Source organism: Columba livia, chromosome 11 (genome assembly GCF_036013475.1).
Source record: "Columba livia isolate bColLiv1 breed racing homer chromosome 11, bColLiv1.pat.W.v2, whole genome shotgun sequence".
Lineage (NCBI taxonomy): Eukaryota > Metazoa > Chordata > Aves > Columbiformes > Columbidae > Columba > Columba livia.
In genome coordinates, this window is record NC_088612.1 from 11834705 (window position 1) to 12120638 (window position 285934).

General features: G+C 42.8%; 8 protein-coding genes and 1 long non-coding RNA gene across 39 annotated transcripts in view; 6 read left to right on the forward strand and 3 right to left on the reverse strand.

Moving 5' to 3' along the window:
* The window catches only part of IQCH (IQ motif containing H), an 82182-nt gene extending 57667 nt beyond the window's left edge, over positions 1-24515 (forward strand). For 11 of the 12 annotated variants that reach the window (XM_065076768.1, XM_065076759.1, XM_065076761.1 and 8 more), the window contains 7 exons: positions 4390-4510; positions 6029-6315; positions 16187-16354; positions 18831-18956; positions 19910-19971; positions 22269-22377; positions 23720-24515. In XM_065076768.1, coding sequence (XP_064932840.1) covers positions 4390-4510; positions 6029-6315; positions 16187-16354; positions 18831-18956; positions 19910-19971; positions 22269-22377; positions 23720-23800 — 954 coding nt within the window. In that variant the 3' untranslated portion in view covers positions 23801-24515. The other variant, XM_065076764.1, reaches the window with a different exon arrangement.
* Positions 24516-27720: 3205 nt separating this feature from the next.
* On the forward strand, positions 27721-30580 carry C11H15orf61 (chromosome 11 C15orf61 homolog). Its single transcript, XM_065076789.1, has 2 exons — positions 27721-28135; positions 29863-30580. The coding sequence occupies exons 1-2, from the start codon at positions 27802-27804 to the stop codon at positions 29988-29990; spliced, it is 462 nt and encodes a 153-aa protein (XP_064932861.1). The 5' UTR covers positions 27721-27801; the 3' UTR covers positions 29991-30580.
* Positions 30581-39238: 8658 nt separating this feature from the next.
* MAP2K5 (mitogen-activated protein kinase kinase 5) lies at positions 39239-165967 on the forward strand. Of its 12 annotated transcripts, none has more exons than XM_065076783.1 (22): positions 39239-39789; positions 46159-46207; positions 50926-50993; positions 55426-55495; positions 59422-59462; positions 60151-60218; positions 62835-62883; positions 67756-67820; positions 82350-82389; positions 87268-87336; positions 87436-87517; positions 90829-90890; positions 96153-96201; positions 103869-103942; positions 104870-104920; positions 108233-108304; positions 119053-119082; positions 131573-131599; positions 131912-131944; positions 144861-144922; positions 147175-147220; positions 165578-165967. In XM_065076783.1, the coding sequence occupies exons 3-22, from the start codon at positions 50973-50975 to the stop codon at positions 165680-165682; spliced, it is 1116 nt and encodes a 371-aa protein (XP_064932855.1). In that variant the 5' UTR covers positions 39239-39789; positions 46159-46207; positions 50926-50972; the 3' UTR covers positions 165683-165967. The 12 variants fall into 12 exon arrangements, with proteins under 12 accessions (XP_064932855.1, XP_064932853.1, XP_064932849.1 ...); XM_005511192.4 differs by lacking the exon at positions 39239-39789 and adding an exon at positions 40007-40264; XM_065076781.1 differs by lacking the exon at positions 147175-147220 and having other exon boundaries at positions 39289-39789.
* Positions 165968-174526: 8559 nt separating this feature from the next.
* Positions 174527-180382, forward strand: SKOR1 (SKI family transcriptional corepressor 1). Its single transcript, XM_065076772.1, has 9 exons — positions 174527-174946; positions 175793-177780; positions 177868-177964; positions 178374-178481; positions 178605-178676; positions 178918-178992; positions 179074-179148; positions 179595-179660; positions 179765-180382. The coding sequence occupies exons 2-9, from the start codon at positions 175810-175812 to the stop codon at positions 179860-179862; spliced, it is 2562 nt and encodes an 853-aa protein (XP_064932844.1). The 5' UTR covers positions 174527-174946; positions 175793-175809; the 3' UTR covers positions 179863-180382.
* A 20354-nt stretch (positions 180383-200736) lies between these two features.
* Positions 200737-258205, forward strand: PIAS1 (protein inhibitor of activated STAT 1). 7 transcript variants are annotated; one of them, XR_010475434.1, is made up of 15 exons: positions 201002-201153; positions 224533-224977; positions 238204-238288; positions 238720-238767; positions 239989-240079; positions 240780-240914; positions 243991-244096; positions 245531-245604; positions 250429-250589; positions 252182-252312; positions 252645-252822; positions 253724-253866; positions 254206-254243; positions 255291-255408; positions 255916-256143. XR_010475434.1 is itself a non-coding variant. In XM_065076794.1 (15 exons), the coding sequence occupies exons 3-15, from the start codon at positions 224536-224538 to the stop codon at positions 256010-256012; spliced, it is 1929 nt and encodes a 642-aa protein (XP_064932866.1). In that variant the 5' UTR covers positions 201107-201153; positions 221131-221260; positions 224533-224535; the 3' UTR covers positions 256013-257484. The 7 variants fall into 7 exon arrangements, 6 of the variants coding, with proteins under 6 accessions (XP_064932863.1, XP_064932862.1, XP_064932865.1 ...); XM_065076794.1 differs by lacking the exon at positions 255291-255408 and adding an exon at positions 221131-221260 and having other exon boundaries at positions 201107-201153; positions 255716-257484; XM_065076791.1 differs by lacking the exons at positions 201002-201153; positions 255291-255408 and adding an exon at positions 200737-200833 and having other exon boundaries at positions 255716-258205.
* Positions 258206-262143: 3938 nt separating this feature from the next.
* Positions 262144-268440, reverse strand: CALML4 (calmodulin like 4). 2 transcript variants are annotated; one of them, XM_005511188.3, is made up of 5 exons: positions 268315-268440; positions 268177-268207; positions 266626-266766; positions 265839-266027; positions 262144-262455 (listed from the first exon to the last, which is right to left on the reverse strand). In XM_005511188.3, exons 1-5 carry the CDS (start codon positions 268315-268317, stop codon positions 262358-262360), a joined length of 462 nt encoding a protein of 153 aa, XP_005511245.1. In that variant the 5' UTR covers positions 268318-268440; the 3' UTR covers positions 262144-262357. The 2 variants fall into 2 exon arrangements, with proteins under 2 accessions (XP_005511245.1, XP_021155073.1); XM_021299398.2 differs by lacking the exon at positions 266626-266766 and having other exon boundaries at positions 268315-268424.
* Positions 268441-269922: 1482 nt separating this feature from the next.
* CLN6 (CLN6 transmembrane ER protein) lies at positions 269923-277631 on the reverse strand. Its single transcript, XM_065076796.1, has 7 exons — positions 277401-277631; positions 276159-276273; positions 275075-275173; positions 272819-273007; positions 272659-272714; positions 271779-271901; positions 269923-270303 (listed from the first exon to the last, which is right to left on the reverse strand). The coding sequence occupies exons 1-7, from the start codon at positions 277481-277483 to the stop codon at positions 270015-270017; spliced, it is 954 nt and encodes a 317-aa protein (XP_064932868.1). The 5' UTR covers positions 277484-277631; the 3' UTR covers positions 269923-270014.
* Positions 277632-278271: 640 nt separating this feature from the next.
* LOC110365217 (uncharacterized) lies at positions 278272-280287 on the reverse strand. Of its 2 annotated transcripts, none has more exons than XR_010475436.1 (3): positions 280209-280287; positions 279457-279754; positions 278272-279147 (listed from the first exon to the last, which is right to left on the reverse strand). It is a non-coding gene; the product is annotated as an uncharacterized LOC110365217 (long non-coding RNA). The 2 variants fall into 2 exon arrangements; XR_010475435.1 differs by having other exon boundaries at positions 280140-280285.
* Positions 280288-280579: 292 nt separating this feature from the next.
* Positions 280580-285934, forward strand: part of FEM1B (fem-1 homolog B) — a 6539-nt gene continuing 1184 nt past the window's right edge. The window contains exons 1-2 of the mRNA XM_065076797.1: positions 280580-281052; positions 284043-285934. The exon at positions 284043-285934 is cut by the window's right edge and continues 1184 nt beyond it. Of these exons, the coding sequence (XP_064932869.1) occupies positions 280805-281052; positions 284043-285678 (1884 nt within the window). The 5' untranslated portion in view covers positions 280580-280804 and the 3' untranslated portion in view covers positions 285679-285934. The remainder of the gene's footprint in view (positions 281053-284042) is intronic.

The following is a 285934-nucleotide window of genomic DNA, read 5'->3' on the forward strand; positions in this document are numbered from 1 at the left end:
CTTTTCCAGCTCGTGGAAGCAAAATTGGCACTTTTTAATTTTAAAATTTGCAGTTAACAATTAAATGCCTGGGCTTTAAATCAGGATGCAAACTTTGAGCAGATAGGGTATTCACAGTGTATCGCTTCCAAAAACATTTCCATTTTTATAAACCTCTCAAATGGTTTTGTTCAGTGCAGTAGATTGTGGTTCTGGCTAGCATGTACCTGTCTGAATTAGAAAAAAATGTTAAATTGGTTTAATTTTCAAAATAGGAAATAATGACGGTTATTTGGAGAGCCACTGGCCTCTTCTAATATAACCGGGTTTGCTGGCGATGCTGAGAACATCAGAATAAGCCGCGCTGGACCAATTCATGCCAAGGCAGCTGGAATAAGTTATCAGAGCTCCACTGATCGCAGTGTAAAGGATACACAGTATAAATGGTATGAATTGTCATAGTGCCATTGAAGTGGCATAAATTGCCACAGCTTCATTGACTTGAGCAGAGCTGCGGCAGTTTGTATTGCTGAGGATCTCTCTGCTGATTTTATTCTTCTCTGGCCCAGGCAGCTTTACTTATTTGGAGTTACTTTCTTCACTCTATTTGCTTGCAGTGTCTAAATAATTGCCTTTCAATCTGATTTTTAGCTAAAAAGCCCTAAGTCTTTCTCACGCATTCTGCTCCGCAGCCTCTTTCTGTCCCCAGGTCTTTCTTCCTATTTCTAAGTCTACTTCTTCTTTCTATTTATTTACTTATCTTCTCAACAGGCTTTTCTGTGACTGATGTCTCAAGTAGATTTCCTACCAATGCCTTCAACATGTGCCACGTTTGGTCCTAATTTTTTATTGCAACTGCCATTCTAAGAAAGCCTTTCAAAATTCAGCTTGCAGAAGGGTGAGGAATTATTTTATCCTTGGGGAAAAAAGGTGTAATATTTATTCGTTATTATAAAAAGGTGCAAAGCAGATTTGGATAGATTGAAAGATTTCTCCATGACGTAACCAGTACTTGGGCTGCTCCTTTTTTACTGGTGCTAAGAAATATCAAGTGAAAAATTTCAACAAATGCTCTGTTTCCATTGAGCCTATGATTCTGAATTGGTTTGGGCCACATCAAGAGATAAAACACTGGTAAACTCTAGTGGAGACACCGTCCAATCTAAATGAAATTAGCCTACCAAGCACTGCTCCTTTTAAAAGGTTTGACTTCATGAGCGAATGTTAGATCTGGGCTTGAATTTGCCTACTAAAACTCCCTATAATCAGGATTATTGCCTTTTTAGAGCTTAGAGTTGCAAAAAAAACCCTTTAACTAGAATCCCAGGTGCTGCTCTTTAAAAAGTGGTTGCCTGACTCCCTTCCATGAATACCTTGATTATCATGGCATTAAGTGTTACATACACATGTTGGGTTTGATCTCAAGAACATTTTTCAGATTTTCTTGCGTTAGTTATTAGTACCACAGTCTTGCCTGTCTAACATCCATCACATGAACACCGAGTACCCGCACACAACGTTACTATGTGCGTAAATGAGGTGAATGGAGAACTTGTGTCTTACCAACGGCCTCTTTGTGAGCCAGGTAGCTGTGCCCTTCAGTACATGGTAAAGTTTGAAAGTTCTGCTCTATTTTGCAGCCACTTTATGGAGCTTTCTTTCATAGCCATGTGTGAGCCTTGAAAACAACTCTGTTCAAAGAGAGATGGTCTGGTGCTCAAGACTCAGGTGCCAAGTCTTTCTTCTGCTCTGTGTCAGGGCAGGCTTCTGTCAAGCTGGGGCTCTTGTGCAGGTAAACCAGGGTTGTTATTTCCAAAACCTGGTATAAAAATTTACAAAGGGATCTCAAATGTAAAGGGGCTGGAGCACAAGCGTGATGGGAGCGGCTGAGGGACCTTTGGGGTTCAGCCTGGAGAACAGGAGCTGAGGGGAGACCTTCTGATCTCTGAACTGCCTGAAAGGAGCTTGGAGCCAGGGGGGGTCGGGCTCTGCTCCCCAGGAACAAGCGCCAGGACCAGAGGAAATGACCTCAAGTTGCACCAGGGGAGGCTGAGGTTGGATCTTGGGAACAATTTCCTGCCCAAAGGGCTGTTGGGCATTGGAACAGGCTGCCCAGGGCAGTGGTGGAGTCACCATCCCTGGAGGGGTTGAACAGACGTGGAGATGAGGTTCTCAGGGACATGGGGCAGTGCCAGGGGTGGGGGAACAGTTGGACTCGAAGATCTTGGGGGTCTTTTCCAACCAAAATGATTCTAAATATCTTGACAATGCTCTTAGTCATATGGTTTTGTCTTAGGTAGTCCTGTGAGGAACAGGGAGTTGGACTTTTGGTGGTCCTTATGGGTCCCTTCCAACTTGAGACATTCTAGGACTCTGTGATTCTGTTTTAAGGACATACAGCCGTCCCCAGCACTTCTCCATGGAGCTGGCGCAGCTGCCCTCAATTCCCATGGAAATTTTACCCCAGTTCACATGCCTGTAGTTTAATTTTTACTTGGTCACAGCACTCTCAAATGCTTCCATGCATCCAGCTGGGATTATTAGTTTTTTCCCCAGTAATTTATCAAAAGCTTTCAGGCAACCATTGCAGACTTCTTCTGTTTGTTGGTTTTTTTTAATGTTTCTGTTTAAATTGCACAATACCCAAAGTGATGAGATCTCAGGGATGAGACTCGGTGTGACAGAGGTATTGCTGAACACGCTCAGAGGCGCAAACCGATTTGTAAGTCAGCAACTCGGTGACATCTGTCATGGCTCACATCATCTTTCCAAAGCTGCATTGATTTTCATAATGCAATGAATCACCTAGTCTCATGACTTCTTGCCTTAGCAATATTTCAACGCAAATACAAATCAAGACAAGGCCAACTGATACTTGCTCCCTGCTCTGTTGTTCTGGTCAGCTGAGACAGCCAAAACCTGAATTCCTCCTTAGAGGTTTTAAGGAAATGAGCAGTGCAAGACCCAAATCTGGTAAATTCTGAACTTGGATCTCACGGGCTTTGTGGTCCTTTGTTTTTGCCATAAAGTTAAGGTCATGATGCTTATGGTATACTGACTAAAACCATTTTGGTAGTATCTTTCTCCTTGTATATAACAGGAGCCTACATACCCCAGATCAGCATCATTATCTAAGCACCTCAATGTTTTGAAGGCATTTTTTCTCTCAATTCCATGTGTGGTAGGGACAGCAATTGTCCCCCTTTCAAGGCCAGATGCTGTGACACAGCCAGAAAGTCCCTTCCCCGAAGTCTCAGGTAGACTGTGTTCAGGAACAAGGTATATCTAGGGCTCCTACATGCAAAGTTGATTCCCTGGTCATCGGCCCATCCTCCTCATTCTGGCAGATAAATCACAGTAAGCTGATTTTGAATTTGTATTTTTGGTTACGTCACATCGTGCGCTGCGTGACAAAGCCCATCTCTTCAAGCTCGCTGGTCTGGAAAAATAGAGATATTTTTTTTCTCCTATTGTTAGATTTTAGCCATAAGGTTTTATCGTTCCTCCAAAGCCCAAGATGATATGATTGTGGCTTAGGACATTGCCAGGATCAGAGGATGATTGGTCATCTCCTGAAGTTTGGGATGCTGAAGAGAGAGGATGTAAAACAGAAGCAAAGAGACCCAGGGGAAGGAGCGAATGCTTCTGAAGCAGCAAGAAAAGGAGCCTGAAGCAAGAGAGTCGGGGTCCTTGCACTTTATATGCTTGTGTAGCTCTGGGATGTTTCTGAACAGTAAAAGCAATGCAGTTTCTGTATTTAATGGGTTTGTTTTGTGTGATAACATAGTAAAGAATCTGAAACTCAGAAAAAGCTGATTTATCTCCTATAGTATGAATCATCAGATTCGACCAGAGGCACAAATACACTTGTGAATTTTGGTTAGATTGGAGAGTATAAAATGATATCTCCTGCTTCAGAAACACTTTGAGTTGATAATTCTTCCTAGTTTTTTGTTTTGTTTTAAACTAACTAAAAGGTGCTTGGTTTGATGTAAGAGCTTAAACACAGAATCAGTAAAACTATTTCTGGCCTATGTGACAATTTCAATATGTGCAACTTCAAAATACAAACAATGTAGAAGTTATTGACTGCTGGTATTGATCCCCAAGCAGTTACCATGTGCTTAGCATTTTCAGTTGCCAGATCAAATTATTGATATAAATTATCATGAAATAGATGCTGTACTGAAGGGGGGGTATGTCTTTCAGAGGACAGCTTCCAATAGGAGGGAGGAGTAGGAAGTAGAAAAATTAAAGAAGGCTTCCTGGCTGTGGGTAAACAGTAACCACATTTTTTTTGCCTTTTTTTTTTTTTTTTGCCTGTTGGAGGCCTGGTTTTTAATCACCCCACAAGCAGTTTTCATTTCTGTAGTAAAATTGCTTGTGGTTCTATTTAATTTGTTTCTGCAGGAGCCAGCTTTGGTGAAGATCTCCCAGGAGCTGCCGGGCCTTTTAGCACAGCACGTACAGCCAGTCAATGAGAAACGATTCCCTACATGGGAAAAATTCCTCCAAACATTTCTTAGTCAAGGTAAATAAGACTGCAAAGTTGCTGTTAAGTGTTATAAGGAGTAATTATACCATATTGTATGCCATATTCTTGTTAATCTTGGGCCCATTTAAATATTTATCTCCTATTATTTCTCCATGATGCTTCAAATGTTCATTTACGAATGAATTATAGGCAAGCGTTCTATCATTCATATGTCCTATCCAAGCATTTAACCTGTATTAATCCTGGATTATGTGATTCTGAATCACTAAGCACCAGCTCTTTAATCCTGGGTACTGGAGGCCCTCACTCTTTGCAAAGGGCTTCAGGGAATGCTGGCATGTGAGTTTGCACATAGGTAAATGTGAGAATATTTCAGCTTTGGTAGGTGCTGGTGAGCAAACACCTGCCAGATTCCCGTTTCTCTCCCATACAACCTGGAAGGGAACGATATGTGAACTCTGGATGCTCTGTACATACATTGCATGAAGTGAAATGTGCTCGTAACCTTTAACTGGCCTGGAGAAGACCTGAGCTTTTCTCCCCAGTTTTTGCCTTCCAGGCAGGCAGTGTCACCACTGAGGACCCGTAACGTGGTGTCACATTGTCCCTTACGGTGACCAGCACAGACTCTTGTCAGCCCATGGCCCTGCTCTTTCTTGCCCTCCAACCAAAGTTCCAGTCTGATAGCTGGAGAGTTTTTATTTGCATGGTGCCGAGCCCTCAGCTGGGCTTCCGGCGTTAAACCCTCCCGTGGCACCTTCGGATGGAAGGGGGCCAGTGCCCAACTGGCCCAGAGCTCAGAACTGAGCCCAGGTCTGTCTGGAAGAGGCAGCGCAGATAAAACCTTTCTCTGATCACTGGAAAATCAGCACATCTGGGAGCGGGCTTCACACAGACATGTTAATGCCCTATATTTGTATGGCAAATTTTGGACAGAAAAGATGCAGTGTTTGTGGTTCAGTAGTAAATTTCTGTGCTGATTCTGCCCTGCCAATGTTTTGTATTATATATAATGGATATATACATTTCATATACTTCTTTATCTGTGGAAGAGATGATGATTCAAAGCTTTTGAAAAATAATGCCAGTTAACATACATAAGACCAATTTATGTGACATATTAGTTTGTCCTAACTGAGTTCTGGCATTATATGCAGTAAAAAGACAAATTCGGAGTGACGAGCAGTTTTCTTTGTGATTTCCCAGTGGGAAACCGTGCTAGAAGTTGTTGTGTACAAACCTTCCCACCTACACACCAAGTTTCTCATGTGGACGAATATAGTTCGGAACTGCTTGCAAAGCCTCTGCAGCTCAAAAGCCACTAGTTGAACTGTACAGTGCTATAACAAATGAGATATTTCATTCTCTTCTAGGAGATTCCTGGGTTCTAGCTACACTGCTCACTTCACACTTATTTACTCACTGTATCTCCATAACGGCCCTCCCTGCAATGGCTGAGCACAACGGGAGCGGGATGGTTTCATTCTGTGCACTCTGAAGAGCATCACATGTGAATTTGATTACCAGCTTCACAGCTAATTCGTTTCTTGCTAGGTGGTGTGATAGAAGCCTTCCCGTGTGCAGAAAAAGTCACAAACCTGACAGTGGATATGCTGATAGAGCCAACAGGCAAGATAGAAATCGTGTCCTCCGGAGAGCAGCTCCATGCTGACGGTCCTTTGCGATCATCTGGCACCACCATTCCGCAGTCTTCTGTTGATCCGGCAGTTCTCAATTCCCTCTGCTTAAAAATTGGAGAAACCTGTAAATCAAAAGGAGTGCTTGGTTACTTCTCCGTTGATTTTGTGACTTTCGTCCATCCACAAACTATGGAGCAGCAGGTGAGTGGGGCAGCTATGTTACTTCACACCGTCCCCCTGAGATCAAGAAATATCTGCTTGCTCTGTTGAACAAGCTTTATTTCTAAGCGGTGAGAAGTGGAGGGTGGTAGAACACATGGTTATTCTAACAACAGCATAAAATTTAGACCAGACCTAAGGAACCTTTTTCTATCAGCCTGAGGAGAAACAAACCAACAAAGCCTGGAGGGCTGCTTTCAGAGCTGGGTGAATAAGAAAATCATATTTTAATTTCTTCTAATGACTTTTCTTTCCCTAAAATAAGTGCATTCTGTATTAAGCTGGTAATTACAGATGATCTTATGGCTAAGATGATTAGATTATTTTAATTTCAAAATATTCTGAATCTCTTGTATTTTGCTCTGTAAAAATAATTACAGGGATTATTGTACTCTTTTGAGTAAACCAGTGTCTGTAAGAATGCAGATATGAGGTTTGAGGATGAATCTAAGGAAGAGGCAATATTGACAATTTCTCATAGCAAATAGGATGGTAGTGATGAACAATTTGGTTTAATCATAATGGCTAATTGAAGCAGAGGGAGATAATGGAAAGCAGTCAAGTTCTGCCTCAAGAAGTGCCAGCCCTGGGTCAGGAATTACCGTCTCTTGGCTGGTACAGAACAGCTGACTGTGGGATATCAGTTTCTTGGGAAGGAAAAGGAAAAAATGCTCATCCAAACTACTTTTGCTCTTCAGTTGGCTTTTAGAATGTCTGAGAAGCAGAATTTACTGCAAGAAGGTAGAGGCAATCTCACACTGGCTGCAAAATCAACATACAGACAGAGGTCACCATGTGACACATGACAGTGCGTGTGGTTAAAGGTATCGCTGCGGGGATTGAAATAACCTTTGTTTCCCAGCTGCAGGGGCCTGGGAGCATCTACAGCATCTCAGTTGAGGGGCAGTAACTTCTTAAAATGTGCTCACACGATAGCTCAAGCTCTTTATCTCTAGCACAAATGTTCCTGTGGAATTCCCTCTGTGGATCCTCGTCTTAACGAGTCTTCCCCGTGGGCTGCACAGGCTGAGTGGTTTTAGCAGAGCCCTTTTGGTTTCTCAAAGCTCTGAGGTGTCCTGCATGGCTGGTATCAAGGGTAGTTTGACGAGAGTGTCTGTCAGTAAATTATATTTCCTCCAGTCCTGAAAACATCGCTCTGTGGGCACATTAAAGGCAGAGGTCAGGGGAGTCTGGGCTGAAAAATAAGCATTTAAAATGATGATGTTCCAAGGTTAACACCTTGAATTACCTAGAAAGGCAAATGTTACTAGGAAGCCAGTGCAGTTCTGGAGTGCTGGAGCACAGTGTGACTTACAGCAGGCATAACTGAGCAAAATGGAACTAAATAAACACTTTCCCATGGAATCCTGCCCAGGAGAGTCCTTTGCGTAGATGAGTTACAGTGTCTTTTTAAAAGGTAAAATCAGAACCACTGCAGTGACCCTAGTCCTCCCTGCCAGAGTTTACAAAACCTCATAGTCAGCTCTATGAGACCTTTTGACAACACAAAAAATAATGTAATAACTCAAGAGAGCAGAAGGGTTTTGACTCCAGCATCTGCTGCTGCCTGGGCTGGCTGGCGGGGCCACGGGGGCAGCCACTGTCCCTCATGCGCAACAGAACATTCAGATCTGGTAAGTGACAGAGGATCTTGTCCCAACACACGCTGCTCTCAGAGCCAAGGGACAAATAGGTAAGATAATAGATTTAAAGAAAAATTTAATCCCTGGCAGAAATTTTGATGATCAGACTTGATCATAGTTTGGAACAAAATATTAATCTCCCATGTTTCTATGCTAGATGAACCTGGCATTTGTTTCATTCGTCAAATCAGATTTATTTGTCACAACATACTCTATTTAATTCTTTCACCACTCAGATACTGTCAAAACCAACTGAGGGGCATTATTGAATACTGTATTCTGATTAAAATTAGAAATATTTCTGTGAGCTCAAGAGCAGTGAAGCCAGGCTTCGCACAGACCTGTGCCTTGACGGCAAATCCCACATGTTCTCCAGCTGGACTCCCCCTGCAGCCTTTCCCACTGGATGGTCTCTTTCCTCTGCCCACTTACTTACATGGGAATCTCATGGGAGTTAAATGGATTTGATGATTTTACCTTCTTCCAAATATGGTCGATATTGGCCAACAGGATTGAATATTATGACAGGTGTACAAACCTAAAGCATAATGCCAGACTGAAATACAACAAAATGAAGTAAAATCTAGGTGAAGAAACTCAGCTTTCAGTGTTCTGGTAGTAGCCTTGTGTTTGAAGAGTAAAGAAAATGAAATAATTTCTAAAGAACATAAAATCCTTATTTTTAGTGATGATTAGTATTGTTGAGCTTACTGGATACAACTATACAAAGTCCAAACCAGCCTATGGATACAAATGCTAATTCATTATTTCAGCATCAAATCTCAATTATTTCTTGTATTTTCAGTGCATCTCCTTGTTTGTTTTGTTTTATTTTGTTTTTTTTTTCTGTTTTGATGTTTTCTTCTACATCTTCAATTAGGAGGCTTAAAAAGATATTTTCCTGTCAAAGGGACCATATCTGCATGGAAATGAAGGGGCTGTGTGGTGTGGGTGCACTTTGAGAGACAGGGTGGCCGTATGTGCTCAAATCCCTCTGGGTGTCCAAACATCACGGCTTGTACGGCGTGAGGCAACGCTGTAGACACAGGGCTTGTATTTAAAACCAGAGTCAGCATATGGGATCTATTGGCCAAAGCTGGCTCTTGGCGGTGCTATGATCACAGTATTACATTGTACGCTCAGAAAAGGCTTAAAATCAGACTTTTGGTAACTGATACTGCCATAGGGTGACTGTGGTAAACCAGAGAATCAGAATAATATTAGCTTTGAAATACAGATCACGGTTACATTTGACTCCCAAAAAAAGTATTTATGCAGGTATTGTAATTAGAACCGCAGATAAGCCACATTGGACAACTTCCATATGAAGGTGCTTTAATAGGATTAAGAGATGACTTTCTTACCCACTGAAGTCATGGGAGTTGTGCCAATTGCTTTGCTCAAGCCAGTTCACCAAAATGCAGAAATGCTTCTTTGATTATGAAGGTTGTGACATTTCCTGGCATGAACAAGGCCGTATTAAATCAGTTGATGTTTATTGTGGCCTCTTGTTATTCCTGTCTGTTCTGTCTTGGTTTTCTTCCGTTGTTTCCAATTGATTCTACCTGAATATTTCCTGTGTTTGTCAGCATGTACCACAACTTTAACATTATTTAAGCACAGGTTTTAAAATTTAACTAGATGTAGAGGCAATTAATGATGCCATCTGTCTTATGAGAGAGAGCTTACATAAAAGATTGTGCTCCTGAAAGCACCATTTTTTTGGGCAAACAAGAAATCCTATTAGACTCACAGAACATTTGCTCACTAATTTCAGAAGTGCCCACTCTAATGCAGTAGCTGAAAGGCTCAGATACATTTCCTGGAAGAATGGTACATTTGGGCATTATTTCAAAATTATATTTTACAGAAAATATCAACTGATACATGATATTTTCTGTAAAACTAAAAATTAAATATATTGTTGAACATCTGTTACCAATACAGCCTGAGTACTTAAATACTTTAAAATCCCTGAAACCTTCATAAAGTTACATGCGAGATTAATACAACTCTTTAAGAAATGTGAAGGGCCAAATAAGTGAAAACATATTCCTGCCTTTTGCAGACTGTGTGCCACAATCTGTGTTTTCACACATATTTCCCTAGTGCGATGCTGCAAAGGTGACTTCAGAGCAAAGAAATACATGTCTTGTGGGTTTCAGGCTCCTCACTCTGAAAGCTTTCAAAAATCTCTATGTCATAAGCATAAAAATAATTTTGCTATGAAGAAATGGGTATTGCTTATACTTTTAAAGATTGCTGCTCTTAGCAGGTATTTTCCTTCATGTGCTGTTGTCATCTTGCTGTGTTCCCTTGGAGCTCTAGTAGCAATGAGACTGTGTGATGGGTAGGGAGCAACACATGGCTGTCAAACAGGGAAGTCAGCGGGAATGCAGGAATGAGAAACTCGTCGTGGGGTCACCGTGGAGCTTTATCCATCACAGACACAGCGGTGTCTTTACTCTCTTGCAGCCTACACTGGCCAAAAGGTGACAAGAGGGATGCTGTCCCCATGCTACTGCTGAGACAGATCGTACTGTCCGCCATCTAAATGTAGCTCTTCCTTAGGTTATTATAGAACTGGAGGAGGTTGCGGTTTACAACCAACAGCATTGAGGGAAGTGCCTGTAGGAGGATCCAACTCCCGTCTGATTGTCTTCACACCTGATCTGACAGGCAGGTGCTGGGGACTTGACACAATTCTCTGTTTGCCTCATGAATCTCTTTCTACCTCAGTTATAAACACCCGTGACTTGCTCCCGAGGGAAGGAGAGATGGAGATGTGCTGTTTTCAGTGTCTGGGGCGGGGGAAAGTGGAGGAGAGAGCTTAGATGCATAACTTGGACTGAATCACTTCTGATTCCCGCTCTGTTTGCCAAGACTGATTTTAAAGAGCAAAGACCTGACCCTTTGAAGGAAAGTCTTGCACAGTATTGACTGAATGCTGCTCAGACCCCAAGTTGTCAAGGAGCTGCACCTAAGTAAGTCCATTTAATTGAGTGGGGCTGCTTGATTGCATAAACTTACTTACATCCATAGATCTGTGTACAGATAATTTGGAGAAGCAGGGTCATAAGTCACCTTTTTCATTGGTTTAATAGCTTACACAGCCCTGTACCTCTTGCAGCAATAGTGAGCAAACACTGGCTTAAGTTCAGTTTCAGCACAAAGGAAAAGATAGAATCACAGAGTCATTTTGGTTGGAAAAGCCCCCAAAGATCTTCGAGTCCAACTGTTCCCCCACCCCTGGCACTACCCCATGTCCCTGAGAACCTCATTTCCGCGTCTGTCCAACCCCTCCAGGGACGGTGACTCCAGCACTGCCCTGGGCAGCCTGTTCCAGTGCCCGACAGCCCTTTGGGGAAGAAATTGTTCCCAAGATCCAACCTCAACCTCCCCTGGAGCAACTTGAGGCCGTTTCCTCTGGTCCTGGCACTTGTTCCTGGGGAGCAGAGCCCGACCCCCCCTGGCTCCAACCTCCTTTCAGGCAGTTCAGAGATCAGAAGGTCTCCCCTCAGCTCCTTTTCTCCAGCTGAACCCCCCAGGTCCCTCAGCCGCTCCCATCACACTTGTGCTCCAGCTCCTTCCAGATAAGGCAGAACATACCGAAAGGAGAATTGAAGAGCTGGGAATGTTTATGTGTTATTTTCAAATAAGAGCCAAGGTGTTTTCGTTAAGCAGCTCCCCAGTCTTAAATTCAGCAGGATAGAGGTTAGGGCCAGTTCTAGGGCCCTAAAATTTAAGTTTTCAGGCCTGCACCGGATCATCCCAACAACTGCCACGAGATGGCAGCCGGATAAGATCCTGTCTGCGATCACTGACGAAATAATCAATTCTATTGCGAATGTTTTAAGTCACAAAAGAAGCTCTTTTCAACACCCTAGCTGTATCAATGTTTTACTAATTGTCATTTTTATAGAATCATTCAACCACTTCTTTAAAAATAGCAGGTGTGCTCTTTACAATAAGGCAGATATCAATACCGGATGCAGATAAACCAGTTAAACTGGAGAAAGAAAAGCTATAATTTAGTAACTCTTCAAGAATTTATATTTTCTTCTCTTCTCAAGTTTACGTTTTAAAGCTGAAGCATTTTTATGGCAGTTGTAAAGAATTCCAGTGTAATTGTGACTTGATTCACTTGAGATGTGTCCATGCCGAGACGTAGGCTGAAGGAGAGCAGCTCCGGGCAGCGCTGGGCAGCCTGTGCCACAGGCAGAACTTCTACACTTCAGCTTATTTCCTTGGACAAACAGCCAGTAAGTTTTGCAGGATGTATCTCTACCTATTTTCTTCAAATAGTGGGATTCTGGAATGTCCTAGTTCGTGCTTTGCTTAGCTTAATCTAAAACCAGTCTTGAAACTATTGAAAATCTTAGCTGCTGCCTCCATTTTTTATTTTTTTTTTTAAGCCAGAAGTCATCATAAAAACCCAAATCTGATTATCTTTGAACATCCATTTGTTGTTTGAAAATCAAATCTCAGTTCTAGATTCACAAGTGAGCTCTGTTCCAGCTTAATTTCTGAACACAAGAGTGTCCTGAAAGTCCCAAAATCTCAGGTGAAAGCCCATGTTATGCTATTTGGCTATTTAATCCTATTAGGATGTGATACCTACAATCGTAAATACCTATGATTGCATACGTGCCCTTATTGTATAGCCTCAGAAAATTAGGATGGACTCAAATAATAGATATTTGTTAATCTGTACGATTGTACCATTCTTTACTTAAACTTGACATTTGCACAGGCCTTCTTCAAACACCTCCTGATTTACTGGAGTAGATGATAATTCATCTGGTTATTAACTGCCTGACCTCCACAGACATTGCTTGATAGACTATGGAAATCTATTCATAAAATAAAAAATAAATAAACCCCAAGCCACTAAGAAATACAAAAACCTCACAAGCAAACAAAAAAGGAAACCCAAAAACAACACCACAGCTCAGATTTTCAAGGCATCCTAGAAGCTTTTGACACCCACTTTATAGAACTTTAAAAGAAAACCTGTTGCAATCCAGTTGCTATAATTTTGCAAAGAGCATTTGTGACCTTCAGGAACTGGAATGCGACTTAGACATTGTTCCGTCAAAGGATTTACTCAGCTAGGTACTAATGATCTGGCCTTCATTTGAACTAATGAAATGGGACAAAATTACCCATGAAAATAAAGCTATACCCATTGCCCGTGCCCCATGTCTTTCCTCTTTCTGTAGCAGCACAAAGGGGATTTAAAGGGCACTTCTGGATTTCTGTCGCCAAAAGGAATCCCCTGCCAGGACAAAGTTGGAACTTCATGCCATCTGATTCTTCTTTTCTCCCCACATTAGGGATTTTCTGGGCTGTATCCAGGGCAGAAAGGGACATGGCCATATTCTAGCATTCTCTGAGGATCCTGAGCCAGGAAAAGGATCCTCAGGGTGATCCCAGCTGGCACGCATTAAAATCACCATTTGGCTGCTTTACCTTGCAATAAGGGTGGACAGGAGGTTCCCAGCTATGTTTGCCTTCCTCCCCCTTGTGCTTGAGATCTACAACCTGTAGTTAAAAAGCAAAAAGTACAATGACTTTACCCAGGCATGTAACTGAAGCTTCAGTGGGTGTTTCGAGCTCTCCCTCAGTAACAGGCAGAGGGGGGACAGACACCTGTCTGCCTTACACAGGAGGGTCATCAGTCCGCCCTGTGGATCTAAGCCCTTAATTATGTAGGGAATGGGAAGACTGTTGTCAGTCTAAGACAGAATCATAGAATAGAATCATTTTGGTTGGAAGAGATCCTTAAGCTCATTATAACCTAAATCTAGCACTAAACCATGTCCCTAAGAGTCTCATCTCCGTGTCTTTTAAACTTCTCCAGGGATGCTGACTCCACTTCTGCCCTGGGCAGCCTGTTCCACTGCTTCACAACCCGTTTAATGAAGAAATGTTTTGTAATATCCAATCTGAACCTTCCCTGGTGCAACTGGAGGACAGTTCCTCTTCTCCTATCGCTTGTTACTCAGGAGAAGAGACCAACACCCCCCCATGCTACAACCTCCTGTCAGGCAGTTGTAGACAGCAAGAAGGTCAATGATAAAGGTCAGATGATGAAGCCACATCCAAAACAACTAGTTGATACACTCTGAAAGTAAACAGAAACACCCTACACCAGTGTTTGGTCAGTCTCGTGATTTCCATCGTAAAACTTTCCCTGGTAAAAAGCTTTTTCTCTTCTTCCAGGAATGGTTCTGTGCCTTCCCAGGGCAGCGACTGGGAAGGTGACAGTGGAGTTAGGGCCAGGCTGGTGTGCTGGGTTGTTGTTCAGATTACATTAAATGGATCACACAGAAACTAATGGGTCTCTACATCTGAAATTAAAATGTTGTCGCTTACATGTAGTTTTAGTTAGTGACAACATGGGATTTGTTGAGTGCCTCTTGCAAAACGGAAGTGCAATTGCATGCTTGGTATGGTTTATCTGAATCTTGACCAGGGCGTAATGAATTTGGCTTGTGCTAGTGGCTGTTTATGTTTGCTGCAATTTTTAATGCTTTATCTGCTGTGAAATGCTCAACCCATTCTCTACACATGGCCCAAACGCAGCCCTTGTACTTACCCAGAGCGCTATGGCCACAGTGATGTCTTTGCTTCTGTGCTTCTCAGTCATTTTATGGTCCATGTTCAGTCAAACTCGCCTCCTGCCTGTCTGTTTGTGCGTCAGCAAAACTTCCAGATCGCGCTGGTGTAGCTTTGGAGGTTGGAGCAATTCAGGTGCGAACTCGGGGTCTGGATTAGGAGCAACCAGTTCACTTTGTCCGAGGTGGGGAACAGTCCTTGGATATCCAAGATGCTCAGTGGTTGCCGGTCCCTCCATGTAGCCCTGTCATCTCTTTCTGGAGGCAAAGCTTTAACTGAGAATCTAAAATCCAATTCAAACAAGGTTCAAGACACATTGGATGTTACTGGTTTGTTGATAATATTTATGGAAATTAATGTAATGCTTCTACAGTATGTATAGTTTATAATTACTATTCAGCTCATTGAAAAGGTTAGCACATACTGGAAAAGTACACATGAATATGAAAGTTCCTTCCTGCCTTGCAGAAGTGATGATAAAGAACAAATTATTGAAGAAAATTAAGCATTGTAATTGGGGAACATTCCCTTATTACTACGTAAAGCCAGCCATTAGCATCAGATTTGCATTTTATACCATGCAGCAGGAAATATTTAAGTTGACAAATAGGATATTTAATACAGCAACAGATACTTGGCAGCCAGATATTAACAACTGTTACTGATGTGATTTATTCACCATTATAAAAAGGGCATTACTATGTGCATATGATTCAGAAATTAACTCCAGTTTACCAAGAGGCCTTGACTGCTTGACCTCTTAATATCCTTATAATGATGCCATTTACCATTCAAAGGCTTATTCAAGTCACTCATTGCTGGATTTGTTCTAAAAGCGTCCACTGTAGGGCAGATATTTGTGTGCGTTACCATTTCTCATTGATGTCGTAGGCTCAAACGTTTTTTAAGTGGGGAAAAGCTCCTGGGTAAAGCCCCGCTCAGGGTGTCAGGAGCAGAATCGATCCACAGTATTTCCTTCCGCTACAAACCAGCAGAGCCACAGCACAAGGCGTATGGTTTTCTACTTGCCAAAGTCTCCGTCAGTTGATGAGGCCCTGGATTGCACTGGGAACAGGCTTCACTCCGCCCCTGTGCTGACCAACACGTGTTCTCGCACGTGGATTTCACACTTCCCTGCTTGTTTTACTCACTTTAGCTTTGCCTTCTGGAACTTCCCTTTTTCTATCTCAAAATACCTATTCAGAACTGAAGGTTGGCTTTATTTAACCTTAATTATTTTTCAGCTAAAAAATCCAGTTGTGATGTTTAGTATTTAGATAATCACCTATTTAATGTGATCCAGGCTTAACAGCTGTTGAGCCTCTCTACTAGTTCTAATTGGTGCTAAAATCTTGGTAGTGCAGGTCACTGTTTTGTCCTTAGCCTCTTGGTTTTCTCTTAAAAGTTATTTTTGAAGTTCCCATTTGGAAGTGGTGCCAATGATGCACCAGCACAAGGAAACCATAGGTATGGACACCAACACGTGTGAAAATAAAGGCATAACTGTTCCTTTATACGATTGCTGAGTTTCACCCTTCTTGTTTTCTCTTTCTTTTCAATTTGAATGCACCTGTTTGTGTGTTGATTAGGTATGGGCAACAGACCTTGACCTTTGCTATAGTGACCAGCTGGCCTTGACTCAGCTCATGTTGTACATGACAGATGGAAACCTGGATTGTCACTCCAGCCGCTTTGAAGTATCTCTTGGATCAAATAAAATGAAAAGCCAACGTATTCAGCATGAGGAGACAAAAACTGTAAGCAGCTATTTGTTTACAAATAAAATTATTAATTACTGAAAAGTCAAAAATCTGTCCTAGATGTCTCTTCTGGAGGAGCTGAATCTGCCTGTTTCAGATTTTAAACTGCTACTTTTAGATTTTAGAAGATTAATAAAGTAAATAGGATACCATCAGGTTAGAAATTAAGAGAAAGGTTCTGGATGCTTATGGCTACCTGATTATTCATCCTTTGTACTCAGTAATATTGTTTGTGGTAGTAACTAACTTCTAAATATATTAGGTAGTTTTCAAGTTGTAAAAAAATGGGCTAATCTAGAAGTTGCCCTGACTACAGGAGTAACTTCAAAGCAGTCAGGAAATCTGAACCATCAGCTCTGATTTGGGATCAGAAGTTCAAGCACTGAAGTTCTGCTCCAGCTTTGTACTTTCTTGCACAAAACTGGGGGTAAAACCACCGGGGCTCCAGCTGGGGAAGGACCTGGACACCTCAACCCCTCCCAGGTCTCACCTGAGTTCAACCCAGAACCTTCGGTCAGTTCTGTGTCAATCTTTCCATTTTCTATCACTAGGTCAGGCTCAGCTGGTAGATCAGTCTTGGCACAGGATTTAATACTCTATGAACCACGAGACCGTCCCTCTGAAACGGGAAGAAAGGCCTCTAGAATGGTCAGAGAATAAGAAATGTATGGATATGTGCATGTACACGTATAGACATAAAACAGATGCAGTTTTACACATTTTACAGAAGATTCACAACTCTATTTTTTCATCCATAGAGGAGGAATGTAGCACCATTCCAAAAATGTCATGGAGCTGTAATTTAGAGGTTAATGAGCTCTTGATCTATTGTTCTTGTCAAGCGACCACTTTTAGTTGGAGAGAAGTAAATTAGATATGATTGGTCCCAGTAGTACAAGTTTCAGAAATGAAAAGTAATCAAGTAGCAACTTTTTTTTAATTAAAATTCTGTCAGATTTAACATAAATTGACACTATATCCTTTATTTTTCTTCTTTATTTCAGAGGGTTTTATCTCCTTAAGAGTTAACTACAAAAAATGCACTCTCTCTGGAAAATATCTTTAGAAAAAGAAACAAACAAACCAAGAGACAAATGCTTTTACAGCACATGATCTGTAATGAATGATTAAGTAAAACACTTTGTGTAAAAATTATGATGTTAATAATGATTCTGTCCCTTTTAATTTATTATATATTCTCAGTCCTGGTAGGTTTGATTTTGATAAAATGGAGCAGCAACTGAGTTTGTGTGATGATTTTTATTTTTAGAAATCCTTCTTTGAAAGAACAAATTTCCTAGATACTGCTGCTACTGTAATTATGTACAAAACCAATCACTCATTATAGTTAGGATACATTATCTTCTAGACAGATGAGGCTAAATAAGCAACACATTAATAATTCATCCTGCAGTTCATTATGCATGTGTATGCATGCTTTGTAGCTGAAATAAGCACCTCATCAACCTGATGCCAACCCTTAAACAATAGTTCTGTGTTATTGCAGCCACATTCAAGTTTACGCTTGTTAAACTGCTACTTGGATTATTTTATCAAGCATTCATTTATTTGTGGTCCCCTACTGCAGAGAACAGATTTTGGAAGCTCCTTTTTTAAGTTAATGACTTGAGCAATGGGTGTTATTAATTCTCAGAATATTATAAACATGATTAATTTTCAGGCAGAGATGTATTATATAAGGATTTCAACTATGTCAACGTAAATGAGTCAATGTCAAAACAAATATCATTTTAGAAAAAATACTGTAAATTACATGCTTCGATGTGCAGTATCTGCACTCTGAATGAACAGTCCAGTATTAAAAATAAGTCTTGGTTTAGGCGAACGTCTCCATTCAGTTCTGCTCAGTGCAACATCCCAGTTCTTTTGTCCTAGACACGGGTAAGAGTTTAAACTCAATGCAGTGCTGGTGTTTATCCACAGTGCAAAGTCCACTGGTGTCAGTTGTGTAGCTCCTTGGGGCCTCGTCTCCCCAGAGACTTGCTGTAAAAATTCTGCACAGCAACGCTGCAGCAGAATGTTCAGTCTTGGAGAAACCCCATTTCAAAAACTACTGATGATCGGCTTTGGAATTTCTGTTACCGAGAAGAGCTGACTCTAGAGCAATATGTGTTACCGCAGGGCAGGAGAGATGCAGAGGATCCACATAGAATGATTTCACAGGGCTCAGTTACCAATGAAGCTGTGAAAATATCAAATTGTGGTACATAAAGAGGGATTCTGTAGAGCAGATCTATAATATAAGGTTTCACGTACAGCGTGAGGTGAGGATTTAATTTTGCTGCGTGGAAATGTCCATGCTGAATAGACATTGTGTTAACATGAGTTCCTCCAAATGGAGCCTTACTCCATACTCACATGAGTTCACTGAGAAAAGGCCATTTAAAGAGTAAATTGTTGGTTTCTCATAGAAATGGTATGAAAATAAAGCCTGTGGTGGTGTTTTCTCCAGCCTGCTCCAAGAAGCAACCGGTGTGCGGCAGCAAGCGCTCAGCTGAGACACTCTAGCCTCTCGGGGGTCTCCTACAACCTTCTCCTCCAGATGTGTCAAGCTCACGGCGTTGGATTTGACCTCCAGGTAAAAACGGGAAAGACTAGAAAATGCGATATTCACTCTGCATAATTTTTGTATCTAAATTCTAATATGGTGAAACCACTTAGCACAATGTGAAACTGAAGTGTTCTGTTTAGCATAATATAATGTTAAAGTGTTCTGTTAAAAACACATCAAGGTGGTGTGCTACAGTTTTGCTTGGTATACATCGGGATTGATTTTATTTTAAATTGTTTTCACGATGCTAATTAATGAACTCTGAATTGCATCAAGGTCTTTGGTAGTCCCTGTAAAAATTAGTCTAATATGATAACACTTAGCTGGGTATAAGTCTTGAAGAACTGCAGTGCTGAATGAAATGTAAAAGAGTTTAGAAGATGTTACACAAGACAGAACAGCAGATAGAGATAGAGATTTCTGATCCTAAGGCTTCACTGGGAAATGCAGAATTGTATGTGTTTTCTCAGTATAAACCCCCCGCCAGGGGTGGCAGATGTTTGTTTGTCACTCAGCAAATCTGAAAGTCAAACAGTGAGTTTTGCTGCTGACCAAACTGTCACCAGTATCCAGCCATGAGGAAGCAGAGCAGGAGGTAAACTTTAAAAAATGGAAAACTAAATATATTTTCACTCTTAATTTAAGTGTGTGTAAGGCTTTTAGGAGTTAACTGGTAAAAATAACTGTGTAAGGAAATAGTTTTTAAGATACTTAGGACCATCTCTAACTACATTGGAACAAAAATATTTGCTATTGAATAGACTTTGTCTTATGTATTCTATTTACGTAAAGTTAATGTGTTGTATTCTCTATAATAAATTGTAACAATAATCTGCTTACACAGCAATAATCCATGACACAAAATTCAAAATTAGCCTTTCTTAAATATGGTTATGTACTTACTCTGCATGTTTAATACATTTATTATAGTTATCACTATTTTAGGAATAATTAAAGCATTTTTTATTTTGATTGAACAGGAAAAACAGGGAACAGTTTTTATATTGTACGAAGATCAGAAGCGATCCAGCCTGGGAATGATGTAAGTCTGCACTGGCGGTTCCCTGGCCTGATAACAGGTTGGGCAGACACAGATGGTCACCAGGGAAAGGAACAGTCAGGCCACCGCATGTTCAAGTTCACTGTCACCTCCTCTTTAGGAAAGTAGAATGGTTTATTGTAAGGTGGGCCTTTTGTACAGTTTTGGGGTGATTTTCAGCATTTTAGTAACAAAAAAGGTATGGGAATCTGCTGAGATGAAAGGCTGAGAGCACTGCAGACTGAACACCCCTGCAGGTCTCTGCCAGTTTAGCTGTGAGACCACACAGATCACCACAGGTTTCCCTTCACAGGCAACATTATTAAAAACATGCTATACGGGATGCAAAGGAGGTTGAAGTTTAATGCCTTTTTATATTCTGTATAAGCGATCAACAGCAGTCAGGCAACAGCAGATCTGGGAGTTTAGTAGTTCTTTAGACATTATGAGCCTCTCCTAAGAAGTCTAAAAAAGTGTCACCTGCAGAAATCTACAATCCACTCACTGAAAACTTCCGTTCAGAGAAAATTTATGTAAAGTTTACTGCCCAAATATGACATGATGAGTGAGGGGCTGAAAGGGTCTGTTCTCAGTCTGTTCTGTACTCCTTTGATGCTGGAGCTATTTCGTCAATGACCTGGGTAAGAAAACAGCTTCCTTGTGTGCTGGATGTGACTGCAAGTACTTTGGAGGACAGGAATAGAATTCAACATGATCTTGACAAATTGAAGAAGCAATATGAAAAACAGAATTACAGTCAGTTGGAACCAGGTGCAAGAAATTACACTGAGATAACAGGAATGAACATGAGGAACTGGCTTTACAGAAAATGATCTGTGCATTGCAGTGGTTTGCAAGCTGCCTGCTAGTCAGGATGTCATGATCTTATAGAAAAAGGGAAAGAATACAGCCTGGGGGTACGTTGGAAGTAATCCTTCCATTCTGCTCAGAGGGAGGCAAGGAAAATGTGTAGAGTTCTAGAAAGCCTGGCATACAAGGCAAGACTAAAGGGCGTGGAGGAGAGGATGCAGAAGTGAGATCTGCTGACAGTCTTCAAGCACATAAAAAGCCTCTGTGGGAAGGAAAAATCTGATATCCATGTCTTTGTTGGTAGGATAAGGAGAAATGAGCTTGCAGCAAGAAAGATTCACGTTCAGCGTAAGAAAAATTTCTGATAGTGAGGGAAGAACTAATTAGATTTTTCGGTGCAGTTGTCATTGACAGTGTTTAGTAACAGATTACACAAACCCCTGTCAGGATTGTGTAAGTGGCATTGATTTGCCCTAGCACAGGGAATGAGCTAAATGAGTCCTGAAGATTGTTTCTAGGGCTGCGATGCTTCCAGCCTCTACCCAGCTCCTTGTGCATGAGGCTGTTGGGCATAAACAGGGAAGTTGGATTTGTTTAAAGCTCAGATATTCCTATTCTGCTCTGCACTCGGCTGCAGTCACAACGTAGGCAGCTGAGATGATTGAGCTGCAAGATTAATTGGAAAAAAAATCACTAAACAAGAATGTGTAAAATATCTACAGGAGCCATTTAAAAAGCAATTTAGGCATCTGAAAGGGTTCTGTGAGTCCCTAAGCTCTCCTGAGAGCCCACTGATGCTGAAAGGTCAGCTCTTTCCTTCCCGGACCCGGCTATGGAGTCCTCCTCCTGACCCTCCCTTTGCGTTGTCTCTGGTGCTTCTACACCTCTCCAGGACCTGATTCAGCTCAACAACTCAGCAGAAATCCTTCTTTTATTGGATTGCGGGGGGGGCGGGGGTGGTGAGGCTAAGATAGTCAGTCCATAGAGTGAGCATGTGATGGGGAGGGAACTGCAAAGAGGAGATTCTTCCTCTGCATAATATCCCATTCCATAAGATTGTAGGTATTGAGTCTGTATGTGCCACTGAGAAACCAAAGCCTCAAAAGCTACAACAATCTAAGAAATGCTAATACAGCTGAAATTTCTCTTCCAGATGCCTTTCATGAATTGTAAGCAGAAGGAACAGTTCTTGTGAACTAATCCAGATGTTTACAGTGTTCTCCTGTCTCAGCCCCAACTCTGTGGTAGCTGAAACCTACCTGCTTACTTCTGCTAAGTTGATTAATAAAAATTATTTATTACTCAAATCCTCTCTGTTGACAAGTTAAAATGGAGTCTCATCTTTCATATCTCCCTGAAGATTGCCACCTTGTGAGATTGAAAATACTCATTAAATTCCATCACCAGACAGGCACAAATGAGAGGGCAATTGTTTTTAAGCATGTGAAGGGAATCATTGGTAAACTCATTTGTTTGGATATCATTAACAGAACAATCGGAGAGGATCTCCAGGGGGTCCTCATGACCTTTGCTCGCAATCTCTTCATCATCCATCAAGAAATATCAGCACCTAATATGCAAGGCGAGACCAATTTTAAGGTGAGGTGTTAATTAACTAACGATCCTGCTTAGTTTTGGTACAAGGGCTGAAAATACCTCATGCTGTATCATAAACAAGTGCTAAACCATTCCTTTTTTATTGTTAGCGGTATATATGTGACAGTGTCTAGGTCAATATAGTAAGTCTCCCAGTGAACCTGTTAGTTAAATTTAAGTTTGAAACTTCTTCTTTGAAAAGAGACATACTTTAGCGCGGAATCATCTGTAATGTAATGCTCCTGATTGTCCTTTGTAAGAGTGAAGGAGCTCTTGGCACTGCCTCAGACGGTTTTCTCACAGTTGTCTGGTTTATTTTAAAGGGACTCCATCAAGGTAGGAAGCTGAAATTAGAAACAAACTTCCCAGTTTATAAGAGCTCCTTCGATAATTAACACTGATTTCTTTCCAGCCAGCAGCCACTGAGTACCTCACCCGTTCGTTCACATCCCTCAGCCCACCATCCAATTCACAAATTCCAGTTTTATTCCCCATTTTTTTCCACCCACCCCTGGGTACCAGAGGATGCTCTGGGGTGGGGTGGGGGGAGGCAGGACAGAGCGCAGGGGCTTCTTGCACCAGGAACATCCCCCCAGGAGATGCCACCTCTACCCTGAACTCCTTCGTGCCGACCTCGCTGGCAAAGAGAGACAGAAAAGCAATAATGAATCCAACCCCGTGCCCTGAAACAAGGACTCATCACAATGCAGCTTTTTGATTCCAGAGAATAGCTCCATTTTCCAGAGGGAGTTGTTTTGCTGAACTACATCACCTTTAACTTTATTAGAAGTTTCTAAGATCCTGTCTTTAAGTGTTTTGTAGAAAGGTAAAGCTGAGCACTGTTAACAGATTTGTATCTTGAATCACATAATTTATATCAGATTCTTTCCAGTCTTAACTCTGACTATATTATCGTCTGGCCAGCAGAGTGTGAAGTTACAGTTTTAGAAAACATAGAATTAAATTTCAACGTGTTGCAGAATAAACAAGCAAAAACTCCTTTTTTTTTTCGATATGAGTGAAAGGCAACCATTGAAAAAAATATAAAAGGGAACTCTTCTTCAGAGTGAGTTAACAGTGATTTACATATGTGAAACTGAACACCTGTTAGTTAATTAGAAGTACGAATTGCAACGAATTGTATTTTTTATTTACCTGAGACTTGTACATATTTACTAATAATTCCCCCACCTGTCCCCAAAGTAATAGTAGGTTTAACTGGCGCATCGTGTCCTGTGTAACACTGGTTACCTTTTCAGGGCAAGTACTGCCAGCTGTGCGTTTTGGCTGCTAGATTTCATTATAACGCCCATTAAATAACTTGTATTTCTTGAATCCGTTACAGATGGCAATTCAAGATATTGAAGCAATTCTAGGAATTACAGCAGAAAACAAACTGAAATTGGAAGAAGAGCAACCTTTGTAAGCAGATGCTCTGAAAGAATAGTTAACAGGAAATGTTTAAGTGCCTTATTCTTTATGCTTCTGGAAACGCTTTCTCATCTGTAAGAACAGGTTTGGTTTTTCTTCTGCACTGGCGCATGAAGTAATATGAACCGAGACAGAGCAATTTCCATGGTTTCTGAGTGCGGTGTTTACAATACCCCTTCTTTCACAAAAAGCAACTGCTGTAAAGCAGTTTAGTGAGACAGACTGTGTGAACCCTATTAATAAGATTTTAAAAACAGAAACTGTATTTCAGAAATGACAGTATGAACTTTTTTTTTTTTGTCAGAATTGCTGTGTGCTGTTGTATTAAAGGACGACAGTTGCTTCTGCACAATTATCTTTATCCATCAAATCTCTAATCTCATCCCAACAGATAACACATTCTGAATTTTACTATGGAAAGTGTGTCATCTTCATCAGATGGGCACTACTGTCCCAAGGGACATCCTTGAGGTTACTTTCCAAAAGGCTCAGGTAAAACCAGTTTTTAAGACAAATAATGAAATGTAACCAAGCAGTTGTAGATCAGTGCCCAGTTTTTCTGATGCCTGAGTCTTTGATCATTACCTTCAAACATTGTATTTTGATTAGCCTGTTTCTCTTTTGGTCACAGAAATAATTAATTGCAGATGAGGATGTTTGCATAAATGCTGATCCCTGATTTAAATAAAAATCTAAAAGAATATTTTTAATTCTTGTTTATTTTCATTCCTTTCTTACATGTAATTTCAATATGGTCTTGGTTTTGGATATACCAGAGCCCATACAGATTTTTTCTAATGGAAATTTAGCCAATGAATGAACTTCCTGTAAGTCTTAGAAATTAAAGTACCAGAGGTATTTTTAGCTGTGGTAGGTACAACATTGATCTCTCACTTGCTTAGGAGTTCTTCCAACAAGACAAGATATATTTGTTGTCTGTTCTAATGCACTCTCTTCTGTTTTACTGCTAAGAAGCTCTTTGTAGACTCTCACTTGGCTTCACATCCAAGCTCTGTCATGCCCCAGGTTGGTCAGGAGAAGCAATAACCTGGAGGAGGAGGAGGCACAGGAGAGCACAGCTTGTTTCTTAAGGGTTAAGGAAAATTAAGCCTTGATCCAAGGCAGAAGAACATAAGGTCTGAGAGGCTCATTAGTTCACTGGCACTTAATAGACTGCAGGGTCCTGGGAGTAATGGAAACCTGCACTTCCTCGAGTCTTTGTTCTATTCTGACAAAAGAAAACTGTACCTGTTTTTGTGGGGAACATCTGAAAGTTCCCATGGTGAGAGAGATTTCTCAGTATGTGCAAAGTGTGAAATGTATTTCGAAGAAAAAAAAGTTTTTAATTACTATTAACACTTCTGAGCGTTGAGCTGATGGAAGGATTCAAACTGCTTTGCAGTCTCTCACATTCAAATCTCATGCTGCTGGTGCCAAAAAATTGTATTTTTTTTTTAGCAATGCAGCAGATATAAAATGAAATTATAATCTATAAAAAACCAAAATCAGAAATATAGTCATGATTCTCCTATTCACACCCACTAAAGGAATAACAGACTCATTAAACTGTAGCTTGAATTTTAGCTTGAATTCAGACCATGATCTAGACTGGGGAGAAAACAGAGCAAGTGGGAAAGCTAAAAGATGGCCCAGGCTTGGCTGCTCATTGGGAATTGCCCAAGAATTCTGCAGCTAATGACAGCAAAAGCCCACGCTGGTTCCCCAGCTGCAAGGTGTGGAGGAATGCTTGGGGGAGCAGATGAGAGACAGTGGGGTTTGGCAGCAACTGCAGAAGATGGAGACAATTAAAATAAAGGTTTCGTGCTCCTTAATGGGCCAGGGCTGCAAATGAAGATGTGCGTTCTGCTGGCAGCACTTCATGGATCTTGTTGCAAGAATTGATGGACTGTCTGTAACATGTGTGACACACATTTCAGGCCATTCTTCCAAGAGAATGTTACCTGGAGTTGATAACTGGAAACTGGGATAGTTGATACCGGAAATTTTTAGATAGTTAGGTTTAAAGCCCTGGGTGGAGGAGAATGGAAGGCATTCAGCCCACGTTTCCACATTTAGAATGACAGTCCTGAGCACAGAGCAAAAAAAGCAGCTCATCAGCACAACTACTTCCAGAAGTCTGAAATTAAGTATTCAGCCTGCCTGTTTCCTGAAGGATCTCCAAGGCCTCATTCCAAGGCACAGTCCAGAAGACTCTCTCACCTTCAGTCTAGGTTAAACTGACAAGTCCCTGGAATTTTAAGACTGCCCCAGTCCCCAACATTTCTCAGTGATTACCTAACATCACTTCCCATATAACAAACCACCAGTCACAGGTCTGGGTACTCCCTCTTAGGGCACACGGATCCTCTGTACTTTATTTTAGACTACAGATTGTTACAGCAATCAGGCACTAAAGATTAGGCACTGCAATCGTTCACAACCTTCATTAATGTAATTTAATATATCATCTTTATTGAAGAATGCTTAGACTGGTTTTAGCTTCATCACAAAGATGTGCATTTCAGGAGATGGTTTTGATGCACAAATGATCAGACTATATCAGAATCCAATGAACACAGAGCCCTGCATTGTACAACCAAATATTAACAGCAGACATTTGGAAGAATGCTTCGTAAAACTTCCAGCCTCATTTTAAAGTTGTTTGGTCATGATCCTTGCATACTTTTGAAGTATGCAATGTTTTACTATGCATTTGTAAATACCGACTTGCAGTACGTTGTGCAGGCAGATGTGCAGCTATGTGCTCTCAACCAGTGCGAGCTGATGCTGCCAGAGGCTGAAGGATTTTTCCCTTCTTCTTGGACTTTTAACAATACGAGCAACACAAAGTTAACTGCAAAATATCTTGAAATAAATACTTTTAAAAATCAAAGTAGTTGTTGTATGTCCACTTTATAGGCAATAGCTTTATAGGAGATAATTTTTGACCGTGAAACATCATTTCAGCCCTCCACCATAGTGAGCCACAGCATCACATCCCAACTGCTTTCCTGTCCTCGTTTTTGCCACTGATAAAGATATTTAAGCTAACTATATGCTCTATTCATTATAGGAAGGTGAATTTGAGTCAAATTTTTTATTGATGATGATTAATAATTACTGACTCTACGCATATGTAGTACATTACAGCAAATAAACAGGGTACATTGTTGGGTAGTAACTGATTAATTAGCATACTCATACTACATAGCTCAATGGTTTAAGATTGCTGAGTTTGAGATATTGCTTGCAATATTTAAAAGGAAAAAATATTCCCATTTCTCAGTCGACTTTTCTGTACAGTTCCGCCCCCCCCCCCACCCCCCCCGAATGTGTAATGGTTCAAAACCTTAGATTTTATTTAGAAAAAATCATATCGTGGAATATTGGCTATGCTTTTAAAAATTTTCTCTTCAGAGGGGTCTAACACTTTGACCATCAACTTTCACCAAGTGAAATCAACGCAGCTTAACACAAGTTTTCCTGAGGGCACGTTAACCTGATGTGAGGAGGGCCAGCAACACACCGGCTGCTCCCCTCAGCACAAAGCCCTTTCTAGAAACCTGATTGCCTGATTCTTTGGGGAATTCTCACTCGCTGTAATGAGCGATAACGTGCGACTGGGGGACGACTGGCCCGTCCTGGGTCTGTGCCGGGCGGGCTGACACACTCGCTTCTCCTCACACGATGTCCGCCTCACCTCAGCGCGGAGAAGTGCCCAGGAACGGGCTTTCCCGTATCTCTCCCCCTTCCCGGGCCATCCTCTCTCCTCAGGGGCCGCACACACAGGCTGCCCCGCTCTGTCTCACACCCACAGCTAAGGACCACTTCCCGCTGCTCCCACACACACAACTCGCTCCACACACCCGTCCCACGGCAGCCGCCGCCAGCCCTGCCTCTCCCCGCCCTCAGACACGAGGCGGGCGCAGGCGCGGAGGTGGCGCAGGCGCGGCGGCCGGTGCCGCCGGTGCGGGAGTCGGGGGGCGGCCCCGCAGGATGCGAGCGCTGAGGCGGCTGCACGAAGCGGCCGTGGGGCTGCTGCTGTGGCGGGGGGCAGCGGCAGCGCCTCGTCCCGCCGCCTCGGAGGTGCTGAGCCAGCACCTGCGGCAGCGCGGCCTCCCCCACTGGACCTCATACTGTGTCAAGTACAGCGCCGTCCGCAACGACCAGTTCGGCCTCTCCCACTTCAACTGGCGGGTGAACGGCGCCAACTACCACATCCTGCGCACCGGCTGCTTCCCCTTCATCAAGTACCACTGCTCCCGCGCCGCCCCGCAGGACCTGGAGTTGCAGAACGTCGCCTTCACCGCCCTCAAGGTCCTCAATGCCGGTGAGTCGTATCCCGGCGCCGGTGCGCGGCCTTCCTCAGCTCCCCTCGCCGGTGGGGAGGCGGGCGGAGAGACTCCCATCGGCCTGAGGCGGCTGCGCCCCTCGCAGGCGGGACGGCGGTGGGGGGAGTGAGGTGAAAGCGGCGCTCGTCGTTGAGAGCGACGTCCCTGGGGTCGGTACGAGGCCTCTGACTGGGGACCTACCGGTGTCTCCGACCGCGGGCAGCGCCTCAGCGCTCCCCGTCCCCTGCGGTGCCGCGTCCTTCGCCCCCGCCGGCTCGGAGCGGGCGGCGTGAGGAAAACACGATTCGCAAAATACACCGTCCTGTCAGCAGCTCTGAGGACGCTGAGCTGTTAATCGATCCTCGTCGGCGTTTGACCGAGTTCGTGTTTCTTGTCCAGTTGTGAGAGTGAAAAATTAAACCGCCTTAAAGCAGAGGTGCAAGCGCTTGTTGTTCAGGTGGCTGGCGGCGGTGGGTGTGAGGCATTTTCCATGTTCTGTTACCGGGAATGAAGTTCTGGCCTTTAAGCAAATACATGAGCGTTAGATGAACCAAAACAGTTAGTTTCTTAGAAAGTGTGTGGGCTATTTTTTTGCCTCTTGGATACAGGCAGTGGAGGACTCGGGCCACTCTTTATCCTAAAATGCTGCTGCTGTGTAAGTGCTTATAAATCAAAATGTTCCAACAGCACCTTATTAATGTAAAAAAAAAAAAAGGACATAGCCAAGTTTTTAAATACGTTATTATTCAAAACATAGTATACGGATACACTTATTTGAATGGTGACAGTCGCACAACTAATTTAATCAGTTTCTTGTATTCATAATTAATTCAAAAAATAAATCTCATCTGCTTTGCTGCTCTTCAGTGAGTTTTTACAAAACATGTCTTCTAGTCTTGTTATTTTGATCTTCCCAACCGACGTAGTGAGAAAATATAATCACAAAGATTGATTTCTTAATAATATTTTAAAATCTGATTTTATTTTCCCCTCCACAGTTGGACCTGTTATCTGCCCCATCTTTCTTGCAGCTACCCTGCCTGTTTTGTATTTAAATGATTAAGTTTTTGAGTAACTTTAAGCACATTAAATTTGGTGTGTCTGTACCTTGCTGAATTCAAGGCCTAAATCAAACTCAATTTTTTTCCCCTACATTAAGTAAAATACTGTTGTCTGTAATAGGTGGGTAACTCAGCAGTCCTAGAAATGATAGCAGTTTTTATACATACACCTTTCTACTCACTGCAGTTTTGTTGGTGTTGGTACTCTTGACTACTGATCTAATTTTCCCAAGAGCAGCTTCCTGCTGATCTAGGAAGTCACTGCCTGTTCTCCTGCCTGTCTCTGCTCTGAAACTAATGCTGAACTAGTAACTAAGTGGATGTCCAGGGAGTTGGTTTACTAGTGTTTATATATATATATATATCTAATCAGGCTGTATGCATGACCATGTTTCACTTTCATACTGCTATCCTCCTGTTTTCTTTTTCTATTAATTCCTGTGTATTACTGCTTTTCTTAATCTGCTTTCTAATTCTTGTGTGCTTGATAACAAGAAGGGTGGTCTGTACCAATAGCTGTTTGTAAACATTTCAGTAAAGGCAGCTTTTACAGGAGTGTTTTTCCTCTAATTTGATTTTGGAGTCATTATTCTTTACTATTAATAGGGGTTTTAGTTTTCCTGGATTGCTGTCTTTGTATGTAACATGTTTTTGTCTCTTCTTAGGCATCCCGACTTTACTATATGGAATTGGCTCCTGGTTCTTTGTCAGTGTCACAGAGACTGTTCATACAAGTCATGGCCCAGTTACTATTTATTTTCTAAATAAAGAAGATGAAGGCGCAATGTACTGAAATAATGCCCTCGAGTACCTGTCATTTGGTGGGTTTCTGTGTTACAGCTGCTACAAATATCTGCTCCCTTTGACTAAAAAGAACCAAAGGCGACTGTTTGGGTTGTTTGGTTTTGTTCTTTATGGTGCATTCTTTTACCTAACGTGCTGTCTTCAGGAAGCTTCATGGACTTTTTGGTCATAAGAGATTTACTTTTGCAGAGGTCAGTAAAGTTGAAAAAGTAGAAGCCTTGGGAGAAGAATTAATATTTCTAAGGGTTGTGACTAGTACTGCTGAACAAACTTGTGATAATTTAGAGATCTCATCTACCAGCTTAGAGAACTGAATTGTAACATGCGGGCAAGGAAACTGTGAATACCTTAGGTGTTTTCAGAACATCTCTGAAAACATTGAGCTGCTTATGTTTAGACTCTGACTAGATATTTCATATTGCATTAACTGTCATAATTGCAAGAATGTTTGATTAACTCTATGGCACTGACTATTCATAATTGCCCGGGAGACTCTTTGGAAAAATACCACCTCAAGAAGTTAAAAATGGCTGTATCCCATTTCTTCAAATGATATTTAAATAAACTATCTAAAATATGTTTGTATTTCTTGCGATTCTTGAACTCTCCAGATATCTACATTATTAGTAGTAGTATTTTCTTTTTGTTGCTTTACAGGTAAGTAACAAAACAGAAATAATCTAGAAGATTTAGTCTCCTGCACTAATTTACAAATTGCTGATTTTTTAACTAATACAGGAGCATAAGCAGAATACTACCCTAATTTTTTGATGCAAAAGAACTGATTTATCCAGCTGTAACTGAGCACAGCTGTAACGGGCACATATAATGATGGAATGACTTAAATTCAGTTGGAAACCTGGGCAAAGAAAAAGCTGTTAGGGTGTTATTTGGATAGTGGAAATATGGAATTATCAGATATTAAGTTCAAACAATAGAAACTCCTGTACAGGATATATTACTGGTGCTTAATTTTAGTGCCAGCAAATAATGTTGTTTATCCCAAATACCACGTCTGGTGACGTAAGTTCATTATTCCTATTTCTGTAAGTAGGAAGATAAATGTAAAATGGGTAGGTACTGGTTTTGGAGGGTAATCGCTATTCCTAAAGAAATTATTCTCAAGCTATGACTGTAGTATAATTTCACTTAAATACTTTTTTACTTAATTCCAGATAACAGAACTGTTTCCCACTTAATGAAGCAATACATGTGTTTTTTTCTAAAAGCAACACTAAATATGACTTTAATCAGAAAAGTGCTTGCACTGTTCTATTTAATTTTGGAAAATATTCCTGACACAAATTAAATGGGTCTCAAAGATGAAGCGACAGTATTACAGGAAGCCTCATTAATAACAAAAATGACTGTTAGCATTTTTCTAGAACTGATTTTCACTGTATTGGATAAAGTTAAATAGCTGGAGCTCATAAGTTTAAAGGCAAATGCTGCTCATTCATCGCCATGCATCTTGTCAATATCTTGCTGTACAGATTTAGTCTCAACGTAAGGTTGATGAAATGGTTGTTAATTACCAGACTATAAATCTAGCCCTTCATTGGAGTTGCACCTCCAATCAGCACAGCTCGTTTGATTTCTGATAATGGGTCTTGCTGACTTTGCTTACCTGGTTTTCAATAAGTGCAGGCAGCACGGCTCCTTGTCCATACACTGATGGGCAAGTCTCCTTAGAGAACATCTTTGACAAACTACCCTATTGATCACTGCAATTCTGTGCAGCTTGCAGCATTAAACAGGGACTTGATTTCTTGTTCAATGATCTCTCTGTGTAACAATTAAGCAAATGTAATATTTTCTTGTATTACATGAAAATCAATAGACCTCTTGCTCTTATGAAGTTGATCATGCTAAAGGATGAACTAGAAGATGTCTGAGAGCAGAGTGCAAATATAGCATCGTTCATTCCTTTCTTCGAGGCTTGTATGTGACCTGCTGTAGTACTTAAGAGGGAAAATATGCCATTTATAAGGGTTAACGCTCAAGTTATTACATAATGACAAAAATAATTTTCAAGTATGAATATAAACCTACTTATTTGTCTTCAACAAAAGGTAAAATACTTCATCTGGCTTTCATTCTCTTTTTGCTAGAAATGCTTACCTGTTAGTATATTTTTTTATCACTTATCTCAAGTTTTGGCCTGAACACAAGATGGAAATGTTGAGGGCCAAGATGATTCATACCATCTTGTTCTAGAAATTTCTGTGAGGCTCAGGGGAACAATGGCAGGCAGGGATGAACATGGTCTAGAACAATTGATTTGTGATTGTTTTAATTAGCAGCTTCCTTTTTGTACTTATTATATTATGTGTATGTTGTATATGCAACACATATCAATGTTGATCCATATTTTTTATTGATGATTGAACTACAAAATGGCCCTTCTAACTTTTTACAGATTTGATCTGCGCTATTTCCATTTGAAATAAAGTGTAGTTTATTTTGTAAGTCTTGCCTTAATTATCTCTTGACTGTATTCAAGAATGATGTTTAAATGAGCGAGAGATGACATAAAAAGGCAGAGAGCTTTGTTTCACCTCACCTAACAACTGCTTAGATAAATGAAACCTTAGTCTAAACCCAGAGGATCAGGTAGCTGCTCCTTGTCGCAGTCTTTTTAAACAGTAATGACTATGGGGGGCATCTGAACCTAAACGAGCGCTTAGCATTACATCTTACCCAGGTCAATGGTCTCAGGTATCCAAGTTAAACTGTGTTACTGTAAATTAATGGAAAATGTAACTGCGCTTTGCTGAAAGATCAATGTCCAATAAAGGCTGCACAATCAAATCTTGTTGCAATGATTGAGGTCCTTAATTGCCTTTCAAAGATAAGGTGGTAATCAAGGTTTAACTGATCTTTTTTACCAGTTCAATTACATGCTAATGACTACAGCCAAGTCAGGATCTTTAACTACTTATACTTATTAAATCTTACGTTTGTTGTGAAAAATTACTTAAGCCACACAATCGATAAAACCCAGGTCTTAATTACTATATTTCACTTTTATACCTTTTTGTATGTTTGACAAATGTTTCACTAGAGACTGTGTGGCACTAATGATAGTGCCCCAAGAAATACCCTTTTCTGTTATTGTCTACTCCTCCAAACTGTGACAACACAAGGGTGATTTTATGTTTGTTTTAAGGAAGTTTTGTGACTAGTAATGCAAACATGTTCCAGGCAGCTCATTGTACTTAAGTATAATTTTTACATGTAATGGTACTCCTTTTATCACTACAAGATGTGCTACTCACTAACCTTCAGGTGGACACAGTTTCAGTGTGAAGTTCTTAACTTTTTTCCAGTGTAAGTTAATACTAATTTTGATAATAGTAATGATTGATATTCCCAATTGTTTATGATTAGTAAACTCACATTGTCTCAAAAATAACTTGCTGTGACCCCTTCTGGGTCCCCTCTCTTTCCCTGGAGTGATATCCAGGGCTTTTCTCCAGCCTTCAGAGGAACCTGGAACCAACTGACCTCTCATTGACTTCAGCAGAAGTTAGATCTGTCCTCAGCTTGACCTGCTGTAATTCTGAGTGCATAGCAGCATTAGGTAGAATAATTGGAGACTTTTCTTTTGGTTTTGCATACTTGCATTTACTGTGCATGCAAAATTGAGCAGGCATGACCAGATCTCAGTTCCTCAAGACTCCTGCAAAGCAGAGGATCCCAAGTTCCACAACAGAACCTGCTGACATGAGGCACCTGTGCTTGTACCCCATGTGTGCTTGCTGGGGCTTGCGAGGCTCACTGTGCCCAATGAACTGTATAAATACTGAAAATCCATAAAACAATAACTACATCAATAACCTCTGCCTTAATTTGAGTCAATCATTTGACAGGAACTGTCAATCTTTTCCAAGCTCTTATGGGCAAGTCCAGTGGTATCAGCTAATTTACTTACTCAAAGCAGTTCCAATTCTGCAGTGGTGGAGGAGGAAGGCAAGTTACTCATCATCAGAGAGAAAGGCTACTCTTTTTTTCTTCTTTTTTGTTTAATGGCTGAGATAGAAGCTGGAGAAGGGAAGGGGAACAGTGATGTGGAATGTCTGGAGCTCCTACACGACCACGGAGTGGAATAAATGCTTGGTCTCTGATGAATGTTCTGAGCAAATTATAAACTTTGGCCAAAACGGCTGCTGAAATAGAAGGGGTGGGGTGGTGTTCAGGTGGACAAGGATGGATTTGGTAGGAAAGATGGCTAGAATGGGGCTGAGAAGGAGCAAAAAATGTCAGGTTTTACAGTGTTGCTTGCCTCAGCTCTACGCATTCTCAAACCTCTTGACATTCCTCCCATTACTGATGCTTTCTGGAAAAGGAGAACAAGAGTCCAGGGTTTGTTCTTCCCACACTCAGAAGCGTTACTGCGTTTTTTCATGGACAGACTTATAGTTTTTGATGAAACAAAGTTTATTGGAATAATTCTGTAGGCAAGAAAAACAAAGTAGAAAAATGTGAGCTGACTAAATAGTCACCTTTCAGAATCTAATGCCAGTAAAAAGATCCTTGATGTCAAAATCTCTTTGCAAACCATAATTATAGATCTCCCTGATGCACATTATTATTGAATGAAATGCAGGTATTTCTTAGTAGTTGAGTGCCCTTAGGTCTCTGGTGTAGACCAACTTTTCCTGAAACAAAGGAGATTTTGCTTCATGTATTATTTACTTTGGCAACTTAAATTGGCTTTTGCTGTGACTACTTAATCATGTTCACTACAGAAAAGTAAGTTAATAATTCTGAGAGTTGTCTTGATTCCGTCACAAATATACATATTTATGGAGGCAGATGTCATGTTGCCTTTTCTTGGGCTGTATTGTTCAGTTTAAATATACCTAAGAAAAAGTGGCAACTTTGGCATTACAGCAAAGGGAATGTAGAATAGTAATTGTCACTTAGTATATTCCAAGTTCATTTAAAAGATTTTTTTTTTAATTATTTCTAGAAAATAATAAGATGTTATTACCATGTTTTCATTTAAGTCTTTTAAATAAAGCATGTGTGTAGTAGAACATCAAAATTTGCATTAATGATTGGGACACTTGATGTCAATTACTGACCTTTGCAAATCAGTAAGTGAATAAATGCAGCTGAAATAAAGAGGGCTAATGTATCACAAAATTTGTATTACTCATAGATGAGCGGCGTTTAACCTTAATTATTTATGCTAATACATCATAATGTTCTCGTAAATGCACTGTGAGATGCATTTAGAAAGTAATGATGTCCATGTAGCATGAGAGCTTTCTGCAGCAGTCTGTCAGAGATCACGATTTTGTCTGAGTTCAAGTTATAAATGATCCAGATTATTAACATCTTCAGTTATGAGGTTGTGTTATAGAAAACTCAACTATGCACCTGTTCAGCATTTAAATAAATAGAGAGGTTTGCAATGATGGAACATTCTTGTGTTGTAATTCAGTTTGGATGCATTATGGTCGCTGTTTGCTTGGTAAGGTAGATCCATATGGCTTGGAGTGGTTTTAATAGCAATTGCATCACTTTAAGCACATTTTATGAGCCCTGTTCTAGTTCATTATAAAACCAATTTATTACTCTCAGTGATATTAGTAATCCTAATAGAATTAAAACTGTAAAACATGATTAAAAGCAATCCTTCAGACAAGAAGTCTGATCAAGGAAACTTTCAGGTTTAAAGTATAAATTCCAAAATAGACCACTTTTCAAGAACATTAGAAATTTTTGAACAAGATATAAGATCAAACCTATTTTTATTCTTGCAAGGATAAATGCCGTTAGATATGATTGTTACATGCTTAGTGATTCATGGGCCTGGTTACATACATGCTTTGCGATACATGAATTATTTAGTAGGAAAAATCACAATAATTTTGTTGTTACTCAAGAATTTATAGGTTGACAGAAAAACAATTACACAGCCCCTGAAGCTGGTCTGAGGGGGTACAGTTACCACATTAATGATAACAGCCATTTTTGCTCAACCCAACCGCTACAGTTTACACTGTGCACCATACCTAGCCTTTAAAATAGACATAAAACATGCCTGTAATCTGCTGTATTTCCAAGTATGTTCATAATTTAAAGAAAGAACTGAAGAGTTAATAATTCAGTTTAATGTTGTGTTCGGTTTGGTTAGTGTGTCGTTGGTTGGTAGTTCTTTTTCAAGTTTACTATGAGAAAGTTTTAAAAGATCTATTTGAGGCCAGATTCTGCTCCCACTGAACTGAAATTAAGATCAATTTATTACCTGATACTTGGTTCACAAACATTCCTTTGCCTCATATTCCAGAGAGCCTGTGCAAAGTGTTTCATGGGAGGCACACAGCTGGTTTTCTGCAAGTTTTAATGCTGGTTTTAAGTGATTTTAATCTATACATGTATTGATCAAGCTGGTACACTTGGGTGACTCTTTCCTGGGATGTGCATTTAGAGAGGAATATGGTTAGAAAGTCTGGACACTGTTGACCTACTTTTTTATGAGCCTCAGGGAATTCAGTTTGCTGCGCTCACTGGCAACCTGAAGATGTGGGAAGGGAAAAAAAAGGTGAATTTCACCATTATATTTTATCAACAGAGAAAGTTATGTATTAATCTCCTTAAATATATATATATATGTGTGTAAATATATGCTACTAAAGCAATGATAAGTGCCATTTTCTCTAGGAATGAAGACCTTATCCTTTGTTATGTATAATACCTATCTAGAAGGGAGGAGGCAAAGATGATAAATTGAATTTAGTGAACCAAAGACTGGCATTTAGATTCTGCTTCCTCCGAGTCTGTTTTACATACTGTATATGAATTACATGCAATATGGCACAGTACTGGTAATACAGTAAAATGTTGAATAACATTTAGGACACGTAGTTAACAAATGTTAACTGTTTAGTCTGGTAAACGTGTGTTATTCCTGTGTCATAGCTGGGGAAATTCTCATAGTAGTGAGGTTTAAATTTCCCAGAGATGCCCAGTGTGAGCTGTGATGAAAATGGACTTTCTGGCTCTCTCCTCAGCTTCCTTCCCGACCTCATTTCCTTCTATCCGACAGTCTGAGCACAGGACTAGAGCAAAGTCGTTTTGGGTCCTAATACTGGTTTTAGTGCACTTCAACTTCTAATACAGCCCAGTGCAATTGGCGTAATCCACCTGCTCTTGTTTCCACTGAATATTTACAATGAGCATATTGTCAGGGTTATTATAAAAATAGCGTTTTTGTCAAGAAATGCTGGGTGAAGGGGACTGTGTAAGTTCTAAGCGTTGCACTTTTCACCTGCATTGGCCTGATTCACTCCTCAAATTAAGCTCGCAAGTCCCTGCAGCAATGGCAGGAAAACCTCCCGGATACGGGTCCTGGAACAGAAATGGGCAAGCATAGGGCCAGGGGAGTCACCATGTTTTGCCCTCGTCCTTCTTTTTATGGAGTTCTAGTAGAGAGACTCAAAATTTCATGATATGATGTCTGTGGTAGTGAAAAGATAGAAAATTACTTGCAGTAGATAACTTCCTTTGCAGTGGGACTTAGAGAGGGAAAGAAGTAATAACGTATTTCCTTATTTTTTGAGGGCCTTGCAAATTCTCACGGTACCTGTGTTCCAGGCAATCAGTGGGACACAGCATTTTTTCCCTACCACTCACCGATAACTCCTGTGAGATTCCACAGCATGACCAGTCTAATAATTTTAGTATTCTTCTGTGTCAGCATTCTGCTTTTTCTTGAAAAACAAACATTTATTTATTTTTTTTTCCCTGTGGCTATCTCCGGCTCTCTGTCCTCTCAGAGCGCAGTGGAAAGCAGCAGAGAGCAGCAGCAGACTGCAGTGAGCATCAACCCAGCCTGAAAGTCTGCGAGGATATATCCTCCCTTCAGAAATAAAAATAGAATTTATAGAAGCCACGGGCTTCATGATTCTGCTGTAATTAAAGAACTGATATATTGTTCCTTTGCAGGTTTTGAATGTTATTTCATTGTGGATAGACAATAACTTTGGCTACGTAATTATAAATAGGAAATACATGCGTATTTCTTGCTGACAGCCTGTCATCTGGATTTAGTGGAGAAAATCAGACTGCTTAATTATTTTTACCTGTGGCTTTCTGGAATTCTTGAACTTCCTGAGTGGGAAACTTTTAAAGAGGAGATTCTTGGGACAGTCAAATACTGAACCTTAAGAACATTTTATAATACAAATTTAAAACTACCTGTGGTCTTGCTACACACATTTTTCCCTCAACATTGAGGAAAAATACATAAATAGATTTTGGTGAAGTCCTGTTCTCATAGTAGCAACTCTGCAGGATGATGAAACTTAACTGTTTGTTTCAAATGTTGGTGTAATTAGAAGGAAAATTTCTTAGGAAAGATGGGTTTTAAAGAAAAATGTGGCAAAAACAAACCTGTGTCAAGAAACAGATGTTTGATGTGTTTTCCTTCCTGAGATTTAAAAAACCTTGAACTTTGATTACAGCTGCATCAACACAAATCAGAATGGGGGATACAGGTTATCATTAGCTCCAGAAAAGCTGCATAATATTTATGCAAATTGAGTTGGTTTTCCCCATAGTCTTATAAATGAAAAAGACATTTTAGAAAAATTGCAGTTCTATAGAAATTCTATGATTTTTGTATCCTATTCTTAAAACTGTAATAGAAAATGAATCTGATTGAAATGAACCTGACTGAAGGTACATGGGGACTGTGAGTAAAAGGTTCATTTGAGCAGAAAGGCGTCTGTGTGGACAGCACCAATCCCTTAGATACTTAGGAGCTGGAGGTCTATTAATTTCTAGTGTAGGAACTAAATTATAAAGTTATTGAACAGAGAGAGAATTTATCTCTGCTAATGGCCATTCAAAGAGCCTTTTTTTATTTTTTTCCTGGAGCACAAAGTAGAATTTTAATATAAGGAAGCTTGAAGACCTTTCAGGAATTAAATATACCTTCAATTTTTTTCTCCCTCTAAATTGAGAATATAACTCAAATAGTTCAGTTTGTCATAAATGATAATGTGATTGTGATAAAATACACAGATCAATAGCCGACAATTGAGATTAATGCTTTTCTTCCACTAAAAGAACTGGAAAGTTTAGTGCTGCAGAATGGGGAACCTTCCTCTGACTTCTGTCAGGCAAAAAAGCTGGTTTTTAAAAAAGCCGCACACGTCGTATGATGGCATGTGATTGCGGTGGGAAGATTACATCTCTGTCATGCCCCAACACGTAACCATTCTTTTCTGCTGCTTAAGAAGCCGGACATAACAGGGATTTTCTTTTGTTAGAGCGATGCTTTAAGATGGGCTTTTTGAAATGGGCTGTTTTCAGCTGCACCACTGAACTGATGGGGCAAGACTTTGATGGAAGAATTTAACCTTGACATCAGCACTGGAGATATTTAGGGGAGTGTTCTGTGATTTGGAGAAAGATAAAAGCTATTGGCTATTGACAAAACTGCTTAAAGCACATTAATACCGATGTTTGGATGTTCCAGTAACGAGCAGAACACAGAGCAGCCCTGCCACAGTACCCAAGGGACTGGTTTGCGTTGTGTCCAACTGGGAGGGCCTGGGCAGGGATGTATGGACTGCGGCACTGGTTTCTCTTAGTGTATGTGTTTTTCTGTGTTAGATTGGATAACCTGAGGAGAAACACTCCATGAGTCCTTAAAGAGAAGCTGTTACTGGACAACTCAATACTCCGAATTTTGAAGATGGGCAGCACTGAGGACTTTGCACGCTCTTTAATTAACGCAGGAATCCGAGCCTGACTCTGCTGTCTCAACAGTGAGTTTCCTGTTACAAGTAGAAGGCATAATAAGGGGGGGGGGGGGGATAATAATAAAATCGGTGCTTCTCCGCTCCTCAGGCGGTTCCCGCTCCCCGGGCTGTCACAGCGCTGAGGGCGCCTCCTCCCCCAACATGGCGCCGCCTCCGATCCCTCCTCCCCTTCCTCCTTCTCCTCCTCCATGTCTCCCTCCTCCCGGCCCCTCCGTTTTGGTTCCGGGGCAGCGAGTCCTTCCTGTGGGCGAGGTGGGGCGGCACATCCCGGGCCCCGCCGAGCAGCCCCGGGCCCCGCCGAGCAGCCCCGGGCCCCGCCGCAGCATGTGAGCCCGGCGGGGCGGGGATGCTCTGGCTGCTCTGCGGCCCCTCCCGCGCCATGGAGAGCCAGGCGCTGGTCATCCGCATCAAGATCCCCGACGGCGGGGCTGTCGACTGGACCGTTCACTCGGCTCCTCAGCTGCTCTTCAGGGACGTGCTGGTGGGTCCCGGTGCCCAGGGAGGGGACGGGGACGCTGCGCGGGGTCTGCGGCGCCGTGAGCACCGAGCGGTCACCCAGGTCGGGTGGGGACAGTGCTAACAAAAAACCTTCCTGGAAGGCGAAAGGTGTTGTTGGTTTCTTTGGTGTTTTTTTTTTTGGTTGGTTGGTTGGTTTTTTTCAGGGATGGGCTTTATGCTAACTGAAAGTTTTAATGGGCAAGTGGCTCAAGCAGAGGCTGACGAAAATGAGGAGTTTGGGGCTGGGTCGGTGCCCTCGGGTTTGGGGGCTGGTACCGGTGCTGCACCACGGGCTGGTTTTGCTCTCGGTGGGTTGTCAGCAGGAGCCGAGGTGCAGAGCGATGGTCCCAGACCCTCTGCGGGTCGGTTCCTCCGAGTGCGGTAACACCAGGGGCCATGGGCATCGCTTTGGGGTGATCCAAAAAGTTGTCATTTGGAAATTATGAACAGTGCCTCCCTGGCTCGGGCATGGTAACTTTGGGCTTTATACATGGGCTGTGGATGTTCTTGCTTTTGATGATCTCGTGCGTTGCCGTGCTATGGGTTTGCTGCATTTTCCTTGCCCTGAGCTGCCCTCAGCCCCTACTTGACTTATTTTATCCCCATCTGCACATCAAGTATATGAGGATTCTCTGTTTACTCAGAAATCCCACTCACTGTTGCTCCTTAATTGCAGCCTTAGCGTAAAGAAAAATCTAATCCTGGTGTGCAGGTCATACTTATTTTCTTCAGGATCCCATCATCTTTCATACGTAACACATTTCAGCTAGAGACTCCGTGTGCCCCTATTTCTCAAAAGAAAAATCTTCCTATGCTACAGATCATGTGTATATTTAAATTTTTCTGTTAATATTGGGGAGAGATTCTCCTGATCTCTTTCAATGTAGTGCATTTTACCGAGAAGATATGAGGATTAAGGGATTGATTTGCTGGAAAATGTTCTATGTTGGGTCTATAGAAGACTGCAGAGGTAATTGGAGCGGATGGCAGGTGTTCCAGGTTTCATTCTTCCTAACGTTTAGCATTATCCAAGATTTTCTATAGATGGAGGAGAGGAAGCAGAACTTTTGGCAGATGGAGGAGCGGTTTTCCCTTGGAGATTGCTGTAAGTTTCCAGTGGTCACACAGCCAGCTGGGGACAACCTGCTCAACCCTAAAGACACGTGACACAAATCTGAGCCAGATTTACTCCACATTCTGCTTCACGTTTTCTGCTTTTTCCAGAATAAAGTGAGATAATTGCTGATGTGTGGATTATCCTTTGGTGTTTCAGAATTACTGAAAAATTAAGTTTGGTTGTATTAATTAAAAGTAAATAGAGAAATGTTGTCAGGTTGAGGTCATGGCTTTGCAAAACCATTCTGTTTTTTAGTTTTCATCCTTGTTGCTTCAGAATCAAAGCAGCTTGGGCCTTAAACTCCACCTGTGTAGACTCATTAACAAGTGGGTTGAAGAAAAGAGCTGCTTAAGCTTAAACTGCATGTGGAGTTTACTTTGAGGCTGTGGCCCTACAGGGTGCTGGCCCTTCAGGTGCTCTAGGAGTCCTTGTTTGGGTGGTAGGGGGGTGTGGGGACCTGTGTGTAAAGCTGTAGTAAGGGCTTCAGGCGGCACAGCTGCAACTCGGTGGTCAGACCGTATCTTGCTCTGCACCTGCAGCTTTTCTTGTAGTTCCTGTGGCTGCCCCATCAGGTTGCAGCTGGGGCCAGCATGTGGCTTTTTGACCTGAAGTTAAAATGAACCTGTGCATTCAGCTCGGATACAATGCTAAGGGACAGCGTGCCTTTTGGAGCCAGATCTCGAATAAGCAGAAGTACAATAGTACAGATGTTGAAGTAGTTCTGACACAATGCTTGTCCTGTTCTGCATCACGATCGAAGTCATTGAGGAAAGAGGTTTCTGATTTTTTTCCCCCTCTGCACACAATTTTGATGCTCAACTTAGTTATTTGTTTGCAGCCATCTAACAGATCTACGGGACTTTTAAAAATGTATTTCTCCAGTTATAAGCAGGTTGAGCTTCATGTTTCGTGGCATAGGTGGTAGTTTCTCCAGTCAGTGGATGATGATGAAACATGACAGGCATGTACGTTTCTGGTTTTCTTACAAAATCCCAGTTTCTGTCATTGTCCTCGCATTCAGCAGTCATCGATTTTCTTCCCAGTCTTCTGTGATGTTTGTGTAGGACGTTGCACACAGCCACAAAATGTTTGGTGATGTCCCTTGCCTGTGCTGTAGGCACTCACAGCCCAGCCGATGGAGCGAGGAGTGAACCCTTGCGCGGTTGTTCCGTTTAGCAGAGCCCTATAGAGAACAACAGCAGGTGGGTGCCCACATGTGCTGTTTACTCTTGTACATGGTGCAGGTTGAGATCACTGCGTTAATGGTGGTTTTGAGCAGATGCAGCTGCCACAGATCACCTGTGGTTCAGGTCACCCAGCTCCTCTGCAGACGTGGGTCTGACCTGGGTCATGAAATTATCCTTGAGAGGAGCAGGATTTTTTTTTAACATGGTTTTTGTTAATTTAGCATCCCAGAGGTGTGAACAACCTTGTGACTGCAAATGAGTGTAGCCTTGCAGCATCTCAGGCTGGTGTGCAAGGTTATTTCCATCTCCCTTTTTCAGAGAAGAAGCTGTGGTGTGGAGTCACCAAATATTCTGTCTGTAACCATAGCATAACATGTTGGAGTCAGGAGTCTGATGCTCAGTGCAATGCTTTATGCACTAAATCACAGGATCATTTTGGTTGGAAAAGACCTTTAGGATCGAGTCCAACCATTCCCCCACCCCTGGCACTACCCCATGGCCCTGAGAACCTCATCTCTGCGTCTGTTCAACCCCTCCAGGGATGGTGACTCCACCTGCCCTGGGCAGCCTGTTCCAATGCCCGACAGCCCTTTCTGGGAAAAAAATGACTCAGTTCTTAATTTTCAGCTGTTCTAATTCTGTCTCTTGAAGGGGCCCTTACAGGTATTACAGAAATCCTGATACCCACAGGTTAGTTGGTGCCGGTACTTGGCCTTGACATGGCAGGACAATGCTTAACCCATGGAAGCAGTGCTACTTCTGTGCTTTACTTTGGGCATTTTCTGGATTACCTTCTTAAACTGGGTGCTAAGAGCTGCTCTTCATAATGTCACTTTAGATATGCTCTGTGTGTATCAGCTTTGCAGACCTGCAAGTTACCAGTAAACAGATTTGTTTTAAAGGCACCACTCAAGGAATTACAATGAGTTTTTTTGTTGTTTTTTTTTCATCAGGCTGTCTAGGTTTGTTTGCTGTCACCACAGTATTTAAGCACTTGGTGTTAATTCAGGATAACTCCATGATGTCATACTGAGATAAACCAAGTTTGAACAGAAATGAGACTGAGGGCCATGATTTCAGTATTTACACTGTTGTTTAAAGTGATGCTTTCACATTTATGCTTTCTTGCTCCAAAAAAGTGCTCCACAGCTCTTGTAGAGAGCAGCTTTGGAGTTCTTGCTTCAGCTGCTGTTTCTTGATTTTTCTTTTCATTGTTAGAGGCTTTTCACTTTTGTACGTTAAAACAGAAGCTGCTGTGTCTGTGAACCCGCTTGAACAGTGTCTGCAAGTCGTAGTATTTTATTGCTTGTGGTCTCTGTTGTGATAGTAAAAAATTGTCACGCGTAATCTGTTGAAATTTAGAGTAATCCTTTAAGCTCGGGTCACTGAGAGGTCTGCTCAGTGTTTGAGCATAGAAGTTGTATGTAGGTGATAAAAATAATATATGGTAACAGGAGCACAATGTTGTGATTTCCCTTCCAGCTCCTGCAAGGCACACTTTTCTCAGGTGCATCTATTAAATGGAAATCGTGAAAGCTGCAAAGTTTTTGTGACCACTGGTAGGGTTTTCTTTTAAACTATTTACACCATAACTCGTCTTAACGCTAAATATAGTTCTTAAACTCATGTACTTGGTTATCACTCATTTTAAAGAATCCCAATGTACAGAAAAGGTTACTCTGAATTGGAAAAAAATAAATATAAAATAATTTACCACCCACTTCTTAAATACAGTTCATAAATACCCCAAAACTGGGGTCCTTTTCTGATAACAGTTTTTTAATCCATTTAGTGGAAGCATCTGTGTGCCCACATAATAAAAGTGTTTTACAAGTGGCTTAAATCTAACACCATTGAAGTGTATTTGCTGAGGAATTTTCAATGTTTAACTAAACCGATTTAGGAATAATGAGTTAACAGCACAGTCTTCTGTTTAGGCAAAACTTCAATTTCGTGTTAGGGCCAGAGGGTCCAGCTGGACTGGCTGTTGGCAGAGGACTGACAGAGCTCTCAAACCCTGTACAAGTATCAAAACGGAAGAGTTTGTGTTAATTTGACAACATTTTTATTCCTCCGCCTTATTTTCAGCTCCACAAGTTTGCAATCTCTATTGGTAGATTCATTAGGTAACCTGTTTTGCACATCTTTTGTCTTTTTGTATACAATTAATAGTTTCAATTACTATTGATTTATTTTAGCATCTGAAATGAAAGTACCAGAAGAAAAAGTTTTAGAAGTGCTATTTGTTTCAGTTAGCTGTGTGGAAGTCTTGAGGCTGCTTTTCCTGCTTTCTCATTGTATTAATTGAGTCTCTTTAACGTTGCACAGAATGTTTAATTTCCTGGGTTTAGACTAAATGGAAAAAAATAGAGAAAACAAAAGTGACAGGACAGCGATCACTAAAGCTTTGATACAGGGGGGTGCTTAGCACCCCGAGATGCTCACAGGGTATGTACTGCCATAAATACTGGTGCTCATTAATTTCTAATCACTTTGTGACACTGTCAGTGGAGAGATTGTCTGAAACGAGGCAGCAGGAAGGAGAAAACCCACGCTGTGCGTTTCTGCCGTGCCCTGACATGACATATTGCAGCCTCGCGAGGGCTGACAGCAGCAGATACGCTGCGAGGTCGCCATGATTTCAGTCTGAGCAGAGATTTTTCTTTCACTGAGTTTTGAGTAAATGCTTTATGTAAAGGAAAAAAAGGAAAAAATTAAAGTGTTGTTTTGTAACGGGTTTGCGGATGTGCAGCTCACACCTCCCCTAAGACAGCGATCCCGCCGAGGCTGCGGTTGCCTTCTAGCTTTGTACTTCCACTCCTTCAAAACTTGGCGGATGGATTCAAATACAACGGCTGCCTTGGGAAAAATAAGGTTAAAATACCCAAAGAAGTTTCAGTCACAATTAAGAACAATAAAGAGTCCCACAAACTTTCCGGCGTGGAGAGGAATGTTTTGCTCCGCGCAGCTGCTGGTCCCGCCACGTCACCGGCGCTTCTGGGGTGGAAACGGCAAAAATGCCTTCGATCTCACAGCTCCTATATTTAATTGAGCCCTAAATCCGGCTATTCAGGAGCTGCAGGTGGGAATGGAGCCATGGGATGAGGTTATGTTGTGATGGGAGGGAGGACCAGGGCAGTTTTTTGGAGGTGGCAAGGAGGAGTTGGAGTGATTTAAGCAGAAGGGCTGAGGGAGAAAATATTCTTTCTCAAGTAAAAAACCCTCTGGTTTTATGACTTGCCTCGATGAGTTAATATGCGTTTTTCTGTAACCTATGGACAAAATAATTTCTTTAAACTGCAAGAACAGATGACACTGACTTCTTTGCATGTATGATTGAGTTATTTAGAAAGAAAACAGTTTTTCCTGAAGGTAGCCTGGAGAGGAAGGAGAAGAGCACCGTGATCTGTACCGATTTGTGTTTGTGTGTTAAAAGTTTGTAAGTTCAGGGCAGTGGTGAGCAACAGGACTTCAAATCTTCTGCCTGCACTGGGGACCAGTTAAGGTGATTTACTCTAAATCATCTCAAGCATTTCCCATTTGATATATAGCTCATTCTTCTTTACATTTTAGGATGTCATCGGTCAAGTTTTGCCGGATGCAACAACAACAGCATTTGAGTGTAAGTATGACTTGTGTAAACTGTCTCCTTTGTCAGGTTATAGAGCTGTCATTTTTTAAATAAATAATGTTTATGTTCATTATACGTTACAGTTAAATATTTATGCATTAATGCAAATTTAATGATGATACTGAAGTAAGCAATATTTTATTATTTAATCACATCTTGAATGAGCATATTTCTACAATATAGCTTTAATTACCAGCATGACCTTACCGTGCTCTGGCTCCTCACTGCAATTATATTGCTCAAATTAAATGAAAATTATAAAGTACCTGTAGGTCTAAGTTTAAAATTTTAATCCTCCACTGGAAGAAACCAAAAGTGCAGCAGCTTCTACAGAAATACGGTACAACATCCAGATTTTGTGCCGAATATAGCAGCATATTAGAAATTAATGTTTCCGTTCACTGGAACAGATGTCTGGGTTTTGACTGCTGTGGGTTTAGTTTGCCTTTTTTTGCCGTTTTTCCTTCTGCTGGGCCGAAGCAGAAAAAGCCGTCGGTTGCGGGTGTCCATGGTGGCACTTGCACCTCATGAAGGGGGTTGTGTTGTGGTTTTGCTGAGTTAGAGAAGCTCTCGGTGATTGTTAGTGCAGGTTTAGGCTTATATCTGCTAAGATCTATTCCTGCTCTGTTCTTTGAACCCTGTTTATTTTGAGTTTTGAGGGGATTCCTGGAGGATTGTCCTATCTGGAGAACAATAAGCTGCAAAGGCGAGTCAAACATCTGTGTCTAAGGGGATAAGATACCAAGTAGCATTCTCTCCAAGTGTAGAGGGCTCCTGCTGTTCCCTTTTAATGTTTATTTATTTTTTTTTTCCTATGTAACTGTTTTGCTTTGATAGAGATGAAATAGCAAGAAGGTGCTGGAGGGGACTGGGAGTGTTACACGAGTCAGGTAGCGATGCTGAAGGTGAGAGAGCAGATATGACGAGACAGGGCCTCGCAATCTTATTAGCAATGCTCCATTTTTTTTAGAGCTTTATAGATAATTCTGCATGTAGATAATCAAATGAGATACTGTTTTATGGTCCTTAAAGTACCATTTAGTGCTTTTTATTCTTTTTCATGTTAGTGTTTTCCTAAAACACCAGCAACCTAAGAATGGAGATTATAAGTGTTATTTCTCCATAGCCTCAACGTTTCTCCTGCCCTGCTTTTTAAAACAAGACTTTCTAAAGAGACCTGAGCAAAACCAGGCTCCAGAGCATGCCATTCTTTTTTCTTTTTTTTTTATGATTTGTTAATATTTTGTTTTCCATACCTCCCACATCACACATTAGCTTTGGTTGAACTTCATGCGCCAGTAGCAGTCGCTGCAATCAGGGCAGTAGCCCATATTAATGGTAACCATGTGTAGAACTTTTCCTGGAAATACTTATATCGTCGTGTCTTCTAACATCTGCTTCTGTGCTTTCAGCTCGTGTCTCTAGTCTGCCATTTACATCTGCACAAACCCATTTCCCCTGCCATTTAACTGGCATCTAAAATATGTTATGTATATTGATGCGTGATTTTTTTCCTGGTTACTTTTTCCATATCAAGTGCCTGGATTTTAGTGGTTTAAGCTTTGTTCTCACCTGCTTCGTTGCTTCTTCAGCTGTGGGTAATTGCCATCCCGCGCAGGCTGCTCCGCCGTTTGTTCAGTTATTGTTATCTACAGTGAACCAGCCATTGCAGCTCCTACCTGGGGCTGCAGTTCTCCTACTCTTGGACCTTTATGTGGATTTTACCGTTGTATTACACATCGCTACAGCTCAAATCACTCACAACATATGGCCTGTTATGATCCTTTTCTCCAAACTCTGCCATTTTCTATATTTGTGACACGCTGCAGATTTTGCTAAGATTGCTTCATAATATTTGTTCGCCATCTGCTGCACTCTGTTTGGTATCTTGCAAGGGTTTCTTCCTCCATTTTAAGCGACATTAGCAAAATCCAGCCAGTACGTAGGATTTTTTTGTTGTTGTTGTTCTACTTTTGCTTCCTTAATGTGCTGGAAAATCGTGTTCTGTGCTCTAGGCGAGCAGAGGATCCTGGAAGTCTTTCTGAGCCCGTGTGTTTGTATCTAGTTCGGGTTTGGGCTCTGCTGAAATGTCCTGGTAGGGTGGCAGGGGATCTCTGCGCAGATACGAGGGAGATGTTCTTCTGGTTTTGCTCTTTGCAAGCATTGCCTGGCTGGTTTAGATTTGGCTTTTTTAATGCCTTTTGGCTTTTTCCTGCCTTTTCGTCAACCGATTATTAATTTATTCTCTTCAGAAATTTTGCAATTCTGAGAACTTCAGAGTTAATTTCTTAATAATTTGAAATGAATAAGGGGTGATATTTATAAACATTTTGTAAGGGGGCTCTAAGAGTTTTCCACTTTTCCCCCACCCTCCCCCTTTTGGTGCTCCCAGCTCAGTCTATTCCCTCAAGCCAAGTACATTTAGTGGCTTTTATCTCCATATATTCATCTTTCTCTGTCATATGTTTCCTCTCTTCTGCATTTTACTCTGATCCCTCTTGTTGATTCGCGGCATTTGTTGCATTCACTGTTCCAACAGCTGCTGCTTCTGCCTTTCTTAGCCCGTTCCGCGCTGCAATGGGGACTTGGGTTTGGGCCAGGCAGCGGTTTTACAGCTCCTCCCTCTTTCTCCCTAAAACATTTCCAGGCAAGGAAGCAATTCGGGTTCCATCCACTAATTCTTGTTAATCTTTTCATCATTCGTGACTCGCTGCAGGCTGGCAGCGAGTAGTTGTAGCAATCTGGCGGTTCACCAGTTAAATTTCCACAAGACGAGGCTCTTGTAGGATGTAAGAGTTCTATCCAGTTCCTCTGTGTCCCATAGGTCTCTTCCACTACATTTTTAAAGTGTAATTCCAAGAGGTTTATGTTACATTTTTCTCTGATTTCTCTTGTTGATTTGCTCTTTTTGCATTACTTTGCTTTTTATTTTTTTTTCCTTATAGCCTAGAAATTACCTGCAAGGTTCTCAGAGGCAAAGCAATCAAACTCGTTTTCGTGGATAATTTTAATGTGTTGACTCAGATCCCTTCCCAGATTCTTGTGCATAGCTAGGAGCAAGAGTGAGTTTTCATCCAAGGGCATCACAGCACTTTTTGGTGCTGATGTAACACGCAGGGACTGCGATTGCAGAGACCACATATATCACAGTATGTCTATAGACATGGGACGGACAGACAGACGGACTGCTCCGGTCCTGATACCATACAAATGCACCAGCTCATCTCCATGTATTTCAATATTTAATAGGCATTTGAAATGCGGTGTGTATGTTGCCCGTGGTGTCCCAGCGCATGTTAGCTCGGGCAGAGCGGCTTTTGGACCCGCTCACTTGCAGCTTGGAGCACGGGCAGGATTGCTCTGCTCCGTCCGTCCTCACTTGTGTGGATGTGTCCTGAATCACAGCAGTCTTCAGGAAGAGGTGGGTGTCTGGGGCATTTTAAATATCCCAATTCGCATGGGCCTGTGTGCTCGAGATTCCTGCAATAGATCTTTTCTGGCCAAAAAGGATGTGAATTTGTCAGCCATTCTTTGGGATTGGTTGGATGTTCTGTGATTGTTTTATTTATAAAGAGCTCCGTCTCCAAAGGGGGGGAAAACCAAAAACTAACAGCAACAAAACACAAAACCAAACAAACAAATCCACCACCCCCAAAAAAACAAACAAAACCAAAAATGTAAAACTGGGGTATACACCAGTGTGCCTCGGGTGTGGTGTTTGGTTTTTTGTGTTGTTTTTTTTTTTTTTTATAAGTATTTAAGGAAGATATTTAAATTGCAGCAGGCAAGAACTGGAGACAGATCATTAAGCCCTCCCTTCTCCCCCAAAGCTAGAGCAATAAAAAGAAATCACCATTTTGTAGCTGATTTGGAGGTGAGGGCCCCATTGCCCCCCTGGCACAGCTGTCCCGTCGGTGACACCGTGCGAGCTTTGCGTGGGGACCGGGCCCAGACAGGGTGGAGGAACCACACGAGATGTCTCAGCATCCGCCGTTTGTGACACTGGAGCTGGTGCTGATGGGGGGGATTGAGCGCCCCTGGTAAATCCGTACCTGCCAAATCCCACCGTATGTCTTTGGAAAGTCTATTATTCCTTTACGTCTTCATGTTAATAATTCTTTGCAAGCACTTTGCTCTGCGGGAGCAGAATCTTGCTCCCTTTCCACGGGCGCTGAAGCAGCCTCTTTGTACCACAAGTCCCTTGTCCCCACGTTTGTCACCATGAAACCTCCATTCCCGGGCGACGCTGCTCCTGCTGCCTCTTCACCCACACGATGAATAGAGATGCAGGCTGATCACAAAATTCATCTAAATCTCTATAAACGTTGCAAATTTGCATCCTATGATAGTTTTTATGTCAGCGGTGCCGGGTCATGAAGGAGCAGAGGTGTCTGTAACTTGTCACAGGGATGGGGACAGGGTGGGAGGAACGTGACACAGGGCAGGTAAGTTGAGGTGGGGTTGACAGCAAGACCAGAAGGTTTTGGATGGAGGAAAACTTTTTTTTTTTTTAAATTTCTAGTATTTCTGATGAAAGAAACTGCCAAAACTTAATCAATGCTTGAAATTATACAGTATTATTTCAGAGTGCCTGGTTGCCTTTATAGTTGGCTTATACATTCTTCATATTTTTATCTACTTTTAAAAGTTGAGCTGATAACATTACATACTAAAACTTCCATTGTTTTCTTCTATTGTTTCTTTGTTAGATGAAGATGAGGATGGTGACCGAATTACTGTTAGAAGCGATGAAGAAATGAAAGCCATGCTATCCTATGTAGGTACAGTATAACAAATGCTGATATTTTCCATTATTATTATTTTCTGTTTGTGTATTTTTGATTTGATCAGTGTTAACACAAGCTGCAGTGTTCCCAGTACAATATTCCTGCAGTAAGTTCACAGTATAATATTCCTGTATTAAGTGTAGGTGTTTAAAAACTGCATCACACGAGATACATGGCCATGCCTGACTTTTTAAAAAAAGAGACTTGTACACTTACTGATCATATCATAAACATTAAGAATAATGCCTCTTAATGACTTTTGCATTAGGTATAGTGCAGGCTAAATGGACTATCAATTTCTTGTATTTTTTATGCAGTACTTAAAGTAACGGCTCATTAAAAATGAACCCCTGGGCTCTAAAAATTTTTCAAAATCTACTTTCATCTGGAGACTGTTTCACCCCTCCTAACAGAAGAGTTTCATTGTAGCTGCAGGCTCAATATTCATAGAGGATTTAAAGATGTATTTTCTGGTTTTTAGTATGAGATATATGTGTGTCTGTCTGTGTCTTTATATACCTGGATGTGTGTAAAATCTGTCTAGATACCTATAAATATAAAATCTGGCTACAGAAGTAAAGTGTGCAGTTACTTATTGAGACACAATAATTTGAATATAGCTTCAGTGTGTCTGTCATGTTGCAGATATAAGTGAAAAAAATAATTTAGCATTTCATTTCAAATGGAATTGATAAGCAAAAAATAACAAATGGGTGTTTTCTCTCTAAGGCAGATGTGATGCTGATTCCTTATAAAGTGCACTTCTCACTCTGTTAATGGCCCTAACTTGGAACAGTAGAGTTTGGCAAAACAATGTGGTTTTGGTGTGTGAACTCAGCGCGTCAAACCCATCCGTGTTTTGTGGGACAGGGGCTCGTGTTTTCCAGACTTCAGTGAAATTCTGTTCCTTTTGGTATCTGCAGAGATCGGCCTGTTTCTGCACCCCAACGCTGTTCCCATGGGAAGGCCCAGGTTGGACGTTCATCACCTGGCAATCTCCTGGTAGACCCAGGTTTAAAGAGACTTCAGTCATCGCCTGTTGCTTAATCCTGGGCTGAAAGAAGTTCAGGTTCCAGCTGGTGGTGATTGGTCTCTGTGAAACTCCAGAGATTTATTAAATAAGGCACTTTCATGTGCAGTTTTCTTTCCAGAGGAGGAGAAACGGTTGTATTACAAGTTTGATATTCAAGAGCATAAGATGCTTTTCTGAAAGAAAGTAAGAAAAAAATCTCATGGCAGTCAAGGGAGTTTGTGCTTGTTTGAGTTATTTTGTTTCATACAACTGCATCACTGGTGATGCTTCCCCACTGAAATTCCTTATATTTCTCGATTTACCTGATAAAATTGCTGCCATTTTTGCTGTTAAACTGGAAAACTTGAATTTTCCTGGCACGGTCATGAGATTAATCATGCCTTTTGTAAGGTCATCTTTCTGCTGTGCTTCCAAGCTCACTGTTAAAGTTTCAGTACATTAGAGTTATGATTGCTCAACTCTGCTTTCCCTTGAAAATTATGGGATGTCTGTAAATGACTTCTTTCTGCTTCAGCAGCTTTTCTTCTCTGAAAATTTTCCCTTCAGTTTTGAACTAGTTTCTCATTTGTGTTGCGTTGATGGTTTCACTTTCTAACACCCTATAGGTGTCAAATTGGGATATATTTATAAGAAAACAAGTGTTCTTAGCCTACAAGAAAAGGAATTAATCTACTGTAATCTTGAATAATATACCAGGGAAGAGAAATATTAATTTTTGAGTATTTTGGGGCCTTCAACAAATATTTGGAGGATCCAACAGCTTCTTAAATATTTATAGGAATTTTGACATGGCGCAGTTTGTTCCCAGTTCTGCCAGTATTCTCCAAAACCAAAGAAAAGGATTTTCTTTCAGTTTAAGAACAAAAAAGAAGAGAATTCCCTGATCATACCGGTCTTTTCCATGCAAATAGGACACTATAATTGGGGAAGATGTTTTCAGTCTTGCACAACCTCATATTTAAGTTCTATGGATTTCAAATTTGACAGTAAGTCATTTCAGACAGTTCTGGACTTATTTTAGAATAGGCAGAAATTCTTGGTACTATGCCTATGCAAATATTGTAGAATGGTAAATAGAATTATTTTTGGGTTGCGCCTTGCGGTTAATTACAGGCAGACATTGAGCAGCGGTGAAGTTGCACTTCAGCTGTCGCCTTGTATCGGTATAAAAAGGCAGTAATTTTTTGACAGCCACTGATTGGAAAGTTGCTCGCAGCTTTCTGAAAGCAAGGGGTACATGCTCTGGATCAATAACTGGCAAATTTTCCATTAAAAAGAATACCTGAACAATGTTCCAAATAGCCAGTGGCATCTTAATTTTCCGTGGAAACCTCAAATGCTCGTGTGTGGAGGACAAGTCATTTTCAGACAATTTTTCCAGCCTACTTGTTAACAGTTATTGCTGTCCCAAAAGGTTGACAGCTTACATGATTGATATTTCATTTACTTGTCATCACTGCTTGAGTAATGGAGAGGGCTGTGGTTGGGTTTTTTTTTCCTCTCTCTCCCCCACTTGTTTTTTTGCAGGAAACAGTCTCATGTATGTTTTTTTAGTTGATTATTCTAGAGACTGTGTACTATATGTTTATAATATGTATATATATGTCTTTAGGTCATAGAATGCCACTACTAAAATGGTAACTAAAAAGTTTTTCTTAAGCAATTTTGGCCCCCGGTGGAGCAGATTCTTGCACAGTTCCACAACTATTAGGTACAGGTGACACATTTTTGTGAAGGGATGTGGGGACAGGGAGGAGGATTTGGCATGTTTTTCATGACCCCCCGATACAAAATAATTCTATGGGATAGTCTTGACTCCTGAAAAACCTCCTGATCGTTTCCGAAGAGTGGGATTTTGCAATGTGTAGCTTTGCTCTGTGTAAGCACAGCGAGAACACGGGACATGCAGTTATTTAATATATGGATTTATGTGTTTGTACACTCATATGAATGAGATGTCCCCCTCAGAAGTCTTGTGGTGAGATTTTAATGAGGGAAGGGGTTTTAGCAGCAGATGGACAAGATGTACACAGAGGAGATGGATCCTTAAACCTTCAGCAATTTTCTTCAAAAAGGAAATTTCTTCCTGTTGATGTGAACATGAAAAACAGAAGCACTGAAAAACTTCTGCACATGAATTGACAATGGTGCCCATGTAACATCTGCTTACTGTAGTTCATGTGTTTAATCCCATTGTAAGAGGAAAGACAAGTGCTCTTTAACATCAGGTAGTTAATAAACTTTTGCCCCTTTTAAGTTGCGTAACTAAAAATATTCTTGCCCTATGGGAAGCCATTGATGTGAGCAAAATACATGTGTTTGATTCCACAGAGACTTAGAATTTTTTTTTCTCGTTGACATCCATTCTTGCCAGTTTGAGTAATAGTATCACAGAACGCCGGTAACAGTGACACGCTGAAGTATTAGACCACACTGGGCTGGTGAGAATTAGCATGAAAGTCAGTGGAGCTACACTGATTTATGCCACGGAGATCTGGCCCACAGCCAGCCTGTTTGCTTCAAAGGCGTTCGGTGGTTGCTTTGTGATGTGCTTTCGATATTTAACACATGGCAATGAGAGACGTCTGGGTCATAGACGGTAAACGCGTAGCACGGTCTGCCTCCTGCCCCGAGATTGGCTGGTTGTGATGTTTAGATTTATTTAATCCAAATATTTAATTCTTCATTTAGTGCCATTTTTTGTCCTTGTCTTTGAGCTTTCCAAGCTCCCTCACACCACATGAGATGTTTTCTGTCCTCCTGGGTCTTGACGTTCTCAGATACATTTGCACCCCTTTTTGTCCGTTCTGAGCCTTTCTTTATCAATAACATTCCCCCCCCTCCAACTCATTCCTCACAGTCCCTGCAGAGCAGTTTTGCACACCCTGCTGTGCATTAGATTTATACGCCAGGGGAACGTGTGACATCTCTGACGCGGGATACGGCCCTGGCTGCGCTTCAGCATCACATGTTCCTGGGTAGTTTCCAGATTCCTTCCTCCTTTGGAGTTCTCCTAATTGCACTTTTTTTTTTCTTTACTATATTTACAGCGTTTCTTTGTTTCCACGTTTGACTGGTTTTTCCCAGCATCTCCAGGTGTGGCAGCTGCTGTGTTTGCTGTAAATGTTTCATTTGCTCAGTCTTCTGAAGCACTCCCATGTTTCAGGTGGGCCTAAAACTCGCTTATCTGAGCCAAGACCAGGTCCCTGTGCTGGAGCTCACGTTCCTCTGTGCCACTTCTTTGTGCGAAGCTGCAAATAGCAAGAAAGCGTTCTAAAAGCTGATGTGTACTATGGCAATTAAAAAAAAAAATGAATTAAACAATCCATAAGTGCTCTTAGTACTGTTCATACATTACTGAGTAATCTATTTCTTTAATCTCTTTGCAGTATTACTCCACTGTAATGGAACAGCAAGTAAATGGACAGTTAATAGAGCCTCTACAGATATATCCAAGAGGTAATGCTTAACAAATTCTAATCAACAATGATGATATCAGTAAACTGTTTCATCAACACTTATGTTTTCGGGAGGTTTAAATGCACATAACATGATGTTTACCTCTTAATTTGGATAGAAGAATTCATTATTGTGGGGAGTGTAGAGAAAACTACATTTATTGCATATAAAATAGCTAATTTACTGGAGTAAATTAGACTAACAAGAATCAGTTTGCATAGTACATATTTATGTACATTTAAAAAACTCATTGGTGGTGGTTCTGCATGTATTCAAACCAGAGCAGATGAATAAGTTAAGGTTACGGTACTACAGAATTTGGGTTTTGTTAAGATCTTTTAATACCATTAATCAGTCGAACAGATTTGGAGAATGTGACTGTCATTGTTCATTTTGAACATGGGAACATGTCTGTCACAGCAGCTCAATACATGACATATTTTATTAGAGATTTGGGCACTTAGTGGTATCAAAATGATCACTAGTGCTTTAATAGTTCTCCTGAACAGACAGAGATAAAATCAATTATGTGGGCTGAGACAATTAAAAAATAGGTCATCTACATCCTGAACAAAAAATTTGTAGGCAGCTCGTTAGGTTTTTGGGAATGCGCTGCTCCCTCGGAACTCAAATACAGTTAAAAAAAGACTAATATGTTACGTAACTCCGCTGATTCATTCAGATGCTCTTGCCATCTAGTCGTTGAATCTCTGATTCTTAATTGATGAAACAGATAAGGTTTAAATTCTCCAAGTAAATCTCCCAGCAATAAATTAATTGAAATAATTAAAAATTAAACTCTTTTCACTTAACTGATATTATACAAATAATCATACTATGAGCTTCCCAATTAAACATTCTAGACTTCCATTACTTACAACTCTCTGAAGTTTGAATTGGGCAATTAACCAACCGCCTTCTCAAACACATGCTAATAGCGTCTCAAAAGGAGGCTGGTTGTCCTGGTAGTTTAGTGCACTCCTGTGGAAAAGAGACTCGAAATCAAAGGGAATACGGAAATATACTTTTTTTTTTTTTTTATGGCTCAGGCTAGCAGGATCGGATTGAGAGGGGGACTCCCAGAGGTTTGAGCTGCAGGACTCTGGTGCAATCAGCAGGACACAATCACAGAACCACAGGATGGTTTAGGTTGAAGGGACCTTCCCAGCTCCCCCAGTGCCACCCCTGCCATGAGCAGGGACATCTTCACCAGCCCAGGTTGCTCAGAGCCCCGTCCAGCCTGGCCTGGGATGTCTCCAGGGATGGGGCATCCACCACCTCTCTGGGTGACCTGGGCCAGGCTCTCACCACCCTCATCATAAAAAATTTCTTCCTCATGTCCAGTCTGAATCTCCGATCCTTTAGTTTAAAACCATCACCCCTTGTCCTATCACAACAGGCCCTGCTCAAAAGTCTGTTCCCATCTTTCTTGTAGGCCCCTTTTAAGTACAGAAGACTGCAGTAACATCTTCCTGGGGCCTTATCTTCTCCAGGCTGTGATGGAGGAAGCTCTGTTCTGCCCCTTCTCTCTTCCCAGGCTGATATGCGCAGGTCTCGGCCTTTCTCCTGGACCTGTCTCTTTCTGTGGAAGGCCAATTAATTACTGATGTACAACCTGTCTAAAATCGCTGACCACCACTTCGAAGAAATAAAATGCTAGGCTTTCGTGTGGCTTGGAGATAGAGTGGATGATCCTAGGTGGGGAACCCTTCTTGGAAACGCAAGGCAGTTAGATATCTTTCCCCTTAAGCAAAGAGTTTAGGTAAGTTGTGGCATGCCTGAATGTTTAAAGGGGCATTTTGAGTTTAGAAATTGATCTTAACTTTCTTTTCAGTTCTCCTTTTGGGTCATAGTTGAAGAACCAGCCAAGTGGATTCCTGCTGCTTTTTTTCTTTTTCTGTCTCCTTTACACCCAAGGATATTCTTCTTCAACTGTACAGATTCAGAATTCATCTCTGTGCTGCTGAGGATACAATCCCCATATATTATCTCTACTTTTTCACCATTGGCTCAACTGCGCCCGTATCTGCTGGGTATTTCCTTGCAGGTCGCTTGCTGCTTGCTCTGAATTGCTTCAGAGCTGAGTTGCTGTTTCATCTTTTCAAATCGCCTTCTTGAAACATCTGTTCTTTCCAGGTTGCAGCTTTAAAGCTGCTCTTCACTCCCTTTGTACCCAGGCCACTGCCGAGTTCTGTTGCTGCTCCTCTGCAATAGTGAACCAAATGCCCTTTTCTGCATTTTTTTTTCCTGTCTTGTCGTCCTGCCTCTCTAATGAACATCCCAAATTTTGTTACCACAACCACTTTTCTTTCATGCCCTCTTGGTCTCGTCTTTCTACATGCTGCAGTTTAAAGCCCCATCAGTAACCTGCAGCTTTTCTGCCTGTAATTTAAGGCTTTCCCTTTTTAAGAGCTTTTTTGCAAGCCCAGTCTCCTTTTGAGTCCTTTTCCCTTCCTGCCTGTTTTCCTTCTGGGGAATCCTCCGGCTGTTCTCTCCAGTCGGCTTCTGAAAACTCCTGTTTGCCATAAAACCTGCCAGTAGTAAATGTCCGTGTGCCATCTTCTTACCTTGGCTGTGCTGTATTCATTTCATAATAGAAAGATCTTAAAGGGGATAAATTGGTATTTTGTCTATTTAAAATAAAATGCGTTGTTGCTGTCTAGGTATCAGGACTCAGAGTTCATTCTTCATACTGAAAATAAACCTCTGTGTATACATATACATAAACAACATGTGTGCATGCACACATATATTCTGTCTGTTCTATATATCTGTGGCATGCAAGGTGAATATGCCATTCAAATATGTATAATAAAAAACATTCAAATATATATAGTAAGAACCACTCTTAATATCTTAATTCAAGTTAGTTCAAGTTAGCTCAAAATGATGATTTTAATCTATTAGAAAAAAATGTATCTATTTTAGAATAGTTTATTGTCTTCTGGTTGGTTTTTTTTCAATGCCCACAGTATCGTAATACTTTTCCTCTTTAAGATGCACATGCTAATCTCTCCCATGGCTTGGCCCTAACTGATGTGTTTAATAACTATCATCTGTGTCCTTCTGACTAATAAATAGTTCCGTTTCCTGCTGTCAAAATTGAAGTGAAATGCATGTGCATTAGAGAAAGAGAAAAATCAAATTCGGCCCTCCTCAGACAATCAATCACAGGTGACAGGCCCTTTAACATACCATTTGTATGTTTAAAATGGGAACTGTCTGTAACTTGTACCTCGAAGCCTTTGTGGCTTTAACATTTGACAAAAGCACATCCGCGGAATGGAGGAACAAGGCGCTACGTAGTTTGAGAGACTTCAGAAAAACACTCGCTCCTCAAGCAGCACATCCCTCTGTAAACCGAGACATCACAACGTGCTGTGTTTGTGTTCAAAATATGGCATTTGGAATTGCATTTATCCAGTATTTAGTTTCTGGAGACTCACTGCTGTTGCCCCTGACATGTTTTTTCCACATTTAAAACAAACTGTCTGCCTTTGACAATGTGACTAATTCATGATGTGTGGCAGCCGATTCCTTTAAAATACATCTTGCAAATATTTCTGTTAAATGCCAGGAAAAAAATCTAACGTGAAAATATAGTGACATAAGATACTGATTTTAATTTGAATTACAAAAAGATTCTGATAATTTAAGCCAACAGTTTTCTGGATTTGGATGTGTTTTAAGCAGAAATTAGAATTTATATTACATGGTGTCAGAAAGCTCTTAGCATTTATAAATGCTCACTCCTGCAAGTTAAAAATCCTGGCTCATAATTCCCACTCTGGGTCTTGTGAGGCACTTTTCAATCATTTCTCTCTGCTAATTTTGGTGTCACCCTCATTTCTTTTTAAAAGATTCATTTTGAGCAAATTTGTAAATGGCCCTGATGTGTTCTACAATTTAGTCAATTACTGTTTCAGCCTGCAAACCTCCTGGGAAACGGAACATACATGGCCTGAAGGTATGAATTTCAATAATTGTTTCAGTAAAGTTAGATGGATTTGTAATGCTGTGTTCCACTTATTGAAATGTCAAATAAAACTGCACTTTCTTGAGCTTTGACAAGCTTTTTTTTTGTGAGGGTGGGAGAAGGATTCATCGGCTGGGTGTTGGCTGCAATATCTATATATACAGTTTTATTAAAGATGGAATTGCCTTTGTTTTTAACCTCTGTTAATAAGGTCCCTAAATTTTAATAGGCAGTTTATCAAATAGCGCCTGCTACTACTTCAAAGAGTTGAAGAAACCCCAACATGTTCATTTGATTTCAGTAATTTATCTAAGTGTGGAAGGCACTGCAGTGGAATTCTTGTAGGTGATTTGTTTCATTTGGGTATGCTTATTGCTTCTGTAAGCATGCCCAGTTTGAAGTGCAGCAAACTGGAAATATATTACATGATTATGTCATTTTAAAAATGAGAATAAATGGTGGACATATATTTAACTAAGTGTTCAAGATAGTATATTGTAGTCCGTGCGTTATATAGCCTGCTAACCTACATACAGGCAAGACCTCAACCGCCGGCATGCCTAGCAACAAGCTAATTAACCTTCGTAGTGAAATGAGAAATTCGTGGCAAATTACAGGTTAATTAGAATAGTGTCCTCTGAACACAAACGACTGATAAAGATCCTTTCCCTGCCTGCAGGTAAATACGCGAGCAGGGTCTGCTAATAATAGCAGTTCGGCGGTCTCGGATTCCCTTCCAAGCAATAGGTAAGAGTCAAGAATGGGAGCTTATGTTTTGTTTTCTTTTCTTTTATTAAAGCAAAATGGAACCTTGTGTGTGGTAGTTGCCGATGATAAGCCTGATGCCAAATAACTTTTTTCAGCGTGACTGCTGGGCACGCAGGAGCAAAGCGGGAAGGAGAAATTACCTTGATTCATGGAGCTTGTTAAACTCATATTGCTGGTTCTTCAGAATCCTTTTCTGCTGAAAGAAATAAGTCTTTGCTGGGTGTTTCAGGTGCCTTTGTCCTTTAGAAAGCATTGAAATACAGTTTGTGGGTGAGCTCATTTGTTTTTGTTTATCTAAAAATCACTGTTTACCGCAAGGGCTGTTTGTTCAGATCTTTGGTCGTATCATTCCAGGGTTGTTTGATTTTAAAATTTGATACCTGATTCAGTAGGTTTATTATTTTGGGGTAAGTTTTTGAAAAGTTTGAACAGCTTAGGTGCCCTGTTTCGTACAGTGTCAGTAAAGTTTTGAACTCCATCTCCCTTATCTTTCTTTATAGATTCCAGTCCTAATTTTGAAACCCATATTAAGATCTTAAAATGCAAGAGAACTATTTCTATTTTCTCCTAGAGATCTGTTTTTAAATACTGAAGCATAAACCCCCTTTTACTACATGAACTATTACAGGAATTCATTATACTAAATATTGATGTTAAAACAAACAAAAAACTCACTAAAAAAAACCTTGTGTATTCTTGAAAGGAAATAAAAAAGGTCTGACTCCATCTTCTTCATATAAGAGTGTATTTGAAATGTGGGAATAGAAATCTCTGGAGGTCACTTTCAACCTAAATTATTCTATTCTTCTATGAAGCAGATAATATTACATTTATCTGTGCATCGGTGTGCTGCTCCCTTTTCTTTCTGAGAGCATTTTGAAAATAGAAAAAGAGACAGAGATGAACACGATCAAAGGCAGAGTCACGTTGCGTTGAGCACGTTCGGTCGGTGAAGCTCTGGCTGCCACCGCCGAGTCCCACCAGCCCCATATGGGATGTGGGCGCCCGTTGCCGATACCACCTTGTCCTGCAGTGGGTGACCCATCCAGGTGCCGTTAGAACCGGTTCTGATGCTCTGTTTAGCAGTTTTGCTAATTGTAGAAATAAAAAAAAAAGCCAATACCCTGTATCCATCTCCTCTGGCAAAGTTTGCTCCATCCCATGGGGGAGGTTCGCTGTGGGTTGCAGAGGTGAAGATCCTGTCCAAGACTCTTAAATCTTAATGTCTTTATGAACTGCAGTTCTTCTCCCAACCTCTCCTAACACTGAGCTAAATAAAGCTGTTTTCTGCCACTGTTGTGCTTTGGCTTTCAGCTCTTCCTCTACTTTGAGCTTGTTCTTGAAGGGCGTTGAAAATGAGGCTTCTAGAAGATTCTTGTCACCTTATTTGGTGGTTAATTGCCATTCCTTTTCCAAAACCTTCTGTGCTATGAGTTTTGGTTTTGAAGTAATTGAAAGTCTCTCTTTGTTTCATGTTCACAAATTGTTAGTCATGAAAGATGACAAGATCAACTTATGTTTCCTTGGAAAACTTAATTTTTCTTTAAAGTAGTCGTGGGAATAAGAGGCCTATTAAAGAACAAAGCCACCAAATACGAAATCTGTGTTTTCACTGTTCTTGTTAATAATGATCTGTGATCAAGACACGTACACATGCCTTTCAAGAATATATTATTTTGTACTTTTTTTTTAACTTCAGTGATAAGAGCGGAATGTCTCTTTGAGATTAAGTTTTGCAGACACGTTGCTACCCACGCAGTTTGTTGTGTTGAACATACAAGGAGCAAAGTTTGTCAGGGAAGGAGGTGAAACGCTGCTTTGTGGGTGGGTGGAAACGGTTTGAAGCCATCAATAGTTTTACCTACAAAACACACCAAGCTGATAGTTGTGGTTCGTTAAAGTTCTCTTGCTAGAAGAAAATAACATAGATCATTTTGTGTAATGGAAGATTACTGGCACAGCGATAGTTTCTCCTGAAAAACCCAGGGACTGCAGCAGCAAGGTGACCTGGAATGGATGGACATGGCAAGTTGGACTCACCCCCCTTTAAATTTGGGATTGTCCCTGGGATGACGCCTCTATCAGGAGCTGGACTCACTGCTCTGTGCTCAGGGGAGGTGGTGAAGCGTCACCCCTGGCACACCTTTCTGCTGCAGGTTTATGGGGATTATTGAGGGATGATGCCTTAAGGGGTTTTAAAACAAACTGAAGCACCTGAAAACTAGATGTAAACCTTATTTTCTCCTTGTTTTTTGAAACAGCTGGTATGTGAAGGTCTCTTTTTTCCTTTTTCTTCTTTGAACTGACAAGCAATAGTTTGGATCTCAAAGGCTAATATAGCCAGGTATCTAAAAAAGCTAGTTTGTAAAGGTGAAAAATATATTGATTTTCTTAAATGTTCATTACTTCTGCGTTTCTGCTGTTTGCAGTTTGAGGAGCAGCTATACCGAGTATCAGTCAGCATTGCTAAAACTAAATCTACTCAGAATATGTAACTGTGAACTTAAACCTGATGGCTTGTTGTTTCTTTTTCACATCATTTTATAGAGCGACGTGGCACAGTCATTAAAAATAACCGCCTCTTATTTTTTTCAGCTTGAAAAAGTCTTCTGCTGAGCTGAAGAAAATACTCGCAAATGGCCAGGTAAGTGCAGGGAATTGGGTCTGGGCGACACACACATCTCGTTACTGCCCGATGCTGCGGTGACTGGCACACCGCAAATAGGCGGAGAGATGCTTACTGCTCATTTCAATGTAATGTGTTCTTTTAATACAGAACTGGAGGGACCATGGAATCCTTCATGATATGAATGAGTTATGTGGCCTGATTTATTTTGATTGGCACAGCAATTTGCTTCCCCTTTCTCAAGATGTGCTAATCAGATTTAGCTCCAAATAGATTGAAGCACCTCACACGTGTTGCGCTGCTGCCACAATTTCAGGGAAGAAAGTTAATCAATTTTGAATAACTAAGTCAACTGCTCAGTTAGAATGACCTTAGTATTTTTTAGGGCAGTAGATACTCAAATATTTAGAAGGTCCTTGCAAGGAACTGCTGTGTATTATTTGGAATTACCTTATGTTGCAGCTGCTTAAAAAATAAATAAATAAAAAACCACACACACGACAAAACAACTCAAAAAAAACCCCAAACCAAACCCACAACTCTGAAGTTGTAGAAAGCTGTGCTGTTACTTTCTTTTCTTGCTCCAGGCATTGAGATTCTGACAGCCAGAAGTGAAAGGTTTAATGTACCGATTGATGGACGAGGGGATGTCCTGGGCAAACGGAGCAATTGTGTCTGACCCATTTTGAGCTGAACGTACGGGCAGGCTTGCCGTAACGTAACGATGTTAAATATATACCACTAAATTAAACTACCTTAAAAGAATCCCAGATTCTTCAGCGGCGACATAAATATGTTTTAATGTTTGTCATAGTGAAAGCCCTTTGGTAGCCTTGGCGGTGGGGGCCTGTCCGTTGCGATCAAGCTCTCCTATTAGGCTCTATTGACTGAGACATCTGTGTCACTGCAAATAAAAGACTCTTATTGATTTTCTTAACTGCTGTTCACTTCCCCTCCACGTTTCGAAGGCTGAAATCTTAATTATCTCAGATGCGTATTCAGTGCCTTCACACAATGACCTCTCCAAGCCTCATTGGCATTTCATGAATCAAGTAGTTGTAGTTGAGCATGTCAAGAAGATAAAGGCTGGTCCTCCCGCTTGTCCTTCGGTATCACCTGTAACGTTCGGCTCTAATAAATGAGAGTTGCCCCTCGAAAACGGGAGCCCCGTGCTGCAGCCTTGCCTGTTTGCCACCGAATCCTTTGAATACAGCTTGGAAATGTATTTTTAAGCTTTGTCAGCACACCTTGCACGCAAACAAAGTTTAATGTTTGAAGATCTCTACCAAGTGGATTTGCTTATTTTGCCGGAGAACTTAAAATTTTCTAAGTACCCACTGCTTGATTCTGAACTTTTAAAATTAAGTTGATAATTACTCCAATATTACTATTTTTTTAAAATAGAATTACTGAATATCTTTAAAAGGCGTCTTTTTGTAACTGAGTCCATAAGCTGTATTTGGCATTTTATTTGTTCTAAATAACACAAATTAGGATTTGGTATGCCCTGTAATAGACTACTACAGAGGTCTTTCCTGTGTAGTAGAATTTTAGAAAGATATAAAGGAACCAAACCTTCTATTGTGATATTGAAAGATATTACTTGAACCCATTAAAAAAAAAGAAAAAATTCAAACTAAGCTTTAATGCTGTTTTATTCACCCTCCTCTGATAGGAGTTACACGGCTTTCTATTGAGAGAAAATGCTCTTTGATATTCTGCATAATGTTCTGCAAAATTTGGTCACAGATCCGTAACTGGAAATAGGTTTCTAGTTGTAACTTTAACTTTTCCCCCTTTTGGGGAATTAAGTCACACTTATTGTTACTTAAATATGGGTTGGGCTATTATTTTTTATTATTTTTTGGCAGTTTATGCTTTCGGGCATTCATAATGATATTCCTCTAGTAGTTTCCATTTAGGTTTAATAAGGAATTCATATTAATCATTAAAAGAAGGGGACATGATTCTTCAAGATAATCAAATATTGACAGGTTAGAAATAGCTTTCTGCCTAGGTTCATTGATATAGGTGATGCGATATAAATATTTATTTCTTTTCTGTCACTCAGAGTAAATGCCACCAATTGATTCAGCATTGATATAGTGTCAACAGTTCATAAGAAACATTTGACTGGCTCGTGTTTTCCGATTAGTCTCTGCTCTATAAAGTGGGATTTACTAAATCTCTTCAATTGTCTGCTCATGGAGTGTGACCGCTTTCCGAAACCGTTATTGCTTCGATTCGGAAAGCAAAGGTACGGCTGGAGGACTCTGCCTCTCTCAGGCCTCTACGTATAAAATAAGGATTAATTGAGCATTTTGCTTTTAATGATTTACAAGAGATAGACAGCGATTTCTTTCCAAACCAGCAGGTATAAACAAGGGATGTCTTGTTTACCGATCCATAATTGAAGTCTGGTTTGCTTTTGCATTAATTCTGTTAATATCGGCATCCAATCAAACTCGGTTTTGCAGGTTAAATATTCCAGTCCTGACCGTCAAGTTCATTGTTATTATTTTGTGATTGCAAATCCAGTTTTCCCAGTAAAATAAATAAATCGTCACCTGTTTTTGGCATCTTTATTGGAGCCAGTAAATCACGGTTTATCGGTTGCTGGGCACGGAGCTGCTCCTGTCACCGGGTTTTGGGGACCAGCGTGGGGAAAATATTCCACTTTTACCAGTTAGCAAAGAGCAAGAGAAAAAACAATATGCTTTATAACTCTCATCCTGCTCCATTTGTTGCTTATAACTTGTGTAACTACAAAAAAATTCTTCTTTTTTCCCCTCAAGAAGCAGATACAGGTGTGTTTGTAGCTTTGTGGATTCGTTTCATTTCTCTTAAGAGTTTTGTTCAGAAGAACATTGCTGGGAATACAGGAGAGAGATGTTTGTTGTTACCTCAGAGTCTGGAGAATTCAAGTCCTCTCGCTTAGAAGAGCAGAACTCCTTAAAACACAGAATGTGCTTTAAATTAATGAGTGCTGCAGTCTGGGAGAAATTACATTTAGGGCAAGGGATCCACTGTAGATTCTTTACACACTCTAAAATGCATTCATGAGTTATTGTTCTTTATGAGGTGTCTTTTTTTCCCCCCCTTTTTATTTGTATTTTCTGATTGATACTATAAGCATGAGGGATTTCAGTAATAAAATAAATTTTCATTTTTGTCGTAAACCTTGATACTTTGAATGGGCCGTTTCATGCCATCTTATGGCACCTGGCCCAGGTTTAACTACCAATAGGTAATAATGTAGAGTCAACTCCTGCTTTGAGGTATTTCACATTTTTTCAGAACTGAGATTTTGATGTCACTGGAAGAAATGCCCAGAGAAAGATATTTCCCGTGAGAAATAATTATGTTTTTTATTCAGTTAGTGAAAGGAAGGAACACAAATTTGGCAATTTCTGTTCTTAAAACGTATTCTTTTAAATCAATTAAATATTCCATTTTCTTTTCATAAGACGTGGTGCTTATTGACTCTTTAGGGCATTGCAGCTTGTTACCATCACTTACTCGTTCCAGTTGAGGCCGGGGGCAAAGTTCCCCCTCTCAGGACAAGGGCTGCACTGAAGGGCTCCTGTCCCCAACGAATTTTAAAAGCCATTTTAGAAGCTGGATAAATACACATAGTTACAGGTTATTGCGAGCCCTGTGTGGCTCTCACTGTGGTTTTAGTGGTGCTTGAAATAACTAATTTGAAGCGATCTCAGATGTGCTTCTGTGATTTCTAATCACATCAGTGATAGCAGACCAGATACATCATTAAAGGTGCCTTTTTTGATGCCTTTTGACCCACAAAAATGACGGTCTAGGCAGCCATTCCAGCTCATGTAAAATGTTTAACTTGATATCCCATCAAATATAAACAGTTGATAGGAACAAGTTAATGATTTGGTAATGAGTTCCTAGGAAAAAATACCTTTTAGAAATGGGATTTGCCCAGACGCTTGTTACTTACGAGGATCAAGCAATGGAGGAGATCTTTTCGGAATAGCAAATGCTTGCAACCCAGAATTTACTCTCATTAAAATATTTAATTTCAGGTACGCATGTGCCTTCCAAAAATAGCTGTAGTTGTTTTTTGAATAGGTGGAAGATCAGTATGACTTTATTTGCACAGGCGAAGGCTGAACTCTAGTTCTGCATTCGAATGGCTCAGCCAGCAGGGCGACGCACAATAAGCTTTCGGAAAATCCGTGTTGGAAAGATCCCAGACTCCAGCATTTGTAACGGGCGGCGCTTGTGTCAGGATTCTGCTCAAATATCTGAGGATATCATCATATCTGGAGAGTTGTCCCAGTGAGCAGAAAGATTGAGGAAAGCAGTTGTTGTGGATTTCAAGAAAAAATATTTTTATTGGACTATTTTTTTTCCAGAATATTTGCTGTAGTTCGAAGGTGTGTGAATGAAGCACTATGAAGGAATCCTGCTGACAGAACTGTCACTGCATTAGTATCTATTATGCTGATTTCAGAATAAATCATAAACTTTTCCAGCTGTACTTAAGATGACAGTTTTCTGTTGGATTGTTTCCATTCACCTCCAACTTTGGCTTTGCTTATGTGCTGTTCTGGAGACCCTTTTCCTATCAGTATCTGTGACCTGACCCTCTTGAGCTATATTATATCATTCCATTTTGACACCTTTTATCAAACTTTAATGAAATGACCCAGGCAAACAAATTGTCATTAAACTTTCCATCACTTTGTCCCTTGGTATCGTCTTTTATAAATTGGACAGCAAATGTTGTATTGATCTTCTCGTTCTTGCAGCTGAACTTGAAATGACCCAGACTGCTTGTTGTTTATGGCCTAGAGTTGCTTTTCCTTGACATTTCCATCCACAGCATGACATCTCTTTTGTTTTTCTTTCTTTCTTGTGGAGATGAATGAACAAGACATACGGTATCGAGACATCCTCGGTCATGGCAATGGAGGCACAGTCTACAAGTGAGTGTTGAATTTCACTTAAAATTTTTGAAAATAAAACTGCTTTTCATTTTTCCCTTCATATTTGTGGGGAGATATAAGTGGGTCATTGCTGCTATGCAGAAGAGATTATGAAGTAAATTCTTAATACAAATTTTTAAAGAATTCTCTTTACATATTTACAAGGTAACCGCTTTTGGCTGCCGTGAGGCTTGGTGCATTTTTATTATCTTTTTAATACTTAGCTTTGAATCCCTCCTGGGTAACAAGTTAATGGTTCACAAGTGGAACTTGAAATGTCCTGAAGCTTAATGAATTGCCTTCAGTATTTGCAAAGCCATTATTCTTGCTGACTCCCCACACCCTTTGCCAGCCCAGCACTGAGAATGTCACTGGTGGGATGCAGTGACACCGGCTCTGCCTTTCTCCAGCAATTCCAAATTAGTAAATACCCCTTGCGCTGTCGCAGTGACTTCCTTCCCTTACGAGCAGCTTCACGCACAGGCTGATGAATGTATTAAATGATAAACTCCCCCAAATTTTGGTGGTGAAGCTTCTACCCTGCAGCCAGTATTAATTTTAATATTGTAAAGATTATAATAGCAGAGAGATAGTTTTCTCGACAGGAAAGTCTTTCTCATGCATAGTGCAAAGTTTAAACTACATAATGTAATATCTGGTACTTAATAGTCTGCAGTGGTGTATGAAAAATATTCCACTAGGAATTAAGAAATCTATACTTTGCAAGAAAGCCCTGAGGGAGTAATAAAGGTTTCCTCCAGAGAGCTATTTACCATATACAGTAACCCAGCATCCCATTATGATTTTGTTTATACCTTAGACACTTTAACTTTGATATTAACAATTTTTTTTTAAAATGTTTTAAAAGCCATGGTGCATTTAGTTTAGTTTCTAATTGGCTGCCAACACTGCAAAACAACTGGCTTCGGTCTCCTTGCAGAAGGTTTAATGAAAATGGACTTGCATAACCTTAGAGGGACAAATCCCGTCTTTGAGCAGACTTGTCAGAGATCAGGTTAGATGGAAGGTACTTCAGAAATTTCATGGACATTCTCTTGTAGAAAGTTATTCCTTGATCACAAATCTTGCAGAAACAGTGTTCTTTTATAATCAGGTTTCAGAAGAGGGTTGGATTTTACGGCTCAGTCAGTGACTTCTTGGTGTTTTCTGATGGAGAGAAGGTCGTTTCCTTTCCCTGTGGGAGGCACTTGAGGCACAGTTGGGGAAAAGGAAAATCTTACGAAGGGAGGGAACCCCCATGTGTCCTTGTTGACCCGATTTGGGGTCATTTTCTCTAGAGAAGTAGCTGAAGCAAGGAGCTGACAGTGCAAAATCATGGACTGCCTAAGAATGGCCGTACCGAGTTGTACCAAAAGTCGCTTCCCTTCATCCTGCGCCTTATAGCAGCCACTGGCCAAAATCTGAGGAATGTCAGCCAAGGTGAGGGAACGTGTGATTTGCCCATCCTCTTGCACGGAGGATCTGCTGAAGTTAATGCCTGTTTGTCACCTTGGGTTTGCCCATCTCCCAAGGAGCACCTGTCCCACATCTGCTTGGTGTGTGTGGTCAATACAATGAGATGGTGCTTTTAGCTGCACAGGTGTCTCATTCTTCTAAATGTGTATTGCCATGTGCATAGTATGCATTTCACATTTCAAAAAGCTCATATGGGAAACTTGGATAAAATGCCTTGTAAAGCCAGACTTGCACCTTCTGATCTCTTTTTGCATTTCTGAAGGGTAGTGTGTTATGTGCTCAGTTTTTATTTAATATTTTTACAAAACTGTTTTTCTCTTGTGGTGACTAGTGCTTTAGTAAGAGTCTGCAGGAGCGATAAAGGAGCAGAGATGTGAACACTCAAGGCACAGAGAACAACAGCATAGGAGGGAGCACATAATGCTGCTGGCACTTCTACATGGACTTGCAGCGTTGTGTGGGCTGATGGTGTGATCAGCTTTGTTAACTGCTTGAGTGTTGCATTTGCTCGCAATTTGGGAAAGTAAAAAATTTTACCTGTGAAAGCACAAGCCCTTTTCTGTATCAGGGAAATGTTGCTATCTTTCTTTTTTTCCCTTTTATTGCATTCATGTTGTAAATCAGCAGTTGCAATGACTTTCAGGGTATTTTCTCTCGTGCAAGTGTCATTCTGCCCTGCTCCAGGGAACATGCATCTTTTTTTATATGTGCGTGTTTTGTGCCTTCCTGAAGTTTGACTTTCTTTGCAATGCAAATAATAGCAGGATATAAGCATGAAATGTATTTTTCTCCCCAAACTTGCTCCTGTGTTCCTCTCAGATCTTCTCAAATCTGTTTCTCGGTGCAGTGGATGAAAGCGTTGTGCCGATTCACTCTTTCATCCCCAGACTGCTGCTGGCTGTGGCTGCTGCAGGGAATTCTAGGTATCGTGCTGCGGTGATGTGCTTTGGATAAAGCACAGACAGAATTTCCCACCTTGCAACAAAACCCCTTTTGTAAAGGGAGCCCGTTTTCCCTCACCAGAGGAGCATCCGCATTCTGCAAGCCCACAAGAAATGCAAACCGGAATACTTACAGGTAGCTAGATTGCTCTAGTCATAGAGAGCAGCCCACATATATTCTATCCCAGTAAATCGATGAACATTTGTCAAATAAAATTAATTGCAAATGTTTGGCTGTTTTCCTGTTGCAGCATTCTGTGCTGCTGCTGTTTTCAGAGCAGCCTGTATAGTATTGATCGGAATCTAAAGAACAAGCACGTCTGTGGTACCTTTTTTTTTAAAAAATTATATTCTTTCTAGCTCTTTATACTAAGTTATATCCATTATGGCAATGATATATTATCAGCGTTCTGCAAACAAGATAGCATGTCGCAGGTCACTGAGCAAAAATTTTCAGCCTCTCTTTCCACGTGAATTAACTACTATTGAAATAGTTTATTGAGATTGAAGTATTGATCACTTTTCATCCTAACCCTGGTTTAAGGGGGGAGAGAGGAGGTGATTTTGTTCTCTTTGGAAGACGCTATGTTTAGTTAGAAAATGTATTTCATTTATTTGGGTTCTTTACAGCTGCAACTGTTTTATTGCTTGGAGAAGAGGTATCTTAGCTTTAGTTTTATGACAGTATAATTATACTTTAGAAATACACTTGATTACTGTGTGTAGCAAAATTGTTCCACTATATTGGCTTGGCCAATATTGCTATACAAACAACTTTTCAGACAATTGAGTCTGGTAAAAAATCAATACTTTATAGCAATATTTCTAGTGAGAACTTGCTGAATCTAAATGTTTTTCCTGTTCTAAAAATAAGGGAATTTATAGTTGTTTGACTTCCTGTTTCTCCCCCTACCTTTTAATACACTATTTTCTTAGTTAAGGAATGATGATAATTAAGGAATGATGATAATTATAGAGTTATATATGACAAAACCAGTTCATTATTGTTTCTTTTAAAAAAATATGTGAGAATGTACAAATAATCCCAGACTCCCCTGCAGTATCGTAAGTTGTTTTACATATTTTTGGAGACTGTCAGCTGCCATTACTTTGTAGAAATTTGCACCTTTCCTGACAAGGGCCCCAAGACTGTTACACTGGCAGATGTACGACCTTCCAGCTCTGTGCACAGAGTTTCTAGGGGTTTTTTATCAGCTATTTTACAGAAGCTGGTAGGATGGGGAATTCAGAGTTTGGGCTGCTTCACAGCAGAAGAAAACATCTGTATACCAGTACATCTATCATATTAACTTACATTGCTCTTTTTGGAAAAAAAATAATTCACTGGTAGGTCCAAAAGACATTGAAAGTTTGTGCTTCTGTGCTGCATCTTGTAGCTCCATCGCTGGCTGCAGAGCTCTGGGAGGCTGTTTTGATAAGATTCCTCTTTTTCACTTCAACGAAAGGTGAACGTTTTGGTTTGTAATGGGATGTGCGCTGCCAGCCAGCCTCAGGAGTAGCTACATTAAATTATTTAGACCTAAAATACGTAGTTGCATATATTTTGAACCTGAATATTACAAAGTAGAGGTATTTATCTCTGGCAAATAATTACTCTGTGAAGTCTCTCTCACATGGCATATTTGAAGTATCATTGTTTCCTTTATGTACAAGCAAAAATAATATTTTTATTTCATCTTTTCTAGTTTTTACTTTGCAATTGCAGTTAACATGAAGTGAGATGTCCAAGGAACTCAGGTTAGGGGATGGTGTTGCCTTCTGTGTGCCTGGGATTTTTAAAAAGTGTGTATTGTGTTTGGTTTGTAAGTCTTTGGATTCTGTTACAGGAGCCCTCAGCAGCAGCAAGGCATAACACTCTGCATGCTGAAATAAAGTCCCAATGATGCCGTAATTAATTTGTGAAGTTACCAACTATCTGGGAGAGAGGGAAGGAAGGGGAGAAGCAGGTATCATCGTAGCAAAACGCTGTTAAACCAGACAGCTTCACTTTAACTTGAGTAATTGGGAGAAAAGTGGCTGTTGATGATGCACCACCCAGAAGAATTGGATCGCTCAGGAAAATACGGGTAAATGCAGAAGCTTAATTTGTTTGAGTGATTTAACTGAGCTATTTTGCTGTTTGGTTGGGCTGTACATTCCGGCATCTGCCCGTTTCTTTATTCTCTATCTCCGCCAACCTTGGGGTGCCCCATTAGTACATTAAACGTGGCAGCTGCAGAGTCGCTCTCTCTGCAAACAGTGCTGCAAACGCTTTGCAGATCCCCCGAATGTTATCAGGGAAAAGTGTTGGCAGTTCTGCAGCAAAGGAGCCAGAGGAGATGTAGCTGTGTTGGACAGTCAGGGAGGTGCAGGTGATTTAGCTCCTTTTGCTGGGATGGGGGTGGAAGAGCTGGAGTTGATCATTGCCTCAAGGAGCTTTGCAAGGTTTGCTCCATCCAGCTTGTTCCATGGCTTCTAATGCAGGACTCTGGTGCTGTCGTGAAGGAGTGAACTCACCATGGACTCTGTAGTCCCCATTTGTTGTTTCAAAGCAGTAATTATCATGCATCTCGAATGTTGTAGGAAGCCAGTCTAAATCTAAGCAGAGCTGGTGCTCTCCTCTGCTCATTAATTTCTTGGTTTCTGTATGAATATGCAATACTATAGGAATAATTTGCCCCCCTTTAAAGTTCTTTAATTCACAGGTTATTTTGGCCCTTTTGCAGAGGAGGCTGGCGTCATCTCCTGCACGTGGCAGAGGATGAATGGAGATGGAAATTATTTTCCTAAAGCAGCGACAGGGGTAGGAATGGAGCCTGTCCCGGCCGCCCCACGCAGCTTCACGACGTTTTGCTTTCCAGGAAAGGTTCTCACTAATGTTGTACGTGTCCTTGTCCCAGCCTGCTGTGTGATGCAGCTCTGAAAATAAGGAACTACTGGCAGGTTTTGTGTTTTGGCTTTAAAACAAATCTGTGGCCACGTGAAGCCTGAAAATCGCACCTTCCTGCATCGTTGTGCATTGCTGCGTTCCTTCTCCAGACTACATCTATTTTCCATTTCTTTTGGTTTGGTTTGGTTTTAGTCACATCAAAAAGCATTGGAACAATAATAGCCGGACTAAGTTAGAAATACCCCACCGAATTTCTGCATATTATCCTTGCAGTTTAAACAAGACTGACCAGTGATTGCTGTTCACTTGTTTCTTTTGACCCCGGCTATTGCTTGCCTGCCTCATAAAATCTGTTATGCACAAAAGTGCATAAAATGAAGATAAAGTACCTCCTTCAAGTCTGACAAAACCCATTCCTTTGCAGAATGGTAGCTGCAGCGAAAGTAAATAAGTGAATGGACAGCAATCACAGCCTAGTTGATGAAACTGTTCAATTAAAGCACAGGCATTTACATGGTGTAATTTCCCTAAATTGCCAATGAGCCCCTTTAGACACAACCAGTGTTCAAATTGATTTCAGCATTGATTTTGGCTGAAGCTGATAAATTTCTGCTTGTTAGTTAAAGTAATTTTGCAGAAGACTTTGTACTGCAGTATTGAAGTGTTCATTTAGCTGATGGTTAAAAGAGGAGTTATTTACAGAGGATTCTACTGTTGTTCTGAGATGGGACAATTCCCTGGTCATCTTTTTACTTTTAATTTTTAAGCCTCAGTATACAATCAATAGGTTATTGAAACTGATTAAAATGTGTCCAGCCAGCTGCCTATGGTTGTTTAATTAGAAACTGGATGATTCTTAAATTAAAGCTGTTTTGTTTGCATTGTGCGCCCATAGCTTGGAAGATGAAGCAGAGAGTGGCCCTGGAAATGTGAGTTTGTTCCTGTTGCCCACGAGTGAGGTGCTGTGTGAGCATCATGCTGTTCGCTTTGCAGCCGGACATGGGCAATGTCATCTGGTCCTTGGTTACAAATAATGCTCCGTGTAGTGGAGAATTGGTGGCATTAGACACACCCAAGCTATACCAAGCTTATAGACTCTGTTCCCCAACATAGAATACTTTTAATGTTAAAATGCTTTTGCTCGTTGAAGTGAATTTGAGACAATAAGGGGCAGAAGAAGGTGTATTTCTGTAGGAGTCTTTTTTTGCAGTTCTGCTGCCAGTGTTGTATTTCAGACTTGGTCTCTCTTTGATGTCTCTGAGAACAGCGGGTGTAGCAACACCAGTGAGGTTGATGTTGATTTTTTCCATTGCTTTTTCACCCCAGATTCTTTGAAAATGCTTGCTCAAAATGCTAAAAATGCTCAGATATCCACCGATCGTCATAAAGCTTACACAGCTGGAAGCACCTTTCCCGTACGTCTCGCCAGCTGGTTTAATGACGGTGCCAAGGAGCGGCACAAGGGGAGCAATGCAAAAGTTGTTTCTCGTGCGTGTTGCTCGTCAGGATGTATCTCCGTGTGATCCGGTAGTGACTGAGCAGCCTCAGTAACCTCTCGGTGTTGATGCTCTCAACCCGCTCCTGCGGCAGAGCAAGATTTCTGCTCGAAACTGAACCATGATTAGAAGAAAAAGCTCTTTCAAGCTATTGCAGCGAACACCTAGAAAACTTTTGCTTCTCAGTGCAGCTGTTTGCTACTACTGGTCGTTACTGAATTACTGAACAGCTCTGTTTTCCCTTAATAGTTCTTATGCTGTGAGGGTGTCATGAACGCATCGCTCATGAACACGTGGTTTGATAATGCAGAAAATCCAGCTTTATATCTCCTTGTAGAGAGATGTAAGCATCCGAACTGCTGTCGCCATAGAGTGTGGCCTACTTTTTGGCTCACTCACTTGCTTCAAATTTCTTCCAAAAATTGCGACGGGTTTACATTACACTGGCAGGCTTTACGCTGTGTCAGATAGTGCTGGTCCCTCTTAGTCTGAGCTTATGGCCGCTCTGCTGCCTGTTGTCCTCTCAGTTCATTTAAAGCCAGCAGCTGAGCTACATTAGTGTGTCTGCAGCTGATCCTGGGCTGGTGAGTGACCCGGTGCTAGTGGCACCACAGCCCCTACCAGCAGGGTCAAACCTGAGCCATCTCCGTCTTTAGTACGTTCTGTCCAAGGAATGGGCACCGAATTGCAATGAGATGGGTACAAGGACTTGTAATCCACTTTTCCAAGGTTGACTCTGAACCTTTGGTGCAGTGGAGAAGGAAGGCTCGATTTGGTGGTAGCAGATGGAACTAGTAGTAGGTTACAGTGTAAGAGGTGAGGGATTTGCTCTGCTGCTCCTGGACTTGGATGCCAAACCCGCCTCTTTCCCGCAGAGGTGGGTTAAGTGAGACATTTTGCTATGTCGCGTTTTCTTTATGCAGCTTCTAGTGCCAATTTTGCTCTTTGGAAAAGTTTAAAATTTAGATACAAGGTTGGTTTGTTTGTTTTCTAGTTTAACAACAAATCATTTTGCAGTCAGTACTCAAGCATCTGTAATGGGATTGTAGATAGAGGGTGGGTTGGCGTCGATTGGTGTTTGAACTAGCCCAGTCCCCATAAAAGCTCCTTTTTACAACTGCTGTGCACTTTGGATTTCCTGTTTTAACAGCCAGAGCGTCAGGCTAATGTGTTTGTGTATTGCAGAAGGCAACAACTGTCAAAGTGTTTATTTCCTAGAAACAATTTGAATCTGTTCCTTTAAATGGCCATCTGAGTACGTGACAATCCTGCCATTAGACTGCCAGAATCTGATCAGGAACACAACAGACAGTGGCAGCACTAGGAAAAAAGAGGGGGGAAAAAAAATTAACAGTAATCCAAATCTGTGGGTGATTTGCTGCATATAGTTTGCAGCTGGTGACTGGCATGTCATTCTGCGATGCATAACAGAGAACTGCATTCATCTTGCGCGACACTGACACAGTCGTTTTGCTCTGGGTTATTTCTCATAGGGCAAGAAAATGTTCAGTTTGACTTCGTTCCGTGCCCTTACAGCTGAAGGTGCTGTTTACTACAATCGTAGCTTTTTGTGTTAATTTTTTAACTCGGGTAAGAAACCTGGGACCTCTGTATGTTCATTTCTGTTAGGAAATGCTTGGCCTTGGTCCCAGAGATGGTTTGCATGTATCAAGTGAGGCGGATTTCTGCAGGATGGATACGGGGAAACAGGGCGGCATTTGCCATTCTTGTTGATTGAAATGATGTCTTGATGTTTTCTACAAATATGTATAATGAATGCATAGCCAGGTGTGAAGCAGGAGGAAACATATCTGGGCGAAAGAACCCGAAATATTTACTTTTATTTTAAATTTCTGTCATCGGGTTGCCATTTGGGAAGGTCATGCTGGACATTAGGAGAAACCTCTCTGCAAGGAAAATGGTGCAGTGCTGTAATGGTGTGAGAGCAGCAGGGGATCAGCTCCATCCTTGGGGATCTCCGTCTTTGATCTCCATCCTTGGGGCTTTCAGCACAGAGCTGGGGTGGTGAGAGCCTGGCCCAGGTCACCCAGAGAGGTGTTGGATGCCTCATCCCTGGAGACATCCCAGGCCAGGCTGGACGGGGCTCTGAGCAACCTGAGCTGGTGAAGATGTCCCTGCTCATGGCAGGGGTGGCACTGGGGGAGCTGGGAAGGTCCCTTCAACCCAAACCAGCCTGTGATTCTCTGAAAGTCGTGGCTCTGCAGAGGTCCCTTCCAATCACCCTTTCATCTACTAAAAGCATTATTTAGCAGGAGGACACCCTTGTGAGCCGATAGAACTACAGCAGATCTGAGCTTGTGGCATCAGCCATAAGTTTCTCTGATACCTCAGCCGGGGGAACATCATGTCCCTGTGTCCTGCAGTCACATCGCCGACGTGACGGCACTGTCGATATATCACTTTGTCATATTTGCTGATGTTAGTTATATTTTCAGGAAACGAAAGGACTGACTCATTGGCATAGCAGGCAGGTCATGGCTTTCCCTTGAATCATTTGGTCTCGCCAAGGAATATCTTATTGATTAGAAATGGTTTCTGTGGCTATTGGGGAAAAATAGGAAAATATATCCTGCTGCAGTTTCTCCAACGCTTTTTGAAGCTGTGTGATATAATAATTTTCATGAATTTTTGCTTCTGTGAAGAGACTGCATTTATTTTGAGTTTTCAGATACTAGCAAACTGAGTTTGTAGTAAAACCAAAGTAGTATATACTAGGAGAAGCTGTTTGAGAAAGCTCAGGGATCTTTGCACATTCGGTCTGTGCTTCCAGTGTGACCATCCTTGAGTCACTCTTACGTGGGCAAATGCTTTACAGTTAAAAATCAGAAAGCACACTGAAAATTGACGTTTCTCTTGAGTGCCTGCGTGTTGAAACCTGAAGTTAATTCTTTGCTTGCCCTGGTAGAAATTATACCACAATCACAGCGAGTAATGCAGCTCCTCACTGTTTTAGGTAAAATTCCTCACAGGGAGAATATAAATTTGTTAGTCTTAGCAAGTGGAAAAGGGAGAATTTCTTTTGTTTGACATCTAAGCTATTTATTAAGAATCTTGTGCATGTTCTGTTTGGTTGGTTTTGTTTGTTTTATTTTTGAGTTGAGTAGAAACTCACTGTATTCAGTGTACAAAATGTTTAGCATTAAATATTAGAATGGGCTGTGGCTTATTCCGTGAAGAGGTTTGAGCCAAAGCATCTTACGTTTCTCCTCTGGTTTTCCTTGGAATAGACCTCAGGAAGAACAAAGCAGGCAATGTGAAATTCAGCTGCCTATTTTTTTTTCCCTTTTTAAAACAGAAACCAGCTGCTTCACACACCTTCATTTTTGTACTTGCTTTCCTGTAGAAACACTTACATACGGGGGGAGAGATGCTGAGGAGTTGGCAGTTCCCCCAAAGCCCTGTTCTAGTTTTCCAGTGCTATTGATTTCTATTTTCCGGAACACGGGGGATGCGCACGCTGTACTCTGCAGCCCATCACAAGTTTTTCTGCCTTAGCTGGAGGGCTCTGATCAAGTAGAGTACACACTTGCTTATACCATCGCTTTTTTTCTCTTTTTCCCCCAAAAATAACCCAGCTTTTGCCACAGAACTGGGCGAGCTGCCCCTCCAGCTTTCCCTGAGGGGCATTCTCAGTTTTCGGAGCAGAGGAGACAAAGTTACGCTAAAGGACTAGGCCAGCGTGGGTCCCTTCAGGGCTTTAAATATCTAGGGAGATGGTTAATAGTCAAGGTTAATAAAATATTTGACACGACTGTTTCAGTCTTGCTTGGAAGCTGCTCGGTGTAATGGATGTGGGGACTCAGAGTAATGAAATCCCATGGGAACGGGAAGGAAGAGATTTGAATTTCTTTTCCCCGGTGGGAATGTTTCGGAACACGCGGTGGTTGAAATCTGCCCGTCCTTTTCTTACGCATCATGTGGCAGCTTTAATCCAACTTCCTACCTTTTTGCTGGAATATTTGTTTTCTGAGGAGGTCTGAAAGTGGGTACTTTCTCTTCTCCGGCTTCCCTGCGGATTTCTTCCTTCTTTCGTGAAGTCCATAGAAATTTTGCTATCAGTCTCAGTTATTAAACAAGAACTCCACACCAGGTACTGCTAATATTAAAGGGTGCACTTCTTTCTACATGTTGTTCATCACCTTTCTCCTCATCTGGTGATTATTAAATTGGTTACTCAGTCAAGTGCAGAGTTTGTCCCATATCTGTATTGGACATAGGAACTAAAATACGCTTCTGAGCATTGAGAAAGAAGAGTTTGCTTGCATGAAGAATTTTCATTTTCTGGGCAAAATTAGTATGAATTAGTTTCCTTTATCCCATATATATCCTGAGACTAAGATGCAATTTTCAACCACTAGCCTTTACTGTTCGCTTTGAAGGTATCACTGGAGAACAGCTTTTCATACTATCTTGTCTTCTTATAAACACACAGTCGGGCTTGGGCGAATTTGAAAAGAATGCATCACGTTGTAAGACTGGTATCCCAGAATGGATTTCTGAACTCTGTTTATTTTTTTAAAAATAATTTTAATCATTATCCTCAGCCAAAAAAATGCTGTGGCTACAATAAATAACAGCTGTCTGTTTTAAAATAAAATTAAAAATTAGTTGGGTGCAGGAATTACAGTCTCTTTATGTGCAATATTTGGGCACCAAATGATTTATCTGATGGCCGTTGTGTTTATTTTTCTACTATTTTAATAAATACTGTGTCAATGTTTTTCAATATATACCTAAAAAGTATTTTTAGTAGTGGAGAAAGTTATTACTAGGATGGTTATTAATCTATTAGCATTTCCATTAGTTTGCACTTGAAACAATAAAACGTCAAATTTGTGTTAGATGCAATTCCCCATCTAAGCTGGGTGGAATCTCAATCACACCCTGCATAATAATATATTATTTATTTGTCTCAATAATTGCAAGGAGTTTCCTCTCCAGAGAGTAAAAAGATCAGTCCTTGCCATGGCATTTGTCTTATAGATTCCCAGTTTAACCAAGAGGCAGAGAGGGAAGATACACATTGGAACCAGCTTCCTGCAGTTGGCAAATTGCAGCAAAACTTAAAATAATAACTTTTCTATTTTTTAATAGTTAACGCTTGCATCAAGTGTTTAAAATGATGTTTTAGACTTCTGAGGTTGACGCTCTACATCTCTTTGATTTCTCCTTAACAGTAAATGATTTATAGCCACGTATTCTCAATCATTTGCTTTTGCAGTGGATCAAAAACAAACCCCAACAAAAAAAAGCAGAAAAATTGTTTTCTCAGAGCTGCTTTCTGCAAGGAGTGACATTTTGCAAATGTCAAAGCAGCATTTTCCTTGAATATTTTGCGTTTCGATGTGTTTAATTCTTGCTCTTTACGTTTATCTTTGAGTAGTTCAGCAGCTATTTAGCAACTCTTTTCACTTGTCTTTAACATGCCCCTGTTGTCACTGTTCAAACCCATTCTAGCAAGATGAGTTGTGGTTGGAACTGTTTATTATTATTATTATTTCCCTCCCATCCTGGAAGGTTTTTAAGTGTGTTCACTGAAATGTGCGTGTTGCTCAGGAACCTTTTGCATTTTGCTACTTTGCTTCATCTCCTGATCTGGTTCCACAACGATGAGTTTGTTTGCTTACTTTTGGAGGTGACACTAAAATCTGTGAGAGCTGGCCCTTGAGATGACCCTCCTTGTAGACATCCATAGATGCCATATGCACCAAAAGTTATGTTTTGCTTCATGCTGCCCACATTATTCTATGGGATTATTTTTTTTTTTAGTGCATCCTTCTGAAGCTCCATCAGGGTACTAAATGTTCAGGCTTTAGCTGTACCGACTGTAACCAAAATGATCAATTCCAACTTGCAGTTCTCCATAATATCTAACAAAAACCCCTATTTTCCCTACACACTCATTGGAACGGGTAATTACTGTAACAACTCCAGACTAATTTGAAGTGTTAGCTGTTAATTAAACCACCACAGAGGTGTACGGTTGTCTTTTGGTGTAACCAAAGCTCCTATTCCAACTTCATTCATCACTTTACAGTTATTGTGTTGAGGAGGGTCAGGACAATCGAGATGCTCGGAGGAAATAAATTCCTTTCCCCCGCTGCCGTTTGCAAAGGCACTGGCCACGCTGGACCCACGGCCATGGCATCTCCTTTGTGATCCGGCTCTCAGCCGTAATTAAATGTTAAATTGGTCCTGTCAGTGCTCTGTAAACCAAACCAGGTATCTGCCCTCTGCTGGAAATTGAACCCAAACTTCCACGGATGAATTAGCGTGCATCATAATTAAATAATCAAGGCTTTCCTTTTAATTCACTTGGAAACAGGAGATCTCTCTTATGGAAAAAAGATCAGCTTTCTTGACAAGCTAATTAAGTTGCCAAACTGTCCAGCACAGTCCATAATAAGCCAAGAGACACTGAGCATGTTATATCAACCTGTTCATTTTCTTATCATTTCTGCTCATCTCAAGCCCATAATGTTTTGCCACTGTTGATTCATCCCCAGTTACAGCCGAGTTCGAGTTCGTTTATTCCCTTGGATTCATTGATTAGACATTCGGTTTGTCAGAGCTCTGCCTGATGGTTTGGCTTTTTTTGCGTGTTGTACACTGATTTTTGGCATCGCTTTTTAAACCGTGGTGGTTCCTAAAAGCTAATGCCACTTGGTCACGTAAATGCGTTATTGAATTAAGGTGAAGTTTTTAGAAACATCCGAGCTATTAACAGAAATCATAGAAGTGCTCAGGATTATAAATAAGATTAAACAACAGTCTCTCCCTGTACTATGTATGATTTTGCACACCGAAAATAAAACTATCAAAGCATTTCTTCTTCGGTAATAATTGCTAGAGGTATATAGTGGTAAAATATTATAATTCTTTAAAGTTAGTGCCACATACATGACATTACTGTGCATAGCGTCATAAATCAGTATGAGACAATAAAACTAGTGAAGAGGAAAAAACCTTTAATGGTTTTGGTTTTATGCAAAATTGCATCGAATTTTTAGACGACCTCTTTTTTGCCTACCTTTTTATTTTCTTGTGAGTTTGTGGTTAGGAACACACAAGCCATTGTTAAATACCCAATTATAATTATTTGGTTTCAGAAATTAAGATAAACTGCTCTTGAAATACTGCAGAAAATTATTTTAGGTACATGTGACCATTAACAATAGTGCTTTGTAACCTTATGTGCACACATATGCAATCTTAAATACAAATGCAGCATTTTCTTTTCGCTAATAGTTCTGTGGGTCCTTAGGTTATGATAAAGAATCAGTCATTACCTGTTTTACTTTAATCAATATAGCTGTGTATGTCACGGTCTTAGCACTCAAAATACCCTTAGGATTGGTAAATTTGTGTGATAACCCTTGTTTTTACATGAAGATTCTGAATAATGGCTATATTATAATTTTGTTGCATTTAAAAAAATGCTAGAGCTATATGAAAGTCTTCAATGTGTACATTTTATATAAAACATGCAAATGTACAAAACCTCCGAAATGGTTTCATTGTAAGTACATTCTCTTGATCAATTGTTTTCATCAGTCTTTCTTTAGAAGTGCTGTATAAAATTGGTTTAACGTAGAACGTATTAGCTCCAAGTCATTTTTCTGTGAAATTAGTGTACACATGTTGCACATATGTATTGAGGTAATTTTATGTGATCTCAAGTTATTTAATTTTTCCCCTCATGCAGGGCCTATCATGTCCCTAGTGGAAAAATACTAGCAGTAAAGGTAAGATATTACAGTAATTTTCTTTCTCTCTTTCTTGCTTGACCTCGGTTTCCTTCCCCTCCCCCTGATTGTTAGATCTCAATTTGTTTTATTGCATTAAAACCCACATTGTTTATGCAGGGAAACTCCAGCCTATCAATTTAGTGAGTCCCAATGAGTGCCCAGAATCCGGGTTTTGGGAACGGGGATGGAAATGTCGTGGGACTAATGCCAAACCTTGCCCAGGGGCGTATTCTTCAGTGCTCTCTGCAACTTCATTTTTAAATAAAAATAATTTCCCTATTTTCTTTTGGATAATATTTTCTTTTCCTAGGAGATTTTGTGAGTTTAACAGGTTGATTTATTTTAATGTCCTGTCCCTCTCTGTTTTTTATCCACCTGATTTAGTTTTTTTCTCATTAGCATTCTTTGCAGTGAACCCATGTACTGTAGTGATATGTGGTCAGATAAATCCCAGTCTTCTCTGAAGTTTGGTTAAAACTGTGGTAAACTAATAGCATGACTCTGGCAACAGTATGCCAGCTCTTGTATCTAATTTGTTATATTACATTTGTAAGTTAAATTATTAATCTACATAAGAATGTTGAAATGTGTACCTTTTTGTAATGTACTATGTATTTCTTTTTAATATGGTGATTTTGTTGAAATTCAAGCCAGTAGAGACTGTCAGAAAACGAATTATTGCATTCATACAATTCCAATTAATATTTTGGGATCTTAGAAAGTATATTTTTAAAATATAATTTATGGCATAATTACTTATAAATCTGTAAAATGGGCTTTTTGTCTCATTTCTCTTTTTTTCCCATCTTTGTCTAATCATGAAATTCTGGCGTAATTGAGTTAAACTGAAGGGACGTGGGTATGGGGGAGGAGGGCAGGAGGAGTGATGGGAGCTGGTGCTGCAAGCGGAGTTGGTGTTAAATGAAATTTAAAGGTGTAAGATTATACTTGGACTTCAAATAAAACATTTATATATACTGGGCAGTACTTACATCTGTGGTTAACTTGAATATTTGGACTTAAGTTGTCTTGTGGTTCCAGCCGTGTGTGATTTACTCAAAGGAGGTTCTGACCGTGTTTCAGCTTTTTCTAAAGATCTTATAAATCCCTTCACTCCACTAGAAAAATGCTTTTGATTTTCCTGTTCATGGAAGAAAAGCAAATGCTTACTACTGGATTTGAAATGATTGTCTACGTGTGTAAAATATGGAAATTTGAAATAGCATCCAGAAAACTTTGAGTTACATGCAATACAAATATCACTTGAAAAAGTTTTTGAAAAAGTCCTTTCAAGTGGTATCGGTCATTCCTAAACCTGTCACAAGCAGGTAGACAAAGACAGGAATTCTCAGAGTCGTAAGAGGCACAAAAGTACAGAAAAAAATAATATTCTTCAAGCTCTGCAGAGCATCTTCTGTGCCAGCCCCGCTCGGCGTTGGCATCGGTGCCCTTGGAAGACGCCTGGAGAGGAGCAGGAGCAGGAGGAAAATCGCCCCGGCAGGAGGGGAAATGAGTTCAGGCTTTGCAAGGTTAATTGAAATCACCTCCCCGTGGCACAAAAAAGCCTTTTCCCCCAGCAATTTCACCTCCTTGTTTCCCTTAGAGTCCGTGCGTTGGTGAGTTCTGGTGGATAATTAGAACCCAGTTTCCCAAATCTTCAGGATGCTCTTGTAGATGCTGCTCATGGTGGTCCTGTCGCTCTCAATTTTATGTATATATATTTAATGTGATTTCAAAAAAAATATTGCATCAACATGTGTGTGTTATCACAGTTTAAAGTACCATGCTCACAAACTGGTCAGGAAACCTGCTCTGGTTGTGATGGTGCCAGCTCGCTCTATTAAGAAAGTTATTTAACAATTTATGGCTCAGCATACCCAGCGATACAAAGAGGACGGTAACGCCGGCAGCTTGACACAATCATCACAGAGAATTTGCACCCTAAAAGGGACATCACTGGATGGATCTGTGAAAGCAGAACTCGGCATATTGGGGGGCTTTTTTTGACAAGAATGTACAGATTTGGTAGAACAAGATAACATCGTGCAAACCTGTTGATTAAAATGCTTTTAGCTGGTAGATAATCTTGTAAACATACTGAACAGGAGAACAAACCCATTTTAATAACTGTATTACAGACCGAAGCTGTTATTACGTATTTGGTGTAAACTTTACAGCTAGATAATGTGCAGAGGATTTAATAGAATCTTCTACGGTAGCTTTTTTTTCCTGATTAGAGGGAAAAATCCTAATGAAAAATGTTAGTGTACACTGGCTGATTGCCATTCTTCGACTGCTTGGAGTTTCTCCTTCTCTTAAGCCAGCATTTAAATGGACCATTTGATTAATCATTTGTATACTGACTATAATACTCCCAAATTTCCTTTGAGTTGTACATACTGTAAAAGACAATTATGTCGCCACAGATTAAATAAGTGAATTAAAACAGAATAGCATCTTAATTTGACCTGTGATTTTGCTCTCGTTCCCTTTAGTGGAACGTATGCCACTCCAGCAAATAGATGAAGTCATCCATGACAGCTTGTGATGAATTGCCGTATTTATACTGTATATTTTAATAGCTTCACACTAATTTAAATTGAGCACAGAGTAAATTATAATTCAGTCACTTGACTGCTTGTATTTAACTTGACAACTCATCCTTATTTGTCCTGGAGGTGTAGTGGAGAGCAGGGGGAATCTGCTCAGGTATTCTGATAAAAATTAACCCTTTTCACTGGAAACGTTGGGGATGTTGAGTTCAAGTATGTTATAAATGTGTTAAGTTATTCCAAGAGTGCTGTATTTTAGGCAGGAACTGGAAAACGAGGATGTGCAGGAGGGTGTGGAGCACAATGCTGAATCCCAGAGGATCTCAATGTCATTTAAATTTAAAAAAAATATATGCTGGGGCGGCTGGGGACCAGTGTCGAGCTTCTCTGCTCCTCGGACTTTTGTTGGGGGATTCTGGTGCAACTGCTCCTGCACGAGTTGAACGGAGCCGTGGGACCTCACGGCATTTTATTCTGTGCCTGATAAACTCATTTTCACTTTTCCACTTTCAATCATTGAGAAAATCTCAGTGATTTTTTGCCACAAAAGTTCTTTCCGACATCGCCATTTTGGAAAAGTTTGTTGTCTAATTTTACATCTCCTTTGCTTACCTGTGTCACAGTTGTGGAAGGTGCAGCCAAATCCTTGTTCACAGCTTTGTCCTTGGTAGCAATGGGTTTGAGGGCGTGTGTTTGATTTGGAGGGTTTTGTTTGTTTGGGTTTGGGGTTTTTAATACTATGTTTGAGGGGTTGGTTTGGAGTTATTATTATTTTATTTTCTTGTTTTAACGTTATTCCAGCCCATGCTTAGCACTGTCAGCCCACACATTCTTACAAGTTTTTTCACACATACAAACTTCCTTTTCTATACAGGCTTGGAAATTTTATACAAAATGAGCATGACCATGGAGATTTCAAATGCAGATTAAGGCAGTGCTATATAGATTTGGGTTTTTTTTCCCTCTTTGTCCCACATTTCAATGCTGTAAATAACATCAGGTTCCTCCAACCTTGACATGAGATGAGTGTCTCTCTGGTGTTGTAAGTCGTGTTCAGATGGAAGCAAACGCTTCTGCACAATAGTTCTGCACAGAAAGTGAGACAGCGGTCTCTCCTCATTTACTTTATGGTGATGTATGCTTACCGTACCATTACATTTCTATACGTGCTCTGCTGTATAGTATCCTGAACATTTGTCAATAGGGTAGCCCTGCTTTGCCGGGTTATCTTCACCATTAGAACACAGGATCTGGATGTAATTATAGTTAATGCAAATCAGTCAGAGACCTTTCTTCATTGCCGGTCTTGGTTGATTGGATTTGACGCTGATCACACTAACTAGTGATGGATTTGACACTGATCACGCTAACTAGTCGTCATGCAGGTGATGGATTTGGCACTGATCACTCTAACTAGTAGTCATGCAGGTCGTTGAAGCCTTCAGACTAAAGGAGGCAGGGAAATTTCTCACTGTGAGTAGAATTTAGCGAGAGAAAATTTAATTTTAGATGGTCGGCAAGATTAAATTGGGTTAATATTCAATGGGTGCAAATGGTGGTATTCCAGTGAATTATTTGAAGTTTTTCACGCTGGAAAAATGCTGTGAATATTGTTGGAAAATGATTATTGATCTAGACAAGTGTGCTAAACGTTTCTTGGCAACTCTGTAGTACACTTACAATTTAGTTTAGTGACAGCTTTTATAAATAACCCTAAAGCAAACTCTCGATAGAAACAGATTATAGTTTTTTCTTTTAGACAGATTTTGATACTGCGTGTGTTTGGAAATGGTCTCTCTGTATTTTGTTTTGTCAGCAGTATGTGCAGCCTATATCTCTTCTGCTAATTCCACAAATTGATTAGACTTTGTTTCCCTCCTAGCTTAAAGTATTCAGCTGTGAAATATTGTGTGATAGAAGACCAAGCTTGGCTAAATCCATGTAAAGTCCATTTTGGTTTAGAGAGCTGTACTTAAAAATCAAGTGTGCAACTGTTCAACTAATTGTGGCAAAGAATTGTTTGTAAAAGTTGACTTTGAGCGCCGGTTCTGTGGGAACCAGCGTCCTTACTGAGAGCGTCTGTCTTGAAAATCCTGAAAACTCCAGACAGCGCTTCCCGCCTTGGCTGCGGCGCATGGTGCTTTAGTCCTGGTTTGGAGCCTGGCTCAAAATCATGAAAAATGGGCCTGGGTGAAGGGAAGAGCAGAGAAGCTATTCCTCTCTTTGCTTTTCTCACATGAGGATCATTAATACATAGGTCTTCTATTTTTTTATTTTGAAGCATTCACTTTTTCTAATCACACGCCTGTCGTTTGCATTTTAGGTCATACCCTTAGATATAACACTGGAACTCCAGAAGCAGATAATGTCGGAGTTAGAAATTCTTTATAAGGTACACAGGTTTTCTCATTTCCATTATACTTGCTTATAATCATCTTACAGCAAATTTTAAAACAGGCTTCTCTCTTTTTTTTCCCCTTTCTTTTTCCAGTGCGACTCATCATATATCATAGGATTTTATGGAGCGTTTTTTGTAGAAAACAGAATTTCGTTGTGTACAGAGTTCATGGATGGTGAGTTGTATACCTAGTATGCTTTCAGTTGCTGAACACATAAATGGGAAAATAATACATGTGCTTCTCCAGAATGGAGCAAAATGCAGTCGTATGACTTGAAAATGTTAGGTATTTATAACTTCGCAGGTAGTTTTTAAAAAAGCAGGTTGGCATTGAGATTGTGTTATATTCTCCATGGTGTGCTGTGTTTTCCCAGAGTGTAACTTCGCTTACTTTTATTGAAAATGTAAATAGAACAGAAATAAATGCTAGCTTAATTTGTAGTTTGATATTTGAGTCTTCCCTACAATCTGTCCTCGCTGACAAAACAGCTGTTCCTCACTTTTACTGTTTTGATAGCCAAAACAGATTTTCTTTTAAAGAAATCTATTAACCCAATGTCCTATGTGTTTTCAGTGGAAATCGTCTCTTAATTGCAAGGCAAGGAATTATTCTCTCCCGCAGCTGTTTCGCAGTTCTGCGCCAAGTTTCTTTTTGAGTTTCCTCTTGTTCCTTCACACCAGCAATATCCCCTTCCCCACTGACTGATGCCACTGTCATCATGGAGATACATTAGTTCTTTGCTTTGTAATCTTGTCCTGCATGGCATTCTTGGAGAAAAAGCAGAACAATTATGCTGATTACAGCGATTTATAATCATTGCTGCCCTCTGTGTATCAATCTTGAGAGCGTCTTATGACTGATGCAGTCTCGTGTGCAAGAACCCCCTGCACAGAATTCAACTTTGAACATCGTGGTGTTGTTACCAGCAATCGTCTGTTGCTCCAGGATTTTCTTATGAGCCAGTGTTTTGTGCCCTATCTGGGTTTTTCACAAAGGTTCAGCTAAGCTGGGTTTGAAGAAGTAAAGATCTTGTGAATAATTTACCAGGGCTTTCTTGCAGGAAAGATTTCCAAAGCCAAATATGAACCATTAAACATCATTGAGTAGCTTCTTTCTGTTTGATGGGGACCATGGATAAATCCCTGTAGGTGTTCATGGTGCATTTTGTTTTCTCCCTCTTAGAATGGTTTGCTATTACTGTTATTTCTTTTTACACTTTCTACCTCTGTGCCATCACTGTGCCCCATTTCCAAGTATGTGTGTTCTCTCAGATTTCTCACATTAGATGAAGAGGTATTACGTTTATTCAGCAAAGCCCACAAGTGAAATTCTTTGCTGCTCTCCCGCTGGGCGACTATTCACCATTTCTCTGTTCTGCCCTTGCAGTTTTACTCAGACTTGCAAGCCTGCGTTAAGTGTCGTCACATGCAGTACGGAAGCATCTACTCGTGCCAAAACGTGTGTCTGCCTGGAGAATGTGCGCTCCTAATTCAGAGATTTCTTTAAAAAGTGACGGACATAAAGGCTTGCAGTTCCAATTTCTTATTTGAAAATACTGAAGCCTTCAGGGTATGCATCCCTCGTGATGTTGCACAACAATGGTGTTTACTGACCATGTACAAATTACTTGGAATTATCCTGCAGATGACCTCTGCTCTGCCTCATGGTGTGCACTCCTTCTGGCAGGAAGCAACAGCAATCAGTTAAAGGAAGAACAAAATGCAAATGAAGGGACCTTGCCTCTTTTTTTCTTTCTCTCCCCAGACCTTTAATTTTGATGCATAAGGACGCAGGAAAATACAAGAAAAAACACTTTGTCATCCTGCAGATGAACAGCTTTAACCTTGACAAATTTTCAGCCCTTTTGACTGTCTTAGGCCAGTTTGTGTCTGTATCCCAGTGATATCCTGTACCATATTACAAAACATAGGTATTTCCTTTTTGAATTACTTAAATACAGGTGGATCTGCCTCTTTTGGGGATACTTGTGACTTAGGGGTATACACAGGGAAAAGGTGCTGCCCATGTATTATCGTATCATATTGGTTCTTTCCTGGCTCCTTCAAGCAGGAAAAAGCCAAATAATTCCGAGTCTGCAAATATTAAAACACTGAGGCCAAACTGCCCTGGGTCACCCTGCCACCTGTCAATTGCTCTTAAAGATCATTAGAGATGCAAAATGAGGCCGCCCTTTTATATTTATAATAAAGATTGTGTTCTTGTGAATAAAGATGGTGAAATGCACTATTGCCTTTTCCTTCTGATATTGCCCCTTCTCCTGGAAACAACTGAACTCCCACTGAGTTCCTCTTAAAAGTCGTGAGAGGGGCAGGTTCTCAGGCTGTACCTTGATGTCTGCATGTAGATTTGGGAGCTAACATTATGGATTTGGATTTGGAAATGTTGTCCGCTGCAGAAGAATGGCAGATTTTCCCGATTGTTTGCAGAAAGATACTTTCCTTCATTTTCCAAACAGCGCTGCCTTTAGTGACATCCGTAATAGCAAGACTTAGCAGTTTGGTGTATGAAAATATGTCTTTTTTGTCTGAAATTTAAGAATATGTTATAGGCATAAACAGGAACCACCTGCTATATTATTGCCTTCTGTCTGGCTATTGTAATGAGCAGAAGGTATCTGTGATGCTGCATCCTCTTATTTCTATTAAATAGTACTTATATTTACTTTTAAAACTGAAGTTAATTATAATAGACAGGTAACGTGGGCAGTATAAGTTGAAAGATTAAACGAATAGGGGTTTCAGTGACCTGGAATCAGGGCAACGTAAGCAAAGATAAACACATACTGTATTTCTGACAGTAGAGATGATGAGGAAATTGAGGGGGGGAAACAACCACCACGACCACCATGAAACCCCCGTCATTAGGATAAGTATATATATATTTGTAAGAACGGTTGTAAAATTAAGGCTGAAGACTAGAATAAGCATCTGGTGACTTCTTTGGATTGCAGCATTTCCAAATCAGTGGTTTTTACTTTTAAAAGCTGAACCATAAGCAAAGTACAAGGTGTAGTTTTCTTAATTGCTCAGTGTTGGCCCAACCGTGCTGAGCACTTTGGAGAACCTCAGCATGCTCCTGCAAGCTAAATGTGAGCTGCTCTGCTTGGAATTGGCTTGGCTTTTTTTTTTTCCCCTTCTGCTTGGCTATTTTTTAATTCTCGATTTTAGATTTGCTTTATTGCCTCCTGTTTTGATATCCTGTCCTGTGACTGGAAGATTTTCTAAAAAGAGTTTGAATATTAAAGCAAAAAATAAGTAACGTGAGTGAAAAGAGACCTGAGTACTGTTTCATGTGTTTATTCAGAGTTTGGTAGATTTTTAAGGTCAGTTATTTCTGACACAGTTATTGTTACATCATTGATGGTGTTTTTATTAATAACCAAGGCCTAGAAACCCCTTGTGACTTCAAATCTAGGGCAGTATTTCATTTTATATTACCTAAGCACATTTTGTTTGTCCCTGCAGGGGGTTCTTTGGATGTTTATAGAAAAATTCCAGAACATGTACTTGGAAGAATAGCAGTAGCTGTAAGTACTTTTTTCTTTTTGTCTTTCAGTTTTTGATGGTGCGCGTAACGTGTCTCTGATGAAAGCATACATGTGTCCCTTGTAGGATGGACCAGTCCTCTTAACTGCCTTTATTTACCTTTTGAGTCCTTCTGTGCTCTGTGGTTCCTTTAAGAAGTGATTCAGTGATTTTGCATTGCTAGAAATGCAGTAGCTGTGATTGAAAACTCAGATTACAGACCAACCAAAACAAAGAATAAAAAGGAAAAAGTTCTGTATTTTGCCGGAGCTGAACACAGGGTCAATGACCAACGTCTTAGTGGATCTCACAAGGGAGAGAGATACTGCTAAACAATTGCTAAATATAAGGAATACTTTGATAACTTAAGCAGTTTAAAGCGTAACAAAGTTATTCTATCATGTGCCATTTAATTAAGTGCTGGGTTTTCACATTCATTATACATCAAGCTGACAATTTAAATCCTTTAATCCAACACAGGCAGCTATTTAGTCTCTGTTCATTGTAATTCACAGCTCTACTTTCTCTTAATTTGTGTGGCCTGCCCAGGGTGATGAACATCCTTCTCTGATGCGCTTTCCTCTAAGTAGCTTCAAATCTGCTCATTATATAACCTAGCAGTTTCTTATGGAATTTGAATGCTTTTCACCTTTAGTTCAGAGTAAAAAACGTTTCATCTCTTCTTCCTCATATTCCTGATGCTAAGTAGTATGTTTATAGTCTAAAAATACTGGGATGGACCTTCAAGCATTTTCTCAGATGCTTCTTCCTTCTCCTTTTCCGTATCTCCTTTCATATTGTCTGTTTGATACATTCACAATAACTTACCTTAACATTTCCTTATGTGCTTTTGTCTCTTCCCCATCCTTCCTAACCCACCTGGCTTGGTATTCTGCAGATGTTCTCCTCCAATTTTTCGCTTATCCATAATGATGGTGCTTCAGCCCCATCTTTTATGTCTTGATATATATATTTTTTTGGTTCACCCGCAGGGTCATCTCTTAACAAATCTGTTAGTTAGTGAGCTTGACTCCCTGACATGGACAGTGCACCAATACTTCACTTTTTCTAGTTATTTTATTTGCTGCTTTAGCAACCTGTACCCATGCCCAGTGTGGCGCAGGGGTCAGCAAAGAGGTGAAAAAAAGAGGGTTTTTTCTGTAATTTATTGGTGGCAGCAGGAGTGGCTCCATTAAATCTGCACACATGGCCATCCTGTGTCTTGGTGGCTGATGTTCCAGTTGCTCATTTGGTGGTCAAGACACCTTTTTGCTGAGTCCTGTACACAGACACCTTAATCCCCACGCTGAACAGCTTGCAAAGATTTCCCAAAGCCTAGAGGATTTCTGTTCGTGTGCCGATAAGAAGGAGAACATCAAACAAAAGCTAGAGCGTGTACTCATGGATTCTGTGGACAAAATCTGGAGTTTCCATAGTGTCTCTTTTTTTCCAACCTGTATGTTTTCTTTCTACCTTGTACACCGTGTACACAGGGTCATTTGTCTTTTATTCTCTTGGGAGAATATACAACGCATTAGTCTATTGAAGCTGCTTAATAATATGTGTGACCTGCACATCTGTTAATTAGAATACCTTTGTGTTATATTTGTAGAAGGTTTTAAGTGAAACCATTTCCAGAGGAAAAATACGCTGGCACATATAGATGTTTAGCAACATCTCAGTCATTCCCCTTGCTCCAACCAGATTATTTTCTTGCTTCTTTTCTTGTTCTACAAATTTAATTATTGTGAATAGTAGTGGACTGACAACCCTTAAAAATTGTTCTACTCTCAGCAACAAGCATGAAAGGTGCAGGAAATTCCAGATACATTTGCTCAGTTAAACACAGAGTTGTGCTTGAGGTCGTTTCCCTGCACTCTTTGATCTCAGGTTTGGGGCTGAACTCCTCAAGACACATCGCTGTCCTGACCACCCTGTCTCTCTGTAGCCAAAAGGACAGCATGATGTCGGTGCTGGTTTCTTGTTTCCTTGAAATTCTGGTCTAAATACCAGTGCACTGCTTGGGGGGCACGTACAGTATTTGCTTACTCATCTACTCCCCTCCCAATTAGATTTTGGAGTTTTGTCTCCTGAAACAAACATTTTTTTTTTTATGATGGCAACTGCCGTGGTATTTTTTCTGATGTGAACCCTTATCTGCTGAGAATTAGACTAGATATCCAAGCCATGTAGAATATGTGTAGCCCATACACCATAGCATTCTTGTTATTCATTTCCCATTGAAGAAGTGGTCACTGTTAATTGCAATGGACAATCAGCTTTCAAGCTGAAATAGCAGAAATATATTGCCAAGTGCCATACTCTTCTCTCTTAGTTATTTTTTTGAGGAGCAAAGGGTGAGGCCAGGATTTGAGGCTGAAGGGCAGAATGCTGGAAATTAAGCAAGGCAGTGAAAATAAATCCTTAAAGGAGGAAAGTGTTTGCCAGAGCTTGGGGAGAAGCACTGTTTATTTGGGGACATGATAAAGGGGGAAGAGAGAGGTAGAATCTGCTGAGACTTGAGTCACCAAGAAATGGGAGGGATCTCTGACTTGATCGTAAAATTCATCCCGCTTGCCTGTATGAGACAGTGTCAACGAGAAGGGGAAATCTCTCTTCTTCCTTGTATTCTTTATTTGTGTGAATCGCTGGTGTGCTTTCCCACAGGAAGAGTCTCGGGAACCCCAAAGTGATGTTGTGGGCCCTCCTGGCTTCGCCCTGATGCGGGCTGGTTTGGGTCTGCCGCTGGAAAGCCTGTTCTCCCTTTGCTTGCCGCTTCACACATTTATTTTCACTTCAATTTCTGAAGCAGTGACATTGTGCACTGTATTTTGAGTGCTAATGTTGATTGAAGTTCTCCCTGAAAGGATGTGCACTTGAACTGTCAAGAGAGTGAGTGATTGACAGCAGCTGGAAGTACTTTTTGTGTCAAGGCTTTGTCAAGTCATTGTTGTACAACCTACTTTACTGAATACCAATAATTCCTGCTAGAGGTTCAGTCAAAAGATACTCTGTTCCAGCACCCTTTTAGAATAATATTTAATACTTAAAGAGTCCTTCCCTAATAGGCAAATGTAAGGGAAGTGAATAACGGTACTTTGCACTAGGTTGGTCCATTCGAGGGGCTTCTGTGCGCATATTTGCAGCCCAGGACCAAGGGAAAATACTCTTTTCATTCCTTTGTACACTCGGACTGAGAGAAACTGAATGTGAGAGTTTGTTTAATACTGTGTCTTTTATAATTGCTTGTTCAGCACATGTTCCATAATAAAGATGCTTAATAACTCACAGCTGTTGATTTTATTTTCTGTAGGAAATGTTTCCTTTTTTCTACAAATACAAACTTTAACATAAATGAGATCATTTTAAATGGTTTTAAAGATTTTAGTCTAAATATATGTTGAATAACCAAAGCAGCTCACTGTTCTCAAAATCACTTTCACCATTGGAGGAAGCCTGAAATGTTGCACCCCCTTTATTTATTTTTGCATCAATACTACTACTTTTTTTTTTCTTATGTCAAAATGCTGTGTAAGTAGAATTCCCCTGTTTTGCTCTTTGAAAGGCTAACGTGAACAAGGCCACAGCGCCCGGCATGCAGAATTTGACTAAGGCCTTTTGTTACAGGTAATTACCATCTGAGGCCACGCAATAGCTGGGGCTGGAGTGTGAGGTGAACACTGAGGAATTGCCACCTGAAATCATTTACTAGGGATCCAGAATCATTATTTGCTGTACAAAAGAGATTCAGATTCCACTGACATCGGGTTTTGGTTACAGAATAAATTTTAATATTAGTTTCTAATCCAACAGGAAGGCTGAAAATCATTATGCTGTCTGTTTTGAGGCTGCATAATATTTTTAGCACTTCTGCTTGATCACTTCAGCAGAAGTAATTTCATTTCGGTCCACTTGGACAATGAAAAGAATGTAGTTGTTTTGTCTGAAAAACTCTTACAACTTTGCAAACGTCGAAAATGTTTTATTGTTCTGGAGATGCACAAAGAGAGTGTCTCAGGAAAATGAATGGAATGTCATCTCATAGGTGAGAACTTGGTAAAAAATATTTGCTCTGTTAAAAAAGCTGCCTGAGACAGCAGGGATAGTTTGGATAAACAGTCAGCAGTAGTAGAATTAGGTTTGTAGAATCTTGTTAGTTCTCTGGGCTTGTGAAAGTAGTAAATCCAGGGGAAAAATTACTGTATTAAAAATGCAAGAAGTATTGGGGTTTAATTACTTTACAGAAACAAAACCTGCAGAGAGGATAACTTGTGACACCCAACTGCTCTCTTAGGGAGCTGGCTGAATGAAGTTGGCTCGTTTAATTTGGCATTATTATAATCAGGTTGTATATAGACAATAAATGGAGTGGCGATTGGATCCAGTGATGATCTTGTTGGCCCTGAAAGAGCCATATGTACATATTCTATGTAAGGAAGTGTCAGGGTTGTTGGTTTGGGAAATACACCCGCACGTCCTACAAATTTTCATTAAAATACATCTCATGCATAAAACACTCCAGTGTAGTGCTGGAGTAACAGGGTTTTGAGTTTGGTTTTAACAGTTTAGGGAGTGGAAGGAGCAACCTCAGGAAGAGCAGGCCAAAGTCTGCCCCAGATCTTAGCATTTAGGGGTCCCAATTGTATTTTCTGGGGCAGTGAGGCATAGTAAGATTTGTGTTTGTCCAAGATGAGTGATATGAAGAATGAGACAATATATACAGTTCAAGAAGAAGTGATCTGCATGTGCAGAGTAAGTAAAAGCATGAGAAATAAAGGAGGAAAAAGTACAGATGCACCAAATGGAAAAAAGGGGAAAGGGAGGATGAAGTCCAAGAGCCTATTAGCGATTTTGTTATTTTCTGGCCTTTAATTTCACCGGGTTGCTTTTATTGCAAGAAGAAAAATCATTACACTCTTCGCCTTTCATGATTTTAACACCCCAGCAAAGATAGGTAAATTAAAAATGCACTGAAATGCCTAAAGGGATTCAGTTTAAGTTCAGCTGACTTCAGTGTACATACCTGGGAAGGAGTTTATTTGTGTATTCTTAAAGAATCTGTTGCCGTTCAGTCTGCAGCAGGTTTGCCTCGGTTGCTGTGGGTCCCGCAGTCCTTTGGAAGGGATGCTGTGTCACCCTTTTCATGGCCCTGGCTCCGTTCTTCACTGGAACTCGTGTCTCTAATGGCTCGCGCCAGCTGAGACCTGTCTTGTTTCTTACCAGGAATCTTCAATACGTGTTGTTGCTTTTTCTTTTCAATTCAGGTTGTGAAAGGCCTCACCTATTTATGGAGTCTGAAGATTTTACACAGAGGTGAGTAACAGATGGTTTCTGTTTTCCAATGAAATACCATATTATTTGATTTTAACAACACTTTCTAGAGAGGCAATAGACCACACTAACATCTGGTTTGATTCCAGTGGAGTACCATGGAATAAATCTTATTCATTAGCCTTGCAGATTTTCTGATAAAATATTATTACTGCTGTTCTCTTTTATTGCCCTCCTTCCTCCTCTACAAAGAAAAGACTAACGAGATAAATGAATTTTATAGAGATTTAGATGCTTAGGGTTGCAAACAGGTGCCCAGTGGAAAAATCAGCAAGGAAAATCAGATGTTTGACTAGCATTGAAAACAGAAGATACATAATGAGTTTTCTTAGGTACTTCAGAAATCTCACGTGACAGCCACAAGCATTGCTAGAGTCTCACATCTCTAAAATTGTGGCCAACTGTCATGGTCATGAATAACCAAAGAAACTATAAACATGCTTGGATATAAGCCATTTGGGGATTTTGCTGTTTGTTCTCCTTCCTGAAGCTAAGCTGTATTTTTAAAAAACTCCTTTATATCTTGCTTTTTAATGCTGTTACATTTTGTTTAAAAAATTGTGGTAGTTTAATTCAGATATTTTAGAACTTTGATAGACAATGTCAGTTCTGGAAACAGTGGAAGATGCTGTTTAAAGAACAAAGAAGCCCTTGCCCCTAGACCCCCCCCAAAAAAAAAAAATAAAAAGAGAAACTCATTACATTTATAATGTTTGTAAAGTGTCTGAAACTAAGTGCTCTGGTTCCTAATGTTGCTAACAATAGTGTTTAATTTAACCCATCTGCTCGCCCAGCCCGTGTGCGCGGTTGGAGTGTGCAGTAACCGACAGCACTTGGGATTGAAAGAGAAGTGTAAAGTAGAGAGACATGTGGGAAATTTTAAGTTGCAAACCAAATAGGTGAAACGGTTTCTTTTGGAGTGGCTGAGGAGTCGTTGCGGGGCTCTCGCAGGGCGATGAGAAGTGCCTGGGTTTGGAGCTCGGTGTCCTGGTGTGATGGGCGCAGGGAGTCGGGCACCTCTGGAGCGTCATCCAGACATCTGTACAGGGACGAAGAAACTTGATAGGAAATGCTGTTGAGGTATTGAGGCAGTTATTGAGGCCCTGCCCCTCCCTGGAGCTTGGGCTCAGACTGTCCTGAGGCTTTTGTGGACAGTTTGTAGTGGAGGAGGAGATGGCCCAGCGAGCAGCAGGACTTCAGCTTCAGGTCCTCCTTGGTCTCACAGCATTTCTGTCCTGGGAGATCCAGGGACCAGAGGAGGCCAGCAGAATCATCAGAAGGCTGGAGCAGCTCTGCTAGGAGGACAGGCTGAGAGAGCTGGGGTGTTCAGCTGGAGAAGGGAAGCTCCGGGGAGACTTTAGCACAGCCTTTCTGTACTTAAAAGGGACTGGTAAGAAAGATGGGGACAGACTTTTGAGCAGGACCTGTTGTGATAGGACAAGGGGTGATGGTTTTAAACTAAAGGATCGGAGATTCAGGCTGGACATGAGGAAGAAATTGTTGCCCCTAAGGGTGGTGAGAGCCTGGCCGGGGTTGGCCAGAGAGGTGGTGGATGCCCCATCCCTGGAGACATCCCAGGCCAGGCTGGACGGGGCTCTGAGCAACCTGAGCTGGTGAAGATGTCCCTGCTCATGGCAGGGGTGGCACTGGGGGAGCTGGGAAGGTCCCTTCAACACAAACCATCTGTGATTCTGTGTGAGAATACAGGCTCTCCTGCATGGCAGAAAGAAGGCTGTGGCCAGAAGAGTGAGTAGAGATCAATTAAGGACCTGGCTTTCTTACCCCCAATTAGAGGGGGAGTGAAATTCTAAGGCTGCTGGTATATGTGACCCCAGGCTGTCACCAGATTAAAATAACAGAAATAACCTGGAATCCATTACCAACTCAATGCAGGTTACCAAGGAGGCTTCATTTCTGATGATGGTTTCACCTATTAGCTTGAATGCTGCCAGATGCAGAGATTTATCAGCTCCATCCACTCTCAGCAAGAGGTTGAGCAGTCTCGATACCAGAGCTGCCACAGAGATTGGCAGAATAAATATGAAAGAAAGAGCAGCTGGAGCATCCGTAGCTCAGTATTGCTCTGTAGAGGCTGCGCAGTCATTGCCATACTTTTATAACACTCAAAAAGAAAAAATATTTGAATTTTTTTTCATTTTTAATTTTTTCATTAAATATTTTGGCCACCTACTGAATGGAATTCGGAGAAAGCATCGTGGTCAGGCATAAATACTAGAACCGTAACATTTCATTTTTCTTCTGCTGTAAACTTAGAGCCTGGGTCTGATTTTTGCTTTACCAGTAAAACACGATCTCCCCTTCTGCATGGCTTTCATTGCCTTGATTGAAGAGCAGCTCTCAGTTTCTGATGAATTATGTGTGGTCCTCGTTGTGGTCTAAAGAAAAGCGCAGAAACTGGTTTGTCATCACACTTGAGATTTTTCTGGCCTTGGTCTGTTGCTGGGTTGACCAAGGTGAGAACATGCAAAATGCCACGGAGGAGATAACATTCCAGCATCCTGCAGAGCTTCCTCAGGGGGTTGGTTTTCAATATTGCTCTGGACCCATTTTTAAGATACGGCAAATGTGTGTGTGCTTCTGTATCTCAAAAATGGGTGCAGAGTAATGCAACGCCAGGAAGATGCTTGTTTCTCAAAGTGATCTTCAGCTGCCTACTGCTTTCCATGCATCAGAGGGAAATGAAATTTACCCCTGACTTCCTCGCTCTATGACAGACCATGCAGGGAGCTCACCTGGGCTCAAAAGTCAAGAATTTGGTGATAACGGAGGCAGAGAAGCAATCGTGGTGAAGCAGCCGGATAAGGCAGCACAGCAAACGTTGGTTTGTGACTAAAGCACGGATTAAAGCGAAAGAAACAAACAATGAGCAAAGTCTTTTATTCCAGATCAGACATTTCAGCAAATATTACAGCTTAACTTCAAAACAAACCTGGCAACTAATGAGGTGATAGCCGTGCATATTAATAAACCCAAAGCTGGAGTCGTAGGCATCACACCCACATCAAACGTAAACATAAGATTAACACCTCCAGCACTTCTTTGGAAGATGTGAGAATGTCCCAATGATAAGTGTGCTCTTTTCCCCAGAGGATAAGAAGTAGAAATGGAAGGGTAATGAGAAATTAACTTAGATTTAAAGCAGAATTAGCAATTAAACAAGTCTAATCATGTACAAAGTCAAAGTTTGTATAAAGACAAACCAAAATCTGTTAAGTTCAAGAATAAGTATAGACCATATGCATTTTATCTGGTATGTTTTTCTCTGTTCACACCTCCTTCTTAATAGAAATGTATGAAATAAATGTTACCCGCTTGTGTTTAATTGTACTCATCTGTATTTGTGTACTGGGGGCCAGTATATATTGCGCGGTCTGGGGACCTTGGTTCCTGCTTGGGTTTTAAATTTGTGTCAGAGTTTTGCAGGTGTTTTGCGGTTTGTGATGTGCAAGGTTGACTAGAGTTGGTCATCTGGAGATTTTCCTGGACTGGCTGGTGGTTGCGTGGCTGCCGCTGGCAGGAGGGAGGTTTGTGTATCGCTCAGATGGTCTCTTTCTTTTTTTCGTGTGATTTTTCCATATGAAGATATTAAAATCCTCTTTGTTTTGACATAGGCTGGTTGTTAGGGACAGACACCTGTGCAATATGGCTGAGGAGTGTTCCCGTCATCCCAGCAGGAACTTTGCCGAGGATTTTACCAAAGATTTCCAGAGCAGCATATTTTACTTCCCCCCTCTGCTGTTTTAGCTTTGTGAGCATTAATCAGAATGAGTGCTACATATAATGAAGCACAAACAAAAATACTAGGGGGTGTGTATGTACATGTACATACATACCTACGTGTGTTTGTATGATAGCTAAATGCATATAGGCGCACGCATGGACAGCTTAGACTTACCTATAATCAAATCATTATATGTATAGTATATATTTTATAATAATTAAAATAATTATTTAGAATAAATTATAATAATAAAATAAAAATAATCACATCCTCTGCAAAAAGCATGCTGATGAGGTCGTTATGGCAAGCAAATATTTTCATTCTTCCAGCACCTTCTCTTTAACAGTAACGTTCTGAGAGCTGTCTGCAGCTAAAATTGTGCTTTTGTATCTCTTGGCTCCCTTGAACCTGGCATATTGTGGTTTTATATTTTTAAAAGACAGAAAAAGTCAAGAGACAGCTTTTAAAAATCTGTTTGGTTGGGGTTCCCCCCCCATCATTAATCTGTTTGCTTTTCAATAAAGCAAGATGATTGAAATGTTTGGTGTTCAAAAAGCTGAACCTCTGACAGTTCTGTTTGCTGATAAGTAAGAGCTTGGAGGTCCCATTTATTTGCAGAGAGGTGAAACAACTTAGGCAGATAGATCACAAAGAGGACTTGTTCATCCTCTATAATGATGCTTCATAGAAATCATTTGTATTAAGCAAGCACTGGTAATGGGAGCATAATGACCCCTTTTGGCTCTTGTTTAAATTCTTTCACTTCTAAACAGTAATATTAATCACAAGCAGATGGTGCAGAACATTATTTATGCACATTTGTTTTCCAAAACAAAACAAAAAAATGTTTAACCCATTAGCTGAAGCGGTTTATGAAACAAAAAGGCTAATTTACTGATCGGGTGATTTTTCTCCCTGCTTTCAATATATTCTGTGAAGTGACAGTTTTGTCCAGAACTGTCACTTCCTTTTTGTCTTGAAGAAACCAACCCAACCGTTGGAATTCATGGCAAATATTTGCTTATATCTCCCATTTGTAGTATTATTTAAATTCTGCTGCAAGGACAAGAGAGTATTTGTTTGAGCAGCTTGCTCAGTAGAGTCCCCAACCTGCACTGTTTTCCCTTCCTTCACGTGCTAATTGCCAATTTGCCTTTTTTCTTTTAGGATTTTTATTTTCTTAAAGTTTTTGTTTGTGGAAGGATTTCCGGATCAAGCCACACTTAATGAACAACAGATGCTTTTTTAATTATACTGACTTACTGTCCCGCCCCACATGGTGGCAGGGAAGGGGTGGGGGGGCTGCGGACCCTGGTGGCACAAGGTGGTGGCTCTTCCTTGGTGGGACACGGGACAATCATGACGTGGTATTTCCTCTGGTGGGTCGTGTGAAGGGAACAAGGGCTTGTAGGCTCCACGTGGAGAACATTCCGCCTCTTCCTCCGAATCAAAACATGGTTGAATACTTACAGAAAAAACTTTGGCTGTGGGGATGTTGCCTCATCATCCCTTTCCATGAGATTGTTGTGTTTCATGCTTCCATCTTCCCTCTGCCTTCCCAGGCCATTCAGAGGGAAAGGATTTTTGTTTTGTTAAAAAATAATGCCTCATCCCACAAACCTATTTGCAGCCATACTGCACCACAATTTTCCTCTTGTCCATTTGCTTATTAATTATATTAATTATGTTTATTGCATCCTTTACATTTAGAAGCAAGGGGCTCTTGTGATACTGCAGTTTTCTTTTCAAAGCGTTAGTACTGTAAACAGCTGGATTCATGGTGCAAAATGTCGGTATTTTCTGTACGTGTCATGTCATCTCCTGTTTAGTTCGTTACAATTCAGCACAAGCCTGGTAACGAGGTAGCTCTGTCGGCTGCCATATTTTTAGAAAGAAGGTTAAACAGGATTAACTGCCCAACGTGCTGTTCATCTCGGGATTCAGGCTGGAGCCTGCGGGTGCTCTCGGCACGGCTGGGGAGATTTGGCCAAGTCACTCGGCACTGAATGGGACCGTCCTGCCTCGCAGGTTGTCACCAGCAAATATCTGAGTCTTCCTGAAGTTGTTTTCAGAAAACATATTCCTAAAATGTCATTGGGAAGTGGATGGGAGATTTTGTGACTGCATGGGTTGCTCTGTAGTAGTGTTCTGTCTCATGACCTCAGGCAGGAGAATAGGTAAAAATCCATCAAAATACAGCATGCTGATTGAATTCCTAAAGATGAAATGGAGATTACGATACACAAAGAGAGTCTGTTGATGCTGTAATGTGATGGAAACACTTGTGACTGGTTTTTCTTTTGGTTCTGGTTGCGAAACATACTAGCGGTATTGATACCTAACTTAAAAGCTACAGATCCGCATAAGCTATATAATGTACTACTGAATGTTTCCCTTCTTTAAACTGGATTTTTAGCTCAAATATAGGAAAGCGTTTAATCAGCTTGTTAATTGAGGTTATACATTTCTACATTACAGAGACAAATTAAGCAAGCTACTGTGCTACCAGAAAACATCTGCTAAACAAAGGCAAACTTAATGATAAACAAAATTAGGTTCTCTTCTAGTTGGGTTTCATCCATCTGCACCCAACTAGTGTTCACTTTTAAAGAAGGCAAAGCTACAAGCTATTGCTTTTAATCCATTTTGACAGAAGAAAGCAGTGATTAGGCAAAGCCACTGTGCTCTAATCTCCCCAAGTTTAAGCCAGGCCATACCGTGCACGTTCTGTTTCCCAACTGGCATCCCTGGAACAGAACGATTCTCAATGTTTCCTCCGCCACAGTCAGGCTGGATGTTCAGCAGTTCATTCACACGTCAGTTTTTACAGCATGCGAATTCTTTTGACATCGGAGGGGGTCGGCATTAAGGTCTTTGCAACAACAATTTGGCTTTACGATGAACATTGATGTTTAATTTGCTAGAGCAGGATTAGTAATAGTTTTAAGACGTTGCTGGCAGTTAATTTCTGTAAAAGCTCTAAAACTGTGAGGTCGGAGCAGGTTTATGCAGTAGAAGCCGTGGAGGTGGAAGCCGGTAGAAAAATAATGTGCACAAGAGCAGAACTGCAGAAGGATCCTTGTAGCAGCATGCTTGGATGTGCTTATACATTTGTGTTTTATCTGTGTTCCTATATACAGGTGTTTGCACGGGAAACATATTTGTAATTTTTATAGAATATTAAATTGTGCTCTTGTTGCTACACAGAATGAAGCGCAGGCTGTTGGAGAAGAGGGAGCAGGGTTAATTGCAGTGTCAGAATACAAAGTCGCAGGGCTGGGATGAACCATACAAGGTCAGCCCGGCTGTCCCTTGGCGCTGAAACAGGCTTCACGGTTTGCACTGTTGCTTTTGCCTTGTTCCTAAATTGTTCAGTGACAGAGTTTGTTCCCTCTCTGTCGTTTCCAGTCCATGCCATAATCTGCAGATCTGCAGATCCTTTTTTGCGGCCCCGCTTCAGCCTACACTCCAGGCAGTTGTCTAATCCTATACTTATGCAGTCAGTTAATCCCTTTCTGAATGTAGTGCTTCCCCTTGTCCCTGTTGAATTTCATCTGATTTTTTCAGTCTGATTTTTGAATATGTCCAAAATTTTTGAATTCTGGGTCCCATCCTTCGCCGCGCTTGCTCTCCCTCCCAGATTGGTGTCACCTGCAGATTTGAACTCGAAAATCTTAAGGGTCTTTTCCAACCTAAATGTTTCTGTGATCTAATAACGTGGATTATCAGTATTTGAGAGATACGGTTAAAATACCATCTGTACTACTGACTGTTCCAAACCAGAGGTTGCGTTTGAAATAAGTCTTTGAAGTATTTCCTGTTACAGTCTTATCATGCCAATATCCGTAATGATATCTGTATATACGACAGATAATATAGATTAAATCCAGTTTTGTTCCTTTAACAGATGTGAAGCCGTCAAACATGCTGGTGAACACGCGAGGCCAGGTGAAGCTGTGCGACTTTGGGGTCAGCACGCAGGTAATTCCCCCATTAAATATCTGCCCGCTCTCCTTGGAATGCCAGAAATCACCTGGCTGCCAGACAGACCCCCCCAGCCAGTCCCTTCTGCTGGGACAGCCCTATTCATTTGGAATCTCTGGGCGACTTTTCTTCATCTCAATATGATTGTTCATTGTTTAATGACAGTAAAAACTGCTGATATTGTAATTACTACTTACGAATAGCAAACTTCATTGATATGCAGCTTTGATATGAAAGCGCTTTGGCCAGACAAAAGGGAGGGCAGAACGAGAGATGTGTCTGGGGAGCCCAACTGGCCCACAATAAAAATTAATATTGGGAGTAACAATAGTGGTGGGCTTTTACAATGTGCAGCACAAATTTTAATTAATTTCCATTTTGGGCCTCCCTGGAGAACTTCTGTGAGAGTGACCCATGAGCTTGCTGTGATGTTGATTTGAATTTCAGCACCTTTCCTCTCAGCCAAACATGAGGCCCAAAGAGAAGGTCAAGCCCGTATTATAACTTGTCAGAGGCTGTTGTCCCTCCAGCGTATTTAGCGCTCGTTGCATTCAAGTGATGAATGTGGCTTTATTCACATCTCGAGCCAGCTGACTGAAAAATGAGTGTGCTCAATCCGACTTCAAATTGACTTTATATATCAGACTAGTTTGGGGTACTAAAGCCATAAGCATCCTGTTTAACAGAATTGTTTAAGGTTATCTGCCATAAACTGTAACGCAGCGCTTGTTTAAATTGGAACTCTCATTCCGAACAAAGGAGAGATTTAATCATTTTTAATGCCTTTGCAGATAAATTTGTTCCCTCTTACATAATTTTTAGTTGATTTATAGGAATGATGATTGTAGGTTAAATGAGGAATAATTGCCCATTTTATTTCCACATTATCTTTATATTGTTCTAACAGACTGTTTTGTCTGATAGCTGGTGAATTCTATAGCCAAGACGTATGTTGGAACAAATGCTTATATGGCGGTAAGTGGATTTATGCAGGAATAACATTTAAATAAGAAGTATTTGTTGACGGTCTCGTTTTGTGTAATGCAGGATATGTTCTAAATCAATTCTCGAACTTTGCGTTTCCCCGTACCCAGCATTAGCTGTGTCTTAATTGTGTGTGCCATAAAACAATATCTCTTTTACCAGCTCACAAACTCGTTTCCAATCTGTGCTCCCCCACCAGCCCCGCGATGCCTCTCTGGGTATTTCCCCACATGAAGCTGCCATGGAAATTTGAAGCTAAAAATATTTCCACTAATAATATTAGGGCATTTTATTGCATGTTGTGTGATGTCCATTGCCATACATGTCAAGTTACCGGTACATTTCACTCTTCTACAGAGATTTTGGTCAGAATGCTTGCTATGATGAGACTAGTTTTGTCCTTTTTCTGTATGTTAAAAGCTCAGTTCTCATGGTTTTTAGATCAAAGTAACGCGTTGCTGAAGAGGTGTCGTTGAGAGGAGGGTGGAAGGGATGTGGGCTTTGGTTTTAGCGGTTCGAGCTGACCTGACATCCAGCATGTGGTGGTCCTGTCATCGAGATTAATATGGTGACGCGAGCCAGCCTGAAAGTCAACTGCGAAAGTTAGATTGTATTTTCTATTAGATCCATTTGATTCATTTTAATTCTCCATTTAACAGATGTGAAAACTCGAGTGTTTCAGCCTAGAGTGGTATATTAACTGTTGTCTTTTATTTTTGGCCATTAAAATTATTTGAACAAACTACTTATGTTGCGACATTAATAAGGAAGTAATAAGTGTTCAGCTTGTTTTTTAAAAAAATAGTGGAAACAGTACAAAGTGGTTGATATGTGTATTTTTCAAACCTTGAAAAAGAGGAGAGAGAAATCCATGACCTTTAATCGCTTTCAGGTATTTTTTCTTACTTTCTTGTATGAAAAAAGCAGACCAGGGTGTCCATTTATTTGCTAAGTGCTTTTCTAGTCAAGGTGTCCTCATTATGTGGCTTCTGAAACACTCGTGTCACCATCTTAGGAAGACTTGGGCTATCCTGTGTCATCAGAATATTATGTGCAGAAAAATGTTTTTATTAAAAAAAAAAAAATATATATGATCTTCTGTATTGTCACTTTAGCTGGTTAGCCTAGTGATTTCTATGCCTCCATTGTCTAGAAGAACTGGAATATTGTGATTCAAACAAATAAACAGCTTCAAATTAATCAACTTTTCCAACTCAGCTGTTAGTCTATAGAGGTATAAGCGGGTCTGAGAGTTATATTGTATTACGCTTTTAGTGTATAAATCAAGATTACTGTTCTCTTTTGCGGGTGTACATTAAATAAATTACATTTTTTCCTATTGTTTGTAGGTGAATGTGATGCATTCATCCATTAATTGAAAAAGAGAAATTTAAGCTAAAATGTACTTGATCTGATTTCTTGTGTTAAAACTGTTTTGCTTGCTGAATGAGTCGTTTGTTGTCATCAAATTTATAGCCTGGTCATCAAAAAACAGTGAAGGTCGTAAGCTTTGGTTTGTCTGTCTATTTGGCAGACGGTGAGTGAATTTGAAGCCATTCAAAAAATAAGGTTTCTGTTTAAAATAAACAAGCAAGAAAGCGTTTTGATTGAGAAATTAAAATTTCCAACAAAAATGCATTTTCTGTAAAACTGTGTTATCACCACTTTATACAGAATAAAAAAGCTTTTGGATGAAGAAAGTAACCAGTTGTAGCAATTTTTAAGAGGAAGTAACTTGGAGCTGTGTATCCTTAGGATGATGTCTGTGTTATTCTTATTTTCATATTCTTTCCCATACTCTTTAAATTCACGTGTCTAGGCTTTTTGTTTAAACATGAAAATTATTTCCTCTCAACTATGTGAATACATAATTTCTAAATAGAAGTTGCTGTTTAAAACTTGAGCTGTTATAGCAGAAAACAATTTAATGTTGCTCAGTTTGAATTATGCATCTGATTTGGCGGCTCAGGCAAGACCAGGGTCTCATCTACACTCAAAATTCATCTTGCCGTGGGTGCGGTGTTGCCAATAACAAAACTTGCTTGGCCAGCGTAGTCAATACTCTTTTAATTTATTGTATAAAGGCAGATGTACCAGTCCATGTACATATTTGGCTGCACAGCTGCACCTTTGTAAGGGTCTTTGTCAGCGCAAAGGATGCTTAAAGCTCGTATGATGATGATGTTGCAAAAATTTCTAAGAAATACTGACCTAGGCTAACTACCCTTAATGAAGGCTTGCCTTAACGAACTTAAATAAAAAATAAATAAGATTTTTGGGTCGCTTTTCAGCTCAAAATAAATGAGGCTCAGTCAAAAAGATTTCGTTCCAGTGGGTCTTCTTAGGTTCTGGCAGTTGTGAATGGTTCTCCTTAAACATAACGTGGGCAGCGCTGGTTTTTTTACTTAACGTTCATGCTGCGATAAAAGCTCTTGACCTGGGATTAGCAGTGCAGGGTAAACGTCTGAAAACACATTGGACTGGCACTAATTTGGGCGTTTGTTTTCTAAAAAAGGTCTCTGGATTATTAAAGACTAAAAATAGAGCCAGCGCTTTGTAGGTGGTTGGGCTAGACAGGTGCATTAGCAGCACAGTGGGGAGAGAAGTCTCATGGAGCCTTTTATTGTTACATTTCATGCTGTACTTGACCTTGGAAATGCTTAAATTGTAGCTTTCAAGTAAAAACTAGCAGTCATATTTTACAGCATTCTATTTCATGAGGCATTAAACTTGCTATTAATAGTTTGGAGCCAAGTCTTTTTTTTTTTTCTATAGGTCAAAAATGAAATTAAAAGGTGTATAAAATAAAATTACTGGCATGTGACTTCATTGATTCTCTTGGCTTCAGTAACTTGGCTTTTTAAACCAGACTTACTCCCCAACCCCTTGGCTTACCGTCAGGAGTGTGTTTTCTTGCCGTGCCCAGCTTTAGCAGTAAACGTACGTACCGCTGGATTCACACAGCTTGACCTTGCGCTCTGCTGCGCGCGTACGAGCCGCTGGCTTTTTTCGTTGGAGAAACCAGCCCAAACACAAATGCCAAGGCCGATTTTGCAGGTTGCGCAGCGATGCACGGCGGCGAGTCCGAGCACAACCGAGTCCTTTAGTCTCGCAGAAGAGGCAGAAATAAATAAGTAAGGCGCGTTTGTAGAGTGAAATTGCTCTCTGCCCACTTAGCTGGCAAGCTTTAACCTTCTTTGTGTTTTCTCAGTTGATTTGTTTGCCCTGGGCTAACTTTTGTGGAATAAGTATGTATCTGTGTTTGTTTGGCTCAAGAAGATGTTTCTTTCCATCTCTTTGCAGCCTGAGCGGATTTCGGGAGAACAGTACGGAATTCATTCGGATGTTTGGAGTCTGGGCATTTCCTTCATGGAGGTATGTAAATATCTTATCATTTCCATATGCACGTTGCAGTACAGAATCAGATGAAACCTACCATCAAAATATTTTAATATAATCTTTGAATGCTCTTTTATACATGCATGCTCTTAACTATTCCTGAATTTGTGGGCTGTATTTAGAATGAGTTTGTTCTTAGTGCCTTCAGTTTGGTTGAAGAGCCTCTGTACAAACCATGTAACAGTTTAAAACCCTCTGATAAAACTCAATATGTGAGTAAGAAGTAGGATCTGGTACTTGGATGCCTCTGCGTCCTGTCAGCACCTCTGAAACTGGAGATGACAGTGTTTCAGTTTTGCATCTTCACAGGCCAGGACAGTAGACTATTATCAGGATTAAAATACCATTTATGCAGATTGAAAGTTTGAGCTGGTTAATGGCCTCGCAAAATCTTTGCAGAAATATTTGCACGATGGTACGAGTCTCTCCCTGTGGGATTAAATAAAATGTTTGAATTTCAGTGTTCACAAGTGCTTTTAGAAAGATTTCTCACAAACATAGTTCCACACAAGAGAGAGTCTTATCAAAATGAAGCAGATGAAAGAGAATGTTCTCTTAAATGCAGTCATTCAGGAGAAGTGATGCTTTCTGCAGGTTTAACCAGAACAAGGTCTGGTTTGATTCAGGAAATAGGTTCTTTTTTGTGAGCTTGGGTTTCATCAGATGTTTTAAGAAACATACATTTCAATGATTGTTTATAGGAGAGGTAGTCTAGCATGTGTAACTTGAGGAGAAACGCCTGTGTTATGATAAAGTCTAGACTGGTAAAATCAGCTGTGTCTTGGTCTGCTCTGCAGAAGGGACAAGTAGCTCTGGTCTGGTGGTGACCATGTATGGTGGCCTGGGCTGGCCACAAAGAAGTGACCGACAGTCAGAACCCCTTGTAGCCTTGACAGCTCAAGCAATAAGGTCTGAGGAGACTTCTCCAACTCAAGGACAGTCCCGTGAAAGAACTTTCCTCCTGCTTGGAGCAATTTTTTCTTCCTATAAGAACAGCTTATTCAAACCACCAATGACTTGTGTCATGGTTCTTGGACAGCCTGGTGAAAGTGTGGTGTGATTAACCGAAAAATATAGGTGCCTTTTCCTTCTGGTAAATATCAGATCATTAAGGTGAAACTGAATATAACTGTTGATGAAGTGCAACTGATGTTTTTAGCAAAAATTAGATAAAAATTAAATAGTCTTGATGCTGGCCCTCTGCGTCTAGGCAAGTTTCACATTTTGTAGTCTGAAAATTAACCAAGACTGATGTTTTGTTTTCAAACAATAAATTCCTTACCAAATCAGTTTTAAGCAAAATTAAAATATTTAATGCTGAATCATTGCATTCGGATCTTGTAAATCTTTTCCAGAGTCTGACTAAAGCTGACTCTGAATTACAAAATGACACACTTCAACGTGTCACAGGGAATGCAGTTCACTGGATCTGTTTTACTGCAGATTTTAATGGTTTGTGATGCTGAAGAGCCCTCACAATTTTACAAGAGATACTGAACATACACACTCTGTGAATGAATCTGCCCAATAAAGGGCTAAAACAAGATTGTATTACAGTAAGACTTGACTGTGGTGTTCTGAATCATGTGGAACAGGGTGATTATAGATGCAGAAGTCCTATAGAGCAAGCATTTGCTGGTTCTTTTGAATGAAAAAAAATGTGTTTTGATGTGCAGCAGCAATCCAGTAATTTACCATGTTGAACGAGATATTTGGAGTTTAGTTTAGGACTATTAGTAGGTAACTTGACCGGTCATTAATTTGATTTGAAGGATGAATTTCGCATTATATTAACCAACATCAGAAAAACTCCTTTCATTTGAATTTGCTTTCCTCTTTTAAACCTTCTCAACTTTTTTTTCCTCTCTCGCTTTCCACCAGTGTCTTCTGAACCAGATGTACAAAAAAAACAATTTGGTTCTGTGTGCTTTGTTAATTGGTATGTCATCTGGTCCTCCGGTACCTCTCTTCAACATGATCGCTGTTTTATTGAAGTGGTTTGAGTGATGTGTTAAATGAAAGCAAGGACAGTGGCTTAGAAAAATGTCTTGAAAAAGGTGAAGAAGAGGCTCAAAGAGCCACACAAGGTCACTGTCATTAAAGTAACACTGTATTGACATGGGGATTGGTAGTGGAGACACCCAGGCTCTTGTTGATGGAACTTGTTAAAAAGGGAAGTCAGCATTTGCTGTAGGATTTTAAAATAATCTCCTCTTCGCAGTGTCATTCTCCAGTCCCCACAACTTCAAGCTCACACAGTTATGACATGTTAATTTAAAAGAAATGGCACGTTGGAGCTGAATTAGCAAGGGCTGCCCTGACGTATGATAATATAAAATAGCAGCTAAGTAAATGTTCTCATTTTCTTTAATATTCTTCTGAGCCTTTAAAATGTTTTGGATTTCTTTGCTGCAAAGCTCAACTGTTACTTTTGAAGGTTAAGAAAACTGTCCCAAGCTGGCAGGGTGTGAAAAGTATTAGTTGTGTGTACCACGTAGGTTTTGAGACATGATGAACATTCTCGTTCCTTTTGAAGTAAGAGGTGACTGAGTGTGCTAAGCCTTCCCTTTGCCAAAAATAAAAAAAAAAAAAAAAATGAAAATAATAGTAACAAAAAGAAATAAAATTAATAAATGCTTTTCTTATTATTTAATTTTTGGGGGAATTTGCATTTCTTTCTTCAGGATTTTCTGAAGTGAATTAAATTTAATACATAATCTGTAAAACTGCTTAAAAGTGTTTCATCATAAATACTTAGTGAGTTTTCATGAAGTTCTTAGATGTTTTATTTAAGCACTCTTGGGTTGACAGAGCAAGTTCCATCCAAACCAGTGGCATTGCTGTCACTACACTGAAGGCTGTGTCAGCATTTTCATTATAAAAACCATTTTTTCAGGGGTTTATAGCTCAGTCATAAAATACACTCCAGGTTGACGGGTCTGAGTCTGGGTGCTGTGTGCGCTCTGTAACTGGTTCAGTCTCTCTCCAAGATAAATGACATTGCCCAATATTTGTTGTTACTCTCCAACGTGACTCAAATCATAGAATCATTTTGGTTTGAAAGGACCCTCAAGGTCATCGAGTTCAACTGTTAATCCTGCCTTGCATGGCTGCTATCCAAAAGGGAACTTCAAAGCATCCAGAATGAGATAACATACATCTTGTTGGTTTTTAGTAGGCAGTGTTGTTGTCCAGTGGTCCCTTTTGGTGGAGATGTTTGAGGAGCAGGCCGGCCTATGGCTGAGACAATAAGCTGGGAGAAAAGTATGGAGTCTTGGACTCTTCATCACACTTGGGCTGGGAGCACAGATGGAGGTGGAAGAAGAGCTCACTCAGAGCATGAAGGGAAAGAGGAGGAACATGTTTGAAGAGGGTGCTGGAGGAGAAGCAGCTCTGCTTAAGATGGTTTTCTTAGCACTTCCATCTTTAATATGTAGAGACTCACATACATGTAATCTGGTCAAGATGAGGACATTTCAGAAGAATTCTAAGAAGTCTAAAATATGTGATCAGTCACATATCGTCAGCTTTGAAGTGATAATGGTTCAGGACCAAGATTGCTAGATTTCACAGTTTCATCTGCTGCAGGATTTCACTTATGTGTAGACTTAATGGTTGGTCTTTCATCAATTTTATACCCTTATGTAAACAACAGCAGGTAGACAGAAGTGGAGGGGAAACCTGAGACCCAAAGCTTGGTGGTCCAGTATAGTTTCCATAGCGGCACTGGAGACTTGGTGAAAGTTTGGTAGAAAGGGGGTACAGTCATGATGGGGCAATGTCAGTGAATGCTGGCAGCAGACATGGACCATGCAGTGACTTGCAGTGGCAAAAGCTACACTGAGTAGGGGCAGGAGAATTATTAATTAAAATAACCCTTTAGAAGATGTCAAGGATCAAGCTTAAAAGGGAAATGAGAATTTGCATTTAATCTCCATGCAGAGCAGGAGTCTTGATATTGCAACAAAATACTTGGCTGCAGTGAGGTGTCTCTGATCAAGTGCTAGTTCTTACTGGATTTGTCCTTGCCTTTTGGGAGCTTGGAATGAGCAGAATTTCTTTTTGTGTGTTTAAACTGGGGACACTGGGAAAGGCCTTGCTGTGGTGCTGCTGGTGGGGCCATTGGGAACGGCTTGTAGCAGACGGCACAAGGTCATCATTAAGAAAATATGTGAAAAGCACGATTCTGCTATTCCTACAGAATTCAAGAAGTTCTTCAATTAATGCGTTTGACAGATCCAGGCACATTTCAGTAGATGGAGTAGTAAGAGTCTTAAATTAATCTTTTTTTTTTCTTACTGAATTCCAGCCTTCTCTAAACCAATTAAAAAAAGGTTCACTTCTGTACCCAGCCATCTAATAGCCAACAATGCTTGGATGTGATGGGTATTTACTTTGTCACTGCAAATCACTCTAAATAATACTAGTATTAGAGAAAACTTAAACTAAGTCTTTCTGAAAATGCTGGATTACCGTCTCTGTGGGCTGATGTTCCCTCTGCCGACAGCAGGGCCTGGGGCAGCACTGGTTTCTGTGGCCCCAGCCCTTGGCCAAACCCTTCCTGAAAAGCAGCCAGCTTTATGGAGAAAATGTTTCATGAAACAAGAAAAAGGCCAGAAATGAAGTACAGCTGAGAGCAGACTCAGGCCTTGAGCCCTCGGGCCTTGCAGCTTGGCCCACTGATCATTGTGTAGGTGTGACTATTTGGTAACGGGCATCTTTCGTTTAGGATTGAGGAAAGCAAGAACATAAAAAGCACTCTTTTTTTGCAGTGATCTGCCCCTGTTACTGTGTATTTTTAAGGACTATAGTAGCGTGATGTTTGTGACTGGTATAGACAAATCCTTGCAGGCTTCACTCAGCCTTTGAGAGTCACTGTGACACAGAATTTGGCTCAGTAACTTGAATTGTTCTTATCATAGAGTATCTTTGTAGTTTTAATCATTCTGTATGGAGTTATACATTTCAGAAGCTTGTTCTTAGGAAAAATATGGTCCTAGTTTGTAGGAGTTTTTTTGGCTTTTTTTTGGTTTTCCCCTTGAGTTATTTTGAGCAATTTCTCCAAGCAGCGGCCATTAGCTCTGGTTCCTCATCTGCCATCGTCAGCGGCCACCAGGATGAAGGCAGACAATGTCCAGCCACACCGCGATCCTCGCGGCAGTGGAATTAGAAGTAAAGGTACCAGCGCCTGAGGGCTGGGTCATGAATTAATAATTGCCGTGTGGTGGGGGAGGCCCGTCAGAATAGCTGAAAACGGGGCAGTTGCCTCGCAGAATGCTATCAATCACTCAGTGACCATAACTTCCAGTAATTAGTGTATTTTATGGGCCTTTGCTTCAGTGACTCGGAAGCACATATGCTCCACTCACAGCTAAACTTAGCTGGAGTAATATTCCAGGATGATTTATCCGCTTGCTGCACTGGGATATAACCCTATATTAGGTGAAGATTGTGAACTAAGCTGCAATAAAGTGTAAGTTTAGGTACAGTTTGCACGGGTTGAGACCTCAATGTATCATGTTTCTCAGCAATTGCTCTTAGGCCACTGCGGGCAGCCCGTATGGCAGTGAAATAAATAATAGAGTTCTCTACCTGGGTAGATGGATGAGTGGACAATTAAGGGATAACGTCAGCTGTCATGTATTCATAATATATAGCATTATGTGATATAGATTAATGCCCTTATTCTTATATTAGGTAGCATAGTTGTTTCTACTTCTAAAAAGTCAAATGTTTAGCAATGTTTGTCAGTTGAGTTTGCCTTTCCGCATTATTTCATTGGTTTGTGAAGGCAGATGAGCTGGAGAACAGCCCTGCTGCTGCGCTGAAGCTGAGCCACGTTTCCACCAGCACGACAGAATTTAACACTTTTTTCTTTTAGGTATTGAATCTAAATCCAGCAGACAGATAAGCAGGAAGCCTCCTCAAACAAGTAGTCTTATTAATCCTTGTGGACCATTTGTGTGAATTTTGCACCTGACAATTTCCCTAGATTAGCCCTGAAAGGCCCTTATCCCACCTTTTTCCCTTTAGAAAAGGCACCATTATTCTGAGCAGCACCTTTGAAGACATAGCGGTAAAAGCCTGGTAATATAAGGGGTTTGTGGCGAGGAAGAAATGTGCAATTTAATCATGATTGTCTGCAGTCTTTAGTTTGCAGTGCATTTACTATAGTTCATATTTAAAAGAAGTCGAAGTGAAACTAATTATCTTTAATTAAGGTGAATTAGGCTTTGATTTTTAATATATCTTATGTAGAGAGATCTCGAACTCATCTGCTCAAGCCAAGGAATGTCCCAAAGGTTATTAGGGCATATTTCTGTTGGGCCTGATGGTATTAGTAATAACCTTCTTCCTCATCGTCCTAGACATGAACAAATATGTCACTTCATCAGTCTCTGTTACCCGCGCTTATGCCCCTCCGCAGGGGTCGCAGATTCCACAAGTTATCAGCTAATGGCGTTATACATTAAAAATTGAAGCTTTCCTCACTCTGAGGCCTTTCAAGGCTTTGTTCTTAAGCCCCAGACACTTTGGAGTGCAGCTGCAAACTATAGGCAGAAGATTAAATTAATTTGTAACTCTTTTTTCGTCCTGCATTACTAAATCCTGCACATTTAATTGAAACCCTACTTCAAGATGCTTTGTGTTTCTGTTCTTCTTTGTTGTCAGTTTAACCTCAGAAGCACTTTAACGCTGGTAAATTGCCGTTATATCCTTTTGGATTCTTTTTTTTTTTTTTTTAACTGTGCAATAAGAGGACAGTGAAATTGATATTAGAAGGAAAGAAAAATCTTAGAGTAGTTTTTGAGGTATTTAATATTTATTAAGGTCCATACCCTGCAGACTTTCAGGTGATTTTAAGCCATCTATCTAGGAATGTATAAATTGGTCTTGGAATGAAATTTCACCTAGGGAATGTTATGTTATCCAGTACTTAAGTCTGATTTTTAAAGTTTCCTGTATCTGAATGTTACGACATGGCGGCTGCTTTTACCTAAAATGAGGGTTTAACTGCAGAGCACAATCTAAATGCAAAATCCTTAGATGGAAATTTAATTGTGTAAAATGTGCACAAGGTAATTAAGAACAAATTTTAGAACATTTCAGACTATAAAGTCCTCCTTCGGCTAGATCACTAGCGATATTGTAAGTGCTTATTTTCAATTTGCAGTTATGCTGAGAAACATGGAATGTGTCTAAATTAAGAATAAAAACATCCCATGCTTTTCAGTACAACTGTAAATTAAAAAACAACTTGCACAACATAGACAGTAGTCTAAGTGGGACACTTTATTGCCTGAGTGTCCTAAAATATGTTTTGAACTTTTCCCTCAGTTACTTTCTGAACAGGATAAGGGGCAGTTGCTATTGTAATTCTTATTAACAATATACAGGTGGGCAAGTAGCATCTTCAAAGAGCTAGGTAGAGAAAGTGCTTTGTTTAGTGACGATTTCTGGATCTTGATTTTCAATTCCAAAATTATTAATAATGATATTTCAACAAGAAAGTTTAATTTTGTGTTCACTTATCTATACATTAAATGCGTGTGAGAACAGGTTAGAGTTGCTTTCCAGCCCTTCTTATGGCTACTCGGTACAGAGGGTTTAGGCACCTGCCTTGTGGTCTTTTTGCTTTCCCCTATTTGTTTTTAGATATAGTTGGATAAAAATCAGCATACATGCCCACTGTACCTCTGTCATTGAATAATCTGCGATTATTTCTCAGTTACTGGTTTAAAATCTTGTGGTGTACCTTGTACATCCATCTGCATGTCAGTCCAAGTCTGGGGCAAGGCTTCTATCCAGGACTTGCACTTGGAAGTGCGCATCGCTTTTCAGGACACAACCTTACTGAACATGGCAAGACGAGCATTTGAAGTGCTCTCTGATGGATTACTTCTGTCTAAGAAAGAATAGTTGAAAAAAATAAAAATAAAAAGTAATCATTTAAAAAACCTGCATAGACATGTAATTTCTCTAAAGTGAAACAGGGTAGGAAAGTGTTATTCTAACATATTTCTGGCTGATATGGTCTGATTCTCATTTGTATTTCCATACCATGCTGGTGGTACAATTCACTGCGCCCTTTTAAAATGATGTTTTGTATCCATAGGGAAATGAGAACCAGCTCCTTGAAGTTTAAACATTCCCTTCACTCCTTCATATCCAGAGCTACCTAAAATACTGATCTGCTCCCAAACCTGGCTAGTGTGAGTGGAGATATTGTATTTTTCTTGTAGTGCCTTAAAAAGAAAATTGGAAGTTGCTGAGTTTTGTCATGTAAATGCAGAGTAGACAAGTTTCTGATAGTGTGTTAATTTCGTAGTTTACATCTTTTTTGTATCCTGCACTGGGCGTATGCTGCATATGTTTATACCACTTCCTTGAGACAGGTTTTGATAGATATGAAAATCCCTTTAGTGAAGCTCTAATCTGTTTGTTTTGGGTGTTTTTTTTTCTTTAACTGTGATGCTATTTATAAATCTACATACAGAGGTCATTGGTTGGCTGAACTTAAACCATTTTACTTAGTAAATTTAATTAAGAAAATACAGTGCAACTCATAAGCAAATGAGTTTTTCCTAGTTTTAAACCAAACCACCCTCTTGAGTGCTGATTGCCTTGCTCGACCCCTGGTGATATAGAAACAGGCAAAATTAAAAAGGACATTAAAGCTTCATTAAATCTGAAACACATTTAGTACAGTGACATATCTGCAGGCTATTTCAGGGAAGATTACATACTCTTTGGTAAGTTTCTTAATTTATAATACCTTGACAATCTTGCAGGGAGGAAACAACTCTGACTGGCTGAATGGAGCGATGGGTCTGGGAGATGCAGAACTGGCCCATGGTCTGTGAATCCATGTCTTGCTTTGCAATTCCCAGTCAAGGTGCAGCTTCCCTGAGAAATGTGGTTCTTCTGTCATAGTCCCCAAAGAACTTGTTCCCCATACATTTTGGATCCTTCGAAGCTCACTTTTACGCCCCATACTTACATCTGTCAGAAAATGACTCTTTCCCCAGTTATTCTGCTGCCATCGGAGCCCCTGCTGAAGTGTTTAGTGGTCAGGGAGGGAAATTGTCGGAACAGAAATGCTTAGTATGAAGTTGTCATTGAGGCAGTGGCCGTTTTTCTGCTTAAATAAGATCTGCAGAATGGTGCCCTGTGCTTGTAGCTGCAGTTATCTTCTTGTTCTACAGTGGAATAAATTTTACATTCCTGCCATTTTGACCATTGCCTGGTTGATTCCACTCATGCTGTTCTGCTTGTTACCTTTCCACGGCCTCTTTCCTGAACTGGTGGGGCTCCAGTGTTTCTGCTTGGTCTTCATCCCATCGCTACAGACACCTACAGCTCTGGCCATGCCCATTTGTTCATATGTAGGATAGTTTTGTGCTGCCAGCCAGGCTGAAATTTCGTCACAGGTTTTAGCACAGCTGCTTCAGCTGCAATCTGGCGAGGTCAAGTAACCCATGGCGCTGAGGAGCTCAAATATCGGTGGCAATGAGGGTGCCATGAAATGGCTTTTGCCCGGCACTGCTGTGTGGTTTCAATGTTGCAGTGTGTGACATGATGGCTTCGTTTGGGGTTGTCTTGTGCAGGGACAGGAGTTGGACTTGATGATCCTTGTGGGTCCCTTCCAGCTCAGGGCATTCTGTGATTCACCAGTGATGCTTTTGCTCAGTCTGATGTGAATATACCTGGTTTATTGTGCAGACGAAGCAATGATAGTGCATCTGTAACCTTTTTGGTAGACCTTCGTTTGATGCTTGGTAATTCATGAAGGTTAATTGGAGTGTAGAGAAGCTGGTCTGACTGTGGCACCTCTAAACCCTGGAGAGAGGTGGGCTTCTCCAGAGAGCAGGAGGATCTGCTCTCAATGCACTTTTGAAGGAATCTTTCAACTCTAAAAGCCCTTGTCCTTCACCGAATAACAGACAAAATCACTTAAGCTAGGCGTGTTTTGCTAAAATTGTTTCAAAGGTGTGTATACCAAGTGGAAAAACCTGAAGTCTTGTATCAAAGAAAAGATCTTTCATGGAATATTTATTAACTGCGACATTATGGCAGCAGTAATATCACTGTTGGGTCTAATACTGATAGTAGCAGGTACTCTAGTAATGAATCAATTGACTTATAAAACTGTGTGGGCAACAAATCCAGTTGAGGCCATCCGCGTGCAATTGAAAGTAGATTTGAAGAAAAGACAAAGTATCATTTTGCAGGCACCACAATCTCTCTCCAGATCCCACTCCCAAGTTCCTAACTGGGTTTGACACCGATAAGGAAGAAAACCTCGGCTCTGTAACCCAGATTTTCTGCTGAGCCAGTTAGGAAGGACTTGGGGAGTTCAGTGCAGCTCTACAATGCCTGTTCAGTGCAGATAATTATCAGCAAAGGTCAGTGGTGTTGGCCTCACTATTGAGGCTGAACTGGTTTAATTTAGCGCATCCTCAGGAACTTGGGCATCAAACAGCATTACTGACTGTACAGACAAAAGAGCTTGAGAAATACAGAAATATTCAGAAACCCAGAACGAGGGGTAGTTGTTGTGAACGACTCCATTCTAAATACAGCTCTTTGTGTGTTTTCAGAATTACTTTTGCTGACGTTTTCCAATTTATACAATAGTAAGAGTTGAGTACTTTTCTCTCTTTAAGAAAATGTGCCCTCCATGCAAATCTATATAACTAGACAAATATTATTTCCTTTCCCAGCTTGCTCTTGGGAGGTTTCCATATCCTCAGGTAAGATTGTTCATTACTGCTGTTTGCCACTGTGACATTCATTCCTATGTATGAAGGTGCAGAGAGCAATTGTGAACATTTGAGCCACATACAAATAAATCTGTCCTGTTAAATTGAAAAGTGGTATCTTGAAGGAGTCATTTAGAAGTCTCTATTGATTTTTTTTCCCCTCTCTTTTTCTCTTCTCCAAACTCTAGATTTCCTTTCCCTGGAGACAAGGAAAATTATGATGATGTTAATGACTGTTTTGTTGCAAGATGAAAAAATAATCCACTATGTACAACAGTGCTTTTGAAGCAGGAAGGTGTATCAACTCCTTCTTTACATTTTCATTTTTAATTCCGATTTTGAATAATTGTACAATGGTCTAAAATCTTCTCAAATCAAAAATCCGATGTGAATGGAACACTTAAGAGAGCTCTGGATTCCCCCTTTTAAGGGGACCTAATGTTAGTATTTTACTTAACAGTGGCATTTTGTAACTTCTCACCAACCTGACTCAGTGGCAGCGGTCGGGCCAATGCTGAGCACTGCATTACCACATCATATTTTACTTGCTCTATAAGCTGGAAAAAAACATGAAGCTCTGAACAAAACAACTAATCCAGAAATAGGTTTGACGGTTCCTTTAAATTCATATTCCAAGATGGATGTTAGAATTCATAGTAACAAACTATTCTGTAGTTCCTCAAATTATTCTTTCCTGGGAGAGGGGAGAGAGTGGAGTGTCCGGGGACTAAAATGAATTATTTGAATGTGGTTTTTATGTTTTCATATGTTTTATGAACAGTGTTTTCTGCATCTTGGTCTATACAGATCAGAGTGCCTGGAGGCATGTCTGATTTAAAGGTGGTGTTGGTCTGTGCTCTTTAAGCATCTATTAACTTGCTATTATTATGCAAATAACTGTTGTAATACACATACTAATTTATGCATGGTTAGATTATGCAGATGCCTCACAAACATGGTTATTGAATAATAGGCTGGGACTCATTCTCTCTCCCATTTTTATAAGCTGTTTTAAGCAAATTCTCCTGACACTTTTATGGACTTACAAAGATTTTGCAGATGTAGAAAGATACTGATTTTTTTTTCAGTTTTTCACCTCCTATGGAAAATGTTGACTGACTGGAAGAGCTGTAGCTGGTTTGCAGAAAATACTTTGTGTATTCTATCCATATTTTAAAATGTACCCTCTCCTTTGAAGAGAGGATTGAAAAAGCAGCTCCTGTGCTGGAGTGTCCACACATCGACGTGCTCACTTGTGCTCGTCAAGTCTCCTGATGTTCATTGTAGACGCTGCATTATATTAATAACACTTAATCAAAGTGACGTGGGATATTTAAGATAACCCTCTGCTCACAGAAGTGTCAAAGCTCGGGGAAAGAAGTTCGATCACGCACATTTTGTACGATTCTAGACAAAAATTTGTTTTCTGAATGGGGAGCAAGACATGATCGCTAGCTTAAGATCCTTTTTGCTATGCTAATTAAAAAACGGATCGGGTTTGTAAAAGAATATTTGGCAAGTCAGTAGTCCATGAAATTGTGCGTATTTTTTAATGTAAAACAGTTGAGGAAGTGAAACTTTAAAATGCAGCTATTAAGCTTTTCGGGAAACTGCTTTTCATAAGGATTTTTATGTGGAGAATATGTATTTTAGACATGTGCTTCTGTAGCTGGTCACAAGAAGCCTTAGAAACCCACTCTGATTAGGGGGATAATTAGCAGGAGGTTTTTTTTAATGGCTCGATATCTATTTATCTCCCTACGTAAGGGCCTGATTCTGCGATTGCTCACACAAGTAAATCCTCCTCACTTCAGTGGGCTCGTTCAAATGAATGCAGCTAATGATGTGTTTGCAGAATTTGTCCCTAAATACCGTCAAGTTGCTTCTCTCTGAAAATGCAAAATATGAATACAAGTGTGAGAACACCTGAAATTTTCAGCAAATGAATGTTCGTCTGCAGCTGTAGCTGGGAAGAAAAAAAGCCGTTTTTTTTCCTTTTTCTCTAGTTTTAAGACACAGACAAATGGTGTGTGTAAATTCAGTTTAAATGAATAAGATTTATCGGGGGAAGCGTTGCAGTGTGGAAACTCAGAACTCCTGCAATATGCCAGTAAGACTAAAAGGTGATTTTTTTTTTCCTGGCCTTTAGTAGAATATTTTAATGATAGAACTTAGCACTTCTCATTTTCCACATCTTTTATAAATACTTATTTTGCTAAAGCTTATTCGTCACACTAACAGTATTTAAGTTATGTTCACAATAAAGTGTTATCTTGAAAGCACTTAGGCGTGCAAGCAACTGCTCAGAAGTAAAGTCACTTATGGGTGTGTTTAGAGTTACTGTCATTTCTTTTTGTTGTTGTGATACGCAGCTGATTTTCATAATCTATAGCAAAGGTAATGATCTAAACAAGGAAATAATAATTAGTAATGATCAGAACAGAGTTTTCCGCTCTAAAAACTTTGCACAGGAAACTCTAATCCTTCCGATGTAGTAAATTTCTAGAACTGTTGATGGTTTTTCATTGTTTTGTTGTTCATTTTCCTGGCGTGGGATTGCGATGTGCTATTGCTTGCTGGGGTGTAAAACTCCTTTTGGAAGTGGAAGGGTCTGGTGTTTATAGGATTTTTGTCGATACAAACGTAAGCACATATGGGTATATTCTCCTCCTGATATGTTTGCGTAAGTCTATTATAACTAATAGAAATGGTGCGTGTGCCCAAACACACAAAATACCTTTTGTTGCTACTCCACAGTCTGTCCAGACACATAGGGAAAATAAAGTTTCAAATTTATAAAAGTTTAACCTTAATTTGTATTGTTTTGATTTTACATGTCTGTGCAGGAGGAAAAAAAAAAAAAAGTAAAATAAATAAAAGACCATGGCACCTTCATAGTATTTTTAATTACATTTTAAGTTGGAACCCCAAAGATGTGCAGTGGCTTCACAAACTGAGACATACAGTTAATCACGTAGATTCAAATTCAGTATATTGTATCAAAGCACGGTGGGGCGATGACTTGTTTAATGATAATGCAATTTAAGAGAAATGAAAAGAATTGCCCACTAAATATTCTCGGCTTGTAGTCAAAGTTTATACAAAGCAGGATGTTCAAAGGTCGCTGCGTCCATTGGGGAAATATTCCAAAGAAACAGGCTGAGGGTTTAATCAGCTGTAGGAGAGTGTGGATGGCAGTGACTGTATTTAAGATACTTTTGTGTTTAGATAAATGTTTGCCTTCCTTTGGCTACAATTCCAGGCCTCGCTTAATAAATTACATTACAATGACCTGAAGTTTTTTCAAAAAAATATCCACCAAAAATATCCCGTCCCCCATTCTGCACCCTCCCATCCCGCTGCTCCCCCCAAATCTGAGCAAATACTGCCCCTGGTATTGTAAAGCTTTGAATGTTTTCACACCCCATTAATTTATTACTTCTCTTTCCTCATCTTTAAATTTTTTTTCTTTCTTTCTTTTTTTTTTAAATTCAGACTCCCCGCTGCTACAGCGATTTTCATCTTGTTGTTAATTTTCCCTGCTCCATATGGAGCTCCAGACATTTCACCTGGAGGCTGTACTAGATTTTGCTGTAGCGATCGCACTTCCGGAGGCCAAAACTGTCATTTCAGGTTCCTGGTGCATCTGTCTCCGCCAGGCTTTTCACTGGCACCGCGCGAGTGTGAATAACAAATTGGATGCACCTGAGATTCGGATGATTAGTGTGTTTTGTAAATCTGGGCGACTTGTAAGCAGATCGCTGTAGGGATGGGGAGGGCTAAAGAGCTTCCCTGGGTGGATCTGTGCTCACACCTTGGATTTGGGATGGACGGGGCGGGGGGGTGGCAAAAATAAGAAATAACATTAAAAAAAAGGCACGAGCATCCCGGCAGCCTGAACGCAGAGAGCACCAAATATTTCATCCTGCCTTGTCATTGATTAGAAAAGAGCCTTTAATTTCATTTCACCCCATGTTGTGATTAATTTGCATTCTTTGTCAGAAGTTAATGGAGTTTTTTATGGTTCACTCTGAAATCCTTGAAGACATCAGAGTTGATCTGATGTTTATACAACCGCCAGCGGAATTTTTTCATTTGATTGATGGAGAGCTTGATGTTATTCCAAACGGCTTTTTAAGCTGTTTTTAAGAATTATTTGAATAAAATGCAAGCAAGATATTGTTATAACGATCAAGATTATCTGTTAAAAATCTGTTTCAAATAAAGAACATGATAAGTAGAAAAAAAAAGATCAAGAAGACAGGAGAAATGATGAATACAGAAGATGATATTTGCTAAAATAGATAATCTGAGGATTCAAATAACTTATTTCAAAATGTAGTCAAAGTAAGAGAGACCTTAATTTAAGGGTCATTTTTAATATAAAGAGTTTATTTTTGTGACGTGATAAATAATGGGAAGGAATTATTAATAGTAAAGAATTGAGTTATAGTCAGATTGTGCCCTTCTTTTTATTCTCCCAGCTCTTTCACCTTCATTTTCCCAGCAATGCGAGTACAGGGCACTAGTGTCTCTAACTCGGAGAGACAAGACTGTCAGGCCTGTTAGTCCAACAAAATGATGACATATTACTCGTCGCAAGGAAGATACGTTCTTAAATCCCACTGCAAAGAAAACATAAGTGGATAATAGGAAATTTTATAGCCCAAGAAAATGTTCACTATAGACTTGCCATTGGTTTACTTTAGAAGAAAATATACGGGGGGGGGAAACAAAATCCTCAGTGAAAGAAATCTGCTTTTTTGCTCCTCCTGTAAGGGAAAGGTTTGTACTTTCACCAGACCCCGGCAGATAAAAAGCATCGGAGAGACGATGCAGAATGTGCCGCGTGTGCTGGGCCAGATCCTCAGCTGGAGCAAATCCCGGCTGCTGCGGGGCCGTGGGGACGCAGCAGGTTTACACCAGCTTCGGGGACGGCTCTTCTCTTCAGCAGCAAAAGAGTTTGCCGTTTTTTATTATTGTTATTATTTTATTTCTGATGCCAAAGCCGGGGTTTTCTGCAAGATTTTATTTTTAGCCTTTCATCAGCAAATTCTACCCTCGCTGTGATTTCTGCAAGTAAGATTTAATTATAGGTCAAAAAGCTACTGTGCAAGCGTTTCCATTTAAAACAGATTAATTTATTTGCTGTATCGTAGTTTGCTGAATAATTGCATGGTTTTAAATGAAATTGCAGCTTTCTGATCCTTTTATTAACATGGTCTAAGATTCTTTTTGTTATATGTAATCCATACTATTGACCAAATTTGGCCTGGTTTCATTTAAATGTAAGCAGGTTGTCAAGGAAAAAAATATTTACTTTAACTTGGCATGTAAAGTAGCCATTTTACTGTTGTTTTTACAATTGACAGAAACATCTTTTAAGCATTCATTTATTTTGTGAAACTAAATTGAGGGTTGGTTGCAGCACGTTTCCTAGTAAGAAAGAAATGTTTTTTTCTTCCACATACATCAGTATATCTAACAATATAAAAGACATTAAACACTGTTCAAAGGCTAATGCTGAAATAGTGAATTGAATTATTGTATAATATCTTAAATATTATAGGTTTATGCAAATATTGTTGCTTTTCTAATATATTCCAGAAATCACTGACAATATTCGAAGTCATCTGCTATTATTTTAAACTCTTACCAATTTCTTGACATAGGTTTCACTGCATATGTAATTCATGAGATAATATACTATGGATGTATTTTGCTTTATTATTTTTTCTCCTTAGCCGGAAATAAGTTTGAACTTAAATTTGATTTGTCTATTAGAAACTTGCTGTAAAATTTGAATTTAGTTTTAGTTTTTCCAGAAGTGTTTCTTTTTTTTTGCAAATGGAGATATTTTAGGGGGGAAAAAAAAGGAATCTGGAGTATAAAGACATATTGATATTTTTTATTTTACTCTTTCCGTCCGATTTTTCTTTTAAATATAAAATGGATGTTTGAATAGTATGGTCAAGCTTGGAAATGTAAGTAGCTAGTAAATTCTGATTTTCTAATATGTTTTTAATACGTTTTAAGAGCGGATTATCAGCTCATGATCTTGACAGACTGCTGTAGGTATTTTTTGCTCTCTTGCCCTGGCAGTTACCGGCAGAGTGAGGGCCCGGGGGCTGGGCTGGGTTTGTCACCCCCATTCCAGGACGTGTTCCCCTGTTCCCCTCTCTCGTATAAAACCTCGGACCCGCTCACACCGACTTCGGCTTCAAACCTCTGAAAAGTTCCATTTACTACGCTGGGAAAATTAACTATTACAGATAATCACCCATGGGCGCACCTTTGCGGTCAGGTTGGTGTTTTCCAGTTGCCACCCTTCACAATTTGTACTGAATAAGAAAATATCTCGATGCAAGGAGCCCTTTCGCTGTTCCTGCAGTTGTTGTCTTGCCTTCACAACATGGGACTGGCGGTGCTGAGACCTTTTTGATTGCTGAAGTTGAGCAAGATCCTGAAATAAAATATTTTTTACCATGAGAGCTACTTACAAGGAGGGAAAAAAAATCCAGGATGAAATACTGGAGTATCTCTGAGACATTTTTGCAGATATGTGAGGATCTCCTGCGTGAGTTGATCCTTCTGTGGAATGGGAGATGTTCCTGTAGCACTTGGAAGGAAACATCCCTCCCAGTCACTCTTGCAGTTGATGCTGTTGAATGTCTTGCCTGAAGGAAAATTTAAACCTGGAGATCTTTAGGAAGAAAGCCAACAGTGGGTGGATTGATTTGTGAGGTTGGTTGTTTTGGGTGGCCATTTGCAAACTGTCAGCAAATATTGGATTTACTGAAAATTTACATCTTCTGTGCCCCGAGCAGGCTGTCTTGGCTGGAACGAGGAGGAGGAATGATTCCTCCCGAGTCCATCCAGAGATGGACGGGGACGAGGGTACAGCAGATCCCGCTCCATTTTGCCTGTTTCAGAACCAAATTGCGGTTCTTGGCCTGTTTGAGGAGGGAGAGTACCTGCTCCTCATGGGTTCGTGGGGTTGTGAGGCACTTGTGGAGATGGACATAGTGGTCCCAACTTTAGGTCTTGGCCATGTCCATGGCCTGTCGACACAGGGGTCTCCACCAGAGGCTGAGGGTTGTGTTTCCAACACGCCTTGTGATGATTGCTCAATGTAGTGAGGAGCCCCAAAGGCCAGAGTAAGAGTGAATGATATCGAGGTCAGACAAGTGTTTCCCTTCCACAGCAGCTGTTCTTCTGCCAGCCCTGTGGAACTGTGGGTTTAATTCACTAGGGAGTGCTACACTGTCTATGGTGGGCAGTTGAACAACGTGGGAGAGTCTGCTCATTGCATAGCTTCTTACCTTTCACCATCCGAACACGCTCAGCACCTCCATTTGGTTAGAAGACTCCACTCATATACCCAAATTTTTTGCTGCTTTGGGTTGTTTCCTTTCAGGCATCCCTAAAGTTGTGTCATGGGTAGCAATCACGATTAATTTTGCAGCTCATCAGAGAAAACTTGGGGTTTTTCTAGGTGGGTTCCAGTGAGAGGTTTGGACCATTGACATTTTTACCTGTTTCTTTTCGAGCTAGAAGGGACTCACAGCAGTGTGCTTTTGTGGCGGGCCAGTCCTCATGGTTCCTCATCTGCTGCTCTTCACCGCTTCTGCTACTTGAGGCTCACTTGTTAATCCTTAGATGATTTGTTCCTCTGCTTTATCATTAGAAAGATTTTCCTCGCTGCAGGGTGTAGTGGTAGTTGTGTCTCTAATGAACATGGAGGGGAGATGCAGGAGGGTTAGTGGTTATGCCATCCTTGCTCTATTTTTACTTTGTTTTGGTAGCATCGTGATGTTATTCCTGCTCAGCTGTGGTCAGTTTTCCTCTTCCCTAGCATCTTCTGGGTTCTCTTGCTGTTACCATTATGGTCATTTCACTACACTTTATAAATATGGTTGACTTTAAGCAAGAACTGGTTAGAACTAAACCTGGTTCCTTTATTTGGTTTCTGGCTGACCACCCTTTGTTGCACATTTTTTGATGCTTAAAAAAAGGATTTAAACAGCAATTTGCTAAATTTACCGTCTTTCCTAAGACTTGCTTGTCCCTCTTTCCTGCTGGTTGAGGAATGGGTCACCAGCAGCATGCTGCAGTAGTGTAGTGGTTATTGTTGGCCTCTTACACTCCTTCCAGCATTTCAACACTGTGAAGTTTTTCATGCCCACTTTGTTGAATTGTGTTACTAAACCCTGGTAAACAGATTTCTGTGAGAAGTGGCTGCAGTTCAATGGTGGATGAAATAATCTCTTTATATAAATTTGTTTGTATACCTCTGGGAAAACCAGCGTAATATAATTGTAAGAATATATTTAACATTAAGGTTGTTGTGAATTGTCTTTTATATTATTATTATTATGATTTTGATTTTTTTTTTTATCCTCTGTTTTGTGACAGTGATTGAAGTTTGCCATTTGCAAAATCCACATGTTGAGATGGGGGGATATTTATAATAGAATATCAGGAGCAAATTAGGGGGCTCAGTCTTACTGACCTTAGTGCTTTTACTTCTTTCAGAAGTATAACCATTCAGTTTTGAAAGGTTTAATAAAATATGTCTAAAGATCATGCTTTCATTCCAGAGGAAAGACTGAAACCCATGGTGGTGAAGACCATGTGGAAATTCAGTGCCCTTACATATTCCTTTTCCGTTTATATGAGGGCAGAGACAAAGCAAGTTGTTGGTCATTTGTCAATAGGAGACACCGTTTGTCATTTCCACTGTTCAATAAAACTTTACCCCTATTCATAAAGACTAAAGATAAGTTGTATGTACTTCTAACATCCACAGTTTCACAGCTTAGGAAAATAAATGTTCTGCTGTGAAGCCTCCCTTAAAAATCATAACTGTATGATTTGTTGGTGTATGTATTTTTCTATTAAAAAAAATATATCACTCGCTTGAAAAGCAGTATGTATGTAAAGAGAAAATTTTTTAACTGATATGGGAAGATCTAACCCTGGGTCACCTGCAAATCTCTCAAACAAGAGCTCCAGGGCAAGTCCTAATTCCAGGGAGTAAAAGCGAAAATTAAAGCTATAGCGAGTGACTCCTCCAAGTTACCCGGGGTGGATTCATTTGAGTTTCGTTGATTGTGCTTGTGAATATAATGTGGAAGGGATGGTAGAGGTCTTCTCAGCCACTTCCCGGCCAAAGGATCTCCATGGAGACAGAAACAGAACCTGATGGTCTGTCAAAAGTTGCTTTTCATAACCAGAGGCATTCATTAAATAGTAGATGAAGCAGGAGACGAACTTTTGCAACCAACTTAAAAAAAACGAAAAGCCATTTAGAGAATGTGTTTTATGGAGTAGTTTATCCAGATATCACTGATATTTCATGACCTGAGAAACAGACCATTAATGTAATGGATTTATTTATCATTTACCTGGCTTCTTCAAATTATAAACTATCATGTGCAGTATGTAAAAATACAGTGAATTCTATACAGATTCAAAAACATCCAATCGGATCTAATTCTGTCACTTCCCACAGTGTGGGTTGCACACGAGAAGCTCACAAAACGTTCTGACCAGGTGGGTTTGCTAGCAAGGAGAAGGTCGGGGGCTCACACAAGTTCTTCTGGGGTGGCCAAGGGAGAGTGTTGGTGGCCAAAGGCAGAAAGTGACTTTCCTGAGGTGAGGATGATGTTTTAATGAGCAAATCAAAGCCTTCCTTGATACTTTCAAAATGCATGCTGTGCCTTTTTTATCCTGCTTTCAAGCAGGGTTTTTCAGTTGCGGCACTGCCACCATTTCACTAGTGGAAATTCTTCATGGAAAGTACAAAAATATGACAAGTGACAGTCTTCTCCCTGATAACTGAATTTTCTGAGCATCACACAGGGATGCGACACACGGCATCCTTGAGCTTTTGAGCTGCAGCCACTCGAGATGGAGCTCCTAAACTCCTGATCTCCCAGCGGTGCGCAAAAAGCAAACGGTTACTGGAGGAAAAAAAGGAGTGCGGGTGAACAGGAAGATAAAACATTTTACGTTGAGTACTTTTAAAACTGTTCTTAATGTGCTATAAAACTGGCTTCTTCACTTTTTCATGAACTGTGTGCAAAAGGAGAAGCTCTGACTGTAAAGTTGTCGTTGCTTTGGTTTGGTTTATAGTTGCAGAGCCTGCCTGCTAATGTGATCTTGGAAAAGGTAAACAACGTAGTTTTTACAATGAAAAATATGCCTAATATAAATACAGCTACGTTCATTGCTGTTCAGAACTTGAAAAATATGGCTGTAACGTTGCATTTTCTAGTGGAGTTAACAGAGGAGCAGAGTGCAGCCTTACAAACAGTATATCTGAGGCGGAGAAAATAGGTAATACATTTAACTGGGGAGTCTCTGTGGCATTCGCACAGAAGAAGGCACGGTTGCTTTATTTAATTGAGAAAATGAATCAATTACAATGATGTTGCATCATCAAATGCAAGGGAAATAGCAGATATGTCATTACATCGGGTAACAGTGTTAAAAAGTAATTGAGTGTCTTAAGCATTTTGAATCAATTCCAGGTACTGGCACAGCTACCTTAATGCAAAATTTATGAAGATGATCTCAAAATAATATGTCGCCATCAAAATAGTGTAATAAACCCCAGTAGTGATGTGTGTGCGATCTCGCAGGAGCTGGGCCTGCTGCTCCGGCAGAGCCGCAATGTCACGGGAAGAATTCCCTAATACTTCAATTTGCGTTGCTTTATTTTTCATTAGAAGTACTGAGCGCTTTTATTAGAAATAATATTTTAAATCTTGTTCTGAAATGGGATGTAATCATGTCTGTGTTGAGGCTACTCTATATGTTCCCACCTCTATTCCTTTTCATGACAAGACCTATTTTCTCAGTAAGGAAATGTGACTGATACTCTGTTTGCATGAAAAACGGAGTCGCCTGTTTGTGTGCACTAATCTACAGAAGCTCCAAATTATCCCTACTGAATAAGCTGCATCTATTTTGTCACTTAGCATCTGGAAGTGAAGTATGAAAAGAAGTCTTTTTATATCCACAGAATATTTTACTTATTAGCAGAAATGCAAAACAGCAAATTTATTCTGTGGAATTGTAATAGATTGACATTGACCATTAAAAAATATAATGGGCTACTTCTATCTATTAATTTTCTTCCTTGGGAAAATAGAATTACGCGCAGAAACTTTGTGTAAATTGGTGCGCTACTAATCCAATAATGAAAGACTTCACATGCCTAATACCAGCTATTTGCTTGGTGCCAGTTTCCGACCTCCTCTATATTCTATTTTCCTACCTGTAAAGTGTTAGTAGAGGATCCTGCCCCTGACGGGGTGTTGGGGGAGAGCGTGTCCGAAGCTGACGGCAGCCTGACAACATTCATCATCGTGGCACCAAACAGCAGAGAATATTAAATGTAAGGGGCGAGTCAAGGAGCCAGCGCCAGAACAGAAGACAATATTTTCACTAAGGGCTGGGTTCTGTTTGCACCGTGATTATGGGAGGTTGCAAGCAACTTTGTCTCTTTAGGAAAAATACGTCATTAATTATCCATACCCATTGGAAATGGTATGCATATACAAACTATCGGAATACCAGCATCCCCACATTCAGTCGGATGTTTTGCATTAGGTACCTGCTCCGTGTTTTGTATTTAATTGTCTTGTAATTCTGCCTTTGTTTCGTTTTGTTATCAAAATGTGCTTTGCCAATATGGGCCAGAATATTTTGTAGCTTTCTGTAAGCAATTGAGTGGTCTGATACGACAAACTATTAATTAATTTCCCAACCAAATTGATGTTAAGAAATTTAAGAAAGGCTCGGAGATGACTGGTAACAAGTCTTTCCATTGCAGTTTAAAACAATACAAAGTTCATCAAACTTCGCAGCCTCACAGATGGCAATGCTCTACTTTATAGTCAAAGTAAAACTGGGTTGGAATATATAAGAAACTTGGGTAAAAGTGGAGTATTAAAGGCTTTCCTGAGCAGCGGCAGACACTTCAACCACATAATTAAAGTTTTCTTCACAAAAAAGGGATTGTGAGCAGAGCCTGGCAGTAATCCAAAATTCTAATTTCTGACTATGATTTAATTTCAATTTTAAATAAATCGGTTTTTAATTTAAAAAGAGTGAGCTTCATAACATTAGCAATGATTGCAACATTAAGCCCAGTGTTCACAATCTAGCAATATAAAACATTATTTATATCTGAATCGTAAACAGCCTTTTGAAATGGATTATGGTTTTTCTTCCTATTCTAATACAACCTGGAGGGTACTAAAAAGTGTTGTGTGAAATTAACATTCTGCTGACTTTCGCCTATAAATGAGAAGCGAGCTATTAACATTTGTGTATTTTCATTATGTAAATTGTGTTAACACATGCCCACAAATTGCCACCAGCGATGCAATAATTTTCTCTCAGTGATCATAATGTGTCCAAGTGAGTCATTTTGATTATGACATGCTAATTACATATTGCCTTTTTTCAGATTCAGAAAAACCAGGGATCTTTAATGGTAAGCTTTATGAGTTCAGAAAAAAATTCACTTTTCTTTTTCCTGATGGCTGCTTCCTCTGCATGCTTGAATGCCTTGTTTTAAACTTAGCAAATTGCATTTTGAAGAAAATGCAAACCTTTAACTGCCTGTATTAGATTAGGTACCATTAGAAATAATAGAACATCCTGAGCATCAATGTTTTTATAAGAGTTTGCTGCTGTTGATTAATCTTGCTATATTTTATTGCATTAATGATTTTTTCTTTCCACTCCACTGTAAAGATATTGCATATAGGCTAATACTTTTTCCCCTCTCTTCTTCCCATTGCAGCCTCTCCAGTTATTGCAGTGCATTGTTGATGAGGTGAGTCGTCGTCTTATGTGCTTTCACTCCTAAAGTCATTCCTAATGGACTGGAAAGCTTATATTTTGTTTCCTAATGAAGCACAATGCCCAACATCCTCCGAGCACGAGTCGCCTGGTGCAGCTTGGAGCTGTCAAACATGAACTGGTCCTGTCCCACTTTATGCTGTTTTTCTGCTCTTAATATTGAGCCTTTGAAAGACTCGCTTGTCTCCAAGGCGAGTCCTTTTAGCTGTTTTGGCCCTAAAGCCTCGACCTCATCGCGTGAGTTGATTTTCTGCATTTGCCAGGTGAGTTGGAACAGAGAGACTCAAGCGGTGGCACGCTTTATAGCGGGCATGCTGAATGTGCTTTAGATAAGCAAAAAGGGTGTTTTGACAAGGGGAGGAAACCGAAGTGTTTGGTCGTCTGATCACTTTAATCAGAAGGACAGAAAGCCGAGGTGCAGAAGATGCAGGTGTGAATAGCAGGCTGAATGTCAGTGGCTAACGTCACATTCCTTGATTGAAATGGTCCTCTGCAGCTCCCATCTCCCTTCCCAAAATGAGGTATAAGCAGGGATCCCAACTCCTCAGCAACAGCCAAGAGCAGACTGCTGTCAGTTTTGCTTTGTTGTTAATGTTTAATATGATGATGATGATTATGATAATTAGGAAGTTTGAACAGGGGAAAAGAGCCGTAACTGTAGGTATGCATCAGCCTGTAGCAGAACATCATTGCTGGCTCCTCAGGTTGTAGTTGCTGGGTGTTGACATGTCCATTTAGATCATTCAGCTACTTCCAGCTTGTTCCATGTAACACGTTTGTTTAGCCTGATGGAACCTCACGGCCAGTGTGATGCCCAAGTCCTCTGTCCTGGTTGGATCTCCATCCGTAGCTGCTACTTGTATGAACTGCTAAACCTGCTGTGCTTACATGTGGTGAACACTTTTGTCCTTTTATTAGAGAATGGCTTAGCGCTTTAGCTGAACTTCTGTTTAAAAGCAGCACTTGGGCCTTGCGGGATGCAGTGAAATACAAATGAAGAAGTATCCTTTGTGTGAAGAAGTTCTCCCAGTCCTCCAGCAGTGCTGGCTCTTTTACCTGGCTCTTTATGGTGGTCTAGATCCTTGGGAGCTTTTTAGGCAATTCCCGTTCTTTCATCTTTTTCATTTATTGTTATTCCTGTTACGTACATCTTTGGTTGAGGCATGGAAGTTCGAAAGCACTGGTGCTGTATATACCATCAGCAAAAGGCCATCTGCATCCCAAACAAGGTCACTTAAAGATGCTCATATTTTTACCTGTGTTTTGCTACTGACAGACAAATTACTTTTAAATGGACTGCTACTAGTGCCTAAATCTAAGCTCACTATTCTAAAACGCAGCCCAAATTGCGGGAGATTATGATAGACCTTCTTGTAGCTTTCACATCTTTTCCTCAAGATTAGAATCTCTCCAGTCTTCTCACAACAACTTTAACCAACGCACCTGAGTGCCAAGCTAGCTTTAATGTTAGCATTTTGGTGTTTACTTGTTTTAATTTATTTTATGTTCCACAGTGTGTCATGGAGCCATCATTCTCCTGAGCTGGTGGTTCAGAGTGCTCGTGGGCACGTTAAGACCTCGGATTACAAAGCAAAGCTTAGCTCAAAGTTCTTTAAGTGCAACTCACTTTGTTTTGCAATACACTCAGCGTCTAAGTTGTGTGCCATAATGTATAGAGCCTGGGGGGAAGAGAAGGATGGATTGGCTCTGTAGTGTTATTTGCTGGGTACATGTGTATTGTTAGGAAGTCATTTAATAAGATATATAGCGTTTAGATAGTGGCTGCCACACCTGGAAGTGCAAATTCTTGGCATGGCAGTGTCTTGGAGAACATTTATATGAAACGGCTTTCTGTTCTAGCTCATGGGTAGCATTGATTTTAACAGATCCTCCTGCCACCCCCAGACCTGTCCTGTTTACAAAGACCTCCAAGCAAAATGTGTTTAACTTGTGACTATTGGTTTTTTCCTCCTCACTTTGTCTTCTATAAGATGTGCTCCCGGGGAATTTTGGTAACACACACTCTTCTTTCTACACAAGGACCTTTTGAGAGGGAAAGTCTCTTTACTGTCTCTTTACTAGCTGTTGTTGCTACCATGAGTATTAAAGATTAGGAATGTTTAGTGTTGTAAAACTGATTATTTTGGGTCAAATTTTCCCCTTGGCTGTAAGAAGGTCCTAAAACCCCCAGGAGGTGGGAGCAGAGCCCCCTCCCGCAGCTGTACCATGCAGCCCATCCCCACAGGAACCCCCAGATACGGGTGCAGAATTCCCCACCTGCCCTAATGACAATTGGAACAGCAAGGAGTGACGATCCAGAGTTCGGTTCTTCTTCCAAACGGATAGTGCACAGCGGTGCTCATGCAGCGGCACGGCTTCTGGATGAGCTGCGGTGGAACCGACGTGAGACAAACAGGTCTGCCCGGTTGGGATGGAGCTGCCGCAAGGAGCTTTGGTCCCTGCGTAGCTTCGTGCTGTAGTAACAATCTGCTGAAGTTGTTGCAGTCGAAAACTCTGGGTCTTATTTCCTCGAGTGTCTTAAGATGTCTTTTTGTGTGGCAGAGAATGGTTTGGGTTTTTGGCTCCTAAAATTGTGATTAAGCAGCTCTGTGGAAGGGAGCTTTTCTTGGGATGGGGTTTTTGCCAGCACTGTGCTTACCCCCATCTTGCCCCATGGAGACACCTGACATTTCCAGACCCTGATAGGGGAGAACCAGAAGTTTTTTAAAAGTATGAAATGGAGACCTTGGATCTTCATAATAATTGCTTATTATGTTGGTAGCCATCGGGTTTTGTAGAACTGTTCAACGTTCAACCAAAACGCAGCAGGAATTTAGGAGTTAATGTTCTGTTCATTTGTCATGAATTCCTAGGATTTATTGATGACTGAACTAGTTAAGCGGTTGCTTCTCTACTACCTGGGTATCCTGGACTTTTCTCAGACTCTGGAATAAAACTGTCTGTGGAGGTTTTTAGATGTTCTACTGTAGTGAGATTTTTGGAACTGTTCTTAAACTCTTAGTGAAATATATGAGACATAGAAGGTTACTTTGGCCTTTTAAAAAGTCTGTTTGTTCATTTTCTCAGACTTAAATTTACTTGTAGAAATTCTACGGAATGAATAAGTGATTTGAGAAGCAAGATAATTTGACAGAAAAATGTCAGGCACGGTTCGTCTTCTCAAATCACAGTAAACCATGCCTGACTTCTGTTGTTGTTGTTAAATTATGTTGTTGGACTTTTAACAGCATTGGTTCTGGGATTATTATTTTTTAATGGCAAAATTAGCGAGGAGCATTGTGTGAATAGGATACATGCCTGCCAGGACCTTCAGTTTTTCATATGTGGTGACTTATAGTGAAATCTGATCCAGCTGCAAATAAGACACGCTCATTTAAGCAACAGCCCTAATCATAGCAGCATTGCCTACCATGGTAAGACTCCTGCTTCTGGTCCAACCAAAGCTGAGGCTTGAACTAGTTGTTAATGTAGTTCATCCTGCAAAACAGCCAGCAATAATGGCACTCTGCTGGTTTGTGAGAGCTGAGAGTAATTTATTATTCTAGCACTCAACTTAGTTTGTGTCCAAGTCACCGCAGTGTTGTGTGGGAAGCGCTGAATCCCAATGGCAAGGGCGCGCATGGCTTGCATGGCTTCCCAGAAACACTGCGACACAAAGGGGAATCGAGTCCTGCTGGAAGCAGGAGCCACTGCTTGCCTTGGAAGGTGTCCCAGACGTGGCCCTGCGTTTTGTGATCACGCAGCCAAAGAATTTGCAATGCAATGTACTCAGCAACAGGATTACGCTTCAAAAGTGTTAGGTGCATTTAGAAAAAAAAAAAAAGTAAAAATAAAATAATAATTTTTGTCATCAGAATCAGTTCCAGATGATAATTTAAAAATACAAACACCAGAGCCCCAGAATAATACCATTAACATTGCAGACCCCAGAAATCATGCACTGGAGAAACACGGGCCACCTGATTTCAGTTGGTGGGTTGTCTCTGAAACCTAAAGACTGCAAGTAAAATCAGTTTGCTTTTTCACCTTTCTTGCTGCTCAGTCTCAGAAGGCCTCCCAGGGTTGTTTTTTTTCTTAACTGCAAAAATGTCTTCACTGTTCTCTCTGCTCAGCCCCCAAATCCCCAGCAGCCTCCCAGACAACCTGCATGGTCTAGTTAAGTGTTGTCTTTGCTGTATGTCTGTGAGAGTCACTCGATAAATCAAATTCCACTTCCAAGCAGAGATTATGAGAACCATAACCTTGATTAAAATTCTGCATTTTCCTTTTAATGCATTAGAAAATGTTCAATTTAAAAGGTAAAGGAGGGTACTCTACATTTTCGGTTTGGTAAGCAGTGGGTTACCGGGCTCTGCAACTCTGCAGCAAAATGCGGGGTTAGGTTTTGGGGAAAATCAGAGTTCTGATTTTTGTGTATTTTTGCATTCCTTGCAGTTGCAAAGTGGAATTGTTTTCAAGATTTTTTTCAGCCTATAGTTATTCATTTCCCTGTTACCTTGTTGTCAAAACATCCTATGTAGGGAATTACTGTTTAGTTGTTTAGTTACGTCTTCAGCCATGTTCCAGACGCAGTATTTCCACAGCCTTCTGAAAACGTCATTTTCCTGATGGCCAGTCGGGTCGGCGGTCAGTAACACACCTGTCGGTGATTGCAGCTTGTGTGTGAAGATCCCAAAAGACCAAACCCAACAGGCCGGTGTATTTCTGCATGTCGGCTTCCCAGCTTTTCCATCCTGTGGTTTTTGGCTTTCGAGGTCAGACAGACCAAACCTGCACCGCGGCCGCAGCCGGCCAGCAATTCTCCTGGCTTAAGTGACTCCTTTACATTTTCCTTAAGCTCTCCAGGGCTATTTTGTTTGACCTTTATTTAGTTAGAGTATCCCTTCTAGGAAGGCAATTATTGGCAGCCCCTTGGGTGGTTGCTGGAAAGCAGGTTTCGCTGTACTGGAGCAGTTGTGGTCACAAGCTCTGTAGTTAAGCATCAGCTCTGGTTTCTAACCCTTTCTTCTTCAGAACCTGAAATAAATTCATTTTGGTTTCCATAGCTTGTCTCAAGGCAATAGTGACTTCAGTGTTGGGTTTGGCTTTTTTTTTTAAACTGTATTGAATCAGGGAGGAAAATAACTGAATTTTGTCCATCAGTTTTAGTTAAATTGTTGTATTATTCCAATTACGTTTGAAGCTCAAGGAGTGAAGAATCCAAGAGCAAATCCTATTTTTACAAATAGGAGGCAGCATTGAAAAACTTCCCTATTTTGATGAGCCGGGCAGAAATTTAAAAGAAAAATTAATTAGTTGTATGTGTGAATCCTTACTGTGATAGCTTCGTGAGTGGGTAGTGAGAAGCTTTCCATGAGTTTCCTGAGCAGTTCTGCTCAGTGCCCCCACAGACACTCGGTCTCACAAGACTGCAGTTTAATTGAGCTCAAGGACTTCACAAACTCCACAAATCAAATACTTCTTTTTTTTTTTCCTTCATAAATTAGTACTCAAGAAACATTTAGCAGCCTCAGTCAATGCTAGTCTAGTGTTGCCACTGAGCTATGAAGCATTTCAGAGTCAGTAAATTTTGAAATTTTCCAATGGAAGAAAATAACTTGGCTTAATACATATATCCTATATAGTTGTTTCTATTCCCTTCTGGTTTTACCTGGTTAAATATATTCCTCTATCTATTGCTGTCGCATGGCCTTAAGAATTCCCGGGATGTTCAGCTTGATCAAAGAACACAATGAAGACCATTGCCTCTCAAGTGCTGAGTTTTTTAACCTCATGCATCAGTGCTACATGTTGCTACGTCTATAAATGAAGTAGAAAACTTCAAAAGCTCAGAATGAAACAAGAATTTATTTTTTCTTTGGGAATTTCACTTTAGATTCTCATCTATTGATTTAAGTGTATGAACAGCTATACTTAACTCAGAATATTTCTGGAGTTTTGAAGATTTCTGTGCAAGAAAAGCCGGTGTTAGGATATACACACGTGTTTGCGCACGTGTGTGCAAACCCACCACAATTTGTCGTGTGGATAAGTTGGTTTAGGGTATATTCTTATTGAGACAGAAACTGTGACCTTACTAGTGTATGAGATTCAGAGACTTATATAGGAACAAGGTAAAACCACAGGTAGGAATTGCTGAATAATTACCTTTAGACCAACCTGAGCAAGAACCTTCCCAAGAGGGCAAGCTCATTTAATGGTTCCTAAAACTCAATCTTGTGGATGTCAATGGTCATGCTTGATTATTTGCAGCAGTGTTTTATGAAAAAGCAATAAAAATGCATTGGGAGTGTACAGAGGAAAAAGGGAACAATAAATGGTTTGAGTTTTTTCAGTGGGGTCCCTTCGGTGTGAGCAGGTAGAGGCTGTGTTTCATGCTGCTGTGCCTTAGCTATTTGAAATGTGCGTGTGTATCTACCCACAACACCGCTGTGCTCTGCTGCCTTATGATCGACAAGAGACCAGCAATGAGAGGAAAAAATTCTGATGTTTGCTTTAGAGAGAAAGCAATTACAGTTACGGTTAAAGGATTAACCTGTTTTTCCAGCTAGCTGTACACTTATCTGCAAGGCCCTTTGGAGAGCCCCACTAACAAGTAAAAAGCTTGGCAAGAGGTAGAAATGTCATGTCATACATTCTGGATTATTCCTGATGTTAATTACACTCTTCCGCTTCTTTCCATCACTCTTCTGGGCTCTGAAAAAAATATCCCGCAGTAGCAAATGCTGCAAAAGCGACAACTGAATAGCTTCTAGTATCTACTGAGTTATTTAAGCAGAAGCATCTCCTTGTGTTCGGTGCAAATGTAGGTTACACATACGTGATGTTTTCAAGAACTTGGGGAGCAGGTAGCGCAGCTGAGAGAATAGCCGGTTCTCCAGCGGTTTGAGGTGTTAAAGGTAGCCTGAGTGTTTTGGTGGATAAAACACCGGCCTCTTGACCTTGGTTCCCATCCAGCTAAGAGATCTGGAAATAAATGAGTTTACTGCTGACACTCCAATCCCAGCAGACGAAACTTCACACCAAAATGCCCCCGCGTATAATTTGTCACATTTGGCATCTGCTACTAAGAAAAGAGCAAGAAGCGACCTGGCACGGAGATGTAATCATCGCTCACCTTCCTGCTGGGGGTGGGACAATCCAGAAATTCTTTCAAGTCGGGGCCTCTGAGCCACCTCCAGACATTGCTGTCTTCTGCAAACTTGTTACTTGTAGGAAATCACCTGCCATTAGGTTTGTGCAGGGCTTTTGAAGTAGGTTGGCTGGAAAGTCAGAAATTGAATGGGTTTTGTTGTTGTTGTTGTTTTGGGTTTTTTTAGGAATGCGGTAAAAGAAAGTTGTCCTTGTAGGAGTAAATCTCAACGTGTATAATCTTGTAATTTGCTGGTCTCGTTTGAAACAGCTCAATGACTGCAGTGCATTTATTACGTGTAATTGCTCCTGGCAGCATTTCTGGTGCATCTAAAACTTCCGTTTGCCTGGAGAAAAAAAAATTTAAAACCCCACAATTTGGCCACAAAGTAAAATGCAACCACTATATACAAATACGTGTATTCTTTGAAAGCTTTAGTAAAAGAGGAGCTGGAGTGCATAAAAATTCTTTAATCCTGGAGATTTTTTAGGCTGAAGTGATAAGCCAGAAATGCTTTGTAAAGCACACGAGTTATTTATTAAATACTGCCATTTCAGCGTCAATGGACGAGTTGCAGAATAGGCGTATTTACCCAGAGGAGATGATAATTTCCAAGACAGGGTGTGCTGTGGAAACCCAGAGGAGAGAGGAGCTGGAGTTTGGTTTGCTGGGTTCTGCTAACTCCCCTCTTGTGGCCATTGAGCCATAGGACCATGGCATTTCCTTCTGCACAAGCCTTCCCACCGAGGAGGGAGCATTGTAAAACAGCAATAGCTGTGGGGAACGGGGAAATGTAACCCTTTGCAGAGAGAGAGTTAGTGGAGAAGGGTGAAATCTACTTGCACTGAGCGTGAGGTTTGTGAGGTTCCACTGGGAATCAGAATCGTAGAATCATAGAACCCCAGTTTCAAAGGGATCACAAGGATCATCTGGTCCAACCTTTCTTGGGAAAAACATGGTCTAGACAAGTTGGCTCAAAATACCAAGGTTTGATCTTAACACACAGCTACTGGGGGCTTTGCCTTTTTTGAGGGTTTTAGGGAGAAAGCTCTGTTTGCTGATTTTTCCTGTTACAGGGCGAATTGTGGGTTTTCTCTTTCTTCAGAATGGATGTGATACATCTCAGACTTCCAGTTGCTTTGAGAAAATGTTTCACTCTCAAGAAACTGTATATTGGGGTAAGACCTCTGAAGGTGTGTAAATCACAGGATGCTGTCAGTGTTTGTTGCCGGTCAAGAAATACTCCCAAATTTCATGGACATGACTGTTTCCAAAGAAAATAAGCAACTCAGAGCTGTATCTGTTGAATTTGCATCTTGAGTTTGTCCAGGTAAACCTCCAAAAGAGGGGAAGGGTGCCTTATCCTTATTTATTTGTGGGTTTAATGAACATTATTCATTTCCTGAGCCTCAGCAGCATCTTTGCTACTGTGGGAGCAAACAGATCAGGAGACACTTGAGTTAATGGGTTTGAGGTAGAGGTGAGGGTAATGCTCAAACTTGTAACTCAGGCTCTTGTTGCATAGGTTGCAAATGGTTGGTTGACTTTTGGACAGACTGTTAGGTGGTTCACTCTTCCTTTCTTCCGACCTGTGGAGAAAAAAGAAGATACAGACAGTTATGTTATCACACCCTTCAAAAGAGGATGCTTTTGGAGGGATTGTTTCAGTATTCTCATTCTCAGGTCTTCATTTAGATAATACGAGTTCCCCGAACTCCGTGGAAGTCAATAAGGTTTATACCAGAGCCTTGGCACTCTATAAATTAAATATTAGGAGCAGTGTTTGAAGTTTGAAGCCCTCCCTGCTCTCGCTAGCTCCGATTTTCTGCTGCTGTGCTTTTTTCTTTATGCCTGAGCACCTTGCTGACAAGTGCTAATAACAAAATGCCAAGAGAGGGTCCAGTTGGAGTTACCACACATTAAACATTCTGAACTTGTCCTTTTGCTCATAGATTGTGCATAATTAATAATTAAACGGTTTCAGTTGTAATGGGTTGACCTTCTTGAACTGTTCATTATTCACAAGGCAAAGGCATCACTCAAACTTTTTTTTCCTCTTGCCCTTCCCCGTTCTCTCTGTGTGTGCACAGTTCGGCTGGCTTTGAGAAATCAGAGGCTGATCTTGTTGTCTCCTGCGGCAGACCCCGCTTGTGGAATGTTACTTGGATGCTTAGGGCAATACCCAGTTGTGGGAATAAGCTGCCTGGGGGTGTAAGAGACCAGTAGTACATTGATCCTTGCGTCTGCACTGCAGTTTTAGCAGCATCCCCAATATATAGGTCTGCCTGATATTGGTTAAAAGATATGGTATTTAATGAAAATGAAAGAACCATCTCCTAGTTTAAAATTAGTATACCCATTCCACATGCCTTTAAAATCTCGGGTTTCTACTATTTTGCCTCTAAAGTATGATTTCATTGTGCAGGTGGGTAAAATCAGGTGGAGGGCATTGGGGTGCAGCTGGACCACTCGCTGTGGTTCCATCAGATGTGACTATGTTGCATCATACAGACAGTGGTAGACACACGTAGCTTTGCTTTATCTCCTCATATTCTCCTCCCTTCAAGTCTCAGGCAAAGTCTGGGGAACTTCAGGATCCAATAGAGGATGCTTTTATTTTATATAGTTTTAGAAATTTTTGCTCTTATACAACAACATCGTGATTTCTCAAATTGCAGAAGTAGCAATAGCAACACAGTCTCTTATTAGAAATGGCTCTAACTACAAAATACTCTCACCTTTCTGCTACCCAAATTGAAATATCTTGGTCATTGGTTTCCTTGGGTAGACAGCATAACTGAATGGATGTTTTCTCTTTCTAATTAAGGTAAAATTCAGTGTTTGAGGCAGCTTTTTGGTGTTCACCATTGGAAGCCGCTGAGGGTCTGTACTTCCCTGGTTCAGCTAAAACCAAAACCTGCCTCCTTTTCCCCTGTCTTACCTGTACTGTAAAGCAAGAATTGGTTCATATGTACAGGAATGAGATTTAAGTTTTTATCTGCACTGATGTATTTGCCCTCAAAAACATTCCCCAGCAAGTGTTTTCTTGAGATGGATGCTCTCTCCCAAAAGACTTGCAATTTGTCAGGCACGTAGCCAATAAATGTGTGGGCACCCAGTCTAAAATCCTTGGGAAGACTGTATTAAAGTATCATGTTTTCATACCGACACCCAGTTGACAGACTTGTTAGCAGGGCCTGTTGTCATAGAACAAGGGGGGATGGTTTTAAACTAAAGAAGGGAGATTCAGGCTGGACATGAAGAAGAAATTGTTGCCCCTGAGGGTGGTGAGAGCCTGGCCGGGGTTGGCCAGAGAGGTGGTGGATGAACCATCCCTGGAGACATCCCAGGCCAGGCTGGACGGGGCTCTGAGCAACCTGAGCTGGTGAAGATGTCCCTGCTCATGGCAGGGGTGGCACTGGGGGAGCTGGGAAGGTCCCTTCAACCCAAACCATCCTGTGATTCTATGAACTTTGATGCCAGCTTAGCCTCGGGTAGCCAAAGTGAAACGCTGGTGGTTTCAGAGCCTTTCATCAGCTTCTTCTCCCCTCCCACAGTGAAGTTTCACTCTATTATGGGTGCGTCGTCTCTTTGTGATTGCAGAAATTATCACCTACCAAATGAGTGTGAAGTGCCATCCGCCTGCCCTGTTGCCCAGCGTGGACTGGCGTGAGCTCCTCACTTACGTTCTATTTAAAATAAACAGCAGGGGTAGGTTCCCTGGAAAATGGGTTCAGAGCCATTTCCCTGGAAAATGGGTTCTGATCACTTCTTCCTGTAGTTTTCAAAATTATCTATAATTTATATATATAACATATAATGTATAATTAATATATGTCGTTTTGAAAACTGTATATATAATTCTTCCCCACTCTGCTTTGAGTCTGTCCCACCTGGGAAAGTGGCTTTTGCCACTTCAGGTAGAAGCCCAGGAAGGTTCTGCTGGAGAAGAGAAAGTGATGGGGAGAGGCAAAACCTGCTGGGCTCCAAGCCTGACGCTTTGCTCTGTGTTTTCTGTATTAATATAAATAATTTTCATATGTGGTTCTTTGAAGTGAAGAAAGTTTAATTGTGCTGCTTATTTCCCTGTGTTCCGTCCACTCTCCGGTGGAAACCTTCCTATATTGATGTCATTTATAAGTTTGGAAACAATAACCTCACCCTCACCCGGTCTAAGTTCAAAGAGAATTTGGGCATGTTGTATCAAACACTCCTTGTATTTAATAGAAGTCTTTAAAAATTGTCAAGCAATTTTGGCTTCTCCTTTTACTCTTCAGTTACTTTTGATTTAATTGTATTTTCCAGCAGTTTCCAATTGTTTGAATTGGAAACAAAGCCTTAATAAGAGTTCTAGTTAATTTTCTGTCTTGTAATTACCGATCTCATTTTTCTGATAATTGGCCACAGCAATTATATGTATATTTACTAATCACATAGGAGGCTCTGCAGTCGTGTCTATCTGCCACCATTGATAATGGCACACACATTGCAGAGGTGCTTTTATCATCTTCTTTTTTCCACTACATCAAAGCTATTTCCTCGTGTTCTCAATAATGAATACATGCATGCATTTGACACAGTTGTGTGCTAGAGAAATTGTTTGGCTCCCACCAAATGCTGCACGCTCCGAGTTTCTTGCCTGCAGCGCTGGAAGGTTGTATGTAATGATATATTGCTCATCCAAATGGCCAAAGCACTCCAAAGCACAGTGAGATTAAAATAAGTCATTCCTTTGTTAATTTAAATAGGTGCATGTATCATACTTTGCAGGGTACTTTGTGTAGGGATGTCAGGGAGGAAAAAAGCCGCCGAAAGGTATTTTTAATAGCAAATGAGAATAGATGAGAATGGAGTCATTTGCAGCTGCCTGTTTTATGTGGCTCTCTTGTTCCAACTGTAGGTCTAATGAGATGACACTGTTAAAGTACTCTGCAGTGTAATTTCATTACATCCTGAGCTGTTACACCATAAACACAGTGGAGCTCTCTGTCATTCTTGGAAAAACTCCTAAATTCGTAAAGCTCTTCTTTGCAAATGGTGATGTTGTTTGTGCCCTGTTTGTATTTTTCATTTTTTCTTGTGCTCTTAATTTTTTTATTTCGTTTTTGTTTTCTTTCATAAATACCGGGTGGTTATTTTCTGACACTAGACTGGGAAATCCTGCTTTTTTTTTTTCCTCTTAAAAATTCTTTTGCCTTTTAAATCTAGAACAGACAGCATATAAGCACAGCCTCTAAAATGAATAAGTGTAAATAAACATGAGTGTAAATAAATAGCAAATGCAGTGAAAGAAACAAAGGTCAACACAAGAATAATTTCACAGCTCTTTGTTAATTACAAGACCATTTGTGTGTTACTTAAATAATCATTAATTTCTCATTTACACTTTCCCTACCTTCCTTTTTACCCTGTGGCTATCATTGTCCTTTTTTCACCTCCCCTCAGTGTCTTTCCACATGTTTTTACCCATTGTGTAATACTCATTAGTTGAAATTCAGTGTTTTATAACACATTCTCGGAAGAATTTGTACCTTTCTCCCTCAAATTCACTGTGTGAAAAGGGGGCTTTGTCGCTTCTGAGGTGTTTTTTTTCCCTTTTAATTTTTTTTATTATTGTTGTTGTCACTGTTGTGTTACTCTTAAAAATATATATGTATATATAAATATGTATGTGTATGTATTTATAAAATTATCTTCTTTCCTTCTGACTCTGCTTCTTGTTTCAATCCAATTGCAGGAATCGCCGGTCCTTCCAGCCGGGGAGTTCTCGGAGCCATTTGTACACTTCATCACTCAATGGTAAGCTCGGTTTGCAAACATGCCATGCCCTCAATGTAAATGATACATGCCATTAACTCCGCCGCTCGGCGAGACCTTATGGCTTTTCCTTGCATCCTTTCGGAGAGAAGAGGGACTTGGGGGCCTTGGGCAGATGGGGCAGCAAAGCTAAGCAAACTGTTTAAATTATGTAAACGTTATTTACACAAAGGGTCGTAAAAGTACTTACAAGGGTTTTTCCTCTTTTAATAAACCCGCCCGGAGTGTGGGTGCAGTCTCGTGCTCTGAGACCCTTCAGAATTCATTGGGGGGTAAGAAGGCCACAAAGACTCGTGTATATAATATCATTATTCAGGGCTTTTAAAAATATTACTTATAAAATTCCCTCAATGTGTAGTAAGGCAGGCAGCCTTGATTAATTCATTGGCTTTTCAGTAAGTTATTTTTACTGAGGGTTGTATTTTAAAACACACCACTGGGTATATTTTCTTTCCTTAAAACTGAATAGTTCATTGAAAACCTTTTAAATTCGAGGAGGATTGGGGAGAGGAGGAATTTGTAGAATAAAGAATACAATTCTTGAGTGACCAGAGAATAAAAATCTTGAAGGTAAGCTATCCTAAAGAAACAAAGTGAAGGGCAATATTTTTTAACTGTTTCAGACTGCCTCAAAAAAAAAAAAAGGCAGAAGAAACAAGCTTGAATCTTACACAAATGTGAAGTGTTAGAGGGAGAAGCATCCCTCCTGCCATCGTGCGCTTCCAGGACTGTGCCTAATCAGACGGAGCTGTTGGCGTGTGGCACTGCCAGGGCACCGGGGGATCTGGCTGTGGGGATCGTCCTCGACAAAAACCCAGTCCCAAAGCCCTCGGCCCCTCCCAGACCTATATGTTGGGCTATCCTGCCCTCCCAGGGTCTCTGCTGCATGGCAGGGCCACTGTAGGAGCAGTTGTCCAAATAAAATTGAATTTTGAATATGTAGCATAGGAGAAAGTACCTCTCAGGACTGACATAGTATGTAACAAATAACACAGGCACAAAAAGCCATCTGATTACCGGTTAATTAAAGTAACTAAATAATTAAAGTTTGTGTAACATAGGCCTCCCTTTTCAATGGTTTCAGTTTACAAAGAGCCACGTGATTCAGAGGGTTCTGCAGCAGCTACCTGGTGTGCATGGAGCTCTGGGATTTTTATCCCTGCAATAAAAATGACAACAGACCGTTTAAAAAAAATCTCATTGAGGCAGAGGGAGGGATAACCTGTGTTAAAATTTCCACAGATGTCAAACTGAAGCATAACTGATGGTGGTTAATAGCCTTGTTTTCCCTGGGGACGCAGCTACTTTGGACTGTCAGATTAGAACCGCTCCCAACCTGCTCGTCAGGCAGCTTGGCCTTATTGGAGGTGCTGGTAGTTATTTGTAGGGAAGGTAAATTGTATCATTAATACCTTTGATTTACAGCACAGATCATCTGGTGGTTTAGATATAGCGTTATATTGGCTGCACATTTTAGCGGAAGGCATTACTGTTTAAAACAAGCACATAAGAAACTATATACTATTTAAGCAAGCAATCCCTAATAAGTGTAAGAGATGTCAAGTGAACGGCGTATCAGACTTTATGACTTTATGCCCATTATGCCATGAACACTGGCTGTTTGGATGTAATCCAATTAGTCAGGAGGCAGCTCCTGATGGTCACCTCTGTGCCACGCTATTGTGCTCCTTCACGCAGCTCAGCGCAGCCTTCGATGGCTAATTGCACCTGTTGCACGGAAAACTAGGACTATTTGGATGAGAAACATGATCTTATAAGCAGGTTAATGCTGTGTAATGAACTATCACCCTGCAGTGTAATGGAAATAAATGTGAAAAAAATTAAGGTAGAAACCCCAGGGTATTGCGTGTTCTCCTGAAGCTGTTTAGAGTTCAATTTCCCACCTGTTCATATAATACTTTGTGTTGAGCTATGTAATAGTCCCTAGCAAAATCAGAATCAACTTACTGTGCCTTCTGAGCTGACTAGTTTTCCATAATCTCTATATTTACGCATTGTCATGGTTATAAACAGTGTAAACCACCATATCGCGTAAGAGAGGGATGGGAGGGAAGGAAGAAATCCATTAACATTTTGGCTACTACTATCAGCACATGATAAGAAATATATTAAAATTATTCACGCTGGGTTAAAAGAGGGTATGTTCACTATTTAAGCAAGTAGAATAAATGAGCAGTTGTTTATATATGAACATTTTGTTTTATGACACTTAGCATGAAAAAGCAACCAAAGGAAAGGCCAGCACCTGAAGATTTAATGGTGAGTGAAGCTTCAGAGCCCCTCAATATGTATTCATCTGTATTCAACTTTTTATCTATGTATATAGAAGTATATAATATTTTTCTGCATTTTTCAGTATGTACAAATTCAAATCTCAACTCTTTCTTGCTTCTGCAGCAATTACATATTTACAGAGAGCACACACACCATGGGTGGAATTCTGATTCCACTGGAGTTAATGGGTATTTTGCTGTTACATTTGTCATGGCCAAGCTTCACTTGTGATTTGGAGACTTAATACAGAACTATCACAGCTAGTATCAAGTTTCAATTAAAACCATTTTGATGTTTAATACACAGTTTTTTCAGTGTGTATGTCCAGGGATTACAGGTCAATGTAGGTCACTCTGTCGTTGTTTGCCAGTCTTAACCATTCAAAATCTGAAGATCAAAACCAGAAGACGTGGTCAAAATAGTGTATTTTTAGCGAAATGTGAGAGCCAGTGTTTTCACTTATATGCATGTAAACTGAAATTAGATTTGCTACAGAAGGCTGAGTTAATACATAGCTTTGGTGTGTCCATCAAAGGGCTCTCAGAGTTGGAATCCGGGCTCAGACACGGCTGCTTCTGCTTGCAATTGACATTTTTTCAAGAACGCAGGAATAGGTACCTGCTGGTCCCTTGTGACTGTGCATTTAGCACAGAGTGCTCGTTTGGCTGTTTTTAAGCAGCTAGACAAATACTATATCAAACCATTATTACAAATATTTACAGTAACATATTGTAGATAAGAGTCGTGGTGCCCTCTGACTTGCATCAAATATCTTTGATTTTTAAATGTTTCGTTATTTTTCTTTATAGGCTGTGTTTCCTGTAACTTGAAGGTTTATGGAAAATAACTTATTTTCTGTGCATGAAATATCTAGGAATAATTGTAACAGATTTTAACGAGATAAGGACACGTTTGCATTGTCTCATTTCTTACTTTCCTGCTGCGAGCTGCAAGTAGAATAAACAAGTGTTTCTATTGCAGCTATTCTCTAGTTAAAGGCTAATCTCTGAAGATGCCCTGGGGCAGATATCTCACAATCCAGACTAGTCTCAATTTAGATCCTGGTTAGGAAAGTATTTAACTGTGAATCTAATTTTAAGGGTATTAACTTCAATAGATCTACATTGGAAATTAGCCACCTGCTTAAATACCTTGGTAAAATGGGGCCTTAAAGTTTATCAGAGCCCCTTCACTTTGTGGTGTTATGTCTCATATGAAAGGCTCACACTGCCTTATTTTGTCTTTTTTTATTAACTTTTGATGGTTGGGGAATTCTTGCAGTTAGTCACATCTGAGAAAACTTGGAACAGGTTCTAGAGACGTAGACACATTTACCTTGTGCACTATTATGCCATGGCTGGATAGCTTAGCTGTTAAAACAACGGAATAGGGTTTCATAAAACCTATATCTGTTTGTAAATGCATGTTTCAGTGATGCAATAGGCCTGCCACTTATAAATAAAACATCTGCAGATCCACAGACCCCCATAAGTATATCTGTATGTTTGTAAGCAATAACACCACTCCAGGGTGTAGAGTCATAAAAATGAGGCCAAAGGGTGAGTGCCTGCAGTACCAGGGAAGTGCACAGATTTATCTTTACAACTACATGCCCTGGAGTGTGCTAGTCCCCTCTTAAGGAGGTATTTTGTAAAATAATTTTAAAATTATAGCAGCTCAGGAAAAAAAAAAAGCAGCACCTTCCTACTTTTTTAAAAAAATCTTTTGTTTAATGCATTTCCCCCCCCGTGCTACTTTCTATTCAATTATAAATGAACTTCAACAACAAGTACTAAAGCATGGAGTAGACTGGTGCTGGAATAAAGACGTGACCCAGTCCTTGCCGGCCATGGGCTGACCCTCACAACCTGCCCTGAATTCCATCCTGACAAGCTCAGGGCACCCGGCACTTTTCTGTAACGAACCCACTTTTAGCGCAAGAGTTGCTCTTCAGTCAAGCCCTTTACATTCTTGCACTTGCCCAGTCTTATCAAGGAGCAGTTTATTTATACATCTCATATATACCTTATCATATATACGCACACACACATAATATGTCTGTACATATCTGTACAGATGTGTATATAAAGTACCATACTTTGGCAAACAGGGCCAGAATAAAAGCTGTTAAATACCCTTTGAATTCTATAATTACTGACCACAATATCCTTCCTAATTCCACGTCACCTGTTTCCAAAACCTGTGTTAAAATTGTGCTGGATGTCTCCCTGTTAACTCTCAGAGTAGGTCGAGTGATGCAAATACTATCAGTGAAATCCTGGACTTGTCAAGGTCAGTTTACTGTTGGTATAAATCAGAGCAGGATTTTACCTTGTTCATTGGGTTTTGGGTTGGTTTTGGTTTGGGTTTTTTTGGTTTTTGGTTGTTTTTTTTTTTTTTTTAATTTAATTTATTTTTTTATTTAGAAGAAATGTCCTAGCAAGGATGGAAGTTGTAAACACGTCATCATCGCTAGCTTCAGACAAACCAGTGACGTGCAGGCTTTGTCCCCTATGGACATCAGCCGTATGGAAGTCACTATTTTGTAACCAATTTAGTATAATTAAATACTGAAAGCAAAATGAAGGGAGCAGAACATCAATCTTTTTCTACTCTCCTGGTAGTCGGTGAACTGTTAAATGCATTTTACGAGCAGACTAACAATACCTGGAGTGCCAGATTGGCAACTCCAGTGTAGTCAGGGGGTTAGATCAGGGATGGATTTCCCGTCTATCTTGTTACGAAGCCCTTTTTTATAAAAGTCACTATGCACATTTTGTCAGAAAATAGGGCCAAAGCCAAGGCTGTATGAAATTCCTGGGTAAAGCCAGGCTTTCTAGTACCACAGATATTCTTGTGCAAGCGAACTCCAGATTTCCATATCAGCTGCTGTAAATCAGGTTCCTGCATTTATACCCGATCACTAAGCCCTTTCTTCCGTATACCCATCCGCAAAACAAGATACAACATTGGTTTCTCTGTGTATACGTAATCAACGATGTAATGATTTCAAAGTATTTCAAATTAACAGACTTTTTCCACGGGAGTGGAAAAAAAGTAACTTCGCCAAGCAATAGGAAAATTGTCCGTCCAAGGAAAGGAACAATCTCTGTAATTCACCGGTGGTTATTCTGCATCTTGTGCTTACAGTGCCTGCTCTTTTGTCTCCAGTTTGTTCCCTCTCCAAAAGAGAAAAGCGAACAGTCAATTAAATTGAACGTACTCCCATTTCAGCACCAGGGAAGTGTGCACAACATTGTGGCATAGTCCTCTGTCTCTTCTCTCCGCTTCCAACAAGAAAAGGAAAATCTTAGCAAGTCTTCTGTATCTATATTTTTTTTTCCTCCCATGAACTCCCAGTTTTCATTTAAAACGTGGAGTTTCATTTAAAACATGGCTCCCATGCAGACATACGTGTATATTTAGTATGATGTGAGGCTATGGGTAAGGTTTAAACTCCCACTTGTGCTTCTGTCTGGGTGGGCAGCCGCAGGTCTGGCTCAGGAGCTGTGCATCTGACTGTATTTACGGTATTTTTCAGAAGCTTCCCATTCTAAGCTCTATTTAATGGAATCTATGCATAGTAAGTAATCAGGTCAGAGAGAAGCAACATCCCCTGTTTGAGATCAATCGCTGGCTAATACTTTATCTAGGCCACTTTATTATCTCATGCTGATTCCATTCCCATTCTCCTCCTCCTTTGTAGCATGCACTTCAGCTGTGGTAAAAGTACGTATCGCATACATATTAAAAACATATACCCATTCTATCTGTATGTAAATGTGTGAGACACAGCTGGATATTGCAGGAGTTTGATTTACTAATAGTTATTATCTGTTCTAGCTGTTCAGAGGCAAAGAGAGTTTCAGAAAACAAGCTAGCGCAGAAATTGCCTTTATGATATCACTATCCTGCTTTGGTAATTGTTTAAAATCTCTTCTTTAGCTGGAAGCTCGGCCTTTTATTTTGCAGATTGCATGTGCTTTTCAGAAAGAATTGTTGAAGTCTCTCTGAGTTTTTTTGTTCGTACAGCATTGAACTCTACCACTCGGCATATGACTGTTTAAACAAAAGCGATTTACTTGAATTGTATTTGAAATACCAAAAGTCAAGCATGTAGCAGTTATTCCATTAAGCTTTGCCGTGGATGCACAGAAGTCCAGTCTTTGAGATGCTGCTTGGATTTCTCATGGGGCAGGGATGGGCAGTGCTTTTGGCCAAGGGTACAGTCACCTTCTGCACTTCATTACTTTTGCACCGATACTCCAGTTTTTGTTCAGGTCTCCAAACTTGAAACACAACTTTTAGTTTTTCTCTGTTTTAAATTTAAATTACTGATGCTTTTTATGTTGGCATTTTATTAATTCAGAAGATTGTATGATAAATTGCCCGTCATATGTGTCGAAACCTCTGGCCTGCTGAAAAACATGTTCTTTGGTTTGTTCTGTGTTTTGTTTTGTTGCGGGTTTTTTGTTTTGATTTGGGGTTCTTGTGGTTTTATTTTTATTTCTTCTGTTTCAATGCCTAGTGCAATTTTGAAATTTCCCATTCCTGTGCGTCCAGCAGCCCCTCTCTTCATGTCAGAAATGGCATTTAGACCAGGCACCCTGATCTCATCAGCTACAATGGGCATTTTTTCATATAGGTCGTTTGTTTGTATATTTAAATGTGTTAAGGCATGTGTATTACAGACTCTCAAAAATAGGTTCTGGCTGCCTATTCCCCCATCTCCAACAAGCCTGAGAAATTAAAAATGTCCAAGCTTCTAAGTCGCTGTATTTTAAGAGGGTCTGGACAGTGGCACTTCTTACCAGGTAGAGCTAAACTTGTTGGCAGCTCGTTGTGTTAAACCATTGCTTGTAGCTCTTAGGAAATACTTGTATGGTTTAAACAAACAAATGGAGAATCAGCATAATCCTACCTGGATTTTCTTGTAAACCATCAGAATAAAGCCAATAAAACACTGCCACTTAGGTTTGTCCATAAGAGGGATTTCCCCCAGCAGCTAATTTGTGTTTTTTGCGCTACAGCGGTGGTATCACGGACAGAGTGGCCGAGGTGGCTGTACAGGTTGGGGTTTTGATGGTGTTGACTTGTGAGAAAGACCAGTGGGCTGTCTGCACTTTGCTTTTCCCAAACACATCCTGTAAACCTTTTGAAGACGCCTTTACAGATAAACGTTTTCTGTCTGCATCTCTCTAGATGTTTGTGCATCATTGCTGGATCACAGTGACCCAAGAATTTCCCCTTTGGCTACTTACAAGCTTTGGGGTTTTTTTTTATCCTGAGCCAGAGCAGGATCTCCGATCAGCAATGATTTGTCCAGCATAAAAGTGTCTGTGCTGGGACCCGTGATGGATGGCTGTGTTTGCAAACATTTTGACTCTCCTCTGTCACGGTGATCCCAGTTATTCACCCCATGACAAGGGGAAATTCTGACAGACACCAAAACACATGCCAGGTGTGAGGGGAAGGGCTCTCTCCTGATTTCCCAAGGAAAAAAGTACACAGCCAATTATTTTAGCTGTTGTAAAAATGATAAATATTAAACTGTGCAATCAATCTATCAGTTCAGACAGACGGTGGACAAAGAGTTCTGGATCAAATCCTGGATACACTGGAGGCAATGTCAACACTTACATGGACTGCGTTGGTGGTAGGATATCACACCAGAGCTCAGGATCTTCTGGTGTTCTTGGTCAGGGTAGCTCAGGAGTTGGAGACAAAAACATGTAATCTTTCAGGTGGCTGCGTTGCTCAACCTGTTCCCCACTCGGCTGAGGTGTGGGAAGGCAGGTTATGGGTTTTTCCCCCTCTCCTTTTCCCTCTGTCTTAAAAAAAAAAAACAACAAACAAGCAAAAAAACCCTATTTCTGTCCTTAGGGGTATGATTTCTTAGGGGTATGATTTGTTCTTCTCTGTCACTTGAGAAATCACCTATCGAAATGGAGAAATACATTCTATCAGCATCACTAAATCCAGCGATTACAGAAGACTAAAATTGTGACAAGGTTAACTTGTTTGTGAGAGTTGGATTTTTAAGGTGAAATATTCATTCCTTGTCTTCTGCAGTCCCATTGCTCATCTGACCGCTGACTTTTCACAGGAAATGTGAACATCTGACTTTCTTTCCAACATGCCCTAAAGCTGCACAATATACTAGCGCTTTCCAGTGAAATGTGAAAAGAAATAACTTGAGTTGGCTCGAAGAAGTGTTGAAAATCTAAGGAAATTGGACAAAAACAAATTGGCAACAGCTTAGGGTGATACAGTCAATATTTTTGGTTACTTGAGTCTCCTGGGCTTTGCAGTTTAATTTGAGCAAATGTTTCATTTGGCACTTCTGGTGGTTCCCTAGTTCTCCAGACACCGAGACAAATATTTACATCTCGCTCATTTTGGTAGCAGAATTGCAAATCTTTCAATTATGATACATTGAGAAGTCGTGCTTTTGTCTTGTTGATATTTTTATGTCAGCTGTCTTCCCTACATATTTTATTAAACAACAACCAAAAAAAATCTGTTAGCAGTTCCAAAATAAGATCCGTATTTTTAATTCCCAGAGTGTTGTCCTTCCTGTTCACTCCAAATTAATCAAGGAATTTGCTCTGACAGGCAGTTGGTGAAATCTAGGTATAGTATTTATTTCTATAGTAAAACTGGAATTTTAAATTGATTTAGACGCGCTGCATGGATTAAAATTGCTGGCATTTGTGTAGTACCAGCTACTTGTGGGTCTGTATTGTGATTAGCACCTCAAGACACTCCTGCAGTATTAACTAAGAGTAATAATTGCCTATGAATAAGCCGGATATAAAGCAGGAGATACAGATATGGCTTCTTAGTGACCTGTGTGCATTATGCCTCAAATCCCTTAATCAGATTTGTGCCGGTTGATTCCTGCATCCGCAGAAATTCAGCTGGAGGATCAGGGCCTAAAGTAGTAAAAAATCAATTAATACTACTTTCTAATTTGTGTGGTTGACAAAAACGCATATAAATAGGGGACATTTTTCTACTGAAGAGGACCACACTGAAAGATTTTTAATTGGATTTTCATTGTGATTGACAGCATTTGATTATGACAGTAACTTTATTTGGCTGGACTGTTATAGCCCTCTTGTTCAGGGTTTTTTTTTCCATCAAAGCTCTTTTTTATCTGCTGTATCCCCAGCGGAGCAGCAGTGCCTGTGAAAGAGCCTTTTAGCACCTTTGTTGCAGCCATCCCTGGTGATGATTGGACCCAGCTGGTAGAAAAATAAGAAAATGTGCCTTTCACAAAGAGGTTGCATCTCCCGTCTCCATCGTTTCAATAATTTTAAGAGCCCCAGAAACCTGTTGAGGATTAGAAGTAGCTTTAGATGTGAAATGAGTGTTAAGTATTAGTAATCGGGAGATTAGGGCCCCGGGGACAATGGGAGATAAACAACTGCAATTAAGGCAAATCTGCCAGAGTAAACAAAATTTAGCAGAAACAGATGCCCTAACCATTTTGGGGGATTGATTGGAGGGCACCGAGGAATCGATTTTTGTCTTGTTTACACTTCCAAACCCCTGTGATAAACTGGGAGGCTAAATATTTCATACAGCCTGATTTTAGTTAATTTTTTTCCAGCTCCTCACAGTAGGTTTACTCTCTTCTAACAGTGACCAGGCCCGAGTTTATTCAGCATTCACAGGGAGCAGCTAATTGTCTATGAAGGGCCCCTGTGTTTAAATGGGCTTGACAGGAATTTAAATTTTGTTTCAATCAACCTCTGTGCTCACAGCCTGCTCCAGTTTCTAATTTTTAAATTAAACATGATTTTTTTTTAAGCTGCGGCCTCTCCTCCGGAGCCGGCTGCTCACGCTCCCACCCAAGGCAGCTGCCGCAGCCGGGAATGCACAGGTTTATTAAGGCCGTAATAGCAAAGCACGACGAGCTGCAGCCATGGAAAAGTTCATTGTCCCATAAATGTGCATCTGCCTGTTCGGATTTAATGGGAGATGCTGGGGTAAACGGCTGGTGTAAATCGGGACGGCTCTGCCGGCGTCTGCCTGCGCGGCTGGAGAGAGACGGGGTTTGCACCGGGGAAAGTCTCCCGGTAGGGAACAGTGGCATTCAAATACAAGTCTGAGAATGGAAATGGTTTTTGTGGCCTCGGTCATTTGTTCAGTGACCTTGTGAGAGATTCAAAGGGTTGTTTTTTTTTTCCCAAGCCAACTAGTGGTGATGTATTTTGCAGTCTTCTCTGTGTTTTCAACAGGGCTCTGCATGATTTTTCAGATGTCGTTTCATACCTCTGCTTTTTCTGCTCCTGAGACGGGGGGATTGGACAGTATGTTCATGTTTGATCACTTAATATTTGCTTTGTTTGGTCTCTTTACTAAACGTGGCAAACATGGAGATGTTACTTTGCACTGGATGCGGACGATGTGTAGGCATGTAATGCAATGCGATCAAACAGGGTACTTTTAAAAACAACTTGATCATTTACAGAAACTTCAACCCGGAAATGCTAGGGAAGTGTGGGCTTTTTCATTCTCCCTTTTTGCTTCCAACCAGATCGTTCTCTGTTTTGTTTCCTTTATTTTGTTCACTGTTGTTAGTTGTGTGTGTACACACACAACTTTTTCTACTCCAAGGTTCGGGTGAAAAATATTTAGGAGATTGTTTAAGTTTACTGCAGCTTAGTGATTGTTTTTTTTACTGTCAGTAGGAACTAGTTTCTCAAAACTTTGAGATAATAACTGTTTTCTCCACTCTTCTTCCCCAGTCCAGGGGAACACTTAGACCCCATTTGAAGGAAATGCTACATAAGCTCTTAATTTCAGACCAGCTCTGGTGTCAACGAGCCGGTTCCTGTGATCATGGTGAGGCATGAACTGAAGGTGCTTCTGCAGGTGCGTTTGCATTAACACAAGAGTTTGGGTCAAGTGCATCTTTTTGGTGTGAATCCCCTGCTCTTTCAGAACTGCCACTCTTTCATTCTCATCACAGGCAGGTCTTGAAACTCATGAATTGAATCGATTTCAAATTAAACCAAACCAGAAGATGTGCTCTAGGCACACACCTAATGAGCTCCGGCGACTAATGGGCGCTGTGTCCGCGGACCAGACCAGAGCTGGTCAAAAGTAAAACCTCTTCCATCCCTGAAACATTGCATCAACCGTTTCACTCTGCAGATCTGCTTCTGTTGTCGACAGCTTGCTAATGTTGACATACTCTATCAGCCTTGGGCCACTCTCTCTATTCCTCTTCTACAGCTCTTCTTAACCTCAGCGGCACTTGCAAAAGCACACTCCGATTCTATTTTGGTTGCCTTAGTTTTTTTTAAGAGTCATCACAAAAAAAATAGAAAACCTTTTCAGGGAGTTAGCTCGTTTTGTTAGCTAAGCACCAAGAGGCATGCCAAGCACAGTTATCGGTTTAACAGCAAATATCAAAAGCAAAACTGCCGTGGAAAGAATGATCTGCAGATGGGAAATAGACTCCTCTGTGCCACAGCCAAAACCAAAACTCTGTAGTAAATTTAAGACTAATATGTGCCACAGAAGGAGAATAGCAAAAATCAGACCCATTCACGTTTTGCACCCCTGTGCATTCTGAGGTCCTGCAATAGGAAGGGGTGGAGTTGTTTGAAATCAAGTTCATGCTACAGAAGTCAGAGGAGCTTGACTGATTCCTGCTAATTTGACCTGAAAAAAAATTCCTTCTTGACCCTGAGTCTGGTGATGAGTTGCTGTCCGGAGTGGCTGGTCCGGACCCATCAGCAGGTGCACAAGAGGTTTCTGGTGACTCTAAAAAGAGCTACCAGCACATCGTTTGGCAATGGCCAATGTCCAAAGCTTCAGAAGAAGGTTGAAAAAGGGATTTTAATCATAATGGAAGGATCTGTACTGTTGTTTAAAAATGGAAATTCAAGCGTAATAGGTGGACAGTTCCTCTTCAGGTTAAGGTTTTCAGGTTTAAGTTACTCTGTTCTTCCTTGCAGTCCATCCATTATGCTTGGGGATGGCCATTATTTAAAGGCAAATCCTGTAAATTGCAACAGAATTTTGATGCCTCAAGTAAACTGCTAAACTAGCCAAAGATCACCTGCAATTAACTTTCTCATATAAAAAGGGGAAGTGCATTGGTAAAGTTAATCTAAGAATAAATAAATAATATAAAATGCTACTACTACTACTACTAATGAATCCTTCTCAAAAAAAAAAAGGATAAACAAGACTTCACCTGTTAGTAGTGTTATCCAGTTATCTATCTTTGTTACATTTTGTATCATCTTTTCACTCTTAAAGATCATCAGAGGGATAAAATCATTAGTGTGCTAATCTAGATGGCCATAGTTCTAACACTGACCTAGGCTAATCTGCCTTTGCAATTTCAAGAGCTATGTTTGACTCCTCTGAAAGTAACCTTAAATTGTAGTCTTGTAAGAATTCCAGAGCTGTATCCTTCACTCCTTCTCCTAATGAGGTTATGACCAAATGCTCATTATAATTGCTTTAGACTCCTTTTAATTTTCAAGCTTATTAATCATAAGAAGAGTTATTTAAAATTGCATAAATTAATCTTAGATTAAAAGCCCATCAAAGCCTCGAAACAATTAAGAATAAGTAGGATTTCCCTGGGGCAGCAAGTTTTATTTTAATAGTGTAGTCAGGTGGATATCAGAACATTGAAGTATGGTAGTGATTAATGTATGCAAAATTTAAATGAGAGTTTTTAAATGGCAAATCTAAATCACATATTGACCTAACTGTAGGCTTTAACTGCATTGTCTGTCATATATTTAAACTGTTTAGTAATCAACATTTTAATTACAGTGTATGTTAGGGAGGCCACGCAACAAACAAAACTCCCCACTTGCCGACACGCCACATGGAACCGTTTTGCAGGTGGGGGCTGCGCAGAATGAGGCATAAGGGAAAAGAGCAGAAACTTCAAGGAGACTGATGATACTCGATTTTTGCTTATGGATGTGTTCTTGTCCCCGCTTCATCCCCACCTAGAAAATGCCACCAATTGTTGCAACTTTCTGTCCCTCCTCCCTATCCCAACTGTTCTCTAGAGACATGGGTCCTTTCTGCTCCCCGAGCTTGCAGAAGCTACAGGTGACATCCTCACGAGGGTGGGGAATTCTGTGAAAAACATCACTTTCTGGGCGCTTTTGTCTTGTGACCCTTTCCTGCAGATCTGTGGAAGCACCGTGTCTTTGGCCTCTGCCATGGGCGATTTCACTCCAGCAGCCAGCTGAGAACAGGCTCCTGGGGACGCTGAATTCCTCCCCACGCACAGCAAGAGGCAGTCCTTGCCCTGAATAGTCACTGTTCTGAGGACAGGAACTGGGAGAGAGAACTGGGCCAGTAAACGCTCACTCCCAGATCAAGCACAGCCATGCAGGTACATAGAAAAAGCTTGTACTTTACAGCTGAACTTGCTGTGATTTGACATCCACAATCCCCTCACTGCGGATGATGCAAGGAAGAGACAAGGAGACTTTGTTTCTGGAGGAGAGCGTCTCTTAAAGCAAGGGTTGACCTTGCTGGAGCTTTGGGACACCAGGGACACGTGTGCTAAGCCTCCCAGTCACCTTTTTCTTTAAAGGTTACCTCCCGTGGTCAAACCACATCCTAAAATTGCAAAAGAAAAACCAGGGATGCAACAGCCAGATCACCCTTAAATAGTGTCTTGCAAGGTCTTGTCACCTGTATACATATTCTGTGTCTCCGTGGATCAGTGTGTCTGAAGCCTTCAGATTTTTTTACCCCACTCAAACCTTAGATGTGAGTGATGGAGCAGCCCCCGAGGAGGACTCTGACACCTTCTGTGCCTGTGAATTAACAATGATTTGGGAGTCGGCAATGAGAGTATTGGCCTGAGGATTCCTTGCTGCTATTCCTGGCTGTGGGAGCAGAAATGGGCCTGGTGGATAGCTAGCACAGATAATTAGAACAGCGTTTAGTTTGGCTTGTCCTTGGAGGCAGGAGATCTAGATGTAAAATCCTTCAGTACTGGAGGTGGTGGTAGAGCAATGAAATCTTGTACATGCTGAGGTCACTAGAGGGGGACACAGGGTCAGTTCAGGGTAGTTCGGGTTACTCCGGCACTGCATCTCTCCAGGTGTCCTGGGAAGACAGATCATTTCCAGAGCTGAGGTTTGTGTTTGTCCCTCTGAAAATCCGACTTGTGCTGCCATTAAGCATGTGAATGGCCAAGAATTTCCTCTCAAGTGTGTGCCCTCTGTTAATTCCAAGAGCTGTCAATAGCAGTCACATCAGTAGCAACTGGAGAACTAGCTGGGGTGATAACCGTGTGGCACTATTTTACAGCCAGGGTCTTAATTTTCAAAACTTGCAGGGCTTGTGCTCCTTCAGCCAGCTGGGGCTGAGCTGCCAGACAGGCTTTTCTGATTTAATACCTGCACTGTGGCCATCTGATCAAGCTTGCCTTTGAACAAATTGGGGTGTGGAACATCCCAGCTGCTTCAGGAGCATAAGAAGTGTTGTGATTTGGTCACGTTTTGCGCTGAGCTACTGCAGACACAGGCTGAAGTTCTGCCGAATGGTGGTGGGGTGGGGTGGAAATGGGTGCAGATGCAAACAGATGGGTCCCTGGTGTCCTGTGGGCAGCAATGGGGCTGTGCGGAGCTGGGTCAGAGGACGCTCTTCGTCGGTCTCATCTCCTGTTGCCTCACCAGTGTCCTCAAGGAAAAGAAGCAGGTTTCCAGTTTTCATTTTATTCTTAAAAGGTGCCCCAGCGCTCCGAGGTGCCGTGTTTTGTGCAGGAAATGCTCTGCGTTGATGCATCCGATGCACCACGGAGACATTCAGTGCTGCAAAGCAGTGACGTGCCTTTTCTAATATTGCCTAATAAACTGCTGGATTGTCTTCTCCCTATCCCCTTTTAAAAAATGGCATAAAAAATGCAAGTTAAGCTGAGAGTGAACTTCGCTTAAAGCAGCCGGTAGCCATCAGTAATATTTATTTTCTCTATTTGTTTTAAGCCTGTGAAGACTGTAGTTTCCTCCATACTGTCCTGATGGAGCCCTGACCAGCAAGCGTGCAATGCCCCTAGCCCTAATGTGCCATTAATGATAGGTTAATGTACAGTATAATGTTTTTTGGACTATGGGTTCATTACACTTCTGAGTGCAAGGTCCTTCTGCAGAGCGCCCAAGGTCCCATTGCATTATATCATGCAATAAAAATACCCTTTTCATATCACACACTAATAAACTGTATTTGAAATGCTGTCTAAGGGCACTGCCATCGTCTTGATAGTCTGTGTCTGCAACAGTTGGGATCTTTTTTATTATGGTTTTTGTTATGCTGGATTCAAATTTTTTAAATGAAATGGATAATTTGTCCGTGTTTCTTTGTAATAAATGGAGCACAGTCCTTTAACTGCACAGTCTGGGAGGATTCTTGGAAAAGAGAACGTTGATAGGATGGCACTGCTGCAGCCAACAGCAACACTGCTTATTTCCTAACGTACCTTGTGTAAGCATGAGGTGTTTTATTGTAATTTCTAATTTGCTCAGTGTTGTGGTTCCATTTGGCTGTCTTGTAGACGTTAACGTGAGCCCTGGGTCCCTCTGACGGTGGTTGTGGTGTGGGCAGGAGAGCCCTGGCACTGATCTCCTGTGCCACTGAAGCTGAGGTTCCTGTCTGTCCTCCCAGTCTCCCTCAAGTTCTCTGCCCCAGGAGACACCACCCTGTCATTTTTGCAGATTTACAAGGGAATTGGTGACTGACCAGTATTTCATGTTGGGAATGTGCTGTCACCATCCTGGCTGAGCTTGGTAGCTGCCTGTTTCATGGACTCTTTAAACCAATCTCACAATAAACACTCTATTGTTTTATGGCTGGAAAGTCCTCTGAAATCACAGCAGCATTGCTGAAGGGATGTTATTTATTGTCTGTCTATCTTTTGGCAGTGTTTATGAGCCACGGCATTGGTGTAAACCTCCTTGGTGCTGTCCAAACACGCATGTTTGAGAGTCACTGGCAGAGGAACCCATTTAGGGGACAGACTCTTGTGAAGCTTTGATCTTCCCTGGACTCGTGTGTGAGGCTAAATGTTACATATGCCTCAGACTGAATAGCTGAAAGGATTCGGGCAGCCCAGATTTGAGGCTGTGGGCAATGCGTGGGCCTTGTCTGAGGGCTGTGTCCCAGCGGGACGTTCATGGCCTCTGGAGGGGTCACCATCGCTCCCACCAGCGATGCTGGTGAGCAGATCAGAGCAGAGCTGCATGTGGGCACCTGGTGCTGGAAAAGACCCGTGGGTCTGCAGTCCTATGAGGGTGCCATGTAAAATCTGCTGCAATAAGCTCTGGGTGGGTCATTATCAGAAACAAAGATTTCTCAGACCCTGAGGAGAAGGCCATGAAAGCAAATTGCTGAATTTTAAGGGTAGGCAAAATTATGGAACTTTTACCCTTGAATAATGGCAATTTAATTGACTGGGCTAAATGATTGATGGTTTGTGAGCAACGAGTTTGAATTGCCAGGGCTGTGTGTTCAGGGGGGCACTGCCCTTTTAATTTCATGTCAGATATTTAAATCATTTACATCACCCTCTGTGCAGCTCATCCCTTGGAAAGAGTTAACCTGTCTGGTGGGACACTGCAACTTGAGAAATGTACCCTTTATCAAGAGAACCAGATGAGACAAGTTCATTTAAAAAGCCTGGTTTGTCATTGTTTATCTAATTTTCCAAGTTGACACACAAAATTAGGCGGGCTGACAGTCACTCTGGGGCCATCCCTGGCCCCGTCCTGCCTGACCTTTTCGGCTCCAAGCCACTCGCCGGTGGTTGTTTCCCCCGGCTGCAGGAATCTCTGTACAGCCGAGCATCCTACCAGGCCAAAGTTCTGCCTGGGTATGGCAGACCAGTACCTGCCCAGTGCAGGGAAACAGTCTGGTGGTGGCTTTTCAACATGTTTTCTGCTGGGTGCACTGGTTGCCAGCTATTTTTAAGGCTGAGTTTTTAAAAATTGGCAAAGAGTTGGTTGATTGTTTGTCATGAACATGGGTACAAGTCTGAGCAAATGTGAAATGCTTGGGGATGGGAGGAGATCTGTCATGGGGACATCTTGAGATACCTTCAGGATCCTCTCATGAGCATCTCCTTCCTTGGTGTCATGCTTCGTGCTGTGGTTATGCCTGTCAGTGTTGCAGCGAGCTCTCACATGTCAAGGAGACTCAGATGTTCATAGAATCATTGAATGGTTTGGGTTGGAAGGGACCTGAAAGATCATCTAGATCATCTAGTTCCAACCTCTCTACCATGGGCAGGGACATCTTCAACTTGCCCAGGTTGCTCAAAGCCCCATCCAACCTGGCCTTGAAATGTTGGCTGAACCATCACTGGTAGAGCAGAAATGGTCTCCATTACAGCAGTTTTATTAAGGAAGGTTTAATATCGTTCTCTTATTTGGCAATTCACAGTGGACGGAAGCACCCGTATAGACAAGCTGTGCTCTGCTGACATTGGGGTGCTGCAGGAAAGGTCTGCACACCACACTAAGCAGAGAGCGTTGTCTCTCCAGGGCGGTGAGAAATCGGTGGCTGCAATGGAAAATGCATTTCAGGCTTCCACACATTTAACTTTTTTCAGTGTTGCCTTGCAAAGCAAAATAAATCTGTACGGGAGTATTTAAGTACAGCAGGTTGCTCGTGTTTGGTTTAGAATGTGCTGCTTGCTGTTTAAGTCAGGCCTGGGATTTTTACTCATGGCTGAGACACTCAGTGACCAGAATTTATTAATAGTGTGCAAACTGTTGTGACTTTTTTTCTGTTCAGTTTATCCTACAGCCTGGGCATGCACTAGGCCTGGAGGGTGCAGCTGCATTTCTCCTTTAGCAGTTTTGATTTTTATTTGGGTCTTTTCCCCATGTTTTTTCTTTCCCTCTCTATCTAATCTCCCTGCCCCTTTTCTCCACTCTCCCATCCAAAGGTATCTCCGGTTTAAGGCACTGGTTGCTTGGGCCGTCCAGCAGGATTTGCAAAGACAGGTCCCACTGGCACTGTAGGCCTAGCTTTGGGGGAAATCTCTGTTCTCCAGTTCCCTATTTAAAACAAACAAACAAAAAAACCCTAGCAGATTCCGAAAAATAGCTTATAGTAAAAACATCCCTTCAGCCTGAGAAAAATCCTCGCTAGAGCAGTATAGTCTATAAACACAGGAAATCTAAAGAGTAGTTTCAAGTTAAACTCATTCCTAGGGAGAACAGTGAGTGTGTCCCCAAGCTTCAGGGAAATAACCTCGCAAAACGAAGAGGGTGAACAGCATTGCTAGCTGACGTTTCCAATCCTGCATAGCCTGCAATTTCCCTTTGTATGTTGTGAGTACCTTAAATGTGAGGATATACTGGGGGTGAGATGTCTTCCTCTGCAGGGAGTCTCTCCATCGTAAAGGAGATTCATGGAGAAGCGAACCGGCTTTAATAGCTGGTTTTTAATTGCCCCAATGCATCTGCTCTTCCTTGTGTCTGGGCTCCTGATTGTTTTTCCCTAGTTCTCACTACCGTCCTTGACTGTTGTTTTGTTTAAGAGGTGAACCAGCTATTTCTCAGCTATCTTGCTTATAATAAACATTTACCTTATCATGCTGCAAAGAAACGCGGGCTCGGGGCTGTGGCGCAGCTTCCAGGGCACCTGAAGCCCGTGTGGTCAAATAAAACATGTGAGGTGTTTGTAGCTCCTCATGGCACAGCCCACATTGTGTTTTCTTGGTGGTAGACCTCATGCTCAACTCAGTCGCTACCAGAGTATTCCTGCCATTTTTAACTGGGAAAGCAACTGAGCTGTGACCAGGAAGATCTGAAAAAGGGCTCTCCACATCTCAGACTTGTCCCTAAAAACTTTTAGCTGAGGTTCCAGCTGTCCCAAAGAGTTAAAGCAACACCATCTCATGCGTCCTCCGTAATTCTTGTAGATAATGGCCTATTTTATTCCTGTAGCTCCTGCGTTTGCTGGCCCTGGCCCCGCGGGGTGTTTTATTGCTTGGAGTTGATGCCATGAGGATTTATTGTGCTTTATTTAGCCCAGTGCTGCTTCGTTGCTCCGCTCGCTGCCATCCGAGCCCAGCCGACCGCCGGGCTTCCCGGGCTCGGTGTCAGACCCGCTCTGCTCTCCGTGTGCCGATTGCCGTGGGCTGTGCGCTGGTAATTCCCACATGTACGTCACCCTCCCTGGGGCTCCCCGGCACATCTCCTCTGATTGCTTTCAGGCGTTGTTCGCAAGAGCTATGAAGTTTAGTGTTGCAAAAACGGAGCTGCTTCTGAGTGATTTGGAGTAGAGGTTTTCATCATCTGTGATGGTTTCTCCTGGCGATTGCTTCCTTTCAGTCGTTTCTGTAATTGCGGTATTCAGTTTCCTGTGGATTTTTATACTTCATTTGAGATTCATCCGAAGATGGCATGGTCCCATCTCTAGGAATGTGGCCAGATTGAGACATGAGCTGCCTAAGCTGGCTGCTGAAATTGCAGGCCATATTTTTGTTTCATCCTGAGATGCTGTTCTGATTTTCCGAGGTGACTAAGACACAGGTCTTCCAGTGCCTGTAGCAGCCATATAATTAATGCCCAAGAATATTTTATCATTATCCCTCTTCTGATCATACTTAATTCCCACAGTAGCTTCTCATGGATACCTGTTTTGGCTATACTTGGCTGATATTTTCATTTCCATATCAACTGTTTACTCCAAATGACATGTGCTAGCATGTATGTGCATGAACAAATGCCGCTCCGTATGGAGGCGGCGAGTGCTGCAAAGCCTGGCGCCCGGTCCTGCTGCATCTGCAGGCGCAGAGCGCGGTGGCCACAGAACAAAAGGAATTTAACGCTTGCAGGGATGTCATGAAACAGGTGCTCAAGGGAGCTGTAAAAGAGAGAGACTTCAAAATTAACAGATCACAGACCTTTACAAGCGAACTAGTGTATCAGTGGTTTTCTCAGAATATCGTTTTACCAAAATATCACTTAGAAGTCGAACAGACTGGCAGGTCATCCTAGAGAGAAGCGGGTTCGAAACGCAATGAGCTAATTGAACACTAAAAAAAAACAAATGGGTATTTTCAGGGAGTTCCAGGCTAAGGCCTCAGTAAAGAGTCTGGGTTTCCCCAGCCCTCTCTTCTCTGTGTGAACAATGTATGTGCATAATACGGATCAAAGAGGAAATTCACCGCTTTGAATCACTGTTTTATTGCATTTTTGTGATTGCAACCACAGGATGATCCACTGTATTTTTTCTAAAATTAGAGGAAAAAAAAAAAACAACCCAACTTTTTGGGTTTTCACGGGAAGGGTTGTGTTGACCTTGGCTAACTGTGCCTATCCTGCTTTCCAGGGCCACCTGTTCATCGTGCAGTACAACGACGGGAACGCCGAGGTGGTGTCCATGTGGGTGTGCAGGATGCTGGAGGAGCGGCGGTCGACCCAGGGGCCGCAGTGAGCTGGGCTGGCTCACAGCAACACACAACAGCCCCGCGCTTCGGACTCTCTGTCTATCTGGATCATGTCTTACTAAAAATATTTTCTAGAAGCAGCAACAAAATCCTTCAGGATATTTGTTGCTGCCTATTCCCTTACCACCACATTACGGAATCTTCTTCCCGTGTTTCTTTTGTTGCTGAGCAATTTAATGTCCTCAGATTATCTTCAGTTAAACTGTACACAGCCTTAAAGCAAGTATTTTATATCTATATTTTTTGTTATTGAATGTATTGTATATTTCCTGGCTCCAGAGTATTTTTTAACTGTTAGGTTTTTGCTATTGTACGAATGACACACTGAGTGTTCAGAAGATTTCATAAGGTGTTGTTGGCTATTGTTGAGTGCGGACATCCACAAAATACTGATTTAAAATTTTAAAAAAGGGGAAAAAAAAAAAATGAAGTATCTGGACTTGCCCATCTTTCAAGGAGGTTTGGGCTTGCCCTTCCAGAGTAAAAGCATGTCAGGTAGATCAGCATCGCTCCGTCAAATGAGTGGTGGTGCCTCTCTCTGCTCTGGGGCAGAAATAAATATCTCCAGGGTGGGTGTCAGAGGATGGACCAGACTCTGTTCAGTGGTGCCCAGTGACAGGATGAGGGGCAACAGGCACAGACTGAAACACAGGAGGTTCTGTCTGAATATGAGGAGAAACTTCTTTACTTTGAGTGTTCCTGAGCCCTGGACCAGGCTGCCCAGAGCAGGTGTGGAGTCTCCTTCTCTGGAAACATTCAAACCCGCCTGGACACATTACTGTGCGATCTGCTCTAGCAGGGGTCGCACTGGATGGTATCCAGAGGTCATTTCAACCCCAACCAGTCTGTGACTCTGGGACACTTGCTGCTGTGGCTCAGATTTGCTGGAAGGACAGACAACAGGACAGGCTGGTGTGTGCAAAGAGCATCCTGTAAATGCTCGGGAACTACGGGCTGGTCCGTAAATGCAGAAAGGTTTTGCTGAGGTGAAAGGGGAAGGCGGGGAGTTGGGTGCTGGTGGGAGAGCAGCCAGCAGCGCTGGCGGCCCCAGAGCCGAGCACGGCCAAGAAGGGCTGTCTGTGGCGAAAGGGGAGCAGCCGCAGGCACAGGGGTTTGTGAACAGAGGGTGTGAGGTTCCATGAAGTTTTGTGAGGTTTTATGAGGTTTTGTGAGGTTCTGTGCTACACCAGGAGCTGAGGGCCACGGCACAGGCTTGCACAGCATCCCACGGGCTTGTGGAGGCAGAGAGCCAGCAAAGGGGGCCCAGGCCGTGCTGTGCCACATGGCCCCACGGCCCAAGAACGGGCTGCAGGGTTTTACTTCTTAGCACAGCAGGTCGTGGCTTGCTAAGAAGCATCTTGCCTTTCTCAGCTCTACCTCCATGGCTTGTTTTCTCACTCCAGAGCTGCTGCACGATGGCTGCAGCTGGGTCAGGCGAAGGCTCCCAGGTTTGCTGTTACTGTAAAGGGAAGAAAGATCACAATGTCTCTGCCCAGTGTTTCTTACTCCTGAAATTTCTGTGTGCGTTTTCACAACAGACTGACACACGTTTAATCAGTCCTTGTGTTAAGATGCTCATTAAAAAAAACAAACCAAACCAAACAAACAGAAGAGAAGAGGACGGTGAAAGGCAGGGTTGGTGTGTGTGATTCGGGTGGGGGAGGAGGTTGAGGATTTTGTTTGCTTGGTTTTGCAGTAAAAATAAACTTTTGCTAGAAAAAAAAAAAAAAAGCTCAGGTAGTTTATTATATACCAGCAGCTTAAAAAAACCACGCGGTGAAAAATTCCTCCTGTAGCACTGCAAATCCGAAATGTTACTTTGGAAGCAGCCTGGAAAAGACTTTCCTTCCTTGGAGGGATCGTTTGTCTTCTTCTGAAGTATAGAGGTTGCAGGCATGAACTTATAGACTGAAGTTTGTCTTAATTGCTCAGATGTCGCAACCTCCCTGGCAGATAACAGTACAATGAATGAGCCAACAGCCCCCATACCTTCAGGTCCTTTTTCTAAAGTGAGACAAATTTCTTCCCTGTGAGCCAACCGGACTAGGGGCAGCTCTTCCATTTATTTATCTCTAACAGTTTGCATTAGCCTTCCCTGGCTAAGAAGTCTCTCTCTTGGATTTAGTTAAGAAGTCAGTAAAACGAAGGCTTTTCCTCTTGCTTGGAGGTTGGGAGGGGAAGATGTCACCCTGAAAATCTGATGGAAATGTGAAAAATCTCCTGGCTAAGAGGCTGACAGTGTTATAATTCACTGGCATGGTTCTTCATCAGAAAACTTAGTCAACCCAGTGATCTTGGGGGAGATTTGGAGTCTCTTGTCATCTTTCCTTCCCCAAGTCCTTGGGTTTGGTGCAGCCAGGGCTCTGCTCAGTGACAGCGCTGCCACCCCGCGCCACTCCCAGCAGGGGGTTAACGCTGTTTTGGGGGCGATTATACCTGGATGGGAGAATGGAGCAGGTGGGTTGGGGAAAACTTGGCTCCCCTTCAGCACGGCCAGCCTTGCCATTACCCCCAGTGCTGAGTGGCGGCATGGTTGGGTCTCCCCAAACTGTCCCCTCCTGCCTTGGAGGTGGCGCCTCTGAGGCGGTGGATCCCTATGGGAGGTCTGGACCCCACAGCCCAGGCTGCATTGCTGCATGGGGGCTCCTGGGGTCCCCCCAGCACAGCGCCTCACTCTCCCCTTCCAACCTGCGTTCTGGCCCTGCTTTGCACCTGTCTGTGCAAACCCCCGGTGCCCACAGAGCCCAATTCAAGCAATTCAGCCCAATTCTCAGCACCACCCACCTGCACCAAGGGATGAAAGTAAGAGGAAGTGGGGGAAGGGAATAAAATCAGACTGGGATCTGGGCAGATTTGGCTCTGCTGGGTGCCCCCATCCCCAGCAGGTCTGCACCAAACCTGGGCTCCTCTCCCTTCAGCAAGTGTGGACCCTGTGTATGTGCAGGCCAGGGTGAGCCAGGGCACCCAGTGTGGTGCAGGGTCCCCCCCAAACCCAACTGAAGGGGTCCCCTAGGTGCAGCCCTGCAAGGGGGACAACAAAGTGGGGTCTGGCAGTGTTGGTTCGGGCCAAGGAAACGTCCCTCTGCGCAGGGGCTGGCTGCACGCAGAGGTGACTTTGAGATGACAGAGACACGTGAAACGTGCCAGCACAAGCCCAGCCCCTGGCTCTGCCGCCAGCCTCACCTGTAACGTCATCCCGGCCCCTAAACCTGCTCTGGGGATGGGAAAGGAGCAGGCAGGGAGATTTTCCAGCTGCCAGGCAGGGCTGGAAGCACCAGGTGCTGCAAAGGGGCTTGGTGGTGCTGCTCTCCATGCTGCACTGAGCCAGGGCTGCCTGGGGACATTGTCACTCTCTCTTTCCTGCTGGGATATTTTTTGGAGCCTGAATCAGGGCATCTCTTGTTTGAAAAACTTGCAGAAAATGCAGCAATGTTATTCCCTACAGCTGAGTTCTGCTCAGAAGATGGCATGGGGAGGTGCATGAGAAACACACAATTCCAGCACTGGATACTATCAGAGGGCCGAGAGACCCTCCCATCTTCCCCAGTCCCACTCCTCATCCCCCCAGCTCATTCAGGGATTCCACCAGCAGCCCACACCTGTCTCAGCTCTGGAACCTCAGTCACGGTGGTACTACAGACCCAGCCTCCTACAGGCACATGTACACGGGAGCTCGCAGGCTCTGGGAAAAACTGAGTACATCCCATCTGTGTCAGGACTTCCCATATTTTCAGCTTTTCCCTGCCCGTGGTCCTTGCCAGGCAAAGCTCATCCTGTGAGATGAGCCTGGGGTAGTTTGCCCTTAAACGCAGCAGAGAACCAGAAAATATTCTGTTTCTTGTATCCCATGGCCAAATGCATCCTGCTGCCAGCTTTCCAAAGGCAAAGTGACAATCTTTGTTTTCCTAATAACAGCCTGAAAAGCTGCATGTACGTGTGTGTGTGTGTCTGTCTGCATGTGTACGTCTGGCAAAGAAACCAGAAATGGGGAATTGCAGCCGGCTGCAGCTTCAAGAGCTGCGAAGGGTCCCCGACCTGTGCTCTCCCCGGGGTTAGTGTCTGTGGAGCAGGGACAGCAGTGGCCAGCGATGGGCTAACGTTAATAACCAAGCAATCACTAGAAACAGCTCTTAGGAGAATTGTTTGATCCCTTTGACATCTGAGAGCATCAGCAAACCAGAGAATTTGATCTGAGAGTGGCGTACGTGTTCTCCTGCCTCACAGAGCTCTGTGGTCCTGCAGGGAAATTCACCTGGAGGCATCAATGGCGAACGGACGGACCGCAGGGACCCACCGCCTCTGTGACACGGGGTGTGTGGGCAACCTCTGAAGCAAAACCTGGGAATTTGGGTCTTAGCTGGAAAAAAAATCCTTATTTGTGGAAGGAGCAAAATCCACTGATGGAGAGCGAAGGCTGTGGAGGCTCTCGGGCAGAAGCCACTGTCTGGTGACAGAGATTTCGGCTGCAGATGGGGGTGATGCCACCAGGGCAGACACTGGGCTCAGTTGGCTGGCTGGCTCTGTGTCCCCTCTGCCCAGCGCTGCCTACAGGCAGGACAGCCCAGGGGGGCCATCAGCGTCCAGCCCCACAGGAGCTGCACCTGGGACCCACCCCGGGGAGCTGCAGCCTTGGCTGGTGAGGAAGAGGAGGGAGGAGGCAGATCAAGGACTGCAAGAGCTGAAACGCCCCAGGGTCTCTGCTCTGGGGGGGCTCCCCACAGTGCAGGGGTCCAAGGCACACAAAAACACCCTTGGCCTCTTTGGGCAGTGAATTGGAGCAGCAAATCCTTCTCCCCTGCAAGGGGTCGAAGCTGGTGGCCCCCGTGCTGCTCCCTGCGAAGGGCTCCGAGGCTGCTCAGCCTCTTGGGGGCAAAGCATCTTCATGCAGAGGCTCTTCCTCCTGCTCCCGCTCAGATGTGTGACCAGCAGAGACAAACACGTGAGAGACCTGACAGCACCCCCAGGAGCCCCGTCCTCGCTCAGCTGCCATGAGCCAAGTTAAACACATCACAGGTGACCCCAGCTCTTGGAGAGCTGCAGAAGAACCAGCTCTGGCCTCAGCATCTCCAGAGGGTTCTCAGGAGACCCTCTTCAGCCATGCAATGTTATTTGTGGGTGACTCTGGCCCTGCACAGCCCAGTCCCTGTCGTCCTGGGGCTGCCCTGGGCAGGAACCAGCCCAAGCCCCAAATGCTCAGCGGGGACAATGTCCCTGGGGTGGGAGCCAGGCCCTGGGGAGCAGAGGGACTCTCCAGCAGGGAGGGGGAGCTGGGGCCCAGTACATGATGGTGAGGTCTTGAGGTATAGCGGTTATTTTAGAGTAAACCATATTCAGCTTTCCCTGGGGGAGCCGTCTGGAGGGAAGAGGGGACGGTGGCCTCATCCTGCTCCCCTAACTCACCAGTATTGCACCAGTGGGCTGCCTGGCCTTGGCTAATAGGGGGAAAAAAAATAAAATTTCTAACTACATTAAAGTCTTTTGGTCACATAGAATAAAAAGAAGATTGTGCTTTAAGAAAATCAAAACTCAGAGGTCTGAACCTTTCCCTGCAGGAAGCTGCAGCTGGAGCTGCACTGACCCGGGGCTGCTTTACCTTCAGGAAAGGGTATGGCCGTAAACTACAAGTGTGCACTAAGGACAGGATTTATAGATTGAGCCTTAGCGGCTACTGGCGCGGCTGCTGCTTCGCCGGTACCCCACTGCGGCTGCTCTTGCCGTCGAGTCCTGCAGTGAAAGTTCAAGGTTTATAAGTAGCCGGTCAGGCCGGGAGATGTTTAATAGCAAATGGATGTCTGGGGCTTTTACAGGCAGGAGGAGGAAAACTTCTCAGCAGCTGAGACAAAGCTGCTGGATGCTGAGAGCAGCTCTGTCCTGGAGGGCCATGGTGCCCGGCTTCCCTGGCACGGCCTGGCAGGGCGAAGGCAGCGTTAATTCCTGCCCTCGGCTCATCCTGCTCCATCTCCACAAAGATGCTGGTTTAACCTAATCAATAAAGTCATGTCTATTGATCGTGTATGTTGCGTTCCTCCACAGCCACATCGCCCCGCAGCTGCTCCAGCCAAGGGAAACTGGGCAGATTCAGAGCCAGGGGGAAGGTGAGGGGTGGGTTTGGGTGGCTGAAAGGGTGAGGGACAGCACTGTCATGGAGGGAGATTGGGACTTGGGGGACAGGGGACAACGAGGTGACAGCAGTTGGGGGGATTGGACAGTGGGGGACCTGGCGAACATCAAGTAGGTGCATGTTGGGAGGGGCCGGGGCACATGCTGGGCGGACCGAGGGGGCGCTGGAGGGGCAGAGTGGGATTGATGCACAGAAGGTGTGGAGTGGAAGAACTGGGGTGCACAGCGGGGGTGTGTCGGGGTGGGGGACAGGCGTGCACTTGGGGCACTTGGAAAGGGTTCTGGGCCACACCGAGAGGGCCCCGCGGGCTCCCAGGGGGTCGCACGGCAGGAGTCCCGGGGGGTCCCGATCCGCCTCCCCCCGCCGTGTTGCTGCCCGTCCCTGCCCGCCCTCCGCGGGTGCGGAGTGTGCCTGGCCTGCAGAGAGTCACCGCCGGCTCCCTTTGTCAATGTCCAGTAATTAAAATGTCACCGTTTAATTTTCAGGCCTCTCGGAGCAATCTTTTCCTAATAAAGAGTCTAATCGAAACGCTCCTTCCCCCGCCTCCCCGGGAAGGGCCGCGGAAGAGGTTGTAAAGGCGCAGAGCCGCTGCAGATCGATAGAGAGAAGCCCGGATTGATCGGCCTCTAAAATTAAATTTATTGGGGTCATGGTTTTATATGGTGCTGATACAACTGTTAAATGGGGAACATTCATTTCCAATAGGAGGCGTTTATTAAACTTCCACTGAATTAGACCGCCGTGATTTATGTGGCAATCTCGGCACAGCCCTCCAGGAGAGAGGGGCCTTTCGCGCCCGTCCCCGCGTGATTATTTATTTATACACCCGTGACGCGGCTCCCTAAGTTTTAACCTAAATTATCCACCGGCCTCTCCTGCCAGCGGCACCGGCCCGGGGCAGGGCGGTCCCGCCGGGGTTCACCGCCCTGCCCGCCGCCTCCCGGGCAGCCGGGGGGTCCCAGCGCGCCCCTCCGGGCACCTTCCTCGGACGCGCAACCCGACCCGTTCGGCGTCCGCCGAGGGGGCGCCCGGGGCGGCGGCGGCGCCCGCAAACGTCCCGGCTCTCGCGTGCGGCGATCGTTGAGCGTTAATTAGAAATTCATTACAATTAAAAGCCGCGCGCACACGCCTTAATTACATCTGATTTTTAATTCTGAATCCGTGTTTACACAGTAAGCGAGACGTACCTCCTGATTATCCCCAATACTCTTTATACTGTACTAATTATGTAAATTAAACCTAATTAACTGACAAAAACTGCAGTCAATTCAACTGTTAAAAGATACGGTGGCTGCGAGGAGCGGGGCGCCGGCGGGGAGAGAGAGCGGCCGGAGCGGCGGGGCCGGAGCGGGTCCCTGCCCTGAGGCTTCCCCGCTGCCGCTCCGCCGTCGGGGTGAGCCGTGAGCCGGCTCCACGGCTCCGCAGGAGCTCTGCGGGTACCGGGGAAGCCGTAGGGCCCGGGGAGGGGCACGGTGGAGGAAGCCGGGGCAGAGCCGCATCCTCCCGGAGCCCCCATCGACGTGCCACCGCAGGAGCGGCCCCGGGAATGGAGGGTGGCGGCTTGGTCGGCACCACCGCCGCCCGCTCCCGGTTCCGCAGCCACTGCGGGTATTTAGCGCGTGGGATCACCCGAAATTCAGCGGCTAAAGGGGCAGCGGGGCTTGGCCCCAGCGCGGGCGCGTCTCACCGCGCTCTTGCGTCCGCCCAGCTGGAGGATGGAGAGGGTGGAGGAAGGTTAAATAATTAAAAGGAGAGGAATAATTACCGGCTCGGGTTGCGATCATTGCGGGAAGGCCGCACCGCAAGGCCCGGCCGGCAGCACCTGGTCCGTGTCCCCACGACGGGACGTCCCAGGGGAAAACTGAGGCCACTTTCCCGCGTGGGAGCGTGGACCGAGGCCGATTCAACCGCGGCGGCCCAGGGAGCGCGGAGGGGATCGGTGGCTCCGCACCTGCGTTTCGCTCTGAGCCGGCTCCGCCGCATCCTCCCGGTGCCGCTTCTAACGGCGGGGAAAGGGGGGGACATACAAAAGTGATAGCTGGGGGCGATCCGCGCTGTTATTAACTTCTGTTTGATCAGTGTAATTGCGCCGATCGCGGCCGGACGCGATGATTAATTACAGTTTAATTAATGTGGCCGCGACGAGCGCTGCATGCGGGAACCCGACCGGGGCAGGGACGCGACTACGGGCCCCCGCCACACCGGCAGGACCGGCGGCCACCGGAGAGGGTGGTCCCCGCCGGTCCTGCCGGGGTGGAGTGGGCCCCCATGGGGAACGAAAAAACACGGGCGCTTCCCCCCCGAGCTCACCTCCCGGCGATTTCGTTGCCGCCCAGGTGTCCCCACCTCAACCCCGGTGCCGCTTCCGCACCCGCGCCCCGCCGGCGGAACGCGCATCCCGGCGGAGAAGGGATGCGCAGTAGCAGCGCAACCCCGATTTCGATGGGGCGCCTCCACAACCTCCCCCCGGTCTCCTCTTTTCGTTGTCGCCCGTTCCCTGCGCAAACTTTCAACGAGCATCGCTCCCCCCGGGGATGCCCTCACGGCGGGAGGTGGGGAGGGGTGGGGCACGGAAAGACGCTGAGCAGTGCGGAGCGCCGCGCAGGTGCGGCCCGGGGCTGATCCCCGCTCTTACCTCGGGCAGCCCGGGCGGGTCCCCGCTCGGTGGCGGCCCCCCACACCCTCCCCCGCCCCGTTCCGCCGTGCCTTAAAGCCGCGCCGTGATTGACTGGAGCGCATCGGTGATTGACGGCCGCGGGGTCCCGGAGGCAGTTAATGTAAATATGCTGGTGCTAAGTGGGTGTGTCTTCCCGTTATTTTAGCTGTCACCGGATCAATGTGCAGCGTCTCCAAGTACGGATCCGGATCCTCCCTCGGTGGCGCGGCTGGTCACTCGCTCTTGTTGCATCTCGCCCGGGCGGACGCGGCGGAGGCGGCAGCGGCGGGGCGGGCGGCGGCCCCGAGGCGTCGGTGAAGGGCGCACCGCTGCCCGCCCGCCCCGCGCCCCGGAGGCTGCCCACGGTAAAGGGCTCAGTGGGGAAGGGCCCTGCGGCTGATGGCGGCCCCGGCGCCGGGCTGCGGCCCCTAGCCCCGAGGAGAGCCTGCACGTCCAGCCGGGCTCCGCGGAGCGGTAAGTGCCGCGGGCCGCGGATCGAGGGGATGGAGAGCTGGGGGGGAGATCAGGGCGCGTTTTCGGGAGGCGCTCCCCGTTATTTCGTGTAATTACCGGGGAAGCGGCTTACCGCCGTGAGCCCTCCCCGCTAAGCCAATTTGCCTGGCTCGCTGCTGCCCTTCTGCTGCTACGTGCTACGGGTCCTGCCCGCCCCGGCCCCTAATCCGCCCGCTCCTAATCGCCTGCCGGAGACACGACAAAGGGGCTCCCGGCCAGCCGCACCCGTCGCCCCGCTCCGCCCGCCAGCGGGCACCGAGCGGCAAGTTTCTGCTCGTCCGGCCCGGCTCTGGGCTCCGTTCCCGCCGGCCCCGCCGCTGCGGGACGCGCCGTTCTCTTCCTCCGGCGCGTTTTGTTGCAGCCCTCCCGGGGCTGGCCGCAACGGGCGACCCGGCACGGCTCGGCGAGCCAGCACAAAGACAACGGACGCCGGCACAGCTCGGGGACCCAGGGCGGGGAGTTGCTCCCCTCCCGGGACGCCCTTGCACCGGCCGCCCGCTGCCACCCGGCTCTCGGGGCCGCTCAGCCGCGGGTCCGCGCCTGCGGCGGATGCGGCGGAGCTCGGTACCGGCGGCCGCGGCGCAGAGGATGCGCTACGGCTCCGCCAGACCTCTCCGGCCGACCTGTCCGGGGCGGGGAGGGTCCTGCGTTTGCACCCGGGGGCCTCCGGGCCTGGGCCGGCAGCACCGAGCTGGGCCAGCCGTGCGGCGGAGCCGGGCTCCGGCAGCGGCGGGGCAGCGGCGGGCAGCCGCGGCGTGGCCCCGGGAGCGCTTCTAACCTGCGCCTTTCCCCGATTTTGTTTTGCAGGGGCGTTTTGAGGGGGAATGGAGGCGATCGCCAGTCAGATGGGAAATGGGAGAGATGCAAGCTCCTCCCCAAATTCAAAGCAAGAGCTGCAGCCGTACCAGGGCTCCAATACCCTCAAGCCCAATCAAGTGGGTGAGACCTCTCTGTACGGCGTGCCCATCGTGTCCCTGGTCATCGACGGGCAGGAGCGGCTGTGCCTGGCGCAGATCTCCAACACGCTGCTCAAGAACTACAGCTACAATGAGATCCACAACCGGCGGGTGGCCCTGGGCATCACCTGCGTGCAGTGCACGCCAGTGCAGCTGGAGATCCTGCGGCGGGCCGGGGCCATGCCCATCTCCTCCCGCCGCTGCGGCATGATCACCAAGCGGGAGGCGGAGCGGCTCTGCAAGTCCTTCCTGGGCGAGCACAAGCCGCCCAAGCTGCCCGAGAACTTCGCCTTCGACGTGGTGCACGAGTGCGCCTGGGGCTCTCGGGGCAGCTTCATCCCGGCCCGTTACAACAGCTCCCGCGCCAAGTGCATCAAGTGCAGCTACTGCAGCATGTACTTCTCCCCCAACAAGTTCATCTTCCACTCCCACCGCACCCCGGACTCCAAGTACACCCAGCCCGACGCTGCCAACTTCAACTCCTGGCGCCGTCACCTCAAGCTCAGTGACAAGACGGCCACGGAGGAGCTGTCGCACGCTTGGGAGGATGTCAAGGCCATGTTCAACGGCGGCACCCGCAAGCGGACCTTCTCCTTGCAAGGGGCTGCCGGTGGCGGGCCCGGTGCCGGTTCCCCGGCCGCCAAGGCCGCGTTGCACCCGCCGCCGCCCGCCGGCCCCGAGCTGGCCCCGGCGCACAAGAGCCTGCGCTGCAGCGGGCAGGAGCCGGCGGGTGACCGCGGGGCGCTGGGGCTGCCGGCGGCGCATGGCGGGGCGGCGGGCGCGCACGGCGGGGCGGGCGCGGTGCGCAGCTACCCGGTGATCCCTGTGCCCAGCAAGGGCTTCGGGATGCTGCAGAAGCTGCCGCCGCCGCTCTTCCCCCACCCCTACGGCTTCCCCGCCGCCGCTTTCGGACTTTGCCCCAAAAAACAGGAGGACGCGCTGGGCGGAGCAGGAGGCGGTGAGGCGGGTAAGGGCGGCGCACTGCCCCCCGGCATGTTTTGGGGACCTCCGCACCCCCACCCGCACCAACCGGCCCAGCCACCCCACCAGCCCGGAGCCGCCAAGGACACCGGCGTCTACCCTTCCTTCCCCGTCTTCTGGCCGGCCGCCGGCAGCCTGCCCGTGCCGCCCTACCCGGCTCAGAGCCAGGCCAAGGCGGCGGCCACGGCCGTGGTGGTGGCAGCGGCTGCGGCGGCGGCAGCGGCGGCGGCCGAACCGCCGGGTCTGTCGGGCCGGCACGGCGAGTTGGAGGGCTCGGAGCCGTCGGGCAGCGGGAGGAGCAGCGCTACCCCCCAGGAGGGAGCCGGGGCGGAGGGCGAGCGCTGTCCCAGCGCGTTGTCGCGGGCGGCAGGTGAGGAGGAGCGCTCCGGAGACGAGGCGCTGCTCCCACCGCTGCCCCTGCCCAGGAAGGGCAGCTACCTCTCCGCCTTCCGCCCGGTGGTGAAAGACGCCGAGAGCATCGCCAAGCTCTACGGCACCCGGGAGGCGTACGGCGGAGCGGGCCCCCGCGGGCCCGGCTACCTCTCCCCGGACTTCCTCAGCGAGGGCAGCTCTAGCTACCGTTCGCTCTCACCCGGGGGGGACACGGCCGAGGAGCCCGAAGTGGATGTAGAGTCCAACCGCTTCCCGGAGGACGAGGAGGAGGACGCCGTCGCTGCCGCCGCCCCCGCCGAGGGACGGGAGCCGCCGCCGCCCCGGCTGCTGGCCGGTACCGAGGACCCACCGCCGCTCGCCGGGGCCGACGGGCCAGAGGAGAAAGCGGGCGATCTGGCGGCGGAGGAGGGCTGCCAACAGCCCGACCGCAGCCCCGAGCGGAGCAGCAGCAGTGGCGGCTACGAGGTGCGGGCCCGGGGGAGATTTGCACCCGGGGGTCCCTGCGGGGCCGACCCCGGGTCCCCGCCGCCTTCCTGACTCGCTTTTTTGTAGGTGTACGCGCCGGAGAGGGGGGAGCACCTGCAGCCTCTGAAGACCGCCGCCTCCCTGGGAGCCCCTGCCGCGTACCTGTGCACCCCAGAGGCTAAGGGTAAATCGGGCTGGGGGCCCAGGGGGTGGGAAGCCAGTGTATATCGAAGCACCGACCCCAGGCGCTGCCCCACCCCGGCTGCTCAGTCCCGGGGGCGCAACCAGGCAGCCGCTTTCGTTTGGGGGATTTGGGGAGAAAAATAAGAGCAAACGGTTTTCGTATGCGGAAGGGGCCAAGCCCCCCCGCCCGGGCCCGGGGCTGCCGCCGTCGGACGGGGCTGGTGCAGTGGGGATGGGCTGGCGAAGCCGCACACGGCCTGGCGGGACAAAGCTACTTTCCAATAGCAAAGCGATTAGGATGTCCGCTAAGAAGGTTTTAACGAGGGCTTTGTCCGTAATTATGTAATTAAGGATATATCAGGACCATACTTTCATTGCTTATGGTTGAAAATCGGTTTATTAACTTTAAGAGCAAGATAAAGAAGACAATCACTCCGCGGCAGAGGATTTAGAGACCAGAAAATCCTATCAGGACCAAAGGAATGTCTCGCATCCCAGCCCTGTAAATACCGACAGAGGTAAGCGCCGCTCCGCGCTCCGCCGCGGCCCCTCCGCGGGACGACGCGCAGTCCCTGCGAGGAGCGATGCTCGGTCCGCAGAGCCCCGAGCTGTGGGGCTGACGGGGCTTTGTCCCCCCGCAGGGGAGGACGGTCTCGGCATGGATGCTGCCGGGACGCAGCTGGTGGAAAAAGACATCGAAAATTTGGCCCGAGGTGAGGAGGGGGCGCGTCCCGCGGCGGGACGGGGGCGGCGGGGGTCGGGACCCCGCCGGGACGGGGCGGTCGAGCCTGTGGGGACCCCCCGGCCTCTCCCCGCGGCTCGAGGTATTTGTGTTTTCTACAGGAGTGATTAACTCCTGTGATTAATGTAACGTAATGCGATTAGCGCCGCGCTGAGCCGCCTCCATATGGAAAAGTGCGGGGTCCCCTCACCCCACTATGTATTTTTAAACAGATGAGTTACAAAAACTGGTCCTGGAGCAAATGGAATTGAGGAAAAAGCTGGAAAGGGACTTCCAGAGCCTGAAAGGTACAGGCGATCCCCCCCATTGCCCCGGCCGGGGAGCGGGCCTCGCACCGGGGACCGGGGCTGACCTCCCTGCTCCCCCAGATAACTTCCAGGACCAGATGAAGCGGGAACTGGCGTATAGAGAGGAGATGGTGCAGCAGCTCCAGATCGTCCGAGGTACGGCCCGGCCGGCCGCGGCCATCCGGCGATTATTAATTTTATTTTGTATCTCAATTTTATCTCTCTTTTATTTATTTTTTTAACACAAAAAACTCCCAAACAAACAAAAGCAAACGATATCTTTTGGTGAACCCCACTTAGCCTGGGGATTTCGAGCCGCCCCGCAAACGGGTGCGAGGCATCATTACATGGGAGCGAATGAGTCTTCCGTCTCGCAGCAATTTCCACACGGGCTAAATTAAAAACCGAGGGGTAAAATTACCTGGGAAGCGATGCCCGCCTTTACGCACATCCCGCACCCCTTCCATTTTACGCACATCTTATCCCACTCCTCCCCTTGCCCTGCGGACGAACGCGGTGCCCTTGACCCCAGCGCATCCCTGACGGGGATCCCGTGTCCCCCTCATGCCAGGCGCTTTGTGATGCCCTCCCCCCTTTTCCAGATACTCTGTGCAATGAGCTGGACCAGGAGAGGAAAGCGCGCTACGCCATCCAGCAGAAGTTGAAAGGTACCGGGGCAGGACGCGAGGGGGGCACAGGGGCCGACACCTCCCCACTCCCCCGCGTGGGACGTCCGGGGGAACCGGGGGGTGACGGCTCCTTCGCTTTACAGAGGCCCACGACGCGCTGCATCATTTCTCCTGCAAAATGCTGACCCCGCGGCACTGCACGGGGAACTGCTCCTTCAAACCGCCTCTGCTGCCCCAGTGACCCCCCCTGGACACCCGCCTTCTCCCGAAGCCATGCGGGCAGAGCCCACACAAGCCATTTCCACGAGGAGACACTTGTACATAGAGGACTTAGAACCCGGCTTTCCTCGGACTGGTGATAAAGCGGGGAGCGGCCCCGAGCCGGCCGGAGGGGGAACCGGGCCCCCCCTGCAATCCCCCGCTCCGCCTCCCCCTCCGTCCCTGTGTGTCCGCTTCTTCAACCTTTGTCCAGACTGGAAACAAAAGTGGCTATGTGCAATGGATATAAATGTACTGTGATTCTCTTGGTACAGTATTTGTTGGATTTTTATTTGTTTATGATGTATATTTATTTCCTCCCCTTCTCCCCCCCGCCTCGGGCCCCTTCCTCCTTTACCCCCCCCCGCCTTGTAAATTTATGGATGTAACAGCACTTTAACGGGTGGTCCGCGACTCCGGAGGCAAAACAACGCTCTCCCGCTCTGGGGAGAGACCCCTCTGTACGTGATTTTGGTTCTTTAATAAAAACCGACTTTAAGAAACAGCCTGACGCATGGGGGCGTCTCCGGGGGGCGGGGTCCTCCCCCGGGCCCGGCCGACACGGGGTCTCTTAGCTGGGGTGTGGGGGTCTGCCCGCTACCCACTAAGTTCCCCTTTCCGCCCCCTATCTCCTCCGCGCCGCAGTCGGGAGCTCATTAATGCCCATTTATATGCTCGTTTCACACATGAAAGTATTACATTAATGAGCTCTGAGAGAGGGTGTGGAGGTGCTCGCACACCTATTAGCCCTAAATACCTGTTTTCAGCCCAGAATTAACTTAGCGCGACATTTCAACGGGTTGCGGGGCTGAGACCGGGATGGGGGGATGCACCTTGCACCGGGGTCCTGGGGCTCACCGGGGAGAGAGAACACACACGCACACCGCACCGCCGGTTCCACGACGCACCGGGGCTGCGAGGACCGGAACGAGGGGACGCACCTCGCACCGCAGCGGGGCTGCGGGCACCAGGATGCAGGAGCGGCGGGGAGGCTGAGCTGCCCGCGGGGTTCCGGCCGTGTGAGCCATCCCCGGGAGTTCCGCAGAGCGGATCTGTCGTAATTATTTTCTGAGACTCATTAGGCAGAGGAACAGCCGTTCCGCGGCCTCGGTCGCCACCGCGTGGGTACAGCCGGCGGTGCAGCCCCGCCTCCGGTGCTCCGGCCCGGTGTCCTCCCCCACCCGTGGGCCCGCTCTGGCGGCACCTTCCGGGGCTGCTGTTTTGCAAAGGACCGGGTCCTCTTGCAGGGCCGCATCCTGCCAGCACAGCCCGTGTCTGCCCAGCAGCTCCTCCAGCCGGTGGGCAGCCCTGCTCTGAGCTGGGGTCGGGCCAGGGGCCTCCAATCTAATCCCCCTGTGAGTCTTCGATCAAACCCCGTGGGTTTTATTAGACTTTATCCCCCTCAGCAGCTCAGCATGGCTTTTCTCCAGGGTGTTAGCAATCAGGACACATAACCACGGGCGTAGTTATATGCGGTGCTTTATTTCAGCGCTGGGAAACCAGGGGTTCGCACCCAAAGCTGGCTTCGCTGGTCAGTTTAAGTTACACAGTATTTATACAGTCCATTCACATACATATTCATATATTCATTAAGATACGTAACGGTTACTCAACATTGATTGCAACATCGATTGCAACATCTTGGAACTATTTTGATCATGTGCAGTGTCCTCTGGTGGTCTTTCAGGAGGTCTTCAGGATGAAGTAAGTAGTCTTCATCACTTCTGTCCCTTTCACCTTTGGGTTCTGCACAGGCGTACTACTTCTATAGCTAGATAACTGCTGACTTGCTCAACCTCCTGCATGTACTTCTCCTCACTCTATGCGTATTTAGGCTAAGATAAAAGCTAGGTTGTTAAGATAAGAGTATACTCGAACACAATATGCTTGAACATCCTTTCAGGGACAGTTTACAAAACTGATTCATCCTTTCAGGAACATTTTGTAAAACTGGTTCTGTTACTAACAGGCAGAGTCAAGCTCTGCAAGCTGAGAGGTGGGTGGCTTGTGTGAATTTAATAGTTGGGTCTCTTTGGAGCTTGTAGTGGAGGAGCTGAACCACTTTCCTTGTACACTTTCCCCTGCATCTCTCCAGCTGGGGATGGCACAGGGTGACCCTGTGGAGAGCCACAGAGGAGTTGTACAGGGTCCCTGTCCAAGGGGGAACTCGTGTCATGCTGCTGGTACTGCTGCATTCCCAGAGGCTCTCACTCCTGTCCCCAGCCCCTTTTCAGGACCCACAGCCAGGCTCTGGTGTGTGTTGTGTTCCTAGGTCCCATGTGCTGGGCTGTCTGAGCTGTGCTCCCCTGGCAGCTTGTCCAGCATCTGCTGCGCTCACCTGCCTGGGCACACCGTGAGTGGCAACACAGCTTACCAGCGTGGGTGCAAAAATGAGCTATTATGTTGTATTAATATTTTCACACTACTTAGCTCTCATTAAAATGTACTTTGCTGAATTTAATATGCGACTTCAAATGACACAACGTATTAAGTGCTTAATATACTAGAAATTATGAAACTATTATAGTCTAAGTAATATGAAATAATTAGAATGAATTAAACTTCACCAGCAGAATGAGAGAAAGGCTTCAAATTTTTTCTCCTTTTTTTTTTTTTTTTTTTTTTTGTTTGTGGTTTGGGGTTTTTGTTGGTCTTAAAATAGTTGAATGCAGTAATAGCCTACAAAAATAAACAACCAGAGTTAGGATTTTTAAACAATTAAAGCAGAAAAAAGCCTGGAGTGTCTGTGTTGGAGCCTGTGATGAATTCTGAACCGGGGAAGCAGAAGGTCTGCTTGCTGCAGCTGATGGAGTTGTTCTTTCAGGCTGGTGGCAGAGCAGCTCCAAGGAGCTGATCACCCGACCTCCAGCCTTGCCAAGGCTTCTCCCCATATGCTCTTTTCCTCTTGTACACCAGGCTGGTTATTCGGAGGCGAGCAGACGTGATGCCTCCCAGTGACAGAGCAGTGTCTGCTCTGGGTTTCGCTACCACGCTGCCTCTGAGCTGAACGTCCCCTTTGTAGAGCAGCTCCCCTCTCAACCAGGGGTGCAAACACCAGAGCCCCCCCCCCCCCATTAACATTGCAGCGACTGGATGGAGCCTGGCCTCTCATTTTGAGAAGTGCTTTGAGCCACTGCACTGAAGTTGGGGTTGAATTGCTGATGCTTTTCTTGCAAGAAGGGGCTCACCCTGCAGCGTGGGTGGACACGGGACCCGTGGATGCTCTCCGGTGGGTCTGCGGCAGTGATGCAAAGTGTGTGATCCATCATCTGCCAGGTTTAGACAGAATATTTGGTATTCGCATTGGGCTGTGTGGGACTGCACCAGGCTCTGAGCGTGGTGGGGACCTGTTCGATGGATGTGTCACAGACCCCAACGCTCTGCCATTGACCCCATGCTAAGTGGGGCCAGCTCAGATGCGGGTTGTCTCTCCAGCGACAGCGTGGCTGAACTCGGAGGACGCCAGGAGATGGCGTTTCCAGCACTGCTCCTTGCCTGAGTTTGGTTTCGAACGGAGGTTCTGTGCAACTTCTATAGAAACTACCCAAGTTAACCCTTGGGAAAGCAAATCCGAGCCTGTGTGTGTGCAAGGCAGAGGATCCTGAGCCATGGACCCTGTGCAAGATGGACCTGCAGTGGTGACACTGTCAGGTCTCTCCTGATGCAGCAGCTTTGGGGGCAAAACAAGAAACTGTCTCTTATTGTCCACATGGGTTTTAGGGTGATGGGTGTTGCTGCTATGATGTGGGATACTGGCTGTCAGTGAGTGACAATGTGCCTGCACAATATTCCACTGAACGTTCTGAATGTTCAGCAGGTGGGTGTCAGCCCTGTCTGTGCAGGGCTGGGGTGCCATGGATGGGGGTCAGTCCTAAGGTGCTCATGTGTCCCTCACAGTTTTGCCGACACCCACAACCCAGGAGAGAAGGGAAAAAGCAGCTTTCCCATGAAATCCTGGTGTCAGGAGAAAGCCAGGCTGAACTGGAGGTCACAGATGTTCTGGTGGCTGGGTCAGTGCTGCCATTGCAGGTAGTCAAAGATGCTCTGTTCCAAAGTGAAGACAGACTCTTCTGTAATAAATGCATAAGGCTCTCACCAAATTTATGGGATGGTATCAGAGAAGTTGTGCTGTACTCGAGCGAACACTAGAAAGGCTAACACTTGGGTTAAAAGTGAGGAAAACGGTCCTTAATTTGCCTCCTTGAGGTCTATTTAGGTTCCACCAACTGTATAATCAAAAGACACATTTGCTTGGAAAGTCTAATCATTAAGTACAAAGAACTTGCCAGCAAGCATCTGAAAAAGTGTTAACTATTTTTTTATGTCCCTTTGATTTCAAAGGACTGTTTGCTGTTGGTGACAGGGAAGAAAAAATAATTGCCTGATCAATCTTTTTGAAAATGACTTGTCCAGTCTTGGACTAGGATGGCATGTTTCATGGAAGATGTGTTTGTAAGACTCATCTGACTTTGAGTGTGCTCTTTCAGTGCTGTTTTATGACTACAGTAAGCATCATCTCAGACTGTGGGCTGGTGTGTACTGTGCAGAGACACAGGGAAAGCATATTCCCTTGTCCAATGACCAGCAGGTCCCATCAGTTTGGAAGGGACCTGTGGAAGGTCCAGCCCCTGCTCCAAGCAGGACCACCTATATCAGGTTGCTCAGGGCTGTGTTCAGAGAATATCTGAAGGAGCTCCATGGGTTAGTGCCAGTATTGGGTTAACGGTTAGATCCGATGGTCTTGAGGGTCTCTTCCAACCAAACTGATTCCATGGTTCTAGCTCTCCACAACCAGTGCTTGATCTCCCTCATGAAAAAAATAAGCCATTTTTTTCCTGTTATCTACTCAAAATGTCTCATGTTGCCCATTGCCTCTTGCTGTGCTCCTCTGAGAAGAGCCTGGTTTTGTCTCCTCTGCACCATTTTGGGGATTTCCAGGGGCAGGAGTTGGACTTGATGATTCTTGTGGGTCCCCTCCAACTCGGGACATTCTATGATTCTGTGATCCCATTTTGGATTTGCAGACAGTGGTGAGACCTCGCCTCTGCTCTGTCCCATCATCCAGGTGTCTAATAAGGACAATATCAATCCTGAGGGATGGCACTGCACGTCAGCTGCCACTTGGACTTTGTACCCCCAAAATGGTGTGGCAGCCTGTCCAGTTTTCCTACTAGTCCACTTACCCAGCTGGTATCTCACCAGTTTAGCCCTGAGGATTATGTGGGAGGCCATGCCAAAGCCTGAAGTCAAGGCAAAGAAACCCCCCTGCTTTCCCTTTGTGCAGAGCCAGCCCTTCATCCCAGGGGACATCCAGGAATGGTTTGTCCCTGGGGAGCCTGCGCTGGCCATCATCTCACCCTACTCAGGAACGCCTCCCAGCAGGGTTTGTTCCATCAGGTTCCTGGGGTGATGCTGCTGGGATCAGCTGTTCTGTAGCACTCCAGATCCTCCCTCTCACCCAGGCTGAAGTTGGAGCTCATATTTGCTTTTTCCCAGTCATTGGCATCACTGTGATCTTTAGGAGATGATGGAGAGTGGCCCCACAGTGACACTGGCTGGTCCCTTGGTCCCTGTTTGTCCAGGTGGCTTAAGTGGACCAGAAACACAAGGTTGTGACTGAAATGTGCCGTGAGCTGTTGGCTGCCTTGGCCTCACCTTAGGAAACTCGAAAAGCTCTTTCTTAGGGAAAAAATCTTGGCTATTTTGGGATCTGGATGGCTGCAAGGGGCTGGGGACAAGGTGTGTGTCTGGTCCTTGCCTGGCCGGAGCTTCCTCCCACCTTCATCCTCAGTGTTTTGTGTAAATCAGTTTAATTTGTGCAATTAAGAGTATGGCTGGTGTCCTTTGGGTTTAGTTTGAGTATGTTGGGGACAAGCGTGAACAGGACAGCAAGGAGCTGTATGTAAACAGGCCAGATTGTCCACGTGCAGGGAGGTGTGGGTTTAATTAAATCCATGGAGGTTTGGATGCAAACAAGACTTTCTGCTCTGTGTGAATGAGAGAAAGGCATACGGCAGGGTAGCTCTGCCTAGCTTACAAAATCATTAATTTTCATGTAACAAAGTGAACTCTGATTTTTCTTGGAAACTTAAAACATATTTTCCTTATTTATCTATTTATTTATTTATATTTTTAAGCTGAAAATTCTTTCCTTTGATCTCCTTTCTGACTCTTAATGAAGTTGTGGGATCTGATTTCCCGCGTCGTGCCTGTTGTTTTCGCTCTGCTCCACTGCTTGACCGCGGCGGAGCCGGCGTGCGGGGCGAACTCTCCTCTCCTGAGGATTTCACACCTCCCAGCACCATCCCCACTTCAAAGCGCTACAAACACCAAAGGCCCGCATCTGCCTGTGCCAGGGCCAGGCTTTCATTGAAGTCCGTGAGAGCTGAACATGCACATTCAAAGGTATAATTTGACACTAACAAATTAATTCTCACTATTTTTCCATGGAGGAATTAAGTTGCTATTGCCACAGTGCAGGTGGATTAACTGGGAGGGGGTGGCGGGGGTACTGGTGTCTGTGTTGGAGAAGAGAGGTTTTTCAGTCCATCGTGTGTTGGAGGCAGCGATGGGATGATGGGTCCCCAAGAACCTTGCTCCAGCAGTCTGGATGCCCAGAGCCACATGTCTCATATTGCAATTAAACTAATTGCTAGTGTGGGAAGGGAGCAGTGGACCCAATGTGTGTAGAGCTGGAGGAGTGCTGGTCCCACTTTGCTCCTCACCAGGTGCCCTACAGAGGGTCTTGAAGTCCCTGGGACCTGCTTGTCCGTGTCCCCAGCATGTCTTGGTGGTGGGTTCCTCATGCCAAACCCATCCCAAATTGTCACCAGTGAGCTCTGAGTGGCTGTGCCAGCTGGAAGGACATGGGCACGGGTGGGCAGTACTGCAGAAGCTCTTGCACCCAAGGGAAAGCCCTTCTGGGAGAGGGAGCGCCTTTTTGGGAAGCCTTTGCTCCTGCTCATGCTACCCCAGCTCTGAAATAAAGAGCAGCCTTCAGCTGCTAGTACTGTTAATATCACCTTTCACAAGTACTACGCTCGCAAAGGCACCTGCCAAGTATCACACATTTTAATTTGCTCTTTTCCCATGCATTCCTGGACTGATGGCTTGGTTCAGTCTGGTTGCTGCTCACTGTATAGATGTAAAGCTCCCTCCAGAGGGTCACTCCGCGCCATAAGCTTTGTGGTTTCCCTCGAGGAAGCTGATGTGCTATTCCCTGAAAAGTATCCACCTAAAGAGGGGGTTTTATATTGGATTTTTTTTCAGAAATTTGAGCTTTGAAAGCTGGCAAAGAGATTTGTCTGTCTAGTGATCGTATCTAACAGGCTTCCGTTAGATGCGTTATTCTCCTTTCTCTGCGTGCCTTTAAATGCTTAGTTGTTTTTAGGTAGTACGGATTTGGGAACATATTAGTTGTGTAAAAATGGAGGGGAAAAAAAGAACAACTTAGAGAAAATGCATTTTCAGGGATGCCTGCACCAGGTTGAGAAGTACATTTGCAGTTACTTGCCATCTGTAGCAACTTGTCCAAAGCAAACATTACCAGTCGGGCCAGGTTTGGCTGCGTAATTGCCATAAACCATTGCAAGGGCATCCAGAAGAGCACAGCCCTGGAACTACTTCTAGGATTAGGTCCTACTCCCTTGAAAAATAAACCTTGGCAAAAGCTCAGTTCTCCCTAATAAAAATTCCATTTTCACAGCTCTAATCAAGTTTTCCAGAGCTGTGGTCCAAATTAGAAACTGCATGCAAAATATCTGACCCGGGAGAACAAGATGGAGTTTTTCATTTAAAGCAGCACCAGGCTGGAAATTTCCAAAGTTCTCAGTGGTTCATCTATGGCAAAACTGTGGAGAATGTCCCAATAAACCCGTTTCTTCCACAGCAAAGCTTCATCAGACCTAAAGTCCTGGTCCCAGTTCACAGGTGGAAGAGTCTCCTTTGGGGGATTCTTCTAGAAACAGAATCTCTCTTCACAGAATTGCAGATATTTCTGGCTTAATTTCATGGGTAAATATTATTACTTTTTTTAACTAGGGAAGGAAGTGGGGAAAAGGAGCAATGGAGCTGAAGCCACTTTGAGTTGGCATCTGGAGCAGCAGTGGGTTCTGTGCTGAACCCTGCCTGCTTGGATGGCACCCCAAGTCTGCAAACCTCTTTGAGATCCTCCAAAATTGTTCCATGAGTGGCCTTTGCAGAAGATGCTGTGGTTTCCCTCAGATCCACCCTCATTTTTCACTTACCTGCCTCCCTCGCTGGCAGTGGGAGGCGTTAGGACATTGTTGGGGTGCGATGGGTGGTGACTGCGTGGTCCAACTCTCCAACCCCCCAAACATACAGTCTATTTCTGCACTCACGAGAGGGAGAATTCAGAAATATGGGACTGTCCCCAGGAGGGTTATGAGTAGTGATGGCTTATTTGTGCTCTCAGAAGAGAGCTGCTCGTCAAGTGAACAGCAACAGCGGCTTTATATTTAATCACTTAAATTATTTTCTCCCATTGTTTTTCCAGCCTTAGGTCCAACTGTCTGTCAGTAGCTTTCAGTGCAAATATATTTTTTTCTTTTCATGCAATAAATGCTCATCTTGCAATATTTGGAAAACAATGAACCTATTAGTGTCTTGAAGAGAGATGATCCAGTTACTTGTAACCATGGGATCTCTGCTTGTTCGGTTACACAGCACACAAGATTCAAGCATTATATGTTTTTTTTTAAATGCAAATGCAGCAGAGATCCGTGCAGCATGGATCACAGATGAACTTGGTCATCAGTAAACAACAGCGGAGTCTGTAGGAGAAATGAGAAACTACAATCACAGTTCATCTCTGGGCTAAAAGATGTGCAGAAACATAAAAACTCAGGCAAGATCATTGCTCGGATGCTCACGTGGGCTCCTAATTGTGGAAACATGTTGAATTATGTGATACGATGTGGTTATGTAACACCTTTTATGAAACTCTTGGCATAAAAACAATGCATAAAAATAACAGATGTGGCAAATCACAACCACGTTCTGAAATCTTTCTGTAGTTCAGTTCAGTGAAAACAATGGATTTGGTTTAAACTGGGATATTTTTTTTTCTCCCCAAAGATGTCCACAGGCAAAGAAATATTTGGAAGAAAAGTAAAAAGGCTAAAAGTGCAAACATGGTTTCTCCTAAAGAAATCTGCAAGTGGCTGTGAACTTCAGGGCAGCAAATGGCAAGTGAAGGGACGGAGGGTCGAGCACTGTTTGTGTGACTCTCGCTACCTCCAGTGAGACCTTTCCCATAAGCCAGGCAAGCAAGATGTTGGTCCTGAGATGTGTCCCTAGAGGTATGATGGTAAACCATCACCCTGATTAACAACAGGGCATTTAATTGTCTTTCTAGGACTATCGCCTCAGCAAAACCTAAAGGGATGCCTGAGAAGGACCATAAACGCATGAGGACCTTTGCAAGGGAACAACTCTCCAGCCTTTTGTAGAATCATAGAATAATTTCAGCTGGAGACCAAACCATTTCACCGTTCCCAGGCTTCTCACAACCATTCCCTCATCCCCAGGGTTTTGGCACATGAGGGAGGGGTTTGCGGTGCTCTGTGGGAAAGGTCTCAGGTGCTGGGGACGTGGCTTTTCCCGTGCTTCGGTGATGCTGCCTTGCTGAAAATGGGCTTTGCCACTCACAGCCTGTAATCAGAGCAGAATCTGCGTGTGAGCGAACACTTTGTGACTCCACTGAGCTGATAAAGAGGTACGGGCTCCAACTAAACACAGACAATTTACTCCTGTTTGTTGTGGTACATGGTGTCCCAAACACGGGCAGTTGGCAGCTCAGAGAGTCTCAAACCAGCCCCAGAGCTCTAAACATGAGGCAATGCCGTGCTGCTGCTGTACTGGGAAGAAGAAATTGGGTATTGCTGGGGCTGTTTGTTTTCTTTTTGTTTTTAATGCTGTTTCTGGCTATTAGCTGTTATACAGTCGATTTCTACATCAGCTCAAGCCCTGGCACCGGTTGGTGTTTGGGACCATCCCTGGTATGACATCTCCGTAATAACCGGGTTTCCTGGAGCGGAGTTTGACCTCAAGTTTGTTCTGTCATGTCCCGATAATTGATCGAGACATTGATTGGGACATTGATCGAGAAAGCCCAAATGTGAGCATGTGACTGACTGCTTGGTTATTTCTGAGCAATTTGGCCAAGAGGTGCCAATTACTTCTTGGTATCGTTTTAAAGAATTTTTGTTCCCAAATGGAAGAAAACTGCAGGAGGTCTACAACAAAAAGAGAAAAATAGTATTAATAGCCTATTTGAATTAGCAGACAGAAGAAAGACCCTTCAGTTAAAGGCTTCCAATTTTTAAAAAGGAAATTTCAACTGAAAGTAAACTTACTGTTTTGAAAGAATTTGCTGGATGGAGACATCAAACTGAAAGGAACTTGTACAACTCTGCTTCTTGGGAGTAATACTATTCACCCATTTATTTCTTTGCTTTACCACAGGAAAATCACCGGGGATCGCTAAGGAAAAGACTGATTTCTGGACTAGGTGAAAGCACATAGCATCTTCCAGGATCAGACCCAGGTATTTCTGTCTCTGATTTTTGTCTGGAGAGTTGATATTTCTGTAGCTCTTCTCATCCTCCAAGTCCTCTGTAAGTGTTAAGTATTTCTGCATCCAGCAAATGGAGCAATAACAGAGGACTTAATTCCACATCTGTCAACTAGTCCTGAACAAATTGTACTTATTTCTCTTTAGAGAGAAACCTTAGGTAAATTAAAAGCTTTAGTGTTCATTTTCATGTAACAGAAGTTCTGAAAGAAATTCTGTCAGTGCATTTTCTGTCTGGATTTTTTTTTTTAATGTATTACATATCATGAACGACTTGGCTTTGTAACTCAGAGATGGTGGCTCTATCTTGGGTAACCTCAGCTCACGCTCACGTCACAATGTCAAAGCCTGAATTTTTGGGGAGCTGATGCTGAATGTTAAGGATGGTTAGTGGTGTTGGGAAGGGAAAAGTGCACCCCAGGGGTTTTAGGGAGATTGCTCTGCTTGTGCAAAGCTGGAGGGCTGAGGACGGCTGAGCACAGGCTGGGCTTTGTTGTGTCCCGGCATCCAGACAGCACATGGTAAAATTTATCTTGTGCTTGACCCTCTGGGGCCGCTACTGACTTCAGTTGGTCTGTGTGCATATGTGGGTGCTGATATATCATCCAAAAACACGTTGGTGGGCTCTTGCACTTGCAGGACTTGGTGGTGGTGACTCTGTGTGGGTGGTGGCACCTCTAGGCCACGTAGTGCTGCTCTCTTCTCCCCCAGCCCTGGGTCTGGAGTGGTTTGTAACATAAGAGGTACTTTTGGGTGCAGGTTCCCCTTTCTCTTACGTGCACATAAGCTTTGTGCTTGATCTGTCCTCCCCCTTGCCGCTGCCCCAGCTGGCGAGCTCAGATAAGGGCTGAATGCAGAGATAAGCAGCTCTTTTCCTTCTCCCTCATCTGGAGGGCCAGCAAATAGGGAGGCTCTGCTTTCCACATCCCATAAATACATGAGAAAATAGCTCCCAAATGAAACAGGTCACAGTTCAGACCTTCATGGAAGACTTCTTCTCTGGAAGACAAATTCAGCAAATACAAAAAAAAAAATAGAAGGCAGGTTCCCCTTCTCTTGAGCACCCCACCACCCCACCGTGTCTCTTAAGCCACCCTTGAAGCTCCAGGATAGTTTTACCTTGAGCAAAACCATATTATGTGATGTGGCAAAGACACACCCTGGAAGAGACAGGTAGGAATTTAGCTCTGGAGCTATTTCCAGTGGAAAACAAAAGGGTTTCTGTGAAAGTCTGGAACAAGTGCCAGCTAAAGGGTATGAACTCTTTCTGTATTGTGTTCAAGTGCAGAATATTACCAGCAAGGTTCATACAAGCCATCAGTAGCTCTTTGGACCCTTCTTAATTAGGCAGGTTGAGTGCAGCCTGGTGATGTCGTCCAGCAAATTGAGAAAACGGGGCAGATAACTTTTTCTTGTTGTCTGTTGGTGTCTCCCTCAGCAACGTGTTTTTAGAGTGACATCCAGGGACGCAGGAATGCATTCGTAATGGGACTTTAAATAACAGGGCATAAGGAAAACGGCAGGAATCCTCTGGGCTTTAGGACTAGTGTGATTTCTGCTATGTATTCTGCCTTACAAAGGAGGCATGATAGCTTCATCACAGCAGTGATAACGGAGTAGAAGAGGACGTAAAGCAGCAGCTATTGCCTGGCTTGGCTTTTCCCTGCTCCAAACCCCGGCATCAGAAAGCGCCGCTGCCACGATTCCAGCGCTGGTATCCATAGCACGAGCCATAGAGCGGATCAGGTTCAAGTATTTTTGCTGGGTTGTGCTGTCTGTTAGTTGGCTCGTGCTGCCAGCAGAGCTGCAGCGGGGATAAATTATGATGTCAAAACAGAGAGATGTTGTCACACAACCATCTCCCCTTCTGGGGTCAAGGTTCTGCTTTATAGCTTGGAAATCCATTAGTCTGTTTGAAAGCATATGGCCAAGAAGGGACAAAAAAAAGTCTTGTGTGTTTGGGTCAGAGCTCCAGACAAAAGGCTCTTTGTGCTAAGAGCTGACAATGACAAATAAAGAGGAACCTGTTGATCTAGGAGAGAAATGGAGGATTATGAAAAGATCACATGGTGAGAAAAAGACCTTGGCTGTTTGTCTGGATGTCAGTCTGGCCTGTCATTGAAATGCTTTCTGCATCTATGGCATATTTGTTAATAGAAATGCTGCCTCCTGCTCATGTGTTGTTTTTTTTCTACAAAATGCTACCTGTGCCTAGATGTGCCACATCAGAGAGGTGATATGCTCTTAACTGGATCCTCGCCATGCCTTAGGCAGAATAATTAATGTTTGTAAATTTCTCTAGAGCGCTAGAAACAGTAAATGCTAAAAAATAGTGTCTGCCCAAGCATGACACATAAATACAGGACACAAAGAAAACCCAACAACAAAACCCCTATAATTCAACAAAGTTATTGGAAGTTGACCAAAAGCTATGTCTAATGCTAATAATAAGCATATTTCCCAAAGGTGACATTTGATTTCTATCCAAAACCAAACATATTTGAAGCTCTGAATATCGCTGTACAGCAGATTAACTGAGACAGTTTAATCTGTGAATAACTTTGCAAAACCTTCAGCCAACTCCAAAGAAACGGCAACAGTCTTGACAAGACTGGGCTGCAAAACGCTTCACAGATAATGTGAGGTCTTTTTTCACAATAAGTCTGGAGAAAATAGAGAATGGCTTTGGTTTTTGTGGCATGCACATCTGGCAAGTGCATATTAGTGATCCGGTGTGCAGAGAACATGCTGAACAGAAATATTTGTATTTATATTGGACATTGACGAGCTGCCTAAAATGACCTCCAGAGTCTATGAAGTGCACTGTAGATGAAAAAAAAAATATCTATTATAGCCCATTATGTTCTGGAATGTGTCCGAGTCCATCATCGTAGGGAGTGCCAGCAACTCCTTGCATTTGCTGTGGTGAAGACGACCTATGGAAACGTGTTTAATTCAAAAGAAAGGGTGTGTATGTGGGGGAAATGACAACAGAATGCTTTTTCTCTGGTTTTATTTATCTTTACAGCTGAGAGACTGCAACAGGGAAGGTGACTGGAAAATGAAACACAAAGGGAAAGGTCCCTTGCTGTTCTTCAGGCACTGGTTTGAAATCAATGCAGAAAATGCACTTGGAAGGACTGTCTCATTTACTGGTTTTCAGTAAATTGCTGGGCTGTGCTTCCCAGTAATAATGGGATAGTCATGTCTGTGCCAGTAAGAATATACTTTTTTTAAAAGAAAAGAAAAGAAAAATAGTGTGCAATTCCATAGTTAAATCTGGGATGCTCTGAATTCTATATGTTCACCCAGAAATATCTGGGACTGCTGCATATCTCTCCTGGTGGCACAGTGTGTTGCTCAGTTCTCTGTAGCTTATTCCAAAGACACAACAAACTGTATTTAAACATAACATCCTTCAGCAGAGAGAAGTGTCTCCTGCTCACTGCAGCCTCCCCGGCACAGCTGAGGTTATTTTCTAACCGCTGCTCTTCCTTTTTCCTTCGCTATCTTGATTTTTCAGCCCTGGCAGTGGGTGATACATTCCCAGTGACTTCAGTGCCGCCAGATTAGGCTCAGGGTCCAATTATCCTCATTAAAAGTATAAACTAATTATTCACAGTTTGAAGAAGGTTTCCTATGGACAGCACCACTAGGGATTTAGTGTGTGACACTGGAATTGGTGCTTAGGTTTTCTTCTAATATTTTTTAACTAGAGGCAGATCTATTTATATATATGTTTTGGGAGAAAAATTTTATGGGTAAATATGATCTTATTAATATTTTCTTTGTTCATTCATTGATGTTAGTAAAGAGCTTTGAAGATGAAAGCAGTGTATGCAATAAATATTAACATTATTCCAACTTATTTTAATGTTGCCAGCATTCCAGCTCCACCATCTTTCATCCAAGAATCTCAAAGTGCTTTCCAAATGTTAATTAATTTCCTCTCAAGAGTCCAGGGACATACCTATTATTATCATCCCCATTTCAGAAAGGAGTCATTCCGAGTGCATTTTACCCCACGACTTGGTCAAAATCAGGTAATATGGTAGGAGTCTATTTGGAAGAGATCCAAAAATTCCTGACTCCCATTCTCCCGTTCTTGCTGCCAGACAACATTCCCTTCTTGGGAGTGGGCTGTGACGCTTGCCTGCCTTCGTCAGGTGCTTTTAGTGGTTACTCTTAAAATAAATAAATAAGAAACCTCCAGCTAATGATAACATGCCACACCCAGGACAGGTGAGGAAACAAAACTCTTCAAAATCAGAATTATTGCGCTTGCTAGTGAGACTGAGTGGGGTAGGGTGACTTTTCTGTATGTTTTAATGTGCGGGAGTAAAATCTTAATTTGATGCTGGTTTAGAGTCCTATTGTAGAGTCAGAGTCTTAATCCATATGCAAAAGAATCTTAAAATGGAAGTTTTTTCTCAAGTGCAGCACAGGTGGAGAGTGCAAGTGAGCACGAAAGATCTGAGCTAAACAGCACATGCTGCAGCTGCAGCTTCTCCTAAAACTCTCTCCCCAAACCAGAGGTTAAGTTAATGATGAGACGAGAAGACCATTTAGAGACAGTATGACTCCAGCAATCCATGAGAACAATGTGAAGTTCAAAAATAGCAGTATTGACTGGTGGAAAAACAACATACATATAATTTTCAGGTAATTACTACGGTATAATTAGCTCTGTTGTTTTCATATGAGCCATCTGAAATTAACTCTACTTGCTACTGGAACTCAGCTTGATTTACAGTGTTCTCATGACTGAAGTGATTCTTTAGAAATAGCGATTAGGTATAAAATGAAGATGTGAGTGCTGTATATCAGATACTGTCCCTGTGCCAGCGGACATAGCCTAGCTGCTGGTGTTTTATTCAGCACTTTGTCCACCTCTACTCTGAACCACTTGAGGCAAGATGAGAGCTAAAGAACCAGAGAAAATTAGTATAATCTACCCCTGTACTGTCTACATCACTCCCATGTGTGGTCCATAATTGAAATTGTAGGACGGGGAAGAGGAAAGAGACTTGTATTGTAACAGGCCTCTGTTGTTTTTCTAGGTCGCTGTATGTGACTGATTCTGCCATGCAAAATTGTTATAGATTAAGACTGTCTGAAAATGTTGGTATTTTACACATGCTGTGTGAGTGGAGGAAGAGAGAGAGTAACACATAACATCATAGTCAGGACTTATTCTCAAAGCTCTGGAAAATTTAGCACCTTGATTTTTATTTATTTATTTTTTTTTTTTTCCTGACGCAGAACTTTGTTTTTTAGGAATTATTAGTATCTGTAGAAAGTAACTTCTTCAGTGCTGGAGCCTTGCAGTCCTACATCAAATCCTTTTTAAATGGAATGAGTTTATTGCAGTTAAAACTTGGTTTTGATGCTGTTAGTCTGTACAGCTTAATTAGAAGTCTGCCTCACCTCTCTGGAGATATTTTGGAAATATATTGAGCTTTCTGTAGTTTTCTGTCCTTGAATTTGAATAGTTCTTGGCCATTTTCAAGCTTGTGAACCATCTGACACTTTAGGTTTTACTTGGCTTTGATACGGGACCGCGCACTTCACAGCTTGCCTGAGATCGGCGATGACCTGTTGCAGTTGCTTTAGTTGTTCTTGTGTCGCATCCACATGTTCCAAAACTGGGTGCTAATGACCAAAAATCCCAATTGTGATTCAGCGAAGTGGAATTTTGTTGACAAAAATCTGGATTTAACTCAGCCAAAGGAAATGCTTTTACAAGTTTAGATTAATATCTCAGGAATGACCATTTTTTCTCAGAGAAAAAACCCTGGTTTAGATCTCAGCTAAAAAAGAAAAAGTTAAAAATTCAAATAAAAGCCCAGAGAAAAGTGGAAAAAAAGGTACTTGCAGAACTAGATTCATTCAACAGCGTCTGCTTTCCTGGAGTAAAAGTTACAGAAGTTAATTTTAGGCAAGTTAAAGTAAATGCTGCACGGCCAGTAGGATGTTTTTACCTTCTTAGCTTGCATTGCCTGTACCATGTACGCCTCATTTTGGCACAGAAAGCAGCCCCTGTGACATAAAACTCCTAGCGTCAATGAGTTTTGCTGTTGTTAAACAAGGCTGTATGAATGGATTTTGCATGAAACCCCTATGGCTGGTTTAGAGGTCATTCAGGCACTTTTCCTGCACTTATGCTCTGTGAAGGCGCAAAACCTGAAAGACGTGGTCGGGCAGCCACGATGGGCTGATCCCAAGGGGGACAAGTGGGGACACCTCATTCTGCTCTTCCTTACCCTAAAATGTAGTCTCCATTTGACATGACTGATACTCCATTTGACACAGTCCAAATATAGAATAGCTTAATTAAGGACAGGCCTTAAGAACATGAGCGGAGTGCTATGAGCAAGCACATATCATCCCTTGATATTGGAGCGGAAAAGGCTAAGCAAATAATTTTAAAGAATGGGCTAATTGTTGTGCCCATTACCATTGTCTTGCAGCTGCGATGCTTTGTATAGCAGTAAAGTACATGGGGAGCCGAGCTTGACTTGGAACACATCATTCCAGGCAGGGCATCCAAATATTGGGGAGGGCAATTAAAATTTTTAAAGATTTGCAAAAATTGTAATGGAGAAAGAGATTGTATCATGACCATGGTAGGCTTTGAGTGCTTGGTGTTATAAACAGCACTCGTGTGTACAGCAGTAAGGTAAGTTGATGTTTAAGAACTGAAAAAACAGGAAATACGCAACTGAAGCTGGGATGTGTCATGTGTAACACTGCACATGTAATTAAAGATTATAGTAACTAATTTACATATGCTTTCCATATTGCAATAACATCGTTATACCAGGAGTTCTAAGGATATAAAAGAGGTGATGCTAACAAAAGGGTCCAGTATCTTTCCTTAATATAGGGCTTTAGGTGATTAACTGCCCCTCTGTAAATTTTAACAACACAGGCAGCAAAAATGTAATGAATCTTCCTTTCCTAAGTAGCCGTCCTTGTTTTGGGCCTAATTTGGCACGTGATGGTAACATATTACATAATTTAATATAATATTTGTTGCAGTTTAGTCCCAGTCGGCAACTAAGCCCCACTCAGCCACTTGCTCGCTACTCTCCCCCGGGAGTGAGCCCTTTCCTCAAAAAAAGCTATTTCTGTGACACATCTAAATGGTTTTTATGCCTCCAACAATCTCAGGGAAAAAAAAAAAAAAAAAGATTTTAATGGCTTGCTGATGTTTTTCTACCAAGAAATATTCATTGAGAATCTATCTTTACATTTTTAAAGATATATTCAGGATCAAAAATGCCTTTTCCATTACTTTTGAGCACAGAGTAAGTTTGGACTATCAGACAAAGAGGGAAACATTTTTGGAGACTCGGATTAATGAAAACAATATGTTAGTAGAAAAGATGCATATCTGTTTTAAAAAATGTTATTGTCTGAACCTGGTTTTAAGCAAGTGAGTTATGTGACATGATACATTTTGGGGGAGGTTACAGAATAGGAAAAATAGAAGAAATGGGGATGGAAGGTTGGTTCTAGAAGTCACTTATTTTATTGTGATATGGCAAAAAGGGGGAAATGAACTTTTGAAAATTGGGAATTGAAAATATCAAAACTTTGAATGGTTGAGGAAAACTCTGATCTCCATTTTTCTCTCTCCCCCCATCCTGTCCAAGGTTGAAAGAAAAAATACTGTAGCTTTAGCTCAGAAAGAAGGTGACTGACAACTAGAATACTATTTTGGAGGTGTTCGTACCTGTTCTGGTTGCAGCCCAGTTGCACTGTTTGAGGGCACGTCCTTTTGAAACAAAGACAGAATTGTGACAGATCTGAGAGTTGCCATCACTGACAGAGTGGGAGCAACTGAGAGCACCTTTGAAAATTACTGTGTGTTGACAAAGTCTTTTCTTGGCAAAGAAACCACCATCTAAGTCTCAGGAGTAGAGAGGAACAAAATTTCATTACATGTAAATAATTATCTAAAAATAGCAGTACAGATCGCTTTTCACATTTAGTTCCTTCTTCATACTAAAAAAGAAGTGACTACCAGAAGTCCAAACTGAAAAATAAAGGGCCTGCATTAGCTTTGTCTGTAAAAACACTTACAGTATTTAGGGTGAAGCATTTTGAACTGAATATTCTGTATCTTTTAATTTGCTTCCCTATTTTAAAGTATCTGAAGACATCCGCAGCCTGTTTTATTTAAAGCAAGTTTTGAAAGAGGACACTGTGGTTTATGGCCGTGTGTCAGGTTTGATAGTGTTATGCCATGATTTAGCAAAGCACTTAAGCACATGTCCACATCCCACTGAATTTGGTAGGAAGTGAAGAAGCAGAGGACAAAGTGTTTGCTGTGCTGCGAGCCTCTTTCAGGGGAGGAAAAAAAAATTAAAAAAAAAAAAGGATTTGTCTTTATATGGTTATAGAGCTTTTTGCCAAATTTACTAAACTAGACACAAACTCATAGATCATATTAGATCATGATTATTAAATGTATTCCGTCACTCAAAATGACATATTCTAAACTGGGCTGGCTCAGACCACTGAAATAGAGCAGCTAATTATGGTACACGTGGGTGTGCTGGGTAGTCATCTGACTTTTATTTTTTTAGATATCTCGCCTAGCACCCTGCTCCCTCCCCAAACCAACATTTGAGACACTATGATAAGCCTTCATTACATGCAGTATTGAGCCTGAGTATTACTTATCAGTCTTTTCTAATTGCTCCTCATTTTCTGAGTGCTCCATTTCATATGCTGATGTTCAATGTGGAGGACTGTAAAAGAAATCAATGAGACAGTGGATATTGGGCATATCTGCATGGAAATGGGATGTACATGTGACCAGGAGAAGAACGAGGGGTACGAGCGAGGACACAAAAGATGCACCTGGGTTTTCTCTCCATCTGGTCTTGAGATCAAGCTGGGGCATGTTTTTGAGTGAAATGCTTTGAAATTTAACGTTTGGAAAGAGGTGTGGGTTGTTTTCCTTTGTTGAGAGAATTGGGTGCTTCATATATGTTCTTACCAATAAACAGGATGGTATAAAAAAGCTGCTTACTAGAACTATATTTGATATCACATTCTTCCCTCAATGGAAACTACGTAATTTTGAATTGTAGCTAACTTGGCTGTTTAAAAAGTGTATAGATGAGGTTCTTAGGGATGTGGGTTAGAGCTAGAGTTAGGTTATGGTTGGACTCGATGATCTTGTGAGGGTCTTCCAACCGGAATGATTCTATGATTCTATTCAGGTCATATGGGAGACATAAATTATAATTCAGTAATAATCATGGTGTCAATCTTTTTACTGCTGATTCCCTGTGTGGCCTCAAGCGTGCTTGCTTTAATCTGTAGAGTGGAGACACGAATGCTTTTTTTAAAATCTTGCAGTGCAGATAATGTAAGTGCTTTCTAAATGTACAATGATGAATTTCGTAGCAGCTGTGGAAAAATAGCTAATTTTGTATCTCTCTCACTTAAGAGGATGTACAATAATGGCCATGTTCAACATTTTTTTTCCATCCTATGCACTAAAGTCTGTGTGGAGAAAGTGTTGTGGCAATCTATAATTACAGAGTAACACTCAGGTAAAAGGAAGCTGAATCAGGCTGAGGTGTGTGACTTAAACACGAGTATTTGAGCTGATGGCCTTCACAAGCGATGCCGTCATCTTGCCAGGTGGCATTTTTTGTGTGTATTTTTTCCCTCTGCATTATCTGTTCTGCTTGTAAGAACTCACATTGTACTCAAAAATTACATGATGCGTACAAGCTTGGATCTAAAAACTCTGCTCTGATTCTGCAGGCCCTGCTAAAACACCTGTATTGCTTTTCCCAAGTAAGAAGAAAACCTGGGCAAAGCTCACGTTGCTTCCCTGAGCTTCCATTGCGCTCGCTCATGGAAATTAAACTTCGTGCTGCAGTTGGTACAGCGGAGGAGCCGCAGGAGGGCCCGTGGCAGGACGATCTCCCGGCTCGTCCTGCGGCCCCGGTGCCCGGCCGGGCCCTCACCCCCCGCCCGGCGGAGCCACAACCTGCTCGGCGCCGCTCCCCCGGGACACCCGGGCGGCAGAGCCGCCCGCTGAGGCACCCCAGCACTGTCCCGGGCTGTTTCACTCCTAAGGCACTTAAAGCTGCGGATTAACTGGCAGGAAGCCGAGTTGCAAATTCCAATTTTAATCAACTTATTACTATAGGAATGCGTGTCCACCTTTTCCCTCTGGTGATGCTGTTCCAGAGGGCGCCCCCTCCGCATCCCGGGAGCTTTGCCCAGCGCGGCTGAGGAGAGCCGGGGCGCGGCACCCCCAGCGCTCCGGCCGCGGAGCGGGACCCGCTCTCCCCTCAGCACGCCGTTCCCCACACGGAGCGACCAGCGGGTAAGGCAGCACCGAGAGGGCCGCGCTGTCAGGGGGAAACTTTTCCAGGCAGGGCGATAGCGATACACCGTCCCCAGGACAGATCGGAAACGCCCTGCCGACCGCCCGGGACTCCCCGTAACCCTGGGGAAGGCTCCTGCGGGCCGCTGCCCGCCGAGAAGCCCCCGCCCGAGAGAGAGCAGAGGCAGGACAAAATGGCGCCGCGATTCAAACGCTGCGCGCTGCGTGCCGGCGGGGGGGCGGCGGGGGGGCGGTGTCCCGGCGGGGTTCACTGCGCCTGCGCCCGGAGTTGCAAGATGGCGGACAGTGCGGAACTAAAGGTAAAGCGCAGCTTCAATTCCCTTCGCGATGCCCCTCGCTGCCGCGCTCGGGGCCGCCGGGGCTGTGCTTGCCTCCTCGTCCGGGGCGAACCGAGCTGCTGCTGGCGCTGCGCGGCGCCTCCCGGCTGTGCCTCGCCGGGGTGGCGCCGGCGGCGCCCCGCCGGTAGCGGGGGCTGAGGGACGGAGCGGGGCGGGGAACGGAGCTGTCCTCCCCTCGCCTCCCGCCCGACCGCGCTCTGCCGGGCAGCCCTGCCGGGCCCGGGGGACGGCAGCGGGGGCTGCCGGGGAGGGCTCCCTTCAGCGCTGGTGGAGGGGGCGGTTGGGCTCGGGCCGGGCCGTCACGGAGGTGAGGGCGGCGGCGGCGACGACGGCCGGGGGAGCCCCCGGGAGTTGCCGGAGCTGGGCAGCGCGGCTCGGCCGCCCCTGGGGCGGGGGACGGTTCCCTGGGCTCCTTGCAAAGTTTCCAGGGGACTCTGCCAGCGGCGCCGGGCGGGGAGGGAGCCCCGAGGAACGGGCTCTGCTGCCGTTGACAGGCGGCCGGTTCCCAACGAGCGCCCTCGCCGCCCGGCGCCGGGGGGGGACGGAAGGGGGGCCCTGCTCGCCTCGCCCCGCTCCCACTCGGTACATAAAGCACCAAACCGTCATATCTTGAGGAGTTACCGGGGGTGAAGCTTATGGCTGATCCTGTCACCCTGCGAAGCACATCGAAACCCGGTGCTCGGGAGCACCCTGGAGCGAAGTTGCAGCTCTCCGGGTGGGTGAAGAGGGGCCAGGGGTCCCGCGGGGTTTTGTGGAGTTTAGAGGGGACTCAGCCCGGGGTGGAGGAGAGGGAGCAACTCCACACAGCATGTCCCATCAGTATTTTGAGGAATGGTAGCGGTGGAATAGTGAGTGGTGGGGCACCCACACTGTGCACCAAAAAAAAAAAAAAAAAAAAAGCATCAAAAAAGACCCCAAGAACTTTCCAGTCACTTTTGCAAGGTGCGTGTGGGGGCAAACGCTGCCTTGCACGCCCAGCAGTGTATTTAGAAGTTTGAAGATTTCACTGCGGTTGTCATAGAGTCATTATTCATCAGGAGAGTTTCTGTCTCGTGCTTTAAAGTTAATACAGTGAAAGACACAAATCAGACGTATGTTAAATGTGTAACATAAACTACAGAGTATGTAAAGTATGACTAGGGAAATACTTTGTCTTTCTCTAGAGTTTCAGTAGGTCTCAGTTTTCTGTGTATTGAAGGTTCTTGCACTTTCGTTTCCAGATGCTTAAAGAGCTGTCAGGATGTAAAAAGTATAAAATCTTTCCATGTTCCAACTTTTGGCGATCTCTGACTGCCAGCTTAGGATAAATAGATCCTAATTTAAATCCTCTTCTGTCCTTGTTTTTCTGGGTATTTTGCAGAGTATATTGTTTCAGCTGTGTTGTCCCAAAGTCTTTTTTGCAAGTTGTGAGTCCCAGATAATGAGATAAAGAGTCAAGATGGGATTCCAGTGTTGAACTTTTGTTAATCTCAGCATGGCAAATGGAGAAGTGTGTTTTGATAACTGGCTCTTCAGAGTTTTTGGGGCATAGTTGCTGGCTTGGGCTTTTGTGACGACTTTATAGGCAAGACTGACTCAAATGGAGTGAAAAGAGGCAAGAGCTAAGCAATAGGTTTGTTTGTTTTTGATGTGTTAAGATGGCAGAACGATGGTCAAGGGACAGTACCGAAAGGCATGATTTTACTGTGAAAATTGAGAATTTATTGATCTTAGGATCTCTGAAACCTGAAGCCTGTCATCCATCCCAGAGGGCTGATGATCTCTGAATGCAGCACTGAGTCCTTTCCTTTTCTCTTTCTCTGCAGCTTCACAGGTGGAGCTTTTGTAGAAGTGTATTTGTGTCAGCTTCTCATCCCGCACTTCTTTATTGATACCTTTCTGAAACCTCTGTCTTGAGAACCAGTAGAGATTTTTTTTTTAAAGTACTGTTGCTGCCTAAAGGATCTGAGGGGTAAATGTCAAACTGACTAGTGTATTTTCAATTTAATTTTGCTGCTTGGGATACATGGTGATACTTGCAAGCTGGGGATACAGGATGGTAGCACTATGTTCTGTGAAAAGTTGCCCAGGTATTTTTTTGGTAGCTACGGGGGCTTGGCAGTTTACATAAGAAAAAAATAGTTACTTCATGAATTCATGTTTTGAAGACTTCAGAACATTTTTTTTTTCTCTAGACTGTACAAAGAAAAAGAGGCGTGTGGGTGTGTCCTCTGTCAGGAAGGAGAGGGAAAGACAAGGGGGCATGGAACTTGTGCTTTGAGTTGTAGCTGTCACATACCAGTTTTCCAGAAGTAGCACAGCTCAGTTATGAGGTATGGGATGGGGCGAGTGCTCCTTGGAAAAACGAGGCTAATGGAAAACTTATATCGTAGTTGGGTGCAGTGGGTATTTTTAAGCAGGAATACATCCCCAGAAAAAGCGCTTTTAAATGCTTTCTTTTTTTGAGAGTTGAAAGGAGATGTAGCTAAGGGAGGATTTGCGATTAATACTCTGCTATTTGAAGAATGAACAGTGAATTCCTTTCATTATTTTATTTTTTAAGTAAAATATTTTCATGTTTCTCCCCTGATTAATTTGCAAATGGCGTTGATTTCAGATTTCATTACCTTTAAAAACTAAAATCGAAAGTAATATTTGCACAGTAACTCATGTGCTTTGCCAGATAAAGTTTGTCAGAACAACTTGGTCAAGTTTCTGAAATATTCTTGCCTTCCTGTGTAAAGAGCCATGGGGGTTACGTGTGAGTAACATACAAGTGTGTAAACTGGGAACGTGATATTATGGGTGGTATTGCCAAAGGCATCAAGTAAAATTAAAGATCTCGCTTCCTCCAGAAAAACAGTGGCCGTTCTTACTGCCACAGTCTTTCAGAGTTCTAAATAATGAAATAGCATTTCTTGTGTTGTATTTTCTTACCACGATCAAGAATATTTTGGTCTCTTGCCTCATTTGAGAATGTTTGTCCTATTGGAAAAAAAAATCAGGTAAGATCACAGGTACTTTGCAGATCCCAGACGTGTGAGGTTTCTGAATTCTTTGGTACTTTCAAAGGTTTGGAGAAATAGAACCAGTTTGTTTTTATTTCTGTTGATGAAGCAAAGTAACTGAAAAGTCTGTTTTTCTGTGAATTGCCTCCCTAACTCTATAGGCTGAGGCATATGTGAATTTTCTTGATCTTAATTACTATTCCTGTATAATTGCGTACAGACTCTAATTTATCTCAAGGTAAGCTATTTAAAGCTCTTTCTAATTGGAAGGAGTATACTTGAGTGATTAAATCTTTCCTTCAATATTTCTTACATCTCTTTAAATTGGTTATTAAATTGTTGTGATCTTTGCCTTCCACTCAAGTCTTTTGGAAATCATTACACAGTTTGCAATAATCAATTCAATTATACATGGATCAAAGAATGAAAAAGAAAAGCTTATGTTCTAGTATTGTCATTCTTGATACTGTCCTAAGAAGCTGGTTTGGAAAGCACATGCTGGGAGGTTTTCTCCTTTGTTCTCTCTCCTTTTAAGAAAGTGCCTTTGGGGATTGGAGAGATCCCTGGTGTGTTTCTTGTTAGACACAATTTATACTTAAAAAAAAAAAAAAAAGTGAGCCAAGAGTTTGAATGAAAATTCATAATGGCATTTCCACACAATGGTGATGAAAACAAACCATTTAAAAATATTCAGTTGGGAACTATCCCTCCCATAAGTACAGGGAAGCAGGTTTTTGAAGGGGGAGAGTCTGGTAGCACGGCTTTCAGGTGATAATAGTGACAAATGGATCTCTGGTATGGAAACACAGTTGTGTTAAATTGCATCGGCAATGCTAATAAGCGTAAGCTACCTATTTCAGTGTTCAATTAGACTTTTATTATTCTGTATTATGAGCTATTTTTGCCTAATCCTTTTATTAGTTGCCAGGGTTGCATGTTTCTGTGATTAAAGTCAATATAATCCACTTTTCATTATTATCTGAGTCCACAGATTACGTTATTTTCATGCCTGTAATTTGGTGCATGTCAGTATAATTGTATTTTTAACTGTATTTTGGTCTAGTTATCTTTTTTGAGCTTTTGGTCTTCAACACTGGAATTGCAGATATCAGATGAATAAAATTGGCAGCTGCACATTGCTGCTTAACTGTCAAAGCCCTAATCCATAGCACTTCTTATTGCCACTAAAAAACAGATCGCATATTGTGTACACATCGATATAGTGTCAGCACACTTGTGGTATAAACCCTTCACAAATGTTAGGGGCCATCCTGGAAGTATCTGTGTAGGTGAAATTCTTATTTATTAGCACTTGTGAGAAGGAAGGTAAAAAAACAGTGGTTCATAGTAGTTATTTTGAATGGATTTACTGTCTGTTTCTCTTTTGGTTATAAAGATATTTAGAAATGACAGTTAAAAGGCTTAGAAGTGAAGTAATGGGTAGAAGATGTATCTTATTTAGCTTTATTCTGTGAGAATAAGAGAAAAATGTTACCCTAGGGAGGGGAAGGGCTCAGGACTGCTTGGCCATTGATAAGAATGTTTATGGATCAGAGAGGCAAGACAAATATTTAAAAGCATCCCAGGAAGCAGGGTGTAGACAGTTAAGGTATCTTCAGATACTGAAGTTATTTATAGGGATGTAGGTGACTGGTAGGGTCTCTAGTTTGACCTGCATTCATATAGAATTTGAAGTACTAATACCTTTCTTGCTGTGAATTAACATTTTTGAAAGAGTTACTTTTGGGGACTTGAGATCACGCATCGTCCCAGAGGATTTGTGGCTGGGAAATGCACTGGATGTCCTGCAGTTTTTCTTGTAATGGTGATATTGGTGTTTGGCCCTTTGGCTCCACAAGGAAAGAATTCTACCCACAAACATTAAGTTGTCTCAGAAATGTGTTTACTTTTGCTGTTGTGCTTCCACTCTAGAAAGTTTTGCTTTGATGAAGGATGCTACAGGTGCCCTTCTAATGGAAGACTCTGCTTTATCGCCCACCATAAAAAGTAGTAAAAGCCTTCAGAAAGCCATGATTTCAGTGAAGAATGCAAACATGGTTTATATGTTAAAAAGCTGTCAATACATACCCTGTGCACCTTTTGTAGTTCCGCTGCCTCAGCTTGTGCTGTCCCCTGTGAGTATAAACTTCGCCTCTGGTTAGCACACAAATGTGCCTGCGAGAATCGCAGAGAGATGTTTGCCCTGTTCTTAAGGGGGGAGAAAAGGGAAAATGCGTTGTTTGGGTGACTGCTGTGACATGTGCTTGAGCAGCTGAATTTCAAAATCCTCTTGATAAAGCTCAGTTATTGATTGTCTCATTGCTGTGTCACTATTCCAGCTGTATAGACCAATAAATGGTAGGACTGTAGGTCTGGGCTTTTTAAAATGAAGATGATTGGATTTTATGATGCAAAAATTGCATGTAGTACCTTCAGTGGTAGTCTGTTCATGAAAATACGTGCCTTTCTTAGAAGTAGATTCTTTTGCTAGTTAAACGGAGGTGAGGGAGCTCCAGTAGCTTACGAAAGGGTGCTTATTTCTGTAATTTCACTCAACACTATCAAAACCATTTTAAACAACTAGTCACCACCATAAAATGTGGCTATTTCAAAGTAAATTAGAAGCTTTGGGGCTACAGCAAAAAGTAGAAGATGTTAAACCTTTGAAAATGAGAATACATGGAGCTGATGATGGGGAGGGAGGTGTTATCTTATTTAGCCTTGTTCTGGTCTTCCAAATTTTCAATAGTAGCCAAAACCAAATTAAACTAGGTAATAATATATTATTGCTCTCTGTGTGCTGTGGTACAGACCTTTTTGTTGTAATTTCTTATTCTTTTGCTGGTACTCCTGTGTCTGTTGCAGCTGTATTGATTGAGGAGTTTGTCAGCAATTTGTTTAATCTTATTCTCTCGTTGGGATTAGGGATAGCTATAGATGTGCTGCTATGTGTCTGCTGTTATAGTCTGTTTTAGCATATACCAGAGTGTTCTGCAAGCAAACACTGTATTCCAAGACGAGGGGAGAGTAGGAATTAGCAGAAGGTGGGTATTATGGGGCTTGTCTAGAATATGTAAAACAAAGACATAAAAAGCTAGTATACAATTAGACCAAAGGTCAACCCAAGCTTGACCTTTATGTCTATAGGAGATGATATACAAGAGATTTATATAGGAAGTGACGTGATAATTAATGGAGAAGGGAAAAGAGCCTTTACCAAGCAATGGTTTAAAAGGGTAGAGTCCTAGGCTCTGCAGCAGAGTGAAGTCTCTATGGGTACGCTGAAGTTTACTTGGCACGGAGGACAGAAAGATGAATGTTATTCACTTCATGTGCATCACTGAAGACTGCTCTGTAGTGAACTTCCTTTGTTTTGTTTAGGAAGTGGTCATGAGCTTTCTGGATACATGCTTATAAATACGAATGAGTTTTGCCTTTTTTCTGTTTCTGCCAGGACTACATGGGCTATAGGTAATGCTGCAGTTGCCAAGTTCTGGCCTAGAAGTACATCTAACTGCAGGAGAGTAAGACGGGGAGAGTTTTGATCTCTACCCTGCCTTGAGGCAGATAAACAGCCAACAACTTTTCCAGAATAGTAAGCTGTGAAGTATCCCTTTATCACTGTAGATATTTTTTCCCTATGCCTTGCATATTTATAGTGTATACTAAGAGTGCTTTTTCCCAATTTCCAGCCCAGATACGAGTTTTCATGCTAAATTATTCAAGCCAAGAGTTCGGTAGGACTCTTCTGTTCACTTTTCTTGGTGTTCAGTTTGACACCTAGCTCCTCCCTTAATCCTGACCATAGATTATTTAGTAGTTTTGGCTGGAAGGGACCTTGGGAAATCTCCAGTCCAACCTCCTGCTCAAAGCAGGATCAGCTATGAGGTCAGAACAGGTTGCTCAGGACTTTATCCAGTCTGGTTTTAAAACCTCTAAGGATGGAGACTGCACAACCTCTGTGGGCAGCCACTTCCACTGCTTAACTGTTTGCATGGTGAAAACGTTTTTTTTTTTTAAATATATGCAGCCTGAACCTCTTACTTCAGGTTGTGCCCGTTGTCTCCTATGCTGTGTACTCCGTGAAGATAGTGGCTCTGTTTCTTCTACCTATGGTAAGGTTGCCATTAGGTTCCTCCAGAGCCTTCAGTTCACCAGGCTGATCAAACCCTGTGTTTCCCCAGCCTCTTGCCAGGTCATCTAGTTGTACCTCACATCTTTAACAATAAGATACCATCAGCTCTTTTGGAGATGGAATTTTGGCAGGTGATTCCATGCCATAGAGGTAGTTCTTACAGTTTTTACTCCTGTGGATTTCTGTTAGTGGAGAAGTATTACAAAATCCTTGACATCCTCAGGTGTGTGCAAAAGTAGTTCCTGAGACTGTCCACTGGTATCACTGCGAAAGGTGGAGGTTACTTCAAAAAATTAGGTTTCCAAAGCAGTGAACCTTCTGAGGGGACATGCTGACAGCTGACAGGCAGCAGTAGGCATTTCTTTACCACGAGACTCCATATAATCTTTGGTTAGAGCTCAGATTAGAGGTCTGATTTTTCTCAGGTGGGTTTCCACTAGGAAAACAACAGTTCCCTTCCAAATGGATGACAAAGTATAAAACTACAGAGTGCTTTAGGTACACTGGAATTTTATGTGGAAGCTGGTTTGTATTCACAAGGCTTCTTCCACTGGGCATGTACTCAGGCTGCCAGGCAGTATTGTGGCTTTACCTTTCCATACTGTACAACTCATTTTGGAGCAGCTGTAGGATCCATCATCTGCAACATTTTCCAGGGGTGTGGTTTGGAATCGGGTACTTTAGGTCCATCGGATTTCAGCCTTGGCCCTCTTGACCTTGGTTGTTTGCTTGATGCTGCTGCTCGGTTCTTGAGGCTCACAAAGGGGAGCGGATCGACAGCTGAGCCAGACCACAGAGTTTAGCAAAATAATTTATCCCTAGTTGCCTCTGGGATTAAAACTGGCTCTGTGTATCTCTGCAGGACAACTGGTAGTCCTGAGAGTCGCTTAATTCGTCTAGTCTAATCTTGGTCCTTCTGCATGTTTGTGGTCTGATCAGTGTAGCAGAACGTGCGAGGCTTCTCCTGCAAAAGTGCATCTTCCTGCTCAAGAAAAGCATCTCAGCTTGTTCAGTGTCTAAGTAGATCCCTTGCTTTTGCTGCCTAGCCCCATGATGGAATTTACTGTCCCTTAAAGTGGGACAGTTGCTTGAGAATCCTTCAGAGCTGAAACTTCTTGCTTACCTTCATTTACAGTCTTCTGCAAGATGTTCCTCCAGCCCTCTTTGTAGAGCAGGGTCTGCACTTAATAAGGCCGCTCTGTTCAGCTTTTCAACTCTAAACATGATGGATTTTCGTGCAAAATAGAATATAGGGTGGAAATAGCAGTGAATATAGTTTTGCTTGGCAATTTAGCATAGGTGCAGCTCGCTATTATTATATTTTTTTTTTAAGCAGAGGCCAAATACAATAGGGATAATGTGTTTGGTTCAGGTAAAATCTGTAATCTGAGCTACAGGAGTATGTTGTAAAAAGTTGTGTGGATGAGAATGCTTTCTAATGCATTCATTCCTCGTATTGTTTCTTGAGACTCCCTTGACAAAATGATCTCACTTTTGTGCAGATGTTGTATCTTGTTTCCCTGGTGCAAAATAAGTCTCTTTGAAACAGTCCAAGTATTTGTGTAGATTTTCAGCTTATTGAAAAATCTGCTAGAGACAGCTCTGCTCAGGCTGTCTGTGGAGTTGTTAGTGCACCTATAAATATATTACACGAAAATGAAAAACGTAAAAACTCCAGCAGCAGTACAGAAACAAAGCTGTTCTTTTTTTTAGGTTCTGTGTTGATTTTGCAGTATCAGTGCATCTGCTGAGGCCACTTAGTGGCAAAGCTTCAATTTCGTTTAATCAAGTACCAGGACTGTTGTTGGTTTGAATTACAAATATTTTAGACAATATTTTTCTAAAGGGTGTACACCCAGGTTTGGATCCAGTTAATTTCCACTTTTACCTCTTTGGTGTTAAAATATGGCTCAGTTGAGAAGTAACATTTTTCATTAAAGGCGCTTGACAATGTCACTTGTGCCTGGGTTTCTGAGGAAATGGCTAAAAATAAACATGCGTTATTAACTGAGTCTTAAGAATGTAAAAGTGGCCATACTGGTTCAGACAAAGGGTCCGTCTGGCCTGGTATCATCTCCTGCAGCTTCCAGAAGCGAGTGAAAATGAAAACAGGAGAAAGTAGGAGAAATAACTGTCACCTCCCTGCAATATTCCCCTGTTCTCCAGCTATTTTCAGCTCTAGTCCTCTGAACCTGATGGGGGCTATTAGCTGGACAAGCCATAATAAATCTATTTTCCAAGTGCTTGTCCAAATTCCTCTCAAACCTATATAAACTTATTTTATTTGCAGGATTTTGCTAGGGATTTCTGTTTTCTCCTGTTTGCGGCGTGAGGACCGTTCTCATTTTGTTCCAAGCCTAGTTCCAGCCAGCTTCATCCACTGGTCACTGTGGAACCAAGCGTCTGAACAGCTGATCCTGTCCACTCTGCTTGTGCTGTTCACAGTTTTATAGATTGTCTCTGTATCCGTCCCCACATTATCTTATTTTCTAGGTTGAGAAAAATCTTAACTTTTGCCATTTCATAATTAAGGGAATCATGGTGAACTACTGGCATCCCTCTGTGAAACTTTCCACTTCTAATTTAATAATTTTTTAAAAATTATTTTTTAAAGATGAGACCACCAAAACCACCCACGTTTTGAGATCTGGCTGAGCCAGGGATTTATATAGTATACTATATAAATGATTTCTCCTTTGCTCTCTGTTCCCTTTTTAATGATTTCTAACAATGATTTGTGTGTTTGACTGCTGCTGAGCTGATGTTTTCATATGTCTGTTTATCTTGGGCCAGGGAGCTTGCTCTAGTGTGGTAAAGGTCATCCCAGATCCCATCACTTTGTATGTAAAGCTGGGTCTAGCTGGTCTGCTTTTCCCCATGGACATCACTTTACATTTCCTTACACTGAATTGCTCTGTCACTCTGTCTCATGAGGTCTTTCAGTGATTCTTCAGTTTGGTTCTTCATCATTACAACCATATTGTATCATCAGCAACTTTGTCACCCCACTGATTGCTTCGTTTTCTAGGTGGTTAACGAATAGGTTAAGCTATGTGTGCCAGCATAGGCCCTTGAAGAACTCTGTGCGTGACCTTCGTGTATTGTTTGGTATTGGAACAACTCGGACATGTTGGTAATAGAAGAACTTTGAATAGCAAGCTAAGGATCTATGGCCTGTTTTTCTTTAGAAAAAAATTATTAATGCTGTAAGGATACCCAGCCTGTGTGTGTGGACTGGATTTTCATAGTTTCCTTTGACCTGCACTATTCTGTTGCTTTTAAACATATGCAGAAGCCTGAGGTGGTGCCAAGCTGTTTTAAGGGGAAGCAGAGATGTGTTGAAACTTGTTTCCTATGTTAACTAGAAAAGTTTTTTTTTTTTTTTTTTAAAGCATGCCTTTGTTTTTCAGAGTACATTCACATAGTTTAGTAAAGGGCTTGAGCTAAATATTAGTTGATTAACTGCATTGACTCCTTTGTTCCACAGGCTTGTGCATGATTGATGTCTTGATGCCTCTAGTTTTTTCTTTTCCCCAGTACTGGACTGTCCTTTGCTTTTCACAGAGAGGCTGAGCAAGGTTGTGAGGTAATATGATTCTTACAACATCCTTACCTGGAAATAGCAGCTTTATGTTATCTACTGAGTCTATCAGGAGTCAAAAGAGTCAAGACACTTCATTCTAAGATGCTGGGCCGAAACCCAGAAAATGCTTCGTTTCATCATGAGATCCTAAATAATCTTCCCTGCCTCCCCTGTGCCTTTGGCCAGTATATGTGAAAAGGGCCAGGCAGAGTATAAATTCATGAACATGTGAGAGTCATTCAAAGGACATTAATGAGCTGCAAAAGGCTTGTATATATGCAAATTCCTATTCAGAGTGGGATTTGGATGAGTGCGGTTAATGAGGTGGGGCAGTAGTTTGGTCAGTAATGATGAAAAGGAGCAGTGAGTGGAGCATCCTCCCTGTGCCCTGCCAGCGGGCCCTGGCTTTGGGGGGAGGCAGCTCACCGTGTGCAGGAAAAGTTGTCTGCAGTCCTGGATCTGCAGTCAGGACTGCACAAATATGGCACGTTTTCTGTTTTCGCTCGGTCAGGATTTCCATGGAAGTTTTAACTTTGCTATCGAAGTTTTCTTAGGCAGCTCTTGCAATTCTGGTGGTTCTAGTGGCTAAAGCCAAGTTAAATGCAGTATCATTTTTGGAGGTCACTTGCAATAGTTTTCATGTATTTTAAATCATAGGTGTGGCTGAAACTTGGCTTATAAAAACCTTCATTCCATCTCAGGCGTTGTTTTTTTTTTTTTTTTCATACAGGGCAGGAGTTATTGTATTAATAGATTAATTGAATTCAGTCTTACTTTGATTACAAGAAAAATACAGTGCTTGAAGGATGATGTAGCAGGGAGGGGGACAGTGTGTCAGATTGATGGCACTGGGAAACAAAATAACCCTCTCCCCACTGAGCAAGTGACCTTAGTGTATCTCCCTTTAACATCCTTTTCTGTGAAATAAATGTTTCTATAGGCCTTGCCCGTGCTATATGTGGGCCGGGAAAATCTTGCATAGAGAATATATTCTTAGCTTCTAATGTACTATTGAATGTTTGTCCTGGGATTAATCATTGTGAGCTAATGGGTTCCTAAGCACTGCATGCTTGTCTTCAAGCCTAGAGGTAACATGGTGCAGCTAATACATGTAAAAATACAGTTTTCTGGTGTGGGCAGCACTGGAAAGTGGAAGGACAGAGCAGCCTAAATTATGAGGGGTGCAGCAGGATTGTGGGGTTAGGATCAGCTTTGTCAGAAGGCTCAGCCTTGCCTAAGATACATCTTCTCAGTCTGTCTCTGGCTGCATGTTGTCATTTGAAACTGTTTTCTTTATCCTCTTTTGAATGCTGAAGAAAAGCAGGAAGGTCTGCTTCCTCTCCTATTATTCCATCATCTTTTTGCATTTTTACATAGTGGGAAGAAACCAGTCGTCGTGGGTGATATGAAAACTGAGCTTCCTGCTCTCTGTCTTTGTCCCCATGCCTCTTTTCGCTGCCTTCCCCAGGATCCGCATTCAACGCCTGGCACTGCTGCTGCCCTGTTGCTCTCTTTCCAAGCTGGTACTTGGAATTAAATCACTGTGATTCTTGACAGTCTTACTGATGCTTCAGTGTTGTGAGTAGCAGCCAAAGAAGTCATCCATGTCTCATTAACTCGACTGACCTAGGAGCCCGAATCCGCCTCGGTGGCAACTAGGCTGAGTACTGACACGATAATATTTTTGAAACAGGAGATGAACTTCTGACTGCCAGTATTTTCACCTGGGTTTGGACAAGTGACATAAGACACTTGTGTTTTTTGTTTTGTTTTTAATCCAGCTACTGATTTCTTCTCTGTAATAATAAATGTATTTTGGCACTTTAAAACTGATCTGTCTCAATATGTGATGTAAATATTAGTTCTATGTCATATTGTTACATGTAATAAATAATTACATTTTTTAAATGCATCTCTACAGCTAGGAATAAATTAGGCTTTCATGCCCATTTAACTGTTGTACACATAGTCAGACCTATAATTGTGTTTCCTGTTGTGCTGTGACAGACAATAGCTCTTCAGACTTTGAAAAACTAACCTTTCTTGAATTCCTGGGTGACCGCGTGTGGTTCACTCATAGTTTTCTTGCTAGCACTTTGCCATTACGTGGCTACTGTATTCTAGATACCTTGTTGAGAAAGAAAATGAGCTGGGATAGAGAAGTGTTTTTTCTCGGTGGTGTTCTGGTCTGGTTGAACTGGTGAGATGATGCTTCATTCATGTGGTGCATCTTACCTGAGACTCTGAGGAACTGTGATATAAAAGGAAAATATTTTAGTATTTTTCAGGCTTTTAGTTCATCCTGATGACTTACTGATATATGACTACTTAAAAAAGAAGTATGTGCTTTGGCTTCCTTATGTGATTTGTATACCTGAATCTGAAGACCTTATGAAATAAATAATGTGCAGAATGACTAACTTTAAAAGAAAGAAAAAAAAAAAAAAGCTATACAGATGCCAGTATGATTGCTTGATGGATTATTTATTTTCATCTAATTGACACAGTGGGAACTTTTGGCTCCGTTGCTTATTTTTGCGATAACAATTAAGACTAATTGTTAGTAGTAATAAATTATTATTCTCAGTGGACCAGTATTAGAAGGCAATAGGGTATTTGGCCAGTGTTTTTCATAGGTATTTGTTGTCAGCAGATTTATTTTGTGTTCCGTTTCTTCCTTTGGAAAGGAAAATATTTTCATGATAAATTATTGAGTATTTCTCATACCTGATGTTTTATCTGATCTCTTGTTAATTTTTCTGTTCTTCTCCTTTCCTTCCTCCCCAGTTTTTGTCTTAGATTTTATTAACTATCCTTGCAGCCTGTTGTACTTTCCTGTGGTTACAGATAAAAGCACTACTCAACATTTTCATGCGTTTTGCGAGAAGGTGCATGAACAAGGATGAATATCGATGCGTCACTGACAGCTGTGGCCCTGCTGGAGCTGCGGCTCCCAGTGTCCTGGGTGCTGGGAATGGATTCTGCTCGTGTGCTGGAACTCAGCATCTCACAATCGCTCCACAAATCCTGGGAATACATTTCTTAGAACGGAACTTGGTGAGAAGGGTTGCTTCAAAGTCTGAAAGAAGACACTAATTGTATCATGTGCCATTGTGGCGCCTTTTTTTTAATTAAATTAATTTGAAATTAAGAATTGTGAACAGGTAACTCCAGTTTTATAGTTTTCCTTCTCTTAGGGAATGAACATAGCGATTGGTTACTCTCTTGGTTATTCTATTATATACTGGCTTCAGCCTGCTGTTCAGTACTTTGCAAGTCAGTATCCCAATTTAGTATGATTGTTAATTAAAACATGTTGATACAGCAGAATAATAGTCAGTGATGATGTAGTCTATCTCCTGTGCTGCATCCTAGAAAATGGGACAAGCGAGGGGAAAAAAGCTGATAGTTTATCTACAAGTGTTTTGGGCATATTTGACTATATAATTTCATATCTTGAAGTGTTATCTCATTTGAAGCTAATTAAATAGCAAAACTATTTTTTTTTTTATAGTGGACAATTAACTCTTCAGCACTGGGTGATAACTTAGAGCATGTAGAGTTCTGTAAGGTACAGGAAAAAAATATTGTTTTGTGTTTTAAATCTTGGAGGAAACTGTGTCTATTACGACAATAATTTGTTTTAATCAAGTGGTGCTTAAGTGATGCTAACACAAAGAATGTCTGTTGATGCAGCAGAGATTTCAGTTACTATTGCAAGCAAACATCAGCACTGAGTGAAGCAGGTGGGTCTTGGAATTGTTGGATGTTGTGCTGCTGAGAGGTTCTGTAAGCTGCTTGTGCAAGCTGCCTCTTTATCCATGTTGCAGTGTGAGTACATTCGTTGAATTCCAGGTACATTCTTCTCCAGCTTGCCTTCAAAATTGACTTCCAAAAGCTACATGTGCTTTATGCAGGTATTTTAGATATTTAGAAAGTAACTAGAGCTTCATTCTCTACTGTTCTGCTGAAAGAGAACAGCTCAAAGGATTCTCATTTAGTAGACTCCGTATCTGTAAATCCCAAATTGGTCAAATTGTTTATGTAACCATTGCTTTTGTTTTAATTGCCTATTTTAAACTGTACATTTTCATTTTTAAAATTACTGAGGGAGGGGAAATAAATGTATGCTTACAACCTCCTGTATGGCTTCCAGAAACTGAGACTACTTGGTCCTTTTTTTTTTTCCCCTTTTCTTTTTTTGTACAAAGATACAATCTTTCAGACTATTACTGAATTCTGTATGAGGTGTTATATTTTGATTATACTGATGTAGACCTTTTGTGTTATTTGTTAGAGGGATTAGAGTGGCCACCCTGTGTTACGAGCTCTTTGGGCAGCTGTGTCGGCGGCTGGCGTGGGCTCCGCTGAGGCTTAGCGCAGGGAATTAGCTCTTCTGTCAGCCAGTAGAAAGGCTTAGTTAAGGATAAGAATGTTCTTAATAAAAAGCAAATTTGTCTGGCAATGACCCTCTCTCAAATAGCTGAAAATAATTGTCTTCACTATTAGCCTTAGGTGTAAGCTGTTCGTCTTTAGAGAGGTACGTTGTTTTGGATCCAGGGATCATCTAAACTAGTATTTCAGCAATTAATTGTCATGAAAATCATGCTAGCACATAGTTCTGTAAAAATAATTCCCATCTGTAAAGTTAAATACACTAGGGACAATTAAGTTTGAGTGTGGCTGAAAAAAAAAAAAGAGTCTCCAAGACTGAAATGAAAATTACTCCTGTGTCAGCAACCTTATTTAATACCAAAAGTAATAATATAGTTCACCTAGTGAACAAAACCTCTTGAGAACGGTAAAACTTTTGTTACGGATTAAGATAAAATGTGACTGACTTTAAATCAAATACAGTTTAGACATGACTAAAGTCTTGGCAGACTTTCTCCAGCAGATCTGGCTTTTGTGGTTTGAGGCAGTGACTGCCCCAGTGTGAATGTGCAGCCAGGGCAGGACAGTGTGGTTTGCAAGCCATCATATAGAAAGAAAAATTTAAAAATCCCACAGATTTAAGTGTTCAAGCACAGAAATGGCATTTTGGGTACAGAGGCACACAGTGTGTTCTGCTGAATCTCCCTTCCAGAGAAAATAACCTCTGGGAAAAGGGCTGGAGTGGAGCTCTAGGGGGGCAATTGCCTGCGCTAATCTGCCGGTTTTTATGTGTCAAGGCTTCTAGAAGATATTTCACATATAGGATAACATAGCAAAATACCACAGGCATCTGCAAAAAACATAAGACAACTTTTAACACATGGGGAATATATTAAAAATTCCAAACTCCGCCTGCCTGCTGTTACTAGCAGCCAGTTCAGTGGGGCTAGAGCTGTCTTACTGTTTTCTTTTGCAAAATCCCTTCACTCTTCAGTGAATTTTGTTACTTTTATCACTGTGGGGTTTTTTTGCCTCCAGTAAGCGACCGACATCTCTAGGAACTTGGTTGCGTTGCTGGTGCAGGATGAGATGGAGGCCCCTGAACTGTCGACTGAAAGGAGAACTGAGGTTTATTAGTGTTCATGTATGAAACAGCATTGCTGAGACCTTCCTAAAACTTCCTGAATCTGAGTGTAGTCGAGTTTTACCAGCACGACAGCTACAAGCAAACGATGTTTGCCAAGAGCAGATAGGAAAAACGTTCCTTGTACTAGTTGATGTGTGGAATTAAGGGTTAAGTGCTTATGCTTCACCTGGTAAGTCGTTGCATGAGCGGAGCACAGAAGGATGCCGGAGGAAACTGCAGAACCTCCCCTCCAGGAGCCCTTTACACCCAACTGCTGCAGTTTTCAGATGGTCTCTTCACTGCCGGAGATTCCTGGCATTAGCAGGCGCTTGAATTTGAGCTTCATCATTTGAGTTGGTTGGTTCGAGAGTTGTAATGTTTATATGGACAGATATGCAGCCATATCATTTGCAAGGAAATATATTGTTTGTGACTATGGTAAAGTAAATAACACCTGGGGATGTAAGCTTGATGGAGTACTTTCTGTGCTAGCATGGGAAGAAATAGCTTACCTGGTGAAAATCATGAGTAGCATTTGACCTTAAGGAAGCCCACACCTATGGAGACACCAACGGTCAGCCCAGGCTGTTTTTGGCATTTACAATACATGGACATAATTTTGTTGTTGCATTTTTAATGGATTAAAATCTATTTTTATTGCCAGCTAGATGAATGCATAATTTGGTCACACAGTTGTGCAGTGTTCTTTATGAGCACTGATATACTGTGTAAATAGAGTTTCTTTGATTAAGAAATATTCCATCTCTTTGTGTGTGTAACAAAAGGCAAATAATATTTGTACCTGCCACTGGTTTGTACCTATCCTTTTGGTGCTACCCTGCTTGCCAGAACATGGTACACATCATGCTAGGAGACAGCCGAGTTTTTCTTTATGAAAACCAATAGCCTCCTTAAAAACTGTAGTATGTTGCATATTTATGACTGTTCTTTGGTGCTTTTCCCTCCCCTCCATTGTGAATTACGGTGACTTCAGCCGTTTAGTGTTTCGGTTGCATTAGACAAGCGCGGGAAGTTACAGCCTGTCATTGAGGCACTTGAGCGCCCATGAATTGGTCTTTTCACTCCCTCTTGCAGATTTTCAGTAGACTGATTTCAATTTTTATCGTTTAGCCCTGACAGCTTCCTCGTGTGAGTCTCGCAGATAGAATTTAGGACTAGGGAATGTGCTTTCATAAAAGATGGGAATATTTTTACTGTCATGATCTCCCACTTTCACAAATCTTAAATGTCTAAGAACCCAAGAGTTGAGTTTGTGTAATTGTGGAGAGCTCATGTAGCTCAGGTCTGGCTTTCTCTTCCCCAAGATTTATACCCAGGGTTAAAGAGGCTGTTCATGGCATGCAAGACCTCTCCTGTATTTTTACAGCTGGGTGTTGGAGGATACTGAGATTAATTCAAAACCATTTCCATACTAATCTAATGCTTCCTAGTAGCTTTTATTAGAAAAAAAGAACAATTTTGATTTGATTTTTCTTTTAAACTGTCTTTAGAGGTGCATTATGGAATTTCTTGAATAGTAGTTTCCTTGTTTCATGAAGGGGAAATTTCCATCTGCCTTGTCCTTGAAAACAGCATTTGAGCTTTGCTGATGTGATTGCGTCCGCACTGTTATTGCCAACTGCAGCCGGAGCCGACGGCTGCCTCTGGACGATGGGTGTCCTTTTTTAGTTTCCTCTTCTTCTACTACTTCCCCATCTTCTGACTAGTGTTAAAGGTGATTTTTTAAATTTTTGTTTTTTTTTCCTTTACCTTTTATGTTAATGGTTGGAGAATTGTGGAGGACCTGTTGTATAGCTCTAGGCACAAGATGTGGTGCGATACCTAGCCAAATGCTGCTTATTGTGCTGGCAAATCTTTGGAACATGTTTCGGAGCTTATTCACAGGTTCTAGTTATCATAAAAATCCGGAAGTAACTTGCTAAATTCTCCAGATAGATCCCAAGGTTGATCACTGGAGTTATAGGAATAACCTTTCTAGAAAGTGTTTACCTAATTGTTGAGAGTATTCATGCTGCTGCTGATGGATGCTGCTTTGAAAATGGTATCTTATGATGCTGGTGTTTGTGACCAGTTTTCAGTATTGTCCCTCATTCTTTCCTATGGACACTGCTTAATTTATTAAAAAAAATATATACTGACCGTTGCTTGTTTTTTACCTCTCAGGCAAGTAGTCCCTCCCTTCAAAAAATGGGAAGAAAAGGTGGCAACTCACTGTCTGCAATGTTGGATCTCAGCAGATAATCTGTAACTGAAGCTTCCATGAGCAGTAGGACTCAGAGATCATCTTCCTGCATTTCACACCAGTGATTTGGCCCCTGTGCATTTTCCAGTCTAGGAACTGCATTCTCTCCCTGAATCTGCTTGTCTTTTTAGTTGGGCTTCTCTGAATCACATGCCAGTGAGACCATCCACACAGGGCTATCGAAGGGATTTCTTATCCAGAGGCACTAACACTCCGATTTTATCTATTTTTAAACTTAATTCCCAGCCTTCATAGATCAGGATGAAAAGGTCCAGTTCTTGAAACAGATTTTCTTTGGTCTGAGATGATAACTGGTGCCAGCAGCTGGATTTCTCTAGCCAGGAAGCTGTGGGTGTCTCTCCTGGATGGGTGGAATGGCTGGGCTTGTGTAAAAACCCATTCTTTAAAAGTGAAGATTTATCTCTGCCATTTTTATTTGCAGGGAAAAATCAAAGTAAATGACTCTTAACCTTTGCTGCTTTGTTAGAAGTTAAGTCTCCTGTAAAGTATTTGCTCAGAGTGCCCAAAGAGCATTCACAAAGCAGAATGATCCTGGTGTGTGGCACAGACACATTTCTCCACCCAGACATCGTAGTGAGTCAGGAGCTACAAAATGTGCACTGACAGTGCTGTGTGTTCTGAGCAGCCTGATGCTCTTCATTTCGTAGTAATTTTGTGGGTGTCTTGGAGGAAACCGGTGTTCCTCCTTGCCTCATAAGTGGCTACATGCAAGTTATGGTTTGGGGGACTTAAAAGATAACAGGTATGAAAATAGTTTGTGAAAGTGTACCAGCTTTTTGGAGGGAGCTGTATGTGAAACATCCTCTATCCTGCTGATAGTCCCAGGAGAGAGGTGGGCGGATGACGTAGGATGCCGCTCATGGATTGTGTTTGAATCCTTAAACTATTTTCTTTCAAACCTCATTGGTTGTCTGAAGTAGGTGTGGAGCAGGAAATAATCTTTCTGGATGAGTTGCTTGAGCATATTTCCTGAACACACAGAAACAGGGGATAAAGCTGCATGGGCTGCATCAAATGATTGGGTTTTTTTTGTGATCTGTCAGGAGAAAAGTGGCATGAATTGGGAAACAAGCAACTGGGAGGTGGGAAAATCAACTGGTCTCTTTGGTTCTGTGGACCCCCTGCCTGACATATACAATTAGGTGACTTAAGGTGGCAAAATGCCCTGATGGCTTTGGGAAGGATGGACGGTGGTCGTAAGGCTGGGGAAGGAGGATGATTGAAGCAGCTTGTGCAGAGGAACACATTTGTGTTGTGTTGTCGAGCTGGAAATATCAGATGTATATTCACAGATCAGAGTTACCTTCTAAACTTGGCAGAGGTCTTTACAGTGAGTGAATATAGAAGTACTCTGCTAAATGCAGATAAGTAGGGTTTCTGTAAATCGTATTCTTGCTCCTTTACACTTTGAAGTTTTTCTACTGCCCTTGCCTCCTCTTTGAATTTTAGATGTTGCCTGGATATGGCAGGTACCAAAATGCCCAACATCATCAGAACTCCTGGTGTGCTTGATACTGGGCTGTGCTGGATCTGCTGCTGGCCTGCAGTCAGCTTGCTGTGTTTTGGATGCTGAACTTAGGCAAGTAGTTCAACTTTTTTGTAGCTATATAGCCCCGATTTCTTGTGCACTCGTGTGATGTTTGTAGGAACGTGTACTTACCTGTACGTGAACAGATAAGTAGACACCTAGTTACCTGTAATTGCAGTTTGCAAGTTATCCTTCCGTCTGTCCTTGGTAGCTCTTGGGTTTGTTTGGTTGGAGGGTTGTTGTTGTTTTGTTACATTCTTTTGTGTTAGGAAAGAAAACCCAAACATTCTGCTGATTCTGATAACCAGCCAGAGGTAGGGGCAGTTATTTGCATTGTGGATATTTGCTGTTGTTGGGAGACAGGCTCTTTGTGTTTGGTTTTGTAGCTCGCTGCAGATGCAGCTGTACCGAGAATGATCTTTTTACTACTCTACTTCAGGCAACAGGAAAAAAATAAAAAAGCAAGATTTCCTGAAGCAAAACACTTTGTGTCTTTGTCCTTCAGCTTTGCTAGGTATAACTAAGCCAGCAAAGGGTTTGAATTGTGATGAAGTGAGATGTGACAGGGGAAAAAAAAACCCAACAAATTGCAGCTATTTTGTGTATTTTGTGCATTTGACAGCACTTGGTTTGTTTCCCTACTATAATTATTCTGCCTGTTCTAAGATTAGAGTACCAGGGTGACACGGGCCAAGGGCTCGTAGGCTGGATGGTGCGTGTACGGGCAGCGGCACTTCTGGTTGAGCTGGGTTGTGTCCTCAAATAAAACACAACTGCAGTGGAGGAGGAGGAGAGGAATTCCACGTTTGGATTGCAGTGACGTGAGAAACTTTTGCCAGCAGGGCTGTTTGTCGGGCTCTGTTTCCCCCTCCACTATTGACATGATCCACAGGCAAAACCCCATGGGTGTGCGTGGGGGGTGTTTTATTTAAGTCATTGCCTCTTTTATTGATATTTTTGAAAGAAAGGTTTATCAGTGATGTATGAAACTGTAATAAACCCACAAACCTTTATTGCTGTTTTTTCCATTACTGCGTTTTTAATTGATGTATCTGTTAGCATCGTCAACGTTGCAAATAAAATTGTTCTCATCCTCCTTTGTAAGGAATGCACCAGGGTGGGGAAGATCTGGGGAATTTTATTTATTTTGGTTTGTGCTTCTGGCTACACAGTGGACCCTGTGTTCTGTATGCTTATTTCTAACTTGCCTATACCTTCAAAAAATGGAAAACATCCAACATGTGGCAGGAGCTTCTCTGTTAGCTCAATTATTTCTTAATCCTCTGTGGTTTTTGCAAGCTTGGCCCATGAGTTTATTGCAAAACAAGAACGGAGTGAAGCTCTGAGAGATTCTGGCTGTTCAGGAAGTGAATTTTCATGGTGATGGTAGCAGACATTAAACCCTTCAGCTGGAACTACTCATTCTGTTGAAGAAAAGTTTGTAAAGCATTATAAATAGTGTTTTTCCATGTTTCAGATCTATTTGTTTCACTTTCTTTTCAGCTGTCAACACTTCGGATTGTAACTGAAATGCCTTATTCTTTTAAGACATCTCCATTTCTACAAAGCACCTCGTCTGTTCTCATTAGTAGCTCCGTGACAGTCCCATAGTTGAAAGTGTGAAGTAGCTTTTCAGGGTATTCAGAAAAAAGAAAGCCAGCAAACTCGTGTTGTGTCCAACGTGTTTGTGGTTGTCTGCAGCCACGTCTGTCTCAGATTTGCAGCAAGGTTATTCAGCTCTGGTGCTGTGGTTCAACAGAGCAGAAATTTTGTGGCAAATTTAGTTAAATCTATCTTGGTGCCTACCTCATTAAATACAGGCATAATCTAATTTAGGGCTTTTAAATAACGCGACCTATTTCAATAGAGGGAAGTGCCTCCTGTGAACACCTGTGCATTGCAGGTGCTGGAGCTTTGAGGAACTGATAGGAGTTTCAGGCTGGTTTTGCTAAAGCTGGGGACAGCATACTTTCTAATATTAGCACTTTAGGTTTAACAATTAATGTGAAGATAACTTGAGTAATGTATGTGTTAGAAAACTTTGCACAGTTTGAAGAACTAGAGAGGATGGGAGTGTTTCTATTTCAAAGATGGTTTGCAAATGCAAGTGCTAGTTTGGTTATTCAACCTTCAGTGGCTGGGAAATTGCAGAACCCTGATATGCTGAAGTAGCTTAGTCCTGAATATATACTTCAAGTATTATTTTGAATTTGATCTTTTGAGATTGACTATAAAATATTGAGAGTATTTAATAGTTTCATACTGAATATCCAGATGGCCGCTCATGGCTATGGGTTCCAGGCATTCCACTTGCTTGTGATTTCTTTGGAATCCCAAATTCTGCAGGAATATAATTTCAGCTGGTGTCACGGGCCTTGGGATGGCGAAAAAATCCCTGTCAAGCATTTAAAGAAGTTTTTAAGTTGAAGATGGGCTTGTGTGTTGACTTGCTGGCTCCTGCTTGACTGGCGGGGAAGTCCTTGGTGCACACGGGCGATTGCTGGTGTCGCTGCTTTGCATCGGGTTTTTCGCAGTTCCTGAACAAGTGAAACAGTTTACAGGTCTTACCAGTTTGATTCATTAGACCATACTGGGAGACACTAAAAGACTGTGTAAATGGTAATTAATAGAAGGCAAAGCCAAGCTCCCCCATCCAAAATAGAACGTGCAGCTCTGATGTGAGAAGGAAAGTGAATTGCAAGAAATTTCCTTTAACTCAATAATGATCACATGAGGTTACACACAACTCAGATTATGATTTCTCTCTTTCTTTTTGACAATGGTTATTTCTCTCCTGTGTGGGTTAGTTATGCTGCATGGCAAAAAGTGCGGGAGGGTTTGAAAGTGCAGTAGGGTTCTGAGTTAGGGCCTGGGACAGCTTGGAACTGCGAGGGATGGAGACCTGGATGTGGTCAGTGTGCAACTTGTTATTTGTCTAGCTGCAAGTCAAAAAATTCGTCAACATTAGAGATGCTAGCAGAAGAGTGATTGGAAAATATCTATGTTTACAGTCTTTATTTTGTCCTGGCAACTTGTCCTCTTTCTCTCTCCGCCCCACCCCCCCCAATCAGTATTGCTGTCCTGAATTTGTATATGGCAAATAGAAATCCATTTAAAAATTGCTAATTACAGACTTTCTCGGTAGGTCTATCTGGCTGTGAACAAGTACTGTTTTACATTATATTTCACATAATCAGTGGGAGAAGAGCAGCGACGGTGTGCCTTTAAAAACTGTATGCTTAATGAGATTAAGCCACATTCTAATGTTAGTGTTTAAGATGATGTAACTTGAATACTAATTTTTTTGTTTTGTTTCTTTTAAGCAAATGGTTATGAGCCTTAGAGTTTCTGAACTGCAAGTACTTCTGGGTTACGCGGGGAGGAACAAGCACGGCCGAAAACACGAACTGCTCACAAAAGCACTGCATTTGTTAAAGGCTGGCTGCAGTCCTGCCGTACAAATGAAAATCAAAGAACTCTATAGGCGAAGGTTTCCTCAGAAAATCATGACACCTGCAGACTTATCTATCCCCAGCGTCCACTCGAGCTCTATGCCAGCAGCTTTGTCTCCGTCTACCATTCCACAGCTCAGCTACGATGGCCATCCTGCCACGTCACCATTGCTCCCCGTTTCGCTTCTGGGACCTAAACATGAACTGGAACTTCCCCATCTTACGTCTGCACTCCACCCTGTCCATCCTGACATAAAACTTCAGAAATTACCTTTTTATGACTTGTTGGATGAGCTGATAAAACCTACCAGCCTAGGTAAGGTTGCAAATGTTGTAATAATATTTGAAGTGTTTGGTTTTTGTTTTTTTTTGGTTGTTTTTTTTTTTTTTTTTTGGTAATGGACAAATGCAGCTGCTGATGCAGTAACTGGTTAAATATTGCATCACACCAGTGTTTAGAGAATCGCTATTTTTGGTAACTTTTGGAACAGATTGTTCTACATGGAGAGACATCTTACGTAACACTCCCTAGTTGTTTTAGCTGAGCCACTAAATATGGTTCAAATATCCGTTTTATTTAAGGGGTGAGTTTGACAAGGAACAAACTAAAACTTAGAAAAAGGAAAAAGCTTGTCTGCTTTCAGTAGTTCTTATAAACTGTAGAGTTTAGTTATTTAAAAAAAAGAATAATCCATCAGGCCCTCAAAATCTTCTCATCTGTGCTGGGAAAGAATGCCAAACTAGATGCTTGCTGTGATCCACTACAGCCTGAATGGCTGAGTTTAGGAAGACTTGTGCTCCTTTTGCAGTTGTGGCTACTTGTCTTTAAACTGTCTTTTGTATTAAGGTATAAATGACTTGTGTAGCAGCTGAGAATAATCTGATGCTTATGGAGTATTATATAACAACGTGTGATTTTTCTGGCTCTGATTCCACGTAGTGCTGAACAGTGTGGTTAACTTTTAATACTCTTAAATACTGCTTAAATACAATGGTCCTGTTGATTTCTGGGCTGCTTGCATGCTGGAACCTTCTGCTGTGTTGTAACCCTGGAAAAGATTCACTGTGAGAAGGGCTGGTAGGAGGAGGAGATTTGTGTGAGTAGATACGGGGAGATGGTGGGTGAGTGAAAACAAAAATCTCCTTTGCAAAAGAGATTCCTTGTAAACACAACTGAACAGGTATTTTACAATAACAGTCTGCACAGCTCCGGGAATGCAGGAGACCTGATACAGGAGTGGTAATGGGTCTGCACATTTCTGAAGGATGTTGCACGGTTGTTTGCATGTGTTTTGTTTTAGCTGTGATAACTGAGACATGGAGGGGAAAACAGCTTTTGATAATCTCATCTTCTGGTTCAGGTATTCTTTTAAGAGGTGTACTGTATTTAGCTGTAATCTAAAACCTAATTGATTAATAAGCATTCCAGGCAATGCTGGTGGTCCGGGATAATTAGGTACTCAGTATGTGTCTCCATCACTTCTACATTATAAATACCTAAAAATAATGCTCTAATTTCAAGAACACATTCCAATGCAGGAATTGTGGTATGCATTTATTCCTGGATGTGGGAAGAACACTTTGCTGTCAGCTCCATGTCTGACAAACTGGCCCCAAATGGAGACATCATAATTCATGCTCTGTCATGTCTTATTGCTTGATGAGTTTGTATACAATAGGATATTTTTTCCCCTCTGTGGACACTGGGTGTCAGGGTAAAAGAAAGTGTGTGAAATTCCAACCAGATGAATTTTTAAGCAATCTTTTTCCTTTCAATTAATTTAAGGTATGGTTGGGGTTTTTGTTTTGCATGTGAATCCTGTCTGCAGATGTCTTTCTGTTTATCCAAAGCAATACTGTTAAAAAGCTATTTTTCTTGTGCTTTTTGGGGAAGAGAGAGCTTCAGTGCCCATGCATATGAGAATTTTTTTTTCCTTTTATAGTGGAAAGTAGTGTTGCTAGAGATCATAAAATTGCTGACTATAAATGTCATGAAGGTATTTTAGAGTAATAAATATTTATATGTTAATAAAAAAACTATTGGATTAATAACCAGTGATATGCAGCTTTATATACTTTCAAAACAACTTGAAGAAATTGTGCTTACAGCTTAGGAGTTTTAAATGCAAGTGTGCAGCAGACTTGTATTAATTTTCTCCATTTATACAGTTTCTGATGCTTTAACTAAAAACAGTCTTAAATGATTTGTGGAATATTTGCCTCAAATGGCTTGGGCATCCTTCTCAGTGCTGTGAACAATGTGGGTTTCCTCAGATGTCAAATTTCTACGTTCCCTGGCTTTGTTTTCAAATGGCAGATGCATGTTACAAGCCCTCGGAACTCCTCTTGGGCATTTGGCCAGCGTTTCAGCATCTCCTGTTGCTGTTTCCCATCAGATTCCTCATGGGGTAGGGATAAGAAGCTTTTGAATTTACTCTCTTTCCCTCCATCACAGGAATGGACTGATGACCTGAATAATTATATCCCTGCTTAAAATGGAACCTACTGGAATACAAAAAAATGTGTGTGTGAGAGAGAAAGAGTGCGATCTTCGCTGATTTGGGAATCTTTAGGTACTCCTGAAATGCTGGTCATTACATACAAGTTGGGCAAAGCACGTCTTTGGATGCGATTCTCCCTGCTCTTTCCCAAGTCAGGGTGGAATTGCTCAGAAGGTTTGCTGTAGTCTTCTGTCTCATCAAGATGTGATTATTAATTTGAAAAGCAATGATTTGACAAAGCCTCAGGGAGGGGAGTTGCACAGCAGGGCATTAAACATGCATTCTGTACCCAGATATTTTACGTAGGTGGGTAGTACACCAGCTAATGTGAATAACAGATAAGGAAATTAAATTTGCTAACTATTAATGTCAAGAACAAAAGGAGGAAATAGATGTTACCTTCTTACGCTTGCTTCCTCAAAATGTAGCTCTGACCTGTGATTAAAATCCACATGCGGACTGCTTGCTGGGCAGGATTTCTGGCAAGGGAGAACTGCAGTGCTTTATCCATCCGTACCGTTCTCCCCAGAAGCTCTCGAGGATCTTCACCTGAGCATGGCTGGCCGCAGTGTGTGTTGCAGGCCAAGGTTAGAAGACGGCTGGCTAGCTTTATTTTTTTTTGTTTTTTTACTTCCCCTGGCTTACAGTAGCCCGTACAACTTGTAGCAGTGAGTAGGATGTTTGCAGAAGAGCAGACTTGCCTAGCGAGTTGAACTTGTAAACTCAGCCTATGCTTCCTAAACTCGGCCTGTGCTACCTCAACCTGCTCCTGTTCTAAGAACTGAACCCAGCAGCTGAGCCCTGCTGGCGGTGGGACTCTCTTGCTGTTACTTTGCTTGGACAGCAGAGTCTCTTGCTTCTGTCGGAATGTTTCAGGTACTTGACTCCTGCATAGCTCTTTGAGAGCCAGGTGGCTAATTCTGACAATTATGGTTGTGCTGGGTGTGCTGTTGGGGCATGGCAGCATTTTCTTTACTCCTAAGAAGACTGTCAGTGGGCTTGCTTTTCTGGGACAAAGAGTTATCTGTCCATGTTCAGTGGAGCTGTCGAATTTGATCCATATTTTATTAGTCATCTGCATTGCAAAATTGAGAAAACATCTGTATTGATTATTTTTTTGTATAAGCCAACTGGAAGAGCTCTGTATTCTGAAAATATATGGTGGTGGATGAATCTGTACCCTGAGCTCTTGCAGCACTAGTGAGAAGTCTGAGCACTTTGCCCCGTGGTTAACTGTGATTTGATGTGATTGTAAGACTGTTTTTTTTTGGAGGAAAAGCTATCGAGTTTGGCATTGATAGAATGTACAAAAGATGCCTTCTTAATGTGAATTCTCTTTTTTTTTTGTAACGGCAACTCCTTTAAATAGGAGAATTTTGGTTGTTAGTTTCTCAAGTGAAGCTGCAGCTTTCACTTATTTTTTTCCCCATTTTCAGCCCCCAGTGCACAGATGCTGCTAATTTGTTGTTTTTTAAGCATAGGGCCAATTCTCTAAAAGTAACTTCTGACACTCAGATAAGATCTCCTTTATGTGGTAAAATGTGTTTACTGTGAGATGAGTAACAAGATTTTGTCAGATTATTATGGAAGGGACATTACATGGTTAAACAACATCTTAAAAATACTTTTTGTTACAGCATCTATCATTCCTAATTGTTTTAACTGTGGAGCTGTTCCAAAACCATTTTACCTAGGTTTTGAGTTTTTACTTACCTGTAAGGAGAAATTAACCTTTTCAATGTAAAGGATTAAGGAGGCTGTGAGCTATGCTGCTCTTTTAAAAAAGCTGTCTGAATGGCATGTAGGGGATCACCCTACAATTTATTTGCTGTGCTTCAGGTTTGGGCGATGTGGAACACAACATTAAAACTTGGATCTGAACCATGGAAATTGGAATTTTTCCCTCCAGGTCTCACTGTCCTGGCGGGTGGAGACAAGCATCGGGCATTTTGGGGAGTCCGAGTATCACAGAAAGCGCCATGTGCTACCTGGGGGTCTCCAAACCTGCTCCATTGGATGAAAGGAGCTTCCAGTGTCTCCACTGGGGCTTGTCTTGATTTGATTAGGCCTTAGTTTAATTTCTTAATCTGTGGACTCTTAATAACAGGGTTTCTCCAATAAGCAGAATTGCACCCCTGGTCCCTGCACTCAAGAATTACGTGCTTTCTAACTAGAATTCAAGCTTCTGACTTCCATTTAGCTTGAAATTTTCTTTTTGACTGTGATTGATCGTGCTTACTTGGACGCGCTGTGTTCTTGAAGACAGATCTTGTGATTGATCTGACTAAAATCTTTGGGGTGACTGTAGTTCAAGGTACAGCTATTAAACAATTAAACAATTCAGTGCACTTAGAAGTCTAGGTTGGAAACTATACAAGTTTTGTTTGGCAAGTATTTCTCCCTTTCATATATCAGCAAGCTGATCTGTTGCTCTATGCAATCAGTATTATGGTTTATATGAAAGTCACGCTTTTACTGTCTTCTGTGTTTGTTATTTTTTCAAATGTACTTTGTGGGAGGAAGTTCAACAAAACACTATATTCTCAGATTGGGCTCGAGCTTTCTGGCTTCCGGCTCTACAGCTTTTAATTGTGCAAGAAGAAGCTGAAATATTAGCTCTGTCTTGTTCGTGTTCTGTAGCTGAACTAGAATTACAGTGCACTCAAGTTACTTTTTTTTGCGTCCAACTTGTATTTGCATGTGGTAAGCCTCAAGTTTATGTACAGAGAATCTTTCCATAGTCTAGAGTCTGTTTAAGAGAGAGCTTTAACCAACTGGGCAGCTCTTGTCCTACAAGAAAAGGCGTATAATTTATTACTGCTAACTTGAACTGATTGCTTAATCTTCTCATGCGTAGAACTGAGATCACACGAATTCCAGGACCTCACGGGTTATGTATGTTTTCAGACACTGCTGGAGAATGAACCTAGGAAGCCACTTTGCTTCCCAAGATCAACTTAGGATATCTTTCTAATAATTGATAGTTTGATAAGAAGTTAGGCTTGATGATCATCATGAGTCCCTTCCAACTCAAGATATTCTGTGATTCCAATTAAAGCTTTTAGTAGAAGGAATTACAGCAAACCACGTGGTTGACTCAAAGCATGTGAGTAATCCATTAATAATCAGAGGACCAATCTAAGCATGGAGCGTTCTCAGTTCTGAGTGGTTGGAGAGCTTGTGGCCTTGCAGCGATACTCACATTGCATGAGAGAGGAAGCTGGGCTATTGCAATATGTATTTTTTTTAAGATGCAAGCAAGATGTTGAGATCACTTAGAAGTTGTTGGAAATGCTGCTGGAACTTGGAAGTCCTCAGAAACTTGGAATCTTTTAGAGCTGCTTTAATCTCCCTTTATGATAGCTTTTAGAAAAAGATGGAATGGATTATGCTAATCCTGGTAGAGAGCTTCCTAGGGACTCTGTTATCTAACCATAAACTTTAAAGTTAATTTTTTGCCTTTCTGTTATGCTTTGAAAACTTTCTACTTTCTTGACGAGAGTAAGAGTGAACCAGAAGCAGGATACCCCATGTAGGGTGTTCTGCTCTTTTGAAGTGTTTAACGTCTGTTGATGTTCTTAGGCATAGAAGCTCAGATTTTCAAGCCTGAATGGCAGGACTTGATTTCTGGGGTATACATTTAGGCATGTAAAGAAATCAAGAGACTTGAGTTATGGGAGGACCCAGTGATGTTCCTTCCCTCTGGCACAGTGATGGGGCTGGGGCAGAGAGTTCTGGCACTGCAGGTGGGCATGAAATTGTCCCTTCATATTTACTGTAGGTCTTCAGAAATCCTCATTGCTCAGAAATGCTCTAATATGTGACTGATTAAAGAAAATAATCAGGCATAAATATCTGTCCAATTGCACAGAGTTTCCAGCTGATCTATTCTGTTTATACAACGTATCATAGAGAGTTATAAAATACGTCATACTTATGAATTAATTGTAGCCTTTGGAGTATTTCCAGGCTATTTTCATGTATAAATTTAGGCACTATTTCAAATAAACTCTCTTTACTCTCTGCCTTTCCCATCCCCAGTGTAGCTCTGCCTCTTCCTTCTGAGTATTAACTGTTAAAAGCTTAAGTCGAGCAGAATCTAAAAATGATCTTGATAAATGCAGCAGAATGACCAGAACTGGAGTTCAGTTTTTCACCTGGTTTAAGCTGAAGAGTGTAGCGTTATCACTTCACAGTAATGCCGTGGATTTGTGAGTGTAGCGCAGTTGTAACCCATGGAAATGGGTTAAGAGCTGGTGACCGCTGTCAAGGAAAGAATGATCTGTGTGTTTACTAAAATGCTTCCCTTCAAGTAGTTTTGAAGTGTTTTGAAATGTTAAGATTAAGCAACGGTCATTGTGATAAGCGATTGAAATGAAATGGCCAAGATGCCTCAGTGAGTGACGAAACAGAAAGGGGAACCTGGGGCTTCTGTCAGTGTGGGACCTGGCGCGGCCGAGCTGCCGAAACCCGTGGCTGGTGCCAGGGCCAGCCCAGCCCTTGAGCTCCACTTAGTGCAGCCGATGGGGTGTAAGGTCCAGCTTTGGCCTGGTCTGCTGTGGCTCCAGCCATTAGCAAGAGGCTTTTCCTGCCTTCCAGGGGACAGGGTGGCTCCCCGAGGGGGGCTCTAGCAGGGACGGACCTGATGTTGCACACTAGGGATGCATTTAATGGGTAGCAGGAAATTCCGGGCATGGTGGGTAGTTGTTTTAAAGCTGCTTGATTGCAGGAGATAGCAGGAGCTCGGTGCGGAGAGGCTGTGGTTAACGGGAAGGAAATGTTTATGTATAAATGCTTGTTACCCAGGAACTTCATAAATTGTGGTGGTTTTAAAAGGGCCACTGATCCATCCCGACATTATGTGGATCCCCTCATCATTTCTCTCCCATGTAGCTGCTTGGTTTCTGCTTATGAGCAGATATTGCAATGTACCGTACACAGACATTTGATCTCTCCTCCAAAAGCAGTTGGATAAATGAACCCCGTTCAGGATTGATACAAGAGGTTTTGGACAAACTGCGTTATGAGGGGCTATTGTGTATGTAGTGTTGTGTTACGGGTTTCCTGGCTTCTGCTGCAATTGAACATCATTCAGAGCCTGTCTGAATTTTACCATTTTGAAAGGTAAATGTTTTCCATGCCTCGATCTAGATGCAGTAATTTTGGTCTAGCTTAGAGGCAGTGTATTAAATTTTCAGCAGTGATATTTCAAAGGGGATTGAACATAAATTGATACCATGCCTTCTGTTGTTTAAAAGAAAAAGCAAAGTGCCTGTGCTGTAACAAAATGAGGTTTCTTACCTATCTGGGGAAGATAAGTAAGGATTATATATGTGTTGGGTGGGCAACTTCTACAGTGTTTATGTTTTTCTGCCTAATATTTTGACAAATGTAACTGATCAGTGTTATATACTGTATTAAGTTAGTGGATAACCAATTAGACATCTCTTGTTTATCTTACAGTGCTTAGCAGAAATTTTCTATAGTCCTGATACTCTTACTTAACAGAACTATTTTTGCCTTTGGAAATAAACATGCAATTATTGAAAATCATTGGTAATAGGCCAAGTCAATGATAGCTGTTCTCGTGGCCTGAACTTAGGTAATTACTGCAGTGTGAAGTGCAAGTTTAATTTTAGTCCAAGTATCTTTCTCTATTAGAAGGTAATATATTCCCTTCACTATTTAATAAGCTGCACTTGGTGATGATAGATGGAAAAGATGAACCGTAGTTTATTGGCAGTATGATGGTCAGCTGCAGCTGCGGCAGGAAGCATCACTACTCCAACAATGTGATAATGTAAAATTCATTAAAGATTTGAAGGTATCTGTTCCTGAATGGAAATTTAGAGACTGGCTTTTTCTCAAGACAGCAAGAGGTATTTTACTGCAGAAAGATTGTGTGGCTATTTTTAGCCGTGGGTACTGGTGAGGTGGAACAGAATATTTTTAGAGCTGTAGAAAATGCAGCCACTCAAGCTGGGTTCTTTTTTCACTCTAGTGCTATAGGGTTTTTCCAAAATAAAGGATAAAATTGGTAAGAAGTATATTTATGTGTCATACTTCAATAAGTAATATATTAATTGTCCATATATATACACACATGTATATACCTTCATACAGAATTTTAAGTGCTTTGGTCCTGTGAATGATACTGCCATGTATAAAAATAGTTTTTGCTCAAGTTTTGAAAACTCATTACTCGTATGAAACATTTAATAAAATAAAAAACTAGCAAGGCATAAATGGGTCGCTCTCACTTAATACAAACCAATGCCCTATGCTGTTTGGAGTGTTATTTGAATGAGGGAAGCATGAAATAATCAGGAAACTGTGACAATAGTGAGTTGGTAAAAAAATCAGTTTTGAAGAAGAAACTCTGTTCTGTAATGGTTTTGCAACGTTTCAGGCACTTTAGAGTGTCTTGTCCTAATGCCGGGGACCTGCAGAGGCAGCAGACCTGAGCTTGCGCTGGTTCTTGGGATGTACGTGTTTACCAGAGAATGTGCGTTTTGTTCGTTGCCTTTTCTGGATTTAAGCTGGATGAATGAAGAAGCAGTAAATAGTCCCTTCCACCCACCCCCTCAAACGGTGAGATTCTGGTAAGATGAGAAGTTTTTATGCAGCTTGGCTGAAACTGTTCTTGTTGACACTCATTTAATTACATTAGTCTGCTTGAAGTTTCTTTTTTATACTTCAGTTTTTTTTAAAATATCCTGTATTATATTTCAGAACCCACCCTTTCAAATATCTGAATTATTCAGGAATTTTTTTAGCAGCAAGGTAAAATGATACTTGTGATTCATGGTATTTTTTAATTTACTGTGCGTTTGTTCTTTATATGTAATTTTTTAAAAATAGGAAAGTCCCTTGGACATTTGTGCGTTGTACCTCCTTTCTGAGGCTGCAAAGGAGACGCTCTTGTCTAATCCTCCAAATTCTGCACCATTCAGAGAGTGCTAATGAAAAGGTTATAAAATTTCATAATTCATAGTTATTAAAAAAATTCCAACCCCCAAAACCCACTCCTGGCAACTTTCTTAAAAATGTTCCTATTAACTGTGTTGTCCTGGCTAGATTCCAGCTTTATTAGATTATAAATTCTATTTTAGTCCACTTGGTTTTCAATTGGAGATCTGGTTTTGCCTTTCTTTTCTTAAATAATAATAGTTGTTTGCAGGGCATAATTGCATGTTTCCAGCCATCAAAAATGATTTTCTTGGATAAAAATATATATATTTGCATATTTCTGGTTTTAATCATACTCCAGAACTTTAACAGTAAATGATGTGCTTGACTTGCCGGGATCTGTTTGCTGTTCCTAAACACAGCAGATACACCAGATGAATTAACAGCAGACTGGTAGCTTTTCTGGGCTATCAAATTCCTGATTCCCGAGGTCTGTCCAAAGTCTTTAGAAACAGGGGAGTTTGGATAGTCATAGGTGAGCTTGTAAGCCTGGTATTTAATATCAAAGCTGCAAAATTAACTCTGTCTAATGTGTTTTGTTGAAATTTTCATGCATCATTTGTAGGGTAAGTAGATCTAGAAAGAATAGATACGGGTATAAAAAGATTGCATGAAAATACATGGGAGAAGATTAGGGAAAACCACAAAGAAAAACCATTTCTCATCTCCCTTGCAGAGGATGTTTTGGGGTTGGTTTGCAGTTTTGGGTCACAATTGCGAGATCTTAACCGAAAGCTACAAAATGGGAGTTACGGTCTTCACCACCACAGTCCGTGTAAAACTTCCCTGTGCTCTCAGACAGGGCAGCCTGGGTTTTCCACCGCTGTTCTGGCCTCTTCTACTTGTGGTTTTGTTAAACCGATTGTGTTTGTTCTTTGCATAGTTTGTTCTTACAATTTTTAAACATTGAGCTGAATGTAAAAATTCAAATTCTGTCTTTATAATGTGCTAAAATGTTTGTGTTCCTAAAGGCAAGACTTGCTGGTGGTAGCAGGCACTGAACTGGGCAGCCGGTGGTTAAATTTGCTGGTTTTCGGGTCAGTGGTTCCACGTCCAAGGGGCAAAGCTGGATCCTGGGTCTGGCTGAAGAGCAGGAGCTCTCATTTAGTTTAGAGCAACGTGGCTTCTTGTCCGTCTTCCTCTGTCTGTACCACTCAATCTGTCAAGGATTTGGAAATCTTTTGATTGGCTTTTGGATCATCTTTGCCTAATTAACAAATTGTTTCTTCCCTCTCTGCCATTTGGCTGTGCTCCCTGGGTAATCACGACGATTGCTTGTACACAATGTATGGAAAACACAGCATGTGTATGTTAACGCTGTTTTGCAGCGAAGGAAAAATCAAACAGCACATGACAAACTAAGTCTCCGATCCCTGGGGATGGTGGATCTATCAGCTCATAGAATTTTACTTAGAGTTATTAAGACAAGTACCTCTGAAGTGATTAGCCACTGTAAGATGACATTTTGGAGGCCTTTTTGTTCTTAGGCTAAACTGAACTTGTTAAAACCAACCAACCAAGCTGCGTCCCCTCAGCCTCAAACCCTTTCTTCTTGCAGGGTAAATTCATTAACTGTAATGTACACAATGCGGTTATTAATCATGTCTACATCTCTGTAGTGTTTTAACAGTTATGAGTTTGAAGTGGCTATTTCTGTGGCAAAAAAATTTGACTCCAGTAGAGGCTATTTGCTATGTGGTAAATGTGCCCATGAAGAAATCCGGGTTGATGTCAGCCAGTCCCATGTCAGCACTGGAGAATGTTCTGCTTCATTTTCTGCCATTTTAATGTATAAAACTTAAATTTGGCCAATGAGCCTGATGAAACTGAGTATAGAAGTTAGAAACCCACTTTTCAAAATCACATATCACTGTTTGACAAAAATGTGTCTTGCATTAATAGCAACCAGTAACAACCAGAGGAAAAGGGTTGGATTTGGGCACCTTCGGTATTTTGCCAGTGACTGTTTTGACAGTTTCTTTGCTTCTCTCTCCTTTCGAACGCTTGCAAAAATCCATATTACTGGTTTGGTTCTTATCTTTAAATTGTGTGTACTGCAAAACCAAAACAAGCCCAGAGATGAGCAGCTGAAAGGGAAGAAGATTGCTTGGAAAATTTGGGGTTAGACTTCTGATACTTGCTGTGTAACTTCTTTGGATAATGAAGGTTTAATTGAAGGCAGCCTTAGTTAAAGGTTCAGCAGCCTTGTTCTTCAATTAAAGGTGTTGGAGTTCACAACAAATGTTTGCAAAGATGTTCTAGAAATTCCCTGATAAAGCCAGAGCTGACAGTTCCTAGTGTAAAGCAAATAATACATGGGAGGAAAATAAAACCAACAGGTGAAAACTACATTTAACTATGTAAGGATATGAAATAATAACTTGAACTAATTCAGTTCTCTGGTCTGCAGTGCATTATTTAACTGTGCTAATTCATCTTTTGTTGATTACAGTCTATAATTCTGATCTTTCTATTTATAACTAAAAATAGGTGTAAAATTATACTGAAGACCAAATGTTAGAAGAGGTTTTCATTGTTCATTGTATACATTGTGTTCGTGTTTCCTGCAAATTCTTACATTGTGATAACGTGAGTGGCTGTCACCTGAAGCCCTGCATGTTTCTTGTTTGAAGAAATGTGATTGAAAAGTGTGTTAAAATAAAATTAGCTGTTAGATGCTGTGGGCATGAGTGTCTAACTAACAGTTAACTTGAGGCCTTCTGCTGTACCCCAGCCCAGATGGTGCTTTTGGACATTACAGTAGAACTTATTATTGGAAAAAATGGAAATATATTAATATAAAATATAAAAATTTTTTTATAGAACTTAATGCTTTTAAGAATATTTACTATTTGCTAGTATTTTCAGAAAAGTTGCTGTTTGATATATATCACCTGTTCTTGCCCATCGTGCAACTGATAATGAATTGCATGTGGTTGCTGCATATAACGTAATAAAATGTAGAGATCTTGGTGCATTGTCATACAAGAAAGATAGAAATGTAATTTTGTGAGATTGCTGCTGTTAATATTTATACCAAGTCAATGCGTGTTCTATTGTTGCTTCCAACCTACCACATGCTGTTTTTAACACAGTATCTGAAGTGTCACTCTGAAGTGTTCACTCATCTGTCACTCAAGGATGAGTCAGAAAGTAGATTATAGTAAAACAAAAAATGATAAATGTACCGAGTGTTTGATACACAATATAGTTATTCATAACCCTATAAAATCATTAAGAATAATGAAATTGAATGGCAAACATCTTGCAACTTTCACTTCAATACATGTGTCGATGAGAAACAGGTCTCTGGAGAGATTTTTTTGTTTGTTTGTTTTGTTTTTTAAAGCCATTTTCTTAGCCCTGGGGTGTGGTTCTGTACGGCAATGGTGCCCGTAGCCCCAGTGAAGGGATGCGTGTTACATCTAAGCACTATTTTGGAGATGTTTAACATTTGATTTTTTTCAGCAAGTGCATTAATTCTTGAGTGCTGTTTGTTTTGTTATGGAGCACAATGGCACATATTTGAAGGACTTTAAAACCCGGTTTCATATTGTGTATCTCATGAGTTATTTGCATATTACACTTTCGGTGCATTTAACTCCGTAAAATATCTTACTGAAACGTACGGAGTTGCATGTGTTGTACTTCTCAGTCACTGTGTATTCTTTCATGGGCTAACCTGTGATCTCTTGTGTTAAAAGAAATAAAAGATGGATTAATGAGAATTCCTAAGAATTCTAAAATTTAAATCAAGCAACATTTTGCATTAAGATACCATGACTGATAGAAAGTCTTCAGCTGATTTGTCGCAGCTTTACTATTATCTATATTACTTCTTTAATGTATACTTTATATGCATATAAAGTTTGTTGATTGTACTTTTATTTACAGGAGGGTTTAAACGGCAACTTCCTTGTTCTAGAATTGTTTACAGAAACAGATGTGTCATACTATTGGACTTGCTATAAAAATGTGTGTATATATGTGTAGACACTTTAATGAAAGGAGATCGTTCTGTTAATTACTCTCTTTGCTGTTTTTAAAGTGATGATCTCTTGTTTTCTTCTAGCATCAGATAATAGTCAGCGATTTCGAGAAACCTGCTTTGCATTTGCATTGACGCCACAACAAGTGCAGCAAATCAGCAGTTCAATGTGAGTCAGTTTGATCAGTAATACGCAATCTAAATAAAAACAAATTTAAAAGACAACTTACAGTATCTTCCATGTTGAAATGTGAACTTAAAGAACACAGATGTGTGTGTAGTGCCTCAGAGAATATTTTTATGGGGGAATTCTTCTCTCCTTTGTATGGAAGCCAATGAAGAGAGTGAGGAAGAGAGAATTAAATAGCAGCACTGTCCAGTGAGTATTGGGCAGGTTTCTCCTGTACAAAGCACAGTAGGAATACATAACTCTCCCTAACCCACCATCAGTCTGATCCTTTGTCGAGTTCTGTTATTCACTGTAGAGATGGTGCGTCATATTGACCCATCAGAATTTTCTTTATAGTATACAAACTGAGAAAATATTGATGTATCTGTTGTGTAAACAATGTGTCTTAACCCATGTTGTGTTGTTTCTAGGGATATTTCTGGGACCAAATGTGACTTCACAGTACAGGTCCAGCTAAGGTATGGATTTATATTGCCTGTTCTTGATGCTGTTGTATTTAAAAATATATCAGGTATATACTTCCCAGCCTGTCATGCTTTGCTGTATGGACAAGAGTCTCATCCTGTTGTTTTCTTGAGAAAAACTTGCTGTTGGCAGCTTTGAAAAGGGCAAACTTAACTACTCGTCCTTGTTACACGCAGCTTTGCTGAAGCTGCTGGTGGCCTGATCCCTGGTGTGTCAGAACGCAGCCGGCTCGTTTTCTGCTATTCCTTATTTTGCATTCTGCGTATGCTCCTTTTTAAACTCCACATCTGTCAGATTGCAGGTGCCTGGGCCTTCAAAATCTACATGCAGGGAGGGTTATTTTTCCTAACAGAGATGTCTAATACAGTATTTCCTGGGCACAGCAGCACATGGTCTACTTTTCTATAGGCAGTGGGAGGCAAGACTTTGCAAATCACCAGTTGGGTCTTAACCTGTTGGTTATTGTAGAAGCTTTGACACATATAAGTTTATTAAATGCTATGTATCCTTGAAATTCTATGGGGGTCTGTGAGCAGAGCAGCTGCGTTGAATAGCTGTCCCCTGATGCCACAGTCGGTTTGTGTGGATGCAGCGGGTCCCCTGGACGAAGTCCAGTGGAGTCGAGAAGATCTTTTTGGTCCTGTCTATTGTCTGTGATCTTGGCCTACACATATTTCATACACAAGGAAGGGTGTGTCTTATTTTCGTTCCAGCAGCACATAAGCCTGTCTGAACTTCAGTAAATAAATAAAGTTGTCTGAACTTAAGAAGTTTGACATAGGCATGAGGATAGTGTTTGATGCTACGGCTAAACAGTTGGCTGGTTTATTGAAGTTGGAGGAGGGATGGTTGAAGAGACTGTATATTTTGTCCTTTTTGAACCCCTGGTCTCGTATTGAGAGGCCAGGCTGGAGAAATGGCAGGAAAGAAATGCAGATGATGTGTCTTTTGTAATAGGAACCTGCCTATCTGAATGAGTCAGAGTCAGTCTGAGGAGTTGAAGACATCTGGGAAGAAACCTACAGCCATCTTGATCCAAACCTGTAATTTTGGGGGACTTTCCTGCTTAATGATCTGTACAGCTAATTTGAGGGCTGTGTTTAGCAAGAGCTGTCATGCTTTCATAACTCTGTGGAAAAAAAAATTCCTTCTAGCAAAGGGTGATCTTTAAATCACTTTATAAGTGAATGATGATGAAATCTCTTTGCTTTTAGGTTTTGTTTATCAGAAACCAGTTGTCCACAAGAAGATCACTTCCCACCCAATCTGTGTGTGAAAGTAAATGGGAAACCATGCAGCCTCCCAGTAAGTAAGATGTTATTTTGATTCCCGTATTTTGGATAGCAATATTAGGAACCGTCTGTCAGAAATTAGCCTGAGAATTTATCCTAAGCTTTGTTTTCACATTTTGGAGCATTGGAATGAAGATGGATAGGTAAACGGAGAAGATAGTTAAGTAAATTGTTTTTCAGGAGATCAGCCAGTAGATTCAGAAGATTAATTTTCAAAAACATGACAGTAAATTTTTATGTTTGACAAATACCCAATGTGTCTGACTGAAATTGAGCTCTGTTTTGGAGGTCATCTGTGCAGGGAGCAGAACATCACTGAGCAAGAGAAAGAGAGAAAAAAATGCCAGTTTCCAGTCCTGGGGCAGCACAGGGCCAGACTGGGCGGTGTTAGGCAGGCAGGTAGAATTCCAGTGCTGAGGAAGGAGAGGTGGCAAAGGTGCCTTTTAATATTCCAGTGGGCAGGGTTAGGATTTGGAAAGCGTGAAGCTCTGTGTAAGGGGAGAGGCCTTGCAAAATACTTGATAATTTATTGTCTGATATGTCTATATATGTCTCTCTATATACCTTTATTCTTGAAGGTTTGTAATTGAAGAGGGAGCCTGGTTCAGGTGAGATACAGCTTTTATTGGGGCAGGGTGGTGGTGAAAGGGCAGAAGGCAAAAGCGGTATTTATTTATTTTTTTGCTGAGAGGAAAAAATCCTTTGATTTCTAGGGCTATCTTCCACCAACCAAAAATGGTGTTGAACCAAAGCGACCTAGCCGACCAATCAACATTACCTCACTTGTCAGATTATCTACGACGGTACCAAACACAATCGTTGTTTCGTGGACTGCAGAAATTGGAAGAGTAAGTAACTTTGATACATAATGCTGTCAAGCTTATTAGTTTCTGCTTTGGCATCTGTTTGAAAGATTTGAAAGAGAAGCAAGTTTAATTGTCCGGATAATACTTCACGGTTTAGCAGTGGACTGTTCCTTCTTTTGATTGTATCGCTTTATGTGCTCCCTCAAATCCGTAGCTCTCAAATATTTTGGTGTGATCTCTCCCATTTTATCCCCCCACCCACTTTCTTCGTGGCTCATTGAGGGCCCGAATAATAGATGAAGATATCTTATCTTATTCTTTTGTCTTAACTTCAGACTTGAAGCTCTTCCTGATTTGGGGGACTTGACAAACTTTATCTTGGCTTCAAGTTGTTACTCCCATGTGACATTTAGTATAGAGTGGTCTTTTATAACTGTAAATGTGAACACAAAGCAAAGCAACTCAGCAGGGCCCAGGAGGTTTTATTTGCCTTTTTTACATTTCTGTTCTCATAACTGCTAATCTTACACTTAATATTTAAAAAGTTGTGGTTTTAGAACTTTTTTTGTGTGTCTGTGGGGAGAATGTTAAAATTGGTAATATAAAATTGCTGATGTTCTTCTGGAATAATTAAAACTGGAACATGCTGCAAAAATTTACTTCAATAAATTAGTCCGTGAATTAGTGCATTGCTTTCTCTGATGGCAAAAAACCTGCTAGATACTCATGAGAGAGTCAACATCTGCTTGAAAAATGGTGACTTTGCCATTGCAACTGGCCTGTTTTCAGAAGTCCCGAGAATTGTCCTGAGATGAAACCTTGTCTGAGGATTCGTCAGTGTGCAAAGCTCAGGATTCCTGAACCAGCGTGGAAAACGCTTACACCCCAGTCATGCACAATAGTCATGCACAACATCATGGTGGCATTTCAGGATGGATTTCTTGTGGACCGTAAAACACTCTCCATTCAAATTATAGAATAAATGATGGCTGAATGATTTTTTTTTTTTTTTTTTAAACCTTTTTTTATTTAATGTCAAGCGCAGGTATCAGAAATAAGTATTTGAAAATGAACCTGGTTTGGTTTACATTGCAGAAGTGCTTGCACATGAGTTGATCAGTCCTGATAGCTGTTCTCAGTTACAGCGCTGCACTTTTAAAAATACCGGTGAGGACATAGGGAAAAGATATGTCACAAGTCTGCGTGGCCTCGAGGCTGGTCTTTTGTGAGCTAGCTGGTTTCTCAGGCTTCATAGATATTTCAGTTATTAAAAATGTATTGACAAACTTGTAGCTTGCAATAGAAAACTGAAGAGGGTGGCCACTTCTTAGTGTATTTCTTGAGAATTAGATGCCAGTCAGAATTTCCCCACTCATGAGATGTCAAGCTTCCTAAAGTGGTTGTGTGAGACCTTGGCACTTAAATGTGAGGAATTCTTTTATATTTGGATGTGCCTGTATAGTACAAAATTTGAATTCCCCTCCTTCCCTAAAGAGTCAGTCACATGTCTCGACTGGTGTGCTCTACCTCTCCTGAAGTCATAATTGTGATTTTTACACAATCTGTTTCAAGAGCCTTCTGTACAAGATGCCTTGGGCAAGTTCCTAGCTTTGTAGATTCAAGCTGTCAGTAAATAATTTCACAATGTTAATTACCATTTTTCTAACTTCTATACTAATTGAGGCATTAAACAAACAAGTTAAAGCAGTAGTGGTTTTTAATGATGTGAGAAGCATTCATCGTAAGAGTAAAATATTTAAAATGTGGCGTTTCTGGTGCTGTTTCAATTTGTGTGATTTTATGGTAAGATATATTACTGAAATCCTATCTTCGGATTCTAGTGGCATCCTAAATAATGGCAGATGTCACAATTGTATGGATTTTGTTTGGTTTTTTTTGGTGGAAACATACGTGACAGTTGCTGGGGGGAAGACCTTAATTTTTCCATTTCAAGTGTATGGGTCTGGCTACAGGTTTAGCAAATACTGTTTATATTGCGAAGTAATTGATGTATGAAAACACAAATTTTGTCCTTTCCATTTCGGGGGTGCACAGGAGTGAGGGGTGTTTCTGCTGAGCGCATCCTACCATATCACATTTTCAGAAGGACAGTTATTACCTGCTGTTGGTAGTAGCTTACAAGACAAATGAGAACTTCAGAAATCTTGGGCTGTGGTTTGGAATCGGTTGGCGATGCTGGAAGGAGCTGCTTGTCCCAAGGGGGCGGGGGAGCTGCCAGCATCGGTGCTCGGCCTGTGCCTGACCTCCTTGTATTATTATTAATTATATTATTATTATTAATTATCATCTGTAGCGGCACAAGTGAGTGTCCCTGGCTTTTTGCTGACACTGATAAGGACATTTTCATTCTGTTCTGTTCAGACCCATAGGGGAAGTGACCTACCTCCTGCTGGAGGGGAAGGGCAGCCGGGAGTGGGGACTTCTTGCCTGCTCCAGCTTCATTCACCGGAGTACATCTTGGCCTCACTGAACTCTTGAACTCTTTAACTGCCTTAATCCTGTTAAGCTTGGGTAGTGAAGTTGCATTTTGTAGAAAAAGAAGGTTGAACAGTGCTTCCAGACTGAGTAGGAAATACTGCAGATGATGTGTCTTTTCTATGTGTTGCTTTTGAAGAGGCATCACTGCCAATTTTCCTATTTTGAAAATGAAATAAACTTCTATTTAAAAAAAAAAAAAAGTTTTGATCATATTTGAGCTGACATCTTCCCTTAAATGTATCGACACAACTGCAGTATGTAACATTATTGATGTGAAATTACTCTTCTCACATGGCTGTAGACTGCATGTCCTGAGTTAGGTGTAAAAAGTTCCAGAAGTGTCCTAAATGCTGTTTTATCAGCTTGGTTTGCAGCTGAATCCAGTCTCAGCGAACCGTGAAGTCACTTTTGTTGCATCTCTAAAACTCCAGCCCTGTGAACTCTCTGAAGCATGGTGGATTTTCTCTAGTCTGAAAACTTTGCCATCCAAACTCCTGTAACTGCTTTAGAAACACAGAGCCCTGTAATCACATAACAAATTGCATAAGCATTGTATAAAATACAAGCTGTCTTTTTGATTGAAACAGTTTTTACTTTGATCTTTTGTTCTGTTTTCTAGAACTATTCCATGGCAGTCTATCTCGTAAAGCAGCTGTCCTCGACAGTGTTACTGCAAAGGTTGCGAGCAAAAGGAATACGGAACCCTGATCATTCTAGAGCGCTAAGTATGTCTGATGTACTGCTTGTTTAAAAAAGGAAAAATAGCTTTTGTAAAAGGAGATTTGAAATAGGACTGGACTGACTGAGGTTTGGACTTCCTACAATTCTCTGGGTTTTGAGAATCTGATAGTGGTGTTCTTTGTATTCAGTTCCAATTCAAAGACTCAGAGGCCTTTGTTTGGACTAGGAGCCAGGCCAGAAACCCTGTTGACACTGTGAAGGGAAAAATGCAAGAGAATCTCTTTCAGTTCAGCCATACTGGCTTTGTTTCTGCAGAACAGAACAACTGTATTTATATAGTTAACTGGTAATTCAGTACCTCGGGTGAGCTGAACTATATGCCTGATACTGAACCTCGATGCTGACATGCTGGAGGAAAGTCTCCGTCAACACGGGTTTTGTTCCTTTGGCACCGTATTGCAGAGCGAGCTCCTGGAGAGTGAGTGTCTGGCACAGTGCTCCTCCCAGCCCCCTTCCAGATTGAAGTGTGAGGTTTGCAGCTTTGTTTTCTCTGTGAAGTGCAAGTTGGTATAAGTTTTAAAACCAAAATGCAAGCAAAAACTGCTGCGTGTTTGTCTTTCAGGGAGAGGAGGGAAAGGCCAACACCTGACAGGCGTTGGGCACGCTCTTTAATACTCGGGTAATGTGTGTTGTAGACAGCACAGGACCTTCTCCCAAAGGGAATAAATTAGCCTGCCAGTAAATGCTACAAAGCCAGTGGTATCTAGTGCTGAGCATTAGCTTGTGCTAGTGCCGTGTGATGGTTTAAATGCACAAAAATGTAGGAGTTTCCAGGTGGTGACTGCTCTTTGTATGCAAGGTGAGGATGAGGGTGTAGGTTTGGTTCGTGAAGCTGGAAGAACGTAGAACCGACTTGTTCATTTAACTGCTGACTGACTATGAAACAGTCCTTACCAGTAACAGTAGAGAACAGGTAGACATGAAAGACTTCTGTTGTGCTAATATTTCACTGCAGTTATTTAAAACCCAAATGTTGTCAGAGTACCTCTGCTTTCCTGTTTCTCCATTTGCATTTCAATTTTAAACCATAGAGTTGCTTGATGAGTGTTTCAGAGGTTTACAATGGTGCTTGTCCATCTTGTTGGTAGATTTTAAGTAACTTTCCAGTACAAAGTTGCATGTATATGAAAAGAGACAACTCTATATAAATACGTTTTCTAAGGATCTTGGTTTAAGGTGACTTTTTCCTGCTTTTTGCTTACTTAAATCTTGTCATTTATTACTTTTCTAGAGAGTAAAGACTGCTTATGTTACATGTTTATTGTGTGGGTCTGAAACAATAATCACTGCTGCTTGCTTCCAGTAGATATGGCAAACTGAAAGTTTAGCACACAGGTTCAGACTTGTTTTATTTCTCTGTCATCCAATTGTGTTTTAAATCAGCTGTAAAATAAACCTTTTCTTCTTTCAAATAACAGTTAAAGAGAAGCTGACTGCCGATCCGGACAGTGAAATAGCAACAACAAGCTTAAGAGTTTCTCTGCTTTGTCCAGTAAGTTGTTTTTTTTTTTTTTAATTCCCTCAAAACTGATTCTGATCAAAATGTGAGTGTTCTGGGACACGTTTGGGAGAGATTTGCTTGTGTTTACCTGTGTGTTAACTTTGTAGGGACAGGATTCAGTGCTGAAGCATGTGGTATACCCCGGGGAAAATAAGGATTCCATTAACTTACAAATGCTGTTTAAAATGATATGTAAGCACACACTTAAATCTGTCACTAGATCATCTGAGTGTTGGGATAAAACCACTCTGAGTGATAAGGTCGGTGATCAGACGGGTCAAAATAGCTCTTTAGCCAGTGTTTGCAGCCAAAGAATTGAGCATGTTTTAACTGAAATCAATTATATACGTGTGTGCACTTTGAGTGTTTAATAATCTTAAATGAAAAATGACGCATTGTTCTAGAGGTTGTTCAGACAAAATTTGTTCTGAAGTGGGAGAATATGGTTCCAGGGAATGTGGAAGTGGCAGAGATGTGCTGTATCCTGACCTGTGGATTTTTAACCAGTTAGAGGCTGGGATAAGCAATGGCTTACACCTGGTTTAGTTATTGGTGGCTGAACTGCACAATATTAATATTACGGACACCTTTTATCCTTGGGACTCAGCGCCCTTGTTTCAAGTACTGCGCACCTTCAGAATGCTCGCTCTGTATTGATTGACACAGTATCTTTATTGCAGAGTAACTTTTGAACCTCTTCTCAAGATTAAGGATACATCTGTTTCCTGGTTTGGCTCAATCTGCTCAAGCTTGTCACGGAACTTTCAGTTGCAAAATCTAAAACTGACTTTATTCTTGCAAAATTGAAGCTTATTTTTCGAGTTGTTAAATATCTTTTTAAACTCTGCCAGTGTGAAGACAAACCTTTAGATATATCAACTTTGCTTTGTAAAAAACACAATTGACATTGTGGTTACTTTTTATTTATGTGTTAAATTATTGTGAATCTTTTAAATGTGGTATTTTTGTGATCTTCAACCCTAAAAGACTTTCTCCATATCAACATTGCTAACCAAACAATAACACGTTTATAAGGAAGATAAAACTCATCTGTAATAAAGATACAGGGATTGCATTTACAAGATAAAATCTTGATCTGTAAACTTAGTAACCTCATACCTATAATCTTATAAACCTATGAACTTATGTGTCACATCGAAACTGCTGCAGATACGGAATGCTGAACTATTTTGTTTCCACACCTGGCAGCTTATTTTGCTGAGTAGTTAAAGCTGAATTCTTGTTGTGCTGTTTGTACTTGTTATTCTACAAAGCACAACCAGAGTCCTGTTGGGTTTTTTGTCGTTCTTTAGGCACAATAGTCTTACCACTTAAAATTAGTTTCCAATACAGCCAAAAATAGTAATCCATTAGTAAGAATTCAATGGATATAACAGTTTATAAGTGCCTTTGTATTAACTATCTTAAATTAATCTGCACACATCTTCAGGAATTTTGGATTTTTACTTCAGTTGTAGCTGGTTTGTCAGAGCTCCCACTTCAGGCAGTTGTGGTGCTCTATTGATCATTCTGTGGGAGTTTTTTGACACTTTTCTGGTTGTCCCGCTGGCCTCCATTACTGAGAAAAGTTCTTCTGCGATGCTCTTAGGTGCATTTTTTTTCTTTGATGACTGCGATTCTGATGAGTTAGCATTAGAGCAGGAGTATCCTCTACAATATTGCTGTTAGGACTGCAAGTATGCTAATACCTAAAGATGTCAAATTCTAATTTGCTTTCTCAGAGTTCTGCCAGGGTTGAAAACAAGACAGTCAGATATGAGGAGGTAGCTCTGCAGAATCCTACCTTTGTCACTATTTCCTTTTTAAAATTTACCAGTTTTCTGGTAGACATACAAACCAAAGTCTAGAGCAGATTATTTTGAGCATATTTGTCTCTGTGTCACTTCAATAATGTCTACAAAACATACACACTTGACTTTTTTTCTAGTATGTTCCTCACTCAGTGCTGATTTCACTGTAACTCTTGGAATAATCCATCATGGAATGGCTGCACCTTTCAACCTGCCCTATGGACAGAAGGGTTATTAGCAGGAGTCAGACTGTCCTCAGATCTGAATGTAATTTTATTTACAGCCTCCATATGTTTACTTGCTAATTTGTAAGCATTTTTTGATAAATATTTTGTGCTTACTTTTTAATGCTGGAGTGGACAGTGTGTGCTTTGAAAGTACACATTCAAATGCTGATTTGATCTCCCAACAGGAGAACCAAAAATTAAAGAGTGCTGCATCTTCAGCTCTGTTAATGTGGGGATGCTGTTCTGCCATCTCATTTGTTCTGGGTGTGATTCTCTTGTGTGTAGACTTCGATAAAATAAATAAAATTGTGTATCTGGGTGGGGTGGCATGTTTAGACTTTATAACGTTTATTTTGCCCTGAAAAATAGCGCAGAGTGAGGCAGCTTCCTCTGGATTTGTTTTGGATTGCTGCAGAGCTTTTTTTAGCACAACGGCCTGCTCTCCCTCCGAGACTGTGGAGTACAAAAAAAAAGCTGCTCTTAACTATTGGCTGAATCTATCCACGATACAGCAGGCAAATGGGCTGGACCGAGTCTGTGTTTCAGGAAGACGCTTGAATTCACGTTCTTTTTTTCACTTGAAATAAAAATAAATAAATCCACAGGCTATGCAGCTGGACCAAATATTTAACTGAACAAAAATTCCAAATCTAGCATTTTACTGGAGGTTTTGCAGCTTTGTTTACACATCTTAACTCCTGTTTTGGGTGCATTTTTTAGCATGAAAAGATTGTGATGTTTTGTATGCTTGTAAAAGAAATCAATGCAGTGTTTCTTTGGCTGCCGACAGGCAGGAATTAAAACAGTACCAGTGCTGGGAAACACAGTTTTTCAAAACTTGGGATGTATCCCTTCTTTTATGACCTTCTCTTTTGTCAGTTCTGCCACAGTTTGGCCAGTATGGCAGAGCTGATCCAGGAGCTTCAATGCCTAAAATGGGAAAGGAGACATCAACTCCTTAACGCTGATCATGCTGATTCTATCTGCATGCGTATGGCTTTGGTTAAATCCAGTTACTGCTTAGAAATTAGAAACATGGGTTTTGTACCAAAAGCTTGTGAAAATGTTTCTGGTTTAAATCTGCTCCCCCCCCCTTTTTTTTTTTGAACGCGGGAGATCGGTATTTATGTTCTTCCTGCAGCACGTGTCTTTGACCTTCCTGTTTTTATTTTGCATCACATAGAAGTATCCAGGTTTTATCTCTGATACCCTTGGTCTCAATCCTGGCTGAGCCAGGAGACTCTTACTATGGCCAACAGGCAAATGAGCCATTGACCGACCATCTGGGAGACAAGAATTCATGACAGACAGGGATCTGGGGTCCTTGCTTTGTTGGGGGTTGATTATGTGATAGAAATAATGTGCTTGGTCATGGTTTTGGGGAGGAGAGGTGCCAAACACATGGCACATGCAGCACCTCTCCAGCCCCATCGCTGCAGGGTCCGCAGGGAGTTCTGTGTCCCCCTCCCATCTGGTGCTGGGTTTTGTGACAGTGACTTAGAGCCGGAGGCAAGAAGAAGAAACAAGGTCCTGCAGTTTAGCTGAATTTTCTGGGAACGGGCTGGAGGGATTTCTGCTTATGGGGGATGCAAAAAAACCAAGAAAAAGTGGAAAAAAAAAAACATCATGGAGGAAGTAGTGGACTGTGAGTAGAGCCTTTGTTCTTGATATTGTTTTTAGTTTTCAGATATTCTGAGATTGAGTGCCATCCTGTGGCACCCGTCTTACACTGCTCAGAGTCAAAGCCGTACTGAAACCAGCTCCACTGCTGAATTGGCTGGAGGTTTTCAAAGGAAGTCATGGATATTTTAGTGAAATATATATCACTTCAAAATACTCAGCATAAATAATACTTAATAAATAATTGTTTGTGGTTTTTTTTTTTATGTGGGAAAGGTCTTGTTTAGACATTCCTGCTTTTTACCTTTAGTGTGGTCAGTTAAAGCCCCTCCTAAACTGCAATGTAAGCACTTTGCCAGAAAACAACTTTTTTTTGAGGAAACTTTTTTATTTCAGATTAATATGAAATGCCCTTCACTATGTAATCTATTTTGCATTCAATGTAATCATATGTTAATGCTTTATGGTCCGGGTTAGTGTTACCTAATCCAAACCTGTTCCACAGTTTAGCCTAAGCCCTCCATGTGTGTAGCGCTCCCATATTAATCTCAGTTTAAGCGCTCAGCTGTGTTTTTTGTGTTAAACTCGTGGAAGCTTTGTGCTGGTCTGCAGAACCTCGCTGTCCTGGCCTTGCCACAAACTGGAAGGAAAAGGACGGTTTCCATCTTAAAGTGTACTTTCAAAGTCATTTTCTCCTGTCTTCTGTTAACATCTGCAGGCCTTTTGTTGGGTTCAGAGGGTGTGATGGTATTATAGAGAATAGCCAGCTATTTGTATTTTACACAAGAAAAAGGACTGAACCGCGTTTGTCTGCTTTTAAAATACTAATGAATAATTCTTTTTTGCAATTTGTCCGGGACATTGGTATGTTACAGGTGCTCAGTGGATTCTGTATTTTATGATGGGAATATGTATGATTTCCTTGATGAAATGTACCTTAAAGTGTGATTTTTAATAACTTTTTATTTTAGGCAATAATCAAATCTACAGGGAGAGAAAGTATATGTGACATGTATTTTAATTAAAACTTGGATTTGTGAGAGCCCTTTCTGGAGTAAAACTCAACCTCTCTCTGTCTCTTTTCAGACATAAAACCCTTGCCTGTTAATTTGATACCAAGGTCATGTAATCTTTTGTTTGTTTGTTTTCTCTTAAAGCTTGGTAAAATGCGACTAACTATACCATGTAGGGCCATGACTTGTTCCCACCTGCAATGTTTTGATGCCACTCTATATATTCAAATGAATGAAAAGAAACCAACCTGGGTTTGCCCTGTCTGTGACAAGAAGGCTCCCTATGAACATCTCATTATTGATGGGTGAGTAAAACGAGACTCCAAATGAAGGACGGACTTTGCACTCACTGCTTGCTGTTCTTGTGCTGCATAGAATACAATGTTTTGAAATCTTGGTTATTTGGTTGTTTTAAGTTACCATGTCGTTTAATTTCCCTGCTGTTGATGAAGAATTACTCACCAGGTACCTCTTCCTTCAGTATTTTTGAAGAATCATGGTCATCAAACTGTTAAAGTTAATAACAATCAAAGGTATTCCTTCCAGTCCCAGGTAAATTTTTTGAGCTATCCTGCCTAAAACAGTTGTGTGGATTGTCTTTTTCTTTTCCCCCCCCCCAATATTCCATAATACTGGATCCTAAAGTGAGAACAGCACATCTTATTTCTTTTCATGGGCCAGCTGCACAAATCTGGCCTGGTTGAGAGCAGACATTCATGCTAGATCAAATTAATACTGCCACCCCAGCAAGGGCATGGACAATTTCATAACTGCATGTACAATTTGACACTTGGGGAGTTGCTTTTTCTAGAAAGTAACATGAAGACTGATTGCCTGGTACTGCCTACCTGCAAAATATTTAAAAAAAAAATAAAAAAAATTTAGTATTGTTCTCCCCAAAGAAATGCCAAGTATGTATTCCTGGGCTTACATTTTAATTCCTTAGATAAGAACCTTCTTTCCAGAGTGGGATAAAGGAGGAGAACAAGGAGAGGTTCCTGCCAGTGAAGCGTAAGATTGCTCAGGATCCCCTTAAAGGCCTTGAAAAAGCTCCCGTGGGGCACTCAGGGCTTGCACAGGCTGCCTTGGATTTGTGGACCCCAGGTTTACAGGTCTTTGCTTTGAATCAAAGAACTGTTCAGCCTAAATAGTAAAGAGTAAAAGTGGTAATAATTAAAACAACATATTGTCCTGACTTCTTGTGTTGCCAGGTGCAGATGTTGCATAATACAATTGTAGCATCCCAGGGAGAAGGTTATTTCTTGAAAATGTTTCAATCTGGGAAAGAGTGAACTTTCTTGCTAATTAAAGCAAAGCTTTTTCCTACGCAGAACCACATGAATAGTCTTGGTCAAAAGCTGGAATTCCCACTGGGACTGATGTGGCGCCAGGATCCTAAACGTTTTAGGGGATGCAGCTCGGAGAAGAGGCTGCAAGTTTAGGTTCCCATGCTCAGCTCTTGTTAGGAGATGTCTGCTTAAAAAAGAGGTTTCAGGAAATACTGGTCCTTAAATACTCAACTGTATGGGCTCCTTTAAGATGTGGGCTTCCTCAGCTAAATATTGTCAAAGATAAATATGGGTAAGAGATTTATTTTTTTTTTAGGTTAGGTCACATTCTTCCTTCATCTTGGGAAATGGAGTTCTGTGTCATGAGCTCTTCAGGATTCAACTCTTGGTTCCTTTAAGTGAATGTGCAGATTTTTATTTTAGATAATAGTTTAAATTTTTCCATTACTCCTATTTATCAAGGAAGCAGATGAGAGAGGGTAAAACAATGAAAGCTTTTGACTCTTTTACACCACTAACTCAAACTTACACTGAGTAATGAGGATATTGGAGGAAAAAAAAAGTTAAGCTCTTTTTGAGGACTGATATTAGATGGTTTTGATTGACAGGTTGTTCATGGAAATCCTGAAGTATTGTACAGACTGTGATGAAATTCAGTTTAAGGAGGATGGATCGTGGGCTCCTATGAGGTCGAAGAAGGAAGTGCAGGAAGTAACTGCATCTTACAACGGAGTTGATGGTAAGTCGTGATTTGGGATGTATGGACAGAATGTCCTGATGTTGAAGTGTTAAGTATTGATGCTCCTTTAACTTTTCATGATGATAATTTTTGCATGTATGTCTGTAGCTTTTAATGATCATTTGTGAGAAAGATGATTTGAGTAATACTTGTTTAAGGCTCACTGTACTTTTTAAATCAATGTTATGTAATTTTGTTTTGTTGTAAGTTGTAAGCTTTATTTATGAAGACATATAATACGCTAATAATTTATGAAGGCATATAATAAGCTGTGTAAGCATATAATAAGCTTGTTGTAAGCTACAGCTTATAATGTCGATTACTTTGTATAGGGTGCATAAGCTCTTCCTTGGAACATCAGGTGTCTTCTCATCAACAGTCAAATAAAAACAAGAAAGTAGAAGTGATTGATTTAACCATTGATAGCTCATCAGATGAAGAGGACGAGGAGCCATCTGCAAAGAGAAGCTGTCCTTCCATCTCTCCAGCGTCACCGTTAAATAATAAGGGGTGAGAATAAAATATGCAGGCCAGTGTGGAGAGGATCTACTCACGATGGAGAGTAGTAACAAATTTCAAGATAAATTCTATGTAGAAAGCTCTGTATTTGGGTTATATCTTGATTTGGTAGTTTATAGCAGATGGATTTGGTCTTGGGTCACAAGGCCTGAAAGGATTGGAATAGCAACTTTGAGTTTAGTGTGTAACACAATACAGTTTTTTAATTGTATTTATACTCCTGTTTGTGAAAATGAGTATAAAATGCTGCAAAAGGTTATGGCTTACAAGTATTTTTTGCAGATCTGGAAAAGTTTTTCTTCTCTAGGGAAATGTGAAAGCAGCAACAGAGAGCAAGCAATGAGAAACATGGGTGTGGTGTGGGAGTGTGTAGGTTTTCCTCGTGGTTACTGCCAGTAGCACAGTAATAACAAATGCTGGAATAACCTGATTGCAGCCAAGCTGTTAATAGCACCTTGTTTGCATAAACATGTAGGGATGAAAACTGAGGCTAAACCAAAGGGATCCTGTTGCTGAACTGATTACTGCTCCAATGGTGTAAATGACTCAGTGATCACGTAGAACTCCTTGAGACCTTTTTGGCTATTTTCCATTGCTAATTACCTTGTAGAGTGTATCTGTTGTGCTGTTACACAGATTTGTACCTTTTTGAGGGCTCCATACAAGACTCATTGAGGCTCTGTAGCATCTTGATGCTTTCTAGTGGAACTTGGAAATTGAGTAGGGGAGTTGTTATTGGGCACTTGTCACAAAGTCCATAATGTGTATTGAGAGGTTGACTTTGAAAACGGGCAAACCCTGCATGGGACAGCAATAGAAATCGTCAAATGCTGTTCTAGCAGTAAAGCCAGGACTATATTTTACATTTGTAACAAGCCTTTATTTCTTCCAGCATTTTAAATTTACCCCATCAAGCATCTCCTGTGTCAAGAACACCAAGCCTTCCTGCTGTTGACACCAGCTACATCAATACGTCACTTATCCAAGACTACAGGCATCCATTCCATATGACACCCATGCCTTACGACTTGCAAGGTGAGCGTCTGACTGTTTGTAGCTGTAAGTACAGCTCTCCAACCAATAACTGCTGTAAAAGGATTTAAACATGCAGTTGTTGGACAGTCCAGTAGTACAAAATATTATTTTGAGGATGAAATGGTGTATTTTTTAAGATAAATAAATATTAGACTAATATCCGGAGTTTTTAAAAGGTTGATATTTTGCAAGCTCTGGTTGTGAAGAGAATCTGAAGTGTTATCAGTATTATGCTGGTTTATTTCAAAAAATAGTGAAAAAATGGGAAGGTGCTTTTTTGTTTTGAGAAGCTTGATTTTTTTTATTTTTCTTTTTCTTTTCCTTTCTGACTCTTCACAGGTTTAGATTTCTTCCCTTTCCTGTCAGGAGACAATCAGGTAAGTGAAAGAAAATCAAGTTATATGACAGATTCTCTTTTCTGAGAAGGACTTGCTGACATGGATGTATAGGCGAGGAAGGAGCAGATGTATGATGTAGGTGTAAACACAGGCAGGCTGCAGCTTTATATCATACACATAGAAACTGTGACCAAACATGAGCATTGTCTAAATAGGGGTGTAGGGTAAGGCATAACAAAACTATTTCAGCTTCCAAGGGTTAAGCTCAGCCACTGTTGTGTTCTGGAATGACCCTCGGCCGTGGCTGAGGCTCCACCAGCCACATCCTTAGTTTTTCAGACCTGAGGTCTGACTTCGACAATCCCCACCACGGGGACTTTTGACAGTCCCTTACACGATTCACGCAGGCAGGGGCAGCTCACTGGTTTTTCTGCGGCTGTGTGCCTGTTCATACCACGTTTTCCACCTTTCTGTAAATACTGAAATGGGCTCTTCCAGTTTAGTGAACTAAGCAGGTTATTCTCAAAAGGAATCTGGGTTTGCAAGTCCTCCCACTTGATCACTTTTCCTTCTGTGCCTCCAAGAAAAGAAGAGGGGCTGGGGTGGCTCACCTGCCCTCTGTCTCTTTATGTCTGGTCTGCAATATCAAGCAGGAGAATTGCACTAAATGTAGAGGGATACTTTCATATCTTGATTAAGACTAGAGCCTGCACAGTAGAATTTGCATTCAGAAAAGCTATCTTGAAATTCAGTAGAACATAGATAGGAGAATTATTCTGAAACAAGTAGTGCAGAAGTCTAGTGGGGCACTGATGTGACATAATTATACTAGTACATACATACAGGGGCACAAGGCTGAAGAGCCTGCTTGGGTGTTTCATTGTAGTGGAAAGAAACATCCAGAGCAAAATGATCCTACAGAGACATTGTATTTAAAATCCGATTCTTGATAGCTGAAGTTCTTGGCTTTCAGGGACTGCCCAGCAGAGAGTATAACTTGGGACAGCCCTTGCTGCCGTCTGATGGGACTACGTGTGCGATTTCTAAATGCATTTTTCACAGCAATTTGCTTTCCTCCACCAGCAGTGATTAGCACATAGTTTCACCAGCTGTGGTTGGTCTGTGACTGCTGAGCGGAGGAGAGGGATGGCAAAATGTTTCTTTGAATTTTGGGGCATTTTTCCACCAAGGATTTTTTTAAGAGGTAAAAGAGTGCTGCTTCTTGCCGTTTCTTACCAGTTGGGGTGTCTTGCGATACTGTTGCCTTTCTAGTGTTTGCTTTTACTAATACTAGTATTTCCAATTTCTTTTGACTTCAGAAAGCAGGGGCTGCAGAGGTAAAAGTTCACTGCATCGGTCCACTTACCTTGCAGAAAGGTTGAGTAGATGAGCTGGTGTGAAATCCAGAAGGTGTCAGAGCTTTAGCTTATAAATACCTTCTTTTGTGCTGCTCTGAATCAAAACTCCAGTGTCTGAAATGTAACTTGAAAATGTTGTTTTTTCCCCCCCAGCATTACAGCACATCCCTTCTTGCCGCTGCAGCCGCGGCAGTTTCTGCATCAGATGATCAAGAACTTTTACACTCTCGTTTTTTCCCATACACTTCATCTCAGATGTTTCTCGATCAGCTAAATGCGGGAGGAAGCAGTTCTCTGCCAGCCACAAATGGTAGCAATAGTGGCAGTAACAGCAGTCTTGTTTCCTCCAACAGCCTGCGAGAGAATCATGGTCATCCAGTTGCAAGTAGGAGCAGCACGGACACGGCGTCTATCTTTGGTATCATACCAGACATTATTTCATTGGACTGATTTTTTTTTTGGTTGGGTTTTTTTTTCGGAGAAAACGAACTCGTCGGAGGAAATCTTTGTGCTTGGTTTTACTTTATGTTAGAAACATAGACGAGTGGTTTTTTGTTTGTTTGGTTTTTTTTCCTTTTTTAGGGAAAAAAAAATTTATGTGTACAGAGAACAGAAGTATATTTTCAGTTTTACTTTTGTATATAAACCTAAGATGGCCTCACTGGGAAAAAAATAAGGAAAAAACAAAAAAAAAATAACAAAAACAAGGCGCTTCAGTTCATTTTTATGGATGTTGAAGATTTTACACCTGTGCATTTGTCATATGAGTTACTTTTTTCCCTCTGTAGTTTGGACACAAATGGCATTATTTTCTTCACAGTAACATAAACAGGAAAGGAGCTGAACTTCTGAAGTTCAGACTTGTGAGAGGGTTTTTTTTTCTCCTCTTGGAGGCATTTACCTCTGGTGGAATCCAGTTGCCCCATCCCATATTTAGTGTGGATTTTATTATGCTTAAAGCAGAATAAACCCTACGCAAACTATTCCTCTGCTTGCAGGACATAGTCTTTCAGGAGTGGGTTTGGTTTTTTGGGGTTTTTTTTTTTGGTCATTTCTGGTTCTACATGAGCCTCTATTCAGATGATTTTTTTTTAAACTCCATGCTTTCATCAAGCATGTTGCAGGCTCGTTAGTGTACCAATTATTCTTGAGGGCCAGACTCAATAAAATCTCAGGCTGAGGATTTACTTGGCTGTGCTTCTGTGGGACAAGACAGAGAAATTTTATAGAATCTAGCCCCAAATACAAGCATTGATGCATTGGACTGTAGGCTGTTGTTTCTACGAACTTACTATGAAATCCTTTTAAAGTAATGTAAGATCCTAATCAGCAAATTATTAAGCATGTGTCAGTTTTAACTTTGTGGAACTGCTTGTGCTTTCAAGTCAGCCATGCGTGTATAAACGGCCTGTTGAACTGAGGCCTATCTCATTCTGTCTGGAGAAACCTCCTTTTAGCCGCAGTAGATCAAATTTCTGCTTAAAAGTGAACTTGTCAACAAAAAGTAGAAAATACAAATTCCAACACACACTATTGCATGGTTTGTGCAGCTGATAATGGTCTTGGTACAATGTCTGCTGAGTTCACATTCATCAAAATTAATATTAAATGTTCAATGTGAGTCTCTTAAACCAAAAACCAACCCAATAAAAAAGCCTGATCCTGTAGCCCATACACTCAAACATATTCCTACCTACTGAAGTTTCTTGAGGTAGCGAGCTTTAAAGTCCAGTTTTCTCATTTGGCCTTGTAATAATTTTCATTTCCCCGATGTTTCAGTACGCTTATGTTGAACGTTGAGCCATACTTCCTGGTTTCTTTTCTCCCTCCTTTTTTTTTCTTTCTTTTTTCTTTTTTTTAAGTGGTGCATGACATAGGAAAATGTTGTTTTAGAACTGGTGGGTCACTTGGGCTGATCCGTTCTTACTCAAGAGTGAAATGTGTAAATAGCCGGAATGCAGTTTTTCAGGAGATTCTTTAAAGTAAGAGAAGGGGGAGGGAAGGAAGTGATTCTCTTGTGTCCCAAAGTCCATGTCAGAGAGAGTAAATATTTCCTCTGATGTGAAAAATATTTTTATAACTGGTTGAAAGTGCAGGTAACAAGTTTATCAGAAAGAGAGAGTAAGGAATACTGAAATTAGCAGATTCTTGTCTGAATTTTTAATGTCCAAACCTGTTGATCGCAGCTAGTTGCTTTGAGCATTGACAAGGGCCACCTTTTGCCTATGAAGTTGTCTCAAAATCTTGCATTGATTAAAAAAGAAAAAAAAAAGGAAAAAAAAAAAAAAAGGAAAAAAGGAAAAAAAAATCTTTAATCCAAGTAGCATTAGGTATTGCTGTATGATCAGTCGTATGGTGATTTGAAAGGTTCACATTATGTGGCATCAAAATCGTTTTTAGTGTTTTTACAGCATCCCTCTGCCACTAAATAGTTGACTTGAATTTTGAAAACAAATGTTTGTGTTTATATGTATATGTGTGTGTATATATGTATTTATAGATCTGTGTGTGTGAGTTAAAAGTGAGTTAAATAGTTTTTCCCATGCATGTGTATTTCATACATATCTGGCTGATATATATATTTCACCATACACCAATTTTATAATTTATTAAATGTCAGTTAATAAATAAAAGGATAGAAAATGGGAAATACTTATTTTTTAAACTCAGTCTGATTTTGAAGTGATTAAACCTACACTAGGAATATATCTCAGACATTTTAGTCGTGAATACTAACCTGGTAACTTCAGAGCATATGCTTTGCTGTACTACCGCCTGTAAACCTGGAGTACGGCCGCCATCCGTGTCACTGGGGGCGCGTGTCCCGGCTCCTGAAACGCCTCCGAGGAATTCGGGAGAGCTTGTGGCTGTTCCACCGACCGTCGTGGCAACGTTTCCACTGACTGTATTGTTACCGATGGCCCAACGAGCAGCTTATGTCGCTTTTGACCATGGTGTTAAAATGTTGTTAATTCACATCTAAAACGAGACGTGGCGAGTGTGTGGTGACGCAGAACCTGGCATCTCTGTGCCTGGCGTAGCTTTTGGAAGGTGAGGTCGGCTGATGACGTCTTCCATTTCCTCCCGAGTGACCCTGAAGGGAAGGAAGGCTGTTCACTTCACCCTCATTGTGGTTTTTTTTTTAGCCTCATTGCTCTACAAAGAAGGGACAGAAAATGTTCTTAAATCCTCCTTTGTGGTATTAATCCCATATGCTTTGTGAGTATTCCTGTTTCACGCTCGGGTGTTGTTTATAGCTGATAATTCTCTGTGCCTCTGACCACGGTTAACATTGCTTGGTAGAAGTCTCAGTCTGAGTTTTTGATAAGTGCCCTGCCAATGTCACTCCCAAACTCAAATTTCCCTTAATTCGCTTCCAATCAAAGGTGCAGTGAAGCATCCCAGGTGGCCAGGCCGGTGGCACGGCTCCGCGCACGGCACATTGCCGAGTTCTGTCACCCTCAGCCTAGTGCTCTCTTGTCCTCAGGTCCTTCCGCCGGAGGCGAGAGTGCACGCACACGTGTAACATATAGCGCCGTGCATGACATATGTTCACACACCAACACAAGCACATGGCCACGGTGGGGAGCAGGGCAGCCATGGCTTCGCGTTGCTCAGGAGTGCATTACTGCTGCATCCTTTAGATGAGGAAATACCGTAATTATGCCATGCGTAATTATGCCATGCGTTAAAAACTTGTATAGCGCTTCCATCATGACAGCAGTTCCAGGCTGTCCCCTTCCTCTCCAGGGCAGGGATTTGATGGGCCTTACAGGGACAGGATGACGTACATTGTCGTTGGACTCTCTTGGACCTGCCTCCCAGCACAGAGCGAAGGACTGTGAGAACGTTTTGCAAATTAATTCTTTGTTGCAGTTTAACATTTCAGGGTTTTAAGCACATTTTTAAACGGAAAGGATATTGTTTTGTCAGAGTAACTGGGTTCTTGTTTTTCTTCTTCCTTTTTTATTTTTTAACAGAACTTAGATTTCTAACAAGGGAAAATTGCTGGTGGTCCCCAAAAGTGCTGCTGTTAATTGTTTTAATTAACAAAGGGAAAAATGTATATAAGCAGAATATTAAAAATACCATTAATTCCATGAATTTAAATCTGTCATTCATTGCCTTAAAACTTTCTCTTAGTTTCCATGCGGCATGCCAAACCAGTAAATGGCTTTTAAAAAATGTATAGTAGACCAATGTCAGTTTGTATAAAAGTACCAAGTGAAAATATTTATTATATGCATTGCAAAAAAAAAAAAAAATGGTTTACCTATTGAATGTTACCTGTTTATGTAGAAATCTTTAGATGTAATAAAAAGCATTCAGTTACGTTGTGTTTCCTGGGGGAAACAAAAAGGGGGAGGGGAAAGGAGGGTGTGAGAGTTGCAAAGGTCCCCTTGGAACTAAATGCTTTGCTTCTATATGTTGGTTTTTGTTTGTTTGGGTTTTTTTTTGTGACATGGAGTGTCTCTCACTTGTCTCTCCAAGCTCTAACAATGCTGCTTTGTTTTGCGAACGTGTGTGGAGTGTTTTCCTTTTTGCTGGCTTTTCTTTGGGCAGTGGTTTCGATACAGATGCGTTCTGAAGTGATGCAAAGTGATTTCGAGCTGATCAGTCCTTATAACATCCAAGCTTTTATATCGCCTGCAGCTGAAAGGATTTGATAACTTCTCTGGTCAATAGGGGAGAATTAAGCCATCTATTGGATCGGTTGTAACTTGGCTATTGATGCATATTGGAAACAAATGCTTCAAAATGAACTCCTTGTTTCATAAGCTAATTACACTCAAAGCAAATGAGGTTTTTGCTTCTTGCGTCCATCACTGGTGTGGACACTGACCTCCGAAAGGCACAGGTGGGCAAAGGCTCGGAATCAAGGTAGGTGGGGGTTTAGTCCCAATATTGAGATTAACCTTGAATGGTGGGAAGAGAAAAGGGAAATCCTCTCTTCTGCTGATAGCTGGAACCTGTTCTTGGTTTTTGTTGTCAATCTCCTCTGTATTTCACTGCTGTTTTTCTGGAGTGTTGTCCGAGTGCTCAGCTGCTTGTAACTCTCTATTTTTTGGAGAAACAAGGTTTTTCTGTTTTATTTTCTATCCGTGGAGTAGGAAGAGCTAACGTAAGAAGGCAGAGGTGTGGTCGGAAGTTTGACATTAAGCAAAGTTCATTTCCCCATGACGTGTGGTCCTTTGCTGTTCACAGGGCCCCGGGTTAGTGTCTTGGACTTGTGAGAAGCACGGGCTCTGAATCGGGGAAGTTTGGGCACAAAACTGGCATTTGTCGAAAAGATTAATCCTGGATCCACTTCCATTTCTTGCATGATATTCAGCATATCATTTTGTGCTTTTTTTATCTCCTGTAGTAGTATTCCATGAGAATAATCCCTGCTTTACCCTTATAGAGACACTGCTACTGATTTGAGACCTGGGGGGTTCAGCTGGAGAACAGGAGCTGAGGGGAGACCTTCTGATCTCTGAACTGCCTGATAGGAGCTTGGAGCCGGGGGGGTCGGGCTCTGCTCCCCAGGAACAAGCGCCAGGACCAGAGGAAATGGCCTCAAGTTGCACCAGGGGAGGTTGAGGTTGGATCTGGGGAACAATTTCTTCCCCAAAGGGCTGTCAGGCATTGGAACAGGCTGCCCAGGGCAGTGGTGGAGTCACCATCCCTGGAGGGGTTGAACAGACGGAGATGAGGTTCTCAGGGACATGGGGCAGTGCCAGGGGTGGGGAATGGTTGACTCGATGGTCTTGAGGGGCTTTTCCAACCAAAATGATTCTGTCATTCTGTGTTGTCCTAAATTTCATACACGAGTCTCTGTACCTTAGCTAAGGTTGCCAAGATACAGGTGGAATAAGATCAGTAGCGATTGCTCTGGGTTACACTGGTTTTAATCAGTCTAAAATCAAGAGAGATGTTTTTTGGTTTGGTTTTGGTTTTTTTCTGTTGTAGAGGCTGAATTTTCCTGGCCCCTGTTTTTCCCTGCCAGGAATACGTTCCAGGCAGCTAGCCCAGAACTTGGCGACAGATCCATTTACCAAGTACAACATTTTCCATGTGTTGCCTCAAAACGCAGGAGCACCGTAGCTGCAGAGAGACTTGATGTTGCAAAATACTGCACCTTAATAAATGATGTGGCAGAAGTTCAGCAATTCATCTTGTGTGCTGAAGGCACGAAAAATGAGGAGGAACAAGACAGCAATCATAGACTGTTCCTGTGCATGGAGACGTGGGTTTGTCCTCTGCAGCCAGTGAGCATCACTTGATGGGGCGAGGTGGAGAATCTCTTGTCGGATTGTACCACGGATCCAAGGAATTCCAGGGAATTGTGTGTAGTTATAGTAAATTTACCACCGTTGTGAGATAATGGAGCTCCATGGGGAATCTTGGTTCTGCACAAAGAACCGTGTCTGGGTGTAGGTGTGTGGGAACAGCAAATGCTCATGGGGGATGGTGACTTCTTGGAACGAAGTCACTGCGAGACCTTAATTGCAAATTATAATTCATGCTGCAATCTAGACTTCAATGCATTTTCAAAATAAGAATCATTTTTTTAAATGCATGATGCATGTTACACAAGGGAATGTTACAATCAATTTATTTAAATGACAGAGAACTCACATTTTGTGACATTTCTCCAGAAACAGGGTGAGAACCTGTGTAAGCACTATCATCAAGGCAAAAGAAGGATTTTTAAAGGCAAATGATGATTCCAGAGTCCAAGTAATAAATGGGGAAAAAAAGAAGTTGAAAACATTTCAGGTCCTGCTCTTATCAAATCTCTTCATTCGAATTTCAGTAATCGACTGCAGGAAGACAAATGACGCGGACAAGTTCTTCATATTTTATTGTCCCATTTGGTCCAACTTTGGCTTCTTTTAGCAGGTCATCAACTGAAAAAAAAAAAAAAAAAAAAGAAAATCTGAATTTGGTTTATATTAGGGGTGTTGTGATCTTCAAAAGAGGAGCAATGCAGGATTTGAGTTTGCAAATAATTTTTGTTAGAAGTAGTAACTTCTGGGGTCGGTTGGAGGTGCCACCCAGATTGTTGTTTTAATGTAGCGTCAGTTAGCACTGTGATTTCCATGTCTAGCTTTCTGAGGCAGAGATGTCCATCTTCGAGTTCCACATGGAAAAGATTCACAAACTGAGTCCAAATCAGCTTTTAATTGCTTTTGATAGGAACGTCTTATTTGGTTTGATCAGCAAACCTGTTCCCTATTCGATTTAGACAAAACTAAGTGCTCTTTCAGATGATGTACCCAACTTGAAGTAGATTTGCCTGACTTTTGTAAATATTGTTGGGCCTTTAGTGTTTGAGGGTGAAGTTTATCTGCTCAGCTGGATCTTTCACTGAAAATGCTTCTGAAGAAGCAGTAACAGTGTGGTTGGCACCTGGCACTGGTGATGGTCTCATCCCAGCTTTGGGAACACTGTGATGGTGACAACAGTTATCTGATTTACAATGCTCTCTTTTGTACAGGCTACACCATTAAAGGGTATTTTTTACTGTCAAATAATGTCAATAAAATAGAAGTATATAAGAAATGAGACACAGAAAAGTAATGTGAAAAGTTGCTGAATAAGGCTGCTCCTGGGAATTCCACTGCATCTTTGGGTGACAGGAGAGGAGGTGAATTCTTTACCATCACATATGGTGGGTGGATGCCAAAACAAACATCAGAGAAACCCAGCACCTTTTTTTGACAATGTTTTGGGCAGCAGTTTCCTTCGATAAGGTACCTCCCACAGTCCAGACGAGTTTTGTGCTGGTGTATTTGCTGGTGTGATGTTGTTCACAAGCGTGTTGCTGTTTTCCTTTGTGCTGGCAGCCCCGGCCCGTGGTGGGATGTTCTGCAGAGCGATGGGGCGGGGGGTCTGTTGGGGGAAAAGCTATTGGGTTGTGGACCTTCCTTGATTGGGTGTTACTTTATTAGGTTCAGATTGGATCTTGGGAACAGTTTCTTCTGGGAAAGGGCTGTTGGGCATTGGAACAGGCTGCCCAGGGCAGTGCTGGAGTCACCATCCTTGGAGGGGTTGAACAGACGGAGATGAGGTTCTCAGGGACATGGGGCAGTACCAGGGGCGGGTTAATGGTTTGACTCAATGGTCTTGAGGGTCTTTTCCAACCAAAATGATTCCATGATTCTAGGTGTTCAGAGCCCCTCAATAACCACTGAAATGGTTTAACCATAGCTGTGTGCTAATTTCCAGTCCTCCATCATCCTGTGCCCGTGTGGACTGGAGTCCCTGGCTGGGCAGAGCTCGGGTTTCTCCCCTCTGCGATGGGTGAGGGCAGGTCAGTGCATCCTAGTCAGTGTTTCTGCTCGTGAGCTACTCACCTGAGGTTACCAGGACTGAGGTTACCAGGATGGTTGTCCAGCCTGAACGAGTGGTGGTTTAAATAGGACTCCAAGTAATCCTGGAGCACAGAATAATGTGGCTTTGCAGTTGCCAGTTGTGAAATCCAGGGGGAAGGTCATTGGAAGTGGAGGGTTTAGGGGGAAAAAAACTGTTTAAATAGTTGTGGAAGGTCTCTATGAGCAGCGTAACCTGTTTCCTCTCTCTGCTGTTCATATAGATCTGGAATGAGATTGTTTCTTCCCGTTTTTAGTCAGGTATCGGTCTATATAGGGGTAAGTGCAGCCCCTGTGGAAGCTGCTGGAGGACGATTTGTTTTCAGCGAGGGGTAAATAAGGGGCTATTGTGAGAACTGCTGTTCTGGAAGGTAAGTAACAGGCCTTTTTTTCCAGGAGATCTAATCCTCCTTTCAAGAAGAATACCCTGATGGTAATCAAATACCTCCAAGGACATACATTACAAAAAGCAAAATTCTAGAACATTTTAAAATAACACAAGAAAAATATGTCAATTCTCATTTGGTAAAAATACATTGAATTAAAATGAAGTGAAGGCTTTTCTGGAGCAACTGTAAATGAAGGTATGAGCCAGTAGTTACCGAACAATCGCAGATGCTGGTGAAATTGAGTCTGTTCTGGTATCAAATATTTACAGTGGCTTTGTGAGGTGCAGTTCAGTGTGTCAAGCCAAAGGGGGAATTTCTTGCTGAGAAGCATCACTTTCTACGTTAGGATCTCTAGTGCCTTGTGACAAGCTGTGGGTAGATGTGCAGCCAGCATACCGAAGTACTGGGAAATCCCTCCGCACCTCCCAAATTTTTATAGAACAGTTCTTGCCAGAATGCCTTTAATTAACGTCTCCATGTCTTCACTGTTTGTTCAGCTCTCATAGTAGCTCTGAAGGTGTTTTCAGATGTAAATTAATGAACTATTATTCCAGTTACGCAATTGATGAAAACACTTGGAAGAAATGCCTTGTTGGGGTATCACTCATAAAGCTGGTGATGGCAATTGGACTGACCAATGTTGCTCTGATTAAATTCTACTTTAACATTAGAAATGACAGTTCTTACACGCTCAAGTTGCCTAATGGGGTCTGTACAAACCTCATAACCCTGATAAAACTCATTCCTTGCCTGTATCAGACTGGTGGTGGGTTTTTCTAGTGCTGTTTTTGGCAGTAATTGAACAATTCAAAAGCTCCAGAGCTTGGTCCCTGCAGCTCTGCAAGAGCTGGAGAAGCCACAGGTGATGTGGTTTGAAGCAAGGAGGGGACAGGGACAGGACCCCCTGTCCCCAGGGCTGACGGGCATTGGGGTGTGCAGAGTCTGCCCCCGCTCCTGCAGCCTCTGAAAGCTGGAAAAGTTTGCAAGCGCTTAAAAAGTTTATATATTATGTACATTGTTTACATAATATGTACATAAAATGCCCAAGGCAAAATCAGCTGTCTCAAAGGTCTTGATCATTTTTAGCTTCCTAGAAATTCCCTTCAATTGTGTCCCTTGGAGGCAAATTTCTGACAAAAAGGGCATGTTGGGGTTTTTTTTCTTTATTAATTAAGATTGCTTTTTGAAAAGTCCTCCCTCTTCCCGATTGCGTTGGCCACAGAGCTCTTGGGAAACCCCCAGTGCCTGGTGTGCTCTGCGGAGCGTCCCTGCAGCTGGGGGACTGATGCTGTCGGGGGCCCTTGGTGGGACAGATGCTCACTTCATAAATACAGCAAAGCATCTCAGGGTGAAAAATCGTCATTCGGGAAATGACTTGAGAAACGGTCTCTTGGTTACCAGGCAGCTGGTTTACTTCTGCAAAGCGCAGAACCTCTGCTTGGCCATCCCAGACTGACTACGGAGAGAAATCAGGAAGGGAAGAAGAAGAAGATGGGGCAGCATTTGGTATGTTTTTGTTTTACAAAATACCTTCTTCCTCGGAAAGCTTTTCTCCAAGTCTTGTGAGTTTGGCTCTCAGCTCTGAGGCGGTGATAACACCTTTCTTCTGCCTGTCGATCATGGACAAGGCTGTCAGGATTTCCTTCTCGGGTTCCTCCTGCTTCATCTGCCTGTACATTATATTCAGGAAAGTGGAGAAATCCAACTCTGCATTTCTGTCTGGGAAAAAGAAGGGCAGATTCTTTAGGAATGGCTCAGTTTTGTAGTCTGGATCCAGACCTAAGCATCCCCTTTGTCTCCCCGGCCCAGTTCCCCTTCTGGGGCATCTTCTCCCTTTTGCCTGACTCTTGTCTGGACCAGGGTGGGCCATTCCCAGGGCTTTCTCCTGACCCAAAACCCCATTTATAGCTTTGCCAGATTTGTGCTCTGAAACCCCTGTGTACAGAATTTTTAATCCAGCCCACTTATTCTTCTTTGGTCTTTGTGCTGTGTTTTGAATTTATTTATACATATCTGCAGATGAATCTCTTTCCTCAAAATCCATAATCAATATGGGTGCATTCTGCTGCTCTTGAAGCTTTTATTTTTTTAACGGCACCATTTTAGTCCGTGTGCTGGATTGTCTTTGTTCAGAGTCTCACGCATCAGACCAGGTTTTGGTGGCTGCTCTTGGTTATGCTGCGGTTTTACCTGAGAGTCAATGTCATCTGCTGGGCTCCAGGCAGCCTCCCTGTCTTTGCACGCAGTCTGGCCGCAGAAAAGTTGAATTTTTCCAACCGTAATCCAGTGTGTTTTATTGATGTGCTACTTTCCTTACCGATCCTGTGCAGGTGCAGGTGTCTCTGCACCTCTCCCGGTGTTGGGCTGGCTCCCAGGCTCCGCATCACGGCCATCAGGTCCGAGGCTTTTATCTTGCCTTTTTGTTTCTTGTCGTACAGGGAAAAACATTCCTTGAACTCTAATTAAAAACCAAAACTCTCTGTTATGCCATGTGAGAATACATTGATCTACCAGTGACGTTTCTTCTCCCATTGCCCAGTCAGGAGGTGTTGGTCTGGATCCAGCGGGGATTTTGTGTCCGGTTGGGGTGTCTTGTTTCAAGGGTGATGGACAGTGGGGGAGGACCCTGGGTTAGGTGCCAAGGGCAATTAAAACCCAGGCTTGTGAAGAGCTGAGCTAATTGGGGTCCTTCAGCCTAATGAAGCAACTCTGCAAGCAGAATCTGGCTTCCAAATATGTAAAATACTGTTAAAAAGCATTTTTTCTCTGCCTTCCTGGGGGTAGGAGAGGATGCTGAAGGGATGAGCCTTAAGGAGCGGTGGGGGATGCTGGTTTGGGCTGTGCAGGGTCTGGCTCTTGCCCCGGGTCACCGTCTGGATTTTAATAACAGATAAAAGAACTGATAATGTCGCATTTGGCAGCCTGAGTGCTGCTGGCTGCTGAGCCTCTGCCTGCGCCATCCCGTCCCCTGCAGCATCTCCCGCCGTCCTCCCCCTCCCACACCCGTTTGCGGTTTTCAGATAAATAAAGCAGGGTTGCAGCTGACCTACATAGGCCTGCCTGCCCTCCTCCTGCCTTCCCGCTCCTCCTCGATGCTAATGGGCAAGCTGGGAGCGTGGGGACTGTCCAGCCAGGGAAATAAATATTAGATCATTCTGTTGTGGTGCAGTCACCCCCCTCTTCATCCTCTCTGTCCCTAAATCTTATTGCCAGATGGGTGCTGGGTGTCCCGGGGGTGCCCCGGCCGCCTCAGTCCCGCAGAGCTGCTGAGCCCAAGGGCGCTGCAGATTAACAGATTTGCAATAATACTCTTATTTCAGCTTTCTTCTGCCATTCTCACAGCAAACCCTTCCTTGTTCCAGTGTGAGGCAGCGCTCCCCTGTCCCAGGCAGAGCACCCGTGCCTCACAAATGAGGATTTGTATATCCCGCACCCACATTCCTCCTCTTCCTCCCTGCCTTTCTCCCATCATATGTGAAACCTCCAGTATTGCAAATCGTCCTCTGAAATTTCTCCTGCTCCCTGCTGGTCTGGCCAGGGCTGACGTGGGGCTGGGAGGTTGGTGGTTAATCTCTGCTGGTCTTAACCCAGCGTGCGGGTCTGTGGGTGGTCTCAGCTCCCAGCCTGTGCCCAGCACTGTCCTCACAAAACCGGGGAGATCTCTCTGGTTTCAGAGCAAGAGGGTCCCCTGGAGAGCTGGGAGGAGGGCAGGTGGGAGAGCACAAGCCCAGATCAAGACACTTTTGAGGGAAATGCCATTTATATTTATACATAAATATATGTATATATATTTATGTATAAATTTGTAAGCCGATTTTGCTAATTAAAAAAAGAAAAGAAAAGAAAACCAGAAGAAAACTGTACGTACCATTAATTTGATCCTGGGACAGAAATTTTGCCTGTAACATGAAGGGGGAAGGAGAAGGAAAGAAAAGAGAACAGCTTTAAAATCTGGATGGGGGGAGCAGGGGTGAGCAGTTCGTATCAGCCGAAATGCTTCACTCACCATTATTTTGGGGGCCCTTCCTTGTGTTTGACGCTGCCGGTTGGGATCCGGAGGCGTTTGCTGCTACTTTTTCTGTTGGGCTAAAGTCCGCCAGCGCGGGGTGGAGTGCAGCCGGGCTGTAATAAATACCCGTAGCTATGGCTACGAGACCTGATCCCTGCGGGGCTGGATCCGCTGCCAGTGGGGACAAGGGACCCCGAGCGGCAATGCTGTGGGGCGGGAGGTCCCCTCGGTCGGGGGTTGGGGTCGGGTTGGATGGGAGAGGGTTTAGTGGGGCGCAAAAGGCTTGATAATCGAAAATAGCCGCACACCTTGCACTAAGCTGAGCTGCTGGGAGGTAAATCCAGCCTTGCTGGGGTAGAGTGCGGGGGGATTTGCGGCTTTGCAGTTCACTGCTGAAGGGGTTTGGCAGGAGAAGAGGTTAATTCAGGCTTTGTACATCTCAGGTGAGCTCGATGGGTTTGCAGGGGAAAGGGGGGTTCAGACGTGTGCCCAGCAAACACAGAGGGGCTGGGACATTGCAGACAGGTTGAGAGGAGAAGAATTTTTTGAGATGGCTTTAAAATCTCCCCATTGTCTGAGGTTTATTTAGCTAATCTGCTTGGGAGCAAAGGGCCTGCAGGACGGCCGAGTCTTGTTACAGCCCTTGGCTGGGACTTGTAAGGGGGATGCTGAGGAAAGGATGCTGAGGGCTGCAGGGAGCTGTGGATATTCCGGGGTTTAAAGCTGGGTGTGGGGCCAGGCTGAGCCTCCAGCTGCTCTGGAGCAGCCCAGACAAACAGCCTTGTTTGCTCACGGCTTCTGGTCCCTCCCAGCGCTCTGCTTCTGCTGCTCAGTTGACATTCAAGCCCTTGAAAAGCAAGTATTATACATGGAATTGCTGAACAAAAATCTAAAATTTTGGCCTGTCCCATTCTTCACAAAAAAAAAAAAAAGCTGAGCCAGCAGCTTGGCTGGGTGCTCCTGAGTGTAGAATGGGCAACACTGTCTCTCCTGATCCAATGGCACTTGAAGGAGCCCCAGAAGAAACCTGTGCAAGCAGGACTAGTACGTGTGTGTGTGTGTGTGAAGTACCTGATGCCACACAAGGACAAAATATTTAGTGGCCATAGTGACCACTATAGCATGGACCAAACCCAGCCCTGTTACAATGACACATTCAGGGTCCTTAAATCTCCTGGGATAGAGGTTCTTCCTTCAGAGCAGAGCTGCTTCAGCAAGCAATGGGAGTCACTCAGCTCTTACTAAATGTTTTATTAAGTGTGTTTTGCTGGTAACTTTTTTTTTACTGCTTGGCTTCTGTCACATAGGGTTCTAATACAGGTTATAAAACCATTGCACGGATGCAGGTGGAGCAGCCAGAGCTCAGCTCCATCACCGGAGGCTGGAGAAGTGCTGAGCGGGAGCAGAAGCTGCCGGCGGTGCGGACATGCGAGTGGGGACAACACTGGAGCTCTCCCACCGCCCAATGCTCTTTTGGGCTGTGTTTGTGCAGAATTGGCCCTTCTGCCACCAGCCAGGCGCTTCCCACACCACACCTATTTTTCCTTTTTGTTCAAACACCCCTTCCCTAGGTAGGTCTAGTTAACAGACAATACATCTTGCACCTAATGTTGGTCAGGAATTTATTTGAAATACATCTACATTAGAAAAACTAGATTATTTTTTTTTTTCTTCAAATCGCTCTAAAATATCAAAACTTATAAACTTTCCTTTGCTGCGTGGAGGTTGTTCATGTGCAGGGTGTAAAATGCCCACGGCTCGGGGATATAGATCACGCCAGGGTACTTCTTCCTGAGAATTTTGTCATTCCACAGCCAGACCACCCAAACAGCGATGAGGATCAGCGTTACGATGAAGGAGTAGAAGAGAAAAAGCCCGTTGCTGTCCAGGACCAGTCCTTTGCGTTTCTGGTGCATCACTAAAGCCATCATGGCAAAGAACGTGAAAATGTAGAGGATGAAAATTTGACCTTCTGTCACGAGATACCTACGAAGCAAAAATAATGGTTAGTGCCACGGGCACGTCCAGCCCTCCCTGGAGTGAACGTCTCCCCCTTGTCCCTGCTCTGCATCCAGCCAAACGAAGCTGTGCTGCATCCCACTGCCGGCTTTTACCCCGTGATTTGTTTTTTACGTTTCTCATCAATAAATGTAGCAACGGAACACTGGGCTCTGTTAAGGGAATGGGTTAAGAAACGTGTGTTCAATAAGGAATTTGAAAGGTGCTGGTCTCAGTTTGTGAATAGGATGCTTAAAGGCAGAAGTAAAGCCAGAGTGGCTCCGATCCATGAACATTCTGCTCATTTAGTCTAAAAATCTGCTGTTCCCCCTGTGCTGCATCTGGCAGTGACCAGTCCTGAACGGGTGTTAGCAGAGGGAAGGGGGAATTAAACTCCCTGGCTCTTAAATCATTAGCACACGACCTGCAGAGATTCATGCTGATATATTTAAAGAAAGTGCAGTAGGGTAACTGGGAACTGACCAAATAATCTTGATGATTTTGACTATCAAGAATTAATTTACTGTATAAAAACAGTCTCAGCAGGGGGGCAAAGCTATGGGCAAGAGAGAACATCAGCTCTGAAGATGAATGAAAAGTTGTTTGAATGCCATCAGGGAAACCGTTTGGGAAGACGAGGCTAATGAAGATGGGAAATAAATAAGACCTCTCTCAAAAGGCGATCTGGACCCGCAGGGTGAAGAGGCAGCATCTGAGCATCGCACAGGCAGCCGGGGCTCTGTGTAAAATCCCTGGACAACCTGTGAGACTGTCACCATGGCCACCAGCAACCTGGGACCAGGTGGATGTGCTGCAGGAGCCGGTGACCACCCCATAATCCTCGAGGAACTGTCTAACAGCGCCGTGAAGGGCGGGCCTTAAAAAGGGGCAGACAGCAAGCACCGTGGAGACTGAGAACTGCATGTCCACAATAACGATGTGACCAACAGTGGGGTTGGAGAAACACCCCAAAAGCGACTGGAGTGCTGATGGGTGACCCTGAGGTTGTCCCAACTTGCAAAGACTAAAGCAGCTGCAAATTTCAATGAGATTTGATCTGATTTTTGAGAGTGTTCGTCTCTTCTCCCAAGTACCAAGTGAGAGGAGGAGGAGAAATGGCCTCAAGTTGTGCCAGAGAAGGTTTAGATTGGATACTAGGACAAATTTGTTCCCCAAAGGGCTGTGGGGCATTGGAACAGGCTGCCCAGGGCAGTGGTGGAGTCACCATCCCTGGAGGGGTTGAACAGACACAGAGATGAGGTTCTCAGGTACATGGGGCAGTGCCAGGGGTGGGGAACAGTTGGACTCGATGATCTTGAGGGGCTTTTCCAACCAAAATGACTTTGTGATTTTCCAGACCTGCAGAGCAGAACCTGCATGTTCTGCCCAGGGGATGGAGTGTCCCTGTCCCTGCAGTCCTGCCTTTGTCCCTTGCCCACCAAGAGCGGACAGAACCCACTCACCAGTAATAAAGGCTGCTGGGCCCCATCAGAAGCAAGGCCGGCACTGGCATCCTGCTCTCCTCTTCCACAGGGGTGAAGCAGCCGGTGAAATATATAAATAGGATCAGGAAAAAGGGGATGTACCTGCAAACAGAAACAACACACGGATTGGTGGTGTGACCCCAGAAAGTGTTCAACACCGCCCCCCTGCCCCACAATCCAAACCACGCACATGGGCAATTCCTACACTGAGGCTTCGCCAAGTGCTTCTGCAGATAGTGAGACTTTTGGGGCAATTGCAGGAAAAACCTGAGTTTGCTGATGAGGTCAGACACTGGGCTTGAAGAACAACTGCACCTGTTGCACTCCCAGGCTCTAAGGGGCTGTTTAAGAGTGTTGTGTTGTGGTAAAAGCTGAACTGCAGGGAAGTGGGACATGGACCAGGATTTTGACAACCTCACAGAGCCCTTTCTATTTAAAAGACCAAGATTTGTTTGCTTCATGGCATTCAAGGAACAGCAAATAAACTGGAAAAGCATGACAGGGGAGACATTTCCCTCTGCTCTGCTGGAACCAGCATTTACCCCAAACCTGTGCTGTCACCTGGGTGTCTCCTGAAAGGTGGCCAAGGGGTGAGAACAGACGAGCTGTTCCCCTGGCCCCTACAGCTATCAAACAACTGCCACATCCCAGAAATATCACTGAGACAGAGACAAAGCAAGGGGGAACGGGCCATTTTCCAAGGGAGAGAGCCACTGTAATCACACTGGCTATGAGAACATTATCCCCAGCCAGCTCTCATCAGCTGCCTTTTATTTTTTTTTACATATTAATCTATGATCAGATCTGCCTTGCCTTGTATTATGTTCTGAGGCCGCTAGATCAACCATAAATTGCTTACCACATTGAATGACCTAAATATTCATCGTAGTAATACAGCAGCTCAAAGGAATCAATCTGCAATGCAACAAAAAGAGATTTAAAAGGGCAGAGGGAACAGGAGGCTCTTAAATAAGAACAAGCAATTTTTTTTTTTAAGTGCTTTTACAAAACCGCTTTACCAGCGTCTCTGGCTTCAGGTTCTTGATGATGGGATTCTCTCTCACAGACAGATGGTGCTGGTAGCCACTGAAAATCAGGCGATGGTTGACAGAGTCTCCGACCAAGTGGATGCTGGCACCCATCACAAACATGATGATGCTGACGTAGACCATTGATCTCGGTAAGGTCTTGGGGGATCTCTCGATGAGCTGAAAAGATAGAGATGTGTTGAACAGGGAGGAGATACCAGAACCTGTCACACATCTCTGCCTTCTCTGACTTTATGGTGCTTTGTAAAAATCATCAAAAAAAACAAGCGAGAGGCCACAGAAAGCTGTGGGTTGTGCTGCAGTAGCGGGTGTGCTGGCGACAGCTGGCACCGTGCTGGGAAAACCGTCCTTGTCCCCAGGGAAAGCGCTGTGACCGCACCAGAACGAGCTCCTGACTGTGGCTGCTTTCCCTAAACACACCTTGGACAGGTTTCCACCAGCCCGCGCGGGTTTCAGGTTTGAGTACAGACTTTACCCTGTTTGCAACAACAAAACCGCATTTCTTTTGCCGTTGTTAAACCTTCCTCTGCAAAGCAGCACCCTTAACCTCAGTCAACGCTTAGACCCTATCAGTGTTGCAGTGCTTCTAACAGAGCACTCCAAGCAATTTCTTCACCAGATGTGATCAAAAACTGGTGAATGAGGAGCAAAAAGGCTGTTTTCCGTGGCTGCTCTGGCCGGCGGGCTGTGCCCTCCAGCGGCAGGGAGAGCTCGGCAGCGCTCCTGGCTCCACCACAACTTGCTGATGGGTCATTTTCTGAGGACTCCTGTTGAACTGCTTGGTTTTTCTTTTCTTTCTCGTGGAATCAGACTCGCCTCTCTCTGTATTTGCTTCTGAAGAGGAAGCTGCATGTAAACCTGTATCTAGAAGTATCTAATTTCCAGCCAAACCGGTTGAGGCAACTTTTTGAACACCAGCTGTAGTGATGAGCTCTCCCCGCACCATCTCACGTGCTGCCCGGTGTTACTGGGGCCGGGGCAGCTCCTGCCAGCCCGGCTGGGGACAGGGAGCATGAGCTTCTCTCTCAAAAGGAGTTTGCAAAGTGGGGAAAACCTCCAAAGACGTAAATCCTCATTCAGGCTTCGGAAGGGACCCTTGGGAAGGGGGATGCATCAGCCCAGCCTGGGGTTCAGCTGGGGCCACCTTTGCCTCCCGTCTCCCTGCTGCCAAATCAGCTTTGCTGCCCTTCGTAAACAGCGAAAAGCTCCTTATTTGTATTTAATTTTGAGGCTTAACTTTGCATTTCTCTGTAACTGCTGTACGAATGTCAGAGGAGTCAGGATGAGGAGAGGAAAAGGTCCAGGAAACCTCTTTTGGATGGAAAAGGATGGTTGAACATGTCCCTTGAGGGGACACTGGGCAAAATAAATGCACCCTGAATAACAAACGGGTATTTTCTGGGTTATATTCATGCTGTGCTGCCAGGGAAGCCCAAGACAGCAGATTTTAAGTCGGTGAGTACCCAGCCTGCAGAAATCAGCTGTGATGGGTCAAGACTGAGCTTCAGAGCCTCCACATCCCCCACAGGACCAGATCCTGAAAATTCCTTTTTGGCCACATTGGAATTAACAACTCCCAGACTCAGGAGAGAGAGAATCTTTTACATCTTAAGACATATTAAATTTCTAGCCAATGAAGGTTAAAATACATTTATAATTGCTTTCTCGTATCTTCTGGCTGCTAAGTATTTAATAGAAGATTTCTAATGATACAACAGTCTTTAACCTCATAAATGGTTCATACCATCCAGGGGATGGCAGCTGGAACTAGATTAATTCACGCTAAAGATACAATTCTAATATCGAAGAACAAATGTAATTAAGCACTGAAAATTTAGAAATTCTAATCTATTCTAGTTCCAGCTGCCTCATAAGGTCTTTTAAGTCACAGATGGATGTTGTCATAAAAATACACTTTGGCTCATCATGGTGAAGGGTTCTGACTCCTCCTGAATCTGGAAATCCCAGGGGAAGCAATTGGCTTTGTGGATGCAGGAAACTGAGCTGTATTAAAATGGTCACTGCCTTGTTCTTTAAAAGATGGTCTCACAAATCCTGCCTGAAGTGGCAAACCTGCAACGTACAGCAGGGCCAGCTCACTTGCAGGAGTTTGAGAATGAGCAACATTTGTTCAACGAGTTCCTAAGAAACTTTCAGCTTTTACAAAACTGTATTGTTTGCCCTGTTTTTACAATGGGTAATAATATTAATTAAAAAAAGGTTTACCTTTAGCAGAAGAAACGGTGTGATAACATTGTAAGCCATGTGGAAATAATCTCCAGCACTTGGTTTGTTCAGAGGAAACCACTCCAAAGGTAGGATTATCTGAGGAGGGGTTAAAAAAGCACATCAGTATACCCTCACCACCCTGCTCGCAATTACAGCCCCGTCACTGGCTGAAAGACAGCGCTAGAGAAAATCCTGGCTTTGGACTCTTGCTGCTTTATAAGTGTCAGCTTGACTTCACGTAGCGAAGCTGGGCAGCTCTTCTTGCAGTGAGGGTCCCTAAAAATGCAATCTGGAGGTGGGTGCTAAATGCACAGCGTATTTACATCTCAGCCCTTTGCTCCTGCAGCACGGCCTGAAGGCAGCGCCAGGTGGGTGCGCAGTCGAGCGAGCGAGGAGGCGTCTTCAAGTCCTGCCGCAGCAGATCTCCCGTATCCCTCTGCCACATGCGGGTGACAGGACTAAAAATTACATTGGAGGGTAATGGCAATGGCCTCGAGTTGTGCCAGGGGAGTTTTGGATTGGATCTTGGGAACGATTTCTTCCTGGAAAGGACTATCGGGCATTGGAACAGGCTGCCCAGGGCAGTGGTGGAGTCACCATCCCTGGAGGGGTTGAACAGATGGAGATGAGGTTCTCAGGGACATGGGGCAGTGCCAGGGGTGGGGGAACGGTTGGACTCAATGGTCTTGAGGGTCTTTTCCAACCAAAACGATTCCATGGTTCTGCTCTGACCTGCCCTGGAGATCAGGAATCCCAAGCTCTGGACATATCAGCAAGGGGAAGAGCAGCAGGAACCTCTCCTGGCAACATTTCTTATGAAAAGATGAAGTTGTGGGATAGATGACATGGAACAATGTTCCCAGATACTTTCCCCACAACTGGAACAACACGCCTGATACCAGTAGCTCACACCAGAATATTGCAGCAGTCCTTGTCTCAGGGACAACTTCTTAAGGGTGACCCTTTGGTGTAGAAAACAGCCCATGTGTCTCCAGGGGCCCACCATGGCTCTGCCCCCTGTTCCCCACCCTAAATGAATTAATGGCAGGGAAAGCAGCAGGCCCGGCTCTGCCACACTCACCATCGCGATGGGTCGCCCGAAGTCCAGCACCCAGTTTTGCAGAGTGAAGTAGAACCACAGATCCAAATGAAACGGGGAGGTCTTGAAGGTGTCCTCGTTCTTGACTGCTGCATGCCTAGAGGTGACAGAAGGGACAGTGTCAGCCTTAAGTCATAGAGCAGGTTCTCGAGGAGGCAGGGAGCAGATTCCAGGTTTGCATCCCCAACCAAAACCCGTGCTGCCCTGGATGCTGGTGCATCTCCAGGCTTTGGGATCTGTGGAATAACAACACAGTTGAGAGACCAAAGAGAGGCAGATGGAGAACAAAGGCAAAGCATCCTTAATAAAAACAGGCACATCCCTGCAAGAAGGCTCATCCTGGCCGAGAAGTGAGCTCAAAAGCAGGATGAAAAGCTTAAGTGCTGAATTAAGTGCAACTATTTTTAACTTTTGCATGACAAAGCAAAATTCATAATACTCCCACAGCACTTCTGCCAAACGCTAAAAAAATGCATCAGTCTGGTGGTACTCAAGCACAGGGATGCTCTGGACGCGCTGTCACCTTCATCTTCCACTCAAAGATCCTCCTCCTCTGCAGAGCAAGGCCTGATCCAACCCCAGTGAAGTTCGTCCATCAAATAACCCCTCAGCACCCCAGACCTTCACCCCACTGCTGGAAAAGCAAATGAATCGCTCTCCTGTGGTGCTGAGACCAGAACAGCATCAGCTGGACCAGCCTGAGCCCATGGACCAAACCCGATGGAGGGAGGATGAGGATGGTGGCACCCCGGACAAGTCTGGGTGCCCTGGAGGAGGCTGCGAAACCCTGGACCAGCCGGGGGCACCCAGGTGAGCCAGGGGTGAGGCTGGCAGCCATGGCCAAGCAGGGGAACCCTACATGGGTCTGAGGGACCCCGAAAACCTCAACAACCCTGATATCCATGCTGGACAACTGCAGCATGGTGCTGGTACTCAGGATGGGGGGTGGTACACGGAATAGGGGGGTGGTATCTGAGTTGGGGTCATGGTACTGAGGGTGAGGTGATGGTTCTGGGGATGGGGTGATGGTATCCTGGAGGGGGGGTTGATACCCGGGATGGGTGATGGTACCCGGGGCAGAGTGGTGGTACCACGGATGGGGCAGGGAAGAAGGGGATGACCGAGCAGAAGGGGGTCTGGGTGCAGGATGGGGTTGGGACCCCCGGGGAAGGCGGCTCCCGTTCCCGTGCCCCGCCCCGCGCCGCCCCCGGTCCCGCCGCTCACCTGCCCGGGTAGAGCGGCCCGGCGGGCTGGGGGGAACCCGGCGCCGCTGCCGGGAACGGCCGCCGCCGCGCTGCGACCTGCATGTGCCTCCGGCCCGGTCTGGCCCGGCCCGGCCCGGCCCGGCTGCCCCGGCCCCGCGCGGCTCCGCCCGGCCCCGCCTCGGCAGCGCCGAACCAGCGGCGGCTGCGCGGCCCGTGCCCCGGGACCGCCCCGGCCGGGGGGGGAACCGCGGGGCGGGGGCGGATCAGCCCGGCCCGGCTCAGCACAGCCCAGCTCAGCCCTGTTCGGCCCGGCTCGGCTTAGCCAAGCCCAGCTTTCCCCTCCCCACGCTCTCCCCAGGCAGCTTATTTTATTTGCTTTCCCTCTCCGAATAAGTGGATAATCTTTACCGCTTTTAAAACACAGGAAAAGGAGAAGGACCAGATTTAACTCCTTAATTGCTCTTTAGATGAAAAGCTCTTGAAAAAAAATGGAGGGGAGAAGAGTGAGAAATGGAAAGGTAACAGGAAGTACAGCTTTGGGAGAGACAACTGTAGAAAATGGTTTTAAAACTAAAGGAGGGGAGATTTAAACTAGATATCAGGAAGAAATTTTTTCCACTGAGGGTGGTGAGAGCCTGTCCCAGGTTGCCCAGAGAGGTGGTGGATGCCCCATCCCTGGAGACATCCCAGGCCAGGCTGGACGGGGCTCTGAGCAACCTGAGCTGGTGAAGATGTCCCTGCTCATGGCAGGGGTGGCACTGGGGGAGCTGGGAAGGTCCCTTCAACCCAAACCATCCTGACTCTATACAAGTCCTCACCTGGACAAGAAAATGAGACTCAGTGTCGGGCAAAGGCTGGCAGAGGACAGCCCACCCTATGCAATCACCATGTTGTTTGAAGTGCAAGTTTTAATGGAAATAAGGCAGTGGAGTACAGCACAGCTCTGCCACAGGTTTGGTGTATTGCCACAAGTAAATCACTACATGTAGCCAGTCTCATTTCTATTACCCTGGAATGAAAAAACTTGTGTTTTGCACTTGCACAGCATGGAGCAAAGGGACGTTGTTACTCTGCTGTCTGGAGACGTGGATGCCATGCCCTGTTCCCTCTCCCCCGTTTTGCCTGGATAAATGCCGTCAGGTCGGGACAACTGACGAGCAGTAAAAGTGGGTGACAAGGAAGGATTTTCAGCCCCTGGGATTTAATTTGCAACCCCTGGGACTTGTAGTTCAGGGTCTAAATTAGGAATCGCTTCTGCATTTGAAACGAGGAGTGGAGACATGGCTTAACATAACATGTGCTGCTGCTCGGGGAAAACGGCCTTTTACTGGGCCAAGTGTGCTGAAACCCTTCGGCTTCACATCTGCCCCTGGGCAGCTCGAGGACTCTGACGTTGAGCATGGAGAACTCAGGGCCTTATGCAGGCTCAGGGCGTCCCAGGACCAGATTAGAGCTGGGCGCTCTGTGGTGACCACACTGACACGCTCGTGTCTCTCCGTGCACACCCATGTTGTTGGGTGGTAATGTGACGATCACTCAAAGCTGTGCCGTTGCTTCCCACTGTGGAGTCATGGTCCAGCCTGCGGTGAGTTGGACCCAGTGTAGCTGAGGAGGCTCCAAGAAGCTGCAGAGCAGACACCTCGGACTCTCTGCTCCATGGTGCTGCTGGGAGGGACGGTGGCAGTGTCAGTACTTCCTCATGGACCCGCTCTGCGCCGTCCACGCTGACCCATGGGGGAACACAAGCAGCACCGAGGCAGCGTTTGCTGGAATAAACAAATCCTTGAAAAGTGGAGGAGATCATTGAGGTAATGGAGAGAGGTTCCACTTAAACTTACTGTGAACCCTGCTTGTCGTGCTGTTCCCAACACGCGCACGCGGCTGTTAATAGCTGATCCTGCTTGACTGAACGCCCCGGGCTGACCGTGGCCTGACTCACGTCCCTCTCGCCTCCTCAGGGCTCCTCTCGGCAGCGCAGCCCAGCGCCTGCTCCCACCCACAGTGCACGCAACTGTCCACAAAGAGCAGCGGCTCCACTTTCATGATTCTAAATTAACTATTAATGCGGTGGATACCGTATCCCCTGGCGAACAATGGCGGGCAGCAGACAGCAGCGCGGGTCCTGTCTCACGTTACTTTTTCAGTGTCGTGTAACTGGTCACAGCGCGAGGCACCTGCCGAGGGGCTCTGGGAGGTGATCTGTGCTGGGGACGCAGAGGCGGGTGAGCAGGGGGGTTATTTAGCTCTCGGTTAAGGTGATACACGTGCAGCGAGGTGGTGTCCCTGAAACCCGGGATGAAGCTCCTGCGTGTGCGGAGACACAGTGGGGCTGGGATGGGGTCGTGGTCCAGGTGAAAAAGCTGCTGGTCCCTTCTTGAATAGAAACAACAAACTGAACCAAACCAAACTAAATCTGACACAAATCAACCAAATCCAACCCTACCCAACCCAATCCAACCCAAATGAGGCAGACACAACCCAGTCCAAGTGAACCCAACCCAACTTAATCCAGCTCAACTCAACCAACCCAGCCCAGCCCAACTGAACCCAACCCAACCAACCCAGCCCAACCCAACTAAACCAGACCAAAGCCAAGGAAATCCAGTCCAACTTAATCCAACCAACCCTGCCTAATCCAACTAAACCAGACCCAATCCAATTTAACCCAGCTCAATCCAATCGACCCAGCCCAACCCAACTAAACCAGACCCACCCCAGGCCAAATCAACCCAACCTAGAACAACCCAATCCAACCAACCCTGCCCAATCCAAATGAACCAGCCTCAACACAGCCCAGCTGAACCCAGCCCAGCTGAACCCAGCTCACCCCCACCCAACCCGAGGGGGCCAGGCCAGGCCAGGGGGAAGGAGCCGCCCGCGGCCCGGAACTCCCGTGCGCTGCCCCGGTTGCGGGGGGACGCGAAGGGGCGCGAAGCTTCCGGTTTCGCTTCCGGAGTCTGCGGCGGGGGCGGAGCGGTGGCGGACGCCCGTGGCCACCGCGCGCCCTGCAGGGCCCTTCCGGCGACCCGTAGCGGAGCCCCGCGCGCGGCGCCGGGCCCGGGCCGAACGTTGCCGCTCGTCGGGACCCCCCGGAGGGCGGGGCCGGCGGCTGGGCCGGGGGTTCGCGTCCCCGCTGCGGCACCGCTGCCGGGGCAGCTGCGCGGTGGCGGCGCCGGGGATGGGCCGCGGGCCCGGGTGAGGCGGCGGCGGCGGCGGCGGGCGCTGGGGCAGCCCCGTCTCGCCGCCGGCCCGGAAGGGCTGGCCGGGCCCGGGGGGCGGCTGACCCCGAGGGGGCCGCATGTGCCCCCCGCCGGGCACCGAGGCAGGACGGAGGAGGAGGCGGAGGGAGAGGCCGCCCCGGCGGCGGGGCTGCTCGGTAGGCCCGAGCGGGGCCGCCGGAGCCGTGAGGAGGAGGAGGCGGCGATGGAGGGGCTGGCCGGGTACGTGTACAAGGCGGCGAGCGAGGGCCGGGTGCTGACCCTGGCCGCGCTGCTGCTCAACCGCTCCGAGAGCGACATCAAGTACCTGCTGGGCTACGTGAGCCAGCACGGCGGGCAGCGCTCCACCCCGCTCATCATCGCCGCCCGCAACGGCCACGCCAAGGTGGTGCGGCTGCTGCTGGAGCACTACCGCGTCCAGACCCAGCAGACCGGCACCGTGCGCTTCGACGGGTACGTACGGCCGACGGAGAACGGCGGCGCTGCTGGCACGGCACGGGGCACTGGGGCGCACCTGGCTGGTGTTGGGAAAGTTGCTTTGACACCTGTAAAAGTGCCTGTTTTGAGATCCCCACGTGGTGCCTTATCAGTCATAAATACCTTTTCCTGTCTGAGATCCCCCACCTGAAGCTGGGGACAGAATAATCATAGAATGCCCCGGGTTGGAAGGGACCCACAAGGATCATCGAGTCCACCTCCTGTCCCTGCACAGGACAACCCCACCGTTCACACCGCAGAAAGGGCTGTCGGGCATTGGAACAGCTGCCCAGGGCAGCGGTGGAGTCACCATCCCTGGAGGGGTTTAAAAGGTGTTTAGATTAGGTTCTTAGGGACATGGTTTAATGCCAGAGTTAGGTTATGGTTGGACTCACTGACCCTGAGAGCCTCTTCCAACCTAAATGATTCTATGTGTCCAAGGACATTGTCCATTCTCTTCTTGATCGCTGTCAGGCTTGGGGGTGTGACACCTCCCTGGGGAGCCTGTTCTAGTGTCCAGCACCTCTGGGTGAAGAACCTTCTCCTCATGTCCAACTGACCCTTCCCTGGCACATCTTCCTGCCATTGCCCTGAGTTCTGTTGTTGGTCACTGAAGAGAAGAGTTTGGTGCCTGCCCCGCCTGCTCTCCTTGTGAGGAAACTGTAACTGTGATAATGTTCACTGCAGGAGAGAGGGCTCCTCATTGGGTTCCCCATTGCCTCCCATTCCCTCTTGCTGTGCCAAAACAGTCTTTTCTGTGACATTTCTCACTGCTGTGGGTGACAGCAGCCAGCGGGTCAGGGCAGGGTGATACCTGCGCACTGGGAGCCAGGCTGTTGTGTGCACAAATTGGGAGTTTTTCAGTATCCAGCCATCCCAAGGAATGTCCCTTTCTTGCTGCAGGAGCCAACACACGGGATGGCTGGGAATAAAATGTGACATTTGAGGGCAGGAGGTGCCATCAGCAGTGCTGATGCTGCTGTTCACGGAGAAACCTGGCAGGGATGTTCTGGGTGGTGTTCTGCCATGGCAGAAGGAACGAGGAACATTGTTTTTAAAACCTCACACAGCGCTCATCAAGTTCTTGCCCTTTTATCAGCCTTAAAACCCCAGGCTGACTAATCGCGGAGGTAAATTGGTCTTTTGAACAGCTTCAGGTTTGGCAGGTGGCTCACGTCAAGGATGAGCCAGAGGGATCATCCTGCATCCCCGCCGATATCTTTCATCTGCTCCTGCTTGCTGAGCTGGAGTTGTGCCTGTGCAGCTCCACCTGGCCCAGGGAAAGGCTGCATAGTTCTTAAACACTGGTGAAGGAGGAGGAACTCGCTTCCCTATATGTTTTGGTTTTTTTCTTCCATTTCCCTTCTAGCCCTCTTTTCACAAGCAAAAACTGGCTGAGGATACCCAGGGTGAGCTCTTGCCCCCCGAATTTCATTAGAGGAAGAGCCTCTGTTGACAGAAAGCGGTTGGAAGGGCTGTTGGCCCCCTTAGCTGCAGGGTTTTCTTATTTCCCTGATTACCAGAGCCTCTGTTTCCCTGATTACCAGAGCCTCTGCCTGGCGTAGATCAAAAGAGGTGTTGTCTGGGACACAATGGGCGCAGTGGGAGTCAGAGAGGAGACATGTGATCCCCCAGCACCACGTTATTGTCATTGTTGTCATTCTTCGGGAGATAAGGTGGCACAGCAGCTCCCCTTGGGTGAGCTCCAGGCTTTTGACTTGTAAATATATACCTGTAGCGCACCCATAAATCACCTCATGTTCAGTGACAAATCCTAGGACCTGACTTTCCTTCTGTTTAAATATAAAAGTATTTTAATGTGATTATTTACAAAATAAGGAATTTCTTACTGTGAAAAAAGGCGTAGGCATCTCGGTGCCAGAGCTCTTAAATGGCCTCTGAAGTGTTGTCTAGAGATGTTGGATTTACAAACAGCCAAATACAACTATTCCTGTTGAGCTACATGAGAGCTTCATAAAATTCTAAAAATCACTGTTCAAATGAAGTTGGTATCTTATGATATTTTAGCTTTGGGAAATGTGTCTGTTTGGACATATGGAAACAAGATATTTGTCCCTCCTCTGTAATTTGGGATGTGCCTTAAGTGTGTATTAACTACAGCGTGAATGCGGCCTCTTTCTGTGTTTAAGTGCTACTTCAGAAATCAGAGGGATGGGAAGGACATCAGTCTGTATCTTTCTAGTTACACAACGTGCTGGATTTGGGAATGAAAACAGCTTAAGAAACTGTGGTGCTTTGCTGGAGTTAACTGTCTCCTGCAAAGCCATGATGCAAAGCAGATCTCTGACACAGCCCAGCTCAGAAGAACTTGTGCTTTCTTAAATTTTATTTTATTCCTGCAGTTCCATTTGTGTAACCAGACTGCAGGTCTGATGTACGGTGCAGTCTCTTGAAAAAGAAGCGTCGGTGCAGCGGAAGTGGTGGCAGTTTTGCAGCTCAGGGAGAGAGAATAAAGTGAAATAAGACGAAATTCTTAAGCCAACCTTGCTGCCAGGGCCAGTGTATTGTATAGCTACATTGTTATTTGTGTCTGAATTTGGGTTTTTTGTGTCAATATGTGTATTTTAAGTTTTATATCTTTCATGTGTGAGTTTCTGGCATAAGGGCTCGAATTCTTGTAACTGTTCTTCCTGCGACCTCCAGAGGCCGAGGGCCCGAGCTGGCAGGTGGGATCTTCAAAGCAGCTTGGGAAATACTTGTGCAAAGTGTGGCGAAATCCCCGGCTGCTTGGAGGTTTCAGCTTCCAACGCTTCTTCCTTTGGGAGGTCTGTGTGCTTGGTCAGTCCCTCACTCTTTTACCTTGGCTATCCCAGAAAGTTCGCTTAAATACAAAAACAGGATGGCTGTACAATGTCTTTTAATGGCTGGGTATGTGTGTGCATGTTGCTCGGCTGCCTGTAAAAGAGCGTAAGTTTAACTGCTTGTTTCTGTTTTCCCATTTTTAGCTTTGTGATTGATGGAGCCACGGCGCTGTGGTGCGCGGCAGGAGCCGGCCACTTTGAGGTGGTCAAACTGCTGGTGAGTCACGGCGCCAACGTGAACCACACGACGGTGACCAACTCCACCCCGCTGCGGGCCGCGTGTTTCGATGGCCGCCTGGACATCGTGAAATACCTGGTGGAAAACAACGCCAACATCAGCATCGCCAACAAGTACGACAACACTTGCCTTATGATCGCGGCTTACAAAGGGCACACGGAGGTGGTGCGGTACCTGCTGGAGCAGCATGCCGATCCCAACGCTAAGGCCCACTGCGGCGCCACGGCGCTGCATTTCGCTGCCGAAGCCGGTCACTTGGAGATTGTGAGGGAACTGGTCAAGTGGAAGGCGGCAATGATGGTGAACGGCCATGGGATGACACCGCTGAAGGTGGCGGCCGAGAGCTGCAAGGCCGACGTGGTGGAGCTGCTGCTGGCTCACGCCGACTGCGACAGGAGGAGCCGGATCGAAGCGCTGGAGCTTCTGGGTGCCTCGTTTGCAAATGACAGAGAAAACTATGATATAATGAAGACTTACCACTATTTATATTTAGCGATGCTGGAGAGGTACCGAGACAGTGAGAGTATAATTGAAAAGGAAGTTCTTCCGCAAATTGAAGCGTATGGAAACAGGACCGAATGCAGGACTCCTCAGGAATTAGAGTCAATTAGGCAGGACAGAGACGCCCTTCACATGGAAGGGCTCATCGTGCGAGAAAGAATTCTGGGCTCAGACAATATCGATGTTTCTCACCCCATTATTTACCGGGGCGCTGTTTATGCGGATAACATGGAGTTTGAACAGTGCATCAAGCTGTGGCTCCACGCGTTGCATCTGAGGCAGAAGGGCAACAGGAACACTCATAAGGACCTCCTGAGGTTTGCTCAGGTCTTTTCTCAGATGATCCACTTAAACGAGCCTGTTAAGGCCAAGGACATCGAGAGCGTTCTGAGGTGCAGCGTCTTGGAGATTGAACAAGGCATGTCCCGGATCAAAACCACCCAGGACTCTGACATCCACACAGCCATGGACAACTACGAATGCAACATTTTTACCTTTCTCTACTTGGTCTGCATCTCTACCAAGACCCAGTGCAGCGAAGAGGATCAGTCGCGAATCAATAAGCAGATTTATAACCTGATTCACCTTGATCCCAGAACTCGGGATGGCTCCAGTTTGCTGCATCACGCCGTCAACTCCAGCACGCCGGTCGACGACTTCCACACCAACGATGTCTGCAGCTTTCCCAACGCGCTGGTCACAAAACTCTTGCTGGATTGTGGCGCTGATGTGAACGCTGTGGACAATGAGGGGAATAGTCCACTCCACATCATCGTCCAGTACCACAGGCCCATCAGTGACTTCTTGACGTTGCATTCCATCATCATTAGCCTGGTGGAGGCTGGTGCTCACACAGACATGACAAATAAGCAGAAGAAAACCCCTCTTGATAAAAGTACGACGGGGGTGTCCGAAATACTCCTTAAAACTCAAATGAAGCTGAGTCTCAAGTGCCTGGCTGCCCGAGCAGTGCGGATCTACAACATCAGCTACCAAAACCAGATCCCCAGAACTCTGGAAGAATTTGTGAAGTTTCACTAGGTTATGTAAAATCTTTCGTGGTGGTGCTATCCCGGGACGACATCGATCGCAGACAGCAGAACACGTGTATACATGAAGTTGTTTATTCTTTGGGGTTTGTGTTCCTCTGGATTCAGTCTGCAGCCTCAGTTCTCATGCACATCTTGGGGGGAGGTGAAAAAAAATAGCCACGTGGTTTTCTGTAGTCAAATCTGATGCTTTTGGTTGTTTCTTTTAATTAAAAGAATTGCATCATTATCTCTTGTTTTTATAAACA

Bases quoted from the DNA above. Each gene is read 5' to 3' on its own strand.
- PIAS1 (XM_065076790.1), top strand. From the start codon at position 201,028: ATGGCGCCGCGATTCAAACGCTGCGCGCTGCGTGCCGGCGGGGGGGCG. The intron at 253,867-254,205 runs GTGAGCGTCTGA...GACTCTTCACAG, and splicing joins CATGCCTTACGACTTGCAAG to GTTTAGATTTCTTCCCTTTC. The intron at 254,244-255,715 runs GTAAGTGAAAGA...TTTCCCCCCCAG, and splicing joins TCCTGTCAGGAGACAATCAG to CATTACAGCACATCCCTTCT.
- MAP2K5 (XM_065076773.1), top strand. From the start codon at position 40,130: ATGCTCTGGCTGCTCTGCGGCCCCTCCCGCGCCATGGAGAGCCAGGCG. The intron at 50,994-55,425 runs GTAGGTACAGTA...ATCTCTTTGCAG, and splicing joins TGAAAGCCATGCTATCCTAT to TATTACTCCACTGTAATGGA. The intron at 82,390-87,267 runs GTAAGATATTAC...TTTGCATTTTAG, and splicing joins GAAAAATACTAGCAGTAAAG to GTCATACCCTTAGATATAAC.
- CALML4 (XM_005511188.3), bottom strand. The intron at 266,028-266,625 runs GTAAGGAAAGTA...TCTTTTTCCCAG, and splicing joins CCTGCACCTGCACAGGATCG to ACAGAAATGCAGAGTTGGAT. The intron at 262,456-265,838 runs GTATTTTGTAAA...TTTTTTTTTCAG, and splicing joins AAAGCTTTCCGAGGAAGAAG to TTGATGACCTGCTAAAAGAA.
- CLN6 (XM_065076796.1), bottom strand. From the start codon at position 277,483: ATGCAGGTCGCAGCGCGGCGGCGGCCGTTCCCGGCAGCGGCGCCGGGT. The intron at 272,715-272,818 runs GTAAAGCGGTTT...GTTGCATTGCAG, and splicing joins ACCTGAAGCCAGAGACGCTG to ATTGATTCCTTTGAGCTGCT. The intron at 271,902-272,658 runs GTAAGCAATTTA...TTCTGTTTGCAG, and splicing joins TATTTAGGTCATTCAATGTG to GTACATCCCCTTTTTCCTGA.
- SKOR1 (XM_065076772.1), top strand. From the start codon at position 175,810: ATGGAGGCGATCGCCAGTCAGATGGGAAATGGGAGAGATGCAAGCTCC. The intron at 179,149-179,594 runs GTACGGCCCGGC...CCCCTTTTCCAG, and splicing joins GCAGCTCCAGATCGTCCGAG to ATACTCTGTGCAATGAGCTG. The intron at 179,661-179,764 runs GTACCGGGGCAG...TTCGCTTTACAG, and splicing joins CATCCAGCAGAAGTTGAAAG to AGGCCCACGACGCGCTGCAT.
- C11H15orf61 (XM_065076789.1), top strand. From the start codon at position 27,802: ATGCGAGCGCTGAGGCGGCTGCACGAAGCGGCCGTGGGGCTGCTGCTG. The intron at 28,136-29,862 runs GTGAGTCGTATC...GTCTCTTCTTAG, and splicing joins CCTCAAGGTCCTCAATGCCG to GCATCCCGACTTTACTATAT.